This window comes from Canis aureus, chromosome 18 (assembly GCF_053574225.1).
Source record: "Canis aureus isolate CA01 chromosome 18, VMU_Caureus_v.1.0, whole genome shotgun sequence".
Lineage (NCBI taxonomy): Eukaryota > Metazoa > Chordata > Mammalia > Carnivora > Canidae > Canis > Canis aureus.
This window is the reverse complement of record NC_135628.1, coordinates 53,837,933-54,053,072: the sequence shown is the minus strand read 5'-3', so window position 1 is coordinate 54,053,072 and position 215,140 is coordinate 53,837,933. Positions and strand designations below refer to the sequence as shown.

The window sequence follows — 215,140 nt, the reverse complement described above, 5'->3', positions numbered from 1 at the left end:
GAGAAGGACAAACATCATATGGTCTCATTCGTTTGGGGAATATAAGAATTAGTGAAAGGGAATAAAGGGGAAAGGAGAGAAAATGAGTGAAAATACCAGTGAGGGGGACAAGACATGAGAGACTCCTAACTCTGGGAAATGAACTAGGGGTAGTGGAAGGGGAGGAGGGCGGGGGGTTGGGGTGACTGGGTGACGGGCACTTGGCGGGATGAGCGCTGGGTGTTATGCTATATGTTGGCAAATTGGACTCCAATAAAATTTTTTTAATTAAAAATAAATTAAAAAAAAAAAAAAAACAGCTGAGAGCATGTTCACTTTTGAGACTAATGGAAGCCTGTAGCTTCGACCTTGAGTGCTCCCTCTCTTGCTCCCTCTTTGTCCTGGACTTGTCTCTCTAGGTTTCAGCTGCTGGGGGCTGGGAAGGGAAGACCTAAACCAGTGGCTCCTCCAGACCCCCTCAAGCTAGGAATGACCGCCACTCAGACCTCAGGAATCCCAGATTCCTGACCCTCAGAAACTGAAACAGGTGATCAGTTGTATTAAGTGTCTAAGTTTGGGGTGTAATTAGTTACACAGACGTATTAGATATCTAGTGGTCTGTGATTTTGTGGGACCCCTATATCACTACTGGACTGCTTATCACTAGATTTATATGAGATTTTAAAAAATTCTATCATGTTGAAGCCACTGCTTTAAAATTTTTGTTTTGGGGGCATCTGGGTGGCTCAGTCCATTAAACCTCTAACTCTCGACCTCAGGTCATAATCTCAGGTCATGAGATCCAGCCCTATGGTGGGCTCTATACTCAGCAGGAGTCTGCTTGAGGTTCTCTCTCTCCCTCTGCTCACCTCACTCGTGCTCTCTTTCTCTCTCTCTCTCAAAATATACATAAATAAATATTTTGTTTTGTTTATTACAAGGAACCTAATCTTAAGTGACTCAATAATAAAAGGCTGGAAATAACAGTGAAGTAGGAAATTCAATTCCTACTCTCTGCGCCCTAACTTGAGCTTCCACTTGCAAGGTCACCTCATGGTCCAAGATAGCTGCCAGAGCTCCAGAAATCATATCCCCAGTTCTAGGCAGCAGGAAGAAGGACGGAAAAGTAAAAGTTGCTCATCTCCCAGATGACAGCTCTTTTTCAAAAGTCTTCTTGGATACCTCCTCCACACTTCCACTTCCACCTCCTTGGCCAAACTGGAGACTCATGGCCACATATTGGTTTGAGAAGTAGGGAAATGAAAGGTACTGAATGCATTGCCCCCTTGAATAAAATTGGGGTTGTAATGCAATATGTGGATCTTATATTTTTATTTTTTAAGACATTTCTTTATTCATGAGAGACATAAAGAGAGGCAGAGACATAGGCAGAGGGAGAAGCAGGCTCCCTGAGGGGAACCTGATGCAGGAGTCAATCCCAGGGCTCCAGGATCATGACCTAAGCCAAAGCCAGACACTCAACCACTGAGCCACCCAGATGCCCCAGATCTTATACATTTAGAAAATGTTGGAACAAGTCACCTCTTTAAAAAATCAGGAGACAATTGGAGAGTTTTGAACAATGAATAGATATATGATGATATTAAGAAATTATCATGAAGTTATCATTGCTTTTTATGGATGATCACGGTATTGTGTTTTATATTGAAGTGTGGATGTGTGGGTGTGTACAAAGATTACCTTTACATACTGAATTTTGGATGAAATTATATGATGTCTGGATTTGTTTCAAAATAATCCAAGGAGGGACGCCTGGGTGACTCAGCGGTTGGGCATCTGCCTTTGGCTCAGGGTGCGATCCTGGGTCCCAGGATCAAGTCCCATATCAGGCTCCTTGCATGGAGCCTGCTTCTCCCTCTGCCTGTGTCTCGCCTCTCTGTCTGTCTGTCTGTCTGTCTCTCTCTCTCTGTCTCTCTGTGTGTGTGTGTGTGTCTCTCATGAATAAATAAATAAAATCTTAAAAAAAAAAAAAAAAGAAAAAGAAAAACGGGCCGCCCACATGGCTCAGCAGTTTAGGGCTTCCTTCAGCCTGGGGTATGATCCTGGGGAACCCGGACTGAGTCCTACTTCTGGCTCCCGGCATGGAGCCTGCTTCTCCCTCTGCCTGTGTCTTTGCCTCTCTCTGTGTGTGTGTCTCTCATGAATAAATAAATAAAATATTTAAAAAACAATAATCTAAGGGTAGGAGGAATGGTATCCATGAAACTGGGTTAGCCATCCATTAATTGCTGAAGCTGAATGATGGGTGCATGGGAGTTCATTATACCATTTTTTCTACTTTTTTTAGTTAAAGATTTTGTTTATTTATTTGAGAGGGAGAGGGAGAATCAGACTCACCAGTGAACAGAGAGCCCAACGAGGGGCTCAATCAGAGGATCCCAAGACCACGATCTGAGGTGAAAGCAGATGCCTAACTGAGCCATCCAGGTGCCCCCATTTTCTCTACTTTTGAATGGGTTATAAAATTTTCTTCAAAGTCTGCTATTAAGTAAAAGTATATTTTAGAAATTGGGGTTCTAAAACACTGGAGTTCTGTTATTAAAGAATAGCAGAGGTTGGCTTTGGGGATGCACAGAGCAGTCTCTGCCAGGCGCTAGCAGCTGAGCTCAATTCCTAAGGGACAGAGATTGTCTGAATGTTCCGTGATCGGATATCCTCCAACAGGCCTGGGCCCTGTCCTCCTGGCCATGGTACCTGCTAGATTCCTCAGTTGCCTGGCACTTCCTGGATCCTGCTGTACGTCTAGATTGGCGTCATAGGCCTGAGAGGAAGGGGATAATGGTTTGAGAAGTATGGAAATGAATGCCTTCAATTGAAGGCATTGAGACCCAGGCCCAGTTCCCAAGCAGTTTATGATTTATTTGAGCAGACAAGTGGGAATTCAAGGACACCCACACTCCACGTAGTCATGCCAACATTGGAGACAAACAGGTGGCAGATTGTTTCAGGCATGTTCCTTCAGCAAGAAGAGTGAAGCTGAGGTGTGCAGGAAGATGGTATGCAGGAGGCAAGGATGAACAGGGCCTGGACTTGAGCCTGATAAGGAGACAAGGTGCCTCTGGTGAGAGTAGCAGGATCAGGGAGCTGTGCGGAGACACTGTGTATCTCAGGGGTTGGGGAACACTGCAGCTCTGTGCCTGTTTCTGGCCCTGGCGAAGAAATTCATTCTTCAGAATAAAAAGGCAAGCCACAAGTTCTCCCCGTGGATAATGATGATGATAACAGCAGCAATAGCTGATGTTTTAGGGTTCTGGGCATTGAGCTGTGGGCGTCATTTAAGCAATGTGTGATCACGGCCGTGTGATCTCCCTGCAATGCACACCTGTTACTGTTGCCTGCCCAGCACCTGTTCCTTCTTCTGGAATCAGTCCTGCCATGCCGTTTGGGGGACCCACCCCCTCCTCACGCACTATCCTCCAAGTGGTTTTTAGAGGCTAACTCCCTCTTCTCCCTCCCTCCAATATGGGCCCCCTTGACCCTGACAGCCAATCAAGCATCCTACTCTGAGTTCAGAGAGGAGCCCGTAGCTGGGACTTCTGCTGAGACCATGTGCATCAAGAGATCCTTTTCTCTCTGGGGTTGCTGAGCTGGTAGGAGGGGAGCCTGGAACCAGGCTGGAGCCTGGACAGCCTGTCTGAGAACCTCCCTGGACTTTTCCTTCAGATGAGAACATGAAGCCCCCTTTTTTTGTGGAAGCCAACTCACGCTGGCTTTTCATCATTTGCAATCAAGAATCCTGACTACTACACACCTCCATCATTCGAGTAGGAAACTAGAAGGTGCAATTATAAACCTAAAGTTATCAGATATGCTTAGAATCTATAATAGCCATTCCCTGAGCTTAGAAGACAGAGTTCCAAAAATGCAGCAAAAAAAAAAAAAGGATAGGTTTAAGCCAAATCCTTATATAGAAGAATGATGGCCTCTAATTAAGATGACCAAGTGGCTCTATAAACTAACCCTGTACCCTACCAAAACCCCTAAAATGACAGTAAAGGGTCACAGAAGAGACAGGGGCCGTAAGTATAGAAACAAAGAGAAGGAAGAGTAGGCAATAACAAACAAGAACACAAAAACATTGCTGGAGACTGGTAACAAGTGTACTAACCAATGAGATCGATTAAAAGCACGAAAAAAAAAAAAAAAACACGAAACTTGTCTCATAAAAACCCTATTCCTAAGCCAGAAGGGAGGGAAGTGACAAAGCAACCCAATCTCCACTGCAGAACCCCACCCTCCATGGCTGGTGGTCCCAGGTTCCTTTGATCCTTGGGTTGGTTGAAGGTTATAAAAGGAGGAGGGATAGAAAGTTTAGGAAGTGTTGGACAACAAATCTCGTCCCCATTTCTGTCCTCCCCACCAACCCAAGCCTCTGGCCCTTTCGACTGGACACATCACAGGATTTTGCTAAGGGAAAGAGCAAACCAGGGAGTTACAAGCACAGCTCAGGGAAAACCAGAGCGTAAGTGACCTGTAACAAAGTGCTTGAATTAGTAATTTTAAAACCACTCAAAAAAAAAAATAAATAAAAAAATAAAAAAAAAATAAAACCACTCACAGGGGGATCCCTGGGTGGCTCAGTGGTTTGGCGCCTGCCTTTGCCTCAGGGTGTGATCCTGGAGTCCCAGGATCCAGTCCACATCGGGCTCCCTGAATGGAGCCTGCTTCTCCCTCTGCCTGTGTCTCTGCGTCTCTCTCTGTGTCTCTCATGAATAAATAAATAAAATCTTTATAAATAAATAAATAAATAAATAAATAAATAAATAAATAAATAAATAAACAAATAAACAAATAAATAAATAAATAAATAATAAAATCACTCACAAAGTAAATTTCAAGTCTAACCGGCTTCACTGGTGAATTCTACGAAGCATCTTTAAGTGCTTTACTCTTTAAACTCTCTTTAAAGAATCAATACCAATGTTTAAAATTCATACCAAAAAAATTGTAAAGAAGGGGACACTTCTCGGGGCGCCTGGGTGGCTCAAATCAATTGAGCGTCTGCCTTCCACACAGGTCATGATCCCGGGGTTCTAGGATCAAGCCCTGAGTCAGGCTCCCTGCCTGGTGGGGATTCTGCTTCTCTCAGCCCCTCTGCCCTTCTCCCTGCTTGTGCTCTCTCTCAAATAAATAAGCAAAATCTTAAAAAAAAAAGGGGGGGGCACACTTTTCAACTCATTCGATGAGGCCAGTATTATCATGATCCCAAAGTCAGACAAAGACATCACAAGAAAAGAAAATGACACCTTATACAATTTTCCATGTCAACTATAACTCAATGAAATGTATTTTTTACAAAAGTGAAGGAAATAACAGAATGAGAGGATTATTTGCAAATTATATGTCTGATAGGAGTTTAGTGCCCAGAATATATAAAGAACTATTAGCTCAACAATAAAAAGACAAATAACCCAGGGGCAGCTGGCTGGCTCAGTTGATCTCGGGGCTCCTGAGTTGATGTCGAGATTACTTTAAAAAAAAAAGTCTTAAAAAGACAAGTAACCCAGTTTTAAAATGGGCCAAAACTGGAAGAGACATTTCTCTAAAAAAGACATACAAATGACCCATTAGCACATGAAAATACGCTCAACATCATGAGCCTTTAGAAAAATGCAAATCAAAACCATAAGGAGATACCACTTCTCATTACTAGAAGAACAGCGCTAATGAAAAGGTGGACAGTGACTAGTGTCGCCCCCCTGCGGAGGAGAGGGCGCGCTCACTCGCTGGTGGGAATGTAAAATGTTGCAACCACGTTGGAAGACAGACTGGCAGTTTCTCAAAACGTTAAGCATAGCGTTACCATATGTTCTGGCAAGTCCACTCCTAGGTGTGTACCCAGGAGAATTGAAAACATGTGTTCACATAAAAACTTGAAAGGAGTGTTCACAGCAGCATTATTTATAATAGCCCATAAAGCAGAAACAACTCAATTGTCCATCAGCTGATGAAAGGAAGGACAAAATGTGATGTATCTACATCTATCTGTCATCTATCTATATTCATGCAGTGGAATATTTTTCAGACTGAAAAAAATGAACTACTCACATGGCTGTAATATGGATGAAGCCTGCAGACACCGGGCTGAAAGAGAGAAGCCAGGTACTACTAAAGGCCACATATTATAGCGAAATGTCCAGAATAGGCAAATCCACAGAGACTCTAGTAGATTAGTGGTCACTGGGGCTGGGTTGAGGGGGCAGTGGGAAATGACTACCAATGGATAACAGGTGTTTTGGGGGGTGATGAAAATGTTCTAAAAGTAGATACTGGTCATAACTGCATGACTTTGTGAATATACTAAAAATCACTGGGATCCCTGGGTGGCGCAGCGGTTTGGTGCCTGCCTTTGGCCCAGGGCGCGATCCTGGAGACCCGGGATCGAATCCCACGTCAGGCTCCCGGTGCATGGAGCCTGCTTCTCCCTCTGCCTGTGTCTCTGCCTCTCTCTCTCTCTGTAACTATCATAAATAAATAAAAATTAAAAAAAAATAAAAATATTTTTAAAAAAAATAAAAAAAATCACTGAATGGTTTGCTTTAAAAGGATGAATTTTATAAAATGGGAATTATAGCTCAAACAAGTTGTTATAAAGTGTTAAAAAGAGTTCTCTTAATGAGATGAATGGGCTGGTTTTTTGCAATTATTTTTTGTATCTATGATTTTAAGACATAATTCAGGAAAAATTTTAATCCTATTTTTTCATCTTTAGAGATGTAAGCACCAAGAAACATAAATAAGGAGATGGGAATGGAAATCATTTTGATATAGCCATTTCAATCAATTCTTTGAATTCTTTCTGAATTATAGGGAAAATGGTAATCTATCATCACAAATTATTTTTAGTGATTTGCCTGCTGACAAATCTATTCAGTTCTCTATTTTGCTGAAAGCAAAGAACTGAAAGTCACCTGAGTCACAAAAGAATTTTTTTAACCCAGTTGCTAAAGTTATTCTATTTATCAACTGTGGCAGGTATACTAAGAAAACTTTGCCAAGACTTAGCGAATAAGTTATCAAATATATCAAAGACTTTTCAAATATGTTAATTTCAACTGTCACTTTCCTTTTAAGATTTTATTGATTTATTCATCATAGACACACAGATAGAGGCAGAGACACAGGCAGAGGGAGAAGCAGAAGCAGGCTCCTTGCAGGGAGCCCAACGTGGGACCCGATCCCAGAACTCCGGTATCACGCCCAGAGCTGAAGGCAGATGCTCAACTGCTGAGCCACCCAGGCATCCCAGTTTTTTCAATTTTAAGAAACTTGCTTAACTGATCACATTCAGAAGGTTTGGGAAAGTGAAAACATTTTAATGGTTTTATTAACATAACTATTATGCCTTTACCTGAAATGCCTCACACATTTCATATATATACACACACACACACATATGTAGACACACATATACACACACATATGTGTAACACACACATGCACACATACATAATTTTTTGTCAAAATCTTGAAACAACAGATTTGACTATTCAATTTATAGAAAATATTTACTATATAACCTGAGTCAGTCCTCAGTCATCCAAATCAGACTTACTTTCTGTCTGAAAAAGCCTGATGTCACTTTTCAATTAACTAAACGTTTTAATATGCATTTGGGGAAGGGTGCCTGGGTGACTCCATGGGCTAAGTGTCTGACTCTTGATTTCAGCTCAGGTCATGATGGCAGAGTTGTGAGATCCAGCCCCGTGTTGGGCTCTACCCTCAGCAGAGTGTCTACTTTTCTCTCTCTCCCTCTGCCTCTCCCCATGCTTGCTCTCTTTCTCAAAATAAATAAATAAATATTAAAAAATATATATTTGGGGCAGCCCAGGTGGTTCAGTGGTTTAGCACCTGCTTTTGGCCCAGGGCATGATCCTAGAATCCCGGGAATGAGTCCCGCATCGGTCTCCCTGCATGGAGCCTGCTTCTCCCTCTGCCTGTGTCTCTGCCTCTCTCTCTCTCTCTCTCTCTCCCCCTCATGAATAAATAAATAAATAAATAAATAAATAAATAAATAAATAAATAAAATCTTTAAAAATAAAATAATAAAATATATTCATTTGGGGAAATAAATATTAGGAAATAAATTATGAAATACATCCTCCAAAATAGATGATACAGGCAGATACAATTAAAACCATGAAAAAGCATCTGCCTCCAGCTCCGGTCATGATCCCAGTGTCCTAGGATTGAGTCCCATGTCAGGCTCCCTACTCAGGGAGGAATCTCCTTTTCATCTCCCCCTGGTTGTTGTACTCTCTAGCTCGCAATCTCTCTTAAGTAAGTAAGTAAGTAAGTAAGTAAATAAATAAATAAATAAATCTATCTTTTCAAAAATCATGTAAAACTAATATAGTTACCAGCAACTGTGCTCCTAGCTATTTACCCAAAAGAGGTGAAAACATGTCTACGAAAAATCCTGCACACTGGGATGCCTAGGTGTCTCAGTGGTTGAACATCTGCTTTTGGCTCAGAGCATGATCCTGGGGCCCTGGAATCAAGTCCCGCATCAGATTCCTTGCAGGGTGCCTGGTTCTCCCTCTGCCTGTGTCTGCCTCTCTCTGTGTCTCTCATGAATAAATAAATAAAATCTTTTTAAAAACATCCTGCACACTGATGTTTATAGCAGTTTTATTTGTAATTGCCAAATCTTGGAAGCGAACAAGATGTCCTTCAGAAGGTGAATGGATAAACAAATTGTGGTACATCCAGGCAGTGGAATGTTATTCAGCACTGAAAAGAAATGAGGTATCAAGTCCTAAAAAGACATGGTGGAATCTTGAATGCATTATTGCCAAGTGAAAGTCTATACACTGTATGATTCCAACTCTATGACATTCTGGAAAAGGCAAAACTGTGGAGACAGTAGAAAGATCAGGGGTTGCCTGAGGTTGAACTGGCAGTGGAAGGGAGGGATGAATAGATGACACGCAGAGGATTTTTAGAGCAATGAAAATAGTGTGTATGGAGCTATAATGATGAAAACCTCGATAAATACATATTTGTCCAAACCCACAGAATGCACACCACCAAGAGTGAACCATAAATGGATTTGGGTGATAAGGATGTGGCAATGTAAGTTCAACCATTGTAACAAATGCACCACTCTGGTGGGGTTGTTGGTAATAAGGGAGACTGTGAGGGGCATTTGGGTGGCTCCGTTGGTTCAGCATCTGCCTTTGGCTCAGGTCATGATCGCAGGGGCTTGGGATCAAGCCCCGCATCAGGCTCCCTGTTCAGCTGGCAGCCTGCTTCTCGCTCTCTCTCTGCCCCTCCTCACCCACTCATGTTCTCTTCCACTCACTCTGCTCTCTCTCTCTCAAGTAAAACAAAAATCTTCAAAAAAAAAAAAAAAGGGAGGCTGTGCATGCAGGGGGAAGGGGGCATATGGGAAATCTCTGTATCAACCCCTCAGTTTTTCTGTGAACCTAAAACTGCTCTAAAAAATAGTCATAATTTTTTTAAAAAGTCATAATTTTTTAAAACTAATTTAATTTAAATTTTAAGGTAAATCCTTCTGTCCTTCCTACTTTTCCCTACTCAGTTTCCTTTCCCGGAGGCTGACCACTATTTGTAGCCTCATGAGTGCCCTCCCAGAGATGGGTCCTTATGTATATAAGCACAAACCATCAGATTCTTTATATACAAATTATACACAGTGCTCTACATCTTGCTTTGTTTTTCATAGTAATAATTCCATAACAGTATATAGAGAGTGGCTGTTCTTTTTTTTTTTTTTTTTTTGGCTTAGTTCTTTTTAATAGCTGTATAATATTCTATTGTGTTGAGCTATATGTAACCAATTCCTTATTGTTTTTTTTTTTAAGGATTTCATTAATTGATTCATGAGAGACACAGAGAGAGAGAGGCAGAGACACAGGCAAAGGACTCCTTGCAGGGAGCCCGACATGGGACTCGATCCCAGGACTCCAGGATCAAGCCCTGGGCTGCAGGCGGCGCTAAACCGCTGAGCCACCCGGGTACCCCCCCAATTCCTTATTGTATCAAAGTTCTAGGAGTTCTAGTTGGTTCTTTTTCATCTCTATGTCTATATATGTATATATTCTATATACATATAAAATATATGTATATTCTACTAGACATAAATATATGTCTATATGCCTATATATGTATATATGTCTATATATGTATAAACATATATTTTTTTGCTTTATATTATGCATTTCAGGTGTCCTGGAATACATAATATAAAGCCAAAAAAAAAAAAAAAAAGATACATGCCTTGTTGAGAAAGGCAGACCCAGGACTGGATAATGAATTCTGCAGAAAGGGCTGTGGTGGAGCCAGGCCGGGCAGAGTGGGCCCCTGGTGCTCAGAGAAGGCTCATTGGAGGACAGAGGCCTGAGCTGTCTTATGAGGGGAGCCAAGCTGGGGAAGTGGAGGGTGTGTGTGGGGGTGACATCTCAGGCTGAGGACGAGGCCTAAGTGAAAGCAGAGAGGTTGGAACAGCAGGAGGGGACCTACACAGTGGGGCGGGCAGGGCCAGGCAGGACTCGATCCTGAGACACGGTGACCATGAATGGGCCTGAAGCTGGGGACGATATGTCATGTGCAAACAGGGGCTATTGTGCAAGCAGGGAGTGCAGCCAGGGGCTGTCCCGTTGTCCAGGAGAGGGGGGTGTTGGCGTGGACCAGGCTAGAGGCCAGGCAGACGGATTCAAAGAATCTATGTACTGAGTAGAATTGGAAAGACTTGGTGATGGGGTGAGTGGGAGTGCTGACTCTGGCAGGGGCACAGCTGTAGGGAAAGCAGGGGTTGGGGGAGCAGGTTTGAGCCTGTGAGAGCCTCTGGGGTGTGGAGAAGCTTTGGGGGTGTTGGGGAATCTGCTTTACTGCCCAGGTGGTGGACTCTGGGGCCAGCAGTTGGCCTCCCACTAGGAGTCAAGATACCCAGCTCTGCTGAATTATTCAGCCACTGCCTCTCAGCTGTGACTGCATCAGCAGGGCCTTAGCAGATGCTAGAAACCCTGGCTGCTCTGCTGGCTGCCTGGGGACAGGAGACCAGGGAGCCCTGAGTCTCCAGGGAGAGAACCCTCCCTCACCTGCTGCTGGGCCTCTGAGCTGGGCTGGGTGGAGGCACCGCCTCCCTGTCATCCTCCCTCCTGGCCACTTCCAGGACACCTGAAGCCTGGCCCACTGGCTCTGCTTGGTGGGGCCTGACACCCTGGGAGGGCTGATGAGAATGAAGCTCCAGAGGCAGGTTGTGTCCTCACCCTACTCCAGGGTCTCAGCTCCTACCACCATCTGCCTGTCAGCCTGGAAACCAGTTCCCCCACCGGGCCCAGGGTGGTGGTGCTGGGCAGCACCATGGGGAGCAGGGTGGGCCAGGGCAGCCAGGTGCAGGAGCCTCTGGTCCTGACCTCTGGGGCCCACTTTTGGGCAATCCACTGAAACTCTAGACCCTCTAAAAGCCCCAGCCAGGGAAGACCACTCTGGTCATGAGACCATCTCTGCACCCAGCCTGGCCTACATCATCATGAGCCCAGAAATCAATCCCACAGTCAGGAGCTCTGTTCAGAGCAATCTTGAGGGGCACACTCAGGATTATAGTGGGGGGCAGTGAGCAGGAAGTGGGCTGAACTATCTTCCTTCCTGAGGGTCATGGTTTCTTTGAGGTCACACGGTGGTCACCTACAGAGCTGGCCTGCACCCCACTCTGCCCACACTTCCTCAGGGTCCTCAAATTACTCAAATCCAATGTGCCCCACCTGAGAGGTGGTCCCCCACTGAAGTCTCCCTTCCCACACAGGCCTATTCAGCCTCCTGCTGACAGCCTTATTCCCGGAGGGGGCTTTTTTCTCTAGGGTGTTGTGTGTTCTGGTAACAATGCCTTATCTCTCACGGTGAGAATTACAAAGTTCCCAGGAGAGGCATTTGGGGGCAGCTGGGACCTTCCCGTTCAAGGGCACCTGCTGGAGATGGGTCACAGACCCCCGGACAGAGCCTGAGTTCCTCGGGGACACCCTAGAGCTGCGGTGGGAGTGAAGGGACTGTCACGTGGCCCCGGGGTTGGGGGGGGCAGGGCCTGTACCTCTGCCCTTGGAAATGGAAGAGCTGCTTGCTGCCTAGAGTCCCAGGGTGAGATGAGCTTCCCGTGGTCTACTCCCTCCCTCCACTTGGGCCTGAGGAGAAGAGCTGGGGTGTTAGCAGTGCCCCCTGGCCCCTTCCCTGCTGCCCCCTGCCCCGGGATCTTACAATCATCTAGGCCTACTTGATCCAGGACGTGCTCTAGGGAGCCTCCACAGCTGGGCCACTGCTGTTCTTTGGCACCCCGAGTCTAGCCTGCCAGGGCCTGTGGCCCCCATTACCAGCTGCAGCCCCATTAGGGCAGAGGCCAAGTCCCAGGGCCCTAGAACAGCAGGACCAGAGGTAGCCTCAGAACAGACCTGCTCGCTACAGATGAGGAAACGGGCCCAGCCCAGGAAGGCCTTGTACCCAAGCAAACTGGTCCTTGGAGCCTCCCAGCACTTCTCCTAACACTTCCATGTTGGGGAATCCTCTGAGAGCAGACAATGTGAACGCCAATGCTCGGGATGTCAAAAGAGAAATAATTTGTTTGCATTTCTGTTTGATTTGATGCAGAGACTGAGGACCAGGGAAAGAGGAGGTGTCCAATGGCTCTGCCACAGGGTGGAGTCTAGAGGGCAGGGGCCCCCAGGCTCGGGTTACTGTCCCACTGGAAACAGGGCGCAGGGCCAGCAGGATCGGTGGCCATTACTAATGCATGTGCTGGCTGTGGTCCTGTCAGCCTCCCCAGCTGGGTCCCAGCGGGCCGGGTGGGCGGAGGGGGAGGGTGCTGGGGCCCGCATTCTCCCAGTCCCGGCCCCAGGGACAGCCCGGGGAAGCACCAAGACTGGCCAGAGAGGACGACCATCCCCCACAGTCTGAGAGCTAGGGCTCTCCCCTGGGGCCATACCCTGCCCCGAAGAGCCCCTTGGGCCACATCTGTGCCCAGCTGCCTGCCCTAGCGCTGATCTCAGATTTGAATTTCGTTTTTGCAAGGGAAATGACCCGCGCTCCTGCCAGGGCCTCCACCCTGCAAGGTCCCCTTGCTCTTCCAGAGCAGTGCCTCTAGGGCAGGGGCAGGATGCTCCCCAGAAACTTAGCACGTGGCTTTCCTGGGCTGAGCCTCGGTGTCCTCACCTGGAGCCGGATGCCTTCGGTGCCATTGGTATGTCTGTGTTTCTACCCTGCCTGGTTGCAGACAGGATTCTGGGCATTAAAGCTTTGCACCTAGTAATCCACTCGGTCCCGTGAGATGCTGAGGGAGGGTTACTGCGCTGTCCCGGGCGCTTCGGGGCAGAGTTTGAGCGATTTGTTCAAGCCAAACAGAACTCACCCAAGGTCACACACCAACCTCCTTATCGCCAGCCCACGGTTCTTTCCACCCATCTCCTATAGCTCCCCATGAATAATTTGCACCCGCCTGGCAGGGCAGTCACCGGCCACATCCTTCTCACTTTTCTAGAACATCAGCCTCTCTGCTCTCCCTCCAGCAGCTTTTCCGCCCACTCCGGCAGGCTGGAGAACCCGTGTGTTCAAAATTATTGGTCCATTCTTTCCCCTCCTGGAAAAAAGACAGCCAAATAATGTCCCTGTCCTTGTCAGGCGGGTGTCTCATCCCCCTCACACTGCCTTACGTCATCCTAATCAGAGTCACATTCATAAATTCATTCATTCGGTTCTGGCCCAAAAATAAACATAAAGCATTCACACACACACACACACACACTTATTCACATTGCAAGAGCCCCAATGATAAAACATCTTTAATTCATAGTTTGACATTTGGGATAGCAACGGTAGGAGGAAATGTACCTTTGCACCTATATGCAAAAAAAAAAAAAAAAAAAAAAAAGTATAAGTAAATAAATAGGATGATTAGAAAAAAAAACAACCAAAACCCTTAATTAGTATCCTGTAGGGCAGCCTGGGTGGCTCAGCGGTTTGGCACCTGCCTTTGGCCCAGGGCCTGATCCTGGAACTCAGGATCAAGTCCCACATCAGGCTCCTTGCATGGAGCCTGCTTCTCCCTCTGCCTGTGTCTCTGCCTCTTTCTCTCTTTGTCTCTCATGAATAAATAAATAAAATCTTTTAAAAAAATTAGTATCCTACAAAAATCATATTCAAGATTGTCTTCAGAGGTTATGGCAAGAAGACCTGGTGAGAGAAGGTTGCCTCCCCTTCAGCTGAACTCTCTGGATCCTGAGGCTCCTCTGACGGACCTGATATCAGAGCCATTTGGGTACAGAGCACCCGAGACCTTCTACTTATGCTAAAGGAAATCATATCTCCTAAAACAGAGGCTCTGATCTGATCCGTTTTCTCCCTCCGATGTGGAGAGCCTCTGGGGCGCCTGGGAGGCTTGGTCAGTGATGCCTGTACCTTCTGCTCATGATCCTGGGGTCCTACTTCTCCATCTCCCTTTGTCACTCCCCCTGCTTGTGCTCACTCTCTCTTCTGCTCTGTCAAATAAATAAACTAAACTAAATGGAGAGCCCCAATGGACTGTTTATCTCCCCAAACCTCCTCATACGCTGTTGGCCTCCTGGAGGTCCAGTCTCTAGTATCAATCCTTGGTGCTATTGGTCATTGACAGACTGGTGGCTGGGATTTTCTGAAATCCAGGGCACACTCTGAAAGGAGCATCTGGTGGCTTATATAGAGCAGGGCTGTGGGTACACAGTCTCTAAAATACCAGACTCGACCGTTTCCAGGTGCTTCAGAAATACACCTGACAACTATTTGAAATAGCAAAACATTAGAAACAACCAAATGGCCACTGAATAACTATGATATTGTTTACATCATGAAATCCTATGCGGCTGTTAAAAAAGAAATGAAGACTGTCTCTATCTGCTTCTATGGAATGACCTCCCAGATATATCAAATAAAATTTAAAACAAAAAATTGTAAGGTAGAGAGAGCTCTTTCTCTTCCTCTTCTTCCTTTTCCCTTCCCGCCCAGAACAGTTCACCCCAAAAGCCATGAAGTGGGCTGAGCAAGGAAGGTGCACATGCGTGGTGGGGTGAGCCAGGTAAGGAGGGGCGTGGCCTGCGGTGTCAGAGCAGGGACAAGGTGAGGAGGGCATCCACATAACCGCTCCTTTCACCCGCTTGGGTGTCAGAACCTGAGCCAGGAGAGATGGGCATCGCCAAGGGGGACCCACCCCTTATGGAGTGTCAGAGGCCAAACCCAGTAGGAGAGCACTCACACGGGAGGGTGTTCTAGAATGAGATGTTGGATGGGGCACCTGGGTGGCTCAGTGGTGGAGCGTCGACCTTCGGCTCAGGGCGTGATCCCTGGGGCCTGGGATCGAGTCCTGCATCGGGCTCCCTGCAGAGAAACTGCTTCTCCCTCCGCCTCTGTCTCTGCCTCTCTCTGTGTGTCTTTCATGGATAAATAAAATCTTTTTAAAAATTATGACATAAAAGAATTATGCTGGAAGTGACATAGGAGGGGACTAGAGGCTTGCTAAGCCCCCTCGGGGTTCCCTGTAGAGCCTCATTTGGGACAGGCTGACTACCGTGGCCACCGACTGGAACATGTTCCCCAAGAGCCAGGGAGGGAGCCCGAGGAGCCACATCTCTCCTGCGGAAATCCTCTAGAATCTTTGGTGGAAAATGCCTCCTTCCCCCTGGGCGCAGGGATCGGCGTGAGAGAGAAGCGTCGGTGGGGGTGGGGACGGCTCACAAAGGGTCAGTACGGCAGGGCTGGTTCACAGGGTGCAGGGAGACGGCGAGCGGCGGGGAGGCTGCCCGGGAGAGAGGGCAGAGCGGCGGGGGCGCGGGGGCGCGGGGGCGCGGGGGCGCGGGGGCGGTGGCCAGGAGGCGCCCACGAGGCCCGGAACTGGGATGCGAACCCGCTGCCCTGCGGGTGGCGGCCTGCCGACGGTCGCCTCGCCATGCAGGGTGCACGGTGCCCGTGCAAGTCGGGGCTGTGGGGGACACCTGGCAACACCGGCCGTATCTGTGTCCCGGGGCTGCTGCAACAAACGGCCCGAAGTGGACAGGCTGAAACAGTTGTGTCAGGGGCGCCGGGCAGCTCAGTCGGTTGAGCGTCCGACTCTTGCTTTGGCTCAGGTCCTGATCTCGGGGTCCTGGGATCCCCGTCAGGCCTCACACTCAGCGTGGAGTCGTCTTGAGGGCTCTCTCTCCCTCGCTCCTCCCCCTGCTCGAGTGCGCACACGTGCTCTCTCTGCCTCTCAAATAAATAAATCTTTTTTTTCTTTAAGACTTTATTTATTGGGAACCCTGGGTGGTGCAGCAGTTTAGGCCTGCCTTTGGCCCAGGGCGCGATCCTGGAGACCCGGGATTGAGTCCCACGTCGGGCTCCCGGTGCATGGAGCCTGCTTCTCCCTCTGCCTGTGTCTGCCTCTCTCTCTCTCTCTCTCTCTCTCTCTCTCTGTGACTATCATACATACATAAATAAAAATTAAAAAAAAAGACTTTATTTACTCATGAGAGACACACAGAGAGGCAGAGACACAGGCAGAGCGAGAAGCAGGCTCCACGCAGGGAGCCCGATGTGGGACCAGATCCCAGGACCCCAGGATCATGACCCGAGCTGAAGGCAGACACTCAACCACTGAGCCACCCAGGTGCCCCTCAAACAAATAAATCTTCAAAAAATATGTAAAATGATTCTCTCAGTTGTGGGGCCAGAAGTCCAAAATCAGGCTGTGGGCAGGGTGTAGGCTCCTGAGATCTGGGGGGAGACTGTTCCATGCCTCTCTCCTAGCTTGTGGTGGCTGCTGGCCACCCTTGGTGTTCCTTGGCTTATACAAAGTCACTCCAGTCCCTGCCTCCTCCTCTGCTGTGTCTGTCTCCTCTGTGTGTCTCTTGTAAGGACACTTGTCACTGGATTTAGGACCCACCCGGATAATCCAGGATGATCTTCTTGTCTCAAAATCCTTAACTTGATTGCATCTGCAAAGACCCTTTTTCCAAATAAGGTAACATTAACAGGTTCTGGGGATTTGGACGTGCACATATCTTTTTGGGGGGCCACCATTCAGCCCACTCCCCCAGCCTTTAAGGAGAAGAAACAGGCAAGAACCCTGGGAAAGGAGTCAGGACCCCGTGGGGCTGGGTCACTGATGCCACAGGGCTGCAGACAGACCTGCTCGGGGATGAGAGAAGGTGGGAGCAGATATTTCTACTTTGTATGGGCGCTACCACTACTCTTCAGTTTCCTTCCTCTGTGATTTAACAAAGTCTCTTCTGAAAGTTCAAGTCAGTCTTGGCTGTGCTGTGAAGAACCTAGTTCTTGGGCCAGGGTAACAGGGGGGTTCAGCTCACCTGGGTCCAAGGCAGAGCCAGCAGCCATCAAAGCAAGAGACCAGGGAGAAGGGGAAGTTGGGAGTATAGCCAGCATCATGGGTCATGGGTCCTGACCTTCCAGAAGCCCCCTCCCAGGCCAAGCATTGGCAAGTCAGGGTTCTGTTCCATCAAGGAGGGTGCTGTCCTCTCAGCCTCTGGAAGCTGGTGGTGCGATGCAGAGGGGGGATGGCAGTGAGGCAGGGCTGGGGTGGGGTGGGCCGGGCAGAGAGGTGGAGTCTAGACCCTGCAAAGCTCTGGGTACCCCCTTTGCCTTCTAGTCCCTGAGCCTCCTGAAGGCTGGGAGCAGCCCCTCCTCCTGCCTCCACATCCCTGGGGGCTTCCAGGGTGCCGGGCACACATGTGCATGTGCCGTCCAGGAGCACCTGGCTAGTTTAGTAGGTAGAGCACGTGATTCTTCATCTCAGGGTTGTGAGTTCAAGCCCCATGTTGGGCGTGGAGCCTATTTAAAACTAAAAGAAGGGGCAGCCTGGGTGGCTCAGCGGTTTAGTGCCACCTTGGGCCCAGGGTATGATCCTGGAGACCTGGGATCGAGTCCCACGTCAGGCTCCCTGCATGGAGCCTGCTTCTCCCTCTGCCTGTGTCTCTGCCTCTCTCTCTCTCTCATGAATAAATAAATAAAATCTTTAAAAATAAATAAATAAGAGAAAAGAAAAAGAAAAAAAGAACCAGTCCAAGGTGGGGCTGAAGGAGGAGGGAGACCCAGGACCAGACTGAGCAGAGCCAAGGATCTCTCTCCCAGCTGGAGGCTGCAAGTGGGGCAGGAGCTGATTCCTGGAGAACCTAAACAAAGTGGGCAGACCACCTTCCAGAGTGACCCCCAGAACCACAGCTCTCTAAGAAAAGAAGATGATAAGAGTGCCCACCTTGAGGGCAGTTGTTTGGGGAGCAAAGTGGGCTGTTGCTGTGAAGCGTTTAGCCCCCACATCCTAAGTGATGTAGTGAGTGGTAGTAACAATCATCACATGCCCTAGAAGTTGGAAGGAAGCTGATGTGGCCTGCAAGGAAAGTCCAGCACCCCTCCAGACAGTTACCCACCCTCTGGCCTGGTGTGTCAGGAACAAGAGTTTGAGGGATGGCCCTGGGAGGTATTGGGGTGATGATCCATGTCCCGAGGTCTCCCCACCTAGGAAGGTGGGAGTGCAGCAGAGCAGCCCCTTGAGGGAGGACTACCTTAGTGAATCTCACTACTTGGGTCATGGGGGCATCATGCAGACCAGTGGGTGCCCTAGCCAGGAAGACTCCCTTGTTCAATTCTGATTCCCAGGGCCTGAGAGCCCTTCCCAAAGACCTCGGCAGGAGATGCCACATCCTTCCTCATCATTCGAGATGCCTGTCATCAGGAAGTCCTGCTGGTACCTCTTGAAGGCTCTCATGCTGGAGGCCTGGCAGTTGGCCTGGGCTGCTGGGCTGGGAGACACAGGCAGAGGGTCTTTGGGTAAAAAACACATATCAGGATCGAAGGCCCTGATCCAGCTCCATGGTGACAACCTCAAGCCCTCGGTTTTGGGGGGCAGGCGGCAGGGGAGGGACCCAGCTGCCACTTGGAGGCAATAGGGCCAGTCTTAGAGCTCTGATCTCAGCCTCTGTCAACTTCAAAAGCAATTTCCTTTATTGCTGGCGCCATTGGCTGGAACCCTGGATGAGCAAATTAATGTTGGAAGCAGGTGGGCAGTTAATACCCGAGTTCAGCTTTGTGTTCTCTCAGCGGTAAACAGAGATAACCTGAACTCTAAACAGTCAGCTCCCGGAGGCTGCCCACGCGGGCGCCCCCCCCCCCCCCCCCCCCGCCACGCACCGGCTCCTCTCGTTCAGCAGGTGCACCGCCGGGATGTGCCTGCTGGTTCCACACACCCCAGGGCCTTCCCTTGACTGGGGGGATGCAGGACGTCCCGCGGATCCGGATGGCAGGCCTCTAGGATGCCCCCAGGACAGCTCCACCAGGAGCCCTGCAAGGTGCATGCTGCTGTCCCCAGCTCCCTCGGGTAAGGAAACCGGATGTAGAGAGACCTGGGCTGAGCTCACAGGCCCCGAGGGGTCCCCTACACTTCCTACCCTTTGCTCCATCTGGCTTCTTAAGCTCTTGTTATCTCCCGGGCGTAGGTCAGGAAATAGGGCGCCTTGCACGAGGCCAGCCAGCCAGGACATGGGCTAGTTTGAACTGGAGCCATCTGAGCCCGAGACTGCCCTTGCCCTTGTCACCACAGCACCACACTGCCTGGCCATCCACTCACGGCCAGTCATGGAAAAGCCGGATTTGAACCCGATGTGTCCAGCCTGGGATGCCTGGACGTGGACCCTAGTTCGTTCTGGAAGCCCTCCTTCCACAAAGCCGTGGGTACTCCCTCTGCCCAGGCCCACGCGAGCCTCCTCTGGGATTTCTAGCCAACTCCTCCCCTCCTGCTCTAGTCCATCCTCCACCTTTGGCCCTGGCAGCTGCTTTCTTTATGCCAAGCCCTTCAGTGCTGACAGAAGCACATGGGACATTCTCCACCCCCAGACGCTCTATGGCTTTATTTCCCTCCCACCCAGACAAGTGAGTTTCCACCAAACAGGCCTCAGGTCCCAGACCCCGACCCCTGGAAGAGGGGGCCTCTTCCAGCCTTGAAGAAGAGTGCTGTGACCCAGGCACTACAGGAGGGGGAAAGCCCTTCCAGCTGGGGGTCAGGGAAGGCTTCCAGGAGGAAGCGGGTGGGCCAGAAGGCATGGGGGCACATGAGTCAGCATGGGCAAAGCTGAGGCAGGAAGGCTGGATCTGGGGGCTGCTGCCCAGGAAGGGTGTTGGTCAGAACAGCCCCTGAGAGCACAGGAAAATGCACTGCCAATCCCTAACCCTTCAGGAGAGGCCTGGAAGCCTGGAATGGCAGATGAGAAGTAGGGGGCGATTTGAGGTGGTACAAGTGCTAACAACCTTCCTGCAGGTGGAGGTTTCGAAACACCTGGAGAGTGGACACCATCCCTGCATGTTACTAACCTGGTGTTAGCTTGGCCCGGTCACTCCTGACACCCAGTCTCCGTGTCCTCATCTGTAAATGGGGGTGAGGGGAGGGGGGAAATCAAACCAGTCGTCATTTTTCCTAACTTTTTCTTAGCATTAGAGCCTGGAAGCTTTTCCTTTTTTAAAAAAAATTTTTTTTTTTTTTTGATAGAGAGAGAGAGAGAGAGAGGCAGAGACATAGGCAGAGGGAGAAGCAGGCTCCATGCACCGGGAGCCTGACGTGGGACTCGATCCCGGGTCTCCAGGATGGCGCCCTGGGCCAAAGGCAGGCGCTAAACCACTGCGCCACCCAGGGATCCCAAAGCTTTTCCTTAAAGGAGATCTTTCTTGGAAATCCCAAGGACGATGGGTAAAAATGGAGCCATGTGAATAGATGGAGGGAGGGAAGGAGCCCAGAGGCGGATCAGTCTCCCCTCTAATGTCTACGATAAGGCTGGTGGACGATCACTGGATTTGGAGTCTGTCTCGACAGCACCTCCTGGGTCCTGGCCCCACCCCATGATAATCCACTGACCCTCACCCACCACCCATCCCCAGCCCAAGTTGGTTGGGCCTGCCTTCGCGCTGGGTCCCCTTGCCTGTCCCCGGCCTCAGGAGAGGGACAAATGCTCTGAGCCCCAGCACTGGGGAAGAAGGAGGAGGCAGCCCAGGTGGTGGCCACACAACCCTGATTTCCCAGGCATTGATACTGAATTGTCTAGATTTCTATGCTCCCAGGGCCCCCGGGCCCCTGAGGAAGGAGGAAGATGGTCCTGGGAACTGAGGACAGGGAAACAAGACCTGTCCCTCAGCCCTGCCCATTGTCGTAGCATCTGGGGTGCTGTTGCACATGTGGATGGATGATGGGGGGGTCCAGGGACTGCTGTCAGGATCACCGAGGGCCCAGCACGCCTACTGCATATACCACCTGCTTGTTGGAATTTTTGACAAGGCATATGTGCATGTGTGTGGCTTCCATAATATGAACCAATAGTGGAGCATGAGACTCTTGATCTCAGGGTTGTGAGTTTGAGCTCCACATTTCAGGAAGAGTTGACTTAAAAAAAATTTTTTTTTTAATTAATGTTTTAAAATTGGTGTTCTTTGACCTAGAGATACCACTTTTTGAAATATATCCTTTTAAAAAAATCTGAATTTGGGCACCTGGGTGGCTTGGTGGTTGAGGGTCTGGCTTTGGCTCACAGGATTCAGGATTGAGTCCCACATTGGGCTCCCTGCGGGAAGCCTTCTTCTCCCTTTGCCTATGTTTCTGCCTCTTTCTCTGTGTCTTTCAGGAATAAATAAATCTTTAAAAAAATCTGTGGGACGCAGAATAATAAATAAATCTTTAATAAATAATGAATATGGGGGGACCCCTGAGTGGCTCAGCAGTTTAGTGCCTGCCTTTGGCCAGGGTGTGATCCTGGAGTCCCGGGATCAAGTCCCACATCGGGCTCCCTGCATGGAGCCTGCTTCTCCCTCTGCCTGTGTCTCTGCCTCTCTCTCTCTCTGTGTCTCTCATGAATAAATAAATAAAATCTCTAAAAAAAATAATGAATAAATAAAATATTTTTTAAAATCTGAATTTGTATTATAGTGGGAAATTGGAAATTACCCAAATGCCCTTAAGATGGGCTTGAAAAATAAAGGAATAACCATAGAATGAAATACTGCAGTTATTAACTATCAGAGGATATAATATTCCCAAATGAGAAAAGATAATTCAGTGAAAGATGATACAAAACAGTATATACAAAATGCTCTTATGTTTTATTAAAACAAAATGCACATGGGGAAAAAGACTGGAAAAGCCTACAGTGGGTGGTGGTCAGTGGCTTTCAGGGTTTTGTGTTGTCTGCTTGGTCTTCTCACTCTGCAGTCTCAGGATTATTTCTGTGATGAGGGGAGCACCAAACATTTGTTTTGTTTTTTAAATATTTATTCATGATAGACATAAACCTTTGTTTTTTTGTTTTTTAATTTATTTATGATAGTCACACAGAGAGAGAGAGAGAGGCAGAGACACAGGCAGAGGGAGAAGCAGGCTCCATGCAGGGAGCCCGACGTGGGATTCGATCCCGGGTCTCCAGGATCGCGCCCTGGGCCAAAGGCAGGCGCCAAACCGCTGCACCACCCAGGGATCCCAATTCATGATAGACATAGAGAGAGAGAGGTGCAGAGACACAGGCAGAGGGAGAAGCAGGCTCCACGCCAGGAGCCTCACGTGGGACTCGATCCCGGGACCCCAGGATCGCGCCCTGGGTCAAAGGCAGGTGCCAAACCGCTGAGCCACCCAGGGATCCCCAAACATTAGTTTTAAAAGAAAATTAGAGGGGCCTCCGGGTGGTTCAGTGGTTGAGCATCTGCCTTTAGCTCAGGTCATAAGCCTGGGGTCCCAGGATTGAGCCCCACATCGTGCTTCCCACTTAGCAGGAGTCTGCTTGTCCCTCGGGCCCTCCCTTCCTCTCATGCTCTCTCTCTCAAATAAAAAAAAATGAAATCTTTTTTAAGATTTTATTTTATATATTTTTAAAGATTTTATTTATTTATTCATGAGAGACATAGAGAGAGAGGCAGAGACACAAGCAGAGGGAGCAGTAGCTCCCTGCCGGGACTTCGATGTGGTACATGATCCTGGAACTCCGGGATCATGACCTGGGTTGAACGCAGACACTCAACTGCTGAGCCACCCAGGCGTCCCCTAAAAAATGAAATCTTGAAAAATTAGAGAGGCACCAGGTTGGCTCAGATGGTTGGGCGTCTATCTTTGGCTCAGGTCATGATCTCAAAGTCCTGGGATCGAGCCCCACGTGGGGCTCCCAGCTCAGTGGGGAGTCTGCTTCTCTTCCCTCTTCCTCTCCCCCTGCTCATGCTCTCTCTCTCTCTCTCTCTCTGGATTCCTCTGTCTCAAATAAATAAATAAAATCTTTTTTTAAAAGAGAAAAAAGAAGGGATCTCTGGGTGGCTCAGCGGTTTAGCGCCTGCCTTTGGCCCAGGGAGTCCCGGGATCGAGTCCCACGTTGGGCTCCCAGCATGGAGCCTGCTTCTCCCTCCTCCTGTGTCTCTGCCTCTCTCTTTCTCTGTCTATCATAAATAAATAAATAAATCTTTAAAAAAAAAGAGAGAGAGAGAAAAGAAAAGTAAAAATCCAAAGTATCCAAACAAATTTGGCACAGCCATGGCACACAGACATGAGTAGGCCTGGCCCCTCCTCTCCCCTCTTTCCATGGCTTCTCTGCCACTCAGGTAATGTTACCCTCCCAGTGAGGAGGGTCTCCATCTCCTGGGCTCCTGTCCCTAAGGCAGCTGTGTGTCCTGGGCTCCAGACTCAAGCCCAGAAGAGAGATGCCTCCTTGGGCCATAGAGCAAGGCTTCCTGTGGCTGGGAGGCAAACCCCCTCTGTTCCCACACTCAACACTTCCAGTAGTTGGAGGGGGTCTGCAGGACCCTCTGAGGTTGCCTGGCAGTCCTGTCTGCCAAGGGCTTCCCTTCCCCTGTGGCTAATTATTAGGTAATAAGATACTGGAGGTGGCTCCTGACCCACAAAGACAGAGAAGAAACATGTATTGCTCGTCTCCCATTTCCCAGCACTGTGCTCAAAGCTCTGCATAAATCATCGACATTAAGCCTGTTGTTCCCACGAGGTAGATGAGGAAATAGGCTCACAGAGGTTAGGCACCTGGGTAGGGTCCCACTAGCCAGGAAGGCCAGCAGATGCTCCCCGCTGCAGGTGGGCCTCAGCTCCCTTCTCCAGGCCTGTTCTGCCCCAGCCAGGTGTTAGCTCCTTTCCTGGAGGTACGAAGGTAGTTGGTAGGGGGCTCCATCGTGCTGCTGCTCAGTGGGGCCCCTGGGTGGCACAGGACCCCAGGGAGGCCCCTGCTCTGAGGCCCAGCCAGCCCCACTGCCCGTGGGTGGGGCCTGGGTGCCCCGCTGTGGACAGGCCTCCCCTTCCCTGGTAAAGAGGATAGTGACCACTCCTAATAGAGGGAATGTCCCAATTGCCTTTTGGGGAGGCCGCAGCCCATTCCCAGGTGAAGAAATGTCTCCCAAGAGACCTGGGTGGGAAGGGCCATGGCCGGAGGATTAGGGAACAGGGCCTAATCGCCTACTCTCCCCTCACCCTCAGGGGTCTCGCCTTCATGGCTGTGCATGCTGGTCCTGTGGGGCGTGGGTCTGAGTCCTCAGCACCAGCATTCTTAGTCCTGCTGACTGGTGTCACCTGTGGGGTGGCAGGGGCCTCCCCCAAGGAGGGCCTGCCCAAACTGCCAAGGGTGGGAGCACAAGAGCAGGCAACAGAAGGATTCAGAGACTCATGCAGAGCACAGGAGGACACCTGCTGGGTCATCAGCAAGGGGCTGGGGGTGTGTGTGACTTTTTAAGGGACACCTGGATGGCTCTGCCTTTGGCTCAGGTCGTGATCCTGGAGTCCCAGGATCCAGTCCCACATCGACTCCCTGCATGGAGCCTGCTTCTGCCTCTGCCTATATCTCTGCCTCTCTCTGTGTGTCTCTCATGAATAGATAAATAAAATCTTTAAAAAATAAAACAAAAGGACTTTTAAAATATGAGTATGTCCAATGCAATATTCAGGACACACTTATAGTATAAAATGATTTCGTTTTACTAAAATTCCAATCTGAGTGGCATCCTTTGTTTCATCTGGCAACCCCAGACCTCAGACCTCACCTGCTGAGGCCACTCAGAGGGCACCCCTCTTCACACAGCCAGGAAGGGGCTCCTCCCAGTCGTGTGACATCTTCACATCTCACCATTCTGGGCTCTGACCCTGACAGGCTGCTGGCCCTCATGGAGTGGCTAGCATTTTCTATGTAGCACAGCTCTCTTCCCACCTATGTCTCATTCAAGGTGCGCAGCCACTCCAGACCAGATGGAGCCACCAGCATTCCCCTGTTTTTGTAGATGCAGAACCTGAGGCCTGTGTAAGAGACTGCCCAGAGTGCTACAGAGAGAGAGAGTAGAGCTCCAACCAGAATGGAAACTGTCTTGGCTGGAGGCAGAATTAGGAACCATAGGGCAACGTGTAGCTAATTCTTCAGCCAATCTGGGTTGCTACCTGGAGAAGGAACCTAGCTTTGGCGGACACAGACTCAAGTCTATAGGCATGCTTGGATGATGAAATATTTGTATTTGCCTCCAACCCTCTCCTCTCCCCCAAGTCTTGATAGATCCCAGTTCACATTAAAAGGGCCTCTGGAAACTGGAAAGATAGCAGAAGCTCCTAAGCCATGCAGGCCCTGGCCTCTGCAAAGGTGTGCTGGCTTGAGTGGATTACTTCTCATTCTCTGCTGTATCTCAGTTTCCCCACCTGTGAAGTGGGTGGAAATATGCTGTCATGTCAGGCTCCTAGCAGCCCAGAGTGATGTCCTGTTTGATTACAAAGTGGATTAAAAGTCTCATGTACTTGATACAAGTAACTCTATCCTGTACATGGATGGCTTCATTGAAAAGCAGCCTCAGGTGGCTTTTCACCAGCCTCCTTGGCCCTCCCCTCCAGCCCCCATGGAATGGGCTGTGGAGGAAAGAGAAAGATGATAGGCTCCTCCTGGTGCCCTGGGGTATCACTGCTGCTGTTCACTCTTGCTCAGGGCTCCAGGAAGGGGAGCTGGCCACCTGGGCCGGGGCCCTAGTTCGTGCCCTGTCCCTTTCAGGCTGGGAGCTGGTCTCAGCTGAACTAGGCCATCGCACTCCTGACAGTGGGCTCCAGGGCAGAGGGTCAGGGTTCCAGCAGAGCACATGGAGCTGCTCAGACGCCCAACCATCTGGCTTCAGCACCCCACCCCAAACCACATTCACACCAGACACCTTGGCTGGAACCTGTGTGTCTTGCAAGATAATCCCATGTGACATAAGCTCAGGTCTGTCCTTTGGCGGGGACCTGGGCCCCTCAGGTCCCCTGGACATTCAGGGGGAGGAAAAGTGTGAGCTGCTGCAGGGAAGGCCCCCACACACCAAAAGGCCACCTTCACCTGTTTTCTGAAATGCATATAGTAAGGGCTCCCTGTATCCCTGAGGTCAGCACCTGAAGAGCGCTTAGGCCCTTTGCTGCAGTAGCTAGTGGTTCTGTGGATTGTTACACCCCACCTCTCTGGGGGTTTTGCTCTTTTAGGTTTTTTGTTTTTTTGTTTTTTGTTTTCTGTGAACAGCTCTTATGTAGATGGTCTTTCGTTGTCTGCTCCTTCTGGAAGCAGGTCTCAAATAAACAAGTGCATAAATGAAATGTATCTCAGTGGTTTTCAGGAAGTTGGACATTAATGGAGTAGCATTATCATCCCCACAATGCCCACCATCTCCGCCTCCCAAGAGGTAGTGGTAGGGAACTCAGATACTGATAGTCAGGCCTCTGGTGGCTTCAGCCAGCTGAAGCCACAGGCTGTAAATGGCCTCTGAGTGTGGCCCGAGGCCTGCTCAGCCTGAGATATCTGGGGCTGACCTGTTTGATTTCAAAATGGACATAAAGTCTCCTGGATTTTATTCTTTTTTTTTAAGGTTGTATTTATTTATTCATGAGAGACACACAACAGAGAGAGGCAGAAACATAGGTAGAGGGAGAAGCAGGCTCTGCATGGGGAGCCAAATGTGGGACTCGATCCCAGGACCCCAGGATCATGACCTGAGCCGAAGGCAGAAGCTCAACCACCGAGCTTCCCAGGTGCCTCCACTGGACTTTATTCTTTGGAGCACAGCGGTGATCTCTGAGGCTGTGGCTGATGCTGGACTTATTTTTTTTTTTTTTTTTTTTGATGCTGGATTTAAAGACATAACTGTAGAGGACAGTTTGAAATTCATTTTTGTGACTGGCATTTAACTGACCTTCACTTGCATATTTGGCCAGATGGGGCTAGGGCCTGTCTGGAGCTCAGGATCTCAGGCTGCTCACTGCCCACTGGAGGCCAAAGGGCCCATCCAAGGACACCAGCACTCAATCTCCTCACATACAATGGATACAGATCAGCAGGACCCTCAGACTCAGTCTGAGTCCCGGCTCCACCCCATCTTAACCGAGTGGCCAAATTATTCAACCTAGTAAGCTTCGGTCTTCTCATCCATAAAAGTAGGCATGATAACCACAGTCTTGGGCAGCCCCGGTGGTGCAGCGGTTTAGCGCCGCCTGCAGCCTGGGGTATGATCCTGGAGATCCAGGATCTAGTCCCACAACGGGCTCCTTGCATGGAGCCTGCTTCTCCCTCTGCCTGTGTCTCTGTCTCTGTCTCTGTCTCTCTCTCTCTCTGTGTCTCTCATGAGCAAATAAATAAAATCTTAAAAAAAAAAAAAAGATAACCACAGTCTCACACAGTTGTGGTGAGGAATATAAAGCACCCACTCAGTAAATGTAATCTCCCTCCTTCTGGGATTTTTATTAATTACAGCATGGGAATAGAAGCCATGTTCATTAACAAATGCCATTCATTTATTTAACACATTTTAACAAGTGCCTACTATGTGCCAGAAAGGTGCTGTTAACGTCAGAGCTCTTGGACAATGGAGTGGGGGACAGTCTGAACCTGTAGGTGAGGAACAAACACAGAGACACAAAGAATCTGTGTCTGGATTTTCCTGAAGAAAATGGAAGGGGCAGCTAATGTGAGCAGAGCCTACAGGAGGCATATCCTGTTTTTCTAATCTCATGACTGAGGACAACCTGAAGCAAGGCATCCGGGGGTCTTCAGGCAAAGTCAAAGCCACCATGATAAGGAAATGGTTCTTTTTTTCTTTTTCAACATTTTTTTTTAACTCAATGTGGTGCTTGAACTCAGGACCCTAAGATCAAGAGTAGCAGGCTCTGTCAACTGAGCCAGCCAGCTGCCCCAAGAAAATAGTTTTTATTTTTTAATACTAAAAAAAATTTTTTTTAAATTTTTATTTATTTATGATAGTCACACAGAGAGAGAAAGAGAGGCAGAGACATAGGCAGAGGGAGAAGCAGGCTCCATGCACTGGGAGCCCGACGTGGGACTCGATCCTGGGTCTCCAGGATCGCGCCCTGGGCCAAAGGCAGGCGCCAAACCACTGCGCCACCCAGGGATCCCTAAAAAAAATTTTTTTTAAGTCAACATGGGGCTTGAACTCACAACCCTGAGATCAAGAATCACATGCTCTATCAACTGAGAAAACGGTTCTTTAAAGGTTCCTGAGCTTGAACTAGCTGGGACTGGCTGAGCCCAAGGCAGGTGGCCTGGGGAAGCTCCTACGGTGGCTTCTCCTAGAACTAAGGATAGAGGGGATTCCTTGGATCCTAACGCAAGTTGAGGGCAGATGAGCCTCGCAAGGACAAATAGTGAAGCCAGAGAGCCAAGAAACTAGGGTACAAGTCTGGCCTCTGCCACTCATGGACAGTAGGGCTTGAACAAGTCACTCAGTCCCCAGAAACTCAGTTTCCCTCTAGTAGAATGATTGGCTTGTCCTGAGAACCCGATGAGGTAAACTGTGGGAAAGCTTTTTGTAAACTCCGAAGTGGCATCGTCACAACTGGAAGTGAGCAGACCGAGGCTGAGCTTTTGTCCGCCAAGTGTCCTGAGTGAACCTGAGAAATGCACACTCGCATACAGCCTCAGATCTTCCTACACCACTGAGATCTGAGGGGGAAATGAATGTGTTCAGGAAGAACTCTGGAAAGTATGATCTATCTGTGGGCCTCAGTCAAGGCTGCTTGCTTTCTGGGCCGACCCTTAGCCCTGGGTGCCCCAAGTTTCCATGGTGGCTACCAGGTGCCCGGAGCCCTTTATTGTGACACCCACTCCACGACGTTTCCCCATAACACTCCAGAGCCAGGCCCTTCTCCTAACCCTCTCGAAACTCACTCATCTAGGGCCGCCTGGCTGGCTCAGTCGGTAGAGCACATGACTCTCGATTTGAGGGTGGAGAGTTCAAGCCCCAAGTTGGGCATGGAGCCTACTTTAAAAAACAAAACGAAACAGAAAAACCCAAAAACTTACCCAGCCAGGTACACAAGCACATGAAAAGATACTCATCATCGTAAGTCACCAACGCAATAGCAACTTAACCCACAGGAAGATGTAGCTACACACCCTGCATAGAATGCTAAAATTAAAAAGGCTGGCAGCATATCAAGTGTTGGTAGGGATGTGGAGCAACTGAATCTCTCATTTCTCTCACTAGACAAGGGGAATGGAAATCAGTAGTGGCACTTCGAAAGCTTCAAATTGCCCTTGGGAGAGTATGTATACCCCTGAAACCAGCAAATGCTGCAAATCAGGGCTCTCTCCTACCCAGAGAGCTGGTTGTTAAACATTCGCTAGCACAAACTCTGATGGGAATATGTTCACAAAGAGACTAGTACACCAATGTTCCTAGGAACCTTGTTGATCATAGCTGAACACTGGAAACAACTCCCATGTCAACCAACTAAGGGGTGGGGTGGGGATGGATAAACAAACTATGGTACATCCATACAGCAAAATACGACTCAGTGATAAAAAGGAGTGAACTATTAATACACAGAACTTGGGTGAATCTCAGAGGCATTATGCTGAGCAAAAGCAGCCAGGTTCAAAAGGTTACATACTATATGATTACATTTGTATGAAATTCTGAGAAAACAAAACCATGTGACAGAAAGCAGATCAGTAGTTTCCAGGGGCTAGAGGGGAGATGAGGTAGGTGGTTGGTAGGATGGCGGGGAAAGGAGACTGACCTGGACGGGGCATGAGGAAAAGTTTAGGGGTGGTGGAAATGTTGTGGTGATGGTGAAATGGGTGTATATTTGTCAAAGCTCATCTAATTGTAGGCTAAAAATTGATTAATTTTATTGGATGTAGGGATGCCTGGGTGGTGCAGCGGTGGAGCGTCTGCCTTTGGCTCAGGGCGTGATCCCGCCATCCTGGGATCCAGTCCCACATCGGGTTCCCTGCATGGAGCCTGCTTCTCCCTCTGCCTGTGTCTCTGCCTCTCTCTGTGTGTCTCTCATGAATAAATAAATAAAATCTTTAAAAAAAAATGTTACTGGATGTAAATTATAGCTCAACACAGTTGTCCAAGCAAAACAAAACTAAAGACTTATCCCTTCTTCATTGCAGTCCTTGGGGTCTTTGCTAATACATATGGGATCCTGGTGGCAGGCCAGTTGCAAGCCTGGTATCAGTCTCAGAATAAAAACCGAACCAAACCTCCACGTAATGATTGACGGCAGGACTGGCCAATGGGGAAGCGACTTGGAAGCAGGAGGTGGTACTTCAAGTTCTACCTCTCCCAAGGAGGTGGGTCAGCTGGGGTCAAGGTTGCTAGAGTCGGGTTGAGGGGCTCTCCCTTTCAGGTGCCGTCTTCTCTGCCTGCTCTCCACCTGAAGAAGTTGAGACCCTATGGATTCTCCTTCAGAGAAAAAAGGCAATGTTTTTGCTGGTGGACCTGGGAGGACTGGGGCCCCTGAAGCTTAGATGAAAGAAGTTGGGAGGGAGATGAGGGCAAGGAGGGATCAAGACCAGGTCATCATTCACCACGGGTGCTTGGGGGATTAGCATATGGCAGATAACAAGCAGCTGTTCTCCTTTGGTTCCAGATGGATTCAGAGAAAAACAGCCTTCACTGGTAGCAGAAAAGATTTAGGTGGGACGTAAGGATGAACTTCCTGAGGGCGCTCGTGAGAAAGTGGACATGTGTGTACACCCACATAGGTGCACACGTGTATGAGTGTACGTATGTTGTAAAGTCAGAGAAGGGCAAGAGGCCACTTGGTATGGATAGTTCCTCTCTCTGGAATACTTGAGGAATTGGAAAGACAAACCCCACTCTGAAATGAGCCTGGCCCCTCTGGGCTGAGGACAGAGAGATGGACTCAGGCCCTTTCTCTAGGTACCTTGGAGGGCAATTAGCTGGCTGGTCCATCAGGAAGACCCCCAAACCAGAAGTCTATGGAGCCAGATGGGTACTTACTTCCATGGCCCGACCCCCTCCCAGACGGCCCTGTGCACTCTCTTCCCATTAGAGCAGAAGAGACCATCCATCAGCAGCAGGGATGGTGATGTCACAGCTTCAGGCCTCCGAGTGCACAGGAAGACTGTTCCAACCCCTCCGAGGCGCTAAATCATTCATGGAGCAGAGAGCCCGGTGGCAGGAGATTTACTGCCGAGGGATCACTTTAGGGACTGTGGAAATCAATTCTTTAAAGAGACCCCTTCAGCTAGCAGGTGGCCTCAGGCTGAGGCTTGGGCATATGGGGACCCAGTGAAGTGGGACCTGGTGGGGAGGCGGCTTCCCAACTCCAAAACGGAGGATGGGAGCGAGCCCAGAACCTGCATCTGAGGGTAGCTCCGAAGTGAAGGCGGATTCCCAGCACCCTGGTTGGTCGGGGGTGGGGGCTCCCTGATAGCCAGCCCTGGTTCATCCATTCCTCCTGTCACCCATAGGGGTTTCTGTGCTGTACCCACAGGAGTTTTGCAGGTCATTAAGAGAATGAGGAACGGTATTGGGATGTGTCTGCTGAGTCTATGGGCTCTGTGATCTTGGACCACCCCAACCCAGCCAGTCTCAGCTGGAAGCAGAGTTTCAGGCCAGCTTTGGTTTCTTGAAAGTGGAAGTTGGAGCATTACCCAGCATTCACACCCTTGTCTCAGAGAGAATGTGAGCTCCTCAAAGGCCCAAACAGTCTGTTTGACGCTCCAAATTCCAGAACTTGGGGATTCGGCTCTTGGCATACTATGTACTCATTTAACCATCAGGAGCATGTGACATCAGGAGCATGTGGGATTTGTGCTGCCCTGCACCACCGCAGCACACAATGGGGCTCTTCTTGCCCAAGTCCAGACCACCTCATCCACCTCCATTTGAATGGCTACAGCATACTTCTTCTTTGTGTCTTGCTCAAGAAAAATGAAGGGATGACAGAAGAAAGGGTATTTGGTATTTCCAGATCAGCTTTGGAAAAGCAGACATAGCTCTTAGGGCTCCTTCCAGTTCTCACACTCGACAGATGAGGAAACTGAAATCTAGAGGTGGAACTGACATGTCCAGAGCCCATGTCCTTGAGATAGGGGAAGGAGGGGAGGGAAGGTCCCCAGAGGTTATGCTGAGCTCTTTCTGCCTCCCTGGAGATGGCCCCGGTCATCACGGAGGAGTAAAGTCAAGCAGGCAGCTGTGACTGTGACAGAGAGAAAGGTCTGGGATGGTTCTGGCCACTGTCCAGCTGCCCTGGCTCCTCTGCAGGCTCTTCACGTGCTGGGTGGGGGGTGGGGGGAGGGGACCCTGAGGCCCCCTGGGGGACTGCACGCTGTACCTTGCTCATTTATTCACTCCAACACGTATTTGTGGAGCACCTTCTGAGAGGCAGGCATGGGGGTACAGCTGTGAGCCAGACGGATGTAGTCCTCTCTCTCTTGGAGTTTGCATTTTGTGTTACCAGCACTCATGCTAAAAGCCGGGGCAGGCAATCCCACCCCCGCCCCTCCGTCATCCAACCCATCCCTGTCCAGATCTACAGGATGCTTAGAGCACCTCCAACCCCTTGATAGGGGCCAGAATCTGCTTCTTAAGGACCCCTGCCACCTCCAGGCAGGGCTACAACCACCTGGGTCAGGCCCTCCCTCAGCTGCCATCCGTCTCTGGAGGCCCCGCAGGGGCAGGTTCTTGGAGCTTTGCAAAGAGCCTCAGGAATCCCTGATGGGCAGTTCCCCCCAACCTCCACCCAAGCTGCTCATTTCCCACCTCCTTTTGCCCCCTCTCTCTTCCACATTTGCCAGTTCTCCACCCTTCCGCCTCCCTGCATCATCTCCCTGCAGGAAGCTCTGTCAGCTTGCAGCCTGGGAATGGGGGAACCTTCCTTCTTGGCATCCCAGCGTTTGCCTGGCACCCGCTCCTCAGGCTTGTCCTGGGAAAATCTCAAGTTCCCGAGGCGCCCTCAGGGGCCACTAGGCTAGAGGCCCTCAGGGGACTGGGTCGATTCTTGGACACGAGCCCTCCCCCAGGGGGTCCCTCAGCATTTCTTTCTTAATGGCCAGCTCCAGTTCTCCCCACACAGTGGCGTGGAAAAAACTCCGGTTGGGTCCAGAGAACTGGGCTCTCTGGTCCTGGCTCTGGTCCGGATTCAGGTCCTTGCTGGGCCCCTGATCCCTCCCGCGGAAAACGGGTTGGATCCGACAATCCCTGATGCCCCAGTAGGGTCCGAGTGGATGGGAGGTAAACCAAACAGACCCCAAGGCAGACAAGTAAGACGAGACACTTGCGGAGATGCGGAGGCGGAGAGGATCGCGAGCCCGAGCCTGGGCCGGCGGGGCGCACGGCATGGAGGAGGCGTTGGCCGGGCACGCGGGGTGCGCCGGGGGGACCCGCCAGCTAGGAGTGAGCGAGGAAGCGACGCGAAGCCCCAGAACCCGGTGCATCGCCTGCTGTCCAGCTGCCGGCCGGAGCTCAGGCAAAAGTCCTTTCCCTGCCCGGGCAGGAGACACACAGAAAGCCGTTCCACAAAGGCGGACAACCTGACCCCCTTGCATGTGCTTGGTGACAACGGGACTTAAAAGAACTGTCCCCTGGAGAAACCCATTGTTGTTTCCAAAGCGCTTGCAAAAACATTTCGTTATTCAATTCCCCAAACAGTCCTCTGACTTGGGTAAGCTTCCAATTTCCAGTAGAAGAAATTGAGGCTCAGAAAAAAGGTCAGGGAGGGGCCCAGCACCCAGGAGATAGGTGATTAAAAATGCAGATTATTCTAATTTGAGACAATTAAATCCTAACTCTCTGACACATCCCAAAACAAAGCGTTTGCCTGCTTTGGACAAGCTGAATTCTGCTTTGGACAATACCGTATTTGGTCACCGACCTCTGGATAATCTGCTGAAGGCAGTGAGATGCCCCCCCAACCAACGGCAGACACAGCCTCTCTCCTTAGAACCTCTGCGCTTTGAGCTCTGGAGTCCTGGAGCCCTGGAGCCATCTCCAGGCCTGGGGGCTGGGACCTTAGCTCCACGCCGGTGGGTGCGTTGCAGGACAGTTCTTCTGGGTGCAACAGATGCCCGAAGGTGGGCGCTGTACTGCCGGGCTCTGGGGTGGGGTGGGAATGCTAGGTTTCTAGCCCTGGAGGGGCCCCAGCTGAGTTCTGGTCGACAGGGCTTCTTTCCAGGGGCCATGTGCCAGTTTTCTGCCCCTATCCTCCGGAAGGAAGTGGGGCGAGTGTCCTCCGTTTCTCCCACACAGGAGGAAACAGAGGCTGGACTCAAATCCCACGCCCTGAGCACCCACCCAGTGCTCAGTCCCCTATCCCCTTCGGCCGCCTTCTCACTGACTTGGGTCAAGGACATCTCTGGGGTGGTGCTCCAGCCTTGGCCAGGGGCCAAACTCAGCTGGAGTGTCACCTGGTAAGAGAAAGTAGGAGACAGAATGTTGCAAGGATGACGTACTGGCCACACACACACACACACACACACTTGCTTTCCTCCCGAGTGGCGGGTGACCCTGACACAGGACCCACATGGACCAGGATCTGAGAACCCTGGGACCCCCTCCCCCAAGCCCCTGCCCAGCGCTTAGCACCACTGCTCACTTAAGCCTCTGGCTCACCCTCTCTGATTGAATTCCTCCAGGCTTCAGCATCCCGAATCAGATTTTTCAAAAAGTAGTTTCTGGGGGCACCTGGATCGCTCACTCAGTTAAGCGTCTCCCTTCGGCTCAGGTCATGATCCCAGGGTCCTGGAATCGAGCCTCATGTGGGGCGCAGAGTCTGCTTCTCCCTCTGCCCTCCTTCACCCCTGCTCATGCTCACTTGCTCTCTCTCTCTCAAATAAATAAATAAAATCTTAAAAAAGCAATTTCTACAGTTTCTTTTTTAATTGAAATTTTACTATGATCATATGGTAAACACATACACTTCAAACAGTCCCGAAAGACATAAGGCAAAAAGAAAGTCTTCTGCCCCGTGGTCCCCAATTCCCCCGCTCAGCAGCCACCCCTATTTGTGTCTCAGGTGTCCGTAGAGAAAACCTGACACCTAGACACCCACCCCCCACTTACATTTTTACACAAACGGAAGTCCATGTGTCCTTTGCACTTTTCACCTAACATCCAGGGTATTTCCCAAGATATATTCCGGCCATATATATTTTCCTCACTCCTTTTAAGGGCTGGAGTAGATTCCTCTGATAGGATCGCCTTTCATTTGTCTTGTCTCTCTTCTTTTTGTTCTTTGCCTATCAACCCTTGCCCTCGCTGTCCCTCCCTGCCTGCAGCCAGGAGCTGAATCTCTGGGTTTCCAGGCCCTTCGATATGGTATACGGACCTCATGCCGCTGGAAGGAAAACGTAGACGCACAAACACACCGTTTTTGTTTTGTTTTGTTTTGTTTTGTTTTTGTTTTTGTTTTTGTGGAAAATGGGGGAATCGTTGGGTTTTGAGCACCCCTGCAAGCATCGACCAATGGACATTTAGATTCTAGAACAAAGCCCGTAGGCCTGGGGCTGGGCCAAGATAGAAAGACAGTAATTCGCCTCTGGAGTGGACCTTAGCCTCCAACACTTCTCCAGGCGTGGAGAAGTGACAGTGGCGACATCTCCAGGGGCAGCAGGAGGAACCTGGGATCTGGTGGCGGGACACTAGCACTCAGGAGGCATCGCGCTTGCGGGGGTGGTGGGATGGGGGTGGGGGAGTACACGGTCTGCCCCGGCGATAATGCGGGTTCTGTAGTTTGCCAGAGATCTACGGGTCCCCAAATACGCCCGTGCCCACACGTGCATTTTCTTTGTCCTCCTGAGAGGTGGGAGTCATGATACCCATTTTGCAAATGGGGAAACTGAGGCTCTGAGAGGTGAAATGAACCGCTGGAGATCGCGCTGCCGGTACCTGGAGAGCGCGGGGACCTGAACCTGGGGCCCGCCTCACTGCGGAATGCGAGTTAGGCTCGTGTCCTGGACCTAGCGCCCGGGTCAGCGCGGGGTCCCGACCAATCTGAGCGAGGCCGAGGGCAGAACCGCCGCCGGGGGGGCGTCTGGGGGGAGGAGGGCTGCAGCCCAGACCTCCTGCCCCGCACAGGGAGAAGGGAGGGGAGGCCGAAGGCTGATGACCTCTTCGCTCAACGTCTTCAGCACAACGGTGACCTCCTAGGAGAGGGCGAGCTTAGGGAACAGGATGGGGCCGGGGGAGGCAAAGAACTGGCCAGAGAAGTTGGCCAGAGAAGCAAGCCGAAGCACCGGCAGCGAGAAAGATGGGCCGCGTTCAGGGACCGAGCGAGGGGCGCGATCTTCCAGGTTGGAATAGCCCGAGTTTAGGGGTCCTTCCTAAACCTGACCCGAGGGAAGAGGTTCCCAAACCCGCGCGTCGCGGGCCCCGTGGGATATTGACGGAGAGGCAGAAAAGGTCTCTCCGGGGGGAGGAGGAGGCCGCCGCGGGGCAGAGAGGCGCCCGACCTGCGGAGGGAGGGCAGCAAAGTGAGGACCTGAGGTCGTCCGGAGCCATCTCCTCCCCCGCCTGCGCCCCGAAACGAAAGGGATACAGGGTATCGGGTCCCCGGGGGCCACCCTCTCACCGTCCGCGTCCAGCTCCGGTTACTGGCCTGTTCCCTAAAATATGTATGAGGCCCTTCAGGGTGCAGCTTCGCGCCCCTCCCGGAGTGGGGTTGGAGCCCTTGGGGTGCGCGGGGAGCCACGGGGGGGAGAAAGCCTCGTTGGCTCCTGAGGCCGGGGCCGTCTCAACTTTCAGCAGCGCATTTAAGAAAAGGTGGAAACTGGATCCGTCTCGGAGCCGCCCCCGCCCCGCCAGCCCCGACGGCCGGACCGCGCTGCCGGGTGGCTCGCTTTGCGCTGAGCGGTGTCTAGTTCTCAACAGCAGGTGAATGGGCCCGGGCGGGGCGCACCGGGCACGGGGGGCGGGGCGCGCGCTATAAAGGGGGTGCGACAGGCCGCGGGGGCCACTCGCAGCCGGCATTGCCCGCGCTTAGGCTTTGCGGTTCCTGGCACACCGCGTCCCCACCACCCAGCATCCCACGGCCCTCGGGGAGCAGGTAGGGCGCGGCTGGGGACGGAGCCAGGGAAGTTCAGGGCGACGGGGCTAGGCAGGGGAATGCGAGCCGGCCCGGGAGGGGTTAATGTTCGAACGATTCCCGCCCCCCCCTCCCTTCGGCCCTTTGGGCCTAGCTCTTTGCTCGAGATCTCCCCTGTCTGGGTCCTGGCGCACCACGCCTCATCACGGGGTACTCTTGAAGAGGGACACCGAGGCCCCGCGACTCGCCCGGGTGGTCCGCCTGGGGTGGGGGGATCTTGCCTCCTCCTCTGGCTGCGACATCCAGGGCCGGAGCAGGCCCCGCCCAGGAGTCGGACCTATTCAAGGGTTGGTCTCAGCACCAGCTCTGGCTGCCCCTCCCGGCTGGGCGGGGGCTGGGGTAGTGGACACCGTGGACCCTGGCCCCCATCACCACTGCCTACTCCCTTTCTTCGCTGGCGCCCAGAACAACGTGCTAACGGTCTTCAATTTTAATACAAGAGAGCTTTCGATTTGGGGGGGGGGGGGCTCGGCTAAGCACCCTCCTTTTTGGGGGCTTCTTAGCCGCCAGATCTGCGAGGTTCGATAGGGAGAATAGGAGCTAAATGGGAAGAGGACGGATTAACGTTTTATTTTAATCTGGTTTTGAACTGCGGTTGCCGTCTGGGGAGGCCAGGAGGGGCTGGTACTGGGAAGGGCGCCCAAAGCAGCGGGTGGGGGGAGGCGCTCGGTGCTCAGGATGCTGGGGAAGGAGAAAAGGGCCACCTCGACGCTGACAGCCTGGTTGTCTTCCAGCCCCTGCCCCGCCCCTCGGAATGCTCCGGATGGTACCGGAGCAAAGGACCGCAGAGAAGTATCTAATCAGCGTCCGCGCCCCAACCCAGGCCCGCCCCGCCCCCTCCCCGGGGAGCCTCTGCCGCAGAGGGTGGGGGGGAAGGAAGGGAGATGGAAACGGGTCTGGGGGCGGCTCCTCTCCCCCTCCCCCTTCCGGGACAGGCAGCCTTTGTTCCCGGCGGCGCAGAGGCCAGACACCTGTGAGGCCGCAGAGCTGAAAAAGCATAGTGGTAAGGACGCAGCGGGGAGCCCTGCCGTCCCCGCTCCAGCCCAGTACCCCTGGCTCCGGGTGGGCCCGCTGACACAACTCGGCCTTGCGCACCTTTCTGCGGGGGAGACTGCGGAGATCCGTCCAGTGGCCCCACAGTGATCCCAGCTCCCGACGCGCGTCCCCTCCCCCAGCACAGGGTCGGGTTTCCAAGCACGCTACTCTACACACACCTCGGCTAGCTCCGGGCTCAGAGGGCGGTGGGGTGGCGGGGCGTCGGGGCGCACCGCGGCCTGCGGCACCCTAGCCTTAGGGCGGAGGAGGCAGGGGTAGGAGGCGGGCGGCGAGACCCCTGGGGCCGGAGCCGGCGGGGCTGGGCCAGCAGGCGGGGCCCCCGGCGCCTCCGCAGTCCCGGCCGGGCGTGCCCTGCGCGGCGCACCAACCCGAGCCACATTCAAGGTGAATCATCCCCGGCCCGCCCCCGGCCCCTCCCCGCCTCGCGGCACCTGAACCAATGGCGCGGCGCGGGGGGCGGGCGGGGCTCAGGGGGCGGTAAACCCTTCCAGAGTCATTATCTCTGCCCTCCGTCGAGTCCCCGCACCTCTGCGCCGGAGCCCGCGGGCCTCTCTCCGGCCGCGCGGTCCCGGGCGCGCCGCGCACCCTTTTCCCCTCGGCCTCCGGGGCCCCCGTGCCTCTCCCGCCGTGCCCCGCCTGCCGCGCGGAGGCGGCTCCTCAGGTGGCAGAGCCGGGGCCTCCCCCAGCAGACCTGTCACCCGACACCCAGGAAGCGCGCGGCCCCATCCCGGCTCCTCTTTGTTCCCCCGCCGGGCTCCTGCTCGGGCGCCGCCTCCTCCCGCGTAGCGCTGTGGAGGTTCGGGGCGCCGCCCTCGGCCGGGACGTGCCCCGGGCTCCGTCCATCCGGCCCCTCCGAACCAGGGCCCTTTTTGTCTTGTTGTTCCCATGTGGACTCCGCGCGGAGCTGGGAGGCGGCGGTGCGCCCAGCCCGGAGCCGGCGCAGGTGAGTGTCCGGGCGGGGCGGGGCCGAGCCAGAGCCGGCGAGGAGAAGGTGGAGGCGGGCGCCCCGGGGCGAGCAGGGCTAGAACCCGGGTGGGGCGGGCAACCGGCCTTGGGGATGACGCGGCAGTGCGGCCTCCCGGCTCTCCCGCGCCTTCCGGCGGAGGTGCGCACGCGGCCCCGTGGTCTTGGGGCCCCGATGGAGTCGGGTTGCGCGCAGGGCTGCGGTTTGGGTGCGGACCGTGTTTGGCCAGGTGCGTATCGACGCGGGCCCGCACCTCCCGCGGGCTCCGATCGGGGTCGCGTCGGCGTTCCGCCGCCCCGGTGGGCTCAGGTGGAAGCGCAGGGCTGGGAGGCGGGCGCCGACCTGGGCTGGGGGAGAGTTCCTGCTCCGCGAGCTAGTTTCTCCAGCCTCCTCCCCGGGCTTCGCGACTTGTCGTTACCACTTTTGTGGCCCCGGGACGGCCCCGCCCAGTCTCTAGGGGAAAGCAGTTCTCAGACCACCAGCTCCCCTCTGCTTCGGGCTCACCCGTCCTGGGAGCCAAGCACGCGGTCGAGACACGCTGCGGCCCTGCGCCCACCCCTATATCCTTGTTCCTGCCAGCGAGCACCCGGGGCCCCTGAGCTCTGCTTTGGGGTGGGCAGCCCGACGGCGTGCCTCGGGTCCCTCACTGGTGCGCGCATCCTGGAACTGGGCTGCGAGAGAGCCGTCCGGGGGTCAGGGATCGCCCGATTCCGCGGGACCCTCTAGGCTCAGCCGTTCGCTGTCCCTTCCCCCAGCCCTGGCATCCCTACCCTGTGTATAGACGTGCCCGCTGGGGGCTGGGGGCGTTAATACAGGCTCAGAGCGATTAGCAGCCGCGAGCCGGCGCTGCCCTAATCAACCTCCCCACCCCCATCGTTTAGGTGAGGACCGAGCCTCCCTGCGTTCTGTGGGGCCTCATAAAGCTCTAGAGGATTAAAAGCCCGATTTTCCTCCTGGAAGCCAGGTGGCGGATGTCTGCGCTACGCCCCTGGTCCTCTGGCCGGGTCACGGGGCTCCACCCGGTGTGCACCACCTCCTGCAGTGAGCCCAACCCGCGCCGAGTCGTCGGGTCTCCGAGCAGGGACTGAGCCTTCCTAGAACTCTGTCCTGACCGTCGACCGAGCGCACCCAAATGAGCGTGGCCCACACCCGGCTCGCGGCCGGATCAGGCCAGCGCATGCGCCCCGAGGCTGTGGGTTCGGATCCAGCCCCTGATCTGCAGCCTCAGCGGCGGGTTTCCTTAACGCTCTTGGCCCGCCGTGTGTGTGTGTGTGTGTGTGTGTGTGTGTGTGTGTGTGTTAGGAGAACCTCTGGAATCCACCTTATGCAAAGGAGAAAAAAATCCCAGGTCCAGAATGCGAGAATTTCGTTTATTCCTTTACCTCTACCAGGCAGGTCAAGGGGTGCAGTGGCTCCTGGCGGAGCTCGCACAGCCCCAGCGGCTCCCATTAATGGTGGGAGCTCTGTTGGCCCGGGCTGCGACGAAAGCAGCTTTGGGTGCCTCCCCCAGGGCCTCTGGGAAGATAGGGGGCAGGCACCAGGCCCTAGGCATGGCTGAGGGCCCCAGCTGCTCCCAGCCTCTAGCCCCTTGGGCCTGGGGCATTCGTTGGAAACCAGAGAGACCTGTCCCTGGCCCGTTGTGGGTGGTGCAGCTCAGATCCTGGACTCTGGAATCGTTGTGTATTTGTCGAGTGGAGAGCCATGGGGGCGCTTTGTGATGGCCAAAGACTGGCAATCTCAGAGTACTCAGGCCCGGTGTCCCAGTGACCCCCTCGTCCCCTGAGCTGTTAGAACTCGGGACGGTGAGACCTGCCGAGGGAGGGAATCCTCTAGAGGAGTGTCTGAAGATGGTCCCCAGGGAGTTCTGGAGGGTGGGGCTGAAGAGGGTGGGGTGGTGTCGGCAGAGACCTGGGATGGTGTGTAGGGCACACACACAGGAGATCCTCAAGTACTCCAGGTGCTTTGGTGGCTTTAGTGTCAGCAGCCTTCCTACCTGGCCCACAGGTCGGGTCCCCTTTAGGCCACACCAGCTCTGCAGCTCTTTTCTTTGTCATGCTCTCCCTCTGGCCAGGGTGGGAGACAGGGACTCGCCTGCTTCCAGACCTTACTTCATCTTCCCTCTCCCAACGTGGATTTCTGTGTCTTTGGATCTCAAGGTCAGGGCTGTGTCAGGTTGCCCTCCCCGCTTCCCACTAGGCCAGAGGAGGCTGCTCTGAAGATTCCCCTTGAACCACAGGCCTTGGTTTCCCTTTTGACCCTTCAAATGAGGCTTTTGCTGCTTATATCGTCCCAGCTCCCCTTGGCCCTCATTTCAGGAGAGCTGGGAGACCATGCTCCCCTAGGATTCAGGTCTGAGCATCTCTCAGTGGAGAGCTGAGAGGTTAGCGCAGGGCTCTGGGGGTTGACCCCGGTGGCGGGGGCGGCGGGGATGGCACCGCCCCAGCACTGCGGCACTGGGTCCTGCCGCATTGGGCTTAGCAGGGGCGAGGCAGGCGCAGGGGAGGAGCCTGGCCCAGCTCTGCCACTCCTACGGGAAGCTGCAAGGGGATTTGGCTTTTAAGCTATTCTCTGCTTACAGAGACCCAAGTCAGCTGCAAAGATGAGGAAAACAGACCAAGTGTCTCCACGGATGCCGCAATTAGAAGGAGCCCGAACAAGCCCCCAGGCCTGCTGCAGCCCTCTTTACCTTCCCTTTCCTGGACCAGGGAGAGCAGGACCCATAACTGCTGTCCTCTACCTGCTTCTTGGTCGCCTGGTGCCAGGCTAGTGTCCGGTGCTCCCCTGCCCCCAACATCCACCTCTACCTACCCCTAGCTCCCAAAAGAAAGAAAGAAAAAGGAATTTAGGGCTGTTTGTGTAAGTACCCCTGGGGTAAGCCTTCTGATAGTTTAGAGTGACCGCCTCAGAAAGAGCTGCCAGACATTTTGCAAAGAAGGGCTGCACCCCTGGGGGCAGAATTGCCCGGGTCCCTATTAAAATGCAGATTTCTGAGTGCGCCCACTAATCTGCATTTCAGGGGCCCCTTGGGTGAGTCTGCTGGGTTACACCCTGAGCTCTTTTGAGAACTACCTCCACCTGGCCTACAGGCTGTACTAACATTCCCACCCCTGGGGTGGGAGGTATTCTGTCCCTTCTTTTCTCTAGCCGAGCTCACAGTTGTGTCTGTGTCGTGTCTGTGTCGCGGAAAACTGAGGCGGAGTCCCAGGGAGTGCCTTCGAAGATGTCCGTCCCAGCAAGCTGGGTTGGCCTGTGGTAGCCCGGGGCCCAGCAGTGGGCCTGTGTTGAATCAGGATGAGGAGTCCCCTGGGGGCCTGGGGAAGGTGGAGGCTTGAGCAGTGATTTGGGTTCCTTTGCACACAAGTGATGAGGGCAGAGTGGGTGAGGATTTAGAATAGGTGCTGGGAGGCCGAGTGGCTCCTAGCAGCCCCGGGGTCATTGGGAGGAGCATCACCAAGGGGGTTTTGATAGTTTCTAGGCCAGGAGACTTGTTCTCTGAGCCTTCCAGGCTGCTTTTCTAGCCACTCTGCCCCCTGGTCCCCACTGAAGCCTGGAGCAGGCTGAGACTGCCGCTCTGCGGAGCGCTCCTGCCTGGGCACCAGCTCCCCTGAGACCGACCCTCTCTCCCCTTCCCTCATTTCTTCCCCAGGGTGCTGGGCACCAGAGGCAGGAGCTGCCACAGTGACTTCTCTCGAGGCAGCCACTCTGGCAACCACTGATGCAACCTCCCCAGCCCCTCCCTCGCCTCCCGCACCTCTGCTTTCCTCTGCAGTCCCCTCCAAGCCAGCCAGATGCTGCTCCCCTTGCTGGGAGGCAGCCGTGCCTCCAGCTCCCTCCATGCTGCCTCCTCGGCCAGGGAACTTCCTGCCCACCTGCCCTGCTATCCTGGCTGCAGGCTGGCTGCAGAGATGCCCAGCCAGGGCAGTTCAGGATCAGGTCTGGTTTGGGATGGGAGCCCAGGGAGCAGCAGATTTGGTTTGGCGCTGGGGCTCTGTTTCTGCCACACGGCAGGCTGGGGGCTGGAGGATGGTGGAGACCAAGACATCTTAGAACAGGAGGGTTCTCTGCTCAGAGGTCAGGAGAGGCACCCTGATGTCCCACTGGTCACTGCCCCTTTGGGACCTGGTGTGATGGGCAGAGAGGAGGATCTAGCCAGCAGGTTGCTATCCTGAGCTGGATTTGCTCCCTCCTCGGCCTGAGGAAAGGTGGGCTGGGTGAGGGTGGAGGGACTGTGGGCAGGCTTTCAGGTTGAGACAGGAGACGCCCCGGTGTGGAGGGCTCTGCCCTCCCCCGCCCCCCCCCCCCCCCCCCCCCCCCCGCGGTCCCTGCTCCCGGAAATTCGTTTTGGGCTGAGAGCAGGCTGGTCAGGGTGGTGGAGGCGTGGGGTGAGGAGGGCCACTGCGGGGTGGCGGCAGGCTGGACCTCCTGGCCAGGGTGGCAGGGAGCGGGGCTGGGCGTCTCTCCGCAGGGCCGGCGGGCCGAGAGCGCGACTCCTGTTCTGTGTATGGCACTGGTAGAATTCACTGTGAACAGTCTCGGTCAGTGAATTACCGAAGGGCCATAAACAGAGCAGAGACAGATCCGCGAGTGTCTCGGGAGCACTCTTCACCCCGTGGCCCCATGCCAGCCTGGACGTCGGAAATGTCTGCGGGGGTGGGGGCGGCGCAAGGGATACCCCTCCAGTGTGTCCCCAGAGGGCCTGCCACACTTCCCACCTGCTTGGCCGATTTTGGCACTAGCACATTTTTGCTTGTGTCTCTCCGCTCTGAGCAATCATGTGCAGTGCCAATATGGGAAAAGCGGGACCGCAGCCGCGCGCACCTCCCCAGCGTCCTGTGTCCGGGCCCCAGCGGCTCCTCGGCCACTCCCGGGCCCATCTGGCTCAGCTGCCGCGAGGGACGCAGCCCTGTGGGCAGCCAGATCGCCTTACACTGCCTCGGGCCACGGCAGAGCTGGGAGCCCACAATCCGAGCAATCCGAGCCGGCGGCAGATGGGGCCGCCCGCAGCCGTGGATGGGGGTGTCGCCATCTGTAGGGCCAGCCGGGGGGTGCCATGGGTCAGGAAGGCCCAGCTCGCCTCCCCACACACCCTTGGGGTGAGACTTGGCTGGCAGCACAGAGCCTGGCCTTCTGCAGCAGGAACTGAGGGAGGCAGCTCTGGGCAGTGGGAGGCGTCCTTGCTGTCAACCCAGGTGTTTCTGGGGGCTGCTGTCCCTGGGCCAGAGCCTTCATGCAGTGACACTGAGAACAGGGTGCTTGGTGGGCTCAGAGTTGGAGTGTGTGGTTCGGCCCAGGCCCTGGCAGGTAAATCACCGTGTAGACAGGCAAAGTGAGAGGAAAGGCCTGGCTGAAGAGGTCAGTCAGTGAGTCAGTCGTTGGGCTAGGCCGGTGTCACTCTTTGGTCACCAACCACAACTTGTGAGGAGCAGGTCAGCCTCTTTGGTTTTGTGTTTTGGGCACTCCTGGCCCCCAGGGCTTGGAGGCACCTCAGCTCTGCACCCACAGGCCTGGGCTCAGATGCCCCAGATGACAGATATGGAGGTTGAGAGGCCTGGACCCAGCCAGGCTGTCCTGGTGCGAAGCCCTAGTGACCCGCCCTCAGTGAGAGGCCTGCTGACTGGCCAGGCATGCTACCCGCTGAGGGCCTTCAAGCCTGAAGTCTTTGGTTCCAGCTGTTTCTCCCCGGGGATTGAGCCGCAGGCATGGGGTAGGGAGGAGGGGGTGGTGTGTGTTGGGCTGCCAATTGGAGCTTGGTGGGACACAAGGAGGCTGCTCAGCAGGAACCCGGGGCCACCAATCCCTCCTGCTTAGGGCACTAGGAATGCCTTGGAGGAACCGGGCCATTTCTCTGTGCTGGTTCCCTGTGTGTCACATAGAGAGGAGCTCCCTCGTGGTCTCTCCTGGGTGGTGATGGTGTCCTGTGCAGAAGCTCTTCTAAGCCCTGCAGAAAAAGGACGGATGCCACTTATTTGCATATTTATTCTAAGAAGGAGACATGTGCCCATTAGCTGCCCCTGCAGCTGGATCTCTCCTCTGATGCTCACCGCCCCACCCGCCCCAGGGCCTGCCTGGCTGACCCTTGCTCATCCTGTCTCTTCGCTGGCTCCCTACTCCATGGCTGAAATGGCTGACTTGCCTGAGAGCTTCCCTCCAGGGCTCTGTGCTATAGGTCTGAGGAGCAGGGAAGAGGGCCTGGATCGGTGTGACTCCTGGGAGTAGGAGTGGACACAAGGACCCAGCAAGGGTCAGGGGTCGGAAAGTCCCTCGGTATGACAGTTTCTGGAACATCCCTGGAACTTCTGAAATGTCTGACCACATTTCTGTACTTTCCTGCCCGGCAGGGAAGGGTGGCCCTTCCAGCCTGAGAATAGAGCAGCTGCCCCTCAGCCCGTGGGTGGTCTGCAGCTGGGCTCCATTCTTCCTGTGACTTTGCTTCTGCTTCTCAACACCTGCTCAGGTGGGTGCCTTTGCTGAGCTCTGAGTAACAGGTGCCAGTTGGGGCTATAGAGGAGCCAGTTCTGTGCCTGTAGCCAGCCTCCAGGCCTGGATGTCCCTGGGGCCCAGATCCAGTGCTCCCTGGGAAAGACCTCATGTCCTAACTTTAATCGATCCCGGGTCAGGCACCAGCTCCCGGTGTGGGCGATGCAATGAGTTCACCCACAACAGTGACTAGGCCAGGCTGGGACCCCTGGAGTCAGCTCTCATTCCCAGAGGCCACTTCCTGGACGGTTGGGGTGGGAGCCCTTCCTTCACCTCCCTCCTCTTCCAGCCTTTGTCCCTCATCACCCTGTAAACTGGGCCCGAATCCTCCTTTGTGTGCCTGGGGAGCCCCCACCCCCCGCCCCTGCCACCAGCAAAAGGCTTTACCCCCTCAACAGGCAGCTCAGTTCTGGAGATGTTTGATCTAGCCCGAGCCCTGTGCCCCACAGGGATTCCTGTCGTCTGACTGAAGTCCCTCCGGCTGCTGCTGAAAGCATTTTCTTGCGATGGCAAGGGCTCTGGGAAGCACTTTGCTCTGATTTTTGGTGTTTTTCAAGGGCGGCCAGCCCAGGGTGTCCGCCTCCTCCCTGCAGGGCCCCTGTTTGTCTGCGGGGCTCGAGCTTCTGGAGATGGCAGCGCCCCGGAGGGACTGTGTGAAGTGGATTTTCCAGACTCCCCACCCCTCCCCCTCCCCCTCCCCCACCGCTCCATTTGCTTATTCAATCCCAGCCATTATCCCGCCGCCGGGCGCTGCGAAATGCGATCCCGCCCCATTGATCGCGGCGGTGAAGCCGGGCTGCTGTGTCGAGAGGGCTCCCCCCGCCCCCCGCGGTGCCCACCCGGGCCGCCCTGCCGGCCGCACCCCCAGGAACACCCGGACCCAGAGCCCAGGCCTGTCCCCAAACAAGCCTGCCCACCCTACAGCCTCTGCCTTGCTCGCTTCTGTGAACCTTTGGCACCGCGCAGATTTCTCTCCAAACCCAGGCCTTGCCGGTCCTACTGGGGGCTCCGGCTGCCCCGTGCCTCTGGGGGCCTGCCCTGCGTGAGCCAGAGCCTGAGGATGGCCTGGTCTGCATCTCCGCTCTTCCGCCCCATCTTCCTAGTGGCTCCACCCCGGAGGGGCCGTGGCTGCTGGCTCCCGCTCCTGCTGAGGGTCACAGGAGCCCTGCTGTGGTGGGGTCAGCCTCTCTGAAAGCTTCTGGTTTGGAAAGAAGTCCTCTTGTGAGCTGGTCTTACTGCTCTTTAGGCAAGCAGATCCTTCCAAGCCTCGAAGGGCTGGGCCTGCATGCTGGCTGAAGACTCGAGGTGACCTTAGGTGGCTTCAAACACCCCTTAGGAAAGGGCTTGCCTGCATCTGGGGGGATGTGGGACACACAAGTGTGCTGCCCTAGGATGGGCAGGGCTGCGGTGGGTGTTTATGGTGAGTTTACAGTCAGGAGAATGCTGTGTGGATGGGATGTTTTTTCTTTTTTTTCATTTATTTATGATAGTCACACAGAGAGAGAGAGAGAGGCAGAGACACAGGCAGAAGGAGAAGCAGGCTCCATGCACCGGGAGCCTGACGTGGGATTCGATCCCGGGTCTCCAGGATCGTGCCCTGGGCCAAAGGCAGGCGCTAAACCGCTGCGCCACCCAGGGATCCCATGTGGATGGGATGTTTAGTGGCTTTTGGCTTGGCTCGTTTCTGCCATTAACTGGCCAAGCTGAATGATGTCAGTGACCCCAGAGGCCACCTGTGCTGGTCATGGAGGACTGGCACTACCGGGGGTTGGTCCACCTTCCTCAGGGAAGATGCCACAGCAAGCTGTTTGCCCCTCTGGGGCTCCATGCAGAAAAGTATCGGTACAGAAAGTCAGCTTCTTCCCCATGGGGTGGGGCAGCTGGTGAGCTTTAGCCCCAGGGAAGGACAGGGCTGGGGGGGGTCTCCCTGGATCAAGTGAGACAGTGACATGGAGTGATGAGTACGCCGTAGAGCATGGCCCACTTTAGCTCTCGCAACCCCAGAGTCCAGGCAGAGGACTGTCTGAAGTGGAGGGGCCCTCTATGGTTCCCCAGAGAGTGGGTGGGGACAGGGCCCAGTCCTGAGCTGCATCCCCATAGCTGCCGCCTGAGTGTTCTCCCTCCCTCCCTGCACGATCCCAGCACAGTCCCAGCACCAGGTCCCAGCACCAGGCCAGCGCAGTGGGGTGGCACCGGGGCACGGCCCAGGAGGGCTGGGCTCCCTCAGGAGCCAACAGGAAGGACATGACCATGCGGTCCCTGCGGTGGGGAGGGTGCCTCCTGCCCGACCGTCCCGGGCCTCAGAGCGCGCTAACTCTCCCTGTCTCTTCTTCACAGAGGCAGTGGCCTCTGAGCCCCCTCGGCTGGCTGTCCCACCACTGCCGCTTGCCTCCCGCCGTTTTTGGCAATGGTAGAACTCACACTGGTGAGGTAATGGGATCCGGTGGTTCTAGACTTGCCAACTATGGTGCGAGGCCTCCTCAGGCAGCTCTGCAGCCAGCCGCGGGGACCACACTGCCCGCACTGGGCCTGCTGCCCCCCAGGGAAGGGGGAGGGACTCTGGCCCCCAGGTGCCGGGCAGTGGCAGAGGGTGGGTGCAGCTGGAAGTGACACTCACTGTTTCCCTGCATCCCCCTGAGGTCACAGGTCTCCGAGCCAGCGGGGAAGCTGTCCTCCGCCTTGGGGGTGGGTGGGTGGGTGGGTGGGTGCTACCTAGAGGGCTTGAGATACAGCCCAGAGGGAAGGAGTCGGGGTGGGTGGCTGAGCTCAGGAAGGAGGGAACATTTGGAGTTAGGTACCCTCACCCGGCTTTTCTTTTCAGGGTGAGCCCTGAGGCCTCAGGGGAGGGTCTCTTTCCCTTCCACACATCACTGGCAGTGGGTCTCCCTCGGCCAAGAGCCGGGAGGATATGGCCGGGTATCCATGACCTCTGCAGTCTTGCTGAAGCAGTGGAGGGATGGATGAGACAACGGCCCCAAAGGTGTGATGGGGGGTGTGTTTAAGCCACTCAGATAAATGTAGGACTGGCTCCCTGGGGTGTGGGGGCCCCTGGGCTGGACCTCGGCCTCCAGCTGCAGCTCTGCTGTGTGCTGCTAATGTCTCGAGCCCGGGATGCAGTGGGAACTCCCAAGACAGGCCAGAGAGTCAGGGACCCAGCTTGGGTCAGGATGGGTGGCAGCGTGGTGGACAGACCTGCTGGCATTTCCTGTGCCCGCTGAAGATTCGAGAGGCCCCAGGACTAGAGCCGCACATGTGTGAGAGGATGACCCACAGGCAACAGAACAAATAGAAGTGCAAAGGCCCTTCCCTGTTCCCCTGGATCTCCTGGGAGACCTGCATCCCCTGCAACTCTAGCTGTCTTCCCCTTACTTGCTCTCAGAGGGGAGGGAGTGGTTCCAGCCACTGGGGCTGATGCGTGGGCAGGGCGGGCAGCCCTCCCTGGCTCACTCCAGGCTCTGGACTCCAGGGAGCTGCAATGTTTTGAGGAAAAGCTGGCTGAATAAGGAAGGTGGGGGGTACGTCCCCAGAAGAGGGCATCTCAGCCTCTGGCTCTTGGAAACGAGAGAAGAAAGACTGTCCTCCCACAGGCTGCAGTTCATTTAAAAAGCCTGATAAGTGCCAGACCTGAGGAGGATGAGGGTTTGTTCCTGTTGTCAAGCACTTATTAGGCAGCAACTACATACCAGGCAGGGCATAAGCACTGGGGCTGTAATCAGAACAGGCAAGGGGGGGAAGGGCGAGAGGTGCAGTTGCAGGGACAAGGGATGGGGAATCGATGGAAGAGCTGGGGAACTTGGGGAGCAGGAGAAAGAAAGCCTCTCTGTGAAAGTGAAGGTTTTGCAGGGGGAAGCAGACCATGTTTGGTTTTGGCCCTGAGAACAGTGGGAGCCTGGGAAAGGCAGAGGGGGATGTGATCTTGTGAGATGAGGGGAGGGATGAAACCGGGGCTTGGGGGGCACAGTTGTTGATCCAAGGGTGAGATGGTGGCCTGGGCAGGCCAAGGTATGGGACTGGAGGGAGAAAGTACCTAGAAACGCACTCCCGGGAAGCTGAGTGAGGGATCCACTCCTATCTTAACGGGCTCTATTCTGAAACTTCTGAGCAACCAGAAGAGAAAGGCGCTTTAGTAGCCACACCAGCGGGCAGGTGGGTGCGCGGTCAGCGATCTGTACAATCGCAGCCCCGCCTGACCGCTAACTGGTAAACATCCAGGTAAAGGACGGGAGCAGAATGAATTTACAGCAAAGCCCGAGAGGGTGAGCCGAGCCTCAGGCCAGGGTGGCGCCACCTCCTTCACCTGGCCCAACAGCTACTTTTGGGTCTGGGACAACCAGGCAAGAGTGAGATTATTCCTGGGCCTTGGTGGGGAGGGGAATTAAAAGAAGAAATTGGGGGGCTTTGGACAGATTTAGTCATGGTAAAAGCTACTGATCTGTTAGCACTTACTGTATGCAGTGTTTTCCTGATTTCAATTAATCCTCACAACTGCCGGCCAACTGGGGTTAGGACATGAGGCACGATGACCCTGGTGAGAAGCAGGGAACTTGAGCCCTGGCCATCTGCCTCCAGAGCTGTGACTTGCTGGGGCCTGTGGTTGCTGGGAGTGGTGGAGCCAGGACCAGGGCTGGTGGGGATGGCCTGGACACCATCACCACTGCTGGCTCCCGGCCCGGCTCCCTGTTCTGCTCTCCTGACTGTCCCCTGCACTAGCCCGAGCACGACAAGCCTGTCCCTGCACTGCCTCCAGGATAAAGCCAAGCGCTTTACCTGGTTGGCAAGGCCCCGTGTGACTGGGCCTACCAGGCATCTGCCCTCTTCTCACCGCCCTGGGCTTCCCCTCATGCTCCCCTAGGAGATGCACATCCCCATCTAGCCTCCTCACCTTTTTTTTTTTTTAAGATTCTATTTATTTATTCATGAGAGACACAGAGAGAGAGGCAGAGACACAGGCAGAGGCAGACCCTCAGCCACGGAGGCACCCAGGTGACCCTGGCCCCCTCACCTTTGCCTGAGCTCTCCGAAGTGCCTAGAGCACACCCTTCCCTGGCCCTGGCTGCCTCACGTGAAAGCGTCTGCTGGTGGGTCTGTTTCTCCATCAGCTGAAAGCTGTTTGAGGGCCAGACTGTCTCACTTGGGGGCCTGGGACCACATGGTAGGTGCCTGGCACAGGACAGGGAGACCCTGGGATCCCACAGGGTATTGAGTTCCATGTGATCTTGTCTTGGGCACCTCTACCAGTCACCTAAGAGTCCCAGCTCTTGCCTGACCCCAAGATCAAAGGATGGTGCTGCCCCAGGGTCAAGGCCAGGCAGGTGGCTCTGCCTGAGGACTGAGATGGCAGGGACCCCACCTCTTCTAGGTGTGACAGCTTTCAAAGTGCTGTGTCCTCCGGCAAAGCGCCATGAAAACCACGTGTGACAGGCATCCTGCGAAGACCAGCCTTAATGCAGGAAGATGATAGCGGCCACGAGTGGACGGATAATCCTGTTGGATGCTAGTGGCAAAGGCATGGGTGTGGACTGGGCCTGTCCTGGCACACGGACCTCTGGCGGGGCGCTGTGGACGGCAGGCAGGTGCAAATGGGTGGTGCCAGGTGTTGGGCCCCGAATGAAGAATGGCCCTCGGGGAAGGGGGAACCCATGGGCTTTGAGTGAAGGCAGCACCTGAACTGGGCTTGGAGGAGGAGCAAGCCAGAGCCACCTGACGGCAGGAAGAGTGGAACGTGAGGCCTGGCACGTGCCCCTCAGTCTGTTCAGGCTGAAGGAGGTCAGTGCCAAGGCCTGATCCTGTTCTCTCCGCGGCCCTCTGCTGCCAGGATACAGATGGCCTGTGGTCTGTACAGAACAGTGGTCCTTGTGGGGGGCGAGTTTTGCCCCTCTGGGGGACATGAGACATCTGGAGACACTCGATTGGCCTAACTGGAGGTGGGGGCCGTCCCTGGCCTCCAGGGGTAGAGGTCAGGGAAGCTGCTACAGCCCGCAGTGCCTAGGACACAGGATGATAGGCCCCACTGTCAACAGAGCCGAGGCCGAGAATACCCACCCCCCCATAGGATGATAGGTTAGAAGCAGTGAGTTGGCATCTGAAGAGAAGAAGGTTAAAGCCCTACGTTTAGGGAAAAGCCTCAGTTGTACCGGGGTAAGAAGGGAGGAGACCAGACTACCGAAATGAAGGCAGAAGAAAGACCTGGTGACTTTGGTTGACCACACACTCACCTGGGATGGCACTGAAGCAGGTCACGGGAGGTGAGCAGGCTGTGTCTGTGCCGTGGTCCGGGTCTGCTACCATCTTCGGAGGGGCCGCAGCAGAGAGCTGGGCCAGACCAGTGACATTTCGGGTGCCCACATGCCCTTCTGCGGATTACATAATTGCTCACTGATACAGTTAAAAGATGTTTTGCGTGGGGCGGTGGGGAGAATAAAAGGTATTTTAGGAAAGCCTGCTGGCTCAGTTGGAAGACCATGTGACTCTGGATCTTAGGGTTATGAGTTCGAGCCCCATGTTAGGTGTAGAGATTACTTAAAAAAATAAAAGAGATTTTAAAATTCAGCTTTTTTGGTTTTCACTGGGTGGATCATTCAGGAAATCTAGTCTACTTTATATTTGGAAACTGCTCACCTATCTCCAGGAAAAGCTGGAACTGGAGATGTTGGCTGTGAAAAGTTTTGGGTGGGAATGTGAATGCTATTTTCAATGATTTGGAGGACTGGAGACATTACAGTTTTCCCTGACTGCAGAGGCAGTGGGCCCTACAGAGAGGTGGACTGTGCCTCACAGAAGAACTTCCTTATGGTCCGTCAGGCCATGATTTAAGACAGGTAAGCTGTCCATCTCTGGAAATATTCCAGCGAAGGTGTTGGGGTGCTGAGGTGGGTGGCAGCCTTAGATGGGGGCTGAAGCAGATGCCTTGTCACTGTGTCATCGTCATTTCATGGTGAAGCTGGTTCCTTGCCCAACAGGTCGCTCGCATCTCCCTAAACTCCCGAGCTGTGATCTACACGTGATTCAGCTCACGTGCACACAGCTTTTTAAATGTCCATAAAGGCTATTGTGATGAACAAGCTGCAAATTAATGGAAGAACTTTGGATTCATAATGGATGTGTCTTTTCTCAAACAGCAGATACTGGAAAGCCAGTTACTGTAGTGGTAGCGCTGGTGGGCTGTGGGGGTTTGTTTTTTTTTTGTTTTGTTTAAAAAAATATTTTATTTATTTATTCATGAGAGACACACAGAGAGAGGCAGAGACACAGGCAGAGGGAGAAGCAGGCCCCATGTGGGGAGCCCAATGCAGGACTCGATCCCGGGTCTCCAGGATGAGGCTCTGGGCTGAAGGCGGCGCTAAACCGCTGAGCCACCGAGCCACCGGGGCTGCCCAACCCACAGGTTTCAAGTGTCTTCCCTTTTTGTGAAGGCAAAGGAATCTCATCTTGGCGGGTTTGAACACAATGTGGTTTTACTCTCTGTAGTCATTACCTTGACCAGGTTCTGTTGACTCTCCTGTCAACTCCTAATTACATTTTGAGTGAATTCCATAATTTTATAAACATGGTTCATCATTAAGTACCGACTCCCTCGAAGCTTCAGTCTCAAACTCGAGTTCAGTGCCACCCTCTTCCAAGCTCCAGGACCCGTAGTGTTTGGGGTGGGGGTGTGGTCTGCCTTGAAGACGGCTGCCTGCCCTTTTCCTCTTGATCCCCATCCTCCAGGATTGGGGGGTGGTGGTGGATGATGATGGGGAGGTGGGGAAGTTGGGAGAGGGGAAGCAGAAATCAGAAGTCAAGCACTTTCCTGAAGCCTGGTGACCTTAGGGCTCCTCTCCTGTTCCTGCAGGTCTTACTAGGACAGGGAAGGGGGCATTTCAGATTTCAGGTAGCTTACTGGCTACTGCTGACCATTCTTGCCTCTCCCCTACCTTTTCCTTGGATACTTAATGACCTGTGAATAAACACTTAAATGCCCCATTAGTTCGGCTCCTCCCATGATACCTTCAAAATTGAGGTGTTTAATGTAAAGGTCAAGGCTTTAGAAGACTAAGGAAGTAATCACAGCTACTGGTTTGGGTATAAAAATGTGGAATATACTGAATGTAAAATAGCTTGGGAGTTCCCTTCAACTTTTAAAAAAGTATTTAGCACTTTGTTTCTTTCGAGTAACTGATGATTTGTTTCTTTCTTCTAGTAACATGACCTCTTTGTCAAGAGCGGAGCTAAATGGAAGCCTTCAAATCACTGATGTTGACCCCACCGTGGGTAAAAGTGTGGCATGACCTCCTTTTATTTGGTCTTGATTTCTCATTCCCATTTTCTCACTTCATCGTATACATCTTTTGTACAACCTTCACATTCTTTTTGGGGAAGTGTTACAACCAATGAAAATGTTCTAAAATTACATTATATGATGTTTGGACAACTTTGTAAAGACACTGAAGACCTTTGAGCTGCTCCCTTTAAAACAGGCTACCTGTCATGTAACTTCTCAATAAAGCTGTTTTTAAACACCTTGAGGTTCTTGGGATGGTGGGAGTGTGCAGATGGGGCACACTGTTACCCCAGTGGTCCCCTAATTTACTGACTTTCACAGACCTAGGAGAGCTCTTTGGTAGGGGCAACGCTAATAGGGGAGGCTATTGGGATCCCAGCTTCATTATCCAGCTGGGTGGTCACAGCTTAGGTGGAAATGATGGCGCTTGCAGCCCCCTTCTCTACCTGTGAGGTAGACCATCTCTAGCCCGGCTGGCCATCGCTGATTGGTCGAGAGGCAGAGACGTGACACCAGCTGGCTAATCAACTGCTCTCCCAAGACCACGGCTCCATATTGGGGGTCCGGAATTTGCGTGAATTTGGGCTTGGAAGACCCAGATCCTTGGCTCCATTTGCAGCCCATCTTTACTCAGGCACCTTTGCTCTTCACACCAGAAAGGCTTTGATGCCAGGTGCTTTCTGGCATCACCTCATTCAGTCTGGCCCTGCCAGAGATGTTGGGACTGGTGAGCACAGGAGGACACTGGGGCCGGGACTCACAGCCCAAACCAGCCCAGCTTGGCACAGCTCATCTGTGGAACAGTAATGGCACTCCACTCAACTAATTCATTGGGAGAAGCAAAGGACCTGGGCCACTGCCTCTTGTTCGTGATAGGGTCCCCTGAATTGTTCATTAACTGATGTTTTGTACAGATGAGAACCCTGAGGGCCAGGGTAAAGAATCCTATTATGTGATTAGTCTTCCTTAGCTTTTCTCTTATGAATTAAAAAAATATTTTTTTGGTTAAAAAAAAAGTATCCCTTTGTGGCTGTTTTCTGCAATAATTTTGGTAAATTTTGGCAAATTTCAGATTACTTTATTTGGCTTGAATATTGTTCTCTATAAAAATAGTTCTGGTAAGGGAAATGCATAGGTATAAATTAAAATTTTTTAAAAATATTTCAAGGGGGATCCCTGGGTGGCTCAGTGGTTTAGTACCTGCCTTAGGCCCAGGGCATGATCCTGGAGTTCCGGGATTGATTCCCACGTCGGGCTCCCTACATGGAGCCTGCTTCTCCCTTTGCCTTTGTCTCTGCCTCTCTCTCTCTCTGTCTCTCATGAATAAATAAATAAAATCTTTTAAAAAAAATCTTAAGTATTTTAAGCCACCCAACCTGGGGCTTGAACTTGCAACCCCAAGATCAAGAGCTGCATGCTCTACTACTGAACCAGCCAGGTGCCCCCCCCCCCCCCCCCCAGATTTTAAGGTTCGAAGAAGCCCCTTTAGATGGTAAGGCCAGGCAGGGCAGGAGTTGCCCAGAGTGCAGTGGGGGCATGACCCTGGCCAAGAGTCAGAAGCCTGGGTGCAATGCTCCACTCATGTGGTCCTGAGTCTCTGTACCTCTAGGCTTTAATCTTCATAGCCTAAATGAGGGGTGGTGGCTAATGTCCCTTCCAGCTTTAAAATCCTCTTCCATGCAAGGCCGAAGACTGTATGGGACTTAGGTCCAACTGACGACTTCACAATCCAACTACTTTGCCAAAGTTTGGCTTGGCCTCCTTGCCTGGAGCTTCTTGGGTTATAACATCAACTGATCTCTCTGCAGTGTTGAGGCTGTAGGGCTTTTAATGAAGACAACATGATGTAACTACTTATGTCCAAGAATATGTCCAGGCCCCAGCATCTTCACTACCCTTCATCCTTGGTAGGATCTCACAGGGCCAGATTTTTCTTGGGAATAACACCAACATTATTTTCACACCAAATTATTTAACAATGTTAACACTGGCTTTTGCAGAAAATTTTTGAGTAATAAGGTGTGGGAATGGATGTTTTGGGTTCCTTGAACTTTTTAATTAAGGAACCACTGGAAACTAAGGTCACTTATCTGATGAGATAGATGTTTTGAGTATCTGCTCTATTCGAGTCCCTGTATGTGTGCCTGATAAAAAGGCCCCGCTGCTGGGGGGGCGGCTTGTGTGTGGCCAACTCCCCACGACAGCGAGGGCACAGTCAGAAAACCCTGATGGCTGAGGCTGCCCGTGGGCTAAGCTCAGGACTCACCTGGGGATTTCCTTATTTTTTTATTTAAAAGATTTTATTTATTTATTCATGAGAATACACAGAGAGGAGAGAGAGGCAGAGACACAGGCAGAGGGAGAAGCAGGCTCCATGCACCGGGAGCCCGACGTGGGACTCGATCCTGGGACTCTAGGATCCGGCCCCGGGCCAAAGGCTGCGCTAAACCGCTGAGCCACCCGGGCTGCCCTGGAGATTTCTTTAAAGATGAGAATCCAGATGTACAGCTTGTATTTCAACACCAGCCCTCTGAATGGTTGGCACAAAGAACAGAACTTCTAGAGACAGACATATCAGTTTGACCCCAGCCCTCCATTTGCTAGTTGCACATTTACCTTGTGAAGTTGCCAAGTTTCAGTTCCTGCACCTATAAACTGGAATCTAACCTCCATATAGGGTTGTGGAGAAGGTTAGAAATAAAGGTGGACAGCATTTTGCATAGTGTCTTGTGCAGAGCAGTTTTTAATTACTGCTAGTTTTTTTTTTTTTTTTTTTTTTTTTTTAAGATTTTACTTACTTGACAGGGAAAGAAAGAACAAGTGAGAGTGAGCACACCAGAGGGGGAGCCCTGATGCAGGACCCAATCCCAGGACCCTGGGATCATGACCTGAGCCGAAGGCAGACACTTAACCGTCTGAGCCACCCAGGCGCCCCTAATTACTGCTAGTTCTAACACTAGTATTTGAAGGATAAATTCAGAAGAAATTGGAGTTGAGACCCAACTAATTTAAGTTGCATCAACAATTTTATTATTTTATTAATTTATTAATTTATTATTTTTAAAGATTTTATTTATTTATTCATGAGAGACACAGAGAGAGAGAGAGAGAGAGGCAGAGACACAGGCAGAGGGAGAAGCAGGCTCCACGCAGGGAGCCCGACATGGGACTCGATCCTGGGTCTCCAGGCTCATGCCCTGGGCCGAAGGCGACGCTAAACCGCTGAGCCACCCGGCTGCCCTGCACCAACAATTTTAATTTCAAGTGCATTAAATTTGGGGAGATAGTTCCTAGACTTTTCTCCCAAATATTAAATAAGCGACTTTAACCTCTTTTTGTCTGCTTGCTCATCTGTGAAGTGGGGATAACAACAGTACTTTGTAAAGATTAAGATAATCTATAGGTAAATCTCGAGAACAAAACAAGCCACGTTGTAAGGGCTATATAGGTTGGAACTATTTTGATACCATATAAATACTCTTCATTGTAGACAAGTCGTAGTTCTCAACAGGAACTAGGAAAGCCTCTGGACGGGGCTGGAGACACGGGCTTGGGACACAGGCTTGTCCTTGCCTCCCGAGGTCGCCCTGGGTTAAGCCTGGCTCCCCCTCTGCACATGGGCATTATCCCTGTTCTTTTCCCCTCCCGCCCTCAGTCTTTGTAGAAATACACTCCCAAGACACCAGCAGTCAATTAATGTTTGCTAACCGCCTAGTGGTTTTCAGGAAAGAGAACCTCAAAATCAGAGCGAGTTGGGGACTGGAATGGCAGTGGGAAAACCCACCCTGTCCTGCTATTCCAGAATCCGTAAGTCATAGCTCTCCCTCCGTGCTGCCTCCACGGCCCCGAGTGGATCTCTGAGAGCTGCCAACCTGGAGCAACGAGCAGAGGCTAAGGTGGGAGTGCACGGACGGTGTCCTTGGCTCTGGCATCTGAGTATGCGCCCTGCTGCTGCCACAGGCTGCGCTGGCCTGAGGACCTGACCCAGAGCCCACTGGGGGGGGGGGGTGGGAGGGGGAAATGCGGGCTCTTCTCCCTCACCCCATGTAGCCTCTGCTCCAACTAATTAAGCTTCAGTTGTGTGGTGACACCAAAGGGACCCACAGCGTTGGGTACAACCTAGCCACACTCCAAGCTGAGGCTGCGGAGCATTGTGGAGGAGTGGGGACGAGCTGCAGGTAGGGAGGAAGGCGAGTAGGCTCTTTCCCATGTGCAAAGTGGCTGCAGATGAGCCCGGCTTGGGTCTGCATGAGGCCCACGGCACACTGGCAGCCTGGGCTTTTAGGGTGCGCAGCCCTTCTCTTCCCTGCCCTTCTGGTTCTCCTCAGCTCACTCATCTGAGTTTAGACAACTCCAGCGGTCACCAGCATCGCCAGTGACTTCTCAAATGTAGGACTCAGAGCCAAGAATTCCTGGCCCAGTCTCAGTTTCTGTGAGCACCGGATCTTTGTCTGCGGCCTGGATGATAAACTACTTAATGCAGAGGATCCTTAAGGAGATAAAAGGAGATAACAGAACTTGTTCTGCTACATCCCTCCATCCAGATGGCACCTTATCACCCTGGGCTGCAATGATGTGCTCATACGAATGTCTCATCTTGCTGCCCATGGGCACCTGCCGGGCTGTATGTGTCTGACACATGGCAGGCTATCACACCAAGTTAATCAAAACTGACGCATGAGCCAGATCTGGTATACAGATGTTTTTTTTTTTTTTAAGCCCCTGCAGGGTGTGTAAAGGGTTTTTTTGTTTTTTGTTTTGTTTTGTTTTTTAGGATTTTTGATTTGTTGTTGAAATCAGGAGATATGTTCACAAATCTGAACTCCCCATCTTCTCTGAAAAGTTACGGAGATGGGGCTCTAGGGCCCATATTCCTCCTACTTGCTGGTAATCTGTGCACACTCAGGAGAGGCTGCTCCCTTTAGAAGATTCTCTCTACCCTGCCCCTATGCTTCCCTTCTTCTCCCACCCGAGCTACTTCCACTGCACTTGGCGATTTTACCTACCTGGTCCCTGCAGCAGCTGCTGCTGCTGACTCGGGCAGTAACAGAAGCAAGTCTCCATGAGCCCCACCAAAGAAAGTTTTCAACATGCTTGCTCAAAAGGCAGCACCTGGGGCTTGCCAGGCCAAGAGAATATACTGTATAGTAAGTCACCTCCAGAGAGAGGCTGGCCCCATAAGGAAGTACTCCAGATAACCCAGATGCTCCTAGGTGGCCAATGGCAGTGAAGTTCAGTTGATATGGCTGTAATCAGTCCTCTTTTTCCATTCACCCTCTAGTGAAAATAGGCAAGAGTATGCTATTTGTTCAAGAAGGGGGAGAGCTGGCACTAGCTTTATTGAGCCACTGTCAGTCATCAAGGAAAACCCCTCTGGTCTTTTTTTTTTTTTTTAAAGATTTTATTTATTCATCATAGACACAGAGGCAGAGACATAGGCAGAGGGAGAAGCAGGCTCCAAGCAGGGAGCCCGACATGGGACTCGATCCCAGGTCTCCAGGATTGCGCCTTGGCCCAAAGGCAGGTGCTAAACCGCTGAGCCACCCTCCCTCTGGTCTTCTTTATTCCACTATTTTAACCATTATCACCAGGAAACTGACCCAGGAAGCATCCAATAACAAAGAAGGTAGTGGAGGGAATCATTCTAGGCCAAGGCACAGAGTGGGCACAAACACGGAGGTGCAAGGTTATGGGGGGGCGTTATGAAGGGCCCACAGCCGGTGGTGTGACAGGGCGTGCAGCTGGAAAGATGGCAGCTGCCACATGAAAGCAATGAGCCAAGAAGCGAGGACTTAAGGAAACAGTTACTGGCTTGAGGCCTCTGTGTCAAGGATAATCCACTGCAGTATCGAACAATATTCACATGGAAGGAACCCTGATGGGCAGGCACCATCACCCATCCTGATTTTTAATGTGGAATGCAACACCTGAAGAAAGAACTCCAGAGTAGAGTTTCCAAACCATCTTTAGAAATTTTCAAATTAAATTCCAGCCCCTCACCTGCCCCTGCACTGCCAGGACAGTTTATAAAACTAATTCAATGGAACTGCTCTGGAGGCGGGTGCTGGCCAGGAGGCCCTGACCCAGTCCTTCCGCTCACTATCCTCACTGGGTTCCAGAGCATCACGGAGTGCCAAAGACCACCAAGCTTGAGGACGAGCACCTTTCACAAAGCAGAACAAGCCACCCCAAAAGAGTTCCAAGGGGCCAAGTGCTCCTATAGAGATGAACAGTTCCACTTCCTGTTGCCACATTTTAAACTATTTATTGAATGAGGCAGTAATAGACAGAATGGAAAACAACACAGAATCCATGCTCTGCTACTTGGGTTTTGCTTCTCTTCTTCTTGGCAACTTCTCAAACTATTAGGAGGTTATTTCACCACAAAGGAACACGGACTTTAAAGCCCCTGAACAGCTTCACAATGACGATAAAAAATAATAATTAAAAAAATAACAAGTTGTAGAACTAGGACTGTTTATATGTAAATTTCCCTTCCCTCCCCCTATTACGTACAGAAAAAAACATACAAAGAACATTAGATAGTTTTATATAAAACAAGCAAATACAAGAATTTGAAACTTTTCTCAAAGGCTGAGCAAGACGTGAAGGATCTTTTAATGTCGCATAAAAAAAAAACACATTAAATACACTATCACACGTGGGGGCCCGGGAGGAGGGAGGAAGAGTTGTCCCTGTACTCAAGGAGCAGAGATTTGGCCTGTCGAGAAGTCAGGTGAATTTAGCCACTGGAGACTCAGGGCTTGCAGCTGAGAAATCACAGGATTTCACAGAGAACACCCAGACCAGTCAACGCCCGTGAGGAGGAAGCCGTGGGGCCCGGCGCACAGGCTGCAACCTGGGAAGACTGCCGTGTCCCTTCTGAAACAGGGCCTGCTCCAGGGGTGCCGGAAACACCCAGGTCCCTTTCTCTTCCAAAGCCCCCCGCAGGATGAAGAGCAACCTTCCTCAAGCCAGGCGCTCCTGTCAGTTCCAGTCTCCTCTGTGAAGCTACAGAAAGTTACTGGAAAGGAAAAAAATTGCTCCCATTGGTGTGCCCTGGTCTTTGAAGATCTTTCTCTCCCTCCTTCCTTTCCCCTTCCCGCCCCTCCCCTCCCCCTCCCACTCTCTCCCCTCCAAGCACACGCCCACAAGCACACTTAACACACACGTGCTCCTCAAACCCTTAATACTTCTGTTACCTTCAGTTCATATACATGACCAATTCAGGACTGACCTTAAAACCAAAGCAACCTCTTAAGAGTCGTGATATCAAGAAGGCTTCCTGGGAAGGGGAAGAGATGGGAGGCTGAGGAAAACCCTCTTGTTCCTGCCGGGGGCTTTAAGGACATTCACCTGCCTATGGTAAGGTCAGCACCTGGGCCAGCCCGAGGAGCTCTCAGCTGCCAGACCGCGAGGCCCTTGGACCTTGCAAACACAACTTCTGGACCCTGCCCCATTCTGGAACCTCCTTCCTCAGGTGAGTCCAGCAGGGAGAGCTCTGGGTGGCCACTGGGAGGCAGCTTTGGTGAAGGGCATGGTCACCTCCGCCTGAGTTTGTCAGTAGCTCAACGCATGACCCTGGTATGAACAAAAACCGGGTGACTGTGTCTGGCCACGTACCCTACACCCACTAAACTGGGTGAATTATTTTTTTCCACAGCTCACCTTGATTTCATACAGATAATTCCATGCGGGTTTCATATATATATATATATATATATATATATATACACACATACATACATACATATATATATACTTTATATATATGTAAATGTGTATATCCATATGTACACATATACATATATTCACACTCACACATACACACACGTAAGTATACACACATGTTTCTGCAGAAAGAAGTCCTGCCATAATTTGGCTTTTTCGGGACAGTGAAATTGACAACATGGTATCTTATTCCACCAATCCCAGAAAATCAAGAGTGGTGCTTTAAAAAATGCAATTCCAAAACCCACTGCCTTTCTTCCTTTTTAAAAAAAAGGTTAACAAAACTTTTCTTCCAAAGTCGAGAGACTTAATTCCATTTGATTGCACCTCTGCAAACGTGTAAAAAATTTTGAAGTAGACTAGAAAACAATGCGGTGGTATGGCTGCATGTCACTGTTCCAACGTCACCACCTCCACAGCCTGGCCGTCCATGGTAACTGTGCTGTCCGATATCCGGGTGGTCACAGGAGCCATGGCCACCTGCACGGGCCCGTTGCCCTGGGCGAGGCTGGTCACCACAGTCTGGTACATGCTCACAGGGATCTGGACCAGTCCTGCAGAGACAAAGGGGACACCATTGGACTCAGCTTCCCAGATGCCAGCTGGACAGGGTGCCCAGCCCCAGCCCTTCAGGATGCCACTGTCAGCCTCGTGTAATCGCACACCGACTGTCCAGGCACAAATACATCCCTCTTCTCACCTAGTTTCATTCTTTAAAACAGACCTTCAGGAAAGAAACTTTCAAGAAACCATGGAAATGTGCCCCAGGGCAGGGCCTCCCCAACTTGCCAGATGAGCCTGCCTACCTCTAATTTTAGGAAGGAAGGCTGGTCAGGTGTGAACCCTCCTCCCCAGCTCAACCCTTCTGACTGCCTCCTCCCACTGGGGAAGGCTGCCATTAATCTTCTTTGATGTTCTGCTACTGACTTCAATTGTCTGCCTGCCTATGCTCAAGTTTCTCTCAGCTCCTGGGTGGCCTGGTCAATTATTTAACTCTTGAATTTGGCTCAGGTCATGATCTCAGAGTTCTGAGATCGAGCCTCAGGTCAGGCGCCTATGGAGCCTGCTTAAGATTCTTCCTCTCCTCCCCCAACTCTCAAAAAAAAAAAAAAAAAAAAGGCTAGGGTATTGTTTTCTTGATTTTAGATCCACAGACCAGTAAAATTTAAAAATATATTTTGGGGTCAACTTAAAATAAAAAGACCCAACTGTCTCCTAATATCACTTTCAGAGTAGAAAGGGTGGTTTAGCACAAAGAAAGGAGGAAGCACATCATCTCAGAAAAGGGCAGTCCTTCCTAAGAAAAGTTGATAGCTTTATATGACATGTTAAAAAATAAAAAAAGGATTTCCAGTTAAATGAGATAGAAGAAATGCATAAGAGGAAGCTCCTCTTCCTCTTGAAACTAAAATTATAATGAGGTGCAGGGGAAGGATATAAGTGAGGGGTGCCAATTTGCTATAGAAAATGAAAAGCAAATGTAAAGTGGTTCTGACTTATCAGAGAACTAAAAGCAGCAAGTCCTGTGTTCACGGAGGGCACAGGATATATAGGCCTCACTACTGTAGAAAGAGATGAAAGAAAACAGGAATTGGTAAAAAGGAATTTCCTGGACCAGCAGCGCTCACCCATCCCAACACCCAGACACCCTGACCTTTACTGACAGGACATCTGAAGTTGTCCTACTGAAGAACTCCATTGAGCTCTATTGAGAAGGTGACCTGAAGAGGCCAGGGAATGACCACAGGGATACCTGCTGAGTGGGGAGGTGGGGGGAAGACACTGAAAACTCTGGCCTGCTGTGCTGGCACTTATCCCGGGGCCTACAGACCATCTACTCTGCCCTGCACACTCCCTGACAACTCGCTCTCACTCTTCGGGAATACAAGGTTGAAGACAATGGGGGGAGAGAAGAAAGCAAAGCCTCCGAACTCAAATATTCTCAGAGAAGATATTTATTTATTTTTCTTTTTTTTTCTTTTTTTTTCAGAGAAGATATTTATATCATAAAAATCGGATGCTTTTCTTATAAAGAAATATGAGAAAAAGTTTTAAAATAAAAAAAATCTAAGAGATGAAATATTTTCCAAAGAAAGCAGAAGATAAAGTCAAGGAAACTTCTCAGAGAGTAGAAAAGATTAAAAGATGGAAAGGAGAGAAAATATGAAACTGAAGGGGTCCAGCCTCTGATAAGATGGAATTCCAGAGACAGTTAAAAAAAAACAAAAAACAAAAAACAAAAAACCAGAAGGTAGGAAATTATCAGACACATTGTAAATAAATTTCTAGAACTGAAAAATACGAGTTTCACATTGAAAAGGCCGATTAGATGCCCAGCAGACAAGATAACAAAAGATTGAGGTACTAATGCACATCTTTGCAACATTTTAGAACACCGGAGATAAAGCAATGATCCTGAAAGCTTCCAGAAAGAAAGAAAAGTCATATACAGGGATCCCTGGGTGGCGCAGCGGTTTAGCGCCTGCCTTTGGCCCAGGGCGCGGTCCTGGAGACCCGGGATCGAATCCCACGTCGGGCTCCCGGTGCATGGAGCCTGCTTCTCCCTCTGCCTGTGTCTCTGCCTCTCTCTCTCTCTCTCTGTGACTATCATAAATAAATAAAAATTAAAAAAAAAAAAAAGAAAAGAAAAGTCATATACAAAGAACTGGGAATCAGAATATTGTGGGACTTCCCAAAAGCAAGCCTGGAAGCTAGGAGATGAAGGAGCAAATGCCTTCATGTGTCTGAGAGAAAGCGCTTTCCGGCTAGAACTGTTTCTAGCCCATTAAATGATACCCCTATCAACTGAGTGTGAAGGCAGAAGAAAGGCATCTTCAGAACTGTAAGGGGTCGAAAAGTTGGCTACCCATGCATGCTTTCTCACGAAGTTCTGAAGGATGTGCTCCACAGCAATGAGAGAGAAAACTAAAAAGTGCCCATGGGATCAAGGGGACAGAGAACACATTATGAAGAGCTCTGGGGCAGGCTGAGGGGCCCTGAGCCAGAGCTGGGCAGCAGGTCTGAGAGCACAGAGAGGAAAGACTGGCAGGACAACATGGGCATGGTTTCTGAGGGGTTTTCCAGAAATGGGCAGAACTGGTCATTACTACCAAAAAATAGAAGGGAAAAAGCAAGTAGTAACCATAGTAATATACTTAACTTAGGAGTGGACAGGTTTTTTTTTTTTTTTTTTTTTTTTAAAGATTTTATTTATTTGAGAGAGAGAGAGTACACAGGGAGAGGGAAAGAGAAGCAGACTTCTTGCTGCGCAGGGAGCTCGACAAAGAGCATGATCCCAGGGCCTCAGCATCATGACCTGAGCTGAAAACAGATGCTTAACCCACTGAGCCACCCAGGTGCCCCTGGAATGAACAGTTTTAATGTAGTTATAATAATATAAACATACATTGTGGGTTATGAAGAAATTGCAAAACTGCTTCAGCTCAAGAAATAATGACTTAAGACTTTTAGAGCAGTAAAGATATACACCAGAAAGAGCATGAAGTGCTGCCTCTAGGGTATAGTCTTTTTTTAAAAAAAAAGTCCTTTTAGTCCTTTTTGACATTTAAAGCCATATATCATTTTGTTGAAAATAAAAATTTTATTTATTTTTTTTAAAAATGATTTTATTTATTCATTTGACAGCACAAGCAGAGGGAGAGAGAGAAGCAGGCTTCCCATCAAGCAGGGAGCCCAATGTGGGGCTTGATCCCAGGATACTGGGATCATGACCTGAGCCGAAGGCAGACATTTAACCAACTGAGCCAGCCAGGCACCTAAAATAATTAAAAAAAAAAAAAAAAAAAGGTGTTTTGGGCACCTGGGTTCCATTTCCCTCATCTAGACTTTGCATATAGCTCTTAAATGTCTCTAACCAAGCCTCTTTCAGCTCATTCCTCCCTGTCACCTGAGAGATCTTTCTATACCACATCAAATCCTCCATCTCAAGCTTTTCAAATTCCACGTTAAAGAAGTTCTCAAAACCTATATATATATATATATATATATAAAGTTCCTGTTTGATGTTGTATTCAAGACATCTTATGCTCTTCTCTGGTCTAGCTCTGTAGTCTCACCTCCCTCCCTCACCACAGGTATTCTGTGCTCAGGACACCACCCTGGCTCCTCTCATCTCCCAACACAGTGGTCACATGCCTTCCTCTGGGCCTTTGCTCACACTGTTCACTACTGGGAAGTTCCATACTCCCCACTCCTTCCCCTCTAAAAACTGGCAAATAAATAAACAAAACAAAAATGAAATTCAAAAACAAATATAATGGACATGAAATTAAAAAAAAAAACTGGGTTCAGTTGGACGTCCTCTTGGAAGCTGGCCATATTCCAACCCCCATCAATGCTGAGAGTTGCCTCTGCTAGATTCTCAGCACTGGCATGGCTGGTAAAAATGCGTGTGGATAGGCCTTCCTGTCTGACAGAGGGTTACTTCAAGGCCAGGCTTGGCTCTAGTTCATGTTCTGTTTCCCACAGTGTGAGGTACAAGATGTGCCAGAAGAGCAAGAGGCCACAGGAGTCTATTACTGGCCTTGGCAATGTGCAGCTGGGCCCCTACTCCCTGGCCTCTAGACTCCCGAGTATATATGAAGACCATACGACTGCTTCCATCACCCCAGTGTATTCATGATCATCATCACTTTCATCCTCTCTACTGGTCACAAGGGACGAGGTAAAATTAACAAAGTAATACACTTTTTTGTGTTTTTTGTTTTGCCCACTGGCAAAAGTAGGGCACATATGTCATCCTGCAAAGAAGCCACGTGCTGGCACAGAGCAACTAAAACTAGAAGCAAAGATCAGTCTCACTTCTTTACTTTTGCTTCTGAGCTTGATTCAGTTCCCAAAGCTCCAAACTTAAGGGAATAAGTTGCATACTTTATAAAAACAGGGACCACTGTGAGCAGAGAAACTTCCTCACTGTGAACAACCACCCTGAGACTGGGGGCAGGGGATGGGTGTGGGTGGAGACTGAAGGAATTGTCATAGTTACATCTCTGGTTTATGGTATGTTTTCATTTCCCTATTATGTGGATCCACACCAACACTGTTGTTAAAAGTTTTAGTATTGTGGGAGATTTGCTCCAGGGTAAAATGGAGGAAGGGGCAAATTGCAGAAATATATATTGGCTGCCACTGCTATAACCAGAACAATCCTCTGAATGCAAACTGATCTTGTTGCCTTTTACAATTCTTCAGTGACCCAGGGATATTAGGTCCAAACCTTGCAGGATTTAAGCCCTTCATTTCATCCCACGTTGTTCAGTTTAGCCTAGTGACCACGAACCCCCACCTGTTTTACACTCTGATCTGGTTAACTTGACTGAGTCTCCATGACCTGCATTCAACTATGACTTCTGCCTGCAATGATGGGCCTGGACTTGTGCCTTGAATGGGCTCCTATTCTTCCTTCCACAGTCAGCTGCAGTCTCTCCTCCCTGGCCCTAGCTCCTCTTCTCTGGAGGTCACAAGCACTTTGCACTGGCCTCCATGGAGGCAGTGGTTATGTCCACCATCACTGTTTGCATGTCTTTGGGAGGACTATCAATTCCTCCAGGGAGGGACAGAGTGTCCATCTTTGAGTCCTCAGCAATCAGTGGGGACTCAAAAAGATTTCTGCACTCACGGATGAAACCTGCCTTCTGAGGTTGCACAGGTGCCCCTCCCGGAGACAGGGTGACTGAAATGGCACAGCTTAGGGTGATGAGGCATTTTAGAGTGGAAGCTCCCCATCCAGACAATACTCACATAAAAACTACTCTGTTCAGGACTCATCCAAAGAAAACCACTTTTAAAGATTTCATCTTATTTCACCTCACGATCAGGGAACGAATAAATTTGGCCTCCACAACTGGGTGATGAAGTGACTCCGACACAAAGCTGTCTCAAGAGTGAATGGTGACAGCAACTGCATCTCTGAAATGCTTTTCGGAGGGCAAAATTCCACATACACAGCCATTTCATAACTCCAAATGCCTCAAAATCCCAATGCCGTTATTTTCTGCATGTGGTTTCAATCTACCTCCACCTTAAATCACCACATTACCATCCTACCGTGGGGATTTGAGAATTTCAGAATCTCTCTCTCTCTCTCTCTCTCTCACATACACACAGCCATTTCGGCACGGGATTAGATTAAATCGTCTCAGCAGCTCTGACCCAGCAGCCCTCCTGTCCATGGAGGGGCGGGGGAGGGCCCAGAGGCCTGCAAACCAGCGCACTAAGTCTGTAGCTGCCCTTGGAAGAGAGATGATTAAACGCTGAGGTACAGTAATCAGGCTGGGATTGTCCCTGCATCTGCTCAGCCAGCCCTGATTAGCCCTAATCTAGAAGGTGTATGTTAATCTCAGTTTGTATTCTGGGTCATTTCGATTAAGCAACAGGAAGCCCTTCACATTCTACTTTAAAGGTTGGAAGTTCTCTTTTATTTTTCTGAGAGATCCTGTTCAATCCTAGCAGTAAGTCTCTTGGCATTTGTATAGCACTTTTCAAAGCCCTCTTTTTTTTTTTTTAAAGACTTTTATTTATGCATGAGAGACATAGTGAGAGAGAGAGAGAGGCAGAGACACAGGCAGAGAGGGAGAAGCAGGCTCCATGCAGGGAGCCTGATGTGGGACTCAATCCTGGGTCTCCAGGATCAGGCCCTGGGCTGAAGGCGGCGCTAAACCGCTGAGCCACCGGGGCTGCCCTCAAAGCCCTCTTACATCCACTGTGTATCATCTGATTTTTGCTAAGACCCTAGAGAAGCAGGCTGGGCAGGTGTTCCTCCCTTTCACAAATGATAGGCAAGTTCCTTTGGGAGAACCAGGGACTTATCCTAAAGGCACATACTTATAAAGTCCTGAAGATTTAGTACCCCAGTCTCCAGAACCCCAATATTTCAAAGCCATAAGAAACCTTAGCATTCACTCAGTTTAGTAAATCCCTTTTGCTTTAAACTCAAAAGTAAAAAGTTTATTAAAAAAAGTAAACACAGAACAAGACAGAGTGGTTTTCACCCCAAGATGACTGAGTGCACTTGTCGTTAACATAGGCTTCTTGAAATTAAAGCCTTTGAGTCTCTTCAGCAGAGGAAATCCTGAGCGCCTTTCTGTGCCTTCAAGGGAGAGCTCTGGGTGCCAAATCACTATAGCGCGGTACGTGTTGTGTAAGGAGGAGCCTGTGTGGATGAGCCCATGGTGTGGCACCTGTCAGTGTAAAGTGGTAACATCTGCCTTTATTTCCAAATGTAAACAAAATTATTTTGGAGGGCTTTCCATTTTTTTTCCCTGAGCGATTTTTTTTTTCTTGGAGTCTTGTTTTTGAGTGAAGAGAAAGATTTTGACATAAATCTTGAATGGAACTGCAGCTCTCAATACAGAGTGCTATCGTTTTATTTCATGGAAGAATAAATCCCTCTCAGTGGCAAAAAAAAAAAGTCAGGTGTCCAGGCTCCTGACCCCCATGGGAGTCTTGCCATGCACCCAACTGCTCTTAACATTGAACAACATGCTGGCAGGGACCTAGAAGGTGGAGCACTACCCTCTTCGTGCTCATTGCTACCTCTCCCCTCAGGCTTCCAGGTAAGTTTTACAAAGTTGGCCAAACTGGGAAGAGGCCAAAGCTGCCTCAGGTCTCAGCACCAGAATTTCCTTGTCCAATAGCAGTCAGACTAAAATCTCAGGAGGGACTGCTGGCTCCAGGACCACATTTCCCTGTAAAAGATAATGAGACCTGCCCCTGCTTATTTCTCTCCCACTTGGGAATCACATACTGGAGCCCACATGATCAAACACACTCCTCCCAGTCTTTCCCCAGTGCAATGAGTGGCAATTATATCCCTCCAGGTGCTCAGGCCCAAACTTTGCAGTCATCTTTGACTTTACATATGATACAGCAGCAAATCCTGTCAACTCGTCCTTCAAATATAAACCTGGAATTCAGCCACTTCTCTTTGCTGCCTCCCTGGACAGAATCGTACCCTCTCTTGCTAGGACTACATTTTTAAAACATGTATTTTTTCTTTATATATATAAAGGGGGAAATAGAGCAAACACATGTGGTGGGGAGGAGCAGAGGGAGAGAGAGAAGCTTAAGCAGCCTCCCTGCCCAGCACGACCCTGAGACCATGAGGTGAGCTGATATCAAGAGGGGGACATTCAACTAACATCCACTCAGGTGCCCCACCATGAGTACATTTTATCTTCCTCCATAATCATCCTGCTTCAGCCCTTGCTCCACTGTAGCCAGAGGGATTTTCTAAAACTTCCATATGACATGATGTGTTATCAGGACAGCCACTGAAAATTCAGATGTCTGGGCTAGGCTGGCTCTGATACAGCTCATGTGCTTCTCACCCAGCATCCTTCAAAGGCCTCCCTTCAAGTCACATGACCTTTTCAGGTAGGACACACAGGGACACTGACCCCCAGTGTGGCCAGGCTTCTACTCAGAGTTCTCCAAGGAGACCCCTGCACAGGATCCATTCTTAAAGGGGACTGCTCATCTCACCAGGGACGTCATTTCACACAAGGTAGATCATCTGCTGTTTAAGCTCCCCGCCGCTTCAGAAGAATCCTTATTTTAACAGAGACTTACTTAAAAAAATAGCTAACCCACAGAGGGCATAGGAAAAAAAGGTACAAAAAAGGGTATAGCGTTGAAAAAAGTCAGTCTCCCTCCCAGAGGCTAACTACTATGGCCAGTTTTGTGGCTGGCCTGTAGTCTCACTGAGACTGTGCATTTGGTAATGTGTGTCTTTTCCCCATTTGAACAATGCATACCATTCATACTCTTCTGCACCTTGCTTTTTGGGGGATCTTTACTTACAAGTATGAAAAGAGTGGCTGCAGAGTATTTCATTTGTATGAAGGTGCTTAATTTTTTTTTTCATGTCAGATGGGTAAGGTGGCAATATTGTAACAAGGTCTGAGGGAGGTACAACCACAGGAACACCCAATCATCATGCTTATGAACTACAAAAGGATTTGGAGGTGCTTGGTTTTGACTAACTAGTGCTCTGATGACTCACACCTTGGCTTCCCAATCTTTTGGTATTATGCCAAATGTACTGCAATTTCTCAAAAATGCAAGGATTTACCAAAGAATATGACTTCTTAAGAGGATATTTATACTTTAAAATTTCATAGGTGCAGTAATGAGGGGACTCCTAACTGTTTTGCTCAGCCCAATTCCTTTCAAGATTCAAATTCCTAATCTATTGCTAGTAGTGGGATTTAAGATTAAGGCATGATAAGTGACAGGGGAATATACTTTTGGACAGACATTTGTCTTTGAGCCTCTCAAATCGTTATTATACGGGTGGCAGATAATGCCATCTACTCATAAGCCTGGTCTTGTCTTCTAATATAAGTGACCATTTGCTCATGTTACAGGGCTTGGCCTTGTTTTCTGCAAAACAGGAGGCCATGAGTTTATAGTGGTCTGTCTCTGATGGTGGCACCAGGGGAGGCTTTGTGGTAGACCATGGGCGCCAATAAGAGTAACTTTAAAGGTTAGGGTCACAGCCTTGCACACTCTGAATTTATCATTCATGAGCGGATCTACTCTATTCCTGACCTCTCCTGAGGTAATGAGTTTCATCACTTACCTACTGTATAATGGAATACACAGACACGTGTACGTGTGTATGTATATTTGCAATTTATTTACCTAGAGGAATTAATTTACTTTCCTTCAGGCTAACTCCTTAAGTGTTCTGTGATTTGATGAATACATCTACATATCACAGTTAGCTAAATCTTCCTGAAGTAACATTTAGCAATGGCTATCCTGTCCCACCAAAAAAACAAAACAAAACAAACCCTCACTTTTGGTGGCTGTTTACTATGGGAAAAATAAAGTTCAAACAGCTGGTTTGAAGGATTACATCAGCCTTTCCCACAAATACTCTACATTCTCTCTTCATTACAACCGTACCTGTCTCCTTACTGTACCCTGGCCACCACATATGTCTGCTCAGACAGATCCCTCTGCTTAGCACTATCCCCTGCTGATGCAAGTCCTGTTCTTCCAACAGTCTCCATACCTTTCCCAGAGTCCATCCAGATAGCACAGCCCACACAGGTTTCCTTTCTGTGATTTTACTCCCTCCACCATTTGGCACCAGCTCTGTGCTAACCTGTTTCCAAGTAGTTATTGTTCTCTCTATAATCTGCTTGCTTAGACCATTGGCAGGACTATGTCTTTAAATACTGAGCAGCTTGAACATAGTAGATGCTTAATAATGAAATATGACTATAGAATAGTGTTCTTCATGCTTTTTAGAAACTTGGTTACATTCCTATCAGCTTTGGCTTCCACAGACTGAAGAAGGCCTTGGAACCTTTCACTCTGCTCCTGAGTGCAGCAGGATTTTCACAACAAGACTCAAGGTACGGTAGCCAAATACTGTTTGGCTAATACCAAAATAGGCTGTTTTATTTCCATGAAAGGCTTGCTGGTCAGAAAGACTACATGTGACTCCTGGCTCTGCCATTGAATGGCTTATGAACCTCACTTTCCTCAACTGTAAAATAGCAGTCACTAATCTCACAGGGCTGTTGAGGACTAGATGTACTGACTTAGGCAAGGTCTGGCATAGTTCCTGGCACATAGTAGGTATACTATAAATGTCAGCTACTTTTCAAAGATGACTTTGAACAAGAGGTTGAATGAAGTCTGGTGGGGCCACAGACGTTAGACTAAAGCTCTCAGGAAACAGAAATGAAAGCAGAGACGGCACAGATCTCCTTTCAGCAGTGATTTGTTCCTGCCAGGAAGCACATCATTCGCCAAAGGCCTCCAAAGATGTAAAGATTAGAGATAAAAGCCATGAAATCAGGGCAGATGGACTGGCGTGCAGCTTCCTTTCTGAGATGCAGATGGACGGTCAGAACTGGCACTGGATCTACACTGTGACATATATGGAATCACTGCCGACTCTGCACTGGTAAATAGATAATCCAGGTGAAACCGCTAGTCAATAGTGAGAATGTTAAATATATGGTCAGGGGCAGTAGGATATGATATCATCACTCTGATAAATTTCTAAGCCCCTCCAGATAATAACGACATAGGCTCAAGTGTAGCAGAGCACAGAGTTACAGGCCTGGCCACTATCACCCAGAACCAGACTGCCCTCCCCCTACTCCACCCTGCGACGAGACAGAGCAGGACAGACAGCCTCAGGAAGAATGGGCCTTTCATTTGCCCTCACAATCTGGGAAACCTCTGGGAATTGTTGTTTGCTGTAACTGAATCTTTCAGCCCAAAGGCCTTCCAAGTTGGTCATGGAAATATCTTTAGTTGGGAGAAAAATATTGATGGTTGTGAGAGAAAAAGAGCTACACAAAGAAATTTATCAAATAAACACAACATTTTCTGGAAGATAATAAAACATTTTTAAAGACTGATTTATTTATTTTAGAGGGAGAGAGAGGGAGGGAGGAGGGAGAGAGCATAGGCAGGGGGAAGGGCAGAGGGAGAGAGTCCTAAGCAGACTCCACACTCAGTGTGGAACCCGACATGGGGCTTGATACCATGACCCTGAGACCACAACCCAAGCTGAAATCAGGAGTAGGTTGCCCAACCAACTGTGCCACCCAGGCACTCGAAGAGAAAGAAGTCTTAAAACCCAAAGGAAAAAATTACAATATAATGCCTTCTGTAGTTTATGGATGTGAAAGCTGACTACAGGTATCAGGAAAATGCTGGCTGAAATGGGGAACCAGAAGACTTTAATTGGAAAGGACTGGAATAAATAAGTAAGAAATAAAGCCATGAATTATATTACCTAAGTAAGTTCTGCAGTTTTTGTGTTTTATTTTGTTTTATTTTTAGGTGGTTTTATTAAAGCACAGGGACAGGGCCCATGGGCAGAAAGGCTGCGGCTGCCAGTTCTGAAGTTTTTGAAGAGCCACCAAGCATTATCTTCAGGTGTGTCAAAAGGTGACAGGCAGGAGGGAAGTACTTTAAAGTCTTATTTGCAGACTTGAAAAAGAATTTGCACCAGGGACTGATGTCTAAGGCAAGCCACTATTAAAGGAAGAAAACTAGGTATGGTATGTACTGGTGTAGAGATGGGAGAACATGAAAGGAACTCAGGGAAAGAAGCTAGTCCAGTAGGCGGGTGGCAGATAGAGGCTGAGAATAACAAACAAGGACCAGATGGAAAGAAGACAATTACAGGGCAAGAAGGGGAAGGTCATGAAAAGAATGTCAATATCAAATGACAAGGAGATCCAGGGAACCCTCCTGATGCTAAGACAAGGAGGAAACAGAGAAAAGTATTTCTCTCCCAGTCATTCTGTTATATTAGCTGCTTCTGGGACATTTAATCTTTCTTTTCCGTGTTTTCTAAGTCCCTGGCTTTTGGGTGAATTTGTGGGATTTATGGATTAAAATATGTATTATACCTGGCGTACTGAGTATTCTCATGAAGCCGATAGCAGCCTCCTAGGTGCCTTGGTGTAACAGGCACTTCTTGGCATACAAGATTTTCTACCCCCTTGCTAGACGATGTCAACCCTGTTTTGGAGAAACCACTTCCCGTGATAACTATCATAGCAGAAATTCTGTCCTTTGCCTGATTTTTCAGACCACCAGGCAATTTCTCTTGCCCACATCCCACAAGCCAAATGTTAAAAATGAATCCATTTTTCCTTTATTAGTAAGTGTATTTCAAAACATATTTTGGAGATACAATTTCACAGTTTGCTTTTGAAATTATTGGGAGTGTCCAGGAACATCAATGAAGTCAGGGTTTTGTGCTTCAAAACGAACCACTGTGGTATATTACCCCACAGGCCGAGCTCCCAATGTGGGGTTGAACAAGCTAACTCCAAGGCCTGCTGATCTACCCAATAGGGCTTTACACTGAAAATGGCAGGAGAGAAAAGTGTTCAGCTAAAGTTTGTGGGACATGTGTATGCTCAGGAGGACATGTGATTTGACTGTACAGAGAAGGGCAGGAGATACCTAGGAAAATTCAGAAGAAATCACTGGGAAGAAGGAAGACACTCAAGGTCCCTAAAGTCTATGCACCAGTAGACAGGGTATGAGCAATATGTAAAGGATTGATTTTTTTTTTAATATTTTATTTTTAAGTAATCTCTATACCCAACATGGGGCTCGAACTTCTAACCCCGAGATCAAGAGTCACATGCTCTACCGACTGAGCCAGCCAGGTGTCCCTAAAGCATTAATATTTTTATTTTTATTTTTATTTATTTATTTATTTATTTATTTATTTATTTATTTATTTTTTAAAGTATTTTTAAATAAAAGAAGGGGGGGTAGGGTAACTGGATGATAGGCATTAAGGAGCACATGTGATATAATGAGCACTGTTATTATTAAGATTTTATTTATTTAATACAGGGGAGAGAGAGCGAGCGAGCACGCACAAGCAGGGGGAGCAGCAGGCAGAGGGAGAAGGAGAAGCAGATTCCCCACCGATCAGCAAGCCAGATGAGGGGCTGGATCCCAGGGCCCTGGGATCAGGACCTGAACCGAAGGCAGATGCTCAACTGACTGAGCCACCCAGGCACCCCTAACAACACAAAACTTTCAAAAAGCACTGAGCAAGATGAGCCACGAGAATGTGCTACAGAGGAACAGCCACAGGAAACTGCCTCCCCTGTATGTCCTGGTGTCCGGGGTGCAAAAACCATCTCTTGACAATCTCCCATGGAGGGTTTTATAAACCCTTCGGTCAACATGCCAGCACACTGAGTGCTAAAGGTGTGCATATTGGTAAAAGCAGATCTTACAGTCAGCTCTTAGTTGTGTTGAAGGGAAGGTGGGCCACTTCTCGGATACCTCCCCTTCTAAACTGGAATTTATGATGTGCTTTTCTTATAGCAGACTTACTTCCTAATAATGTCTCCTTTAAGCTAATATGAAAACTAATTTGTATTCCCTAAGTACCCAGCAGCTGGGTGAGGGGTGGAGGAGATGGTCTGGGCTTATGCTAGCTTGTTGAAAGAAACTGTCCAAGGATTTAAAATGTGTCATGACTAATCTGCATGACAGATAATCTGTATGTGGCTCCTGAGAGTGGACTATATTTTACATTTATAAAATGGACAACTACTCTGTCTCAAAGGGCTGCTGTGAGGAATGTTATATTTACATGATTTAAGTTCTGGAGAAAAAAAGGACAAGATCTAAATTTGAGTTCGTTTTGTTATTTCATATAGGTTTCCTCATAGGAGTCAAAGCGACCATGCAGTGGCTATCAGAGGCAGGTACAGAGAGGAAGCAAGATTCAAGATCTGGCCCTTGGTCTCCAGAGTTGCTAAAAATGGAAGGCACCACCAGTTCAGTGGTCTACCCTACTCCACATGGTGCACAAAATGAAGAATTCATATACATATTCTTGGCCCTCTTGTTAGTCAAACAGCAGGGCCTTGAAAGCTTAAGGAAGGATAGACCAGGGAGTAGGCCAGCTGAAAATGGACCTTCCTAAGATTAAAGCCCTTTCTCATGGTTATAACTCATTACTATTATTTTGAGTGTGTGTGAGGGATGGGGAAAGGACTTGAGATTCTTGGAGGAAAACAATTGTTTAAGGTGGGAAGATAAAGATCACATTCTAAATAATACAGCTGGAAGGAGTTGTTCCAAAAACATCCAAGCAAATTCCCTTTTTCACTTCCCACAAAGCTGAAACAGAAACTCCAAGGCTGGCTAAAGTGGTCAAGACATTTCAAAAGGTTCAGACTAATCTCTAACAGTGCTGTCCACCAGAACTCACTGTAAGGATGGCCACGTTCTATTTGTGCACTGGCCAATATGGTGGCTATAGAGCACGTGAAATGTGGCCAATAGGACTGAGGAACTCAATCTTTGACTTTATTTAAAGTTTAAATAGTCAGTGCAGCTCTAAAACCTTCCCAGAGTTTCCAGTGAGCCAACTCCACATCATAAACATGCTTCAATTGTACACACACTGTAGAACATGATAAGAGTTGCCTTTGTTACCTAGAAACTCAATCTGAAACTGGATGCTCTGCATTCACCTAAAATATGTTTTCCTCACATTTCCCTTATTTATGTCATTGCTTTTTTTTTCCCCCTTTTGCTGCTCTACCCCATCAACTTATTTTAATACCTCCCTCCCGGCCCCCTGCAGAGTCCCCAGGTGAGAAACTTCAACATTTGAGAACAATATAGTATAGCTCTACAGTATAGGACTACGAGCAGTACAGAAAGGCTGGGCAGGACAAAAGCTGAAGAACTGCTGGACGCCGGCTCCGTGAGCCGATCTGATAGCAGGGTTTGTCTCACTTAGAACAGTGTCTCAGTTTCCAGATTTAGACCCCTTCAGTGATTTTCAGATCCAATTGCTAGCTTTACAACGGAAAAGATGTGTTTATCAATTTCACTTCGAAAACCCCATTTAGCCTCTGAAAATCTCTAAATTGGGGCCTTTCTAATAATGAAGATTTGGTGTAATTATAATGTCACAGGCATTTGTGCTGACAAAGCAAAACCAATATGTCTCCTTGCTGGGTCTCTGCTCTCAGTCTGACCAACAGGAGGAGAAAAGAGGCTTTGTCAGGAGCAGATGTGCAGTGGGAGGCCCCGGGAAAGCAGATCTGTTGAATGGAGCAGGTGCCACTTAGACATTCACTTTACTGACTCCAACCACAACCTCCCCTTCATTTGATATCCTGCTCTTGGCAGGAGGATGGGGAGAAAGCATCATACAAAAAGGAAGCGTGTTTATCCTGTTCAGATTACGGCTCTGCCAGGCTGCTGCTGCTGCTGGGTTCTGCATATTCGCTCTTTATTAAGCAAATGGTAGAGCTGGGAAGTGAATCCCTGTATTTACACAGGTAATCTGAGAGCCAGAGGGCCCTAAACCATACTGGCTGCGATGTACAAGCTATCAGAGTTAATAACAGTGTGCTGACATTCCTTCAAAATCCTAATGGAAGAAGCATAAATAAAAAAAGGAAAGTCTACTTTCCACATGGACCTTAAAGACTTCATTCTGTTGGAGTTTTTCCTGTCAATGATAGTCTCGCTCTTGTGTGAACAGTGATTAATCCACTTTTTACATGCTCAATTAAAACCTACTTTTTCATCTATGTATTAAATAGAAATGACTCCAATTAAAGTTGTCCAATTATGGCTCCGGATTTGGTATGCCAAAAAAAAAAAAAAATTCCCTTTACAGAATATTACCTGCAATGACAGGCACCAAGATTCTGCTGGAATCATCTAAGACCAGAATCTGTCTTTCGAATACAAAGACTCAGAAAGATGTGGGGACCTAAAGGGAAGGAGAATGAGATAAGGAAACATGTAACTTGGCCCTCATGACATTGGGGATTGAGAGGAGACTGGTCAGTCCATCTACCAAGTGGCAGGCACTGCTTCTTGGGAATCTCTGCTCTGAAGCTCTGGCCTGAGTCCTTTGCCCAGAATGTCCCTGGCTCACCAAGTTCCCCAAGCTGAGAATACCTGACACCATCAGATGGAGGAGTAGTGAAGGCATGCCGACCTGGATTGCTAATTCCCTCTGGGGACCTGAGGGGCCAACTCTGGAGGCATTCAGCTTTTAATATGGAAAGTACCTAAAAGCTACCTCAGAAGGACATGGCCATCGCTCAGATGAACACCAAGAATAGAGACCAGTGTGTAGTGGTCTGTCATTTCATTGTAAAGGCTCTCCCTTTCTGCAGTCTTTAAGTTTTCAAGTAGCAGAGTAATACTTAAGCAATTTCTGGTGTATAAATGATGAATGCCTGAAGCCACCCTCATTTATAATGGTATAGGGGAGAAAATACACCCCTCTCTGGACTAACCAACTCTGCAAGGAGAAAGACGAATCTAAACATCACACTCTTTCAAGACACAGCCTGGTCCTTCTGGAGGTATCCACAGGTCAGTATTTTTACGGGAGACAATGGCACCAGAGAACCCTGATAATTAGAAACCCCTCCAGCTGTGGGGGCTATGTCTGATGAGTGACAGGAAAGACTTGGTCATTCTGGATTACTGAATCTTACTTTTGTTTCTCTAGCATGCCTGAGGGACACAATATGTTTTATCAGTAACAGAGGCTTTCTAAAGCAGGGATTCTCAGCATGACATCCATTCCCTGCTCCCTCCAAATGAAGGCTTACTGGACCAGATCCTAAGAATGTGTCCCAGAGGAGATAAGATCGAACCCTCTGCAGATTAATTTCCTTCCCGTTCAGTGTGTTTAATAACAACAACAGTAGTAGTAGTAATAGTAGTTAACAGTTATGGCATACTTACAATGCTCCAGGCACTAAAGAGAGTGGAACTAAATATTCTGTGCTATCTGCTGGCCCCTAAAATTAGTGTGATCGACATATCTCCCTGGATGGGCAAAAGCGGGGAGCCAGAAAAACTGCCATTTCCCTCTGGCAGCTATTCCGGAAGGCATTTTGGATTTTAGGAGGTAACTATGAAGGGAGTTGGGAAGGAGGACAAGCTTCAGTGCTATAAAAGGGCTAGGAAGTAACACACATGGGGCAGAAAACTGTGAATCTGAGTATTCTAGAATTGAGAGCCCCAGTATACACCTCTATGTTCTTATCTCAGAAGCAGTCATGTTTTCATTGTAAAGTCTGGAGTTTATCCAATAGTAATGAATTCTTTCAGCCTTGTGACCCACTGGGCTCTGGATATTTTATCCTTTTGGGGGTCATTATAAATCATTAAAGCACCTAGCCTCAAGATGCCTGCAGTCAAGAAGAGAAATCTGCACTTGTAAGGCATCTGGGTGGAAATGTGTAAGGGGCCTAGGTCGTGCATAAAGAGACTAGGAGGTGGGTCTAGGTGTCTTCATTGCCTTTTTTTTTTTTTAGATTTTATTTATTCATGAGAGACACACAGAGAGAGGCAGAGACATAGGCAGAGGGAGAAGCAGGCTCCCCAGGGAGAGCCCGATGCAGGACTTGATCCCAGGACTTCAAGATCATGCTCTGAGCTGAAGGCAGATGCTCAACCAATGGGCCACTCAGGTGTTCCCTCCCCTTCTTTTTTAAAGATTTTATTTATTTGAGAGAGAGAAAGAGAAAGAGGATGAACAAGAGGAGGGGCAGAGCTAGAGGGAGAAACAGACTCCCCATTGAGCAGGGAACTGACTTGGGGCTCTATCCCAGGGCCCTGAGATCATGACCTGAACTGAAGGCAGATGCTTAACTAACTGAGCCACCCAGGCACCCCTCCATTGCCTCTTGTCTCAGGTTTTCCTGCTCAGGACTCTGCGGTGCACAAAAATAGGCCAGTTCTTCTTGCAACCCTCCTGCCCAGCTGTTTACTGGTTGCGGATTACTGCAGTCACATGGTAGTGTTTTGTTTTTTAAGCAAAGCCATGCTGTCTATGAGGTGAGGTCACTGGGAGGCAAGGATCATGAAGTATTGGTGTTGTCCTTCCCTGTGCAGAAGGGATACAACTTGCCAGAAGAGAATAGTATTTCTGCTATAGCCTTTGGATTAGTGCTAACCAATACAACTTCCTGCAATGATTAAAATGTTGTTTTCTGTGCAGTTTGTTATTGTAGCTACTAGCTACAAGTGGCTATTTACATTAAAATTTTTTAAAGATTTTATTTATTTATTTATTTGTTTATTTATTTATTTATTTGAGAGAGAGAGTGAGTGGTGCATGCAGATGAGCTCACAGGAGTGGGGGGAGAGACAGAGGGAGAGGGAGAATCAGACTTCCTGCTGAGCAGGGAGCCCAATGTGGTACTACCAGGACCTCAGGATCATGACCTGAGTCAAAGGCAGAGACTTAACAGACTGAGCCACCCAGGAGCCCCATGCCTATTTGCATTTAAATGTGAATAAATTAGAATAAAAAATTCGGTATCTCAGGCCACACATGGCTTTTGAGTACTTGAAATGTAGCTGTGACTGAAGAACTACATTTTTTATTTAACTTAATTTTAATGAACTTACACTTAAATTCAAACAGCCACAATTGTAGCTACTGTATTAGACAGTATACCTGTAGATCTTAGGTTTTGATGCCATTTATTTATTTGTCTCTGCTAAGAGTTATCATGACACTGGCTTCTTTTTTTTTTTAAGATTTTATTTATTCATTCATGAGACAGAGAGAGAGAGAGAGAGAGAGGCAGAGACACAGGCAGAGGGAGAAGCAGGCTCCGTGCAGGGAGCCCAATGTGGGACTTGATCCTGGGTCTCCAGGATCAGGCCCTGGGTTGAAGGCGGCGCTAAACCACTAGGTCACCTAGGCTGCCCATGACACTGGCTTCTAAAGTGAGTAAAATATGGCTATAATCACTCCTTAAAACAATTCTGCAGAACAGTGACCCACACAAAGAACAGTTGAATCAGATGAATAATAAAGACAATGGTTTTCACTTGTTTTATATCTCCTTGACCTCCTTGGTTGGCAAGAAGGACTGAAGAGGAAGGAAGGGAACCACATCGGGCAGTAGCGAGTACTGGAGAACTGGGTTTGGTTTCCAGTTTCACCATTTAGTTGCTGAGTAGGCAAGTCCCAGCTTTAGCTGCCCCTGCAAAATAGCGCCTTATAAGCTCTGTTCTACCCGCTTTACTGGGTGAAGTAGAATAATGCAGAGAGTTCTTGCTTAGTCACTGGCAAGGGGGGTTATGGTGATGGTGGTGGCCATAGCAGTTAAAACAGAAAAGGAAAAAAAGGAGAAAGAAAAGAAAATGATGAAGGTCCTAAATAATGATGGTCAATGCTCATAATCAAAAAGCAAAAATAGAGCAATAATGAGTTATTTTCCTGGTAAGACATCTATCAACATGTTTTCCAGAATGAAAACTATGCACTTTAAGAAAAGAGTTACCTGACTTAAATAGGGAAATGCTGTTTGCAAAGAAAGTGTGTTGTCCACATCTGTCCACAGATTGTCCACATGAAGCATCTGTGCCCTGGGTGCTGGCCGCAGGGCTGCTGCAGTTCCCCAGCTACAGGCCCTCCTGTACTCAGCCCTCTTTTTTCTGAACCATCCTCATCTGATTCCTTCTAAGAAGTAAATCTTTCCAGGTTTGTGAATATGCTCTACCATCCCCTCCATTTAAAAAAGACCTATAATACCAGGGGCACCCAGCTGGCTCAGTCAGTAGAGCATGCTACTCTTGATCTTGGGGTTGTGAGTTCAAGCCCCATGTTGGGTGTAGAGATTGCTTAAAAATAAAATATTTTGGGATGCCTGGGTGGCTCAGTGGTTGAGCGTCTGCCTTCGGCCCAGGGCGTGATCCTGGAGTCCCAGGATCGAGTCCCATATTGGGCCCCCTGCATGGAGCCTGCTTCTCCCTCTTCCTGTGTCTCTGCCTCTGTCTCTGTCTCTCATGAATAAATAAATAAAATCTTAAAAAAATTTTTTTTTAAAAGTACATAAAAATAAAAAAGACCTAGGATTCTAAAGGGAAAAAAGCTGTACGGCACATAAATCTTCATTTGCTTTTTATGACAGAATAGGTAAGACCTCAGCTTGGTTGGACTGAGGCCATTCTAGTATCTGAGCTTCCCTTCTGGTCTTCCTGTCAGTGGAAAAAGAGTCATTTACTCTACAGAAGGGTAGTCTAAAAACCCATAGCTGCCAAAGGTACTGCTCTTTGGGGACTTTAAGGATGGGAGGAGGCTTTTAGCCTAGGACTCCTAGCTCATATAAAACTGTTTGCCTGCTTCAAGTCCAGGAGGTACTGAACTCACTATCTTTGGATTAAAGGGACAAATAATATAGTAGCAAAAAATGTAACAGCTCATTTCAAAGCTATTATTGCATGTTATGGTGACTGAAAATGTACCTTTACAATAAAACTTAATATCTTTGTTTAAACGTTAATTAAAATAGCGAGGCAAAAAGTGATTTAGTGCATAGTAGAATAGCACGCCAGCACTTTTTAAAAAAGAGATTTTATTTATTTATTTGAGAGATAGAAAGAGAGAGCACAAGGTGGGGGGGAGCGCAGAGGCAGAGGGAGAAGCAGACTCCCCACTGAGCAGGGAGCCTGTTGAAGGGCTGGATCCTAGGACCCAGAGATCATGACCAGAGCCGAAGGCAGCTGCTTAAATGACTGAACCACCCAGGTACCCCTACCAGCACCTTTCTGGAGAAGCAACACTGACATATCTCCTAAATTAATTTAAAAATTAAAAAAAAAGATTTTATTTATTTATTTATTCATGAGAGAAACAGAAAGAGAGAGGCAAAGGCAGAGACAGATGTGGAGGGAGAAGCAGGTTCTATGCAGGGAGCTTGATGCGGAACTCAATCCCGGGACCACAGGATCACACCCTGGGCCAAAGGCAGAGGCCCAATGGCTAAGCCACCCAGGCATCCCCTAAATTAATTTAATACTGACATCTCCATTGACTCTTTTGAGAACAAGTCCATTTACTAATGTGTCCAGAGAATGAGGAGCATAGATAAAGGGAGGATGAGAGATGTATTCTATAGTTTATCAAGATGAGGACAGGCATTTTACCTCTTATTTTTTAAAGAGCTGGAAGAGAAGGACATTTAATGAATAATAATGGATGATGATGGTAGTGAGAATAAGGAAAAAAGTGAAAAAAATCCTCCTTCATGATGGAGATGGAAATATAATGCAGCTGTAAGATGTGACAAGAGATTGTGCCCTTAGGAGTAACAGAGGCCAGCCACATCAACCACAGCAGCAAACTAGGAGCTGGTAAAGAACAGCAGCCATTGCCCAAGGACAGTGATATAACCAAATCCATGAGCTGTTAAACAATGTCACCTTCAATCAAAAACCCTTCAATTTCCTTCACTCAAGGCCACCCAGAAAGAGCTTATGATCTCCCATTTCTGCAGCATTTACCTCTGGAGCATAAATTCTTCAACTGTATAAGGTAAGCATGTGGATCTGTCCTAAAGACAGGAAAACACAATAGTATTTTGCATTCTGAATTACAACTGAACATATTCTGGGGAATGATGAAATTCTGGGAGATGAAACTGATGTAGACAGCTAATGATAGTTTTATGTTTATAGTGTACGTGCCAAGCACTATGCTAAGCACTCTACAGGAATCATTCTGTTTAAGTCTCACACTGACCTCATGAGCAGGAAACTACCATTAGCCTAATTTTATAGTTAAGGCTTAGAGAGGTTAATTTGCTTGTTCAAGATCAGAGAGCTTGGTAGTGTAGCTTTCAGAGTAAGCAGCTAGGCCGGCAGACCCTCCCATCTCCGTTGCCCCTCTTACTCTCAGCACTAGACCAGATATCCACAAAGTTGAATGACCCTGGCCACCACTTTTTATGGCAGAAGCTCTTAATCCTTTTGCCAGAGGCCGGGTGGGGTGGGGGGAGGGGTTCTCTATTTGCACATATGATCAAAGCTATGGATCCCAGAAAACTATAAAAAATTTACATAGAATTTCTCATGGTCTAAGACCCCAGGTTAAGGATGCCCTAATGTCCTTATAATACATATAAAGTGGGTTTCCACAGAGAATTAAAGCACACATGCTGCCTCCTTCAGATCCAGCTGCACTTACCTCTTCATAATAGGTACAGAACAGAACTTTCTGCTGTCCTGTCTCACTTGGGAGGCCTTGCGGAATAGGAATGTGTGTTCCAATCTCTCATGCAAAAACCCCACCCAGGAATCCTGCTCTCTTATCTGAACTTCATATTTCTGTACTCATCCATCTATCTACTCTTTTATCCCTCTTGCTATAAAAAGATGAAAAATTTTTTAAAAAAGTATTCCAATGAGCATAGTTAAGATTAAATTACACTGGAGAAATACACTTATTTTTTAAAGTTTTGAATAGGGTCAAAGAAAAGTAGCCAGGTGAAAGGTGAAAACATGTTCAGTATGAAGAGAATTTTTTTTTCTAAAGGAATTAAAAACTGATTTAGCTTGATTTGGCAGTTGAAATGGGTAGTAAAATGCACACTTGTTTTACAGTGTAGCAAGATTTGAGTGGGGTCTTCTAGTTGTAGGAAGTTTATGTTGATGAGTCTTACGGGGCACCCTCAGGCAGCGGGACTGTTGCTTTGTCAGAACAAAGAGGGACATATTGCATGGCAGAGAAATGAGAACGGTTGCTCTTTCTGTGAGTATAATGTTAATGCCTTGTAATCAGCTTTAATTTTTAAATAGTTCCAGCCCTCTAGTCCACTTCTCCCCATCCAGGGCAGGAGGAAAGTAGCTGGCCCCAGGTCTCAGTCAGGACAGCACAGGTAGTGGAGAAAGATGCATTTTCTAAACTCTCTGGCGTGACCCAATCAAGGGCTAGAGGCAGAGCCAAAGGAAAGGCACAGTCAGGAGCAGGGGAAAAAAATTAGCCACCAACTAGCTCTGGGCAGAAATGTACATTCCCCAGAGCCCTTTCTACCACCTCGGTTCCTACTTCCCTAGAGAAAGGGGGGAATGCTGAAAGAACTCTGGCATAAACTGAATGGTGGCAGATGGGCTTAGAAAGAAGCTTTAGGAGGTGAGGAAACAACTTATAAGCTGGGCTTACTTCCTTGGGAACATCATCTACTCCCTGCCCCCAAACAATGTCCTTGGTTCTAAACGACACCCACCCCCTCCTCAATCAAATGAAGAAGACATGTTCACTAATTACAAAGTGATCTCACTAAATGTGATAACTGATCATTGAATGGTTCTATAATTTCTGCACCTGGAGAAACACAGACCTATGGGCTCCCCCAGGCTAGCAAAGGGAAGTGCATGCCCGCAGAGAGGAGGGCTGCTGGACAGAGGAGCACTTGACATCAGAAACCACCATAGGCCCCCTACAGCCATCAGGGACAGCTGGGGCAGAGGAGGGCACTGTGGCCAAGCTCGACAAAGGCAAGTGGCTTCTAGCAGGGATGGGGAGAAAGGCCTGACATTCCCAAACTTATTTGTTGGATGCTGGGAGATGTCATCACTCTGTATTTGTGGAGTCACATCAAAGGGAGGCAGCATAGCTGATTGGTGCAGAAGCCAACTGCCTGAATTCAAATTCTACTTCTGCCACTCTCTGTGTGAACCTGGCCAAGTTACTGAAACTCTATGTCTCAGTTCCCCCATATGTTAAATGGGGTAACAGTGTTTACCTCATAGGATTATTCTGAGTCTTAAGTAAGTCAATGCACATAAAACACTTAGCAGAGGGCTTCCACACAGCAAGCACTATATAAATGTTTATAAATAAATAAAATTAATAAGACAATGGAATTGAGAGACAGAAAGCAAGGTCAAAAGTAGGAAAGAATGCAGATTCCTAGCTCGGAGTACTCTGGAAGGGGGGCTGTGCCTCACCCTCACAAAAACAAAATTGAAATTGAGGGAAAAACGGGAAATTAAAATTTCAAAGGGTAAGAATTGAGCCTCTATAGAATTCTGCATCAACAGAACAGACAGCCACAATTTCTTAATCTAGAAAGACGCACCTGTTTTGGTCTAACTACAGGGACAGTGTCTCCTCCAGCAACAATTAGTGTTTCATTCATTTCACTGGGGCAGTATTAAGAGCACTTGCTTCCCACTCCTGGTCCATCTCTGTGATAATGAATACTCCCCACTTCCCCTGCCCTATGGGGCAGAAGGAGAGGAGAACACTTAAATTAGTTAAATTAAAATAAGGCTTTAACACTATATGTTAATTACACTGGAAGTAAAATTAAGGGGAAAAAAGGCTTAATTCTTCTGAATGAACTTTAAAATCACTGTAAAGATCACACCCCCCGCCACACAAATCTTTTTGGAATTTTGATTGAATTTTTTCCAAATTTGGAGATAGGCCTTTCACTAACTGCTAATAATAATACCACAATAAAATATTATACTATAAAGAACAAAACAAATAGATGAATGGAAATAGAAAATCCACACAAAAGACCCTGTACAGTCTATTTAAGAATTATGCATAAAAATACTAAAGGCATTTTTCACAGAACTAGGATAATCCTAAAATTTGTATGGAACCACAAAAGACCCCTGAAAAGCCAAAACAATCTTGAAAGAGAAAAACAAAGCTACAGTAATCAGAACAATATGGTACTGGCACAAAAAGAGACACAAAGATCAATGGAACAGGACAGAAAGCCCAGAAACAAACCCATGGTTATATAGTCAATTAATCTTTGACAAAAGAGGCAAGACTGTACAACAGGAGAAATGCAGTCTCTTCAACAAACGGTTTTGGGAAAACTCCACAGTTACATGCAAAAAATAGAAACTGGACCACTTTCTTTCACCATACACAAAAATAAACTCAAAATGAATTAAAGACCTACATGTAAGACCGAAACCATAGAAATCCTAGAAGAGAGCATAGGCAGTAACGTCTCTGACATCAGCCATAGCAGTATTTTTCTAGGTATGTCTCCTGAGGTGAGGGAAATAAAAAGCAAAAACAAATTATTTGGGCTATATCAAAATAAAAAGCTTCTGCACAGGAAAGGAAACAACAAAACTAAAAGACAATCTACTGAATGGGAGAAGATATTTGCAAATGACGTATCCAATAAAGGGTTAGTATCCAAAATATATAAAAAAACTTATAAAAGTGAACACCCAAAAAACAAACAACCCAGTTAAAAAGTGGGCAGAAGACATGAACAGACATTTCTCCAAAGAAGACATACAAATGGCCAACAGACACATGAAAAGATGCTCAACATCACTCATTACCAGGGAAATGCACATCAAAACTACGATGAAATACCATCTCACACTGGTCAGAACGGCTAAAACCAAAAGCACAAGAAACAACAAGTGTTGTTGCAACAACAAATGCAAACTGGTGCAGCCACTATGGAAGAAAGTATGGAGGCCCCTAAAAAGTTAAAAATAGAACTGCTCTAGGATCCAGTAATTGTACTACTACTGGGTATTTACCCAAAGGATACAAAAGCACTAATTCAAAGGGATACATGCATCCCGATGTTTATAGCAACATTATTTACAATAGCCAAATTATGGTAGCAGCTCAAGCATCCATCCAATAGATGAAAAGATAAAGAAGAGGTGGGATATTATTCAGTCATAAAAAAAAGAATGAAATCTTGCCATTTGCAACAACATGGATAGAACTAGAGATTATAATGCTAAGGGAAATAAGTCAGGAAGACAAATACCATATGATTTCACACATGTGGAGTTTAAGAAAAAAAGAAATGAATAAAGGGAAATAAAAGCAGGATGCCCAGTAGAGCTTGCAACTCCTGATCTCAGGGTTGTGAGTTCCAGCCTCATGTTGGGTGTGGAATGTAAAGAAAAAATAATAAAATAAAAAAATAAAGGGGAAAAAAGGAGAGACAAACTAAGAAACAGACTCTTAACTATGGAGAGCAAAATGATGGTTACCAGAGAGGAGGTGGGGAGGGGTGAAATAGGTGAAGGGGATTAAGTGTACACTTATCATGATGGGCAGTCAGTAAAGTACAGAATTGTTGAATCATTATATCGTACATCTGAGACTAAAAAACACTATGTTAATTTAACTACACTGGAATTAAAATAAAAAACTAAAAAAAAGAAAAAAGAATTCTGCATATGATAAAAATGACATTTCAAATCAGTTGAGAAAAGATGGACTTCAATCTTTTTATTGAATAAATGGTACTGGAATGGATTATGTAGGGGGAAAAATCAATTCAGATTCCCACTTAATGCCATATTCCAAAATAAACTGTAGATATTTTATAGTATTTAAAATAAAAAATGAGACCATAGAAGCATATATATATGTATCTGATCTGGGACCTATGTAAATGTAAAGGCAAAAGACAAAAATAAACTGGAGAAAAAAAAACTTTGCAACATATATAATTAAAGATGTTATATTTTGGGGTGCCTGGGTGGCTCAGTCAGTTAAGCATCCGCCTTTGGCTCAGGTCATGATCCCAGGGTCCTGGGATAGAGCCCATATCAGCTCCCTGATGAGCACAGGAGTCTACTTCTCGTTCTCTCTTTGCCTCTCCCTCTGCCTCTCCTCTGGCTTGTGCGCCTGCTCTCTCTCTCTCTTGCTTGCTCTCTCTCAAATAAATAAATAAGATCTTTAAAAAAATTAAGGGGTTATATCTTTAATATAGGATACTTTCTTAGCAGCTCTGGTAAGAGGCTTAATGGGACCACAGTTGAAGCAGATGATTCCCATTATCTGTATTGATTAACTATGAATTATCTGTTCAGTAACCGCCCCCCCCCCCCCGCCCCATCTAGCTTTTAGGAATAAAAGACAGCTCCATGAATATGCAATATGATCTCAGACATAACAGCACCTCAAAAGAATTGGCCAAAGGTCAATATAGTTCCTATAAAGGGAAGGGAAGGGAAGGGAAGGGAAGGGAAGGGAAGGGAAGGGAAGGGAAGGGAAGGGAAGGGAAGGGAAGGGAAGGGAAGGGAAGGGAAGGGAAGGGAAGGGAAGGGAAGGGAAGGGAAGGGAAGGGAAGGGAAGGGAAGGGAAGGGAAGGGAAGGGAAGGGAAGGGAAGGGAAGGGAAGGGAAGGGAAGGGAAGGGAAGGGAAGGGAAGGGAAGGGAAGGGAAGGGAAGGGAAGGGAAGGGAAGGGAAGGGAAGGGAAGGGAAGGGAAGGGAAGGGAAGGGAAGGGAAGGGAAGGGAAGGGAAGGGAAGGGAAGGGAAGGGAAGGGAAGGGAAGGGAAGGGAAGGGAAGGGAAGGGAAGGGAAGGGAAGGGAAGGGAAGGGAAGGGAAGGGAAGGGAAGGGAAGGGAAGGGAAGGGAAGGGAAGGGAAGGGAAGGGAAGGGAAGGGAAGGGAAGGGAAGGGAAGGGAAGGGAAGGGGAAAAGAAAGGAAAGGGGTAAGGAAAGGAAAGGACAGACAAGAGAAGACGAAAGGAAGGCACTCATGGACGGGCCTTCCCCAGTCTTAGGCAACTCTACCTGCACTTCAATGAAAAGAAGACACCTATAAAAAACTTTCCATCGAACCAAACCATAAAATTCCATCTTAAAGAGAGATCAAAGACCCATTTAGTAACGCTATCAAAAAAGGGAGAGCATAAATGAAATAAAGTATACTAATGCCTGAGCAGTTCCCTTAGTTCTGGGGTGGGGCAAAGTCCCAGGGTGCCATCTTCAGGGTGCAAGGTCTCTGTCCAACCTCCCTTGGTGACCCAGAAATTAAACTTGCACATATACATGGGTCATTATCTTGAAAACTACTGTCCTACAGGACACTGCTTCGTATATCATTGCTGCCTGGACATCTTTCACTGGTTTCCATACTCCATCAAGCTCTACACACAATGGTTCTCCATCCCAGAAGACACAAAAACTCCCTCTGCTTCAGCCCTAAACAATATCCAGATTGCTCCTAGAAAAGTTGTCTGCTAGGAGGATTTTTATTTAAATCATACTCTGGAATCGGATGTATTTCCTTTTCCCTATTAGTGGCGTTCTAAATAGCACCTAGTTCTGCTACCATCTGGTTCTTCCTGATAGAACTCTTCCTGATAATAAACTTGGTCTACTGGCAGACATCATAAGGCTGTCATCACAGAAGGGACAAGCTTTGGCAATAGGACATAATCTGAAAGAATAATAAAAAGAGAATCCCTGAAAGTCTATCCAGATACTAATCATCTATTTACATGGGAAAAATATGGTTCCTGTCCCACAGTAAACTCTATAGCATTCTGGGTAAAATGTCTAAGACAGAAGGCAGAAGGAACATCAGAATTATTTGGATCATATTCAATATTTGATTCATTTTCCCGATTTCCAAGGGAGAAATGAAATGATTGGCCTTCCCCTAAAATTGCTGGGGTAAGGTGCACCTCGACATCCTGGATTGATGTGGAAAGCTGTGCTGAAAATGTGCTAACTCTAACTCCCACGTTGTAGTTCAGCACGTGTTGGCAGTCACAAACTGGGGATGGCCTTCTTTGGGAACCACTGGCTTTTAGTATGTAGACCAGAATTTTCTCTTACCACCAACACAGCCAACTACATGAAATCAACACAACCGATTCATATACCCCAAGGTTACTGAAACGAGGCGGTTTCCAGGAATCAACGGTAGTGGGTGTGGTTCATCTTTACTGTATAGCTGAATGGGTCTACTTGGCCAGAGACCACCAGGGTCCTTATACTTATTTATAAATTCATCTGAGAAGAAGCCAGAACTAGAAAGCTGTCTATTCTCCTAGCCCAGACAGGTCAAGACCATTAGAAGGGAGAACATTCTCCTATCAGACCCAGGCAAAGAAGTATTTGTGGCAGTTCTATGGTGAATAACAGCAATCTGTGCTTCAAAAGAATGTCACAGAGCCAGATATTCTATCTGTTCAAGGTAGATTAGGACTCAGAAGAGGAATAGCATAAAGTAAGGAAGTAGGGATAGGATTCTAGCTAAAGAGGGAGGTTTTCCTTAAGTCTACCTATGGTCCATTTCATGCCCTTTAACTTGCAATGTTCTGGCTAAAATCAAGTCTATCTCTGTTAGGGTTAGTTCATGGAAGCCTCTAACCCTACAGAAAAAGCAGGGTGTAGTTGTAGTATTTGATTTTTGTTTGTTTAAGAAAATGATTCTCAGGAGTCACAGGGGCTCTTTACATTTCCTATATTATTTTCTTTCTGGGTGATAGACACATGTACTTTCCTCTTCTCTCTTCCAAAGGAGGATACAGTCTTCTTCAAAGACTTTTCCAACTGACTTTATTCACTTATAAGGGACCCATCCTTTAAAAAGGGCCAGGAAATTTTCTTTTAGCCACTGATGTCATTAAGGAACTTTCTGTCTAAATAAGAATATGTTATTATTTATTCTCTTTTCAAGACTAAAAAGAAATCTAAAAATCATGGACTAATTCATTTGCCCTGCTTAACCTAATTTTGTCCTACTTAACCTAATTATAACACACACACACACACACACACACACACACACACACCACATATAGTTTAATAAATAATCACAGAGTGTCACAGAACGGGGCTGGTCCTTCTCTTTGACCCAGACTTCTGAGGCACTTCCCCTGGCAGCCCAAGTCTTGGTAACTGACTTCCAGAGCCTGCTGAAGTGGATCCAAAGAACTGGGCTAGAGTTATAAATTTTTGCCACCATATTTCCACAAACATTATCCCTTTTCTTTATTCGGGAAATCACTAATATTCAGTAAGTCAAAGAGCTGGGAAAGAAGGGCAGGGTGGTGGCGTGGATTGGCTAAATCCAGAGGTCCTTGGTGAGGCCACATTCACCAAGAGGTGGACTCATGGCACCAATCAGAAAAATGCCTTCATCACAGCTTGCTGGCTTACCCTGTGTGAGATGGTGGTGCCTTTCTTGAGATAGAACATACTACCTTACCACAATGCACTCGCCCATAGGAGGGTCTCTGCTATAGCAAAAGACCCCCAGGTCCTTTGATCTACCCCCAGGGGAGAGTAAAGGACAAAATGTGCCCCATAGCAAATTTTAAAGTACCTCTCAGTTCTATCACAGCAAAATATTTTTCAAATAAACAATTCAGTTAGATAGCCATTTTCATGGCATTTCCTTCCAGCAAACCCCAAGTCTCCTACTAGTGAAAGTAATCAGAGGCTCCTAGAATTTCGCTAGGCATCTATTGCCTATCAATAAAGAAAAACTCAAAACAAAGCTCGATCTCTTTCTGAAGGGCCTGCTGTCAGTCATGTCATGAAGGTTTAAGTGGAAACAGGGAAGATATTCAATAAAATATTTATGCTCTCTTACCATTAGCATCTTGGACTCCAGTAAGTGCTCCGACAGCTGCTGCGGTTTCCCCAGACAGGACGATCTGTCCCCCCCCTTGCAAGGTGGCCTCGGCCAGTGTGGCGACAGCATGGGCAGCGGCTTCACTGTGGGCACAGGAACAGCAGAGGGGGTGGGTAAGATGAATAAAGGTACAGCACTGAAGCCAGACAAACCACCCTTCTAACCCGTCCTTGGATCTCCCTACTTGCTCCATGGGTATGAGCCTACCAGTGAATACATAAGTCCAGTGCTGCTGGATAGAACCAGAGTAATTTATTTATTTATTTATTTATTTATTTATTTATTTGTTTGTTTGTTTATTCATGAAAGACACAGAGAGAGGCAGAAACTAGGCAGAGGAAGAAGCAGGCTCCCTGCAAGAAGTCTGATGTGGGACCCTGGGGGTTAAGGGACCACTCCATGAGCTGAAGGCAGATGCTCAACCACTGAGCCACCCAGGTGTCCCAGAACCAGAGTAATTTTTAAATGATAACAGTAAATAGCTAGAGAAAACCCAAGTCTTATTGATTTATAAAGCTAATGTGAGATTTTCTTTAAATCTAAGAAATGGGTGTTTGAGGACAGAAGGCACTCATTACCAGTCTTCTCTTTATCAATATTGGTTGAGTGTTTATCAGCCAGAGTGGAAGCTTTGATCCATACTGACAATGCAAAAAAACCCTTTCTGGTTGGCAATCACAGGTTTTTATTCTTTTTTTTTTTTTTTTTTTTAAGATTCTATTTATTTATTCATGAGAGACACAGAAAGAGAGAGGTAGAGACACAGGCAGAGGGAGAATCATGCTCCATGCAGGGAGCCCGACATGGGACTCAATCCTGGGACTCCAGGATCATGCCCTGGGCTAAAGACAGGTGCTAAACCGTTGAGCCACCCAGGGATTCCCTTCTCTCTTCTCTTTATGGTAACAGTAGCATGATTATCTAAAACTGCCCTTTTGTAGTGGAGGATAGATGATAACATGAGGAGTCAAAAACCTAGACTTGCTATTCAATTAATATTAAATAATAACAATGTAGTTTATATCCATGACTTCAAATACAAGTAATGGCTGACCAAGACCCTAATACCCTGCAAAGTCAAGCTCTTTTCTTTGCCTCAGGGTACATGTGGGTAGTGCTAAATTAAGGCTTGAAATTTTAAATGATCATGATCAGGGTAAGCTCAAACTCCTAGCCTCTAGAAACAACAATGAAACAATTAATCTCCCTTCACTGCAAAGCAAACACTTTATAGAATAGAAAGATATTAACCATCTGTTTACAGTGAGCACTATCCTAGCAGTTTGTATCCTATTTTTTTCTTTTCCTTGCAACATGCTTTTCCCAAGTGCACAAGTACCCATTTTTATTGATTCTAGGTTGCTACAAAGTAGAAAATGCACCATTATCTGTGCCAGATATGTGCCAGCAAGAAAAAGAAAAATGCCTGATAATTTGCAGTATTGTATCCAATAACTACAAATTTACTATCCAAATTTCAGAGATGTTAAAATGTGAAAGAAGCACAAATTTGGTACTTCTCCCGGGAACGAATCAGCTCCCACTTTGCACAGTTACTGAAGGAGTATCAAACGAGGTCATGGAGTAGAGGAGGTGGTGTCATTCAGTTGTGCAGAGGTGGGCAAAGTCCTGGGTTTGACACTGAATACAAGCCAGCTGATTCAGCTTTGCTCTGAAGCTGCAGACACTAACTTGGCAGGCACACCTCGTTGTCACAAGCTGTAGGTGGGATTGGGTAAGGGGCTGTGGACTGGTTACGGTAGACATGTCCTGACCGTAGGCAAAGCAACATGTACCACACTCAATAGTGTCACTTTCATTTAAGAAGATCAGCAGATAAGTAAAGCAACCGACATAATCATTTCCCTGGGGAAATGTAAGGATTCCAGGAAGCAGTAAAAGAAACCCAATGGACAGAAAAGAGCTATGATCACCCTCCATGCTGAGACACACTTCTTGGTGATCTGATGCCCACAGCTAGTCATTGCACGGTATCTGTAACATGAATTTAGAACTAAAGGGGCCTTTGATCTAGAATTACTACGAAGGCTATTCTTTTCATTTTACATGGTAGAGTTTAATTTTAAAGTCTTTCAAAAGTCTTTATTAGAAATAGTAAAATTAATGATCATTTAGTGTCTAGATCTTTAATCTTTAATAGTTTTCTAAAAAATTTATGTCAAATAAATTACAGTATCCAGCTGTCACTGATTCATGACAAAAATATTTCACACTCTGGCCTGAGACTTCATGGAAAGTTGAAAAGTCTATTCTTTGAGAAAAGCTGCAGCAGTGTGGTATTTTGGAGAAGGAAGCTGTAAATGAGGATTGTTTATATGTAAATACGGTTTGTGTTTACAAGTTACTTAAGCCACAGTTTCATTCCCTACAGTTTTTAATCACAATTTGTATAATCTTATTTCTGTGACCATCAAAGATGATATCCTGCCACATGGAACCCCTGGCACATGCTTTCAGTATGGAATTTTACAGACGGTGAAGGGAAGACAGCTACCTTGATGTGGAAGTGCACCTGTACCCAACCACAACTATTTTGTTACATCTGAAGCTCTACATACTTGAAGTCATTTTCTTGAATAACCTTTCTAAAATACATTTAGTTAGAAGAAAGGATGTAAACCTGCACAAGCCAGTGCAATCTAGGACCAGAGGTTTGAGGGGGATGATGAGCTCACAGGCTGGTGAGGTTAGTTATTTCATCCCCTGTCAGGGGCCACAGGCAAAGCAGTGGAGGATCTTTCCCCATAGGGGATCTAAAGGCAGTGGTGACTCCAGTGGTCAACCGGTCTTCATTTCTAAATCTACTCTGACCACTGACTCTAGATGTCATGGGAAGGGAGCAAACTGTTAGGAAAAGATACCCTTTACTTACAAGGTGAAGAGGGATGAAAAAGTCTCTAAGCTACTGCTTCACAAGTTTTTGACAAAAGTAAATTTCTAAACCAGAGTTACAAATGAGTTTTCGTCAGCTTCTTAACTACAAATGTCCAACCTTTATCCCCATGAGAAAGCAGCAGCTGTGCTGAACCTGCCTTCCATCTCCAAAGAGGATTTCTAATCTAGGTTGTCCATCCCATTTTATTAGACAAGTACCAGTCCCTACGTTAAAGCCATATTTTAATTTAACAATGTCTCTAATTTTAAGTCAATAGTACTTTCATTAAAAAAAAAAAAACAACAGTAAGTTTTTCTTTAAAAGTAAGATTCACTTTGGGGCACCTGGGTGGCTCAATTGGTTAAACATCTGCTTTCGGCTTAGGTCATGATCCCAAGGTCCTGGGATTGAGCCCTGCAACTGGGCTTCCCTGCTCAGCGGAGAGTCTGCTTCTCCCTCTCCCTCTGCTGCTCCTCCCTGCTCATGCTCTCTCTCTCTCTCAAACAAACAAACAAAATAATAAATAAATAAATAAATAAATAAATAAATAAATAAATAAATAAAAAAACTTTAAAAAAATACAATTCACTTATTTTTTTTTAACTCACTTATTTTTTTAAGCCAAGTGTCTTCACAGCATAAGAACAGCAACTCTGAGTTCCTTGCCTTTGCTTCCCCATAACACCGAGTTGTAACCCTATACACCATAGACACACAAGTAAAAATTGTCTCGGTGTCTACAACACAGTGTAAATTTCTACTAGGGCAAACATAGACTCAGTCTATAAATACTTACCACGCATCTGTATATGCAAGGGCTGTACTGACTTAAAAAAAAAAAAAAGATTTAAAGTCAGTACAGCCCAGTGTGGGCCTTGAACTCTCACGACCCTGAGATGAAGAGATGCATGCTCTACTGACTGAGTGAGCCAGGCACCTTAGGGTCGTACTGACTTAAACGGACTTGTTTAAGCAGCAATATAATCCAGGACGGCTTAACCAACAAACTGAAACTTCAAATTAATCTTCGTATTGCAACAAGCAAATGATGATTTCACTTCCTTTGCCCTCTGGTTGTTCAACTGAATATTTTTGTATGTTGAGGTTTTTTGAGCTGTAATGTGCTGTGCTTCATTTGTTCATTTTGATTCTCTCCTTGTCTCCTTCCTCAGAGTGCTGATTTATTATGTATTTTGAAAAGAATTAAAATTAACTAGTTTTCACATTTTTTATTTTTTTATTTTTTTAAAATTAATTTATTTATTTATTCATGATAGTCACAGAGAGAGAGAGAGAGAGAGAGAGAGGCAGAGACACAGGCAGAGGGAGAAGCAGGCTCCATGCACTGGGAGCCCGATGTGGGATTTGATCCCGGGTCTCCAGGATCGTGTCCCGGGCCAAAGGCAGGCGCCAAACTGCTGCGCCACCCAGGGATCCCAGTTTTCACATTTTTTAAATGATAATTTCTCCATACCCTCTTTGGCTTATTTATAATGCCAGGGTGGGCTGAAGGCTGTTTGAGCTCAGGGTCCTTGTTCTGACTTGCTCAACAAAACTCTTTTAACAGCGTGGTTGAAAAACAGGTCTGTCCTGCATCTGTCCTGACCCCCCTTTCCCCTCCAGCAGATGAAGGAGCCCCTCTGCCTGCTTATTCCCCACCTGCCACATCATGCAGCTTGCCTCTCCTCACTCTGTGCCCACATCTGCTGTTTACAGCATAGAAGAGGGGCAGGTGATTATTAAAGAACCATGCTTGTTCCATCTGCACCTGAAACAGGCTAGAAGGAAGCAGCTCTATGAAATCGCTTTGTTACCATGGGAACAAAGACCAGATTTCTCAGGGTAGTTTTCACTAAGATGACTTCCAGCAACAAATTCTGCAGAAAGGCTGGGAGTATTGTCTTATTCCATAAAGAAGCAAACACCAGGGGTTTGCGTCTGAAGTCCAAACCTCCTGGCATTAGGCAGTGAGTGACCTCTCTTGGAATCAGAAAACCCCTAGTAACCTGCCATAGTCTGGTCTTGGCTGCCAGGCTTGATTTTTCACCCCCTAGTAGAGGCTGCAACACACCATCCCCCAACACTCATGGGGTGGGGATGGGGGACTCTCTGATTGCAAACAGATTTCAACATCTCTACTCCTCCTCTATGCCACAGTGAACCACATTCTCCTTCCTTTGGAGTAAACACTATAGCCACCTCAGCTGCATCTGAGTTTGTTAACAAGCCCTCAGGGGAAACCATTACTCTCCTTGCCTTTAGAAATAAGCCTTGGTCCTTACACTAAAGGGAGCCAGAATGTGCCTCATATTTTCCACTATGTATAGGGTTCCCAGGACACTCACACTTCATTGGAATATCCAAGGTGCTGGCTCAATGAATCCAAGTTTTGCTGGTCTTTAACTGTGGCCTGTTAGGCTCCATGCTACAGTAAGGGGTTACCAAACCAGAGGGAGGTTCTCACTCTGGCTGTGACTTTTAGGAAGTTTATCTATGCATCCTCTCTGAAAGGAAGGAGTAGAGTTGGGCCAACTTAATTTCTCCAAAGTAAGAGGGAAGGTGATCTACAATGTTCATGGTCTGTGCTACACAATTCAATAGTGAATTACCCTTAGTAATGGTGTTCACTGAGTGTTTTACTTAAATCAATTTCCCCAAAATAACAGTATGACTTCTTTGAGGGCAGACATTGTATCTTAGAGCACTCCTTACTTACAACCTTACCTAGTAGAGTGCTGGCATGTCAGAAGAGTTCAGTGACTATCTGAGGCTAACAGCTGTTATACATCATGGAGACAGCAGCCTTACCATATGCCAGGCACTGATCTAAGGATCTCACATGCAGTGGCTTTCTCAGTTCTCATGACACCTCTGCATGGTAGCTACTGTTATTACCCCTGTTTTACAGAAGAAGAAAATCTGGGCACTAAGTGCAAGTAAATATCCCAAGGTCAAACAGCTAGTTAGGTGACAGAGCTGCAATGTAAACCCAGATAGTCTAGCTTTAAGACCCGCACTCTTTTAACTATTAGGTAAAATGCCTAGGTCCACTGAAAATAAAATTATGTCAGCAATAAAGAAAAAAAAGAATAGTATGGGGATAATCTCTTCCATTAACCAACAGAAGGAACCAAGCAGGAACAATATAATTTAGTTTTGGAAACTATCTTTCACTGGGGTATCCTATTCTGCAGCACCCTTCCTAAACATGCCTGAAGAAAAATATTTCCTAATAGTCTGTTTTTCCTGAATAGTCTAAAACTTATTTCAAAATCATTGATAAGCAAAGGAAACAAGTTTCCTGAAAAGTCAGTAAAATCAGCTCTCAACCAGCCAAAACATGGATTAAAGCCCCTAACAAAAAGTGGTTTCTTTTGGATGAGTGAAAGTATGACTAAACACGATTTATTTTGTGGGGAGATGGAATATCAATCCTGAAGCTTCTTGCTTTATCATATCCTTTGGTCCCTTTAAAAACACGTACTACTCAAACCTTGCTGCTTTTGGTCTGATAAAGGGCACAAGATAGGATGAAGCTAAATCAATCCGTGTCCCTTGATCAGCAGGCTTGAGCTGGAAGTCAGAAGGCTGGACTGGGGTGGGGTGGGGTAGTAATGGGGTGAATGAGGACAAATATGAGCCAAATTACAATATGGCTATGTAGTTAGCCATGGGCTAAGAGCGTTAAGCTCCAACTGCCAACTGTGACAGATAGAGGTACAACATTTTTCTTGACAACCCGTAGGTAGGGACAGATTCACCATCCTCATTGATTCTCCCAGCCCTGCTTCCACCTGTTGAGAGCCATGGTGACTGTAGCTCCCTGTTGCATCTCCTGAGAAGCTGCCACTGCGGCCTCTGCCAATGATGCCACCGCCTGGGTGGCCTCGGATGCTTGCGTTGTCTGGATGGTCATCTCACCTCCCTGTAACGTGGCCCAATTTTGTTCCACCTGAGGCAGAAAGGACATGATAGTAAAGAATCAAAGTCACAAAAGGATTATAATAAATTGCTATGTGCTCAGCCAAATACATACACATTTTTAAATTAACATGACCTATAATGTACAGAACAGGGTTTTTAGTATGCTATCTTTTGTATATAAAAAAGGAGGTATTAGAAAATATATTTGAATTTGCTCATATTTGCATAAAGAAATTCTGGAAGGACACAAAAGAAACCACTGAAAATCTTTTCCTCAGTGTGTGTAGGGGGACAGGAATTGTGGGAGTAGGTTGGAGAGGAGACAGAAAGCAAGATTTTCCAATGTGTACTTTTAAATAATTTTTGAAATATATGAGCCCTATCAATGTATTACCTATTCTTTTGAATTCTTTTGAACAGGTAACACATTAATATGGGTCAGATTAAAAATTTTGAACCATAAAAAACTCAAAAGTTAGAACTTTTGAATAGATCATAAATATAATTCTAAAAAAATTCAAATGATACCAAAGAGTATGTAATGCCAGTACTCCTGACCTTTTGCCCAGAAGTGACTACTGTTACCTATTTCTTGTGTGTTTTTGCAGGGATATTTTCTCTATATGCAAGCATATTTATACACACATTCCCTCCTACTTCTCCCTTTCTACTTCCTCTTAAAAAAATAAAAATGGCAGCTTATTCTACGTTATCTTTTTGTGACTTGCTTGTTTCATCAACAACACATCTCTGAGGTGATTCTATTTTGCAATGTATAAAATAGCTTCATTCATTCATTCATGACTCATAATGATGGCTGCACAGCATTGTAGCACATAAACACACCGTGATTTATTTAACCAGCCATCTTTTAATGGGCATTTAAGAAGTTTCTAGTCTTTTGCTATTACAAACAGTACTGTGATGAGTATCTTTACATACTACATTGCATATTTCATGGGAGTCTCTTTATGAAGTAAATTCTCAGAGGTGGGATTGTATATTAAAGTTATTTTATATTTTAGTTTTTGATGGAAACTGCCAAATTCAGTAAACATTTTTTTTTTTTTTAATGTAGCAAAAACTGCTTTCCTTCTAGTGGGGAAGAATTATGAAGAAACAAAATAAAACATACAAAAAATTCTATTTGGTGAGAGAACAGACTTGAATTTAGTTTTGTTAGATCAAGCACAGGGGTTTTCTTGGCATTGGCATTATTAACATTTGAGGCCAGCCAAGTCTTTGCTGTGGCGGGCTGTCCTGGTAGGATGTTTAGCAGCATCCTGACTTTTACCCATGCTAACGGCCCCCACCCCAGTCAGGACAATCAAAAACATCTCCAGACATTACCAAATGTCCTGGGGTGGGGGTGGGGTGTGTGTACCCAAAGAATCACTGCTTTCAGAATAATGCTTTGCATTTAGAGATTTCTCAGTCCCGAATACCTTTATCTAGCTATTTCAGTCCATTTTGCTCAATAAGTACAGTTGATTAATCACTCCCCCTCAAAAACAAAAAGCAGCAGAGGCAATGAAAGCAATTTCTATTTGAAATTAGGGTAGGTGATAAATCAATCTTCTCAGGTACAATATTTCTACAGTCTCAGGATGTTAGGTGTGCTCACTGGAGCTCTTCCTGCTCCTGATTCACACTGCTTGGGCCAGGTGAGTGGAGAGCTTGTGACTGCATGTTAACTGTGTCCCAAAGAAAGTGTCACAAGCTAGGAGAGGGAGATATTTAAAATGCCTCCTGCTTTGGATCTATTATGATACTTAAGACTATGAGAGTGCTTCTCAGAATGCTTGTCAAAAGCCTCCCAGAAAATGGGACATTTTTTCAAACTACCCTAGTATTTGCCCTGAGTTCTCATAAGCAGTGAATTGTGCCAACAAGCCTTAAGGGCTCATCACTAAGAGGCAGAGATACCCCGTTTCCTTCCCTTAGAACTGCAAAGTTAACTCAGGAACTCATAAAACTCTTGCTTTCCAAGAGTTAATCTCTCTTTGATTTCATTACTCCAGTGAGTGGCACTGCAAACAATGCCACTTTAAATGACAAGTTACTGCCAATTTGTAGATGGTCTATGATTCCACTCAAAACACCAGCTGAAGCTAGCTGGCCCCCGTCACCTTTTGCCATTAAACAGTCTTCCTCTTTCCAGTTCTGCCCCTCTAGATTTTTGCCCATCCCACTGCAGAGCCTGGCCTAGTGAGGCTCTCCCAATACTCAGATTCCAATGCCAGCAATTTCATGTATACACATTTAGTTACAATTGTATTTGTAGCAAAAATGGTATAAGAAAGTTGCCATATATAGTATATTTTAAGGGAGTTAAATTATATGGCATGAAAGATTAATGGATGGTGGCAAAGGGTAGAGAGGAAGTAGGAAGAAGAAGCAGACGAAGAGATTTCTATTCAGAATAATGGCAGGTGATAAATAAATCACTTGGGTGTTAACATTTCTTTGGAATTTCCTATTCTTCAGTCTCAGTGCTTTAGTTGTATTTGCTTGAGCTCTTGTTGCTCTCCCTTTCCATCTGTTGGGAGCCACTGTGTGGTTATCTATGCCGGATGTCACCATGTCCCAGAGAAAGGGCCCCAAGCCCTAGGAGGGAAAGATATTCAGAGGATGTACAGTTAGCATCAATGCTTTTCTGAGAGACCCACTCCAATGAGGCCCTTCAAACTGTGGTTACTCTTATTCCTCTAGCTACAGTTGAACTACCTGAGGCCCTTCCACACTTTGACAGTGCGATATACTGCATGTACTGTTCCCTTTGATAGGAATACAACTTGCACCTTTGCTTCTAGTTGAGCTCAGGTGAACCTGATGGAGCCTGTACAACTCCCTCCACTCCCCTATGGTACAAGGCTTAGGACTTCTCCTCTGTGTTCCACAGTACCCTGGGCTTGCTTCTACTCGGTCCTTACCTCATTGCCATTGTGCTTTGATGAGTTTTTCTCTACCACCTACCTGTGTGCTCCTTAAGAGCAAGAGCAGTCTTTATTTTCCTGTATCTATAGAATCTATAGTAAATGGCACAGGTCTCAGAAAGTGTTTACTGAATGGCAGGATGGAGAACATATTCCTTTATTCATATTTTCCTACTTGTTCTTCAGCCTTCCTATATTTCAGACAAACTGATATTCATTAAAAAACCATCTGAAATAGATCATGCTACTGTTATATGTGGTGATGGTTCAGCTTAAAATTCATGTCTTCAATGTCTTTGTACTTTGGTTTCTTCTTCCTCTTCTTCTAACAGAACCATATATACCATCATGATCAGATACCATTCTATTCCAAAACTTGACTTTCCTGACACTTAAATGCAATTAATATCACCACTACTAATTGGTGGTCTTATTATATAACAAAATAAATTCTCAAATCCATTTGCATTGGTAAATACGCCATCAAAACTGAAATTGTATAAATATTTTGAAATCAATGTAGTTTATGTCAAATTATTTTGAAATTCTTTCCTTGTTCACTTTTTTTAAGTAGGTTCCACACCAATGTGGGGCCTGAATTCATGACCCTGAGGTCAAGAGTCACATGCTCTTTCAACTGAGTCAGCCAGGTGCCCCAAAAGACTCTTTTTTTTTTAAGATTTGTTCATTTATTTAAGAAATCTCTTTACCCAACATGGGACTCAAACTCACAATCCTGAGAGCAACAGTTGCATGCTCTTCCCACTGAGCCAGCCAGGCACCCCTATTTCCTTGTTCATTTCTAAATGTCTATGCAATTTATTATGTCCTTACTTAGTTTTAAGCTGCCTAAGGTTCTTTTTTGTTTCTTTGTAAATACAGTCAACCCTTGAACAACACAGGTTTGAACTGTGTGGGTCCATTTATAAGAGGATTTTTTTTTCAATCGATATAGTACTATATGTTTTTCCTTATGCTAGTTGACTGTTATTAGTAAGGCTTCTGGTCAATACTTGGCTATTAGTAGTTAAGTTTTTAGGGAGTCAAAAAGTTATATGTGAATTTGACTGCATGGGGGTCTGTGCCCCTAACTCTCACGTTGTTTAAGGGTCAACTATACTTAGATTATTGGTTGTTCTCAGCACATAGAGTATTCAAACAAATTTGGGAGACCACGTATTACCAGAAGGGACAGACCCCAGTGGTTCTGTAACTAAGTGTAACTTAGTTGAAGGCGGTGTGGTCTAATTGTAAGAGCTCTCACTGGCAAGGTTATGATAACAAAATGACCTCACAACTTCTAAGAGTATAGATATTTATTTTTGTAAAGTACTTTGTGTTCCTTGGAAGAAAAGATGCTAACTACAAGACAGGATGTTTCTACTGAGTCATCTGATGCAATGTTTCATTGACTTGATGTGGTCTTATCTGCCCTAAGCAGTGAGATATTTTGAGTAATTCCAGTTCTTACAGCTCAAAACTGAGATGCTAACCATGTCAACATCTAGGAGAAATGAGAAGGCAAATAAATCACACTATGAAATCGAAAACATTTTGTTACTTTCTGAGATAACCTGTGCTGCTTCTCTTTATACCATTTTTGTTTCAATGGAAGTATGCAAAGAATTACATTTTTTCCCCCATCTGACTGAATTGAGGTATTTAACAGCTGGCTCTTTCTGTCATTCACCCACTCCTACAATAGATGCCTTAAACATGACATGCTTAAAAGCCATAGATAAGTCAGAGATTTAAAAAAAATTTCATACTTTTCTGTGAACTTTTAAATATGTTAATTACCACCATACACATGAAGTTATTTAGTAAAATGGGATTCAAAAAATTAGTGTCTAGGGAAGTGTTTAAGAAACACAGAGTTGCTTTCTTTAAGTAGTACCAGTAAATATTCAGTAGGTAGATATGGTTGATAACTGATTAAGTCAAAGAATAACAAATCTCGTGAATGTACCTACCACTGTCTTTTCTATCTCTTTCACACTTCAAGGAGTGTCCCCCAGTTCTAGTGTTTGAGGACTAATGAATTTTTCTGTCAGCTAATCCATACTCCTATGTGACATTTATATACTTATAAAAGTAAATATCCTCTTGACTGTTACCTCTCTATACTGCAAAACCAAATGCTGCTCCTGCCTCCCAAAACTTCTCAGACTGCCTAGCTGGAAACATTCTCTCCTGAAGGCACAGACCACTTTGCAGCATCTCCTGCAGAATGGACCAGAGTTCATTTATGTACACTCTTCTCCCCCACCAGACAGGAGGAGCTTCTTGAGAGCAGATTTCCCGTGTAAATCCACTCCACACATCTAATGCTTCATTGCAGCATGGCAGGGGCTCCCTTCCTGCTGCTGACTGGGGAATCTGGCTGTGTTTCTCTTCATCTCACTAGCCATGAGACCTTTCTCAGCTCTCTCCCTTTCCTGAGTTGCACAAACAAAAATGACTTTCTGGTGTTCTGAGTAGAATGCTCCATGGTTGTGAACAAAGGTGAGATAATATGTTTAACTGTATTTCTAATGCTGCTCTTTGACATTTGTTAGCTATTTTTTTAAACTTCAGGGGTATACCACACTGGTACATTTGGGGGAAAAGTCCATGGAGCCTTACTGAAGCCTTTCCTGAACTTCACAGATGGCTCAGAGCTCAGAGCCTGGACAACATTTTTCTAAATGCATTCCTCAGCTTCAACACTTAGTCCATGATTTTGGGCAAGTCATCTAACCTCTACATGTTTCAGTTTTCTCATCTATAAAGTGAAGATGATAACAGAACCCATTCTTAACAGGGCTGAGTGCTTACCAAGTACTCAATTAAAGTTAGCTACCTTTAGACTAACATTCCATAATTATCTTGATTTTGGTAGAGAACAATTTTCTCATTAAGTCTTTTCAAAGGCATATTTAAAATGTAAAATATCTACTGGTTCACAAATATTTTTGTCCCTCCAAAGAATTCTTTAGTCAGTTCCAGTCTTCATGATCTAATTGTTTTAATAAAACCTGATGATTAAATCTTTGAGGTTTACAGCATAAAAGTATTACATGGATAATCTTTTTTTATTGTGTATTATATAAAATGCTATATTGTAAATGTAAAATTTTACGTTTCTGACAGGTCTGAATCATAGAGATCTATGAATTTCAATTACGACAATATACACAGCATAAGATACTTTGCAACTATCTTGGTCTGATGTTTTAATAAGCTTAAATAAAATAATGCTACAGATGTGTTGCTACTTGGTCTTTTTATCTTGTGGACCCTAACTACTCCCTCACCTATACATTTAAGTATTTAAGTAGATGCAGACCAAATCCTCTTTCTTACCTCTCCATCAGCCACTGCTGAATAATTCACTTGGGCAACAGTGACTGTGGTTGGCAATTCTGAAGCATCAGCCAATGTGGCTACTGTTGCCCCTGTGCCAACCTAAAGAAAAACACAGAGAGTGATAAGCATCAGTGGTGGATTCTTCTACCTCCTTTACTCATAGATTAAGATTCATTTAATCCCAAATTCAGCACAGATAATGATTAGCATGCTTTGTAGTGTGAAATGAATCATATCTTAGATACTTACATGAGTTTCAGAATTTTATTTCAACCAAATAAATCAGTATCAGAAGCTATCATGTTTCACCACCAGTACCTAGTATCAGCCAACTGACTTTCTACTTTCACCTCAATCTGAATTTTAGAGGCTCCAACAAATTGTGTTTTACCTCAGAAGAGGTCATTCAGAAGGACTAGCTCCAGGTTCCTGACAGAATCAAATGGTACAAAAGGAGCCATTTTTCTAGTGCTTTGTCTTGGAAATGTCCAAAAAAGCTACCAATAGCACTGTATTTAACAAATTGCAAACAATTTAAAATAGTATTCAAAAATAAATTTCAGGGCAGCCCATGTGGCTCAGCGGTTTAGTGCTGCCTTCAGCCCGGGGTGTGATCCTGGAGACCAGGGATTGAGTCCCATGTCAAGCTCCCTGCATGGAACCCTCTGCCTGTGTCTCTGCTTCTCTCTCTCTCTCTCTCTCTCTCTCTCATGAATAAATAAAATCTTTATTAAAAAAAATCAATTTCAGATAGAAAGACCTTGGAGAGCTATGAAAAGTTAAGTAAGAGTAAACTCTTCAGTCTGGAGTGAAGTGCCCACTGATCCACCTTGCAACTATAATCTGATAACCACAGGTTTACTCACCTGGATAAGTGAGACAGTGCCATCAGGGTTACTAAAGGTCTGGACTACAGTCTGTGATGGTACAAGATGGGCTATACTGTGTGTGGTTGTGGCCTGTGTTTGTGTTTGCTGATCTTCGAAAGCATACAAAAGGTCCTCCCGCCCGTGCTGTTTATAACAATTTTTAACTATGGTCCGTAGTGCCTGGGTCCATGAAACCTGTCACCAAAAGACCAAAAAAGCACATTAAAAAGTCACAAAGAACATTGGCCATTTAGCCTCACTATGGAATAAGCAGCCGCTTATTTATCAAACCAGACTAAAACTGTACAGAATAAGCTCCCTCAGGGTTATTTCCTGTAGACCGACTGTGGCACAGAGAAACTCATCATCAAACACCAAAGATTTCCCACTCGTCTCCTTCCTAACCAAACTCTGGTTCAGCTTTTGGGTTTTATATCCCATTCTAACCTGAGACTAACTCTTAAACTTCTCACAAAAGGAGGTTACTCTTTTGTCAAAAATTATATATTAAGATTCTAAATAAACTTCCAAGCTAACTAAAAAACAAATATGCAGAAAAAGCAAGGGATGACAACTAGTTGAGTCGATGTTTTTAAAAAGAAGTGTCATTATCAGCAGACTTAGCCAACTTCACATCTTTTTAATTCTATATTTTTCAACAGTGGTTCTCACTAACCAGGAATAAGGACATTTCTAAGTCTTCAAAGTGATACTTTTTTCTTGAAGTTTCTTCAGTTTTTCCAAGTACCTCATAATATTAAAACTGCTCCAAAAGGCAACGAGGCAGAGAGAAGTGTAAATTCATGGACTCGCCCCAAGTCTTTATAGTGATGAAATGATGAATGAGAACGACTACAAATCAAAGAATATCAAACTTCTTTTGGGAGACAGGTTTGACTTTTACACATATGTTTCTAGACTTTTTATAATAAGATGTGGAACCTGCAAAACTGTAGTTGATTCAGAGTGGAAAAGCAACAAACTACTCAGGTCTGAGAAACTCTCACCCTCTGCTTTTGCTCTTCTGTGCGGACGTCGCTCCGGACATTTGCCCATGGGATATCTTCAGGCCACCAGATGGGCTTGCAGCTTTCTTTGCCCCAGCCTGGTTTCCCCCGACCTGTGGAGTACTTGAGCATCTCTGGAATAAATGCCCGAAGCTGGGCCTAGAAGACAAGAGTGTGGTCATCAGCGGTCATGAAAAATATCTGCAATGTGCCCATGTCTTTTATTATCTTAGAATTTTTAAGATAATAAAACAGAGAGCCTTCCTGGAGGGTTGCAGAGAATTCCAAGACGTAACTGATGAGAACCCATTGTTCTCCACAGGTTATCATAGTTCCACGGGTGGCTGAGAATTATACATATGTTGGTAAGGTATACCTTAAGCTGTGTTTCATAGACTTGTTCCTAGAAGATCAAGAATAGCTGCCCCCAAGTTTGATTTCTGCCTAAGATACTATGGATGCTATTTACCTCATTTCCCTTCTACAGCTTCCCATGCATTTAAGGTGTCAAACAAAAGCAATGCATTTAACACTGTTCTGGAGGAAGTAACCAGGGCAATTAGATAAGAGAAATAAGAAGTGAGGATAACATCATTATTTGTAGAGGATATGATTATGCATCTGCGAAACCCCGGAGAATCCAATGAAAAACTACCATAAACAATAAGAGCACTCAGGAAAGTGGTTGGTTACAAATGGGAAATAGGCTTTACTTAATAAAAAGGGAAATAACCCTAAAGTTTTTCCAGAAAGTTCCTGGTACGCTAGGCCAATGTCTGTGAGTCTGACACACACATGGAGTGAAGCAGATGTGATCTTACGCTCATTATGGACTTCATTCAGATCTATTTTACAAATCGAATCCAGACCAAACAGGTGTTAAACCAGAGACAACTGCCATTCTTTATCTCCTGGCACAGGAACCACACTGAGTGTGTATGTTGGAGGAGAAGGGGAGCTTACTTTGTGAATATTCTTAATTGCTGACAATGATTTTTGACAAGAGAAGCAGTTTATCAAGTTATAATGTTCCTCCCTGGACCTACTGCTTTCCTTTTAACCTCTGCAACACTCAGGAGAAAAGCAGCATCCTCTAACTAAGGACATGTCCACACTGCCTCTACAGTTTAAGACCAAAAGGAGAAGACAATTTTAGCAATGAGTCAGACCCAAGGACATGGGCTTGTAACAATAAAAGAAAAAAAGAATAAAACAGAAATGGGAATGCTTAAGTATTAATGAGAGAATGAGTGCAACACCACTTTTATATTCGAGAGCCTACTGAAATATTGGTTGTTCTTATTTGAATATTATTTTACCAGAAGCTGATATCAATTATTATATAATAGGGAATCATGAACCCAAATCAGTAAAGCTTCCCTAATGAGAAGAGCTCTGGTTGACTGTATATCCATCATTAATCCTTGTGCTGAGCCTGCCATCTCACCTCCCTAAGCCTGCCTCTCCCAGACAGTCTCCTGCTTACAGGATATGATATAATACACTCCGTATATATTTGGCTCTGCAGCATCAAGCAGCAGGCTAATAGAAACGTATCCATTTGCAAACCCAGGCTATCAGCTGGCTCATGAGGTCACTCCTTCAGTTATTTTAAGAAAGTGCATCTCAAAGTCATTTTCCCCTTTATCCTGCTTTCCTGGGAGTGTGTCTTTTTCTTGCCTCAGATACAGAGGGAAGGAAAAGGCTTAATCCTCCTCACACACAATATTTGCATTTCTTCAAGGGAGAAAAAAAACAATGGCTTTTTCAGATGCAAAATAAACCAACACCACATACTTTCTCAAGTCTCTCTTTTCTTTTAATCCCATTAACACTCTCCAAAAGGAGAGTTCTTTATATCCATACCTAGCAGAGTCTGGTGATAATGAAATAAAGTTCAACAGCTCTAAATTAACATAAGACTACAGTGTTAAAAAAAAAAAAAAAAAAGACTACAGTGTTCAGAAAGAACTCAAAAAACACTTGGCTGAAAGAGTCTGCTCAAATCTCACCTGGAAGCACATACATTCTCTAATTCTGATGACTTTCAGCTTCTGATCCCCCACCACATTTGCATCATTTCCCACATTCCTCAGCTCTGGGTCACCCTGGTACCTGGTGAGGACACCTTCCATCCTGTTTTACTTTCAGGCTTCTCACATCAGGCTTTCACTGGGTTTCAAGGACTCACAGGTTATGGGAAGTGTAGGCACAGTACCAGCCTACTCACTTTAAACCCTCCTCTGCCTTTTCTCCAACCACCTGTCTTTTCAGTCTCAGTCTCTGCTAGTAGAGCCCCACATTCTCAAGCTACCATTCTAATGCCAATACTCGCTCCTTATTGCCCAGCAAATCCCACATTCTTCGTGAAATGTCTCTTTTATCTCCTGAGTCAGCTTGTTGTCTGTCAGTCAGTCAATAAGAACATAAGCTCTGGACTCAGAGAGTTGGCTCAGAACCCCGGCTCCCTCTGAATCTTAATGTTCTCAACTGCAAAATGATAATGACAAGTGTATAGGGTCAACTCAAAGGATGAGAGATAGTGGGGACATACATACACATAGCTGCATTGAATTAACAGCAGTTTCACTATCATGATTCTAGTCAGCAGCACTTTACTCAAATTCAGAGAAAAAGCCAATGTTCTAAAATGGCTTTCTACTACAACACACCGTGATGTACAGGAAGACATTTATCCTTAGTTTTTCAAGGTGGGCATAGTGAAAAAGGCAGAAGGAGGTAGAAGAGTGAGTTTATATGTATCTGTGTAAACCTGGTTGAAGATAAGACAGAGAATGCTAGAATCAAAAAGTGACTGGGCAGCCCAGGTGGCTCAGGGGTTTAGCGCCTGCCTTGGGTCCAGGGCCTGATCCTGGAGACCTGGGATCGAGTCCCACGTCAGGCTCCCTGCATGGAGCCTGCTTCTCCCTCTGCCTGTGTCTTTGCCTCTCTCTCTCTGTCTCTCATGAATAAATAAATAAAATCTTAAAAAAAAAAAAAAAAAGTAACCATTGAGGTCAATTCAATGCCTTGAAGAAGGAAGCTGTTACCAAAACACTCCAATGTAGAGATGATTTAGGTGATTTGTTCTACGGGATTTTGGGGCATTTAAAAAAATGTGTACAAGCAGTTACTAATAGAAATCATCAGAAAATGGGACTCAAGTGTAACCATAATAAGAAGAGAGAACTAGAACTAGGCAGCCTGTCAGAGATGTTCCATGTGCTGGGAATCTCTGGATGGGAAATGTCTCATAGTCCTGGGAAGAAGAGAGTAGGAAAGACAAACAATATATGGAGAAGGTTGCATCCACAGGCAAAAACTCCATCAAAAGTTAAAAGATGAGACCAGAGTGAAATTTAACTGCTGGTATACAAGTTCTAACTCACAGGCAGATTTTAATGTTTTACTAATTATCCACTGTGTAATTTGCCCCCATATCAAAACAAGAGGTAAAAAGCACTTTCTACTATAGTAGAAAAGTTCTAAAAGTTCACTTTTCAAGTCTGTACATTTGGGGGATGAAGACCATTCTTTGCTTTTAAATGCATAGAGATGATATGACTTCACTGAAAAGGACGATTTTCCACCAGACTGTTACTTTATACTGTCCCAAATAAACAGTGCTCAGACAAAAGGGACTATCAATAAGGAAAAATGAACTATGCAGTATAGAAAGAGTTAAATGATGTCTTTCCAGAATTCAGCACTGTGCTCTTATTACCAGTTGGATTAATTACTGGTCCTGGAGAGTTTTGGAAACCCAAGCTACTCAATGTGCTTGTTAAAGAAGGTTTGTCTTTAATCCCCAGAGGAGACAATCAACAGGATCAGCAAAGGTAAAGCCTACCCTCTCAGGCTGTCCTTTAATTGGGCCGTAACAAGCTTTCCCAGCCTCTCATTCTGATTTAGGGTTATATATGGGCTTAAAGTGTCCTGCTTGGTCAGTAAACCCACCCCAAACCTGCAAAGAGTAGAAAGTCCCACTCATTCCGGGCACATCAGCAAAGAAAAATGGTATCAAATTCCTGCCAGTGGCAATCAAAAGTAAAGATTATGTAGAAATCACAGATGGTTTTTAAAAAGATTTTCTGAAATTCTAAAAAGTTTAATCTAGCCACAATGAAATAATTTACTATGTTAGAAATTGTCCACTTGTAAATTCTTTGCTGTTCAACAATGCATTATCCTTGTACATTCCCAAATGCCCATCTTTTCTCATTCTATCTTTGCTCCACTTGTACCCAAGTCTAGGATTTTTGAGGCCCTGGTGTCTAATTTGATTCAGTTACCAAGAAAAGGCCTCTCAAACCAAAACGTTTGTCAACTCCCCCTTTACTGAAAAGATGAGCGTATTCATAATTAATTTTAAGAGAAGGCTGCTGAAATCAAGTTGTGTTGGCAGGTGATGCTTTCTAGAACCTACAGGGAAACAGGAATGCGGCAGAGAAGGAAAACTGTAGAGTTTTCATATTGTGGCTTCATTATTTTAATTTAAAGTTATGACCTTCCAGGTCAACAGATTCAATTACATTCAGATGGATATATAAAGGGTATTAGAAAGCAAAAGCAAAATGACATTTTTGCTCACTATTTAAAATGATTTCCACCACTGACCTCTGTTCATAGAGACAATGAGAGTGATTTTCCTTATTAGAAATGCCAATCCTACATCCCCACTCCCTGGCAGCATCAGCAGAAACACTGGCTTCTTTTAATTTCATTCCCCCATAAAACATATTCCCATAGAAACATGGGGAGAACAAGTCTGGAAGGAAAGAGAACTTCAGAGAATATATGTCAATGAAATCACTCGTTTTGAGACTTCTCTCAAGCCAACCCCTCTGCTTTCTCTCTCTCCACACCCCATCAACCTACTAGACTGTCTCTTTCACATTCATCAAACTGCTTTTAAAATTGTACCTTCCCTTTGAAAGAGTCTAAATCAGTCCGTTTCTGCTATCTCATCCCAGCCATACTCTTTTGTACAAAAATCTAAACAAGCAAAGTACTCTTTTCCATCCATCTTCCCCAAACCAGTCACATATCAGCAGCCAGAATGTTCTTCCTTATTGGCCAAATTCTATGCATTTACATGAATATATGATGGAAAAGCACAGTTTTATGTGATGAAAGAAAACACAAATTATATCATATTGTACATATTTTCCTACAACTCAATTTTTCCACTCAACATATTGTCACAGAGACCTTCTCATGGTACTGCAACTAGAATAACCTAATTTAAAAAAAGTAGTTCTCTAGTATCCATGATAGAGGTTTTTTCCATTTTATTTAACCATTCGCCTGCTGATAAACATCTAGGTTATTTACAATGCTTGTAAAATGTCTCTTTGTCCACAGGTATGGGTGTTTCTCTAGCAGCAAAGTGAAACTGCTGGTTAGAAGGCATATACATTTAATTTTTGTTTTTGAAGTAGGCTCCACACCCTGTGTGGAGCCCAACTTGGGGCTTGAACTTGTGACCCTGAGATTAAGACCTGAGCTGAGATCAAGAGTTAGACATTTGACCAATGGAGCCATTCTGGCGCCCTTGCATTTAACATTTCAATAGACACTGCCAAATTGTCTTCCAAAAAGTCTGCCAATCCCATTCCCATCAACAGTACACAACAATACTCATTCTTTCAAAACCTCCCTCAAATTTTTTATTACTCACCTTTCTTATTTTGACTAATCAAATGTGGGGGAAATGGTAATTACTTTTTCATTACTAGTGAGGTTGAGAATCTTTTTGTATGTTTACTGATTATTTTTCTTCTTCTGAACTGTTCAGAATGCTTTGCTTATTTTTCTAATATCTCTTTCTTATTAAACTGAAGGAAATTTCTATTCTGGGTATTACTACTTTGCCATATAATTTGCAAATATTTTCTCTAGTTATATCCTGCATATGGAATTTCTATGTCTATTCCCTTCTATTAGCATTCTTAAATATATCATTATTCTTTTACTCTACTCAAAATATGTTATGTTCTACTTAAGAATTCAGTATTTTTGTTAGTAATAATTTTGTTATTGTCTTAATCTCATCCTGCCTGCCTAATATTTACAAAATGTGGAATGGCATCATATAAACATTTTTCGATAATTTTAGATGGTAGGAAAAGCCTACTTTGTACATAAGTTTTGACATTACAGTAAGGAGAAACAGTTTGGAACTATTATCTACAACAGTGGTTTTCAAAGTTGGCTGCACATTGTAATCCCCTGGGGAGTTTAAATGCTATACATGCTGGATCTCATCCCCAAAGATTCTGATTTAATTGGTCTGCAGTATGGGCACTATGATTTTAAATTCTCCAGGTGATTTTACTATGTGGTCAAGTTTGAAGACCACTCTATACTAATTTTTTTGTCATAAAATATATATAAATTATGGTTTTAATATGTACAATTCAGTAGCATTAAGTACATTCACAGTGCTGTACAATCATCGCTACTACTTCCAGAACGTATTCATCACCATCCCAAACAGAAACTCTGTATGCATTAAGCAATAACTCTTCATTCTACTCCTCTTCTGCCCATTGTAAATTCTACTCTTTTCTGCCTCTATGAATTTGCCCATTTTAGATATGTCATCTAAGTGGAATCGCACACAAGATTTGTCATTCGTGTTTGGCTTATTTCAGTTAGCATAATGTTTCTACTCTTTGGGTAGAAGAGGCTGGACCTATGCTTTTGCAAAACAACATTCAAAAAACCTAAAAGACAACTGATTAATAGTTTCTAAGTAAAATGGGTCAGACCCTGTGAATAACTTCCTTCTAATGAAGCAATCACTGTGCTGAATGTTTCTGAAGGTTTTTCCTAAAAACTGGTGAGGAATTACTACCCTATTGCATCATCACCCCAAGGGAATATTAAAGCAACAAAGATTGCTCCAGTGAGAGTAAGAGGAGGACAGTAAGTTCAGGTGAGGAAAGGGAAGGGACAAAGGAAAAAGTAGCAGATTTTTTTTTTAGAAGTGTAATTACTATAGAATATTTATATTAGTTTCAGGTGTATAACATACTGGTTTGACAATTCTATGCTCACCAAAATAATTGTAGTCACCTATGTCACCATACAATGTTATCACAACATTATTGACTATATTCCTTATGTTGTTTCATCTCTGTGACTTACTTTTATCTATCTATCTACCTACCTACCTACCTACCTACCTTAAGGATTTACTTATTCATGAGAAACACAGAGAGAGAGGCAAAGACACAGGCAGGGGGAGAAGCAGGTTCCCTGGGAAAGCCTGATGAGGGACTCGATCCCAGGACCCAGGATCATGACCTAAGCCAAAGACAGATGCTCAACCACTTTATATTAGTAAAGTGCCCAGGTGCCCCCTCCATGGCTTATTTTATAACTAGAAGTTTATACCTCTTAATCCCCTTTATCTATCGCACCCATCTCCCTACTCACCTACTCTTTGTATTGTGCTCTGTATTTAAGAGTTTTGGGGGTATCTGTTATCTGTATGTCTTCTTTGGAAAAACATCTATTCAGATCCTCTGTCCATTTTTTAATTACATTGTTTTTTGTTTTGTTTTGTTTTGTTTTGTTTTTTGGTGTTGAGTTGTATAGCTTCTTTATATATTTTGGATATTAACCCCTTAATAGATATATCATTTGCAAATATTTCCTCACATTTAGTAGGCTGCCTTTTTGTTTAGTTGATGGTTTCCTTTGTTGTGCAAAATATTTTTATTATGGTATAGTCCCAATAGTTTATTTTTGCTTTGTTTCCCTGGCCTAAAAAGACATATCCACAAATATGTTGCAAAGGCAATGTCCAAGAGATCACTGCCTAATTTTCTTCCAAGAGTTTTATGGTTTCAGGTCTCATGTTTAGGTCTTTAATCCATTTTGAGCTTTATTTTTATGTATGGTGAAAGAAAGTGGTCTAGTTTAATTCTTTTGCACGTAGTTGTCCAGTTTTCCCAGCACCATTTTTGAAGTGTCTTTTCTCCATTGTATATTCTTGTTTCTGTGGTCACAGATTAACTGGCCATAAAATGGGTTTATTTCTGGGCTCTTTATTCTGTTCTGTTGGTCTATGTGCCTATTTTTATACTGTTCCATACTGTTTTGATTACTATAGCTTTGTAGTCTCTCTTGAAATCTGGGGTTGTGATACTTCCATTTTTGTTCTTCTTTCTCAAGACTGCTTTAGCTATTTGGGGTCTTTTGTGATTCCATACAGATTATTTGTTCTAATTCTATGAAAAATGCTATTGGATTTTTGATAAGGATGGTACTGAATCTGTAGATTGTTTTTGGATAGTATGGAAATTTTAATGATATTAATTCATTCATTTATTAATAAATTTTAAGTAGGCTCCACACCCAATATGGGGCTAGAACTCATAGCTCTGAGATTAAGAGTTGCATGCTCTACCGAATAAGCCAGCCAAGCACCCCTTAACGATAGTAATTCTTCCAATCCATGAGCACAGAATGTCTTTCCATTTATTTGTATTGTCTTCAATTTCTTTCATCAATATCTTACAGTTTTCAGAGTATAGGTCTTTCACCTCCTCGATTAAGTTTATTTCTAAGTATTTTATTCTTTTTTGGTACAATAGTAAATATAATTGTTTTCCTTTCTCTTTCTGCTACTTTGTTATTAGCATATAGGAATGCAACAAATTTCTGTATATCAGTTTTGTGTCCTACAACTTTACTGAATCCATTTATCAGTTCTAATAATTATTTGGTGGAGTATTTAGCATTTCTACATATAGTATGATGTTATCTGCAGATGATGACAGTTTTACTCCTTCCTTACCAATCTGGATGCCATTTATTTCTTTTTCTTGTCTGACTGCTGTGGCTAAGACTTCTAGTACTATGCTGAATAAAAATGGTGACAGTGGACATCTTTGTTCCTGATCTTAGAGGAAAAGTTCTCAGGTTTTTTTTTTTAAGATTTTATTTACTTGGGGCAGCCCCGGTGGTGCAGTGGTTTAGTGCCGCCTGAAGCCCAGCGCGTGATCCTGGAGACCCGGGATCGAGTCCCGTGTCGGGCTCCCTGCATGGAGCCTGCTTCTCTCTCTCTCTGCCTGTGTCTCTGCCCCTCTTTCTGTGTCTCTCATGAATAAATAAATAAAATCTTTAAAAAATTTATTTATTTATTCATGAGAGATACAGAGAGAGAGAGAAGCAGAGACACAGGCAGAGAGAGAGAGAAGCAGGCTCCATACAGGGAGCCCGACACGGGACTCGATCCCGGGTCTCCAAGATCACACCCTGGGTCGAAGGCAGGTGCCAAACCACTGAGCCACCCAGGCATCCCAAGTTCTCAGTTTTTCACCACTGAATATGATGTTAGTTGTGAGTTTTTCATAGATGGCCTTTATTATCTTGGTATGCTCCCTCTAAAAAAAATTTGCTGAGAGTTTTTATCATGAATGGATGTTGTATTTTGTCAATTTTTTTTTCTGCATCTCATGAGATAGTCACATGATTTCTAACCTCCTCTTGTTAATGTGAAGTATAGCACTGATTGATTTGTGAATACTGGACTGCTCTTGCAACCCTGGAACAGATCCCATTTGATCATGGTGAAAGATTTTTTTCTTAAAAAATTTTTTTCTTAAATGTCTTGTTGAATTCAGTTTGCTAATATTTTGTTGAGGATTTTTGCACTTACGTGCATCAGAAATATTGGCCTGTAGTTTTCTTTTTTGTAGTGTCTTTTTTCCGGTTTTGACATCATGGTAATGCTGCCCTCATAGAAGGAATTTGACAATTTCTTTTCTTCCTCTAATTTTTGGGATAGTATGAAAAGAACAGGTATCAACTCTTCTTTAAATGTTTGGTAGAATTCACCTGTGAAGCCATCTGGTCTTAGACTTGCTCGTTGGAAGGTTTTTTCTGTTTGTTTTGCTTTATTTGTTCATTATTTTTCAAACTTTTTATTTATTCAAGTAATCTCCACACCCAATATGGGGCTGGAACTCAGGACCCTGAGAGTAAGAGCCACATGCTCTTCTGACTGAGTTAGCCAGGTGCCCTGGAGTTTTTTTTATTATTATTATAATTCAATTTCATTACTAATAACTGGTCTGTTCAGATTTTCTATTTCTTTCTGTTTCAGTTTTGGAAGAGTGTATGTTCTAGGAATTTACCACTTTTTTTCTGTCCAATTTACTGGCATATAATTTTTTACAGTATGCTCTTATAATCCTTTTTATTTCTATGGTGTCAGTTGTTACTCTGATTTTACCCCATTATCATTATGAATGCCCTTCTTTGTCTCAAAAAGGACTAATTTTAAACAATAATGCTGGACTGATCTTTCCAGAGATGCTTCTTCTATATTATAATCTTTGCGTGGATCTCTTCTAAGACAAATTCCAAAAGATTTATAGCCTCCCAAGAAAAAGACAATCTGACTAGATTCCAATGTGGTTAAAGAGCAGAACTGATTTCCCACGAGCAAAATCATAATAATTGCTTAAAAACTCTTCAAGCAACAACGTAATTTCTAATTTCAAAGTGTAGTCTGGGAATTAGCAGCAGCATTGGCATCACCTGGGAGCTTGCTAGAAGCCATAATCTCAGGTCCCCACTCAAGACATAGTCTGCATTTAAATGACAAGACTCTCAAGTAATTCTTATGCACCCTGAAGTTTGAGAAGCATGATTTAGCTTTGGTTTCTGGTCTGAAGTATCCTATAAAATTTTGCAAACCTGGCTTCCAAAATCTCTGAAAAAGATGCTTCATTATTTCATTGCAGAATCTACACTAAATTAATGATTTCTTCTGCTAAGCCTTATCTCAACCTCCTTCAACTCTTATGCCAGTAGGCAGGCAGATATGGGATAAGTTCTAGCCACTATTCTTTTTTTCTTTTTAAAAATATTTTATTTATTTATTCATGAAAGACACAGAGAGGCAGAGACATAGGCAGAAGGAGAAGCAGGCTCCCTGTGGGGGGCCCGATGTGGAACTCGATCCCAGGACCCCAGGATCACCCCCTGAGCTGAAAGAAGACACTCAACCACTGAGCCATCAGGGCATTCCCCTAGACACTTTTCTCAAAGGTCCCTAGAAATGCAAGTTTTCATTTTAGCACTAAAAATATTACAGAGCTATGTGTTTTTTATCACACACAGACACACACATACACACTAAGACTTTAACAGGATCAAGACAGAGTTATAATAGTTTCTATTTTTAAGTGAATGTTTATGTAAATATTCTATTTACTAACATGGCATCATACTCATACCAAAACCAAAAATAAATTAAAAAATGACAAAAAACAAAACTACAGAGCTGCTTCCTAAAAGAACCAGAGCATTCAGTTCACACAGAACTTAAGATATTCTATCATATGTAATTTCAATTTGTGTAGGAGACAATTTTGATAAAGCAAGAAATTTCTTTAAAACAGTAAATGTTTAGTGTAGATTAGTTAAAATACTCAACCTGAGTGATGATCATAATATAATTTTAAGAAAGAGACAGAAACAGAGAGAGAGAGAGAGAGAGAGGGAGAGAGAGAGAGAAAGAAAACACTGGCAATATGGACTTCATCATTTAATTCCATTTCTGTTTGTCACTAATTTGCCTCATAAATTGCTTCCTCTCTTTATGCCTCAATTTTAAATATATGATCACCTGTATTGTCCCACTTCATTGCTTAGCCAAATAAAAATTCCAGGTCCACTAACTTTCTGTAAGTGAAAAATGGGTGAGAAATGGTAATGTTCAGATCACTCAAAAGTTAATATAGGTAATATATACAGTTAGTATAAGTAATTGATAATACTATCTTTGTGTGATGTATTCATTTTCAAAGCACTTTCCCATATAATACCTTATTTTTAATTTCTTTGACTCCATAAAGTAGGAGGGCATATATTATTCTCACTTTCAGATAAAACTGGGAACCCGGGCTCTATGTGGTAGGAATGGGACTAGAGACTAGAGCTTCCAACTCTAATAAACCAGGCTAACTTTCAAATTTGTAGATAATAATGGAACCAACCCATAACATTAGAACAATATTGAATACAATTTACTCTTTAGATGATTGAGTACTCATCTTAGGATTACATATAGAATTATATTTGTCAGTCTGGATCATCAATATAAACATTATTCATCTCCACAGCATTCAGTGCAGATAAGATGACTAATAGAGTTGTCTAGTTAACCCAAGTCCATCTCTGTTACAATGCACCTTTATAATTCTGGAATCCAACACTTCAAGGAAGTCATGAATTACCTATATGGTCTGGATTCTAGAATTGGTATCCAATTAAATTTCCTCATCCTTTATGGTTATCAATCAACCATATATGAGTTCTGCTTCCTTGACTATGAAATAGGAATTATATATGTACTCTGGAGGACCAGGATTAAATGATACTCCTATAAAAACTTAGTAGTGTGTCTCCCAAAACATAGTAGCTATATGAGAAAAATAAGAGAAAGAAAAAAGAGTTGTTGACAACTTCATCTAAAGTTCAACAAACTTGTACTTTTAAAAAAATCAAATTTAGGGGCATCTGGGTGGCTCAATCAGCTAATCATCTGCCTTTGGCTCATGGTCCTGGGATTGAGCCCTGCATTCGGCTCCCTGCTCAGTGGGGACCCTGCTTCTCCTCTGCCCCTATCCTCATGCTCACGCTCTCTCTCTCTAAAATAAGTACATAAAATTTAAAAAAAAAAAAGAAAAATTCAAGTTTAAATATAAAAATATTTTTGTGTTTCTATTTATAACAGTAATTCATGCTTATTAGACAAAGAAAGTGAAAAGCACTCATAATGCCATCATGTACAGATAATCACTGTTAATATTTTGGTTTTACAGTAAGTTCTACATACACACAACACACAGAGACAAGTTTTGTGTGCACGTTCTAAACAAATGAAATTGATTAACTCAATTATGTATTCCCTGGGGGAAAAAAATCTAGCCCTCTCCTAAACAAACAAAAAATTAGCACTAAACAAAGTATTAAACAAAGCAAATTAGAGAACATATGTAATGTTATTTTACAAGCAGTTAAAAACTACTGGAACTCTCTATCCCACTGCAATAGAGAAAACGTCAGCATTTTTGGTGTCTAATATTTCCCTGAATAGTAAATTTCTAGTCTAGTTTGGGAGCTGCTGTTTTTTCATATAAATTCTAAACATCACTACTCTAACTTATTCAAGTACTTTGTTCCCAGATTTTTCTATTATAAACAATGCCATGAACATACATCTTTGCTCACCTGGAAGGCATGACATTACATATGTTAAATTTTGTTGTTTTTTTTTTTTTCATATGTTAAATTTTGATATGCACTGTCACCCAGCTTTCTGGAAAGATAATACCACTGCACATTTCTACTGACACTGTGTTAAAATGCTTGTATTCCCATTCCCTCTCCTACCTAGGTTTAGTTTGAAATAATACCCTGTTTTCACGATCATTAATCGTGAAAGGTTTTGGTATCAATTAGAAAAAAAAAAAGGTAACTGGCTCACATTAATTAAAAAAAAAAAAAAAAAAAAAAAAAAGATCCAGAGGGCAAAATCCAGGATCCAAATATGCAGAAATTACCATCCAGTTAGGAGCTGGGGTTTTCAACACCCTGCTCTCACTCCTCCTCACCATCTGTTTGTTTTATTTGTTACATATTACTTTTTAGTCATGATCTGTGATGAGAAGGGAAAGGATGGAATGTAGGATGATAAAGAATGTGCATGCTCCCAACAAAGTACTTCTTTCTGAGTCTGATCCCTGATTTCAGTACTAACTTCCCTGGGATCATTAGACAAAGCTCTCCCAAGTGTGTATTTCACAAGAATAGAAAGCAAAAGTTTCAAATGTGACAAAGGAAAAAAAATGCCCATCACGGTAGAGGGCATAATGCCTCTCATAGTATTCTTAACCAGAAGTTTAGTTAACTTTTAATCTACCTTATATCTGAGGTATAAATTCTTTACATCAATCAGGTAAAAAAAATCATCTTATGTTTTAATTAGTCAGAATGGTCCTAAGGACAGAATAATAGGTATGAAGTGACAGGAAAAAAGTTTAGATAATGCTTTCCTTTTGAACCATTATTTAGATATTCTTCAAATGTCCAGAGAAAGATCTATGAATCCAATAAGCAAAAGATCACAATTTAGCTTTATAAAATATTATATGGCTTTAGACTAAGCTGCAAGCTCAGATTCAGCAGGAAAAAAAGTGTTACCCCCTGAGTAGCAGCATCAGTGTCTGCAGTCAATGAACATCCACTTGGAAGACTTACAATCCAAGTACCTACCATGCTGGATTCATTTTACTGTGAATCTTAGGTCATTTACTGAACAGATACTATTATTTAAAATTCAAAGGTTATTTAGGTGACAGGAGCTGTAGTAGACAGCAGTAAAGAATGGAAACTAAATTCCTGCTCTCAAATTCTAGCTGGAGAGATAGATCACAGACAAGTATAAATGTTCATGAATAAGATAATTTCAGATAGCAAACAGTGTTACCAAGACAGTAGGATAGGGGGACGCATTCGGCAGTGACTTGGTAGCAAGGAGAAGCTCCATTAGATGGGATAATCAGGAAAGGCTGGTCTTAGGAGGTAATGTCTGAGCCAGACTTTGAATAAGATAAGGTTAAGCATGTAACAATCTGGGAGAACAAAACAGTAAAAGCAAAAGAATGGGCTTGGAGTGTGATAAAAAGAGGGCCAGTGTGGCCAGAGCACAGTGACTGAGGGCGAGTTTAAAGAATGAAGCTAGGGCAGTCTGGGTGGCTCAGCAGTTTAGCACTGCCTTCAGCCCAGGGCGTGATCCTGGGGACCGGGGATCTAGTCCCATGTTGGGCTCCCTGCATGGAGCCTGCTTCTCCCTCTGCCTGTGTCTCTGTTCTCTCTGTGTCTCTCATGAATAAATAAACAAAATCTTAAAAAAAAAAAAAAAAAAAGGAAGGAATAATCAACTGTGCTAAATGCTGCTGGAAGACTGAATAAGATCAGGAAAGAAAACTCACAACTGAATTTACCAAGAGAGGAGTACATTAATAAAGAAATAGGGCAGGAAAATATGTTATAAAAAAGGCATTTGATCTTGATCAAGCTGTTACTTTCAAAGCTATTTAAAATGGACCACCTCAGCAAAACTCCTCAGGAATGCTGATTTCTCAGGCTAAGTACATCTTGACTTCCTTGTCAAAACAAGAGGAGAAGCAATGACTCAGGGGGATGTCCTTCTGAGTGTTCTGTTCTTACTCCCCAGAGAGGGGAACCTTCCTTGACGCTAGTGTGGTGGTATTCAGAATTTACATAGAGGAGCAACTCAGCCCAAAAGACTACATTTACTTGCCCTGCTTGATGGTGATTCATCAAAATCCTAACAGCCACCTGTCCAAACCAATTCCAGACTATAAGTTTCTTTATCTAACCCAATGGCCCAAGTGAAAGGAAAGAACTGCAAACCAAGGAGGAGACCACATCCACACTCTCGGGTGGGAGCATTCTTCTGACACTACATTCTCTTCCCCAAGGCTGCTACCACCTCACTGTCAGACTCAAGCTTGGCTCTCTCTCCACTGGCATCACTGAGCACAAAACTAAGAAGTGTGACCTGAGGCCCGCCCACACCCGGGCCACTTGTCTTTCTGTCTCCTCCTCACTTTCCACCCCTTACCTGGGTCATTTTGTCCACAGAGACTGGAATTCCGTCGATGGTGAGAGGTGGCAGCTCTGAGTTAACCTCCTGTGGCGCGGGGGCGTGTTCTGCCAGGGCAGACTCCAGGTCTTCCAGGATCATGCTCTTGTACTTACGCACCTGCAGGGAATTAAGGGCAGGAGTAAACAAGATGCCCAGCAACCAGGGAGGGTTGGTGCCAAGCAACCGGAGAGTGGGTGGGGCTGGCTCCCTCAACCATAGCAGAGCCCTAGGAACAAACACTTCTACAACTAGCAGGTAAAAACACCCGCTGGCCCCAAAGACATCATACTATACAGAATTAAGTGAAAAGATGATGAAATTGCAGGTAATAACAGTAGAAAGGAGCCAGTGGGAAAGGTTTTACAGAAATACTGCTTCTTAAAGTCACATTTTCTCATTCAACACGAGCCCTATTACCTGTTCCATGTCTAATAGGAATGGTGTTCTTTATTCTGTTTCTCAGGCCATTTGATAAAACCTAGCTGTGGTAGTTCATCACTAAAATCATTTTCCAGGTCACCAAGGATTATGTCTCTAAAACTCTAAGCAACCTATCTGAAACTGCCACTACTTTCCTGCAAGGCCAGACTACCCAACAGGTGATTCAAGTGATTGAGAGGCTCAGCTGAAAGGCTTCAGAGGGGAAAACAAGTGGTGTATACTGGAGCTACCTGTCAAAGGTGTCACTAGCAGCAAGGCCCAGGTCTCTCTCTCTCAGAGAGAGCCCCGCAGGTCAAGCCCTCCCTCCTTTCTGGTACTCCCTGGTGAGTGGTAAACTTCAAACCCATGATGTCTCTGTAGCTCTGGCATGCACAGGTCTAAACCAGATACCATTATTCTGACTCCTTCCCTTCCACTACCAGTGAAAGATCTCTCCAAAGACAGAGAACTTAGCAGCAGCACATTTGTACATGCACACATTATTCCATGATGAGTAGAAAGGGTAGGCAGACACAGGATCCTACAATCACCAATAATGCATTCATTCCCTCACAAGAATACACAGGGGGGTAAGGACACATTGAGAGATGACAAAAAAGCCATGGAATTATGGAAATATAACAAGATGGGACAGGAAATTATAACATGCTTTCAGGGCTCAAGCCATTATCTTAGAAATAAAGGGGAAAGAAAAGAGGTTTCCCAGAAATTATGACAATATTCAAGTCCTAGGTTTTCTTTTTTTAATTTTTATTATTTTTCTTTTTTATTTTTTTGGTTTTCTTTTTTTTTTTTAAAGATTTTATTTATTTATTCATGAAAGACACGGGGGGTGGGGCAGGGGCAGAGGCAGAGCCAGAGGGAGAAGCAGGCTCCATGTAGGGAGCCTGATGTGGGACTCGATCCCAGGACTCCGGGATCACGACCTGAGCTGAAGGCAGACGCTCAACCAGTGAGCCACCCCAGCGTCCCAGTCCTAGGTTTTCTACTCCAGGATGGACTCTCAATCAGGCAAACTTCCTTAAAAGTATCTCATTATGAGGATTAAAAAAAAGAAAGATTCCCATACTCCACCTCAAGCATATGAAAAAGTAAAAATTATTGTTGGTTATGAAGTACAACGTTTGCAGTTACAGAACCTTCCAAATAGGTTAACAAAGGGGATGAAAGAAAAATAGTACAAATACGTATAGTCATTATCATCTTAGAGACTCAGTTTTAGCCTGGTTTCTAACAACAACAAGTAAGTTTTAAAAATCATTGCCAATATATTTACTGTAACATAAGCAGCTAGTGTTGCCATGCCAACTTTAAGGATTTGTATTTTCTACTTTCTAGTTTCTGTATCCTATGTAGAGTTTTTTGTTACCATCCCAGAGAAAAATCAAATCTTATAAGCCTAAATTCTGGTCTTTGAACTTTAATATACCAGGTTGAATCATTGTATTAGTATGCAAGCCATAGTAAGAGTGAATAATAATAGTATAAAAATAAATTTCACGGGCAGCCCGGGTGGCTGAGCGGTTTAGCACCGCCTTCAGCTCAGGGCATGATCCTGAAGACCCCGGGATCGAGTCCCACATCAGGCTCCCTGCATGGAGCCTGCTTCTCCCTCTGCCTGTGTCTCTGCCTCTCTCTCTGTCTGTTTCTCATGAATAAATAAATAAAATCTTTTAAAAATAAATAAATAAATAAATTTCACTGTGCTGGAAATACTTGGCAAAGACAGGAAGTCATTAGATTATTATTATTACATTATTAGCTGGTTTCAAACAATTTTAGCCATTTTTATGGATCAGTAAAATTCTAGGAATTCATCTCCAGGCACTTTGCTAAACTTATCAGATCTATATAATTCCTTAAAATATCTTGAGTTTCAAAAAAAACAAATTGCTGGTAGAGCATTCCTCTGAGTAATTTACAACAAAATAACTTCAGCTGTGACCACAGTGTTTTTAAGGTCATTCGGTAAAGTTTCCCAGAGTGATCAAGCTAGCGCTTCAATTCTATCTGACTTCTCAATTCTGAGGTACATATTCTTTTGCATTTATCAGTGCTTTGAAATCAGGATACATCTTAAAATTGCTGTGGATGAGGCAACTTGGGGCACAGCTGTCACAGGCTGCACACCTGTGAACATGGCTTTTCTCCCTAGGATCATGACTGCAATCCCTTGTCTTTTTGATCAACAAACCATTTGAGAAAGGAATGTGAGTCTTGGTTGCAGTTAGATCATCTCCCCAGGGATCTTTCTAGTAAGATCAAGAAGCACCAGCATCAAACTTGTTGCATCTTAGAAAAAAGTCTAGAGACTATAGCAGAGCACTTCCTAAAGACATGCAGCACCACCCATGCTCTTGATGGCACAGAGGACAATATTACATGAAATGTCACAGATGATGATGACTTTGCAATAAGAAGTCATTCAGAAGCACTGGATTGTGAAAGTGAGAAGTTTTAGGAATACCAATTTATTTCACTTTCATTTTCCTTTTTAAGGTACTATATAAAATGCAATACTATTAAAATCTATGTCTAAATAAGCTTAAAAGAGTTCTCTCAATAAGTGTAAAATAAAAATTTTAAGTGATCAGCACTGTGCCAGACTTTGTCAGTGGTTTTTCTTTCTTCATGGTACATATATGATGGTGCAGCTTATAACTGATCATGTCATAGACACAATAATGTAGAGGTTTGTTTTTCCAACTTCTATCTTCTATTCCAAAAACCACAGCTTAAGCCTTTGTTACTTCATACAACCAACTGGTTTTACAAAATTAAAACCACTTAAAAACAAAATCAGCTGGTCTGCCTACCAAGCTCTCTTCCCGCAATTCATCCTGTATATCACTCCCATTTATAAAATATCTGAGCCCTGGGTGCCTGACGGCTCAGTAGAGCCTGCAACTCTTTGATTTCAGGGTTGTGAGTTTGAGCCCAGAGATTACTTTAAAAAAAAAATTTTTTTTTTTAAATATCTGAGCCCCTTTGGAGCTGCATGAAAATAAATAAATCAATTAACTTCTGAAATAATGGCTTATGATAGTTAAATATGATTTATTAAGCACTTACTATGTGTCAATCACTGCATATATTATCTCAGTTAATCCTCACATAATTCTATAAGGAAAATACTAGTATACCCATTGTGCAGCTAAGAAAAACAAGGCTTAATAAACTTAAGTGACTTACCCAAATCATATAGCTAGTACATAGTAGTAATATGGCTGCATATCAAACTAATTTTTATCTAGCTCCAAAGCCTGTATGTTCAGCCACTTTTCTATCATTTGTCTTTTTCTCAAAATCACTTCTCCAGTTCCCCACATCTCATAGGATGAAGTCTAAACTTCTAAGCCCAGCATTTCAACCTTTCTAATCACTCCCCACTTTTCCAATACTCCACCGGGGCCACCAGATACAGTCATGCTTGCCCAGCCCTGTAGACTATGAGAATGGCACTCTCTGAGCTGGCCAGTTTCCTCACTAACTTTTTCATCTAGCAAGTTCTTTTCTACCTCTGGGTCTTTAATTCTGTTTCCTATAAAAAAATCTTTCAAGGCCCAACTCAATTTCCACTCCCTGTAAGAAAAATTCCTAGGTGTTCTTGCCATAATTCTTTGACCCTTTTAAATTCCTACAAAATCAAATGATCACTTATATTGTTAAATATACCATATACAACTAATGTATGACATCACTATCATTACCTATGTTATGAAATATTTCACATATTCGGATATGTGCAGATGACATATAACAAACATTCTCCTAGTTGCCAGAGGTGGAGAGTGTTTAGGGTGTTTCAAAGAGCCATTAGAGTTCTGAGCATGGAATGTGCTTGCTGAGGATTTAGGAATTGGCTGCTCCAACCGTAACATCAATGGGTCTTTAGTCAGGTTGCAAAAACAATCCCAGACAAGATACCATAATTCTTTTGTATACCTGAAGACTTTCTGGAGAAAAGATGAGTCTTCAGGAAGGTCCTATGAAAGATTACAATTTTTTTCTTACCTATGTACTTCTCTGAGATTAAAAATATGTTGTCATCTGGGGTATAAAATAAAAAGATGCCCCAGTGCAGAGCTGTTCTCAGACCCATGATCCTGAAGCATGCTTGGCATGGAGCCAGACCACAGGCTGTGGCCCATGAAGTTATGTTGGCTTTCACCCTGTTCTCTCTCTAGCCCCAATGTCAGCCTCTTTTCTCCCCTGCCTCAGTCCAGATCTCTAATTTTCTCCTCCCTCCCTGGATTTCTAGTTTTGGACCCTGAAACCTCAAAGGACGGATTCTTTATCTTATACTTTATATCTAAGAGTGTTATTTGCTGAATATGTAAGTAAATGAAAACTTTTTACTTCACTATTCAAAAAATTTTTAATTCCAATATAGTTAACATAGTGTTACATTAGTTTCAGGTGTACAATAAAGTGATTCAACAATTCTATACATTACTCAGTACTCATCATGATAAATGTTTTCTTTAATCTCCATCACCTATATCACCTGTCCCCCCACCCACCTCCCCTTTGGTGACCACCAGTTTGTTCTCTATAGTTAAGAGTCTGTTTTTTGGTTTGTCACTTTTTTTCTTTTTTCATTTGTTTAAGTTCCACATATGAGGAAATCAAATGGTATTTTCTACTTTACTATTTTTTAAATATGCTTCCCCATTTCCTGTAACTTGCAGGCATTTTTAAAAACCTATATAAAAAAGTGAATGAGTTAGAACAAGAAATCACAACCAACTCTCCCACTCATCTACTGGGAAAATGGAATTAAAGACCGAAGGATGATTTTAGAGAAGCTGGTGACAACGCCAGGGCTACCTTTTGCCTCTGTGCCTGTGACTAATTTCTGTACCTGTAGAACTGGTTAGTCATATCCAGTGTATCCCCATCTAAATGTTACAGATTAGACTCCAAGGAAAGAGCTCCACCTCCAGGAATTCCTGAAGTTCTTCTGGAAAAGGATGGAAATTCTTTCTCTATTCCTCAACAAAATATTTCTGGGCCTATTCCTACCGACCCTATAAAAGTATGGGATATAGCAGTAAGCCAAGAGAATGCTCTCAGGGCACAGCAACTTGAAAAACCTACCATTTGCCAATGTTCTTCATGCCAGCTCTCTATAAACATATATAGGGGGATGATAATCAACTTTAATTAATTTCTACTGTTCCCCAGTGAGGTAGGTATTATCCTTATTTTACACATGAGGACACTGAACCACATGTAGGAAAAATCAATGTGGGTAACTACTCAAAAACTCAAAGCTTAAAAACAGTTTCCACAAATATGGAGGCAAAATTGAATGAGCTTGTCTGAATGTTAATAATGCTGCCTTTTAGGTGGGAGCCACACCTTCACTAAAAAGGATATTCCAAAGGGCCAAAACACACAATGGAGTTGTTCTGGAGGTCTTTTAACTTATTTTTTGTTTGTTTGTTTGTTTTAAAAAGCTGAGGCTTAAGAAGACAACGGTTTTAAACTGCAGAGAACATTAGATCTGAGAGTCTAGATCCCAAGCAACTTAAAAAACCTTGAGTTTCTGACTAAGGGAATCTCATTCTACATCAAAGTCAAAGGCCCTTTCCAAGAGATCAGCTTAGTTTTAAGTTACTTCACTACCTCACGTTACAAATATAGACATGGCATAAGTGATCTCTGAACCCAGTAGTTCCTCCAGCCAGCCAGCCATCAAACAAACATTTATTCATCTCCTATATGTTAGCCACTGCGCTAAGGGTGGGCCAGGGACAAAATAGAAAGCAAATTTATCCATCAGTGTCCATTATTATGCATATTCCAATCTAGTGGAGAAGATGAACAAAAAATAATCATAAAAATAAATATATAATTACAAACTGGAACAAGCACCATAAAGAATGGCACAAACTAACTTCACAGTTCTTTACTTTTCAAGGTCTCAACTGAGATCCAATGTAGGATCAGAACTTAGAAACCGAATCTTTATTGCTGAGTGCTGCCAAATGTTTGAAGATGCTTTATTCATTCAACAAATATTACTAAGCAACTACTCGTGGCAGGGGCAATGTATGGTTCCTGGAGCATAATGGAGAACAAAGCAAACTCAGTCCCTCCCATCCTGGTGCTCACAGTCTAGCTGGGGATAGACGTTAGTCAAATAATCATACAAATGAACATACATTTATAGTAAGTACACACAGGATTGTTGAGAACTGGAAGGTAGTTCTATTTGTTCCCTTTTATAAAAGGAGGCAAAGACTTAGAAAATGAGATTAAACTTAAAACCCCATATTTAATACCCTGGACAAATCTATGAAAGATGTAATACTCCATCACCTTGAACCCAAATTTCGACAATGGCTCTATCTTTCAGAAGTTGGGAAATGTTGAGCAAATTGCTCAGCCTCTTTGAGCTAGCATTCTCTTGCAAAATGAAAATAATCATACACGCACATCTCAGGATTACTGCCAGATTTACTGAGAATATGTATAAAGTTTTAGGGCACCTGGGTGCCAGTTGATTAAGTGTCTGCCTTCGGCTCATGTCATGATCCTGGGGTTCTGGGATTGAGCTCTATATTCTGAGCAGGGAGCCTGCTTCTCCCTTTCTCCTGCTTGTGCTCTTGCTTGCTCTCTTGCTCTCTCAAATAAATAAATAAAATCTTTTTTAAAAAACCTACAAAGTTTTATAAATCTGCCATATTATACAAATGTTAGTTATAACAATCCTCTGTATTCAACAATTCCATAAACATGTATAAAATGCAGACTGACTTTTAAAGCAGGACCAAACTCTATGGTTCTATAATTTTGTTCACCTAGTACATCATCTCGATCTGAAAATATTAATAGAAAGACCAATGTCATCATTATACAATGGCAGTGTAGCAGTCCTACCTCTGGATGAGTCATCAATTTAACTAACCCCTTATCTCTGAACATTTAGGTTATTTTCAATTAAAAAAAAATGCTATAAAGAGTACAGTGACTGATATACTTGTACATCTATCTTCACTCATTTAACCAATTATTTCCTTAGGATAAAATTTCAAAAGGAAGCTGGGTTAAAAAGTGTACATTTGGGGCACATTTTATACTAGTTGCCAATCTCCCCTCTAGAAAATTACACCAATTTAAACTGCCTGGTTGACATACCAACACTGCAAATTGTATATCTTTACCATGTTTACCAACCTAAGCAATGTAAAATGGCTGTTTTAATTTCCATTTCTTTGAAAATTTTGACATCTGTTCTTCCTCCTTCTGTTTATGTCCTTTTCTCTTTTGTCTTTGGGCGTCTGAAAATATGATTTTAAATGAAAAACCTTAAATATACAGAAAGATGTAAAGAACAGTAAAATAAATGCTTCTACTCTCACCACTCTGATTCAATAATTGTCAACATTTTGGCATAATTACTTTATTTGCTATCTGTACACACACGCAATATTTTTGGGGGCTAACCACTTAAGGTACATTTTATTTTATTATTATTTTTTAAAGATTTTATTTATTTATTTTGAGAGCAAGAGCATGCAAGAGGAGGGGAGCGGTGGGTGCAGAGGGAGAGGAGACGCAGACTCCCAACTGAGCAAGGAGCCTGACGTAGGGCTTGATCCTAGGACCCTGAGACTATGACATGAGCCAAAGACAGACACTTAACTGATTGAGCCATCCAGGCACCCCAACTTAAAGTATATTTTAGACACTGCAACACTTCTAAATACTTCAGCATGCATCTTGGAAAAATAAGGGCATTCTTACACATAACTACAGTATAATGATCACATCCTACAAAAATATCAGAATTCTTTAATATCATCTAATATCTAATCCATATTCAAACATATCTTTGGGTCTTTATTATTCATCTGTTCACATTTTTTATTGATTTTTGAGAGCTCGTTATATATTTAGAATATTAATCATTAGTTTGCTACTTACTGTGTGATCTTGAACAAAATACTTAAGCTCTCAACCCTCAAATTTCTACATCTGTGAAGCACAAATAATAAGACATATATATCATAGGGTTATTGCAATGATTACTTAAAATCATAAATATAAAATGTTTAGCAGAAAACAGACATATTAAAAATACTCAATAAATCATAATTGCTGTTATTAACTTGAAAACATTTTTCCAGTTTTTTGTGAGTCATTTAATTTTGTTTACAGTGCCTTGCTATATATATACCCTAATTATGGACAAGGAGGTAATATCAGCAGAACACAGTATGGAAAAATAAACAGAAACCTGAAAAATATTAAAAAAAACAAAATACAATATCAACTATTAAAAGACCTAGTAATGTTTCCAATTCCCTTTAACAAACTCTAAATAAAATTAACAATCTTGATTCTGAAATCCATATTCCAAAGATGAACATCCCTATTGAATTTTAATTTTTCTAGAGTTTCTCAGTAGCCTCTAGCTAAAAAAGCATAAAGGAAGATTAATGACAGCTTCAGGCAGGAGGACAAAATGCAAATCAGTTTTAAAATTATTAAATGAGATTATACAAAGTGCTTATAACTATACCTAGAACACAGTAAGCATTCAATAAATATTAGACATCTAAATCATCTCCTTAACTGTTATTAACAAGAGATTATGTACAACATATTGTGTACTGATTATGATAAACAATGGGTTCTAATTACTTAATGCCACTCTGTATACCAGTGTATATTAAGGAATATTCTGTACCTTGAAGGTTAACAGAAGTCATCCAAAATAATCAGAGCAGTGTCCCCTTTGAGGGATACATTTTAATTACTTTTTCAATTTTGTACATGTTTATTGTTTTACTGAGGTTTAGATATATTTTAGTTATTTTATTTTCTTACTAAATTATCCACTTAGTTGAGGTTCTTAATTTATAACAACAGAATTAATGCACAGCATTTCCTTACAATTTTCAATCTTTCCTTACCTGCAATTGTAACTCATATCATTTCTAAGACTATATATTTGCTTTCTTCTCCTTTTTCCTCAACTAGCATACTAGAAGCTTTTCTATTTCATTGGACGTTGCATAGCATCATTTCTTGAATATAACAATTCTACTTTTTCTGCTCACAAACTCATTAATTTTTTCCACATGTTTACTTATTCTATTTTTTTCTTAGACTCATTTTCCAGCTTCTTGAATTAGATGAAGTTTATTTCTTTCCCAACTTCCTTATATATATAAAAAAATTAAGGCAATGGATATTCTTTTGAGTAGTGGTTCAGATCATAACTTTAAAATTTTGCTTTTATAATTTCTAAATAGTCTGCAAATTAAGTTTTTCTTTTAAGAAGTATTTTTAAATTTCCATGTGACTGAAAAATTTTTCCTGTCCATCTTTTGATATTAAGTTCAAAATGTTCTGTGCCATGGTCAAAAATATGGCCTGTATAATTCCACTACTGGGTATTTAGTCAAAGAAAATGAAAACACTAATTTGAAAAGATATATGTACCCCTTATGTTTACTGCAGCATTATTTATAATAGCCAAGATATGGAAGCAACCCCGGTGTCCATCCATAGATAGTGGATAAAGAAGAGGTGATGTGTGTGTATATACATATATATACATGTATAATGGAATATTATAATATTGTAATATGTGATGGAATATTACTCAGCCCATAAAAAAGAATGAAATCTTGCCATTTGCAACAACATGGATATATGTAAAGGGTAAAATGCTAAGTCAAATCAGTCAATCAGAGAAAGACATCATATGATTTCACTCATGTAGAATTTAAGAAATGAAACAAATGGACAAAGGAAAAAAGAGACAAAAAACTAGACTCTTAAAGTCGTCTACCATACTCTTCTAAGGAAAGGTTCTAATATGCACCCTAATTCTAGGGCCTTAGGAATTTTTAGCAAAATTCAAAACAAAACTCAAAAATGTTGAAAAAGAACCACAACAGTTGTATGTGGAAAAAAAAACAATAAAACAAACAAAATTTCAACTGCTTACTAATCAGTTCTAAAGTCCTGAAATGTCTATATTCAATACGGGAGAAATCCAATAAATGTCCCTTTAGCTAACAAATGTTATTGTAATAAAAACAAAATGCAATTTAAATCTGGTCGGACTGTTATTCTACTAACAATTCACAGTTATTTTGGCTAGAGAAAAAGTAGGTCACATAGTATTAAGTATGCAAAGGTAAAATACTATCTTTATAAACTTAGCTATGGATAGTTAGGCAATCAAAATATTCAACTATTTTTCAAAACTGAAGCAGAATGTCGAATAAATTCTTCAAAGAAATGCAAGAGATTTTAAGCACGTAACTAAAATACCAGCAATCAGCAAAATGTTTCCTGAGGTTTGCCTCACAAAGTCTACATCTTAGAATTATCTCCCACTTGGTTCCAGATGTAAATCAGTAATTTTCTTACAAAATCCTGCACTGGTTTCTTAACAAATATAACACCATTTTTTCTCCTTGCATGACACAAGGTATCTTTCAGACGGAATATCTGATAGGATAGAATATCTTGTTATAGTAAGTACAAACCAATAATCCCTTTTATTTTGATCTACATAAAGTAGCTTGAAAACCAGTCCCACTCCCACCTTCGGATAAGGGGAGCACAGAAGTAACAGCTATTGTACTAGACAGAGGACCAAAAGAACGAACAACGACCCACAGAAAGCAAAGAGTATCTGAGAACGTAGCTGAATATTCTTACCACATTTTCCAAAGGTGCTGCACCAAACACTTTAAAGACGGGGTTGGGTTTAGAGGGGGAGATACAGAGGACAATAGCTTGCTGTCCCACTCGAGTAGTATATTCATCTAATGTGGCTCGGAGTTTCCTGAATCAGAGAATGAAAAGAGAATAAAAACAATTAAAGAAAACAGAAATTATAGTGACATGGAAACAAAATTTACTTTGACTTCAGAAAATTCATTCTGATTAGATATGGGTCTTTTTTTTTTACCTAAAATATGAAAAGGGGAATGTGAAGTTGAATACCCTGTTCAGCAGAAATATGTGCATGCCTCTGTCCTAGAGCCATGACTAGCCCACTGATCCAAAGGTCGGTTATAAGTTTGCACACAGCCTTGACACAACGTCAGACGTGGAGAGTAGAATTCTTCCCGATCTCAGTAACACTAAAGGGGTTTTCTCTTACTGCTACTTATAATAGTAATAATTACTGCTGAGACCCTTTCTTGTAGACGTCATCATATCATCGCCATGCTTACTGAAGGGGACCTAAATGACCTGCTTCTAATTTCTTTGACTGACATAGTCCTTGTTTATGTCTCACTGACATAGTTTTAATCCAGAAATACAACTTCAAAATGTTGTCATTTCCAGATTTTCACTGCATATAAATAATAATTCTTGGTCCTGCAGTATTTTACAAATGAGGAAGAAAGGGGATCCCTGGGTGGCTCAGTAGTTTAATGCCTGCCTTTGGCTCAGGGTGTGATCCTGGGGACCCGGGATCGCATCCTGCATCGGGCTCCCTGCATGGAGCCTGCTTCTCCCTCTGCCTGTGTCTCTGCCTCTCTCTCTGGGTCTCTCATGAATAAATAAATAAAATCTTAACAACAACAAAAAAAATGAGGTAGAAGTCAAAGAGCTTTTTCAAATATATCAACATCGGATGAAACAGAAATGCTGGGCTTTTCTTCTGAAATTATGGGAGATTATTTTAAAGTCTACATTCCATAATTCTTCTGGGAACATAGTCTACTCTTTCCAGAGACTGGTGAGTAATTAATTCAAATGAAACAAATGGAACATAACTACTTTTCCATCTTTCTCCAAAAGTATGTACTGTCATTCTATGCCCCTTATAGCAAAGACATTTCTATAGATAACACATTCTAATTACTCCTGCCTATCCTGTCATTAAAAGAAATGAGAAGATCTATCTGGTGGTATAGAAACTCTTTGTTGAAAGCTTCCAATCAGTACTTTTGGGTTTTTCCTTCAGTTTCTTATAGTCTTCCTCTTCTGTTCTTAGTATAAACCGTATTTTCTAGCTTTTGTCACATATCATTTACATGGACTGGCACTCCATTTGGATTCAACATTCCAATAAACATCTAAAATTTTGGATATAATATTTAAAACACTACAAGAAAAAAACTTCTGGAATATTTTTAGATGAAATTTCTTATTCTTTATGCAGTCAAATGCTCTGCCACTGAGCTATACCCCCTCTTATTCCTTATGAATGCATGTTGTGCAACCATCAAATATTAAGTCCTCCATGTACCACACCTGTGTAATAATCTTCATTTGCAAACTACAAACTCTTCAGAAAAACAGAAATGAGCAAAGGACCATATACCAACAAGAAATTTGAAGACACTCCAATCCTTTCAATCTTACCATTCCACTGAAAATGCTTTTGTCAGGTTCAATCATGACTTCCATGTTGCTAAATCTAATGGTCAATGTGCATCTTGTTCAACCTGCCAGCAGTATTTGACAAATCACATGCCCTCCTTCTTAAAGCACTTTTGTACTTGGTTTCTAGGATATTGCTCTCTTGATTTTCCTCCTGATTCACTGATAGCTTCTTGGACTTCTTTGCTCATTGCTTTGATCTCTCCAACCTCTAAAGGGTAGAGTGCATCAGGCCTCAGGTGGCACTCACTCCCTAGGTGACCTCTTCTAGTCTCATAGTCTTAGACAAGATCTAAGACTTAGACACTTTCAGCAAGATCTCTCCTTTGAATTTCAGACTTATATATCAATTGCTTATTCTGTTTCTCCACTTAATAGGTAAGAGGTATCACAAGCCTAATCTGTCCAAAACAAAATTCCTGATTATGCTCTACCCTCACTCGTTTCTATACCTGTCCTTCTTCCAATAAGTATCATCTCAATACTTCCAGTAATCAGACCAAAAATCTTGAGGTCACCCGTTACTCCTGTTTTTGTTCTCATACCCCACATCCAATCCATCAATTACTTATGTTAAGGGTAACTTTTGAAATACATCCAGGACCTGACCATCTCTTACTATCTTTGCTATGTTGGTTTTAAACACTATAGTTTCTGGCCTGGATTACTACAATCATCTCCTAATTGCTCTCCCTGCTTCCATTCTTGTATACCCAAATTTGATTCTTAAAACAGTACCCTGGCAGTTTCTTTGAAAACATAAATCAGACCATATCACTGCTTTGGTCAAAAGCCTTCAACTGACTTTCCATCTTATTCAGAACAAGAGTCAAAACCCTTATAGTGGACCAACGACTCCAAAATGTGGCTTTCTACTACTGCTCTGATGCTATCTCCTGTCATTCTCTCCCTGGCTGTTCCTCAAATATGACTATCACGTTCTATCCCACTTCAGAAACTGCTCTTGCTCTTCTCTCTGCCTGAAAAGCTCTTCCCCTAGACATCAACAATGTCCCTTTACTTACTTTAGGTCTCCATTCAAAGGTTGCCTATCAAAGAGGACTTCCCAGGGGATCCCCAGGTGGCTCAGCGGTTTAGCGCTTGCCTTCAGCCCAGGGCGTGATCCTGGAGACCTGGGATCGAATTCCATGTCGGGCTCCCTGCATGGAGCCTGCTTCTCTCTCTGCCTGTGTCTCTGCCTCTCTCTGTGTGTGTCTCTCTCATGAATAAATAAATAAAACCTTTAAAAAAAAAAAGAGCCTTAAAAAAAAAAAAAAAAGAGGACTTCCCAGACCATCTCTATAAAAAAAGAGAAACTACTGTATCCTCCTCCAGACCTTTTTTCCCCCTCACTCTATTTTCTTTTCTTCCATAGTACTTATCTTCATTTGATACATTACATATGTGTTTACTTTCTTTTTTCCTTCACTAGAATATAAGTTCTTTAAGGGAATTTGTTTTGTTCATGGTTATATTCCCGAGGCCTACAGCAATGTCTGGCACAGAGCAGGCATAAAAACTTTCTCTGAATGAAATGATGTGATATTCTACATTTGTTCATCATTTCTAGTTTCATTTATTTAATTCCATAGGAGTACTTTCAAGTCTAATTCTGCCATCAAGGACTCTAACTTGGCATCCTTGGTGTACTTAGTAATGTATGTTCTAACTCTCATTCACATCACGAAGCACTGGAGGAACAGCAACAATATGGAGAAGGTAGCCCTCACCGAAGAAGGCGTGTTTGCTGTCTCTTCCGGATAGATGGATTAGACTCAAACACATGAGGCCGTTTCCGCTTCTTTCCTGTTGCCACAGCAGCAGCAGCAGCCATTCCCACAGGACCTAAAATAATAACGCATGTGCTGAGATCAGGCAAAGCCTGCTAGCTGTATAAGACAGAAAATAAAGGTACAAAAAAGGTAGCATTTATTTCCTAATATGTTCTCATTAAATAAAATGTTTCTGATATTATCAACATACTTTGCTATTGTTCACCACGAATCATATTTTCATTTACCAATAAAACTTACAATGAATCTTAAAAAGTGATTGACTTAAACACCTCCCCACCATACACTAGCTAAATTTGATATAACGTTATGTTTTGTTTTGTTTTGTTTTGCTAGCATGCCCATACTGCGAAGGCAATATTTTCAGAGGTGCTAGATTAAACTGCAGCATTGAGAGGAAGAGCTTGCCAAAAGAAAATAATCACAGATTTCAAATTTCACTTCCAACCCTGTGCCCCTCTTTCCATTACCCCAAGACACTGCCAAGTGGACAGTGCCAAGTTAAGGAAGTCAGAGATAATCACTCATACTTGGAACTCAAATAGTAATACTACCACACATAAGAAGACTATCTGGAAGAATATTACCTTAATGGGAAATTTTTTTCTTATATATCTGAGAATTGTGCCTAAAATGGCATTGTTGACCACAAAGTTAAACTGATAAAAGCATGCTGGCAGGAAAAAGATGAAAACTATCCCACTCTGAGGAAAAAATATTAATAAAAGTTGGTCTGGCTTGCCCTGAAGCTAATCACTAAAAGAGAGGAATTATTGGTGTCTCTGATTCATGGAATCTCAACATATCAAGGACATTCCTTTTTTTTTTTTCCTTTTTAAGCAGATGACCCACTTTTATCCTTATCTGTAAACCCTGTAATAGGCTTACATGAAAATTAAGTTTACTCACATTTATATATGTTATATATGGTCTAAGGGGCTCAATTAAAATAAGCCTTTTTGAAAATCCAGACAAATCTCTCTACATGTATTTTTGGTAGTATAATCAGTCTGACTTAAATAAACTCCACTAAAGAGCCCCAGAGCAAGTAAAAAAATAAATTAATAATTTTCCTCTCCTTTCCATAAAAAATCTTACTGATGCATTTTTTCTAGGATTTTATTTTTTTAATTGTGATAAGAACACTTAATGAGATCTGACATATTAATTTTTTTAAGTGTACAATACAGTTAAATAGGCACAATGTTATATACCAGATTTCTAGAACTTATTCATCTTGCATAAGAGCAACTCTCATTTTCACACCCCTGTCCCTGGCAACTACCATTCTACTCCTATTTCTCTAAGTTTGACTAGGTACCTCATATAAGTGGAATCATGCAGTATATGTCCTCTGTAAATGACTTATTTCACTTAGCATAATGTCCTCAAAGTTCATCCATGTTGTTGTATATGGTAGGATTTCCTTCTTTTTAAAGGCTGGATAATATTCCATTTTATATCTACACCACATTTTCTTTATCCATTCATCGGTCAGTGGACATTTGAACTGCTTCCACATCTTGGCTATTATGAATAATGAACATGGGAATGTGAATACTCTATGAGATCCTGATTTCAATTTTTTTGATTAAATATCCAGAGATAGAATTGCTGGATCATAGGATAGTTCTATTTAACTTTTTAAGGAATCTTTATACTGTTTTCCATAGAGGCTGCACCATTTTATATTCCCACCAACAGCATACAAGGGTTCCAATTTCCCTACATTCTTTGCTGATATTTATCTATTTTTTTTTTTTATAAGAGCTATTCTAACAGTGTGAGGCAGCATCTCACTGTGGTTTTGATTTGCATCTCCCTGATGATTAATAATGTGAACATCGAGGGAGGGGGAAAAAAAAATAATGTGAACATCTTTTTCATGAACCTCTTGGCCATTTGTACGTCTTCTTTAGAGAGATGTCTACTCAAGTCCTTTGTCCATTTTTTAATTAGCTTATTTGTGCTCTATGGAGTTGTAGGAGTCCAACATTTTATTACTGAAACTTTCAAATACAGAACAAAGTTAAAAGAATTTTTTAGTGAATATTCATATCTACCACTCTACCATTAACATTTTACTATATGCACCTATCCATCTTTCTTTTCTTTAATTCTTTAAGATTTTTTTAGATTTTTAAATAATCTCTATAGCTAATGTGGGGCTTGAACTCACAACCCCAAGATCAAGAGTCACGTGCTCTAATGAGCCAGCCATGCACTCCATCTTTCTATCCATTCATCAAGCCATATCATTTTTCTTATTCTGATTCATGTAAACTGCAGTATGACTCCCCTAAATATTCAGTAAAAATATCATTACCTAGAGTTCAGTATTTCTTTACAAGTTTTTCTTTTGAGGTAAAATTTACATATAATGCAATGTACAAAATCTTAAGTGTACATTCAATTTTAAGTGTACCATAAATTTTGAAAATGCAGACACTTATGATAACCAATCTCCTATCAAGATATATAATAATATCACCACTACAATAAAGTACCCAAAATTCTGAATTTTTTCACCCTATTTTAGTTGTCTATTCTAGAACTCCAAATAAATGGAATCATATAATATATACTCTTTTGTGTAAGGTTTTTTTCACTTAGAATAATGTTTCTGAGATTTATCCATATTATTATATATTAGTAGTTTGTTCCTTTTTATTGATGAGTAATATTCCAGAGTATAAATAAATCATTGTTTATCCATTATCCTATTGATAGACATCAAGGTAATTTCCAGTTTTAGCTATTATGAATAATGATGCTTAATTAATTTATAAATTCAATACAATTCAAATTAAAATCCTGGCATGGGTTTTTCTAGAACTTGAGAAACTGATCCTAAAACTTAAATGGAAGTACAAACGGCCAAGATTAGCTAGAATTATTGTGAAGAATTTTAAAAGGTGAACTCATCCTATCAAACATCAGTAGTTACTATAAAGCTATAGTCATTAAGAGTATGGAACAGGCTGAAGGATAGACAAACCAATGCAACTGAACACAAACACCTTCTTATGTCAGAAGACAGAGTGGGAAAAGGATGAACTATTAAAAATATGGTACTGGGACAAATGACTGTATGGAAAAATAATGAAACTAGATCTCTATATCATATACAGAAATGTATTATTCCAGGTGAATTAAAGAGCTAAATTAAAACAACAAGAACAAAAAATTTTATAACTTCTAAAATAAACTGTTGTAGAGTATTTATACACTTAAGGGTAAGAGTTCCTTAAGTAAGACTCCAAAAGGATTAACAGTAAAGGTAAAAGACTGATAAATTTCACAATAATATAAATTAAAACCTTTATAGACAAAAAGAAATAATAAAAAATTGGGGGAAGGAGTGGTCAACAAATTGGGAGAAGATAATAAATGCAATGCATACTATCGAGAAAAGGATAGTATTGAAAAACATTATCAGTAACTCTTACAAAGTAATTGGGAAAAACGACACAACCCGATTGGACAAAGGCACAAAGAGGAAATATGCAAAAGAAGAAAAGCAAATAGTCAATAAAGATCTGAAATGGTGCTCTATCTCATCTTCTGCACTGGCCGGAATTGCTCGCTCAGAGATGAGCAAATTAAACCAACAATGAGATACTATTTCATACTCATTAGACTAGCAAAAACAAAAAACAAAAAACAAGTCCAAATATGGTACGGACTGGAAGCAACCGGCACTTTAGCATGCTGCTTGTTGGGATGTAAATTAATATAGTGATCTGGAAGGGCATTTGGAATATTTAGTAAAGTTGAAAACGTGCCCATCTTTGCCCTCTCATTCTCCTCCTGGGTATATCCTTCAGCAGTGTTTTTAAACTGCAGGTTTCTGTTCTTTGGTGGTTCATGAGTAGTTTTTGTTTTTTAACAAAATGGAATAAAGTAAAAGATACCAGAACATATCAGTGGGTGTATCATGGCGGACATGTAAGTAATACTCCATGAGAAATTGTTATTACAGTTATATGTACACTCACTTATTCCAGACCACAATGTAAAACATATCACTATGGGAGCTGTCAAAGTTTGAAAAACAATGCATGGGTTTTCCCACAATTTGCATAAGAAAACAAAATAATTTTCATTTGCAGCTATTATTAATAGCAGAAACTTACAAACAGCCTAAGTATTATACCAATATATGTCATATTCAGATAATGAATAGAATACCAAGTAACAATTAAAATAAAAACATACTGCCACATTATCAATATGAATGAATCTCAGAAAAATATTACTGAATGAGATAAACAATGTTATAGAAAGGATTAGAAAAAAAAAAGAAAGGATTAGAGTGCTATCATTTATATAAAACTTAAAACATGGCAAACAATGCTAAGTATCGTTTATTGAAACAGACATACACAACAGTAATAAAAGAAGTACATGAGAATGATAAATTTAGAATACTGGTTAACTCAGGGGAGGAAAGAGAATAGGATTAGAAAAAGCAGCAATTCCCTTCCCTTCCCTCTCCATTCACCTTGTTTCGTTATTTCTTCTAGAGTATTCAGTGCTTTCTGAAATTATTCTGTACCTTTATTATTTGTACCTTTCTCCTCACCACTGGTCTGTAAGCTCCTTTAGGAGCAAGCTCTTGCCTGTCTTGCTTATTGTATCTACATATAGTGACATGGAGTATACAGCGATTCCTCAATAATTGCTGAATGATTAAATGGTAGATAATTTCTACCACCTGGCCCTCAGTTTCCACACCTGTCACATGAAAATGTTAGATAAAAGTCCTTTCCTAATTTTAACATCGTGACAATGCAGTGCCGTAATAGCAAAACTGTGGCTCAAAAGCATCTTCCTTCCCAGGAAAGAAGTTGACCTGCATTCATTATGTTAGGATGCCCTCTTCTGGGAAGTATAAATACTTCAAAAATATATTTCACAAACATCTCATCTGTGTTCTGCCACTGAGCCTTATTTTAAATTCACAATTCCAGAAATACACAGTGGATAATAACGGAGAATAATACGGCTGTTTTTCATTTTTCATTTGTTTTCTCCTTAAATATAGCACATTCTAAAAAAAGATGAAATATTGTGGCCATTCCTAATCACTGATTTACTGTCCAATTTTCTCCTAAATATCTTCTAAGATCAGTTTTCCTTATACAATATTAAACCCTTCCAGGCATCGTTTACATAGAGTCTTCTACATAATGTTAAATGTACAATGTAAATAGCAAAGAGAATGGCACAAACTATAGCCCAGCTTTAAGTCATTTAGTGGCCCAGAAAATCTCAAACCTTAAATTGGATTAAGATAATCCAGGATTGCTAGTGTCCTCAGGCATCTGGCAGAAGCAAACAAAAATCCTCTCTAGAGGACAATAATTTCATTCTAGACCCCAAATTATTTCTAAAAAAATTTCTAAATGCACCATCTAGCACTCATTTAAACATAACCAATACATGAAGAGAAAAAGCAATGTAAGTAAGAAACATCAACAATATACAACAGAAAAAGAGCCAGAGGCACTTCAGAGAGTAGAGTACCAAATTTATTGTAAAATCATTATGCTTACTTCACTCATGGAGATTAAAAAACTTTTTTTTTCTATTTCAAAGTTATAATAATACAAATTTGGGAGGAAAAAATATTAGAAATTCTAAAACAAAAAACTATTAACTATTACTAAAATTACTGCCTCAGTAGACAGATTTAAAAGCACTTCAGACACAGCTGATGAGAAAAATTAATAAACTAGAAGACAGTCTGAAGAAATTATATAGAGTAAAGCATAAAGAGACAAAATAATGGTAATACAGAATAGAGGGTAAGAGACATAAAGGATTTGGTGAAGACTCAATGAGGAAAACTAATATATTTAACTGGAGTCACAGAAGGGAGAGATGGAATGGAGCAGAAGCAAAACTGAAGCAAAATGTAGTGACTAAGAGGCACCTGAGTGGCTCAGCTGGTTAAACGCCTGCCTTTGGCTCAGGTCATGATCCCAGGGTCCTAGGATTGAGCCCTACGTTGGACTCCCTGCTCAGCGGGAAGTCTGCTTCACCCTCTCCCTTTGCCCCTCTTTCCAACCATGCTTTCTCTCTCTCTCAAATAAATAAAATCTTTAAAAAAAAAAAAAATCTTGTGACTAAGACGTTTCAGAATTGATGAACGACATCATCCACAGATTCAAGATGTTCAAAGAATCCTAAATAGAATAAATAAGAAGTCCAAAGCCAAATATATCACAAAAACTGAAGACAGAAAAATAAACAAAAAAACTAAAGACAGATAAAATCTTTTTTTTTTTTTTTTTTAAGATTTTTTTAATTTATCTATTCATGAGAGACACAGAGAGAGAGAGGCAGATTCCATGCAGGGAGCCGAATGCGGGACTCGATCCTGGGACTCCAAGACCACGCCCTGGGCCAAAGGCAGGCACTGAACCGCTGAGCCATCCAGGGATCCCCCAAGACAGAGAAAATCTTAAGAAGAGTTGGAGGAGGGACCTATGTGGGAGATAACCTGCAAAGGAGCACCTGTTAAAATGAAATAGCTGAATTCCAAAAGCAAGGATGGAAACCAGAGGACAGCAGAAATAGTATCTTCAATACGAGGGGAAAAAAATAAGTGTCGACCTAAAATTCTATACCTGATGAGAACATTCTTTGAGACTGAAGGTTAAATAAAAAACATTCTCCAACAAAAACTGAGACTTCCATGCTGAAGAAAATGCTAAATGTTATCTTTAGATAAAAGAAAAACTCTCAGAAGTCAAGTTGGATATAAAGGAAAAAATGAACACTATGTATGAAACAAAAATAATGTCTTGTATAGCTTAAAATATACAAAGAATTAATACACAGAATAATAGCATATAGGTCAGGAGGGGCGGTAATAAAATTCAAGGGTTTGAAGAGACTTGCACTGTCCCTAAAAAGGACAGAAGTATCAACTACAGAAGACTTCTAAATAAGTTAAGGATGCACTATAGTTTCTAGGGGTACCACTAATAATAAAAGTGTGTATAATTTTCAAACTAACAAGAAAAAAAATTTAAACTTTTCGGTCCCTCCAAAACACAAAGGAAAAGTAAACACAAAGTGGGATGAAGAGAAAATATATAGCAAGCATGATAAATTTAAACCTAAACATACCAATGGTTATGTTTAATGTAAATGGACTAAATGCTTTAGTTAAAAGTCAAAAGGTTGTTGGAATGGATGAAAACACAAAACCAAAGTCTAATCATTAATAGTATGTGATTAATTAGTATGTGTCACATTAATAGTATGTGACATCTTAAGTCTCAGTAGAATACAAGCATAAGCTGTAGATGAAAGGCTTTAAAAACTGTGAAAATGTGATATAAAGATATACATGACAATGCCTACATCCGAGGCCCTTTCAGATATGCACAATACCAAAAATTAAGCAAAAAACCGAAGAGCTTCTGTTCCAAACAACATTACCTGCAGCAGCTAGATGGGCTGTTACCTCATCAGCCGCTGTGGAGTTGAGTATGTCTGAATCATCATAAGATGTGTCCTCAGGAGAAGAAGGTGAGTCTTCATCAGCACTCAGCATACTGTGCTCAGTATAGGTGGCCACATGGACCTGCTGTACTTGTTGGGCAACTGCATGGGCTTCTATGGTAGCCATGTGTTCAGTTTGGGTCACTCCGTGTTCCTCCATGAAGATCTACTGTCAGAAGAAATGGCAAAGAACAGAATTCAATGTGTAATGTAACACAATGCTTAAACTAAGCAATATTTTCCGCAAGAGCTGAGGAAGCCTGCAATTTTACTACATACCTCACCACACCAAGTCATAGGAAATGGAAAGCACCATTCAAACATCACCTAGAAATGGTAGAACATTTTCCTTATGTAAAATCATTTTGGTAGAAATTCACTGTGCTAATTTTATATGTCAGGCCACATAAGAGTAAATACTCTTGATATTACATGTAACAATAAAAAGATATTTTAAAGATCCCAGTGACTTGCATTTGCCATTATAGAAATAAAAAAATTAGTAAGTAAAAGAAATACTTAACATTTTCTTTGTACTTCACAGACAAATGGAAGTTAAGCTTTATTTTTTCCAAAACTACAATCACTTAAATTGGTTTTTCTGCATATAAAACTGTGCTTCTTGTAAATCCTGATATGATGCAGTAACTTGTAAAGTGGTAAGATAAAAGTCTCCTCTTCTACTGCACTTATAATCTATTCCCTCATCCCCCTCAATCTACGGAAATGTGTTAACCTTACAAGAATTTTTTGAAGCATACATACATAGATATGATTTTAAATAAAAACAAGTTCATATGTGGAGCACATGGGTGGTTCAGTTGATTAAGCATCTGCCTTTGGCCCTGGTCATGATCTCAGGGTCCTGGGACTGAGTCCCACGTGTTGGACAACCTGCTCGGTGGGGAGTCTGCTTCTCTCTCTCCCTCTGTCCCTCCCCTCTGCTCATGCTCTCGCTCTCAAATAAACAAAATCTTCATTTAAAAAAAGGTTCATATTACACATACTCTTTTATAATTTGTTTTCATATTACAATCTATCTAAACATTTTGATGCGTCAAAACATACAGACCTTTCTAAACAGCTGCAGTATACTTCATTGTATGGATGTGCCATAATTACGCAACCAATCACCTACTGATACGTGCCAAGGCTGCTTCCCACATTTTGCTTTTATAAACATCAGTGTGGTGAATATTTTTGTTTATAAAATTTTGCATAGTGGTCCTTGATAAACTGAAAAGAATACCCTATGATCCAATAATTAATTATCTTCCAGCAATTATACCTAGAAGAACTGAAAGCAGGGTCTCAAAGGGCTATTTATACACCCATGTTCATAGCAGAATCATTTAAAATAGCCAGAAATGTAGAAGTATCACAACTAACCACTGATGGATAAATGGGTACATAAAATATGTAGATATATATACAAAAGAATAGTATTCAGCCTCTAAAAAGAAGGAATACAGGGGTATCTGGGTGGCTCAGTCAGTTAAGTTTCTGCCTTCAACTCAGGTCATGATCCTGGGATCAAGCCCCACATCGACTCCCTGCTCAGCTTTTGCCTCTCCCTCTGCCACTTCCCCTGCTTATGCTCTCTCTCAAATAAATAAAATCTTAAAAAAAAAAAAATAAGAAGAAGACAAGAACTTCCCTTACCGATTTTCAAATTGGGGTACCCAGGTGGCTCAGTCAGTTAAGTAACCAACTCTTGGGTTTTGGTTCAGGTTGTGATCTCAGAGTTGAGCATTGTGGCAGGCTCTGTGCTCAATGAGGAATCTGTGTGAGATTCTCTCCCTCTGCCTCTCCTCTACATGCTCATTCTCTCAAAGAGAGAGTAAAAATATATATTTTTTTATATATATAAAAAATCTACAGCTAGTATCATATTTAATGCCAAGAAGCTAAAAGCTTTCTCACTAAAATTAGGAATAAGGTAAGGATATTCCCTCTCACCACTCCTTTTCAACACTGTACTGGAAGTCCTATAGATAGTCCAGTAAGGGAAGAAAAAGAAATAAAAGGTATACTGATTGGGAAGGGAAGAAAACCCTGTGTTTATTCAAGAGGACATAATTGTCTACACAAGAAATCAAAAAAACCCCAAAAAATTGGGCAGCCTGGGTGGCTCAGCGGTTTAGCGCCGCCTTCACCCCAGGGCCTGATCCTGGAGACCCGGGATTGAATCCCACGTTGGGCTCCCAGCATGGAGCCTGCTTCTCCCTCTGCCTGTGTCTCTGCCTCTCTCTCTCTCTCTCCCCGTGTGTCTCATGAATAAATAAATAAATCTTTAAATTTTTTTAAAATTTATTTATGATAGGCACACAGTGAGAGAGAGAGGCAGAGACACAGGCAGAGGGAGAAGCAGGCTCCATGCACCGGGAGCCCGACATGGGATTCGATCCCGGGTCTCCATGATCGCGCCCTGGGCCAAAGGCAGGCGCCAAACCGCTGCGCCACCCAGGGATCCCTAAATAAATAAATCAAAAAAAAAAAAGAAAAAAGATACTCTCTATGAAGATAATGAGAAGACAAGGCACAGACTGGGAGAAAATATTTGTAAAAAGTCAGCTGATAAAGCTGTTTTCCACAATATGCAATAGAATATGAACAACCTGATTTAAAAATGGCAAACAACCTGAAAAAACACCTCACCAAAAAGTTATAGATACGGCATATAAGCATGTGAAAAGATGTTCAATCATGTCATTACCGGATTGCAAATTAAAACAAGATAATACTACACATCTATGAGAATGGCTAAAATCCAAAACACCACCACCACAAAATGCTGGTAAGGATGTGAAGCAACAGGAATTCTCATTTATTAATGGTAGGAATGCAAAACAGTACAGCCACTTTGGAAGACGTTTGGCAATTTATTACAAAACTAAACACACTCTTATCACACAACCCAGCAATTGTGCTTCTTGGTATTTACCAAAGAAGTTAAAAACTTTTATCTACTACAAAATCTTTACAGAAATATTTACAGCCTATTCATAACTGCTAAAACTTGAAGTGACCAAAGTATCCTTTAATAGGTGAATGGATAAACTATGGAACATCCAAAAAATGGAACACTATTTAGCACTACAAAGAAATGAGCTAGCGAGCTATTAAAAGACATGGATGAATCTTAAATGAATAGCTAAATAAAAGAAGCCTGAAAAGGCTACATATTTTATGACTGCAACTATATGAAGTTCTGGACTTCATCAAGATAAGAAGCTTTTTGCACAGCAAAGGATACAGTCAACAAAACTAAAAGACAATCTACAGAATGGGAGAAGATATTTGCAAATGATGTATCAGATAAAGGGCTAGTTTCCAAGATCTATAAAGAACTTGGAACTCAACTCAACACCAAAGAAACAAACAATCCAATCATGAAATGGGCAAAAGACATGAACAGCAATCTCACAGAGGAAGACATAGACATGGCCAACAAGCACATGAGAAAATGCTCTGCATCACTTGCCATCAGGGAAATACAAATCAAAACCACAATGAGATACCACATTCTCACACCAGTGAGAATGGGGGAAAATTAACAAGGCAGGAAACCGCAAATGTTGGAGAGGATGCGGAGAAAAGGGAACCCTCTTGCACTGTTGGTGGGAATGTGAACTGGTGCAGCCACTCTGGAAAACTGTGTGGAGGTTCCTCAAAGAGTTAAAAATAGACCTGTCCTACGACACAGCAATTGCATTGCTGGGGATTTACCCCAAAGATACAGATGAAATGAAACGCCGGGACACCTGCACCCCGATGTTTCTAGCAGCAATGTCCACAATAGCCAAACTGTGGAAGGAGCCTCGGTGTCCATCGAAAGATGAATGGATAAAGAAGATGTGGTCTATGTATACAATGGAATATTACTCAGCCATTAGAAATGACAAATACCCACCATTTGTTTCAACGTGGTAAATTATGGGTATTACGGGTATTATGCTGAGTGAAATAAGTCAATCGGAGAAGGACAAACATTATATGGTCTCATTTATTTGGGGAATATAAATAATAGTGAAAGGGAATAGAAGGGAAGGGAGAAGAAATGGGTAGGAAATATCAGAAAGGGAGAAAGAACATAAAGACTCCTAACTCTGGGAAACGAACTAGGGGTGGTGGAAGGGGAGGAGGGCAGGGGGCGGGGGTGAATGGGTGATGGGCACTGAGGGGGGCACTTGACGGGATGAGCACTGGGTGTTGTTCTGTATGTTGGAAAATTGAACACCAATAAAAAATAAATTTATTATTAAAAAAAAAGTTCTGGCAAAGGCAAAACTATGCAGATAGAAAAGAATTAGTGGTTGCCAGGGATTAGGGGGAACACAAATTTTGCAGGGCAGTGAACTACTGTGTATGATACTATAATAGTAGAAAATATGTCATTTAATATTTGTCCAAACCCATAGAATGTACAACACAAAGAGTCAACCATATGTGAATTATAGGATGATAATGATATGTCAATATAGACCCAACCATTGTAACAAATGTACCACTCTAATACGTCGGATGCTGATACTCAGGAAGGCCATGCCAGTGTGGGGACAGGGAGGGTATATGGGAAAATTATACCTTCCCCTCAATTTGTCAATTATACCTCAAAGAAAATTAAAAAAAAAAAAAAGGAAAAAAAGAAATTTTGACACATGGTATGGCATGGATGAACATTGAGGATACTCTGGCTAAGGGAAATAAGTCAGTCAAAAAGGACAAATACTGGGATCCCTGGGTGGCGCAGCGGTTTGGCGCCTGCCTTTGGCCCAGGGCGCGATCCTGGAGACCCGGGATCGAATCCCACATCGGGCTCTCGGTGCATGGAGCCTGCTTCTCCCTCTGCCTGTGTCTCTGCCTCTCTCTCTCTCTCTCTGTGTGACTATCATAAATAAATAAAAATTAAAAAAAAAAATTTTAAAAAAAAAAAAAACAAAAAGGACAAATACTATGTAATTCCACTTATATGAGGTCTCTAAAGTAGTCAATTTCGTAGAGACAGACAGTACAAGGTTGGCTGCAAAGAGCTGAGAGGGGAAGGGAAACAGGAATTGCCTCACAGGTATAGAGCTTCAGTTTTGCAAGATAAAAAGAGTTCTGGAGATTATACAACGATATGAATGCACTTAACACTACTTAACTGTACACTTAGAAATGATTAAGGGTTGGGGCACCTGGGTGGCTTAGTCGGTTAAGCGTCTGCCTTCAGCTCCAGTCATGATTCCAGGATCTGGGATCGAGCCTCACACTGGGCTCCTTCCTCACCCAGGAGTTTGCTTCTCCCTTTTCCTCTGTCCCTCCCCCCTGTTCATGCTCTCACACACTCTCTCTCTCTAATAAATAAATCTTAAAAAAAAGAAAAAAGAAAGAAAGAAATGGTTAAGGGGTACTTTGGTGGCTCAGTTGGTTGGGAATTTGACTTTTTTAAAAAAAATAATTTATAATTTGAGAGAGAAAGAAAAAGCATGAGTGGGGAGCAGGGGGCAGAGGCAAGGGAAAGGGAAAGGTAGAAGGACAAGCAGACTCCCCACTGAGCATGGAACAACCAGCTGAGTCACCCAGGTGCCCTGGGTGTCTAACTCTTAATTTCAGCTTAGGTCATGATCTCAGGGTCTTGGAATCCAAACCCCATCAGGCCCCACGCTCACCAGGGAGTCGGCTTCTCTCCCTCTCTACTACTCCCCCTGCTCACATGCATGTTCTCTCTCTCTCTCAAATCAACCAATCAATCAACTGGGGCGCCTGGGTGGCTCAGTCAGTTAAGTGTCTGCCTTCAGCTCAGATCATGATCCCCAGGGTCCTGGGATCAAGCCCTGCAAGGAGCTCCCTGCTCAGTGGGGTGTCTGCTTCTTCCTCCCTCTCTGCCCCCCACCACTTGTGTTCTCTTTCATGTGCTCTCTCTCAAATAAATAATATGTATATTTTTCTACTATTAAAAAAATCATCCTTGACGCCAGTGTAACTATTGTGCAAAGAATAAATGACTATCATTGAGCAGAATAATAAATCTAGCCCTTATTAACTTTTTATTTTTTATTTTTATTTTTTAAAGATTTTATTTATTCATGAGAGACACAGAGAGAAAGGCAGAGACACAGGCAGAGGGAGAAGCAGGCTCCAGGCAGGGAGCCCGACGTGGGACTCGATCCCGGGGCTCAAGGATCACGCCCTGGGCTGAAGGCAGACACTCAACCACTGAGCCACCCAGGGATCCCCCACTTATTAACTTTTTAAAAACGTTGCATATTATTTGATTTAAACAAAACAGAGTACAATACTCTGAAATAATTCAGAGACAGACAAATATCATATGATTTCACTCATATGTGGAATTTAAGAAACAAAACAAATGAATAAATGAAAAAACAAAGACAAACCAAGAAACAGATTCAACTATAGAGAACAAACAGATGGTGGTGGGGAAGTTGGGGGGGAATCCCACGAAGGGGATTATTAAGAGTCACTGAGTAATGTACAGAATTGTTGAATCACTATATTGTATATGTGAAACTAATATAACGCTATATGTTAACTATACTGAAAATAAAATTTTTAAATGTTTTGATAAATTCTTAAAGGTAAAATTTCTCAGTCAAGAGTATATTTTAAATTTTGATGCATACTGACAAGCTGAGTGTTCAACTGGTGCACTAACAATCTCTACATGTATAACTCACCCCCCCATGCCAAGTTTGGAATTCAACCAGCATGCAGCAGAATACAGCACTGCATATCTAGAGTTAACTAATAAAAAAGGGGGGGGGCAGCCATATAGATATAACCCTTATGGCTCCAAATAAAAAGCACATAATTATCTATTCATGCAAAGTTCTCTCATTTTTATTCTACTGTATTGTAAAACTCTCCTTTTCCTTCTTTGCAAACTTTAAAAATCCTTGGTTTCTCTAAGTGATTGCTTTCTTTTTTTTTCCTTCCTGGATCCCTACCCCCATCCCGCCCCCAACCACCCCAAAGACGAATGCTTTAAGCCCTATCCTGTTATGTCTTTTTTCTTCAGGTGACTGGTTCTGTGTAGATGACTATATTTTCACCTTTGGATGCTCTGGATTTCTGTTTTATATTCTTGTGCTATTTTCAATTTTTTTCCCTCTTTTAATTACCTCTTGTTACTGTCACACCACTGTACATATCGTAACTCATGCTTCTAACTCCAATTCTTAACTTTGGGACTATTCAGTTATCTCTAGGAGTATTCTGTATTTCAAAATTAAATTCACCTTAATTACAAAATAAAACAACCACATGATGCCCCAAATCCAAAAAGATTAGGAAATCACTCATCTATCATTTGACCGCCCCCCTTTTCCACACTTTCTCTTCTGCTTGAGGTTATCTCCCCAGCCCTGTATCTCTGCGTGGCATAATACCTTCAAATGGATGGTTTCTTCCATCCAAACCAAGTGATGGCTTCTTCAAATGGAGCTTTGGAAGATGTACATGGTAAGATAGTATTATTTAAAAGAGGAAAAAATAAAGAAAACACAGTAAAACATTAACATTTGGGAAATGTAAGTAATTAGAGTTCTTATACTATTTTTGCAACTTTTCTAAAAGTCTAAAATTATATGAAAATAAGTTTTTCTTTTTTTTTTTTTTTAAAGAAAGTTATCTGGTAAAGTTTCTTCCATATTATGTTTGATATGTTTCAGAATATTCAAGGGACTATATCCTACTCTCCAGATTTGTACATATCTAAAATGCAATTTTAACAGAGTATTTAAGTTGCACAATTAAACATAACATACGAGAGTAAAACAGCATGAAATTACTGTTTTCCCATCCATTTCACTGTTCTTCTAGTGTAAGAGACAAATTACTTAGGGCATTTTAAAATTCTGGATATTTCAAAATTGTTTTTAAATGATTTGGGATTAGATAGTATCTTACTGCTTTTCAAAGGGATTTGTCGGCTATGCACTTGGTGTAATGGATTTCCATTCTTTCCTGCAGAATGCGGTTTGTGGCAGACATCAATAGGGATGTCTGTTTCACAGGCTTGTCACTTGTGCCCAGGGCCTCATCTCTTTCTACTTCTCTCCCATCCCACCCTTCAGCCTCTCTAAACCACTTTTATTCAGCACTCTGTAAAAAGCAAAGGCAAAGGTATTTCAGACTTCTTTGAGCTAGAGTGGGATACTTGTAAATGATATTTCCAATGATTTCATAAAATAACACATAAAACAGTTTTTTTAGAGCCAAATATGACTGGCATCCAGATACTGCTAGAGATTATCATAACCACCCACCCACTCATTTCTAGTAAAGCATTTTCGTTTTCATCCATGAGCAGTCAGATTCTGTGGACAACAAAACTGATAGAAACTGCTAATAACTGAAAACATATTAGATAGTAACAATTTTAAAAACAGCACAGGGCAGCCCCAGTGTGCAGCAGTTAGGTGCCGCCTGCAGCCTGGGGTGTGATCCTGGGGACCTGGGATCGAGTTCCACATCGGGCTCCCTGCATGGAGCCTGCTTCTTCCTCTGCCTGTGTCTCTGCCTCTCTCTCTGTGTCTATGAATAAATAAAAATAAAATCTTTAAAAAAAATAATAAAAACAGCACAGACTATGATCATATATCCAGGATGCCTGGGACAAATTACTTAACCTCTAAGCCTCAATTTCAACATTTGTCTTTAAGCAAAAAGAAAATGATAATACCTGTGCTCAAAGGATATGAGGATTAAATGAGATCATCCAGATAGAGTGAGAAACACAATGCCTAGCACATAAAAACTCAATATTAATGATGACGATGATGCCTGAATTCCCAGGTCTTTACGGTCCTTCTTGACTCATTACCTGACTAGTCTTGCAAGGACTGGGCCTCAATTTCTTCATCTTTAAATTAGACAACCAGCTCTAAGAATATGGTTTTCTTAATTGTGTGCAAAAGGTTTTGAGCCAGGCATCCAAAAAAGTCCTTCCTTTATTATATTAACTCCAGCAACCAAGATACTGTTCTCCTAGACGTAAAATAAGGAGACTATAGAGCACCTACAACTCTAGTATAACTTCATGATAGTGCGCATAATGGAGAACCAGCAGATGGGCCCAACAGTGAGTGATTCCTCTGAACAGATGTGAGAAACAAGGTGAAAGCAACCTAAATACCGCATGCAAATGAAAAGGTATGCCTGGAGCCAGTGGTGTTCAGCAGATTAGTCAACACTCCAAGAAATTCATTCTTCAAAACAATAACATAGCAGTTCATAAGTTTAGTAAAGTCTCTTTCTTAGCCTGGTTCATCATGGGTGCAACATGCACTTTTATCTAAAGATTCTTCTTGGGTCGCCTGGGTGGCTCAGGGGTTGTTAAGTGTCTGCCTTTGGCCCAGGGCATGATCCTGGAGTCTCGGATCAAGTCCCGCATCTGGCTCCCTGCATGGAGTCTGCTTCTCCCTCTGCCTGTGCCTCTGCCTTCTCTCTGTGTCTCTCATGAATAAATAAATAAAATTAAAAAAAAAAAGATTCTTCTTTATTATATAAACTACCATGGGTTGAAGAGGGGCAGTTTGGTACAAGCAGCTCCTGCTCTAGCCATTCCAGGCCAGTAAGGGCGGCACTGGAAGGTAATGAAGAGGACAGAGAAACAGATTCGCCTGCCTCCCAGCACCCTAGTAGCTGCAGTCAATAATTCCTAGGAAGCTATTGGAATTTGGAGAACATGTCCAACAGAGTTCGATTTAATCTAATCCACACATAATGGATAAGATTAAGTGTATAGTATTTTAAAAATCAAAGTAGGAAGCGCAGGGCAGGAAATCTAATCAAAGTATAACTAAATGTAAAGGAAAACACTAGACTAATCAATAGCATTATCATATCAAAAGAAAAACTGCAAGAACTGCCTAAAGGAAAGTCTCAGAGCAAGACTGTCTACAGTCTAGGGCAAGGACAGGAAAACCAAGAGGCTCAAATTTATATTCCCAGACATGTCCAGAATCTAAATTTCATAACTAAGATAGAAATTTCACCTAACAGAATGGCCTTTCTCAAAAAAGCTTAAAGTTAAAAGGATTTGATTTTTTTTTTTAGAGTATTTTTTTTAAATATTTTATTTATTTATTCATGAGAGACGGGCGGGGGGGGGGGGGCAGTGACACAGGCAGAGGGAGAAGCAGGCTCCAAGCAGGGAGCCTGACGTGGGACTCGATCCCCGGTCTCCAGGATCACACCTTGGGCTGAAGATGGCGCTAAACCACTGAGCCACCCAGGCTGCCCAAGGATTTGATTATTAAGGGAATGCAGAGTAGTGGGTCAAAATCCCAACACAGCAGGAAGAAAAAAACTGCACAAGAAAGTCAAGGTGAAAAAAAAAAAAAAAGTCAAGGTGAAAATAGAAGCAAGGGTAAAAACATAGCTTAATTCTGAGTAATAAATGGAGCTTAAGACAAGAAGAATCCATCTGACCTTCCTAGGAATATTCTCTTTCAAATAGTCCACTGGTGAAATTAGGAGAAAAAAAAAAAGAAAAAAAAAATATATTCCCACACCACTGGGCTCTCCAAAGGAGGGGGGCGGGGAATGAAGCCAAAGTCAGGTAGGCAGTTTATTGTTTTCCATTTTCAGACTCCAACTACAGGTAAAAATACAGAAAATTAAATATAGTACAAAATAGAATGTTAAAAGTTACGAACCGCGGCAATGTAAAAGTAGATATCAGTAGATAAAGCGGAGAGAAATGAGGTGCGAGAGGGATGGGGAAATGTAGGAATGGCTAGGATCATGACATCCTATCTTCAGGCAGTCAGGGGTTCAGGAGATGCTATCAAGAGCTGATGGAAGAACTCAGTATGACAATGTAACCATCAAAAATAGAGGGGAACAAAGAAAATACTGTGAGGTAATCCTTACACAGAGGAAGTACAAAATGTCCACATTTGATAAGTTATTATTCAGAGTCATGGAGGAAATATTGTGTGATAATACCATAAACAAAATAGTTAAACTATAAACAAAGACAGTTGTCTCTGAAAAGTAGGACTAGGGGCAGGGAAGTGTGTGGCAAAGGCCACTGATTTTTTATTACAAATCCTTCTACTTGATTTTTACTCATGAGCATGTACTTTGATTTCGACCAAAATAGACTTTAAAAACAAATAACTGGGTGACGGGCACTGAGGGGGCACTTGATGGGATGAGCACTGGGTGTTATTCTATATGTTGGCAAATTAAACACCAATAAAAAATAAATGTATAAGAAAATAAAAATAAAAATTCTAACTGAATACCCTACAATAAATAAATAAATAAATAAATAAATAAATAAATACAAATAACTACAATGTTGCCTTTCAAATTGAGTCTTTGAAATATTTAAGTAACATACAAAGCAAACTGTCACTAGAAAAGTCAAATGCCTATTTTATGCTAAGAATCAAGAGAACAGCACATTCAAGTGTAGAAATCATCTTGCCTTGTATAAAACTAACTCCTCATTTGGAGTATCTGAAAGTAATAAAACTTTGTATGACTGCAATATTTTTCATTCTGATATGCTGATAAAATTTGTAAATATTCATTAATATTAATAACAGCCCAAGAATCCAGTTAATAATAGTGCTTTTATATAATACATGAGAAAAACAAGCTTTACCACACAATGTCACAATGACTTAAGGATGAGTATCCACGGTACTGTGAAAACAATACTGTAAGCTCACTGAAGGCAAGGCTTGGGTCCATCAAGTCTTTATGAATAGTAGCTATCATAATTTGCTCTTTAATAAATGTTTGGGGGTAACTGGTTGCATATTTTAATTACTACAGCCAAACCCCAGGCATCACAGTTTCTGTAATTTCCCTATCAGGTTATCCTGGCCATTCATCTCTTGTCCCTCATTTCCAAGCCTTCTAGAATATACTTGCTCTGAAGTGCTCTTGACCCAGCTCTGGGCTGGATCAGCCAACCTTTACCAGACTTGCCTGCCCCCTGTTAGGTTTTACTAAGTGGAAAATTGGGAAGAGAGGGTGAGAAGGGGTTTCCTTGCTGTTCTCCTTCCTATCAGAGTTGCTTCAGCAAAGAGCATAGCCCCTTTTCCCAACTCCAGCTGTGCCTCTTCTTCCCTAGTTGTTGCACCAGCTGCCTGGCATCCCACTCAGAGATACAGACACCAACTGTGTGGGGGCCCCCTCTGAGCTCCTAGAGTCTTCTCAGCCCTAGGGGTGGTGGCTGCTTCCCATAATTATTAATATCTGCATTACCTCAGTGTCTACTTCTTGCCCCTTCAGTCTTCCAACACCTGTGTAACCCAACCCCAGAATTAAATCCTCTGAAATATCTCCTATGGTTTACTAGGCCTTCACTGATAATAAAGGGAAGAAAATATGTACCCTCAATAGAAATAACTCATAAGGTGAGTTAAGGTGCTTACCTTACTCATAAGGTAAGCAGCAAAACTTTATACTGACTTACACAAGTTGATGTAATAAAATGTACTGATATTTTAAACTGTCGATAAAGTAAATTCTAAGGACTTTTTTTTTTTCTGTAAGTCCACCACTAAGGTTTCTGTTTCCATACACGTGGAAGTTGAATTCAAAATCTTAACTCTCATAAGTCATTAAAACAAGACTAAATTAGGGGCACCTGGGTGGCTCAGAGGTTGAGCATCTGCCTTCGGCTCAGGGTGTGATCCTGGGATCCCAGGATCGAGTTCCACATCATGATCCTCACATGGAGCCTGCTTCTCCTCCCTCTGCCTATGTCTCTGCCTCTCTTTCTCTATGTCTCTCATGAATAAATAAAAAAATAATCTAAAAATATGGAAAGAGAAATGGGACACTTAGAAGAAGAGGGTACAGATAGAAAGGGAGGTAGAAGATATAAATACAAACTTTTATCTGTTTGAGTGTATCTTACCTACCTTTTTCTTTTTTTTTTTTTAATTTTTAGTAAACTCTGTGCCCAATGTGGGCCTTGAACTCAGGACCCTGAGGTGGATGTTCTATGGACTAAGCCAGTCAGGTACTTAGTAAATCTAACATTTCAGAAACATCAAAATCAACATCACAGTAATACAATAAATGTCTTTTTATGGAAATAATAGTGACAGCCACAAAAAGATTTGCCATACTTTTCAATTAATATGGACCAATCAAAGAAATCATCTACCACTCTAAATTCTTGGCAGACATTGTGGGTACTAACTATAATTTCCAGTGTGGCTTGCAGCAATTTAGTTATTATTTTTTTCTTTAAAAATAATTTTTTTAAATAGGCTCCATGTCCAATGTGGGTCTTGAACTCACAACCCTGAGATCAAGAGTCACACATTCAACTGACTAAACCAGCCAGGCGCCCCTCTTTTTTATTATATAACTGGACACAAAGTGTACAAGGGTACGCAAAGTCTCCTCTCCATTCCACCTCATACCTGCTTAAAGGCTTAACCCCACTTCTACAGCAAGGTGATTAAGACTGCAGTCTGAAGCTGAAGTATTATTGGATTCATGTCTTTTCCCTGCCATTCACTAGTACCCGAGAGAAGTTCCACTTGACTTCTTCCCCCCCCCCCTTTTTTTATTGGTGTTCAATTTACCAACATACAGAATAACCCCCAGTGCCCATCACCCAATCACCCCCGCCCTCCTCCCCTTCTACCACCCCTAGTTCGTTTCCCAGAGCAGTCTTTACGTTATGTCTCCCTCTCTGATATTTCCCACACATTTCTTCTCCCTTCCCTTATATTCCCTTTCATTATTATTTATATTCCCCACATGAATGAGAACATATAATGTTTGTCCTTCTCCGACTGACTTACTTCACTCAGCTTCCACTTGACTTCTATGCCTTAGTTTCATCATCTCTCAAATGGGGAGAATAATAGAACCTACTTAATAGAATTACTGAGGACCAAATGAGTTAGTATGTACAAGTACTTAATATGGGACATGATATATAAGTACTATGTATTACATATTATTATCATTAATTCCATATAGAAATATAAGCAAAGCATCAGAAATGTCAAAAGGAGGATTACATGATTTATTTTATTATTATTTTGTCGAGTTTTTTATTTTTTAAAGTAGGCTCCATGCATAATATAGAGCCCAACATGGTACTTCAACTCACCACCCTGAGATCAAGAGTCAAACGCTTAACCAACTGAGCCACCAGTGGCCCCATGATTTATTTTTATATTGGGAGAATAAAATGCTTATAGATCACAAACTGAAAGGTTTTGGCCAAGTGCACCTGGCTGGCTCAACTGGTGGAACATATGATGCTTGATCTCAGGGCTGTGGGTTTGAGTCCCACATTTGGTGTAGAGATCACTTAAAAAAATAATAAAGTTTTGGCCATATAAAGGAATGATCTCTACTGGAGAGTAGTTCTTGATTTTTTTTTTTTTGGATTATGCATCCTTTTAAGGATGTGTGAAAACTACAGACCTCCTCCCTAGAAAAATGCATATATACACAAAATTTTCCAAAATATTTCAATGTTCTTGGACTCAAATCACAAATATTTTTTTCATGATAACATAGCTACACCAAAGCTGAAACACTAGAGGGTGCCATAACCAAAGAAAAATGTAAAGAAAGCACAGGTAATTTCAAGTTGCTTAAAATTCTTCAAATGGAACAAACACCCTTCCACAGAAAAGAAGAATTAGGTGAATCTACTTCACCAAATGCTTTAAAATACATGAACTCTTCTATAGGTTCTAGATGAGCACTGTCCAATAGAAATTTCTGCAATGGAAATGCTCTAAAGTTACACTGTCCAAAACAGTAGCCACTAACCACATGAAAATGTGAGAACTATAACTAAGGCATTAAAAATTAAATCTTGTTTAGTTTTAATTGATTTTAACTTAACCACATGTGGCTGTGGCTACCACATTGGTACAGCTCTACATTCTTTTTTTTTTTTTTTAATTATTTATAAAGAGAGAGAGAAAAAGCACAAGCAGGGGGAGGGACAGCGGGAGAGGGAGAGAGCATCTCATGCCAACTCCACACTGAGCAAAAAGCCTGACTCAAGGCTTGATCTCACAACCTTGAGATCATGACCTGGACTGAAATCAAGAGTGGGACACTTAACCAACTGAGACATCCAGGTGCCCCTCTACACTCTATTTTTAATTTTTTTTTTTATGATAGTCACACAGAGAGAGAGAGAGAGAGAGAGAGGCAGAGACACAGGCAGAGGGAGAAGCAGGCTCCATGCACTGGGAGCCCGATGTGGGATTCGATCCCGGGTCTCCAGGATCACGCCCTGGGCCAAAGGCAGGCGCCAAACCGCTGCGCCATCCAGGGATCCCTATTTTTAAGTTTTGAAATGATTTGCTTCTAACCACAGGCATCACTGTTAAAGAAATTTCTAATAAAGTAGGTTTATACAATAATTCAGACCAATCTGTCCCTTGTGAAAATTCAACACTGAAGGGTAAAAAAAAGGTTGAAAGATAGAAAAAAGACTTTCAGCTGCCCTACAGATGTTCATAATCCAAAGTAAAGGTTTCTTTTATTCATTATAGAAGACCCTACCTACCCAATTCCCCTATTGTGTTTCTTAATCCCCTGGGTTATAAGAGCTTAAAAACATAAGTACAAATTAATAGTTAAGTAAGAAGCCATGTGCCATTTTAAAAAAAGCAAAAATCACATTCACCAGTGGGCTAATAAGCACAGAGAAAACAAGGCTGCAAGGACATCAAGTGGATATCACAAAGGAGATGAGCCTTCAGCCAGGAGTTTGTCAGGTGCCAGAATGAAGAAGGGCACTGCGGGCAGAGGCAACAGCTTGTGAAATCACGTGGTATAATGAGGGGGCATCAATGAACATCCAGACAGCAGAATCTGTAAAAGTCTGTAGATGAAAGGAACACGCCCTTGGCTGCCTTCACTCCAGATTCTTTCTTTACACTGTAATTTAATCTTCTAAAAATAAAGCTAATGCTGACCTATCCCTCCGAGGAAAGTAGTCTATCCACATTGTAAAACATCTTATAACCCTGTGTCTATCACAGTGCCCTGAATGGAGGGTCGATGACAACAATAAAAGGGATTAGAAAATGCATTTGCAAATATTTAGATGCTTATTAACAGCCACAAAAATCAATAAAAAGCAAGTGAGTTGCTGGAGCTATCCCTGGTTTAGAACATAGTGGATAGGGATGTTAGTACGCCTAGGCATTTGCTACCGGGTCAGAGCACAGCTGGTTCTTTTTACAGAAAAATCATTTGTCCACAGCTGCTCCCCAAATTACCAAAAATCAAATAAGTAGTTGTCATGTGATAGCAGGATCAGAGACTGTCTCAATTTCCATTAAGGGGAAATAACTTAAATTGCTCTAAGTCCCACCCCTTCATCTCAGATAAGCACAAAGGACACTTTTATTTCAGATCCTGCTCAGTGAAATATAGCATTGTTGCCTGGCTGCTTCTGTGATGGGCCTCAATCCTGCTGGATCTGTCATTACACAGCCAACATTCAGTTAGTTAAAGCTGTTCCTTAGATTCTGGAGGACAGTTCAATGCATCATTTTTCTTCTGAGATAACTGAGCTAGTACTTGTCTCTGGATAAAATTATGAAGGTATAAGTGTCAATACTATATAGATCTACAAATCTGCAATTCAATCATTCTGTCATTCGCTTTACAAATATTTACTGAATTCTTATCAGGTACTCCCAGATTGTTTTAGTGTTAGTATTCCAAGAAAACCTATGACCGGCAATTCTTAATTATTTTTAGTTTAAAAATGTATTATTATAGGGGTGTCTGGGTGGCTCAGTTAGTTGGTTAAAGTGTCTACCTTCAGCTCAGGTCATGATCCCAGGGTCGTAGGATTGCACCCCCAGTCGGGCTCCCTACTCAATGGAGAGCCTGCTTCTCCCTCTCCCTCTGCTCTACCCCCACCCCCAGCCCCATGCATGCTCTGGGGCTGCTCTCGCTCTATCTCAAGTAAATAAATAAAATATTTTTTAAATGTATTATTATAGAAGCAACAAATTGTTTGCTCTCGCTCTATCTCAAGTAAATAAATAAAATATTTTTGCTTGCTCTCGCTCTATCTCAAGTAAATAAATAAAATATTTTTTAAATGTATTATTATAGAAGCAACAAATTGTTTTTGGGTAACAGAAAATACAGATGAGAGGGACACCTGGGTGGCTCAGTGGTTGAGCATCTGCCTTCGGCTCAGGGCGTGATCTGGGTCGGGGGATTGAGTCCCCAGTCGGGCTCCCTGTGAGGACCCTGCTTCTATTTCTATGTCTACGTCTCTGAGTCTGCAATGAATTAAAAAAAAAAAAAAATACAGATGAGAAAAACAAAGAAGAAACAAATCACTACAACCTGAGATGGCCATGTTACCAAGCCAACAATTTGATTATATAGGTTTCTAGCATCCCTCTTCCCCCAACTGCCAAATTTTTTATATAGTTGGTTTTATTTTGTTCACTTTAAAAAGTGAGGCTACAGGGTACATACTATTTTTTTTTTAAAGTAATCTCCACACCCAACATGGGACTCAGACTCACAATTCTGAGATCAAGAGTCACATGCTCTACCCACTGAGCCAGTCAGGTGCCCAAGTGTACATACTGTTTTATAAACATTTTAAAATTTAACATTAGAATAAAATTGTTTATATTATTAACATTTTCAAATCAGTTTTTAATGTTTGCAGAGCATTCTCTGTAAATATGTACAGTAGTTATTTTACTAATTCCCTAAAGTCATTTAGGTTATTTCCAAATTTTCACTATTATAAGTAGCACTGTGATGACAATTCTGATATTTAATAAATATCTGTTGAATAAAGAATAAATGAATGATTTCCTAAAGTCTTTCACATATGCCTGATTATCTCCTTAGCTCGTAACAGACATAAAACCTTGTTTCATCACACAGTTATGATTCTGACTATTCTAGCAGGCATGGAAAGGAAATGCAGTAAAACCAACAATCTAAACATAAGAATGACCACATAATACTTGGCAGTGGATGAAGGGCAGGAAGAAAACATTAACCTTGACAATGAAAAAGGGAAGGATAGCTCCCAAAAGGTAGAATATAGGAAGAGGGCAGGAAGGGCAAGGGTACTTATACCATTTTATATAATGGCAGATTAAGACCCTATTGAAAGTTGATGGATCAAAAAAAAAAAAAGTTATCACTTAAAATTATAAAGATAACAAGTCTATAAGTAATATAATTATCAACTAATGGGAGATGGAGAGAGGAAGAGGCAGAAAAAGTGAGTTCTTATTTTTCATATAAAAAATCTACAAGATATTGCTTAAAGTTGATGAATAAGGAACAGAAGTTTATACATAGTAATAAATCTTATGAAAGTGACTTCAGGAGAAGCTAAAAACAAAAACAGTGAAATAGGTTTTAAACATTGTCTTTGGACAGTAAGGCTGAGAATAGAAGAAAAGAGATGAGGCAGGAGACGTTCTTTCATTGTAAGCTTTTCCTACTATTAGATTTTTTAGGAAGTACAAATAATTCCCAGATAAAGGTTGGCTAAGAAAAGCTGGGACTACTTACTTTGACTCTCATTAACTATATCTTTCTATCTTGATAACTAGTCAGGTTCTACTCCCCATAGAGCTTTCCTTTAACCAAAGGCAAACTAAAAAAAATAAAAATAAAAAAATAAAAAAAATACATAAGACCTTGGAGACCATCTAGTCTGATTTTCTCATTTTACAGATTTAGTCGAGACCCAGAAAGGTTAAGTGAGTTACCCAAAGTAACATCTCTAGTTAGTGGCAAACCCAAACCCACATCTCCTGCTTTCTAATCAAGTGCTCCATTCAGTCCATCAAAGACCTGCCCTATGTCCTGGAGTACAATCTGACCATTACTGGCTTGGGCTCCTTAACTGCTATCCCACACTATCATGTGCATATCTTCAAGCCAAAATTTGGGTTTTACTGAGGGTACAGTGAACTCGTATTATAACAAATTTGCACTATAAATATGCATATTGAAGTACTTTTTCAAAACTGTACCTGCAGTTACCACCCCAGGCTGCCTACCATGCCTCCTTAAGCCCCCACCATCTCTGCCTGAAAAGATATAGCTACATTGAGGACTGGTTCCTACAATCTGAGAAGCCTGGTACAATGCTCTCCAGCCGCAGGAATAAATGCAATTCACGAAGTTTCAAAGCCATGTCTTTTGAAGCAAGAGTCTTCAGTGAGCACCAGAGTGGGCAACTGATTTCATATTCTTCTTCATTCATTTTAAATGATCTAGCAAATTACCCACTCCCACTTTCAATAGATAGAGAACAAAACTGTTAAAAAAGTTTCTTGAGGAAAATGGATGGGACGCCTGGGTGGCTCAGCGGTTGGGCATCTGCCTTGGCTCGGGGCGTAATCCTGGAGTCCTGGGATCGAGTCCCACATCGGGCTCCCTACATGGAGCCTGCCTCTCTGCCTATGTCTTTGCCTCTCTCTGTGTCTCTCGTGAGTAAATAAATAAAATCTTTTAAAAAAAAAAAGGAGAATTGTGCACATAATTTTTATGTTTGTAATCATACCATTTTAATAAAAATTATTTGAAAACTAAATTTTAAATAGTACAAAAGTCCCTTTTATTTGAGATTAGATTATTATGGAAACATGAAATAAAAAACATGTAAAAATGGGGACCAAACCAATCACTGGAAATCAAATATATGCAGAATGGTCAAGTTCCAGTAACCAAAGCCCTAGTATCTACTATATTAGGGATGTCTGGGTGGCTCAGTGTTTGAGTATCTACCTTCAGCTCAGGGCGTGATGCCTGAGTCCTGGGATCAAGTCCTGCATGAGGCTCCCTGCTGGGTGCCTGCTTCTCCCTCTGGCTGTCTCTCTGCCTCTCTCTGTGTGTCTCTCATGAATAAATAAATAAAATCTTTAAAAAAAATAAAAGAAAGGTAATATCTACTGTATTTTCCATAAATAATGCACAATTTATGGATGGTGTATTCACTGTCTCACTATTTAAAATAACTAATTCTGGGGATCCCTGGGTGGCGCAGCGGTTTGGCGCCTGCCTTTGGCCCAGGGCGCGATCCTGGAGACCCGGGATCGAATCCCACATCGGGCTCCCGGTGCATGGAGCCTGCTTCTCCCTCTGCCTCTCTCTCTCTCTCTCTCTCTCTCTCTCTGTGACTATCATAAATAAATAAAAATTAAAAAAAAAATAAAATAAAATAACTAATTCTGGATGGCTAAAGAATGGCTTGGGTGGTCAGTGAAGCCAGTCAGGTCACTAATTCAATGGTCCATGCGAGGAACTCACAGTTGCCTGAGCTAAGACAATGGGGAGGGAAAGGGTGTCTGAAATACTTAGGTGGTGAAAATGGAAAGGGCTTAGTGAACAACTGGATGAGAACAGTGAGGACAAAATAAATCCAGGATGACGGCCACTTCTCTGGCTGATTAATCAGTGGCTCATTAACCAAGGCAAGGAACAGGAAAAGAGCAGAACTACAGAGAAAGATAGTTTATGATAATATTCACCTGAGCTATCTGAAGAGCCCCATAGCTGGAGTGGTGCTGCAGGTGTAAGTGTAGAACTCATCAACAAGGAGATGGGAAGGAAAGCAGATGCACGAATCAAACTGACCAGAAAATGTATGTAACAGTTGTAAACATGTAAAGTTGGACAAAAAGGAGCAAGGAAACTTGGGGAATATTCAAAGGGTGTATTAAAGAGGAAAAAACAGTAACATATGAAGAATAATGAGAGGATTAGAAGAAGAAACGAGAATGAGAAGACAGCAGTGTCATCAGTGGCCAAATGAAGGGAGAAGTCAACAGTACCAAGCCCAGTGAAAGGAAAGTTGAGATAATGACTTGCCAAGAGATTCAATACATTCATTCACTCAACACATAGGTGATTATTACCAACTATGTCAAGCACTAATGCAGACACAGAGGAGACAGCAAAACAGATACCTGCATTCTTGGATTTGACATCCTTTTTTTTTTTTTTTTAAAGATTTTATTGACTTATTTGAGAGAGGTAGTGACAGAGGACACTAGCAGGAAAGAGAGAGAGAAGTAGGCTCCCCACTGAGCAGGGAGCCCGATGTGTAGCTAAATCCCAAGACCCTGGGATCATGACCTGAGCTGAAGTCAGACACTTTAACCACCTGAGCCACCCAGGTGCCTCTGGTTTTGACATCCTAACAGAGGGAGATAAACAATAAACAAAACCCAAGTATATACATAAATATATATGTATATATGTGTGTGTGTATTTCATTCATATATATATATATATATATATATATGAAATATTTCAGGAAGAAGGGAGGCAGGGGGATGGGAGGGTGCTGGTCAAGGACTGCCTTTCTTGGGGCAGCCCCGGTGGCGCAGCGGTTTGGCGCTGCCTGCAGCCTGGGGTGTGATCCTGGAGACCTAGGATCGAGTCCCACATCGGGCTCCCTGCATGGAGCCTGCTTCTCCCTCTGTCTGTGTCTCTGCCTCTCTTTCTCTGTGTCTATGAATAAATAAATAAAATCTTAAAAAAAAAAAAAAAAAAGGACTGCCTTTCTAACCAGATATCTGAGCTCAGATCTGTAGGAAATGAGAGAGATAGCATGAAATACTTGAGGGAAGAGTATCCCAGGCAATAAGAACAGCTAATACAAATATGCTGGGGCAGGACCATGCCTGGTGTGATACAGGAATAGCAAAATGGCCTGTATGCCTGAAGCACCCTAAGTTGGGGGACAAGGGCAGATGAGGTCAGAAAGGTTAGCCAGGGTCAGGCTTGTGGGGCCTTGAGGGCTACATAGATCTTTGGATCTTACTCTGAGTGAGACAGGCAGTCTGGAAGGTTTTGAGTAGGTCAGAGATGTGATCTGATTTTCTGATTCACGATTTTAAAGCCTCATTGCTCTGCTCTGTGAGAGCAGACTGAAGGGAGGGAGAAGAGTAGAGGAAGACCAATTATAAGGCTAGTGAAAGAAAAGCATGGCTTGGACCAAAGTAGCAGACAGACGTGGAGGTGCGATGTTAAGAGTAGAGCTGCTAGGATTTTCGGATTATTTGGATGCAGGGTAGAGTGAAAGAGGAGTCAAGGTTGACTCCAAGGTTTTTGGTTTGAGCAAGTGGAAGAACACAATAGTCTTCAGGCTTTACTGAAATGGGATGAATGTCAGAGGAACAACTGAGATAACCTGTTCGATATTCATGTAGAAATGCTGGGTAGAATGTAGTGAATTGGTAGCTTAAGTATGTTTGTTTTAACTGCTTTTAGATGCTTTTTAAACTGTTTTAAAAACTATTTTTAATTGTTTTTTAACATTTATTTTTGCTCATTTTTTGAACAATATAAGAACTACACTTATATTCTTAGAAATGTTAATGTCAACATTTATTATTTAGGTTAATTTCTCAACAAATCAATTATAAAAGTGCCACTATTATCTTTTCTAAGGGACAATATAACACTGGTTTGCAATTACCTATCACATTTCAGTTTACAGATTTGTCGATTTTCTTTATGGATGTCAAACATCTATAAAAACAGATAACTACATAAATAAGTTAGTAGCCCCTGGAGAAATTTTAAAAATGTGCTCTATAAATTATTATACAAATATTCTTTCTTTCCTTCTTTTCTTTCTTTTCCTAAGAGCTGCTATAGTGTAAGTAGAAAGAAGCCAGAACCTGGAGTCAGAAGTGCCTGGTTTTGATTTCTAGTTGCATAACCTTGCAAAAAAAAAAAAAAAAATCCTAAAATGTCGATGACCTTCTGTTTTGTTCTCTGCAAAACTGAAATAATGTCTGCCTCATAGGGTAGTAATAGCTAACATTTACTGAGCCCTTATAACTACATGCTGGATGCTTTTCTAAAACTTTTACATATATAATCTCATGTAATCCTCAACTCTATGAGGTAGTGTTAATTATTATCCTCACTGACATAACATGAAATGAGGCACACTAGGTTAAGTAATTGTTCTAGAGCAAATAGGGAGTGGCAGAAACAAAATTTAAATCTTGACAATATGCACACTGCTTTATAGTTTACAAAATATGTTCATATTTTATTTTTAAAAGTAGGTATACCACAGTATTAGAACAAACTGAAATTGCTTTTTGTAGGCCCAAGATAGTCAAATCAATTTCATATGGTACAACCTTAACTATTATGCAATAGCCACTTTAAAAAATGAAATGTGAAAAAAATTTTTAACTGTAAGCCACTTTGGAAGTTATTATTTTAAGCAACAACAAACAGAACCACACTAAGAATTATTAATAAAACTGTAACATTGAGAGCTGCATGAAAGGAAGCAGACAACACATATGAGAATCCACTCAAACCGCACATCAATAATCAATAGTCAATAAAAAGTCCATTATATATAATCCATGTTTCTATTTGCAGCTTTAGTATTTTGAGGATTAATCTGAACAGTATGGAGACAATCTCAAGCTGACATCATTTTCCCCATAGCACTCACCATCATCTGATGTAATATTTGTTTATTTCATTTTTTTTCCTCAACCCACAAAAAGTAAGCTTATGAGGGCAAAGAGTTTTCTATTTTATTCAGTGCTTTACTTCAGCTTTACCCTAGAACTGTTCAAAACTCATAAAAATCACTCAAATTCGTGTGCTGAAAAATTGAGATATTAGAACTTCCTAAATTACTTGGACTAAGAATACATGAAATATATTTTAAGACAAAGATAAATAGTACCCAGAGATTTTGTAATGAAAACAGTAACAAACCTTTCTAAATGACATAAGATAATAGTTTCTACCCATATTTCAAAAAATGTCAGACATCTAAATTTTGAATAGTACTCATTCAGAAATGAAAATTCTCACATTCACTTTGTGAGTAATCCATTAAAATAAACTATATCTTGAATGACTTACAAAATTAAATTTTGGATAGCATTTAATCAAAGTTACAAACAGTAGTAAGAAGGAAAAAATGATCTTAGAATCTTAGATTAGAAAAGGAAGTTAGAGAAAAGTAAAAAAGCACAGATGTTTCAAGACTGAAATAAATGAAATTTAGAAAGTAGTTGAATATAAAATTAAATGATTTCTTAAAACTAGAATAACATTTCCATTTTAGAATTTGTTTAACCTGTATAAGATATCCCTAAACTAAAGGGGGAAGGGGAATGCTATCCTAAGTTTCTAAAGGAATAAAAGCTCCCTAAATAACATTTACACTATATTTCCTGTTAAAAAAAAAAAACCACACAAAATTTTTCCATGACTGTCAAATGTTGTATCTGTTTAGAATAAGTATTTGAATTATAGAGCACTATACAAAGAAGATAATAATCATCCTATAAGAATAAAAAATTTTTTTTCACTACCAGTTTCTCCATGTGATCTTTCATAAAATTCTAAAAAACAGAAGGGGAAAAGGGACCATCAAATGTAATTTACCATATACATTTATGAGCAGCCACTTGGTCCTGGCCACAATAGACGTCCTGCAGCTGGCTGTCAAACCACTAAAAGCTGCTTGTCACCCACCTTCCTAGTCTCTTAGAACTAAGCTCACTTGGGTCAAAACAAGTCAACTGCCTTTCTCACCAGCAGTAATACACTGAAATAAAAGTGTCAAGTACAATTCTGGCTGCCAAGATTTTGTTCTTAAGAACAGACTTGTAACTATTAAAGGGGACATTAAATAAGAGCTATTGCCTAAAAGAAAAGGTCTATCTGCATCTGAGCTTAATTGTGATAATATTTCTGAGGTCTTGATCTGTAATCAGACCAGAGGAAAGAGAAGCAACCGGGAGGGGGGAGGGAGGACAACAAATATCACTACCCCAAAGGGGGGGAATAAAGAGTAAACTATTTTTAAAAGATGACCATGCCAGTAGCAATATGTAAATAAAACTAGGGTTATACTTTAGAACAGATACCATGTGTTATGCAACAAGGAATATTCACTCTGACTTAGTATAGTTATAAATCATTAGTACAGAGGAATACTCTAGAAATATTAAAGTATAAAGTAGACTGATGTGTACTGACACAGAAAATGTCCACAATATATGCTGTTGGAAATTGAAAAACAAAAGCAAAAAACAAAAACAAAAACAAAAAAACAAAACAAAAGAAAAACCCAGGTTATAAAAATCTGCTAGAATGATATAATCTCATTCAGAGGGAAAAAAAATTATGGATATGGTTATGAGCAAAGAAAGTAATCTCTAGAAAGATACATTGAAACTATTAAGAATGCTCTTCAGTGCAGAACAGAATTATGAAGATTTTATTTTTTATATAATTTTTTCTCCCTTTAGAATAATAGGAACATAATTACTTTTATAATGAGGGTGGGGTGGTGATTTCCAGGTCTAGGAAAGAAAAGACAAATACCATAATAAGCCCCTTCCTCCCCCTTTACCAAATGAAAAATCTGAGGATGGCCTCCAAGCTCATGGAATCACAGAGACACATACATAGAGTGTCAAAGCTGCATGATGTTCTGTAGGAATTCTTTCTTTAAGCAGAATCCTATGCGGAACCTGAAAACATAAAAGTGGAACTTCTCTTACTGAAGAAGCTGGGAAACATAGACAGCTATACCCATTCATCCTCCTCATTTCCTGTAAGTCCTCTCAAGGCTCTTGAGGGCTCCACAGAACACAGGTGGAAATTCCCTGATTAATACAAGTCTTCCACTGTGCAGCTGGGAAACTGAGGCCCGAGGATTAGTCTCCTGTTAGGGCCTCTGCCTTACAGACTAGCCCCAAGGTCATATTATCTGCTAGGCTTGACAGACACAGTCCCTGAGCCGTGTCTTTCCAAGTGCATCCAGAAAAGTGTACAGAAAGCATTAGACATATGAATTGGCTCCAAAATATCAAAAGAACACTGTATAATAAAAATTAACATATAATAAATCTCCAAAAAGGGAAAAAAAATAAAGGTTTCTGATATTCAACATGACTCAAGCACACAACTTCTTAGTGGCTTTGCAAATGTACGTTTTTCTATTGTCTGAGGGTTATGTTTAGACATACATATCCATCAAAGTAATAGAAACTGGAATTTGCCCCTGAGAAAAATAAGTGAAAAAAAAAAAAAGGCAGCAATAGGACAGTTCTGGAGACTAAAGAGTCCAAAACGATATGCTGGTCAAGTAGGAAGATATCTAGAGATGCCGGAGATAGTGAAGTACACCCATGGAGGGTAAAATCAAAGTCCATAGACTCCAAACAGACTAAGAATATTAAACAAAATCTCACTGGACAAATTTTAATAGGCATAAACATACCACTCAGAACTTTGGTCTAAAAAAAAAAACCATTAGAGAAAAACATAGGATGATGAAGATTTGTATCATTATCTCACACACACACACACACAATTCAGGGGTGTTGGTTCACACTAAATTTAGAAATAAGCATATGACATGCAACACGATAAATATGCATAATGAAAGGTGATTTCTGCATCAACCTGACCACACCCATATTTAGTGCTAGGCACTTTACTTTTTAAAGATGTAGAAAAACCCCATTCTATTTCCCTGGGACTGTGAAAAGGCCCAATATCATAAGAAACAGCTGGAAAACATGGAGATGTCTATGCCTAGAGAAGAAAGGGCTTTAGGAAAATGACAGTAAGAAAAAATAAGTAGGAAGTTAGGGTAAGTAGGGGCAGAATTCTGGTTAACAGATCATTTTTCTAACACTGGTGTGAAGACAGAGTGAGTTGTCAGAAAACAGGGAGTTCTCCCATCACTAGACACCTTCATGTAAAGCACACATAACCACTTGGGGGCACTAGAGAAGTGGGCTTGTTGCGCAGCCTCACTCAAACTGGTACACAGAAAGTAAGGGAGCATATAACTGATTCTGCACAATGGGTTCCACAGGTGTATCCGAGGGAGGCTGTCTCAGGAGAAATAGATACATACCTCATACATAAAATCTGATTTAATTCTTGCCCTTCACTTATTGGAAGAACATGATCTTTTGATACATATTTCTGCTGCATGCGAGGGTGTGTACAAACATACACACAGAATTACATAGATGGTATAAAAACTAGCTTTAACCAAAGGTTTACACCCTCTTTGAGAATTCTAACAGAAGCTGAACAGCTGAAATGCTTTCCTAGAGAAGTGTAAGAAAAAAACCACAAATCTTTTGCTATCATAGTCTAGAACATTTTATACACTTTCCTTATTATTAACAAATTGCAAAGGAAAGCAATTAATGTTCTGCTTCATCTCTGAAGATTATGTATAGTGAAACTGGTAATGTAACACCACCTTTCCCGAAAATGCTGCAATCTCACTCATAATACAGCCAACAGACCCTGGGAAAGGATTTAATTTTGTCTTACTTTGCCTTTTAAATTTGTATACTATTCTAACGAGTGTAGTTCTGATTCCCTAGGCTAACACAGGAGATGTAGTAGAGCAGAGTAAAGATATAAGAACAATAGGGAGGAATCTATCAATCAATCAGATAAATACAAGAAAAAGCAGACAAGAACAAACATTAACAAGCCAGCCATACAGTCAGCCATACAGACCTCAACTGCTTGTAAGGGCATTTTCCTATCACAGGACAAGCATTCCTTTACATATCTGAATATCGTGTTTTTCACAAAGCATGAGCAACCTAAAAATACATATGGCAGTCACTCTGGAAGACAGTTTGGCAGCTTACCACAAAACTAAACATACTATATGATCTAACAATTACACTCATTGGTATTTAGTCAAATAAGTTGAACATATATGTACATGTAAAAACCTGCACATAAATGTTTATAGTAGCTTTATTGCCAAACTAATTGCCAAACTGGGAAGCAACCAAGATGCCCTTCAATAGGTGAAGGAATAAACACATTGTGGTACATCCAGACAATGGAATGTTATGCAGCAGTAAAAAAGAAATGAGCTATCAAGACACAAAAAGACACGGAGGAACCTTAAGTGCCCATTGCTAAGTGAAAGAGCCAATCTGAAAAGGGTACAAACTGTAATAATTCCAACCAAATGACATTCTGTAAAAGGTAAAACTATGGAAACAGTGAAAAGATCAGGGTTTGGAAAAAGGGAGGGAAGGAGCACAGAGGATTTGGGAGGATTGAAACCATTCTGTACGATACCAGAATGGACAACACCCTTGTCAAAACCTAGACTGTACAACATAGTGAATCCTAATGTAAACTGTGGCCTTTAGTTAATATTGGTTCATCAACTAGAAGAAATTTACTACACTAAAGCAAGATGTTAATAGAAGGAAGGGGCAGCGAAGGAGTATACAGGGACTTACCATAGTTTCTGCTCAATTTTTCTATTAAAACTGCTCTAAAAATAAAGTATATTAATTTTTAGAATATATGTCAAAAATCGGTGTTCCCATAAGAAATCACAGTAAAGGCGGGGGGACAAGGATTTTCAGGCACAGCCTAAAAATCCTTCTCTAAATCATAGCCAATAGCCAATAGTTAGATAATGCTGAATAGTTACATATTATTTATATGTGTTTACTTTTATAGCTTACATATAATATATATTTATTCTTACAATATGGTTTCTATGTAAAATGTACATAGCTTAGAGTTGAGCTATATAATGCTAAAAATATTTTAATGTATAGGAGGCATGGTAATGAAAGACTGAAGAAATCAAGGGGGTGGGACAGCTTCATCTAATGAAGAGATGATGTTGCTGTTAGAACTTTCCCAACATTGCTAATAACATTCTAACTAAAAAGTGCAGAAGAGTTCAGAGGCTCTGAGGCCAAAAGAAGTTCCAATATAGTTCAGTAATCAGTGCTTTCCAGGGTGATATCAAGTTGCCAAGAAAAGATAAAAATTATAAAAGTACATAGTATTCTGGCTTTAACTGTATAGAAATACACATTGTAGGCTTTTCTTTTTTTCTAAGACTTTTTTGGGGGCACCTGGCTGGCTGAGTCAGTAGAGCATGGGACTCTTAACCTTGGGTCATGAGTTCAAGCCCCACAATGGGCAGAGGGCCTACTTAAAACCAAATAAAACAAAGCAAAAAAAAATTTTTTTTTCTCGTATAGTTAGAATTATACAGCATGTAACCTTTACAGATTGGCTTCTTTCATTGAGTAGTATGCATTTAAGGTTCTTCGGTGTCTTTTCATGGCTTGACAGCTCATTTCTTTTCAGTGCTGAAATATTCCATTGTCTGTATATACCAGTTACCAATTCTTTTCTTTCACAGATCTTTCCTTTGGTGTTATCCCTAAAAAGGCATCACTATACCCAAGGTCATCTAGATTTTCTATTTTATCTCCTAGGAGTTTTATAGTTTTACATTTTAAATCTTTTTTTTTTAATATTATTTATTTATTCGTGAGAGACACAGAGAGAGAGAGGCAGAGAGACACAGGCAGAGGGAGAAGCAGGCTCCACACAGGGAGCCCGATGTGGGACGCGATCCCGCATCTCCAGGATCAGGCCCTGGGCCAAAGGTGGCGCTAAACCGCTGAGCCACCCAGGCTGCCCGTTTTACATTGTATATTCAGGACTCCAATCCACTTTAATATTTGGGAAGGGTATAAAGTCTGTGTTTAGATTTATTTTTTGGCATGTACATATCCAATTGTTCCAGCACAACATTTGTTGAAGAGATTCTCTGCTCCTCTGTCAAAGATCAGTTGACTATATTTATGGGGATCTATTTCTGAGCTCTCTATTCTGTTCCATTGATTTGTCTATTCCTTCAATACCACAGGCCTTGATTACTGTAGTTTTATAGTCAGTCTTGAAGTCAAGTACTATCAGTCTTCCAACTTTTTTCTTCTCCTTCAATGTTGTATTACCTATTCTGGGTCTTTTGCCTCTCTATATAAACTTCAGAATCAGTTTGCCAGTAGCCATAAAATAACTTGCTAGGACTCTGACTGAGATTGCACTGAATTTATTAGATCAAGCTATGATTCTGTGTGTGTGTGTGTGCACAAAAAGTTGTTTTTATTAAAGCACAGGGAAAGGATTCGTGGGGTCAAGCTAAGGCATCTTCACAATATTGAGTCTTCCCTATCCATGAACATGGAATCTATCTCTCTTAGTTCTTTTTTTATTTCTCTCATTAGTTTTGTAGTTTTCCTCATACAGATTTTGTCCCTATTTTGTTATATGTATACCTAAGTATTTCATCTTTTAAAATAAAAAATGGCTAAAACCAAAATAGTACTTAATGTTTAGAAATAAGCACCACTTATCTGGTAAATTTGTGTACTATAAAAATCTCTCATGTAAGTTTAAAAACATGTTTAACAATACTACCTCTTCCCAGTTGCCTATATTTCTATATGTGATATTTGCCATATTCTATACTAAGAAATACACCACAATTTTTGGCATAAATAGTAAATTTACCAGGTAAATGTCTAATATGTAATGCTCATTCATTTTCTATTTCCTTTTTTTTTAAGATTTTATTTTTACTTATTCATGAGAGACACACACAGAGAGGCAGAGACATAGGCAGAGGGAGAAACAGGCTCCATGTGGGAAGCCCAATGCGAGACTCAATCCCAGGACTGCAGCAACATTCCCTGAACCGACGGTAGAAGCTCAACCACTGAGCCACCCAGGCGCCCCTCATTTTCTATTTCTAGCAAAGAATCAGCTAAAATGGTTTTATAGCCTTTATGTGGCTACTTTGCAATTTGGGTAATCCATATAACTGTATTCCTTTTTTTAAAAGGTACCAAAAATACATAAACTTAAGTAGGAAGAAGGAAAGCAAAAAACACATCCAAGTATTAATGGTGGCCTCCCTGAATGGCAGGGCTACAGATATTTTCATTTTCATACTTTATTTTTAAGTTCTCTACAAAGATCATGTATTACTTTCACACTCCATTAAATAAAATATTTACAGCATGTTAAGTGAATAAACTACATAGATAAATAAAGATTAATCTCTTGTGTAATATTTAAAAACAAAAATAAATATTATGTCTTTTCTATGGATATAACACACAAAGAGAAAGTTTTTTAAAATGCAGGAAGCGTGATAAACACCAAATTCAGAATCATGGTCAAAGCTGGGAAGGAAGGGGGAGTAGATGAGGAAGGAGTGTCCAGGAGGCTGTAATATCTACAATACTTCATTTCTTAAGCTGGATAGTAGGTACATGGTATTCATTAAATTGTTCTATATCCTTCTTTATACCTAAAGTATTTCAAAATTCTTTCAAAGCTGCAGCTACAGAAGGCATGTCAAATCAGTAGTACTTAACCCCGATCTCTTCAAACTACTTTAATGGAACATGGTACTAGAGGATAATAGAGATAAATGTATTTTTTACAAGTGAGAAAATTCTTTGGAAATATTAAAGCAGGGGTTCTGAAGGTGCGTTTTCATGCATATATTTATAAGCAAATAACAATCTAAAATCTATATTCCATAAAATATCTGTAACAGTTTAATCAGCATCTTGCACATAGCTCAAAATTAAATCTGTCCAATTTAATATATAAATTATTTTATATATAACCTCATTTTACATTTCTTACAACCCTATCTGAAAGCAAACTTTTTAGTCAGTTTAAAAACAGTACTTAGGCTTTTTAAAGATATTGTAAAAATAAGATTAATTCCTGACTGGTATTTTTCATCTTGGTGATTTAAAATGGATTCTAACCAGGACATGACACCTACCACAACACCACAGTAGTGGCTCACATAGTAACACAGCCCTTATACTAGCTACACCCACTCACATTGCTACATAGCTATAATGACCAAAGTTTAGGTAATGGTTATCCTACCCAAGCTTTCCCCTAGTATCCATTGTAATTTGAAGCAGTGGCCTTCAAGGACAAAAGGTAAATTCGTAAGATGTTTGAAGATACTCCTTAAAGTAGATCCAGTAACTTTGAACTTGAAACAAAAAAAGGGAATGAGGGGATCCCTGGGTGGCTCAGTGGTTTAGCGCCTGCCTTTGGCCCAGGGCACGATCCTGGAATCCGGGGATCGAGTCTCACGTCAGGCTCCCGGCATGGAGCCTGCTTCTCCCTCCTCCTGTGTCTCTGCCTCTCTCTCTCTCTCTCTCTACCATAAATAAATGAATAAATCTTTTTTTTAAAAAGCGAATGATTTTGATAGTTAGAAATGCCTTAGCTTATTTTACAATCTCTACTTGTGATAGGAATAAAAGCTTTTAAAAAGTAAGGGGTGGGGACAGGGAATGACCTACATGGTTTAGAACTAGTAATGTTCCTCCCCATTTCCACCTTCAATTTCACTGCCCATTCCTACAGTCTAGCCCTAAACCAGAAACAGATTGTAACAAACAAAATCACCAGAAAACAAAAGGAGTACTATTTAGCAAACTTTGAAAGTATGGAAATGTAGCTAGATAGAATGAGGTTTCCACACTAAAAGGATATATCATGCCATTTTACCACCTGATTCCTTGCCCAAAAAAGTGGGGGTAGGAGAAACAAGTCTATATAATCACACTAAGGTATTCAGGGTCCCTTAAAGGGAAACAACTCAATTAAAACTACCTGACTTTGGAGTTTATATGAACACAGGACATTTATTCACTATTCTTCATTAAAAATGATTTGTTTTTAACACTCACTTTCTGTGACCCTTTTTGAAAAGACATTGCAGGATCAAGCAGTGACCTATTGAAATTTAAATGAGATGTTTGCTTTTCAGATCAAATCCATCTGACTTGAGGATCCTCTCTTAGACCACTACAAATCTAAGGACCCAAAAACTACAGGACTCATTAACAGATGCCTAACAAGGGGCGCCTGGGTTGCTCTGTGGGTTGGGCATCTGCCTTTGGCTCAGGTCATTATCCCAGGGACCTGGGATCAAGCCCTACATGGGGCTCCCTGCTCATCGGGGAGTCTGCTTCTTCCTCTCCCTTGGCCCCTCCACCCCACTCATGTACACACTCTCTCTCAAATAAAGAAAATCTTAAAAAAAAAAAAATAGATGCCTAACAAGGCTGGAATTGTTGGCTGCATGGGTAATTGTATGTATGTTCCTTTTCCTGTGCATTTCTGAAACCAGTTAATTCCAATGTTAATATCACCTTGTATTTAGTTATTTCATAATTTGCATTTACCTAATATATTATCCATACTTCATCTGACCAACCTATCCTCAACAATGGTCTGCGGAAAGCTGCCTAATCAAGACTGCCTACATTATTTTACTCACCAAGTTTTGTCCTGTTTAAATGTCATCATACCACATTCACTAAAAATATTTTCTTTAAAATATTTTATTTATTTGAGAGAAAGAGATCACAAACAGGGGGGAAGGACAGAGGGAGAAGTAGACTCTGCTGAGCAGGGAGCCCATTATGGGACTCATTCCCAGAATGCTGGGATCATAACCTGACCCGAAGGCAGACGCTTAACCAACTGAGCCACCCAGGTGCCCTAAATATTCTTTAAGCACCTTTTCTGTGTGAAATCCTGGACCAGAAACTCTGACCTCTGATGATTAGTTTAACCCTCAAATAGCTTACAGCAGCAGTTCTCAAAGTGAACTGTGGAACCCTGGGATCCCTGAGACTTTTTCAAGGGATCCATGAAATCAAATCTATTTTGGTAATAACTGTGATACAGTGATTTATAAGAAATAAACTGTAAATAATGCTGTGATAAACAGAGGGGTGCATGTATCTCCTTGAATTAGTGTTTCTGTATTTTTTTAGTAAATGCCCAGTGTGGGATTACTGGATGATAGAGTAGTTCTAGTCTTAACTTTTTGAGGAACCACGTGTATTTTGATCTCCATTCACAGTTCCTGGCTCACAGTTCCTAAAACGTTTGGAATTCCTTGTGATAAGGTCAACTAAAGTTCTTTTGTTATGCTAATGAAGGTGGCTTTGGGATCAAGCAAAAGGACTGGAACTGGTTGCCAGGAGGACCAACCACCCGTTTAGAAGGTTGGAACTTTCAGCCCCACCCCCCACCTCCAGGGAGGGGAGAGAGGCTGAAGGTTGAATCAACCAATGGTAAATGACTTAGTCAATCATGACTATGTAATGAAGCCTCCATAAAAACCTAAGAGTGGGTCCAGGGAGTTTCTAGGTTGGTGAACAAGTGGAAATGCTGGGAGAGTGGTGCACCTGCAGAGGGCATGGAAACCCCATGCCCTTTCCCCCTACCTTGCTCAATCTCTTCACCTGGCTGTTCATTTCCTTTATCATATACTTTAATAAATTGGTAAAATTAAGTGTTTCCCTCAATTCCTCAAGCCAATCTAGCAAATTAATCAAACCTGAGAAGGAAGTCATGGGACCTCTGATTTACAGCCAGTTAGTTAGAAGTACAGGCAAAAACCTGGACTTGCTATTAGCATTTTGAGTTGGAGGAAGTCAATGGAACCTCCAATCTATAGCCGGTGGGTCAGAAGTACAAGTAACAGCCAGAGACTTGTGACTGGTGTCTGAAGTAGGTAGTCAGAGGCAGTCTCGGAGGACTGAACCGTGGAATCTGATGCTATCTCTGGGGAGATAGTGTTAAAATGGAGTTGAGTTCTCGGACACCCTAATGGTGCCCAAAAATTGTGTGGGAAACCACCTCTCTCCCCCAATCACACACACATTAGAATTGGCCTCAGCATGATTTAGTTAACAGAGACATTTACCCTTTTCGCTGTGTTATATTTGCACTTATGTCCAAAAGCAGTGGTATGGTAAAATTACTGGCACCTTAGCACAATATAATCTTCATCTTCATGTGCGGACAGTAAGAGTCAATTTTATTGAAGAATATGTTGATGACAGTAAAAGATATATTTGATTAAAATTTCAAACCCCTGAGTTCTTGTCTTTTTACTATTATGTATAACCAAATGGAAAGTACTCATAAAGCACTTCTGCACTCAGAAACGTGCCGTTTCGAAAAGTACATGCATCATGCTTTGAGTTGCAAACTCAATTAGCTACTTTTCCCCAAAAAATACCATTTTTGCTTCAAAGAATAGCTAACAAACTATATGGTTATTCAGACCTGTACAAAGGAGATATTTTTCCAAAAACCAACAAAGTGAGCCCATCACTCCAAGGAAAATAACTGACAGTATTTGTTGCCAGTGATAAAATCTGATATTTCAAGTGGTCATCAGAATCCCGGAAAACTTGTATCTGCCACAGCGAGCTTGAAAGCCTTTTCTGATGAGATCAATGGTAGTGTTGATGAATGTGATTTTTCTGTCAACATTTGGAAAAGCTGTATAACTCAGTAAGTTGGTAGCTTCCAAACGACCAATGTATGATGTTACAAAATCATGGATGGATTAAAAGAGTCATTCAAAGTTTATAATAAGCCAACAGATTTCAATGAAACAAAGTACAATTATGGTTTCAGAACATACACTGCAACTCACCTTTAAGAAATTAATACTGCTGAGTTTTGGGGTAGTATCAAAGAATATCCACAATTATCTGAAAAGACTCTTTTTAAAAAGATTTTATTGATTCATTTGAGAGAGAGAAAGAGAACAAGCAGGAGTAGGGGAGGCAGAGGGAGAGGGAGAAGTAGGTACCCACTAAGCAGGGAGCCAAATGCAGGGCCCCATTCCCAGGACCCTTGATCATGACCTGAGCTGAAGGCAGACGCTTGACTGAACCACCCAGACACCCCTGAAAAGGCTTGTAAAAATGTTCTTCCCTCTTCCAAGTACATATTTGGTATGAGATCAGATCTTTTCCCACATACTTTAACCAAAGGTACATACTCAGCAGATTGAGTGCAAAAACAGATAGGAGAATCCAATTGTCTTCTAACAAGCCACACATTAGAAGGATTTGCAAAAACTGTAGAACAATATCCCTCATTATACTGTTTTACTGTAAAACAATATCCCTCATTATACTGTTTTTTGTTTTGGAAAATAGGTTTTTTTTTTTATAAACATATTTTACCTATTTTAACATGTAGTGGTGTACTATTGTTATATTTAAATTCACATTTTAAAATTTTCTGTTTTAATTTCTAATACAGTAAATATCAAAACGTTTAACCTACATAAACAAAAGCTCTGGAGTCCTCAGTAATTTTTAAAGGTAGAAAAGGGTCCTGAGACCAAAGATTAAGAACCACTGGCATACAGTATAATAGGAGAAAAAAAAAGAAAACACTAATAATACCCAAGGTAGAAAATGTAATAGCCCTTCTATTCTCAGACATCCCAGCTCTTCCTAAACTAAACCTATGCTACCTACCAGGCTCTTGAAATAATTTATTTGGCCCTGCTTTCTATATAATCAAAGTGACTAAGTCTTTAAGTAGGCATAAAAAGGGCTTAAGCAATACCAAGGTAATATATTAAACCAATTTGAATTGATAGGTTTTTCTTTACTAATTTTCTAAATAAATGGCCTGAATTAAATTGGTTTTATTTCCTTGGTATAAACTTAGCCTATAAAGAGAAGTTTTTCACAAAGGACTATATAATATACAACTCTTTTGGAAAGGCATCCCACACAATCAAATTAGTAATAGAAAGCTATGAAATTTGGTTCCCTGCCTCTCAACAATAGGGCAAAAACCCCTAGAAATCCTACACTGATGCTGAAATTCAGGACACAAAAGAAGTCACTCCAAAAAGGGAGTAGGGGGAAGCACTTTCTGGAGAATCATATGCACATAAGCAATCACTGGTGTTTTTTTTTGTTTGTTTGTTTGTTTTTTTTAATCACTGGTGTTTTTAAAAAGGGGAGATACAAATATACTTTTTGCTTAGCCTACCTTGAAGGATACACAAAAAACGGGTAGTGGTGGTGATTTCTGGAGAGGCAGACTGGGAGAGAAACTCACTTTTCGCTGTATTCCTTTTATAGTTTGGTCTTTTAACCATATGTATATATTTATGCAAAAATATGTATTTTTAAAACACCATTTCTACATCACCCATTTCTTTAGTCTTCTATCTCAAAGGTAAACTTCAAATAACACTAGAAGATATATAGATCATTAAACGCATTAATTTGTTAAATAAACAGTGGGCACACATTTCATATACCTGACAGAAGTATCAAAAGCAACCTATCCATCAACCAAGAAGTGATCAGCCACTGATTACCTGAAAGAGTACTGGAATACCTGATTATAGAAGGAGTATCTCATGATGCCATCCATCTGCCCAGCATTGATGTAGTTGCTACTTCAATGGCAACTTTTTTCTTTTTTATATTCACCACAGCATTTGCTTTAAGAAATATTCTCTGGATAGCACCAAAGTAGGTAGGTTTAAAGATTCCTTTAAACCATGCAGCAGGGACGTGTGGATGGCTGAGCGGTTGAGCATCTGCCTTTGGCTCAGGGTGTGATATTGGATTCCAGGGATCGAGTCCTGCATTGGGCTCCCTGCAAGGAGTTTGCTTCTCCCTCTGTCTGTCTCTGCCTCTCTCTTTGGGTCTCTCATGAATAAATAAATAAAATCTTAAATAAATAAATAAACCATGCATCAACATTAAAGTCCAAATTTAGCTCCTACTATGCACTAGGCACTGTGACTTGATAGTGCAACACTTGTAACACACAATGTAACATGTGACAATGTGCACTTGGATCTAAAACCTAACTACAGATTTAATAGTTTATAGGTTTAATAGTTTAATAGTTTAATGAAAAAGACTTGGGGGTTTTAATCAATTCCAAGTTTAACAACCCAATCTCATGATTTAGCTACAATACATATAATTCAAATCTGGGCTGTATCATAGTGGCTACACAGTGTCCAGAATACAGAAATACCTACCATAGTATGTACTTATCAGGGCCATCTCACAACTCATGCTGGATATTAGGCCAGTGATCTGGAGTATCTGGGTACATAAGATCTAGAGACCCTGAAAAAGTGTCATAGGGTCAGGATAGTTTGGTATGTGGAGGGCAACATTTAATGAGTTACTATCATGTGTGAAGCACTTCACATGAATTTTTCTTAATACCTTCACATATCAGTGATACAAACATTATTATCCCTCTTTTAAGACTTTATTTATTCATGAGAGACAGAGAGAGAGAGAGAGAGAGAGAGAGGCAGAGCCATAGGCAGAGAGAGAAGCAGGCTCCATGCAGGGAGCCCACTGTGGGACTCAATCCTGAGAATCCAGGATCACACCCTGAGCTGACGGCAGACGCTTAACCTCTGAACCACCCAGGTGTCCCTATTATCCCTGTTTTAAGATTAAGGAGATTCAGACTCAGGAAGGGCAAGTAACGTGCTCAAATTTGCATGCAACTTTGCATTATCAGGATTTTAAGCCCAGAGCCCCTGTAATAGGTTGAATGGTGGCTCCCCCAAAAATATGTCCACATCCTAATTCCTGGAATTTGTGTTACCTTATGTTGAAAAAAAGGTCTTTCAGATATAAACCAAACTAAGGATCCTGAGATAAGGAGATCATTCTGGATTATCCAGGTCAGTCCAAAATCCAATGACAAGTGTCCTTTAAGAGTAAAGCCAACAGAGATTATACAAAGAGTAGGAGACAATGTGGTCATACAGGCAGAGACTGGAGTGATACAGCACCAAGTCAAGGAACGACAGAGGCACCAAAAGGAGGAAGTGGTAAAGAACAGATTGTTCCCTAGAGCCTCCAAAGGGACTGTGGCCCTACAAACCATCTTATTCCTGACTTTTGGGCTTTAGAACTATGGGAGAATAAACTTATGTTGTTTTAAGGCACTTACTTTATGGTATCCGTAGGAAACAGCCCAACTCTTTCCAGCATATCCTATTACCTTTCTAAGAAGGCTGAAGGTCCCCAGGGACATTTAAACTAAAAGACAACTCAGAGGACTTTACAAAGAAATTATTAAATATACTTGATTTTAGAAGTCCTAGAGAACAGAAGACAGACCAGTAAGTAAAATTTGCAGAGAGAAAATTCCATTGAAATTCAGCTTTCTAGCCATCCAAATGTCTTAAAGATTAAACAGACTTTGGGTAAGTAGTAAATTTCCCATCACTGGATGTGTTCAAGGAGAGACTGATAATCATGTAACTTTGGGCAGCAAGGGTAATTTAGAGGACTTAGAATCTGGTCCCACCCTGTGTTCCTGAAAATTATAAATCATTAGACAGCACCACAAAGCCTGGTAATAAGGTAAAATATTACAAATGAATTTTGCAAGATTTTTACAATCATTCAAATAAATACTGAGTGCTTGTTATATGTCAGACATAGTGGTTGATAATGAATACTATGATCTAGTATCATGAAGCTTTACAATCTGATGAGAAAGACATGTATCAAGTAATATTAAAAAACAAATGTAAAATGACATGTAGATACATATGATAAAGTACAAAAATGAGGGAGACGTGATAAGATTTCCTGAGGAAATTATGCTTAAGCAGAGACCTAAATTAAAATTTGTATGATTTTACTAGAAAGAGAAGAGAGGGAAAAGCTTTCCAGGAAGAAGGAACACCAATAGGAAAGACTTTATGGTTAGGGGAACATGACTGATAAAAGATGAGTCCAAAAGTTAGATACCACATTAAAGAATTTGTCTTCACTCTACATTCAATGGGGAACACAACCAGAGCAGTGCATTTAGAAAAGACCAATTCATTCTGGAGGCACTGAGGAGGATGGGCCAGGCAGAGTAGACGCAGGTGGACCAGGTAGAGGTTATTCCAACAGTCCAAGAAAGAAATGATAGCAACTCAGACAGAAGCGGTAATGGTGAAATGAAGAGGACAAATTGAGTTTAGAAAGTTAAATAAACAAGATTTGATGACACTGGAAGACTAAAGTTTCTGTTCTGAAAAACCAGATGAAACAGTGGTATTATTCACTGAGATAAGCAAGAGTTGAACAGGAGCAACTTTGATAAGGGAATTTCTTTTGGAGATGTAAGTGCATCTGAGACATCCAAGAAAGGCCAATTAAGCCACTGGATATAGGGTTCCGAAACTGCTGGTAGGCTTGATTTGAGTATGCATATTTACATAGAACAACTGCACTAACTTTTATCATTAAGGGAAACCAGCCATCATTACAAAGTAATCATTATTCTTAAAAGATAATTTCAAAATCACGCTAATCTAAAAGACAAGAATCACTATTGTACTAAAAGCCCTAAATTAATACTAAACAGAGATTTGGGGCACCTGGCTGGCTCAGTCAGAAGAGTATGGAACTCTTAATCCAAGAATCATGAGTTTAAATGCCATGTTTGGTGTAGAGATTATTTAAATAAATGAATAAATTTTTTTAAAAACTTAAAAATACTAAACAAAGATTACCTATTCAAAGGGTATTGTATATACACGACGCTGGCTACAAGATGGATTATCTTCAAATAATCTACTATTCTCACATGTTTCAGATACAAAAAATTAAAACAAGAGGCAGCAAGTTCTTTATTCCCGAATTCTCTACCTCTTGCTATATCTGCAGATATTGACTTAAGCATTTTAACTGTCAAGTACAAAGTTTTTCTCCTGGAAAAGATACTAATCTTCAAAGTAAAAGGGAAGAGAATAAACAGACATTTTTCTTCCAACACACACCTCCACAAGCTTTATATTATACTTGCTTGAAAAATGACTAGATTGCTTTGGATATTTGTTGCTGCAACTTAGGAATTATTCACCCTAGATTTGCTTTCCATCTTGTATAAAAAACAAAAATAAACCAACTACCAGAGGGATTAAAGACAAAACTAAAGAAGGCAGGAAAATTGGGTTTTATTACTAACTCTCAAGAGAATCAATAAATACAATAAATTGTATAAATTAAGGAAGTTAACTTTGAGAAAGATCTGGTTATTTTTACATAAAGTTAGAATTCTATATACCATATACTTCACTGAGAGTACACAGCATTTTATATTTGTATATATAAATATCTATATTATATGTATACAAAATCTTTTGAAGTCCCCATAGATAATGTTTAAAAAAAAAAAAAACAGGGACTTTTAACACTTTTGTATTATACTATTGCTGCTACTAATATCTAATTTGCTCTCAATAAGAATATAACAATTCAGAAGGTCCCAGGGTAAAATAAAAGAGCCAATAAATATATTGAGATAAATTTGTTCACTTCAGAAACTACCCTGTATATAGAAATCTTAGCTTAGAAAGTATGAGGGCAGAGTTGAGAAAAAATGAGTTATTATGTGAGTGAAATTGAGGTTAACTCAGGATTTAGCTTTCATTCTTCACTGAGTAAGCTTTCATGGGCCAGCCCTTTTGCCCTTACCTCAGCAAAAAACACACAGAGCACAAAACAGCAAGCATTTTCTGAGCAAATTGGTACTTGGGGAGAAACCTTTAAATATCTTTTATATTTCATTAAAACAAATGGATTTACAACTGCCCCATTAAGAATATTGCAGGGCAAAATAAGTGGATGAATTAAATATCCTTAGACATTTTTGGTTCAAAACAATATGCACAGTATTATTGCATTTACCATATACAGTGTACATATGCATGCATATACATATATACTTAGAAAAATATCTAGAACTATATATACTAAAATATTATTACCTTTGTATAGTAGAATCATGAACATTTTAAATTTCCTTCTTTTTGCTTTTCTATGATGAACATGCCGTTTTAAGAAAATACCATATTTATTAACATATCATAATACAGACTCAGAATCAACTTTAGAAGAAATTTTTATTTAGAAAAAACTTTGGATACCATTTATGTCCTCTTCACTTTTCAAGTGGAACCAAAGGACCAGTGAGGATAAATGACTTGCATGCCCAAAATCTGATAGTGACTCTTTAGGTTCATAATTATATTATCTATATTTATGGAGGTTGGGGAAAATGAAAACCACCTACATGCTCATAAACCAAAGACAACAATCACTGACTTTGGAGGGTTTTTTTGTTTTCATTCTAAGATTTCTCACTAAGAAAAAAATAGCTTATTTTCAATGTAGAAAAATTTTCAAAATATAGAACCAAAAATTAAGGAAAAGACAAAATCTTAACATTCACTCACATAACTGTTGATACCAAAATTATTTCTTCTTTAGACTTAGTACCTGCAGCCAATTTGGGGGCAAGAGACTAGTTCTAGGATAGTATTTTTTTTTTTTAAAGATTTATTTATTTATTTATTTATTTATTCATTCATTCATGATAGACAGAGAGAGAGAGAGAGAGAGAGAGAGAGGCAGAGACACAGGAGGAGGGAGAAGCAGGCTCCATGCCGGGAGCCCAACGTGGGACTCGATCCCGGGACTCCAGGATCGCGCCCTGGGCCAAAGGCAGGCCCTAAACCGCTGAGCCACCCAGGGATCCCCAAGGATAGTGTTTTTATTTTTTATTTTTTATTTTTTTTAGGATAGTGTTTTTAAATAGCAAACCTTGATTGGCTCTTTAATTTGTCGGTTATTTTTATATAGAAGATCAATTACTAAAAATTTCATAATTGTTTAATAAGACAAAGTATCAAAAAAAAAAAACACAAAAAACAAAGGAAAAGATAAAATATTCCAGTTCTATTTAAGAATCTTCTTTATAGGGATCCCTGGGTGGCGCAGCGGTTTGGCGCCTGCCTTTGGCCCAGGGCGCGATCCTGGAGACCTGGGATCGAATCCCACGTCGGGCTTCCGGTGCATGGAGCCTGCTTCTCCCTCTGCCTGTGTCTCTGCCTCTCTCTCTCTCTCTCTATCATAAATAAATAAAAATTAAAAAAAAAAAAAAGAATCTTCTTTATAGATTAATGAATATAAAGATAACCCACAAACACAGCTAACTATAAGTTCTATAACACAAATTTTCTGTTTAAGATTACTCAATATATTAATTCATTGCTTCTTTTTTCAAGATTTATTTTGAGAGAGAGAGAGAGTATGCACACACAAGCATGGGAGGGAGGGGCAAAGAAGGAAGGAGAGAGAATCTGAAGCCGACTTCCCATTGAGCCGGACAAGGGACTGCACAACACTGAGATCATGCATGACCTGAGCCAAAATCAAAAGTCAGATGCTTAACTGACTGAGCCATCTACACGCCTCCATTCATTGTTTTCCTGTACTTACCAATACTTTTATAGGGTAGTCCATAAAACATTGCTGGCATTAATTATAGGAAAAACATAAATTATGAACAAATATTTATAAAAACAAGCTAATCAAACTCAAAAGTTACTGAACCATCAACTCTATTAGCAAGATATTTTAAAAATCTATTTCATATTTATCTTGTCCTTTTAAAATTTCTACCTTCTATACGCTTTATAATACACACAAATGTATTACTATACTAGCATAAGAACATCATTTACAAATAAATGCGATTCAGAATGTGTGCTCAAAATTTTACTTGTATGGGTGACAATCAAAAACTGGAGATCACTGCCCCAGAACCTAGGGCCTAGCTAACAAAACTGTCTCCTAATCTAATTTCAAAGATCCAAAAATCAGAAGAAGTGGGACTCTGGGTGGCTCAGTGGTTGAGCCTTCAGCTCAGGGAGTGATCCCCGGTCCAGGGATCAAGTCCTGCATCAGGCTCCCTGTGGGGACCTTGCTTTTCCTTCTGCCAAAGTCTCTGCCTCCCTCCCTCTCTGTCTCTTATGAATAAATAAATCTTTAAAAAAAAAAAAAAGAAAAAAAAGAAGAAGAAGAAAGTAAAAATGACCAATTATCTAAATCTTAAGAATGAAATTATTTTGGGATAAATAAGTTCTAATATGGATTAAAAATTTGCTTAAATTTCTAGATTTTATTGGTAACAAGAAATTTTGAGCACTAGCCATTTGTTATATTAGCATTAAATCATCACAGATCTCAAAGTATTCCATTACCGTTATACTTCAGAAAGGCCCTATAAAATAGGCCAATAGTATTTTCATTTCATGGTCAGAAAAATTAAGCAGGGCAGCCCGGGTGGCTCAGCGGTGCCTTTAGCCCAGGGCATGATCCTGGAGACCCGGGATCGAGTCCCACGTCGGGCTCCCTGCATGGAGCCTGCTTCTCCCTCTGCCTGTGTCTCTGCCTCGCTCTCTCTCTCTTTCTGTCTCTAATGAATAAATAAATAAAATCTTAAAAAAAAAAAAGAAAAATTAAGAAAGAATGTCTTGCCCCAAATGACAAGAATTGAAACACTTGTGCGTTTTAGTAAATTTCTAAAGCATAAACAACTCCCCACTTCAACATTTTTTTTACTGCAATCCATGAACCACTTTGCTTTCTTTCAAAACTCATTCTCTTTAAAACAATAGTAATTTGCTCACAAGGCCTACTGCATATAGTGCATGAATAGATAAGTCATTTACTAGTGCGAATCCTGAAGTATTAAAAAAAATTTTTTTTAACATGAAAAACAAGGAATCCTGAAGACTTGGCAAGATTCTGGAATTGGTTAAGCTTTGCTTTGGCATTCCTTCTGCCTTCCTTCTGGTGCTCCTAGTCCTAATCCTAGAGGTGCCTCAGATCTTCCCAAAGTTCTTTATCTGAGACATCCACTCAAAATTTCTTCCCCTTGGTCTGTCCCAATCGATGAAGTTTACGGATTTCAGTCAACCAACACAATCAGTATTTGACTTAATTAACAATAACGAAAAGGCCTTTGATTTTTCTGTGTCAAGAATGCTTTGAGGGACGCCTGGGTGGGTCAGTGGTTGAACATCTCTTTGGCTCAGAGCATGATCCTGGAGTCCTGGGATTGAGTCCCACATCAGGCTCCCTGCATGGAGCCTGCTTCTCCTCTCTCTGCCTATGTCTCTGCCTTTCTCTCTGTGTCTCTCATGAATAAATAAATAAAATCTTTAAAAAAAAAAAAAAAGAATGCTTTGAGAATCTCAGAAAAGTTATGGTCACTCTCCCCAGAAAAACTGCACAGGCACACATAAAAAATTTTTCAGATGATTTCAAGAGATCAGGGTTACATGGCCAAAATATATCCATGAGCCCCAGAATTATAAAACCCGGGTTAAAAACTCCTGCACTTAATGTTTAAAAATTATAAAACCTTAAAACTCTTCAAGAGGGTTTTGCATTTTGACTATAAATTCAAACTTACTATACTATATACTCAAACCTAGAAAATCTAATTATTAGAATTAAAGTCTCCCAAAGTTTTTATGCTGTAATTGTCATAAGGGGAAGAACAGGACCTATTTCTAAGCATGGGTCATCTATTAAGTTTGGTTTTACAGACCTTATCCCTATATTCAATAATGCTCTAGAAATCTATTATGTTTACACTATCATGATTCCTGTCAAGACAATACACACACACTACACACAGAGAGAAAATTCCTCTCTTAATTGCCAAATCCAGTTTTTTTTTTTTTTTTAAGATTTTATTTATTTATTCATGAGAGACACGAGAGAGGCAGACACATAGAGGGAGAAACAGGCTCCCTCTGGGGAGCCTGATGTGGGACTCGATCCCGGACCCGAGGATCACACCGAGCCAAAGTTGAGCCACCCAGGCATCCAAGCCACCCAGGGGTCCCCAAATCCAGTTTTCATGCCAATGAGCTCCCCATAGTAGTTCATGTTGCTAAATTCCTTGTTAAAATTCCCTTAACCCCTATCCTTAGCTTCTTCAAACCCATACCATTTATCTTATCTCTTTAAGCCATTCTTTTTCAACTTCCCTCAAAGACCCTCTTCTTCCACTTGACCTTCAGGTGTAGATGCTTGGCAAGAACACAAAACTTTTATTTTTAATTTTTTTAATTTTTATTTATTCATGATAGTCACACATACAGAGAGAGAGAGGCAGAGACACAGGCAGAGGGAGAAGCAGGCTCCATGCACCAGGAGCCCGACGTGGGATTAGATCCCGGGTCTCCAGGATGGTGCCCTGGGCCAAAGGCAGGCGCTAAACCGCTGCGCCACCCAGGGTTCCCGAATACAAAACTTTTAATTGATCCCCACTTCTCCTTCTACTCCAGCCCAAATCTATCAATAGGGAGCTATCTGACATATCTTGATTCCCACATCTAGACTCATGCTCTATTACCTTCTTTCTCAATTTCTGTTCTTCCAATACATTCCCTATCTTAATTAAAGGTATCATCATTCATTCATTAATGAACTATAATCTTTGAACTCCCCCATGTTCTTCCCAATCAGGTCACAATCTTATCATTTTCCACTACTCCTCAAGTACAGTAAAATCTACTTCCTATTTCTCCAACTATCAATACCTTTCCTCTAATCTCTTCTCCATCAGGTGAAACAGCTACTCACTTTTCCAAGTCCTACTTAAAGATCTCCTACACAGTCTTCGCTAAACTCATTTATTCTCCCATCACTCACCCCTCCCTCTATAATTCCACACCAATCGTTATTTTACTTCTCAACAAGCTATTTTGTAGTTAGTTGAGCCCTTATCTTTCTCCCCTACTAGACAAGGTCTCTGGTTAGTTGTTACTGTAGCACTAACACATGCCTGAATATAGTATGTCTCTAATCAATGCCTGGTGAATGAATGGCAAAACTCCAAAGAGAGGACATAGTTATTTCTCAATGAAAAGTATGCCTTATTCCATTTGAATATAAAATGAGAATTAAGTTCCCTAGTCCCTCACTCCCCATTTCTAGTCCACTGCTTAGTTTTAAGCAATGTTTCATAGGGACATTTCCTCACTTCCTCTTGTTCTTTGTAGGTTTAGCTGCCAGCCTAACCACATTAGCATTCAGGAGGAGCAACAAAATAGACTCTCCAAATTCTAAAAAAGCGAAGATTTGACAATTACCAATCGTAAAATACAAGTTCCTTTTTAAAAAGTATAAATGTTTATGCATACAAACTTCATTCTTCATGATTCTGAAAAAGGCTTGGTATAGTTTATCCAACAGACACCATTTAAGAGTTATTAAGAAAATGTCCATTTAAACTTTGTCAGACAAAATTTTCACATTTACAACCATAGAAATCAGCATGTACGAATTAATCTAAGTACTATGCCTGTATACTAAATACTCTATAAATAGTAGTCTGAATCACCAGATGACCCACACAGAAGTAGCTCTTTTAGCTTCTTTTAAAAATACATGCCCAAAGGGGACCTGGGTGGCTCAGTCTGTTAAAGCCTCTGACTCCTCGCTCAGGTCATGGTCTCAGGGTGGTGAGATTGAGCCCCATGTCAGGCTCTGCACACAGCACAGAGTCTGCTTGGGATTCTCTCTCCCCTCCATCTCCCCCTCCCTGGATCGCTCCTTCTCTCACAAATAAGTCAATCTTTAAAAAAAAAAAGCATGCCCAAAATTCCAGTGAGCAACCCAAGCCATAAAACTGTATTCCTTTATCAGAATCACTCATTCCCCTTTTCTCCCTGACAACTTCCCTAAAACACACACACACAAACACACACACATATCCCTCCTTTAACAGACCTGGTTTCATCAAGAAATTCTCTGATAGTGCAAGAACAGTTTGATAAGGCAGGCTACAAGGTCTGGGATTCTAGAAGAGATCCCATATGGTACAATTATCTTCTAAGAGACTGCTTTTGGTGACAGAATACAGATTTGCCTCAAGGGTCACAAATGTGGTAGGCCTGCCTTATTCACCTCCTAGTTTTTGTCTTTCAAAAATATATTAAAAGCTCTCTTTAAAGTTGTATTTCTGACTTTTCTTCAGTTCATGTAATAAATGTTCCTATTTTAGGCACATAGACATGGTGACAATGCAAAAAACAACAACAAAAGAAGACCATATGATGAAATGTGTTTGAAGCTTTGATAACTAAACTGCATTGAGTGGGGTCACAAATTTATTAGCCTAATTCTGAACTGCACTTCAGAAAAAATATATCTTCAAGGCATATATAATCCACTTATTTTTCTTGAGCAAAAATTCATTTTCCAAATTTTGTCCACGTTACATTGAAATAACTTTAGACAAAGCATTCTTGTTGCGCCAAGATTAAAAGTTTCCAATAACTCAATGTGGCTGTAATCTTCTGGAAGCACCTGAAATTTATTTGTTTCACCTTCTTTTACTATTTCTTTTCCAGCCCATTCACTTTAGGAGAATATTGATGGACAGAAGTTCTAACTGAAAAGCCCAGAAAGTGGATAATCCATCCCCTAGCTAATAAGAAAGGAACTATGGATACATAATGCACAAAATTAACATGTATCCAGAGCCTTAAAAAAAAAAAAAAAAAAGGCAAACAATGATTGGACTTCGTCTAAATAAAATGTTTCTAAAATAAGCTTAACAAAAGGTTTCTTTTTCATTGCTATTTTACTAGACATTTATGGAAAATTACATTTGGGTAAACTCAGGCTGAAAACACTAGCTTTAGCTCTCAAGGAAAACATAAAGAACAGAGAGAAAACTTTCTAATGCCCCCCCTCCCTTTTTTTAAAGACTGGCATTTATTTTTAAGACTGATTTTCCAACTACATATACATATATATGTGTGTATATATATATATATATATATATATATATATATATATACACACACACTATATATATAGTATGTATATATATACACACACACACACACCCAAACACACATATATATAATTATATAATTAATAAGCATCACACACAGTCACTCACACACATATTTAAATTCAAATATCACATTTCCTGGGCTAATTACAATCTCAGAGAGAGTGCACTGAAATTCCTGAGGTTAGAGCAGACACTTCTGAGACTCAACAACCCAGAGTTCCCGCTTTACACTCCAATTCTCCCATTTTTCACAGTGGCACGAAGTGGATGAACAAGACCACTGCAGCACAAAGCACTGGGATTGCCTAAAGAGATCTGACAGAAGCTGAACATATGCAAGAACTTCCTGTTCTCCATAGGACTGGAGGGAGGGTGTGCTTCTAAAGGCCCTTCCAAAAACCAAGTCAATGTCTTTTCAAATACTTATGAAAAAATTTTTAATTTGAAAAATTACTGTTCATCATTATTCCCCAACATTTACTGAATGCATTATTTATAAGAAGTATAAAAAATTTAATTCCAGACCCCCAAGGAGCTTAAATTTCCCTTAAAACAGTCACTCATTTGTGATTATTTCACATAAAATACTTCTTGAAAACAACCCAGGGGGCTGCTTGAACTCACAGTATACAATGCAAATTCAGGTATTTAAATCACCAGGAGTTTGTCTTCAGCTCCCTAACAAAATTAGAGATGGAAGTATATTTGTGATTTAATAAAAAGAAACCGACAATTTTGGGTTCCATTGGAATACACATGAATTGGGAGAGGAACCTGAAATCCTTTCTTCTTTAATCCCTTCTAGATCTGGATAAGTGCTCTCATTATCTCCTGCTTTTAGAGTTATTTCCTAAATCCAAGAGCTAAATTTCCTTAAAATCGCCTAAGAAATCTACTTCTATGAAAACTCTTGGCCTGAAGATGATTGGGGGGGTGGGGGTGCTGAGAATATGATCACTAACTACTAAGCAAAAAGTCATTTTCTCTCATACATTGAGTCTGAGATGGGGGGAGGGAAACAGCAGATAGGATGAAATCAAAGGACTTTAAGTAAGGATGTGCCAAAAAATAGTAAGTAGTACTTCTTGTCTTATTTTTTGTCTTTGTCATGGACCTAGTCGAAAGTCACATCTAACTCCTGTCAGAAGAAGAAAAAAAAAGTCCTTTGACACAAACAGTTCTGCACACAATTTAGGAACCCCAGAATATATACATTACATGTGTTAATTGTATGTTTCCTCTCCTGCTCATAGAATAAGGAAATTACACTCGTGCAGATTCTAGTCATATTTTCACTACCTTATGAGATAATACATCAAGAACATTCAAACACAAATCTGGATACTACTACTGAATTTTTAAAACAAAACAAAAACTCGGGGTCTCCAAGGCCCTCCTCCCACCTTTCCTTGAGTAAAGAACAACCCAAGAACTTACTGTTCAATGCCAAAGTAAAGCATTCTTGTTTAAAAGGCTGGACATGAAATAAGAAAAGGATCACTGTGGGCACAGAGGATGCCCTGGGAAAAAAGGTGAGATGCGCGAACCCATTCTCCTGAGCTCTGTCCAAGCTGACAGGTTCACTCACACTGCCTTCACCTTAACAGTTTTTCAAAAACATTGTCTCTACACACTTAAGAAAATGTGAATTTTACTCTCACCACAAAAAGAATTAAGCATAACTGACACCAGCTCTAAGTAAGCAATTAATATATTCTAATCTAACGCTTAAGAATGGATGGAGATCAGGCAACAGCTCCTCCAACAGGCTGGAGCATATTATCATTCGAAGCTCTAAAAATATTAAGATTTTCAAACAACTCCAAGTTCTGATGTGCACAGTCAGATGCCCTGTAGAAACTTTGGCACCAGCAGCAACGACCCAACAGGTGAGACAGGCGGTGGACATCACTGCACAGCGAGGTGGACAACATGCAGGGGCAAACCCTTGAGTTCCCCCGAAAGGCTGGGGCTATGAGATAATACCCAAGCACAAGGCCAGTCAGAGCCTTTACGGTAGCAACAGTTCGTTTCCTTCCGAGGGTCGCGCCACTCCCCCTCTCTTCACCCAGGGGACCACCACCCCAGGCACAGGAAGAACCGAGGCCCCTCCACCGGCGGTATCCCAGCTGGGGAAGAAAACACAATGTCGCTCCTTATTTCTGCGTACAAAAGGACTTTGCGCCCTCCCTCGAACTGCCGCCGCTGCTGCCCGGGCCGCCTCCTAACTTGCAAGAAGGTGGGCAACGCGCCATATTCCAGCGTCCCCCGGTCTACCTGGGTAACAAGCCCACGCCACCCCGGCGGGAGGGAAGCTTCGGAGGCCGCCCGAAGAGCTGCCTCCTCTCCCGCAGAAGACAGCGGCTCCCGCGCCCCGGCCCAGCCCGCCGCGCCGCCCGCGGACCAGACCCGGGAAGGGCCGAGGGGGCGAGCGGGGAGCCGCGGCTCCGGTCCCGCGCAGCCCGCCCACCTCCCGCTCCCGGGCCCGGCGCGCTCTCCCGGGCCTCCCGCTCCCGAGCCCGCGGGAAGGCCGGGCCCGGGCCCCGGGTTCTACGGTGGAGAGTAGGCCGCGGCCCCCAGAGCCTCAGGCGGCGGGGGAGGCCGGAACCCTGGGGCTCTCGGGAGGGCAGCGCCTCCCTCCCGAGCCCGCCAGGACGCCTGGGGCCTACTGCGGCCTGCGCATCCTCGGGGTGGCGGTTTGACTGGGCCGGGCCGGGGCCCCCCGCCCGAGGCGGGCCGAATCCGGCAGAGGCCCAGGCCCGGAGCCGGGGGCGGCAGGGTGCAGGCTGCGGGGCGGGCCGGCCGGCCGGCGGGCGGGCGGCGTGTTGCGGCTGCGCCGGGGCTGAAATAGCTGGAGATTGCGCGGTAGGGCACTCACCTCAGAGCGGCTGCGCTACCGTGGGCCTGCGCCGTGGAGACTGCGACCGCGCCGGCTCCTCGCAGCCTCCTGCCACCAGCGGCAATGGCGAGCGCTGCCGCCTCTGCCGCCGCCGCCGCCGCCGAGGAGGGGGAGGGGAGGGAGAGGAGGCACGCACGCGACGCACGGGCTCAGCTTCCCCGCCCGGCGGCCGCCATGATGGGGAGGTCGGCGCTGCCTCGGCGGGGCGGGCCCGGAGGGGCTTCTGGGCGAGGGTCCCTGCCGGCCCGTGCGGTCTCCTGGAGGCCACATTTAGTTTGAAGGGGCTGGATGGGACCGGAACCTCGGAGGCAACTGGATTAGTCAAGTGTGGACTCTCGGGAGAGTGGCGCGGGCAGCCCAAGATGGTTGCTAATCTGGAAATAGTAACATTTCTCGCCCCGCAGCCCCGAGAATTCTAGCACCTCCTGAATGAGCCTCGACAGTCGGGAACGGGCTTCCCCGCGTTTTCCTCAGCCTTGGCAGTCGCGCCTTCACCCTTTCTTTGGAATGACCTTTGTTTCCCAAACCCTAACCAGGTATTTAAAAGCAAAAAAATGTATATTGACTTCTAAAACTTCTGAGCAATATATTAACTTATCTGCTCATTCGTTCGTTTGGCAGACATTTCTAGAGGGCCCTTTTCTGTGCCAGTCTTGTTCTGGGCACGCTGGAGATGCACCTGTTAGAAAGATGAAGTCCTTGCTCCCAAGGAGTTTGTACGTGTGCAGGGAGTCAGAAGCAATAGGACCCCCAAGCAGGTGCCTGAGAACGAAGGAGGAGAAGGTAGCAGAAAATCTAATGTTAGAGGCATATGACGGGTAGCTTTTGTTCTTGGTTTTTAAAAGCGTGCTTAGGAAACTACATGCATCAGAATCACTAGGGCTGATTACTTAAATTCTGGACCCGAATTGGTGTCTCCACAATCATGGCTTGTTAGCCCAGAAAACTGAATTTTTAACAGCCCCCTACTCACACGTCATCCTGGCAATTCTCATGAACGCCATAATTTTAAGAACCATTGCCTTAGGATGCATGGATAGTGCTACCAAATCATCTCTAATCAAGATACTGCAGAAGACTTCATGGTCTCCCTGCCACAGGAATTGCGCTCTCCAATAGATTCTCCGCCCTGTAGCTTGAGCAGTCTTTCAAAAAAGAAAATCATGTCATTTCCCCCACTTACTGGGCTTAATAAGATCCCATTGCTCATAAGTTAAAGCCTCTAAAAATTCTTTGAGTTGGCTTCAGGGCCCTTGGTGACCTCACCCCTGCTGCCATCTTTGACCTCATCTGCCACAGACTTCTCCCTCAGGCTGCAGCCAAATCAGGAAGCTCTCAAGTCATACCAGGCAGGAAGTTCTCCCACCTCATAATTTTTGCAAGGGCTGCTCTCTCTGCACAGAACTTTCTTTACTCTTTAGTCCTTCTCGTTACCTGCTTAAACCTAAATACTTCCTGCTACTTCCTAAGGCCTCGACATTAATGCCATTTCCTCCAAGAAACATTTTCCCATCTCCCTACATGAGCGCTTTGGCTCTTCTATCATCATACCCAGTAATTCTCACCTGTGCTTATTGTGTCAGGCCCTATTTTAAGTCCTTTACACACATTATCCCCTGTCTCATTTAATTCTCAAGGAGAGTCGATGAGGCAGATACTACTGTTTTTATTATCTCATTCTGCAGAGAAACAAGGGCATAGAGAGATTACTTGCCCAAACCCAGACAATAAGAGATGGAGCCAGGTCTGAAATCCATCAGCTTGACCTCAGAGTTGTGCTCTTAACCATTACCAGCATTTTCACATTGCAGGTTGATACCCACTGATGAAGCACAAAATTAACTTAGTGGGTCATGACCAACATTTCATAAAAGAAATAGAAAATCCCAGAGAACATCAAACTTAGTAAGGCTCTTGTTTTGTGAAGCTTTTATTTCAGATACATAAATGTATATACATAGGTATGTGTATTTGTACTGGATTATGATATAAAACACATTTCTTACTGGATTACAGCTGCAAAAAAAGTTTGAAAGCCCTGCATTACTCTTTCTACACAGCACTTCTCAGACCATGGATCCTCAATAATCCAGAAGCTGCAGGAGGGCAGGGATTTCATCTTGTTCATGATTGTATACCAGCATCTCATGCAATGCCTGGCTCATAGTACACTTTCAATAAACATATAATAAGAGACCTCTGTGTCCACCCTCCTCAGACATGCAAGTAATTTTCTTAAGACAAATGACCCTGTGAACCCCAGTTGCTCTGTCCAAAAAGCTCTTCATTCTGGAAAACCAAAGATTGTAGAATCAGTCTCAAAAAAAAAAAAAAAAAGCAGAAAAATCTACCCTAAGAGATTAAAAAAACTGGATTCCAATGAAGTGACAGTGATCAGCTTCAGCACAAAGAAGTCAGAAACTGTAGACAGGATAATGTAAGAAGACAACTCTATAAGGTAAGGTGTAGGTAGTAGCCGCATTAAGAAGGGATGACTTGGAGTGCCTGGCTGGCTTAGTCAGTGGAGCATGTGCTCTTGGTGTTAGGATTATGAGTTCAAGCCCTGCAGAGAGCTTAGTGAAAGAAAAAAAAAAAAAAAGAGAAATAAAGGAAAAAAAAAAAAAAAAAACAAAGAACAAGATAAAGACTTAAGATGATTTAACCTTGAAGCCCAGAGCAAGGATAAAAAGAAACCTAGATATTTGAGAATTTATTGGGAGTTCAGCAGCCTTGGCAATGCAGGAGATTCCCAAGTTGGCCTTGCTTTCAATAAGCTGCCGGTCATTTGACTGACTGATTACCCAGAAAAAAATTACACCGTGTGCTGAGAACCAAATGAGTGGTCCTACAGATAATAAATGCTCCAGACAATCAGATTTGTGGGAAATTTCACAGAGAGATGTAACTTGATTTGGCCTTGAAGAGTGGGCAAGATGCTTATGGGTATAGACCAGAAAGGTGAAGACACTTAATCGGGTGGATTGTTGGGAGGTGTCCAAGTGTATTTAGTAAGTAAAGGAGTAAGGTAAGTCTCAGAGCAGCCCGAATTCAGGCCTGTCCAAGGTGGTTTGCTCACTAGTGGGATACTTGAGAGGAGCTGACCTGTAGGAGGTGTTTAGCTAGAGGGTAGTCTTCGCTTCTAGTGTTGACTGTGTCCCTTGGGGTGGGGTGGGGGGAAAGGCAGAGAATAAGAAGATGAGAAAGATGGCTGAAGCAACTATTTTCACAAGGGACCCTCAGGACCCACTGTGTAAGAGTTCCAAGAGCAGTCAGCCTCCCCGTTTCTACTTTGGAATGTGTGTAGCCCCTGCCCCATAAGGATTAACAGGAACCTGGAGCTATGTGAACAATACAAAGGGGTTTTGGTTCTTTGGGGACATCAAGGGCTGGCCCAGGCAGGGTCTACATTTCCAGAGAGCACTGACCCCAGCAGCCACACCCCCATGCTTTAAGACACCACATCATAACATGGCTTCCGGAGTCAGACACTTGGTTCAAAGCCTGGCTATCCCACTTCCTACCTGTGAGACCTTGACAGTCACTCAACATTTTAAGCCTCTATTTCTCTGCCCAAGATGTGGAGATTAAGAGATAATATAAGGGCTCAGAACAGAGCCTGGACCCAGGAAGCACACAGTAAGTGCTAGGTATTATTAGCTCTTCCCAATTACCATTAATCATGCAAATTGCTTGGTACAAAATACAGGTATGATAGATGGTGGCTGTTGTGGTGATGATGATGATGAATAAGTGTTTGTAAGCACCTGTAAATGTCCCTGAGGACTCCCCCAAAAGCTAGGGAGAGCATTCAAGGGATGCCTAGACAAGGGATTTGTGTAAGGGAGCAGTGTTATAAGGTTAGAAATGTCAAGGTGAAGTTTTTTTTATGACTGAGGGCGATTTGGAGAAAGCAGATGGAAAAGACTGTTTACTGTTACTTTATTTAAATTAATATGTCTGTATTCAGGTAACAATTTTTAAAATCTATTTTTCTTTGAGCTGATCTCATCTATTTCAAAATCTAGGAAATTTTAACAATCATCTTCAAAGGACTCTCCTCTCCCTAAACCCAAAGTCTGTTGATGACCCCCTATCATAGGTATTTCCTGCTTCAAACCTGAACGTCTGTCCTGCCCGTGAGACTTTGAAACTGTGATCAGGAGCTCGTGTCATATAGGCACTGCAAATTCAGTAAGTTAAAACCTGACCTCATTATACTTCCCTCAGAGCTGCTCCACCTACTGTGGTCCCTATCTCAATTAATAGTGTCTTTTGGCTCTAACATCTCAGAATCCTTTTTTGTATGATTTCTCAGGTTAGTTCAGCACGTATTTATTGGACACCACTCCATACGAAAAGCCGAAGTGCTCTCTAGAAACATGGGCTTTGTCCTTGAGAAAAGACTGATTAATGCTCCTTCAACCCAACTGGAATACACTACTCTTCTTTAAATAACTGTTTCACTCACAGTGTTGTTAGATAAACCACTAAACATTTTAAACAGCATTTATATACGTAATATATTTACTTTGCCTTTAAAATGCGTTTTTTAAATGCCTGATTTAGGGACATCTGGGTGGCTCAGTGGTTGAACGTCTGCCTTTGGCTCAGGTCATGATCCCAGGGGGGAGCCCACTTCCCCCTCTGCCTATGTCTCTGCCTCTCTTTCTGTGTCTCTCATGAATAAATAAATAAAATCTTAAAAAATAAGTAAATAAATGCTTCATCTAACAAACAGAATGTCCTCATGTAAATAATAATAATAACAATGATAACTAACTTACTGAGCATTCACTAAAAGTCAGGTACTATTCCAAGCTCCTGTATGAATTCATTAATTCCCTCCCAGCAATGTTGTAAAATAGGTACTATAATTATACCTATTTTGTAGATAAGAAAACTCAGACACAAGAAGTTTAAGTTACTTGCTCCTGGTCAGATATCTAGCAAACCTAATATATTTAAAATCTAATAAATTTTAAAATCAAATATATTAAACTTTAAATAAAGTGAATGTCAGACTTTTTTTTAAAGTAGGCTCCATGGCCAACATGGGGCTTGAACTCACAACCCTGAGATTGAGAGTCATATATTCTACAGACTGAGTCAGCCAGGTGCCCCCAAACTCTCTTTCAATACTATTTGCAAACTAGTAAAGATCTCTGAAACAAGTATAAAATCAATCACTGAATTATATATTTTACATTGGAATCACAGGCTAGTTTATCAGATCCTCTGATATAATAAATTGTATCTTACAAACATTAAAAATACCAAATTACACAGAATATTATTAGAGTTAACACAAAGATACACATTCTGTGAATTTATTCCATCATCCTCATATTTAATTCTGAATCTTTTAGGATTAAATATCATTTACCATCCCAAGCAATTAAGGTTAGTTTCTCAAGCCGATTGAGCTTGCCTCTGCAAAAGAATGGGGATGCCTGTCTCAGCAGGCTGAGATTGCTTTTGGCCAAGGTATCAGATTCTTCTGCCATCACTGTGAACACCCAAATCCCTTCAATATAATCTGTGTCAACAGAGTTCTCCTAGACCCTCCCTACCTCACAGATTAGATTCCCCCTGGTACCTAACCTAGTTCTTTCTGGACTCATTGATTAGGTTATGAGGTAGATAAAATTCGGGTGACCATCAGGTCCTTCTTCCCTTAATTAGATCCAAATGATCTCTTTATTGGATGATTACATTTGGCATCCTTTTCCAATTCTTTCCCTATCTGCCTCAATCCTAAAGTCATTCTAATGACAAAAAATGTAGATTGAGCCAGGCTGTAGAGGGTCCTAATGGCCTTCTTAAGAATTGGTTCTTTTTTTTTTTTTAATTTTTATTTATTTATGATAGTCACACAAAGAGAGAGAGAAAGAGAGGCAGAGACATAGGCGGAGGGAGAAGCAGGCTCCATGCACCGGGAGCCCTACGTGGGATTCGATCCCGGGTCTCCAGGATCGCGCCCTGGGCCAAAGGCAGGCGCCAAACCGCTGCGCCACCCAGGGATCCCAAGAATTGGTTCTTAATTCAGGGCAACAATTGGCTTTTGACAATTTTGACCAAGACACTTACAAGGTCAGAATAGTGTAGATTCACCAGGAATCCAAATACGAACTGAGCCACTGATCCCTAGAAGGCACTCAAGGCTCCCCACTTCTTGACCCTCTTTAGGGTGGAGTCAGGATGGTGAGCAAGAAATTTCACCCCACACCAAACTCATACCCACATCCACAAAGGAAGATAAAACTTGCTGAAATTGGAGAATATGGCATAAGGTACATTTTCGAGGGTAGAGCCTTTAAAAGGTAGTAGGTTTAACACTAATAGGTACAGTCTTCCATTGTCAACATATCCTGAGTGGTAACAGGGCTGTCCTTGCCCTACTTGGAGGCACCCAAGCCAGCATCTTCTTTCTCCTTCTAGGAAATTTCCAGGCCCTGGAGCTATAGCCCCACCTATAACAGCTTGTACAGCCCCAGCCTTTGGGCAAAGAAGCTGCAAATTTGTCTTTCTGTCCAGTTTCCCTGGTGAGGCTGGCTTTTTGCGCCACTAGGAAGTAAAGTTCTAAGACTCATGTTTGGGCATCAAGTGGGGGGAATAGACAGAAATGACCAGAGTCCAGCCTGTCTTTCCTGACTTCTGCATTGCGGTTTGAGGTCAAATACCCAGCTAATAATAAAGTTCTCTTTTGCCTGGTTGTGTGATTGTTCATTTTCCTTATATTTCCTCCAGGGATCTCTTAGGTAGAGGAAATGGCTGGCTAAGACAGGATTCAGGCATTCCCAGATCTCCAACAAGATATCTTCTCTATACCATCTAAGGAACAGTCCTCAGAAGATATTCTGAACTCCTGAACAGACCAAAATTAGGCTGAAAATGCTTAAAAGGAATGAAAAACCAATGGGGGAAGTAAAAGAAAATTCAATACTGCTTGGTAACTAATCAGATACTGAGGGAATAGGAAGGCAAAGGTCAGAGGTAATTCCAGGGTTTTAAGAGCTAGATGACAGAAAGATGGTAGTGTCATTGACAGTCATCTAAAGGGACAGCCAATTTAAAAGGAAAGAGGATGTTTTTGGTTTCAGACAGATTGAGTGACGGGTGGGAAGCCATATGTTTTGGGCACAGGCAGTAGCATGGAGTGGAGGTGGGGAAGGCTGAGGCAGAGCAGTCAGGCATGAATGCAAACTGGTGGTGCCTGTGGCATAAAAGGGAGGAAAGGATTTGAGAGACATCAGGAAGAAAGCTTAATCAGGGCTTGGAAACTGATTAGATCTTGAGGGTAATGGAGCAAGTGAATTGTCCAGTAACTCCTTAATACTAACATAATAGCTTTAGACAGTTACTCTTTTTAAATATCATTCACTCATTTATTCAAGAAGTACCTTGTAACAGTCACCTTTGGATGTGACTTGCTTAATCAAGAGATTCCCCTTCTCTGGAAACTGCCTCCAGTCACAGAAATGGTCCCCAGAAGTCAAAACCCTCACCCTCCATTGCTGACTGACAGAGGCATGCATTTAACCCAAGCTATGCTAGGATATTCTCTGTCCTGGGAATTTAGCATGTTTGGCTAAGAGACATAGACTGGAATCCTACTGGAGCTGAGTCACATTAATGGTGTAGTTAGAGGGCAGCCCGGGGGCGGCTCAGTGGTTTAGTGCCGCCTTCAGCCTGGGGCATGATCCTGGAGACCCGGGATTGAGTCATCCTCCCCCACCCCCGTTGGGCTCCCTGCTTGGAGCCTGCTTATGTCTCTGCCTCTCTCTCTCCATGTCTTTCATGAATAAATGAATTTTTTAAAAATGGTGGAGTTAGAGATGGGGTGCCTGGGTGGCTCTGTTGGTTAAGCGTCCTTCAGCTCAGGTCATTATCTTGGGGTCTTGAGATTAAGCTCCACATGGGACACCCCGCTCAGCTAGGAGTCTGCTTGTCTCCCTTTCCCTGCCCCCACCCCATTTGTGCTCTCTCTCTCTCAAATAAATAAAATCTTTAGGGAAAAAATGATGGAATTAGAGAAAAGATCCACAAACACCACTGAGGTCCCCAAGGCTGTAATATCCCCCTAGTGACTTCTGGCCACAGATGATTAGTCTAAAAGCAGGTACCTAACTCAAGTTGGCTAATCAGATCCTTTCCTGGAGATTTTGAAATTGGAATCGAGATCGATCTCTCTATATATATCTTTCTCTCTACCTCTGTCTCTCACTTTCTCTCTAACTTTACAACTTTTCTTAGCTTTGGGAGCTGTAAGTGGAGGCCATTTACCACCAAATGAACTGGGGAACAGAGACAGTCCATCAGTAAGTAGGAAAAGCAGGCAAAAGAGAGAATGTTCCAGGATCCCTACAGTGCCCTAGTCTCTCATTTTCTTCCTGATATTCACAGGATCCCTGCCGATGGGTTTCCTAAATTCCTGAATATTCTCCTAATAAATTGCCGTTTTTGCTTAAAGGACTTTGAGTAGAGTTTCTGATGAGTAGACACTCCCAACCTAAAGAGTTCTAGCAAATACATATCTGTATGTATGAAGCTCTGGGCAAGACACCACAGATTTGCTATGGATCAGGCATGGTTCTGTACTCAAGTTACTTAGAGCAGTGGGAAGAAGATACATTCTGTTATCAATAACTACGATACAGGTAAGAAGAGAAAAGCCATTAGAGATGTACAAAGTCCCTCTTTGGGGACTTAGAGGAGGCCCTGCTAAGAGCAGGGCTGGACTAGAACAAGGCAAGCAAGGAGCCACTGACTCTCAGGGTTATGTTAGTGCAGACTTGGCACTTCCACAAACCTGAGATTGAGTGCTTCCTTAAACTTTGCATCATAGGCACCTTTCTGGGCTCATCCCATTTCTGTCCATGGCTAAGAGTGAGGGTCAGGAGGACTTCATAGGTTAATACTTGAGCTGGACCTTGGGGAAGAAAGAGTTGAACTTAGTGGCAAGGCCATATAACTCGAGGTGAAGTTAACATAAAAAATACTCCCATGAGAACACAAAAGGGTTGCTCTAGAATCATCAGACTCTCAAGTACGGCTTAATATACAGAGCATGAAGGAGGAGGGGACAGTAAGAAAAAAAGAGGAAACACAGAATAAGATTCTGCAGGCAACAAGAGAATAATGGTGACTGTTAAGCTGGGAAGTGACATAATCAGAGCGGTACTTAAGAAGATTAATGGAACAGAATAACCTGAACTAACAAGGAAGGGCTAAGGTCAGGGCAAACAGTTAAAGGCTATTGTTAAAGGCTATTGTGTTAATCCAGGTAGAAAGGTGAAAGTCTAAACAAACTGGCACTGGGAAAATAATACACAATTAATATAACTTAAAATTGGTTGTTGGAGGGGATCCCTGGGTTGCTCAGCGGTTTAGTGCCTGCCTTCGGCCGAGGGAGTGATCCTGGAGCCCCTGGATCAAGCACCTGGATGAGTCCCTTGTCGGGCTCCCTGCATGGAACCTGCTTCTCTCTCTGCCTGTGTCTCTGCTTCTCTGTCTCTATGTCTCTCATGAATAAATAAATAAAATCTTTTTTTTTTTTTTTCAATTTTTTTTTTTTTATTTATTTATGATAGTCACAGAGAGAGAGAGGGAGAGAGAGGCAGAGACATAGGCCAAGGGAGAAGCAGGCTCCATGCACCGGGAGCCCGATGTGGGATTCGATCCCGGGTCTCCAGGATCGCGCCCTGGGCCAAAGGCAGGCGCCAAACCGCTGCGCCACCCAGGGATCCCAAATAAAATCTTTAAAACAAAAGTTGTTGTTGGAGATGAGGGAAGAGAGGAATTAGAAATACTGGTCAACTGTGCACCTATAACAAAGGATGAAAAAGCATTTGATGCAATGATGTCCAAAATATATACATGAAAAATGCAAGTGGAACTGTGTATATGGTATGCTATTTGTATTTGCTTAAGTTTTGCCTTGTTTGTTGTTGTTGCTGCTGTTGAGGTATAATTGACCTATATCTTTATATTAGTTTCAGGTATACAGCTTAATGATTTGATATTTGTATATATTATGAAGTGGTCACCACAGTAAGTCTAGTTACCATCTGTTACCATACAAAAGTTAAAAACAACTTTTTCTTGTGATGAGAACTTTTAACATTTACTTTCTTGGCTACTTTCAAATATACATTACAACTTTATACACTACAGTAACCATGCTGTATATTATGTCCCCATGGCTCATTTGTTTTGTAACTGGAGGTTTGTACCTCTTGAGCCCCTTCACCCATTTAGCCCACCTCCCAACTCCTCCCATAATTTGTAATTTTAAAAGGGAAAACATAAATAAATATACTTCTTACATATTCAAAATATAGGCATATATCCTTAAAGGAATATGCACAAGACTGGCATTAGTGGCCTGTTGAGAGGGGAAGTGGATAATTGGCGTTCTGTAGTGGGAGAGCCTTTTCAATGTTTATCAGTGAACCTTATGAATTTTACCATTTAGATTCGGTACCTGGTAAAAACAATTCCTTAAAATTGCTGAACAAAAACAATCCCAAAGCCCAAAGATGAAGTTAAAGTATGGAGCTAGTGACAATAGCTTCATTAACAAAATAAAGACAGGAAGATAAGTTCATTAGAGAAAAAAAAATGTGTTTCAATTATGACATACTGAGACTGAGATGCCAATTGTACATACATCCAGTTGGAGGCTTCCAGCTCACAGTGGAGGAGGGGAGAGCTAACAAACAAAAGGTCATGAAAGACCTTTGCCAGAATAGTCACTGGAATGGAGCAAACAGAAACCACAATTCATGGGGTGCCTGGCTGACTGAATCTGCAGAGCGTGTGATTCTTGATCTCAGGGTTGTAAGTTCAAGCCCCATATTGGGTGTAGAGATTACTTAAAAATAAAATTTAAAAAAGGAAAGAAAGAAATCAGAATTCAGTGGGTAGCAGAATACAGGGGAAATGGGAAAGGAGAGGTAACTAGAGTAGACTATTCCTTTAAGAATGATGGATAAAAAGGGCCAATGGAGAGGTTGTCATAGCTAGAGAGAGCTAAGGTCAAGGTAAAATAGAAGAGATTGAACATCTTTTTTGGCTTCTGGAGAGGAGCCAGTAAAAACAGAAAGGTTGAAACTACAGGAAGAGAGAGAAATTGATAGAGCAAGGACTCTAAAGAGGAGAACAAGCACAGGAGTGGGATGAGGCTCAAAGGAAGTGCGGTACCTTCACATTTAAGAGAAGCCAGAGGGGAAGAAGGAAGGATGGGAGAGGAAAAAGATGCGTTTGTAGGGTATTCACAAGGGAGGGAGGATTCAGGCTGGCTTGTCCTTGTTTCCTCTGTGAGGGGGTCTAAGTCATCTGCTGAAAAGGGGACCTGCAGTCAATAAATAGCTCCGGAACAATGGCAAAGGTGTAGAACAGGCCTTGCTTAGGGAGAAAGCACCGCACAACGGTAAACAAGAGAGCTGACCACTAATGTCAAGGCTGAACTGAAATGAGGCCCCACTCAAATATGGTGGCATCAATCAACTTGACTCATAAAGCACTTTCTGTGACTCTCCACAGCAGCCCACGGACACTCAGATGGCCAATACATAGTTTTGTTTCCTTGTTTTGGGCTTTCTCTTTTCTTGAGAGTCAACTTAGGTTTGTTGTTTTTAACTGTGGTAAAATACATTATATTGGTTTGCTCAGGCTGCCATAACAAAATACCACGGACTGGGTAGCTTACACAACAGAACTTTATTTTCTCACAGTTCCATAGGCTACTACAAGTGTGAGGTCAAGGTGTCAGTAGGTTTGGTTTTTTCTGATGCTTTTCTCCTTGGATTGCAGAAGGCCACCTTCTTGATGTGTGTTCATATGATCATCTCTCTAGGTATGCAGCTGTATGTTATTTCTTTCTCTGTGTGTCCAAATTTCCTCTTCTTCTAAGGACACTGGTCATATGGATTAAAGCCACCCTAAAAAAACCATTTAAGTTAACTACTTCTTAAAGACCTTATCTCCAAATACAGTCCCATTCTGAGGTACTAGGAGTTAGGACTTCAACATATGAATTTCAAGGGGATGCAATGCAGCCTAAGACATGCATATAATATAAAAATGTATTATCTTAACCATTTTTAAAAATATTAAGCCAGAGCATTCTTTTATTTTTGAAGACTTTATTTATTCATGAGGGACAGAGACAGAGAGAGAGAGAGAGAGAGAGAGAGAGAGGCAGAGACACATGCAGAGTGAGAAGCAGGCTCCATGCAGGGAGCCTGATGTGGGACTTGATCCCGGGACCCCAGGATCACATCCTGGGCCAAAGGCAGGCGCTAAACCGCTGAGCCACCCAGGGATCCCCTATCTTAACCATTTTTAAATGTATTGTTTTGTTTATATATTCATTATGGCTCATGAGTCTTACTTGCTTTCTGTAGCAAGAAGATATTCCCAGGCCAGATAAAATTTTGCAGGCTCATTCCTGTAACAATCAGCCATTCCTATAAAAATCTCAGGTTCCTATTAGTGGGGAAAGGTATTTAGGGACCACAATCTAGATACTAGGAGTGATCATTGCTCCCAGGTTGTCATCTTCAATGGATGCTATAAAATAAGTATTTTTTAAAAGAACAAAAAGGGTTGGGGCATCTAGGTGGCTCAGTCAGTTAAGTGTCTGAATCTTGATTTCGGCTCAGGTCATGGGATTGAGCCCTGAGATGGGCTCCACACTGGGTATGGAGCCTGCTTAAGATTCTCTCTCTTCCTTTTTCTCTGTCCCTCTCCCCCTGCACACTCTCTGTCTCTAAAAAAATAAATGAATAAATAAAACATTTTAAAAATAAAAAATAAAAGAATAAAAAAGGTTTATACTGATATTTTCTCTTCAAATTTAACCTTACAATTATTTACTTATTAACCTTACCATTTTTATACTTGTTTTTAAAGATTTTATTTATTTATTCATGAAAGACACACAGAGAGAGGAAGAGATAGAGGAGAGGGAGAAGCAAGCTCCCTGCAGTGAACCTGATGTGGCACTCAATCTGGGAACTCTAGGATCACGACCGGAGCCCAAGGCGGTCGCTCAACCACTGAGCCACCCAGTCCATTTTTATACTTGTATCACTATTCTCTTACACTGAAAAAATTAGTTCCTAACAACATTAAAACAATTACCTATTTGCTATACCATATAATCTATGTAAAGAAATTTCAAAGTGATAATACCAAATTTACTGTTAAGATTCCTTTGCAAGTTGTTATGTCTTGATTGATTGATTGATTGATTATTTATTCAGAGAAATAGAGAGAGAGAGAGGCAGAGACACAGGCAGAGGAACAAGCAGGCTCCATGGAGGGAGCTCGACTCGGAACTCGATTCCAGGTCTCCAGGATCACATCCCCGGGCCGCAGGCGGCGCTAAACTGCTGTGCCACCGGGGCTGCCCAAGTTGTTATGTCTTTTTAAAAAATATTCCTCTGAGGATGTATAGTGAAAATACTATGATCTAAAGTGACTTGAAGTAATTTTTTTTCTCTTTGTTGTGACACTAACTTGATATATATGTTTATTTTTATTTTTTTAATTTTTTATTTATTATTTATGATAGTCACACACACACAGAGAGAGAGAGAGAGAGAGAGAGACATAGGCAGAGGGAGAAGCAAGCTCCATGCACCGGGAGCCCGATGTGGGATTCGATTCCGGGTCTCCAGGATCGCGCCCTGGGCCAAAGGCAGGCGCTAAACCGCTGCGCCACCCAGGGATCCCCAACTTGATATATATTTAGGCTCATTTCTTCCTGCTGTGTTCAAAACTGGATACTGGCCACTTGAGTGTCTGTGTACTGCTGTGGAAAATAATGTGATTTTATTTGGTTTTATTTTTGAGTACACAAAATGTTTACATGATTGCAAAGCTAAAAATATAAAACAACAGGGGATCCCTGGGTGGCTCAGCGGTTTAGCACCTGCCTTCGGCCCAGGGCATGATCCTGGGATCATGGGATCAAGTCCCATGTCGGGCTCCCTGCATGGAGCCTGCTTCTCCTTCTGCCTGTGTCTCTGCCTCTGTGTGTGTGTGTTTCATGAATGAATAAATAAAATCTTTAAAATATATATGTGTATATATATATAACACAACATATATTCAGAGATATCTTTTTCAGCCTAGTGCCTTCCCCTCACCCTCGCGGTTGATAATCATTTTATTATTTATTCCTCCTTCTGATAGTTCTTCTTGCAAAATAAGCACATACAAATATATACACAAACCTTTGTTTCCATAATATTTACATTTCTTGAACAGAAAATAACATGTTAAAGTTAATGTTTAAGTAGTTTATCATTTTTTATTCTTTTACTTTCAACCTGTCTATATTTAAAGTGTATTTCTTGTAGATAGCAAATACTTGGAATTTGATTTTTGGTCTAGTCTGATAATCTCTGTCTTTTAATTGGGGCATTTAGAACATTTCCATTTAATGTGATTACCGATATGGTTGTTTTTAAATTTGCATCTTGTAAATTGTATACTATTCCATCTGTTTCCAGCTCCATTTTTGTATTTTTCCATCTTCTTTTGGATTGAGGATTTATTTTTATTTTATGATTCCACTTTATCTCCACTATGCACTTAATAGTTTGACCTCTTTATTTTATTTCTTTTTAATTTTTTAAAAAATATTTTATTTATTTATTCATGAGAGACACAGAGAGGCAGAGACACAGGCAGAGAGAGAAGCAGGCGCCATGCAGGGAGCCCAATGTGGGACTCGATCCCAGGACCCCAGAATCATGCCCTGGGCCGAAGGCAGGTGCTCAATCGCTGAGCCACCTAGGTGTTCCTCTTTGTTTATTTTTTTCATGGTTGCTCCAGACTTTACAAATATGTGCCTTTAATTTATCACAGGCTACCTTCATTTGATATAATATCACTCCATATTTAATATAAGAACTCGATTACAATCTAAATCCATTTCTGGCTGCCTAATCTTTCTGCTTCCTTTGTCATAGGTTTTTCTTCTATATATGTTATAAACATCACAGCAAATTATCCTATTTTCCTTAATAGTGAACTACATTTATAATGAATTTCAAAATGAGAGAGAAGCATATGAAAAGATGTTCAACATTATATGTCATTAGGGAAATGCAAATTAAAACAATGATGAAACCACTACATACCTATTAGAATAGCTAAAATCCAAAAAACTCCTAACAATACCAATTGCTAGTGAAGATGTGGTAGGAAAACCTAAACTGTAATTGACAAATATGGGAGAGTCCCATATTTTTGTGCATTTTACCCCTACCAGTTTCTCACACTGAAAATAAGGGGTGGAATGCCTGGGTATCTCAGTCGGTTAAGCATCTCAGTCTTGATCTCAGGGTCATGAGTTCAAGCTCTGTGTTGGGCTTCATGCTGGGTGTGGAGCGAACTTAGAAAAAAAAAAGGAGAAAAATTCCCTCATGCTTTTGGGGAGTGTTGCTTTTGGAGGGGATGTGTTGGGCGGCAGGGTGCCATTTTGAAATATGTTCAGAATATTCTCTTCTCCTAACAAGGCCTGCCCTCAAGATAAACTATTTCACCAGAGCCTAACTGACCTGGGGGAGGGAAAATACTAAACTCTCGCCCCCTCTATCCTTTCTGTCTCATTTAAGGGGTGGATGAAGAGATTGAGTAGCACTTGTAAAGGTCACAACCCAGGAGCGCAGGATTACTAAAACACAGATCTAGCCATCGTACTTTATGGTGTTCCCCCTGCCCCCCACAATCCAAGCATCAGAACCAGACTCAGATACGGCAGGGATACTAGAATTATCAGACTAGAATTTAAAATAACTCTGATTACTATGCTAAGGATTCTCATGGAAAAAATAGACAACATGTACAAACAAATAAGTAATGTAAGCAGAGAGATGGAAATTCTAAGAAGCAACCAAAAAGAAATGCTAGAAAGCTAGAAATCAAGAACAAACAAACAAAAAAAACACGAACACACACACACACACAAAAGAAAGAAATCAAAAACAGTTACAAAAATGGCTTTGATAAAGTAGATGGTAGACTGGACACAGCTGTGGAAAGGATTGATGAGCTTGAAGATATAGGTCAATAGAAATGTCTAAAACTGAAATACAAAGAGAAGAAAATATACTGAAAAACAAAACCAGAACAGAATATCCAAGAACAGTGGGACTATTACACAAGGTATAATGTACACAAAAATGAATACCTGAAGGAGAAGAAAGAAAGGAAGAGAAGGAAGAGCTGAAGGAACAATGACTGAGAAGTCCCCAACATTAATAACGATGTATCCATATTAGCTCTCTTAGCCCTGCTCCAGCTAAGATACGCCAGAAATCTGAGGAAGCTAGACCCCCAACAATAGCCTGCCATCAGAGAATAGGTGGCAGCTGGAGGATAACTACCCCAGCTTCCTCAGTCCTTGGTTGGGACCCCAAGGGCATGTTCTACTCTGTTTCCCAAAGTTCTTCAGTGGGATCTAGCCTCCATGCCCACAACAGGCCCCTGCTGTATCACATGCCTTCTGTTGCCTTCCTTCTATTCCCTGTACCACTTGCCCATTTCCAACCAGGGCTTCCTGGGATTACCTCCCAAATAAAAGGCTTGCACTTGAATCCTTGGCCACAAGATTGCTATCAGAGGTACTCACCCTAGCACATCTAGGTATGTTCATTATGATATATTACTTCAATGATAGAGGAAGATTTGAAAAAAGAATCACCCCATCTATACGGTTTAACCAGTGTATTCATATTATCTGATAGCTGGTCATTTGATGTATTTGGAGAGCAGGAAATGAAAGAGTTACATGAAGTAGAGTTCTTTAAATTGATTTTGATATTTTGGTGACAAGTCCCATTGTAATGCAGAAGCAGAGCAGGAAAACTTGCAATCTATCTATGTCCCCATTATCAACTGACCATGTGCCATGTTTTTTGTACTTAAAGAGTAGAGCAAATAAAATGTTCCTTGTATGCAAATAAATCGAGAGTATAAACTGCTTTGAGGTATTTGGAATTCAAGATATATTGTTACGCTAGTTTTCAAACACCTAGGTGAAGTTTACTTTGTATTTTTACTTGACATACATTCACATTGCTGAGTATTTTAGAGATGACCTTAAATGCTGGGTAAATATTAAATTTAAATATATTTTTAGATTGTCGGGAAAGTGACTAAAACACTGAATGTGAAAAAATGGTCTCACTGAATTTAAGACAATCTATTTGTAAAGGAAAAAAAGATAAGAAGAACATGTATTAAAATTATAAAGTAATTTGTATTTAAATTGATAAGATAGGTTAGGAGTTTTGTTTCTGTTTTTCAAAACTTTGTTTGTATGATTACATTATTTTCGTAATACAATATTTTAGAAGAAAGTTCACAGAAGCAAACAACACAAGATCTCATTAAAGAAGAGCTACCTTAATATTCAGCTGTCTGCTTGTTTAATTTGAAATTCCCACAATAGGGAGAAAAGGAAACCCTCTTGCACTGTTGGTGGGAATGTGAACTGGTGCAGTCACTCTGGAAAACTGTGTGGAGGTTCCTCAAAGAGTTGAAAAAAAGATCTGCCTTATGACCCAGCAGTTGCACTGCTGGGGATTTACCCCAGGGATACAGATGCAGTGAAACGCCGGGACACCTGCACCCCGATGTTTCTAGCAGCAATGTCCACAATAGCCAAACTGTGGAAGGAGCCTCGGTGTCCATCGAAAGATGAATGGATAAAGAAGATGTGGTCTATATATACAATGGAATATTACTCAGCCATTAGAAACGACAAATACCCACCATTTGCTTTGACGTGGATGGACCTGGAGGGTATTATGCTGAGTAAAATAAGCCAATCAGAAAAGGACAAACATTATATGGTCTCATTCATTTGGGGAATATAAAAATTAGTGAAAGGGAATAAATGGAAAGGAGAGAAAATGAGTGAAAATATCAGTGAGAGTGACAAAACATGAGAGACTCCTAACTCTGGGAAATTAACAAGGGGTAGTGGAAGGGGAGGTGGGCGGGGGGTTGAGGTGACTGCGTGATGGGCACTGAGGGGGACACTTGGTGGGATGAGCACTGGGTGTTATGCTATATGTTGGCAAATTGAACTTCAATTAAAAAAAATTTTTAATGAAATTCCCACAATAAGAAAAGACTTAGGAGCTGTGTAAAATTTTACCAGCCATCAGGTTATTAAACATGGCTTTCTCATAAATTTAAGTATATTTTAATAAATTTTTAGATGACATAAAATATAAAAGTGCAAAAATTGGACGTGCAGAGCTCAGTGAAATTTCTGTCAACTCACCTGTGTAACAACCATCCAGTTGGAGAGCTAGAACATCCCCAGCACCCCAGAATCCCATCTCATGCTCCCTCCCAGTTATCACCACCCAACCCTCCCCAAAGGCAATTGTCAGCCTGGCTTCTAACATCATAGATTAGTTTGGCTGTTTCTGAAGTTTACGTAAATGGAAATTTACAGTATGAATTCTTTTGTGTCCTGCTTCTTCA

The 215,140-nt window shown here is 43.0% G+C and overlaps 1 protein-coding gene, 1 long non-coding RNA gene and 1 pseudogene across 9 annotated transcripts; 1 reads left to right on the top strand and 2 right to left on the bottom strand.

The window, feature by feature from the left end:
• The first annotated feature begins 38,925 nt into the window (after positions 1–38,925).
• LOC144289079 (uncharacterized) lies at positions 38,926–54,325 on the top strand. The gene is made up of 3 exons (XR_013357135.1): positions 38,926–39,329; positions 52,565–52,645; positions 54,007–54,325. It is a non-coding gene; the product is annotated as an uncharacterized LOC144289079 (long non-coding RNA).
• A 6,011-nt stretch (positions 54,326–60,336) lies between these two features.
• NRF1 (nuclear respiratory factor 1) lies at positions 60,337–196,751 on the bottom strand. Of its 8 annotated transcripts, XM_077857317.1 has the most exons (14): positions 196,604–196,729; positions 170,778–170,843; positions 145,612–145,659; positions 145,270–145,501; positions 137,752–137,866; positions 134,342–134,468; positions 123,185–123,325; positions 107,509–107,667; positions 106,499–106,696; positions 105,630–105,731; positions 101,797–101,955; positions 99,219–99,376; positions 92,487–92,611; positions 60,337–62,372 (listed from the first exon to the last, which is right to left on the bottom strand). In XM_077857317.1, exons 4-14 carry the CDS (start codon positions 145,490–145,492, stop codon positions 62,209–62,211), a joined length of 1,671 nt encoding a protein of 556 aa, XP_077713443.1. In that variant the 5' UTR covers positions 145,493–145,501; positions 145,612–145,659; positions 170,778–170,843; positions 196,604–196,729; the 3' UTR covers positions 60,337–62,208. The 8 variants fall into 8 exon arrangements, with proteins under 8 accessions (XP_077713443.1, XP_077713441.1, XP_077713444.1 ...); XM_077857315.1 differs by lacking the exon at positions 145,612–145,659; XM_077857318.1 differs by lacking the exons at positions 170,778–170,843; positions 196,604–196,729 and adding an exon at positions 189,104–189,234.
• Positions 70,702–70,796, bottom strand: LOC144289231 (small nucleolar RNA U13; annotated as a pseudogene).
• Positions 196,752–215,140: the final 18,389 nt, after the last annotated feature.

Coding starts and splice junctions, on each gene's coding strand:
- NRF1 (XM_077857314.1), bottom strand. CDS start 145,492: ATGGAGGAACACGGAGTGACCCAAACTGAACACATGGCTACCATAGAA. Junction 134,469..137,751: donor CAGCAAACACGCCTTCTTCG/GTGAGGGCTACC, acceptor TCTCTGATTCAG/GAAACTCCGAGCCACATTAG. Junction 62,373..92,486: donor TGGAGTCCAAGATGCTAATG/GTAAGAGAGCAT, acceptor TTGTCTCTGCAG/GACTGGTCCAGATCCCTGTG.